The sequence below is a fragment of the Schistocerca piceifrons genome, chromosome 9, assembly GCF_021461385.2.
Source record: "Schistocerca piceifrons isolate TAMUIC-IGC-003096 chromosome 9, iqSchPice1.1, whole genome shotgun sequence".
NCBI lineage: Eukaryota > Metazoa > Arthropoda > Insecta > Orthoptera > Acrididae > Schistocerca > Schistocerca piceifrons.
The window spans coordinates 103216603-103504960 of record NC_060146.1 but is presented as its reverse complement, the minus strand read 5'-3'; the positions used below and the strand labels follow the sequence as shown (position 1 = coordinate 103504960).

Sequence of the window (288358 nt, the reverse complement as noted above, 5' to 3'; positions counted from 1 at the left end):
AAATCAGAGCTCAAACAGAAAGGTTTAGGCTTTCATTTTTCCTGTGCACTGTTTGGGAGTGGAATGGTAGAGAGATAGTATGATTGTGGTTCGATGAACCCTCTGCCAAGCACTTAAATGTGAATTGCAGAGTAATCATGTAGATGTAGATGTAGAACACTTGGCTTAAGAATAATGAAAGAAGGCTGTACACATGGAAGAGGCCTGGAGACACTGGAAGATTTCAGATAGACTATTTAATGGTATAACAGAGATTTAGGAACCAGATTTAAATTGTAAGACATTTCCAGCGGCAGACACGGACTCTAAACCACAAATTATTGATTATGAACTGTAAATTAAAACTGAAGATACTACAAAAAAGGTAGGAATTTAAGAAGATGGGACCTGGATAAACTGAAAGACCCAGAGGTTATAAAGAGTTTCAGAGAAAGTGTTAGGAAACGATTGACAAATACAGGGGAAATAAATACAGTAGAAGAAGAATGGGTAGCTTTGAGATATGAAATAGTGAAAGCAGCAGAAGATCAAGTAGGTAAAAAGACGAGGGCTAGTAGAAATCCTTGGGTAACAGAAGAGATATTGAATTTCACTGATGAAAGGAGAAATTATAAAAATGCAGTAAACAAAGCAGGCGAAAAGGAATACAAATGTCTCCAAAATGAGATCGACAGGAAGTGCAAAATGGCTAAGCATGGCTAGAGGACAAATGTAAGAATGTAGAGGTATATATCACTAGGGGTAAGGTAGATACTGCCTACAGGAAAATTAAAGAGATCTTTGTAGAAAAGAGAACCATCTATATGAATATCAAGGGCTCAGGTGGAAAACCAGTCCTAAGCAAAGGAGGGAAAGCAAAAAGGTGGTAGGAGTGTATAGGTCTATACAAGGGTGATGTACTTGAGGGCAATATTATGGAAACAGAAGAGGATGTAGATGAAGATAAAATGGGAGACATGGTATGGATGAAGAATTTGAAAGAGCACCAAAAGACCTAACTACAAAAAGGTCCCAGGAGTAGACAACATTCCATTAGAACTACTGATAGCCTTGGGAGAGCCAGCGACAACAAAACTCTACCATCTGGTGAGCAAAATGTATGAAACAGGTGAAATACCATCAGACTTCAAGAAAAATATAATAATTCCAATCCCAAAGAAGGCAGGTGTTGACAGGTGTGAAAATTATTGAACTATCAGTTTAGTAAGTCATGGCTGCAAAATACTAACGCAAATTCTTTACAGACGAATGGAAAAATTGGTAGAAGTTGACCTCAGGGAACATCAGTTTGGATTCCATAGAAATTTTGGAACATGCAAGGCAATACTGACCCTACAACTTAGAAGATCCACTCATGCTCATGTTCCTCACTCTGTGATTCTGTCCTTGTTATATCCCTAAACAAGGGATTTTTTGAGTATTGTAGTCTTTGAAGTCTTACAACAACAGAGCATCTTACAGCAATTAAGGAAACAGGTTCTAATTAGTAAATTATTTGCACATATGTGCTTTGAGTTTGATAGCAAGTTTTATTGCACTTCAGAAGCATTAAGTCAGTACTTTGAATGTGTGTGTATGGTAGTGTCAGCTCTCGATATGTGTGTGACTGAGGTGCAGAGCATTTTAATAGGTTAGATGGGATGAAGTCTCAGGATGACTCTCACTTAATTTTTCCCACCAGCCAAGTCCTTTTGATCAGTTTCAAGAGGTGATTAACTCTACAGAGGCACTTTTGTTTTTAGACTAACAATGCGAGTGGGAAGGTGGATCACGGATGTTGCCTTGAGTGGCATGGGTGGTGAATTCGGTTTCTGATTACAGACAGTGTTATCATCGTGGAGCGCCAGATCATTTAGTGCATGTGTGTCCTGTTAAGAGAAATCCTAGATCTGCCGGCTGACACCACAAGAGGTGGGGTCAAAAGCGCCTGGGTATCTGGCCTTGGGATTGTAAGGCTGTTAGTGTTCCTAAGTATCTGATGCTTCCATATGCAAGTGCCCAATTTGGACAAGAACCTGTGTGTGCGCTCCTTGATTTGAGTAGTTTGGTGTCATTGTTAGACTACCAGTGGCATTTGGAATTCTGCCATTTGTGTAAATTCTCTTCCCTGCATCCTGTCACTCAGAGATGTCATGTAGCCAATGGGCAGGAGTTACCTCTAGTGACCAAGGTGCAGGACAGCTTATCTGTTGGGAATTTTTCTTGGCCGGTTGATCAGGTTCTGGTAAAGGATATTAAATTACTTTTACTATTGGATTGTGATTTCATACAGTGCTCTGGTCTGGTCCTTGACTATGTGAGTGGTGTTATTTTCTTTAAATTTTCGCCAGTTCAAAAGATTTCCCTCTATTCTTGCCATCACCCCTCATAGGTTAACTTAGTAGCGACAGCACTAGGTTTGAGATGAGTCATCTACTGCTTGATCAGGCAAGGCAGGTAGTTGAGCTGTTAGGACAATATTCTGACGTGTTATCCGATAAATTGGGTGTTACCAATCTGGTTGAATACACCATCTGCTTAGTTGACAATGTACCAGCCCGTCAGTCTCCTTACAGACTGTCACTTCCTAAGATGAGGATCCTGAGGGTAAAGCTTGAAGGCATGTTACAGGGCAGCGTGATCAGGCCATCTACATCCCCATACATTTCTCCTATACTTCTAATTCCCAAGGACCAGGGGCAGGATTTTCAAACTGTCATTCACTATTGCCTTCACAAAAGGATGGTTATTATGGAATCAGTCCTATTACCTGATCGCCATAACTGTTTCATTTAGTTTTTGAGTGCAACATATTTTACAGTTCTGGATCTGAATCAGGCCTATTACCAGATTCCCCTGGAAGAACAACCCAAGCCCATAGCAGCCTTTTGCACCAATTGGAATCTCTTTGAGTATAACTTGGTTCCCTTTAGTCTGGCTACTGGTGCTGCTGTTTTATCCCATTTACTAGATGCAATTTTGGGAGATTTGAAGTTTGTGTGTGTGTGTGTTTAATTATTTGGACGACATTTTAGTTTATAGCTGTCCATTTACTGAGCACCTCTCCCACCTTGGACATGTTTTATCTAAATTTTGGGCGGGAGGTTTGACAGTTAAGCCTTGTAAAGTAACCTTGTGCAGGCTGCAAATTTCCTTCTTGGGCTCTTGGTTTCTCTCAATGGCATAAAGATTGACCAGGAGAGAACTAAGAATTTAAAGGGCTTCCCTCCACCCAAGAATAAGGGGGAAATCGCTAGGTTTGTCAGAATGGTGAATTATTTCTGAAAGTTAGTCCCCAACTTTGCACAGCTGGCCACCCCCCTCAATGCCCTATGTAAGAAGCAGGTTGAATTTACCTGGGGAGAGAGTCAGCAAGGGATATTTGAAGCAATTAAGACTGCAATTACCAACCCTCCGGTTTTGGCTATTCCAGATTTTGTGAAAACTTTTGTTGTACGAACTGATGCTTCCCATGCTGGGATTGCTGCAGTCCTGCTCCAAGCACATAAAGGGGAAAGATGTCTGTTAGCTTATGCCTCAAGGAAGCTGTCAGGTCCGGAACTCAACTACTATGTCTAGGAATGTAAGGCGCTAGTGGTGTTGTTCGCCCTGAAAAAGTTAGCTAGGCCACGTAAGACCGGCAGAATCGAGCTCTGGTCTATTTGGATATCGGCATTCTGCTTCCAAGTAAAACACATTCTGGAATTGGAGAACTAAGTATCTGATGCCCTTAGTTGCATGTTTAGTCGAGGAGATAGTGAATTATCAGCCCAACACCAGGAGCCCCAGAACATTCCCCATACTGTTTTGGCAGAAGTACCCCAGCTATTCTTCAATTTTATTGAGAAGTAGGATGCTGAGGGAATTTGGGATCCTATCAGAAGGAAGTTGGTAGTGAGGGAGTCTCTGTCCAAGTACCTACTAAGGAGTGCATTTTGTATAAGGAATTAGGAGAACTCCTGGAACCCAAGATATGCCAACCAGCTGAATGAGTCCCCTCAGTATTTTGCTACTTTGATGACTCTCTGATGGGAGGTCACCTCAGACTATACAAAACCCTCACCAAGGTGTGAGCTAACATTACCTGGCCATCCTTGTATCGAGACATATGGTGCTTGGTTAACCAATGCAAGATGTGCAAGAGGGGCAAACTGAATTCCGGTTCACCTCATGGTTTCTTGCAATCCGAATGGGAACAAAATGTTCATAGATTTTATAGACCCTGTATCTTGAACTAAGAAAGGCAATAGGTACAGGCTTGTGATTGTGAATGCCTTTTCCCAGTTCATTTGGCTCCCCCCTACCCGCGGAGCTACTGCATCCATTACGATCCAGTAACTGGTTAATGTTATATCTTGGTTTGCTCCTCCGAGAGTACTGGTGAGTGACAACACCCCAGCCTTCGCCTCTAAGCAAATTAAAAGTTTTTGCTTTAATCAGGCTATCAGGCATGTCACCTCTACCCCATATTACCCACAGGCATCCTTCGCTGAAAGGGTAAATAGAAATCTCAAGGCAGCCTTGATCATTTACCATGCTAGGGCTCCTAGTAAATGGGACATTATCCTCTGCTGGCTTAACCTAGCATTTATTTCCACCAAACATGAACCAACTGGAACAGTCCTTGCTACCCTCATGTTCACCTGACCCCTTAACTCGCCCCTTTCTAATTTATGGAATATCAACAATATGATGCCAACCTCGTTTACTCCTGGTGTACTTACAAGAGAACCTCCCCATCGCACCCCCCTCAGATTTAGTTGTAAGTTGGCAAAGTGGATAGGCCTTGAAAAACTGAACACAGATCAATCGAGAAAACAGGAAGACGTTGTGTGGAACTATGGAAAAAATAAGCAAAGTATACAAACTCAGTAGTCCATGCGCAAGATAGGCAACATCAAGGATAGTCAGAGCCCAGGAGCGCCGTGGTCCCGTGATTAGCATGAGCAGCTGTGGAACGAGAGGTCCATAGTTCAAGTCTTCCCTCGAGTGAAAAGTGTAACTTTTTATTTTCAAACAATTATTATCTGTCCGTCCGTTATGTTTTCATCACTTTTCTGGGAGTGATTATCACATCCACAAGAAAACCTAAATTGGGCAAGGTAGAAGAATCTTTTTACCCATTCACCAGGTGCACAAGTTAGGTGGGTCGACAACATATTCCTGTCATGTGACGCACATGCCGTCACCAGTGTCATATAGAATATATCAGACATGTATTCCTGTGGAGGAATCGGTTGACCTATGACCTTGCGATCAAATGTTTTCGGTTCCCATTGGAGAGGCACGGCCTTTCGTCTACTAATCGCACAGTTTTGCGGTGCGGTCGCAAAACACAGACACTAAACTTATTACAGTGAACAGAGACATCAGACAGATCATAACTTTGTGAAAATAAAGAAAGTAAAACCTTCACTCAACAAAGACTTGAACCATGGACCTCTCGTCCCAGAGCTGCTCACGCTAACCACGGGACCACGATGCTACTGAGCTCAGACTATCTTTGCCTATGTTGCACATGGACTACTCAGTTTGTATACTTTGCTTATTTTTTTCATAGTTCCACACAACTTCTTCCTGTTTTCTTGATTCACCTGTGTTCCGTTTTTCAAGGCCTATCCACTGTACCAACTTATAACAAAATCTGAGGGGGGTGTGATGGGGAGGTTCCCTTGTTAGTAAGAAATGGGAGCATGCCAAGAGGAACATCAAATTGGCTCACCAGGAGCAAGCCTGCCAATATAATCAGGGTAGGAGACCTGCCCAGTGCAGGGTCGGCGATAAAGTTATCATTAAGAATTTTGTAGGCCAGGTGGGGAAGGATAAGAGTCATGTTGGTCAACTGTCTCCATGGCTTCGGGGCCCATGTGTCATGTTTAAACTCTTCAGCCCAGTCAATCTTAGGGTCAGGGAGCTGGCTACCAGTAAGGCCTTCAGGGTCCATTTGAGTTAGGTAAAACTTGTGAATTAAGTGCTTGGAGGGAAAAGAAGAAAGGGGGAGGGGGGAGGAGTCTTTAGGTTTGGGAGGCAGAGGTTGATCTGTGGCAACTCGCTTTGCTGGCCTAACTACCAACGGCACCAGTATCGATTGTTACCTCCCTTGTGACTTACCTTTGATTTTCTTGGTTGAGGTGTGGAGGATTGGCGTGGAGGCAGTGAGTTGTGAACAGTACATGATGGAAGGAGGAAGGCTGGAGCAGCAGTGCCCAGTGGCAGGGTTTGGTTGTGCTGATTTGGGTTTGACAACTCATGTACCCAGCCAGATCACAGAGCGACTTGTCGAATGTTGGGCAGCCACTAAAGAAGGTGAGCTCTGGTGTGGGGGCCTCCTTCTGTTATTTGAAAAGGAGTTAAAAGGATAACTGACGGTGGAGAGAGTGCATTATAACATACTGCCTATTGATATTCTGGCTCTGTGGTTTTATTGTTTAAAACAAAAATTGGTGCAATATTATTGTGTCTTGTTCAGTGAATAATATCTATTTATTTGGCTTGAGAGTGGCCACTAGTTGTTAGTGCATCTTCTTTGAAACCACGCAATTCTGTTAATTGGTAAACCACTTGTGTGCTATATGAGGTGCAACAATAAATTAATGAGACTGATTTTCTTTGCAAGATGTTGCAACACTGCAGGCTTGTGTAGGCACAATATCTTTGAGCTTGGCCTATAAGCGGCTTCTAGTTCAAGTGGCACAGCAATGCAACTGCTCAGTCATGAGTTGTGCTGTAATAAGTTAATATGTGTTTGTGTCTCTCGTCACGGAAATGGAACCGCATAATATTGCCAACAGTACACCATTTCTTTTTGCATTAAATTGAGTGAAAATGAGACGACAACTTACGGTAAGCTTCAGAAGGCTTTTGGAAAGGAGGTTATGTCAAGAGCTCAAGTTTTTCGTTGGCATAAAATGTTTAGTGAAGGCAGAACGAATGTTGAAGATGAAGACCACAGCGGACGACCATCAACCTCACGGACGGATGTCAACTTGGCAAGGGTGCATGAATTCGTATGATCTGATTGAAGATTATCCATAAAAATGATTGCAGAAGAACTGAACATCAATCAAGAAATGGTTCATCTAGTAATAACTGAAGATCTTGGTGTGAGAAAGATTTGTGCGAAAATGGTCCCCAAAAATCTCACACCACAACAGCAAGAAACTCGGAAAACTGTGGCAGCTGATCTGTTGGAGCAAACATAAATCAATCCATAATTGTTGAGGCATGTTATCACTGGTGATGAAAGTTGGTTTTTTCAGTACAATCCAAAGAAAAAACGCCAAAGTTTGCAATTGTGCTCAAAGGGATCACCCAGACCAAAAAAAGCTTGCATGTCAAAGTAAAAAGTGAAATGCATGCTTGTGTGCTTCTTTGATTCCAAGGGAATTGTTCATAAAGAGTGGGTGCCTCCTGGACAAACAGTTAACCAATATTACTACAAAGAAATTTTAGAAAGATTTTGTAAAAGAGTTCTTCGTGTCCATGCCAACATTGCTGATAGTTGGATTCTGCATCATAATAATGTGCAATACCATACTGCTCTGTCAGTACAGCAATTTTTAACCTCAAAATAAATTTCAGTACTACCACAGCCACCTTATTCAGCAGATATCACTCTGTGCAACTTTTTTCTATTTCCAAGAGTGAAAATGGAGATCAAGGGGCACCATTTTCAAACAACACGAGGTGTCCAAAAAGCTGTGACGAGGGCCTTGGAGGATATTACAGAAGATGAGTTCCGGAAATATTACCATCAATGGCAGAAGCGCTGGAAAAAGTGTGTGGAATCAGAAGGGAACTACTTTGAAGGAAACAACACTAAACTTGACTAAAATGGTAAGCAATTTCTTTTTTTTTTTTCACATCAGTCTCATTACTTTATTGTCGCATCATTTGTTAGAGTATATTCTGATATTGTTTGAGGGTACTGCCTCAAGTGTGATTTATGTTCACAGTTTATTGTGAAATGTGCAAGTTTACCTTGGTGCTTGCACCCATAGCTTCTGGGCTGTGACATTGGCAGCATTCTGCCCAATGCTCGAGGTCTAAGTTATTGCCTTGAGAGCACTTTGCTGTGTTGTCTTTCATACTTAGCAAAAGTTGAGTAGCTGTCTTGTTCCTTGGAGCTATGCCTGAGTTGAGCAACTGACATCAAGGCTGTAGGCTGTGGAGTCTAGCAGGATTAACTAATGAACTTTTTGAAATTATAATCAAGCTGCTGATCCTGTTACTGTTCATAAGAGAAGAGTGTTAATATTCTCTAACTGTTCTTTGTAAAATGAGATGTGATTTGTATTTGGTAAATGTTGTTTCCCTTTACTGAATGATCAAATTTCATCCTTACTGTCCATAAAGTCAGATGCCTTGTGTTTATTGAATACGGCTTCCTTTTGCTTGCATTAGTAAATTTCAGTAGTTTGTCACTTTATAAATGACTAAAATTCTGATGTTTTTCTTGTTGCTATTAATCTGGAATTTAATTGAACAGTATGCTTTTCTTAAATAAATGTTAATTTGAAGAAAATGGCGAGCTATCTGATGGGTCTCCCATCCATGTGTTGATATTTGTTCCTTTTCTATCCTGAACCTGTTACCTGGGTATCACCTGCTGCTAGAGTGCTAGAGTTCTGTGTGATATTCAGTGGTATCATATCTGTCATGCATTCAGAATGAGTATGCACATATTTCAAAACAAACCACATGCTTATATCTATTTCAATTCCTGATTTTAAAAAATCAGGGATATTGTAATTTGAATGCACCTCATATCTGCCATCCAGCCCTAGTTGTAGCAGCATGATTAAGTTCAGTCAATAGTAAGGCTGTCACATGAGGTTGATTTAAAACTTATTAAAAAGAATGAATCAGAAGTTCAACCACAACAATGAATGGACACTGACAAGCACAAGAGATAGAATGTTGTTGTTGTTGTTGTTGTTGTGGTCTTCAGTCCTGAGACTGGTTTGATGTAGCTCTCCATGCTACTCTATCCTGTGCAAGCTTCTTCATCTCCCAATACATACTGCAGCCTACATCCTTCTGAATCTGCTTAGTGTATTCATCTCTTGGGCTCCCTCTATGATTTTTACCCTCCACGCTGCCCTCCAATGATAAATTTGTGATCCCTTGATGCCGCAAAACATGTCCTACCAACCGGTCGGTCCCTTCTTCTTGTCAAATTGTGCCACAAACACCTCTTCTCCCCAATTCTACTCAATAGCTCCTCATTAGTTATGTGATCTACCCATCTAATCTTCAGCATTCTTCTGTAGCACCACATTTCGAAAGCATCTATTCTCTTCTTGTCCAAACTATTTATCGTTCATGCTTCACTTCCATACATGGCTACACTCCATACAAATACTTCCAAAAGAGGCTTCCTGACACATAAATCTATTCTCAATGTTAGCAAATTTCTCTTCTTCAGAAACGCTTTCCTTCCCATTGCCAGTCTACATTTTATATCCTCTCTACTTTGACCATCATCAGTTACTTTGCTCCTCAAATAGCAAAACTCCTTTACTACTTTAAGTGTCTCATTTCCTAATCTAATTCCCTCAGCATCACCCGACTTAATTCAACTACATTCCATTATCTTCATTTTGCTTTTGTTGATGTTCATCTTATATCCTTGTTTCAACACACTGTCCATTCCGTTCAACTGCTCTTCCAAGTCCTTTGCTGTCTCTGACAGAATTACAATGTCATCGGCAAACCTCAAAGTTTTTATTTCTTCTCCGTGGATTTTAATACCTACTCTGAATTTTTCTTTTGTTTCCTTTACTGCTTACTCAATATACAGATTGAATTACATTGGGGAGAGGCTACAACCCTGTCTCACTCCCTTCCCAACCACTGCTTCCCTTTCATTCCCCTCAATTCTTATAACTGCCATCTGGTTTCTGTACAAATTGTGAATAGCCTTTAGCTCCCTGTACTTTACCCCTGCCACCTTCAGAATTTGAAAGAGAGTATTCCAGTCAACACTGTAAAAAGCTTTCTCTAAGTCTACAAATGCTAAAAACGTAGGTTTGCCTTTCCTTAACCTTTCTTCTAAGATAAGTCATAAGGTCAGTATTGCCTCACGTGTTCCAACATTTCTATGGAATCCAAACTGATCTTCTCCGAGGTCGGCTTCTACCAGTTTTTCCATTCGTCTGCAAAGAATTTGCGTTAGTATTTTGCAACAGTGACTTATTAAACTGATAGTTCAGTAATTTGCACATCTGTCAACACCCGCTTTCTTTGGGATTGGAATTATTATATTCTTCTAGAAGTCTGAGAGTATTTCACCTGTCTCGTACATCTTGCTCACCAGATGGTAGAGTTTTGTCAGGACTGGCTCTCCCAAGGCCGTCAGCAGTTCTAATGGAATGTTGTCTACTCCCGGGGCCTTGTTTCGACTCACGTCTTTCAGTGTTCTGTCAAACTCTTCACGCAGCATCGTATCTCCCATTTCATCTTCATCTACATCCTCTTCCATTTCCATAATATTGTCCTCAAGTACATCACCCTTGTATAGACCCTCTATATACTCCTTCCACCTTTCTGCTTTCCCTTCTTTGCTTGGAACTGGATTACCATCTGAGCTCTTGATATTCATACAAGTGGCTCTCTTTTCTCCAAAGGTCTCTTTAATTTTCCTGTAGGCAGTATCTATCTTACCCCTGGTGAGATAAGCCTCTATATCCTTACATTTGTCCTCTAGCCATCCCTGCTTAGCCATTTTGCACTTCCTGTCGATATCATTTTTGAGTCATTTGTATTCCTTTTTGCCTGCTTCATTTACTGCATTTTTATATTTTCTCCTTTCATCAATTAAATTCAATATTTCTTCTGTTACCCAGGGATTTCTACTAGCCTTCGTCTTTTTACCTACTTGATCCTCTGCTGCCTTCACTACTTCATCTGTCAGACCTACCCATTCTTCTTCTAATGTATTTCTTTCCCCCATTCTTGTCAATTGTTCCCTTATGCTCTCCATGAAACTCTGTACAACCTCTGGTTTAGTCAGTTTATCCAGGTCCAATCTCCTTAAATTCCCACCTTTTTGCAGTTTCTTCAGTTTTAATCTACAGGTCATAACCAATAGATTGCGGTCAGAAGCCACATCTGCCCCTGGAAATGTCTTACAATTTAAAACCTGGTTGCTAAATCTCTGTCTTAGCATTATATAATCTATCTGAAATCTTGCAGTATCTCCAGGTCTCTTCCACATATACAACCTTCTTTCATGATTCTTGAACCAAGTGTTAGCTATGATTAAGTTGTGCTCTGTGCAAAATTCTACCAAGCGGCTTCCTCTTTCATTTCTTAGCCCCAATCCATATTCACCTACTATGTTTCCTTCTCTCCCTTTTCCTACTCTCGAATTCCATTCACCCATGACTATTAAATTTTGATCTCCCTTCACTACCTGAATAATTTCTTTTATCTCACCATACATTTCATCAATTTCTTCATCATCTGCAGAGCTAGTTGGCATATAAACTTGTATTACTGTAGTAGGCATGGGCTTCACGTCTATCTTGGCCACAATAATGCATTCACTGTGCTGTTTGTAGTAGCTTAACCACATAGTAAGTAATAAATCACAATCTTGCAATTGTAAATAATATGAACATCGAGGAAAACAAAAATGCAACCATGAAACACTGTGTATCTGAAAACAATTATCTCTCTTATATCTTTGTAGATCACTGAAGATGCCTACTACAGCTGGGTGGAACATGTTTTGTCTCCAAAGTAATCAAAATTCAGTGGCAAAAGAGTAACAGCTATTCTTATCTACAAGACAAATAACATTCTCCAGTAGATTGGTTATTTTGCCACACAGAAATTAGTAATGAATAGCACCTGTTAATTTGGTAAACGGTAGGATCCTATGATTCCAGAATGAGATTTTCACTCTGCAGTGGAGTGTGCGCTGATATGAAACTTCCTGGCAGATTAAAACTATGTGTCCAACCGAGACTCGAACTCGGGACCTTTGCCTTTCGCGGGCAAGTGCTCTACCATCTGAGCTACCAAAGTACGACTCATGCCTGGTCCTCACAGCTTTACTTCTGCCAGTATCTCGTCTCCTACCTTCCAAACTTTACAGAAGCTCTCCTGCGAACCTTGCAGAACTAGCACTCCTGAAAGAAAGGATACTGCAGAGACATGGCTTAGCCACAGCCTGGGGGATGTTTCCAGAGTGAGATTTTCACTCTGCAGTGGAGTGTGTGCTGATACGAAACTTCCTGGCTGATTAAAACGGTGTGCCGGACCGAGACTCGAACTCGGGACCTTTGCCTTTCGCGGACAAGTGCTCTACCAACTGAGCTACCCATGTAGCTGTGAGGACAGGGCGTGAGTTGTGCTTCAGTAGCTCAGATGGTAGAGCACTTGCCCGTGAAAGGCAAAGGTCCCGAGTTCGAGTCTCGGTTGGGCACACAGTTTTAATCTGCCAGGAAGTTTCAGGATCCTATGAGTTTTCCACCCGTAATTCTTGTCCACATATTGATACTTAAATCATACAAGTGCCTTGCTTCCATGGTTGGTTGAAGAGTTTCATCTCCCTACATGTGTATCAATTTTCAATCTTGCCTTAATTATGTCTGAACCTTAAATAAATTGCAAGCTGCGAACTGTGGCTCTTCAGTGCTACATCTTAGAGTACTTCGTCAGAACTGTGATCTGGGAAGGCAATCTTGTGATGTGAAAACTTACACGTGTTGTAAACGATACGTATATAGCAACAGCTTGTGAGTGTGTGGTTTACACCTCAGCAGCACCAATTTTCCATTATATCCTTGCTCCAGTGGTAACACTGGTTCCCATTACATCACCAAAGTTAAGTACTGTTGGACTTGGCTAACACTTGGATAGGTGACCATCCAGGTCTGCTGAGTGCTGTTGGCAGGGGGGTTCACGCAGTCCTGGTGGGGCCAATTGAGGAGCTACTTGAATGAGAAGTAGTGGTTCTGGTCACAAAAACTGGCAACGGCCAGGAGAGCAGCATGCTGACCACGTACCCTCCATGCCTGCATCCAGTGACACCTATCAGCTGAGGATGACACAGCAGTCAGCCGGCACTGTTGGTCCTTCTGAGGCCTGTTCGGAAAGAGTGTTTTATTCTACAAAAATTACCTACAGTAGAGCGGCGATTATCCAAATGTCGGTCAACCGAACGACCGCTTAACCGAACTGTGTGCTCGCACCTGTTACTCTCCCACCCTACCGTCCATCATCCCCCTCACTCCCAAACCAAGTTTCCAACAGTAGTCGCAGCACTGGGCCAACGCTGGTGGAACATTGCTTCTAATGGGGCCTTCACAAGGCACTGCTGACTGGCCAAGCTGCCAGTCGCTGTGTTTCAACAATCAGCACACTTCTGTCGGCTTGGCACTGGCAGTAGAAGTAGCGGCAGTATGAAAGCTGTTCACAGCAACGGCTGTGCCAGCTTAGAGTTGAGGCATGCCGCTCCGTGCAGTTTGAAGGATTGCGCGCCCCCAAGAAGAGCTTCTCACGGTGCAAACAGTCACCTTCTTTTCTCTGTTACGACCACTTGTGTGCTGCTGCGTCAAGAATTGAACTTGACGATACAAAATGCTTAGACGTAAACGTGTTGTCCTTTCTATGAGGGACAATTACGAGAGTATTAAAAGGTTAGAAGAAGGTGAATCTGCAACCACTTTATCCAATGAGTACAAGGTGGGGAAGTCGACAATTACGGATACAAAAAAACAAAAGACGAGCATAGCAAGTTTTATAGCTATGCTTGATTCTACTGATGGATCAACAAGCCATAAAACTATGAAGCTCGCCACTAACACAGATCTAGATGATGCTGTTTACAAGTGGTTTACACAAAAGAGATTGGAAGGAGAACCTATCTCAGGTCCCATTCTGTGTGAGAAGGCAGTGCAGTTCAACGAAAAACTTGGAGGGCCTTCGAACTTTAAAGCGAGCACGGGCTGGTTAAAACGCTTCAAGTCAAGACACGGCATTCGCAAGCTTACAATACAGGGAGAAAAACTGTCGGCTGATTCTTCAGCAGCTGATTCTTTCAAAGTCAAACTAAGGGGCGTATTAACAGAAGAAGATTATGCTCTCGAAAACGTTTACAATGCTGACGAAACTGGGCTTAACTGGAAAGCTTTGCTGAGAAAATCTCTTGTTTCACGTCATCAATTAGCAGCACCTGGTCCTAAAACAAGCAAGGACCGTATTACAGCTTTGGCTTGTGCTAATGCTATTGGAAGTTACCGACTGCCTATGTTCGTCATTGGTAAAAGTAAAAAACCGCGTTGTTTCAAGCACGTTAATATGTCATCCTAGTCTGTTGTGAACACCTCACAAAAGAGTGCCTGGATGGATAGTACAATTTTTATGAAGTGGTTTCTGGACATTTTTGTACCCTCTGTAAAAGCTCATCAGCTAAAGAATGGGAAGAGGGAGAAAACACTACTTCTCCTTGACAATGCACCAACTCATCCATCATGTGATATTTTAAACGAAGAAGACGAGTTCATAAAGGTAATATTTCTTCCACCTAACGTAACCTCCTTATTACTACCCATGGATCAAGGCATTATTCAGACTTTCAAACGATATTACAGGAAAGAATTGTAGCGTAAGTTATTGTTAGAAAGAGAAGAGGATGGAGAAGAAAGTCTCTTAAGAAATCATAAGAATATTGACTTGAAAGACGCGTCCTACATGATCAGTGGAGCATGGAATACTGTAAAGGAAGAGAATTTGAAGAAAGCCTGGAGGAAAATTTTGGGCACAGAAGAAAATTCACAAGGTATGATTGAAAATGACGAACAGAATGATATGTCCGAAATTCTCGGTATGCTAAAAGAAATAGATTGCCACGAAAGTGATGAAGAAGACGTTCACGAATGGATGAATATCGATGATGCAGATCCAGAACACCAAATCATGCAGGACAGCGAGATTGTAAATGTCATCACATATAAAGATGACGCCGCCAGCATCTCATCAATCAGTGCTCCAGAAAGTGGAGATGAAAGTATACCAACAGCATCTGAGATGTTCACTTGTTTAGATACTGCCTTGCGATGGTTTGAAGCCGAAGATGAAAGTGACCAGTTTCAGATATCTGTAATGAAAAAAGTACGTTACTTAGCTGCTCGTAAGCATGTAGGCTTGCTTAGACAGACCAAAATAAAGGATTTCTTTAAATGTTAATTTTGTATACTGTGTGTATTGTCCATGCAAAATGCGTATGTAATATGTATATATTTTTGTTTAATAAACTGTGCCACATACTATATATTCCTACTGAAGTTGTCTTTGTATGTTACTTTGTAATACTAAAAGATATGCCTGTTTTTATGAATAAATTTACTGTACAGTACTTCTTTGTGGCAAATAAACATGTACAGTTCGATTATCTGAACAAACCAGTTTTCCGAACCCCCATGTCCCTCAATTACTTCTACTGTACTTGTAGCAACATTCGTTCTGCCAAATATGTTATGTGAACTGTGTGACATCTACTGTGATCTCTGGCCCTTGTTGTGAATGGTACCATTTCTGCAAGTTTACTGGAAGAACTCACCCAACAGCTTTTTAGACAGAATGGTCCACTGAGTATGCTGGTTGTCTCCATAACAAGTGTTGGTCGATTAACACCGTTGGCTAAACCACAACAGAACACCATGTTTGCCATTTCCCATATGCAACAACAGGGCTTAGTTTCACTCTTTACATTGTTCAGATTTCACAGAATCAGTAATATTGTTCTGATACCAGCACAACATCAAACCAACACACATGAAATGAATTATCTGCCAATGGAACCAACACAAAATAAACACAGAATTTCAGCTGGAAGACAACTGACATCACTAAATAGTGGCCATTCTCAAAACAAGTAAAACTGCCTATATCTAAACAGGCACTTGTTCAAGAACTTTTTTGGTTCGTTCTTGTATGACACTATCTCCTGGATTGCACTACTTTTTTAGATACTGCCATACACATATAAAAAGTATACAGCACTGGTTGATTCAGCTTTTAGTCCTTCCCTTCTAAACTAATTTTGTTAGGGCTCCACAAGCAAATCTAACATTCCACAGGAAACTTTTCGATCTTCCTCTGCCTCATACAGCAGTCAGCATCACAACAATGGCATGCGTGCCACAGAAATATGACTCATTTCCACATCATCCTCACTCACCGCTTCCTCCTTGTATTTTTGTCATCTGTTTTCTCAGTGTTCAATGTGCTAGGCCCAGAAAAATCTTCTGAAGGCCACCATTTCTGAAGCAGTTGAAAGAGAATGTTACTTAAGCTGTGAGACAAGAAAGTAACAAATTTTCAATCAAAGCCACAGAGAAATTAAGCTTTAGTCAGCAATGTTGTTCAAAAGTATTAAAATCAAACCACTAGAGCTGCTTTAATACAGATTCACCAGGACAGCTATTGCACATCAATTCAGGGCAAATGGTGGTGTGTTCAAATGAAACAGAATGTCAATATCGCGTGCCATCACTCAGAGCAATACTGAACTGTAAAACTGAGCATATGAGAGGCTGTCCATCTTACAGATAGTTGAAACACACTATTGACAAAAAGGAAATTGCAATGGTGACATTACTTATTAATGACCAAAGCAAACTGTTTTGTTAGTAAAACCATCTACATCATATAACGTATTTCTGTATTTATAATGTCATATCGGCTACTGCCATGATTAGGGAAAAGCTTAGAATTTATAAACCAATTTTCAGTGTCAGTTTCAATAAAATATCCTGCTTAGGCTGGGGGCTTTCTGAAGCTGGCACTGGAAACTGTTTTAGAAAGTCTAAATTTCAATCAGATGATGGCAGTAGCCACAATAACACTATAAACAAAAAATATGGGCTTCAAACACTTGGGCGGGAAGCAGAAAACATGAACACCCCAAATCCCATCCTTGATGTGTTTCAAATAGATCCTGTGGCATTGCAAAGAAAGTGCAAAAGGGAGACCTAATACGACATCAAAGTATTGAGGAGTGCAAACCTCAACTGCTGGCCGGAGTGGCCGAGCGGTTCTAGGCGCTACAGTCTGGAACCACGCAACCGTTACGGTCGCAGGTTCGAATCCTGCCTCAGGCATGGATGTGTGTCATGTCCTTTGGTTAGTTAGGTTTAAGTAGTTCTAAGTTCTAGGGTACTGATCACCTCAGCAGTTAAGTCCCATAGTGCTCAGAGCCATTTGAACCATTTTGAAAGCTCAACTCAGATCATTTTCTCTAAAAGTTCAAGGTGAAGCTTCTTTAAAGGGACACTAGTAAGACCCAACAAAGAAAATCTGAAGATATGTCAAAGAGAAGTTCAGATCTAGCAAGGGGTTCACCCAGAAGTTAGACATGTGTGGAATCAAGTGCTGTGGCTACATAGCAAAAACGGTGAGCAAATGAGATTGACATTTCCTTGCCACCTGGCTAAGGCCTAACTGGCCACCAGCATTCAGACAAAGCATTGTGCAATGACCTAATGTAAAATTAAGTATTTAAATAATGTCATTATAAAACTGCAGAGTGAAAATCTCATTCTGGAATGTCATTATACTTTGACAGATGATATAAAACCATACCAAAGTTAAATACTTCGAGTTTCCACATGATCTGCTGACTTGTTTCCACAAAAATCCGTGTTTTACAAAATTTGAGAAGTGTGTAATATTAATGATAGAAAGTTGTAATTTTGGATTTAGGTTCTGTTTCATGTAAAGACATTCTGTAGAGGTTTTTATGAAGTTATCTCTTTTGTTTTTAACAAAAAACTGATATTTGTACTAAAATGTGTGAAAGTGTGATAGATTGGCTCTGAGCACTATGGGACTTAACATCTGTGGTCATCAGTCCCCTAGAACTTAGAACTACTTAAACCTAACTAACCTAAGGACATCACACACATCCATGCCCGAGGCAGGATTCGAACCTGCGACCGTAGCAGTCATGCGGTTCCGGACTGAGCGCCTAGAACCGCTAGACCACCGCGGCCGGCGTGATAGATTAACTAGCCTTTAGAAGTAAGTTACAATGATAAAATTACATAACTATGTTCATTAGAAATAAGGATGGAGCTCTGCCAAATTGCAAGTCTACAGGAGTACAGACATTAGAATAGAGGCATCTAGAATTTTTCTAGTGGAACCAATGGAGATTGTGACCTCTGGGTCACAATCTCCATTGGTTCCACTAGAAAAATTCTAGATGCTCAAATTTTTTCATGTCATACTTTCTAACATCATCTCATTTCTGGATCTACAGAATGAAAACTGAATCCAATCTAATCTAAGCAGCTGCCTCAACCATTCAGCCTCCAGGCCTGATTCAAATTTTCATTCATCACCGTCATTTTCTCCTTCAATTTCACAACCCTACTACCAGAGGTATATGAGAAGAGAACAGCGCAGTAGCACTAGGTGGATGAAGTCCAGCGAGGGACTGTAACTTGACCTCTCAGGAGGGACAGATATAAAATGAACTAAATGCACTGACTAATGGTGATGAAATCAATGCATCATGAAATATTGTTACTTTGATTTGAAACCAATTCACTGAATGCGAATATCTTGGCATCAGCTCTGTTATGTATCGATACACTACCCATTAGTGACATTTGTCACTAATTTGTGTTGCACCAGGACTCCAACCCCAATACCCATTTTGACCAGAACCAATAGTCTGATGACAAAACGTTTGTTTTCTCAGACATAAAATAAAAGAAATTTACTTTGGCTAGCTGTGCATGGTTCCTGGACCAACCCAAACTTCCATAGGTCATACTACATACCTCTATATACCATAGTCCCAAGTAGGGATGTAGAGAATATGACCTGTGGAAGTTTGGGTCAGTCCAGGAGGCACACATGGCTAGCCATAGTGGTTAAGGTGACCTCTTGTGATAAGTGGGAATCCAGGTTTGAGTACCCGTCCAGCACAAATTTTCACATCACTAATAAGTAGAATATCAATACCTAACAAAGCTGATGCCAAGGTATTTGCATTCAGCAAATCTATTTTGAACTAATTTTGGATAACAGTCAGTTGTCATTAATGTCTGTTCACCCAGACATGCAAGTTAATATTACACACCTAGGTGGGCACAAGACAATAACATGATGGGTCTCAATTCCCCATAGTCTCATCCTCACTGGTGCAGAAATACAGAGTAAAGCTACAAGCATTAAGTGATGGAAATATGGGCTGTGTTATAGGGATGTAGACAGCATAACACATGGAAGTTGGCATCAGTCCAGGATGTGTATACAGATAGCCAAAGTGGCTATGGTGATTGCTTGCAATAAGCTAGAAATCCAGGTTTGTGTACCAGTCCAGGACAAATTTTCATGTCACCTAACACAGCTCATGCCAGATATTCACATTCAACAAATTTATTTCAAATTAATTTCAGACTGCTATCAGTCATCATTAATGTGTATTCATCCTGACATGCAAGTAATTAAAACCTCTAGCTATGGTTGAATCACTGAAACTGGATTTTTGCAGAATTTAGCTGTAATTGCATTTTTCTTTAAATGATGAGTTTATCACAATGTACTTCAATTACTCAAGAGCAGGAAGTGTAACATTCATTTCACTGATTTTCATCACTCACTGCTTTTATCTATTGAAGATCATAGACATTCTATTATTTGCAGAATGTATTGGATTTTATTATTTTGTATGCATCATGTGGAACCAGTGACTTCTGAATTAAATCCAATACGCAGTTTTAGCATTTCTTGCCATTTATTCACATTTTCTTGAACAGATAACATTTGAAACACATATTTCTCCTCTGTTTGCTTGGTCACCACTTTACATTTTGCTTGTCATAAAACCAGTCTTCCATGCTACTCAATGAACAACTAATGTGGTATAATACCTCCTGCCACAAGTCGGAACATAAAGTAAAAATAGAGTATATTCTACATATGAAAAAAATTTAGTACAAGGATTTATGTATGATAACAAATAGTTATCATTATAATTGTGACAATAATTAAACATGTTTGAAAATTAATTCTGTAAATTAAATTATTACTTTGAAATATTATTTCATCCTATTTTGAAGTTAGAAAGGGCAAATAAAGGATTTATTAACAGCTTTTTTTGTGATGGGATCATATGCATAATTCATAATCCCTATTCCAGAAGTAAAACTGTGATGATTTTGTTTTAAATTGAACTTACCTGTACTGTACTGTGACAGAAAATGAGAGAGAGATAAAACGAATTCTCATGTCTTTGACCTGTTTCACACTATAGGTTCAACACATCTAGACAGTTTGCACCAATATAATTTTGTAATTTCTTGTCATTGCACCTTCCTCAATTTCATCTCCATCAATCCATTCACTCATTTCAACACAGTGAACTCTTTCCCCCTTAAAAATTATACACATACTCCTGTAACACGAGGAGAGTTCAGTAGCTGCTGTATTTGATATTTAGTCGTGGAGCTGAAGGTCAAATATCTGGACTCTGATCACAAGCAGCCTGCAGGGAGACTTTAGTTACAGAGACACCATATGGCTCTACACAAACAGAGGAGTGGGGCGTTTACACAGGGCAGCCATTGAACTATCTACCTTCTACTCACTCACAGTGTACTGAGGTGATCTTTGTGGTTAGTGGAATATTTGTGTCCAATCTAGACTTAATCCCAGGCTTCCATCCCTTGAAACTCTTGGAAAGCAATGACCAGCATTGGCTTGGCAGCTGCTTCTGGTTTTACAAACTGCAAAGAAGTTCTCCTCCACCCACTTCTGTGCTATGACTTCTATGAGAAACAATACAGAAGAGAGCACTTTATTCATTGTCTGGCAGTTGATTCTTGCCAGAATCTCTAAAGTAGTGTTAGAACCAAAATCTTCTGTAAGACATGACATTTGATTTACACTGATGAACCAGAACATTATGACCACCTGCATAACAACTTCTGTATCCATATTTGGAACAAAATACATCACTGATTCTGCATATCAGGGATTTGACAGTTTGTTGGTAGGTTTTTGGAGGTACATGGCATTAGATGTCTACCCACAGGTCATGTAATTCATGTACAAAACAGGCTGCTGATTTGCAGATGCAGTGATGGTGCCCGACAGTGACCCAGACGGGTTCCGTAGGATTTACATCAGGTGAATTTGGTCATTGAGACATCAAGATGAGATCACTATAATGCTCCTCAAACCACTGTAGCACAGTTCTGGCTCCAAGACACGGACAATTATACTTCTGAAAGATGACATCACAGTTGGGGAAGACATCAAGCATGAAGGGATGCAGGTGGTTTGCAGCTGTCAGCATATCTTCGATTACTACCACAGGTCCGATACAAGCACAGGAAAATGTCTCCCATAGTATAATACCACTCCCACCAGCCTTAATCCAGGGCATGCTGCATGTTTTGAGCCACTGTTCACCTCAATGGTGGCATTGGGAAGGCGACCATCACCTAGTGCAGCAAAATTGTAATTCACTTGAAAAGTCAACATGTTTCTGTTGATCAACAGTTGAATCGCAGTGGTCTCATTCCCTTTGCAATCACAACTGATGATGTTATTGGATCAACATGTGAACACATAGGGGTGATCTATTGCAGAGCTCTATGTTCAACAATTAACTGAATGATGTGCTCCGAAACACTTGTGCACACACCAGCAGTTTGTTCTTTTGGCAGAGATGCTACAGATCACCATCTATCCTACTTTACATAGCAGATAAAGCCTCTGAACCCTATGTTCTGTGAAGAACAGTGGATGTCCAACCATTCAGCACCTATTGGTTGTTTCACTGTCTTTCTACCTCCTTCTGTAGATCCTCAAGACAGTAGCATATAAACATTGACCAGCTTCACCATTTTTGAGAAACTCATTCACAGGCTCTGTGTAATAATGATCTGCCCTTTGTGAAAGTCAGTTGTCTCAATGGATTTCCCCATTTGCAGTCAATATCTTTGCTATGCTCCACTTACATACTTGTGTCACCATAGAACATGCCCACAACACCATCAGGTGGCATCCAATGTCATGGGAGGCAATGGCTACAATGTTTTGACTTATCAGTGTACTACTTAATTAACCCATGTGCAACATTAGTGCATCAATATGATCTACTTCCACATAATGGTTACGTTTTTTTTTTTTTTTTTTTTTTTTTTTTTTTTTTTTTTTTTTTTTTTTTTTTTTTTTTTTTCCATCAGTCTACTGACTGGTTTGATGCGGCCTGCCACGAATTCCTTTCCTGTGCTAACCTCTTCATCTCAGAGTAGCACTTGCAATCTACGTCCTCAATTATTTGCTTGATGTATTCCAATCTCTGTCTTCCTCTACAGTTTTTGCCCTCTACAGCTCCTTCTAGTACCATGGAAGTCATTCCCCCATGTCTTAGCAGATGTCCTATCATCCTGTCCCTTCTCCTTATCAGTGTTTTCCACATATTCCTTTCCTCTCCGATTCTGCGTAGAACCTTCTCATTCCTTACCTTATCAGTCCACCCAATTTTCAACATTCGTCTATAGCACCACATTTCAAATGCTTCAATTCTCCGCTGTTCCGGTTTTCCCACAGTCCATGTTTCACTACCATACAATGCTGTACTCCAGACGTACAACCTCAGAAATTTCTTCCTCAAATTAAGGCCGGTATTTGATATTAGTAGACTTCTCTTGGCCAGAAATGCCTTTTTTGCCATAGCGAGTCTGCTTTTGATGTCCTCCTAGCTCCGTCCGTCATTGGTTATTTTACTGCCTAGGTAGCAGAATTCCTTAACTTCATTGACTTCATTACTTACAGGGTGACAGTTATTGAACTGTATGAAATAAAACCATATAACTTCTGAACGGTTTGCGTTAGGATGTAAAAACTGCACAATTGGTGGCAGGGCATGATGAAAATTAGTATGTGCATGCACACACAAAGCCCACTTTAATTTGGATGGGTTTGTCAAAAAGCAAAATGGGCACATTTGGGGGACTGAGAATCCATATTTCATGATCAAGAAGTCTCTTCACCCTCAGTGGCTGACTCTGTGGTGTACAATGTACAGTCACACAATAATCGGTGTGATATTCCTTGATGGCACAGTAACTACCAAAAGGTACATGAAGGTTTTGGAAGATGATTTCATCCCCATCATCCAAAGTGACCCTGGTTTCAGCAAGATACGTTTCATGCAAGATGGAGCTTGACCCCATCAGAGCAGGAGAGTGTTTAATGTCCTGGAGGAGCACTTTGTGGACTGCATTCTGGCTCCGGAGTACCCAAGGTAACTGCAATGTGTCTCAATAGGCTGCCATATTCTCCGGATCTGAACACCTTTGACTCCTTTTTGTGGGGCTTTATTAAAGACAAGGTGTACATCAATAACCCCAAAATCATTGTTGAGCTGAAAACAGCCATTCAGGAGGTCATTGACAGCATTGATGTTCCAAGACTTCAGCAGGTCATGCAGAATTTTGCTATTCGTCTGTGCCACATCATCACCAATCATGGCAAGCATATTGAATGTGTCATAACCTAAAACCAAATATCTGTAGCGATGTTTACATGTTGAAATAAAGTGCTGTAATTTGTAACTAATTTATGTTCTTTCCCATCTAGTTCAATAATTGTTACCCTGTATGTTGAATCACATTCTACCTCCCGATATTAGACAGAAGAGTATGCTACTATGTGAATATCAGAAGACTATTGATAATTTTGGCCTTCCAATATTGATTGATATCTTTGCTGTGGGGTGTAAAAGATTGAGATGAAGATATCCCACTCTCATCACAGCTAGAATTCTTGCTGAAAATATATTCAGTGCCAATGATGACTGGAAATTCTGCTGGCAACAAAACTGACTTTCAGAAAGCCTGAAAATGTCCTGTGTCCAGGAGAAACCCCATGGATTTGACCAGCCTCCAGCAATTTGGACTACTCTGAACCACATCCAAACAGGTCACAGAAGGTGTGCACACAGTCTCCATGAGTAGGCAATATCTTCATCACCATCTTGTAACTGTGGTGCTCAATGACAGACATTTGCTCATGTTGGGGCAACATGTCCTGCACATATCCAGAAGGCTCCTTTTGAAGATTTCCTGACAGTGATGAGTGGAGTGATAATTATATAGTTACAGCTATAGTCATTTGTATTATAGTATTCTGGAGAGCTGTGTTGAAGTGTTGATATTTTATAGTTCAGTAATTTTTGCATTTGAATAGCTATTCTTGTGATTAAAAACTCTTAATATATACCATATAATAAATAATAATAATTTAGTGTGAAGATCAGACAGGTTTTGTGCAAGTACCATATATAAGAACTCACTGCTTTTTTTACCTATATCACCATGAAGACTGAAGTATGTTGTACTGTCTTTCCTATACCCTCTATAGCTGTGTCCGATTACCATTTGTCAAGCTACCTAGTCACTGATCCCTACCTCTCACTCGCTTCATTCAAACTGCAATTAATTATTTCCTTACATTTTTATATCGGTGCACATGTTCGTAGCGATTCTGTTTTGCATGTTGGTATTCTGGTTGCTACGAGTCTCTTTATAAATTGTCATTTTTTTGTACTTCACTATTGCTTTTTAAATTTAGATATTGTCATTATGTGACATCTACAGCTCTAGTCGCTATCTCCAAATAGCGACTAGAGCTGTAGATGTTAGAAAATGGAGTGCCAAGTGGAGAAATCAGAACATTTCTGACACAGTCTTCTGTTTGGGTTCGATAGAGGGATGGCAACAGCAGAGGCAGCAAGAAACATTTGTGCCATGTGTAGGGATAATGCCACTGGACATAGTACAGCAATAAAATTGTTTTCTCATTTTAACAAGAATCATTTTGACATTCAGGAACACCTTTGGGGTTTGAAGAACCCATTTAAATGATTTTATTCACAATGAAAAATGTCACTGTACTCAAGAACAGTCAGATTTGATGCACTGTGATCATTCCACCATCATGCATCGTTCTCATGCAATGGGGAATGCTCTACAATGGGATGTATGGTTACCATATGCTCTAAGTTGAAATCACAAAAATTAGCAGGTGGTCATATGTGCATCTCTGCTCATTGTCAATTGGCCCATGGACAACACTGACCATTCCTATCCTGTGTCATTACTGGTGACAAGAAAAGGTATTTTTATGCTAGCATAAGAAAAAGAAAAAAATGATTGAGCCCAAACAAAGTAGCAACTTCCCAACAAAGACCTGCACACATCCACAGATGATAATGTTATGCATCTGGCAGAACAGCCAAGAACATAGCCAGAGGGAGGATTGGGGGGGGGGGGGGGGCGCGGTTCGGACCATCCCCCTGCCCCCCCCCTCCCACCTACAGCTTAAACAAAATTACACACAACCTCACTGTCATGTAGTGAAATTGAAAGACATCCACAGATGATAATGTTATGCATCTGGTGGAACAGCCAAGGACATAGCCAAAGGGAGGATTAGGAGGGGAGAGGGGGGGGGGTGTTTGGACCCTCCCCTTCCCCCCTCCCACCTACACCTTAAACAAAATTACACACAACCTCACTGTCATGTAGTGAAATTGAAAGACATCCACAGATGATAATGTTATGCATCTGGTGGAACAGCCAAGGACATAGCCAAAGGGAGGATTAGGAGGGGAGAGGGGGGGGGGTTTGGACCCTCCCCTTCCCCCCTCCCACCTACAGCTTAAACAAAATTCCACACAACCTCACTGTGAAATTGAAAGATACTGTTTTTTCAATCGTACAACTAATAGTGATAGCTGCTATCATTGCTCAAGAAGGCCATTGATAGATTTAAACTATCAATTATTGATAACATTATCAGCTATCTCCCACCCCTACTTTAGTCAAGACCAACTACTGTACATTGTTGGCCATACTTGAGCTCAGTTGCTTTGTTAATCAGTATAGTTCTTACTTACAGTCCGGTTTATGTTTGTTGCTGCGTGCTTTTATTGTAGTTTCTAATAATGGATAAGTTTGTAACAAGAAACAAGAGGAAACTAATTTGGATTCATCTGCTAGCTTTACAGTAAGTTAAAAATATATACATACTACTATAATAGCCTAATTACCTATCGTCAGCAGTTTAATGTTAGCACTGGAGCCGTTATTTGAAGATTGTTAAAACTTTGGGGTTGCAATATTTCAGTATTTCACAATGCAGTGAAGTGGTAAACACAATTACAAATAACTTTAAATTATACTCAGCACATAAAAATACTTTTGGATTTGTCTGTGTTGCTCAAAAATTGTGTTAATCAAAAGAACTATCATCCAAATGATGATGGTAGTATCTATTTTGAAAAATTTGCTCAGAGTTATATCATTACTAGCCCAAATGGCAAAATAGTGCCTATGTGGCCACCTAGGCAGTATGCAGTTATAAAAGCCAGCTCCAGTGAGGAACAATGCAGAGGAGTTTGTCACGCGCGAGAGTGGGAGAGTATGTGATGACAGCACATTCCATAGTTCATTTCTAAAAGATTTTTTCTGTGGACTGTTTGAATTCATCTTAGCTGACTGCACCCTGCATCTCCCCCTCCCCCCCCCCCCTCCCTCCCCAACCTTCCTTTCGTCCAAAATCTACATATCCCTTGCAATACTACGATAACTGAAATGCTTTTGTCACTTAAGGAAATTGAAGAACTTTAATGAAATGAAAGATACTTTAATGAAATTTGAGACTGAATTTAGGAACTTGGGATATTTTATTTGCTGAAGGAATTCTGGCTTGATTTCAGATAAGCCGCACATTTAAATACAAGATGGCAGTAGTAGAAAGAGATTTGAACCCATTCAATGTTATAAGTAATTCAGCACAATGTTAAGGTTTTCTTGCTCTGCAATACTAAACCTTATATTAGAAGACTGAGCTGTGTTTTGTTATCAAAGAGGTAATTCATTATATTAGAATTTTAATCCACTGGCAACAGAGTGAAGATTTAATTTGCATTTTGATATTTCTCATACACTGTTGCGAATATATGCTATACTTTTTTAAGAAAAGTTTTTCTTCCTTAATTTTATAAGCCAAATACTGTATGTATGAATGAAAAGCTTGAGCCTTGTTAGTCCTCTTTAACAATTTAGACCCCCCCCCCCCCCCTGCCTTTTGACAAAATCGTGACTACATCCTTGGAACAGCAACAGTGTGGTGTACTACAAATTGGCTCCTCCATGTGTCACCAGCACTGCTCACATTTATTGTCAACAATGGAGACATTTTGTAGAACAATTACCAGGCAGACTGTGTGAAGTAATGCTACTCCCCAGTAACATCTACCCACATTCTGCTAGACTGACAAAAAACACCTTTTTCACCCTCAGATTTTCACCTTTTCCACACTCTATCAAACAGTGTTTAAGGAACTTCCTTCCTGGATGAAAATGTACACCAAAAATGGCTCAACAAGGTCTTTGCCTCAAAACCATGTGGTTTCTAAAGTCACAGAATTGAAAAGTTAGCTCAGTGTTGGCAGACTGTTGTTAATAGTGAAGAAGAATATTTTTATTCATGACTAAAATCTCTGTTATGTATATCTGTTGTGTTTATTAACATATTGAAAAATGCTGTGTACTTATGCACTAACCCAATATATAATTTTCAAGACATAGTATTGTCACCTGCACTGACAACCTTGTGTGACAATACGTACTTCAATTGAAGGAAGAAAATGGAAAAATAGTGGTGAACACACAACTTCTCATAAAGTTTATTAGTACCACTTCACTGTTAACACTGCTGTAGCCTTTGCTATTTGTATTCCGTGTATTGATATCTACGGAGAATTAAAAACAAAATATTAACTTTATTAAGAAGTGGTATTAGCCATTGAAACAAGTAAAATAAGTCCAATAAAAATGGGCTTACACCTGTACACTTGCATATAGGAGGCTCTGAAAGACAATTGCTTGCTGGTACAAGAACAGTCATTGATCAGAGCTCCAACAATAGTGTCAATGAAATATTTTTATGTCTTTCTACAGGGTGGGGCAGATAAAAGTGGCCCGGACAAGTGGATACAATTAGACATGAATGTATGCATATAACCACACCCAGTGACACAATGTGTATGCATGCCACATGGTCCACACCAGTTCAGAGCATAGTGCCAGCTGTGTGAGTGTGAGTGGAGCAGTGCAAAGGGCTTGATGGTACTCACAGTTGAGCAGCAGGTGTTCACTGTGGAAAGTTATGTGACATCAGAGTCGTGGAAATGGTGTGGTCAGTTGTTTGCTCAGAAGTTCATGGTGTCAAAGTGCCAGCAAAGAGTGCCATGCAACACTTAGCCTGAAAATGGCATTGGACAGGGTCTGTTTTCCACAAGTCCAAAAAAAAAAAAAAAATCCGAAATGTGCCCACACACCAGAAAATGTGGCTTCAGTTCACCAGTAAATGCTTCCGAGTGTTATCAAATCAACCCAATGTCTGTCTCAAGAGATCGGCACATCACACGATCATAGTCTACCTGCACCTGCACATGCATCCCTACCAAGAGTCTATTGCTCACACATTAAAAACAGCAGATGCTCCTCAGTGTCTCCAGTTTTGTGATTCACAGGGATAACAATGAATGGCTTGGACATGGATCTGTTTCTTCTGTCTGATGAAGCCTGGTTTCACATGAGTGGTTATATCGACACACAGAATCACAGGTTCTGGGCAGTGGAGAATCCACATAACTTCCACAGAATGCCATTCCACAATCATAAGGTTGGGTTTGATGTACAGGCTGCTCTATTGGTCCCATCTTCATTCACTAGACACTGAATTTGGTGAGTTACATTGCCAACATTTTGAAACCATTTGTGCCAGTACTAACAGAGGAGGAAAAGACCTACAGTTACTTCCAACAGGATGGAGCAATAGCCCATACAGTGGGCCAAACCTTGGAACACTTCTACACAATCTTCATACCTGACAGGGTTGTTAGCAGAGGTTAGTCTGGTCTGACCCTAGCTAGCCACCCAGGTCACCTGGTCTGTCAGTGTGTGGGAAGCCCTCAATTTTATGGTGTATCATAACAACATTCATAGTCTTCAAGAAATGCAGCAGAGCATTTTGGATGAGAATGCAGCAATTCCAAACAGTCCATCTTTGATCTGCCTTCAGCAACTTGCTGACCAGAGCCCAAAAGTGCCAAGAGATGAATGGTGGTCACTTTCAACATCTGCCGTAGTCAGATTAGTACTGTATTTCCGGTCCTCTGCTGTGTTTCTTTGTACCTTGGAACTCTGTTCTCCAGGCCACTTTTATTTGTCCCACCCTGTATATTACTGCAGTACAGGCTGTAATGTAGCAGCCCAAAAAGCACACAGTGAAATATTTGATACCTCACTAAGTAAACTATCTGGTCCTGATTTTATTAAAATAACAAATACATGGGCTTGAAACTTTATTTTAGTCATTTATGCTAATTGCTAATCAATATATTATTGTTGAATACAAACAATATTAATTTTAATCGATTATGTAATTGTCTTTTCAATCTGCCATGTAAACATGTCATAATTCCTATCCACATGTAATTTATGATGAAAACAAATGTTGTAATACAATGGACATATGAATTCAAAAACATGTTAGTAATTTTCATCTTTAAGCATCTCAAATCAAGAAACACTCTTAACTGAACTAATTCTACAAACTGTAACAAAGGAGAAACTTGTCTTCAAATATTGTTTCTAAATACATATTTCCAAACAATTTGTAATTTGTATTGATGTAATTAAGTTTCTGCAGGTCCACAGCTTTTAATTACATGTCTAATAACTGAATATTGTAACAATATATAGAACATTTTCATTGCTATAATCTAATATAATGCATCACTGGGTGAGACATAGAGTTGATTCTTGGGATTGATTCTGTGCATGCATCTTTGTTGCTGTTCAGAATCATTTTCCATTTCTGAGTCTGTATAAAAGAAATGATGATTTAGTAAAATAATTGTTACAAAAAAAAGGAGATAAAAGCAACCCAGATAATTACAAAGATATCTCTCTTTTAGACTGCACATACAAGATTTTCTCCAGAATCCTATACAAGAGGATCAAAGAGCAACTAGACAAAGAATTAGGTGAATACCAAGAAGGCTTCAGACCTTGCAGAAGCTGTGCAAAACAGATCATCACTTTAAAATTAGCCATAGTGTATTACAAGAAACGAAATAAACCTCTTATAATAACCTTCGTGGACTTTAAAAAAGCATATGATTGTATCCATAGACCTTCGATGTTAAAAATCTTAAGAAATTTCAGGCTCCATACAAAATTAATCAAATTGGTAGAACTCACCTTAACCAACACTGTATCAAAACACAAGTTCAGGGGGGGATCTCTCTGATCTATTCATCATAAAAACAGGTTTAAGACAAGAGGATTGCTTGGAACCCCTGCTGTTCAACTGTGCTTTAGAATACATAATGAGAGAATAGTACAAGATTAACGCAAAGAATATCCAAATTGGAAGACCCAAAGACAACATAAGTTTAAATTGTCTAGGATTTGCTGATGACCTTGCTCTCTTGTCCAGCAGTATTCACAGAAACCAAACAACAAGTTAAATAATAATAATAAAATAAGTGTTAAAATTGATAAAAAGTTGTCAGTCATTTGGTGGAGTGCAGGTAGAAATTTCAATAGGCTAGAAACTTGTGGCATTCAAAATTGCTGTGAATGGATTTTTGTGACCCGATTGTGGACCAGATAATGAAAAGTTAACAAATAGCCATCTACTATTCTGCTACCATCTCATCTAAATTTGTAAAATGCTTCATTTGTATTTCAGAACCAACATATAAATTAATATTTTAAATTGAAGCTTATTACACACTACTCAAATCCTTAGGCCCAATCCCAGAACTGCTCCCCAGAGTCCATCTCTCTACTTACCTCAACCACTCCCCGCACTCCCAACTTCTACATGCCTCCTAAAGTCCATAAACCCAACCACCCAGGACACCCCATTGTGACCGATTACTGTGCCCCCACTGAGAGCATCTTTGTTCTCGTAGACCAACACCTTCAACCTATTACCCAGAACCTATCCTCCTATATAAAAGATACCAACCATTTCCTCAATCGACCCTCCAGAGTTCCTGTTCCTTTACCACACGGTGCCCTGCTCGTCACTATTGATGCCACCTCCCTGTACACTAACATTCCCAATACCCATGGCCTTACTGTTATCGAACACTATTGTTCCAGACGCCTATGGGTTCCAAACCAACAACCTCCTTCCTAGTCTCCATGACCAACTATATCCTCACCCACAATTACTTCTCCTTTGAAGGCATAACCTACAAACAAATCCACAGTATGGCTATGGGCACCCACATGGCCTCATCCTATGCCAACTTATTCATGGGCCATCTAGAGGAATCCTTCCTAAAAACCCAGAACCTAAACCCCTCACCTGGTTCAGATTCATTGATGACATCTTTGCTGTCTGGATTGAAGGTGAGGGCACCTTATTCCTCCAAAACCTCAACAACTTCTCCCCCATTTGCTTCATCTAGTCCTACTCAACCCAACAAGCCATCTTCCTAGATGTTGACCTCCACCTCAGAGATGGCTACATCAGTACCTCTGTCCATATCAAACCTACAAACCACCTACAATACCTCCACTTCGACAGCTGCCACCCACTGCATACCAAGAAGTCCCTTCCATACAGCCTAGCCACCCATGGTCATTGCATCTGCAGTGACAAACAGTCCCTCTCAAAATATACCAAGGATCTCACTGAAGCCTTCACTGACCATAATTATCATCCCATTCTTGTACAAAAACAAATCTCCCATGCCTATCTTTCCAGTCTTCCACCACATCCCAAAGTCCCACCGTCCGGCCACAGAGGAGCATTCCCCTCATAACTCAGTACTATCCAGAAATGGAGCAACTGACGTACATTATCAGACATGGTTTCAATTACCTCTCACCATGCCCTGAAAAGAGAAATGTCCTGCTCACTATCCTTCCACCCCTCCTACCGTGGTATTCCGCTATCCACTGAACCTACACAATATACTCGTCCATTCTTACACAACACCTGCTCCCAATCCCTTACCTCATGGTTCGTACCCCTGTAATAGACCTAGATGCAAGACCTGTCCCATACATCCTCCTACCACCACCTACTCCAGTCCAGTCACTAACATCACCTATCCCATCAAAGGCAGGGCTACCTGTGAAACCAGTCATGTGATTTACAAGCTAAGCTGCAACCACTGTGCTGCATTCTATGTAGGCATTACAACCAACAAGCTGTCTGTCCACATGAACTGCCACTGACAAACTGTGGTCAAAAAACAAGTAGGCCACCCTGTTGCTGAACACGCTGCCAAACATGATATCCCTCATCTCAATGACTGTTTCACAGCTTGTGCCGTATGGATCCTTTCCATCAGCACCAACTTTTCTGAACTGTGCAAGAGGGAACTTTCCCTGCAATACATCCTACATTCCCCTAACCTTCCTGGCTTCAACCTTCGTTAGTTACTGTCCTCACCCATCCAGCCCCCTCCCTGTTCCCATTCCAGCAGTACACAGCCGTCATTTCACCACTACACCCATTCTTTTAATTTCTTTTTATTTCTCTCCTTTCCGCTACATACCCCCTTCCCCCTCCACACCTTCCCTCCTGCCCTCTGTCTAAACTACAACACTTCACTGTTTGCCACTCCCACCATACTATCCCTCCCCCTACCTGCCCCAGCCTCCTCCTTACCCCCACCCAGTCGCCACTTCCATCATGCACTGGTGCTGCTGCTCGCAGTGCGGTTTCAGTTCTCTGAGACTGCAGACGTACGTGCAAGTTGCGTTTGCTGACAAAGGCCTTAATGGCCAAAAGCTATAATTGGGCGAATCTTTTTGTTGTGCCTATCAAGACTCAGCATCTCCACTGTTTGCTGAGTAGCAACTTTTCTCCTCTGGTATTGTTACATTCCGTCCTAGAGTTTCCATTGTTTGATTTTTGTTATTATACACTAGAGTTCAATATAGCTGCCTATTAGACAGTATAATCACCTGATACCCAGGACATTCGGCGTATGTGCGGCTCTATGCTGTGCTTCATCTTTTAAGTGTATCTTGTTAAATGGTTCTTCCCTTATAGATGGTTTGTTACCTTTGTTCTGACTCACCACCCTACCAGCCAGTGATTTGTAGTGCTTTGACAGCCTTTCAGAATCTGAAGAAGCCTTAAACAGGTGAAATGCATTACATCTAATAAAAATAACTTTGCAACTGAGATTGCCTCTTTACATGATTTTAAAATGTGTATACGAGGTCTGTTAGAAAAGTATCTGACATTTGGCTGGGAAGAAAAAACTGGCTTACTTGGAACATTGGACACCTAATCACCCTCAAAGTTGTTCCCTCGGGACTCCACGCACGTCTCCCAGTGGTGGTGCCATTGTTGGAAGCATGCCAAAAAAGCTTCTTTCGGAGTAGAGTTTAGCTCAGCTTTCACTGCTGCCATAATGTCTTCTCTTGTCTGAAATCGCATTCTTTTCAAGGGCCTCTTGAGTTTGGGGAACAGCCAGAAGCTTCAGGGGGCCATATAATGAGAGCAAGGAGCCTGTCAAAGCACAAGAATCTGGTTTACAACCAAAAAAAGTCGGAATCAAGCGTGAGGAATGTGCTGAAGCATAGCCGTGATGGAGGCAGCAATTTCCTGTCGATTGCAAGTCCAGTCAGCTGCACTGCACAGCATCACATAGGTGACGGAGGATATCCCCACAGTACTCTTTGCTGATTGATTGATCCTGTGGTGCATACTCATGGTGTACCACACGTCAGGAGTCAAAGAAAGCAGTCAGCATCACTCTGACATTGCTAGCTCTTGGTGATGAGGAATGTTTCCACTGTGATCAGTCTGATACAGTTTATGGGTCGTACCCATTGACCCAGGACTTGTAACTGATGATTATGGTGTTCAGAAAGTTGGGGTCACTGCTTGTGCAGCCCAGCATGTCCTGTGAGACTTCAACACAAAGCTAGTTTTACTCTGCCATCAGCAGCTTTGGCACAAGTTTCACCAACACTCTCTTTGTGGTGAATTCTTGAGTCACATTGCAATTGTGCAAATAAAATGCTAATGCCAACCTCTTCCGCAATTTCTCTGAAAGTCACACAACAACTCTGCATCACCACAGCATTCAATTTGGCAATGACCTAGTCATTTTGGCATGCTGATGGCTGACCAGAGTGTGGCTCTCTCTCCACTCATGTGCAGCCATCTTTAAACGGATGTACCGCTCCATAATCTGTGTGATGCCCAGAGCATTGTCACCAAAAGCAGTCTGAATCTTCCGAATGGTTTACACCCGGCTCTCACCCAGTTTCTGGCAAAATCTGATTCAGTAGCACTGCTCCAGTTGTTCTGTCATTTTCCTTGCAATGAAAAACCAGTGCAAGTACTGCACAGTACCTCACTGAACTGCTGCTTACCAGAAACTGATGATATTGACAAATGGGAAAAAATTCAAGCATGTGGACAAAGTTTCAAGTCAGCTCATGCAAGGACACTAGATTCAAATCCATCACGTGTTCTTAAAAAAAAATAGGTTTGGATACTTTTCTAAGAGTCCTCATATACTTCAGTTAGTATCAGTTTGATGACACAGTACATGTCAGTCTGAGTGTTAAGTATTTTGCAGTCAGTTGTGAGTTTAGAGTTATGTACCACTGTAATTTCTGTCATGTTAGTGTGTGTAATTGTAGAGTAAATTACTCACAACTCTGGGTGTGTATCATGCTGTCTTACATACTTACACAGATGACTTCCCTTTTGTGATGTTTGTAAGTATGAGTGGTTTAGTACATTATCTTTCTTGCTTTCCATCATTTGCAAGCAATGAAATCCTACAACCATTCAAGTGATGCAGAGAATACAGTTTTATGCTATGCTTTAGCAAACGTAAGCCAACTTGGAACCTGTGCCCTCTACACTGAAAAATATCCACATCGGTGAGTACCAACTATAAGCTGTTTGGCTAATGCTTCCAGAGTCTTAGTTACACAGTCTCTGGTAACCCAAAAAGTAAACAGGAGAGAACATTGCTCCATCTGTCCATCCAATATAGAGGAGCAGACACTACACTTGGCGGATGAAAATCGTAAAACCACTCTGTGACAAAAGAAGTCATGCTTGTACCATTTTCCAGGCAGCACTTCATAAACAATTTCTGTAAATGCACAGTCACTAGTGCATCTAAGGTGAAGATACAAGTGTTGTAGCAGCTTCTAGCTCCGTCAATGGATCATGTAAGCTGTGGTGCATGTCCTCTGTTTATAACTGATATTTTATTTTCTGCCAAGATGTGGTTCACACAGTTTGGTTTCATGAACTTTCATCATCATCTTGTATGGTGAGATAGAAATCCTATACAACTACAGAAAGAGAGAATAGCCAGCTTACCTTAAATAACACATGGACAAATTTTCATGTTGATAGACTAATATGGCCATGTCTGTTAGCACAATGATTTGATGGGGCTCATTGTCAGCATTTTGGTATTAACATATTTGCCTACATTGTTTGAGGGCATGTTCTGCCATCAAAGACTGCATACAAGGTTCACACACAATGGTGCACTAGCACATTCTCGCAGCAGTGTTCATAAACATCTGGTGCTGACACTTTGGGTCTTCCAGGTCAATCAGAGGGCCCCAACACATCAGCTTCCTCATTCCCCAGACCTCAATCACCTAGAGTTTGGTTATGCAGATACTTGAAGGAATCAGTCTACATCACTCCAGTCATACAGTACAGGACCATGTCTTCAATGCAAGCCAGCAACTACAACAGAGTCAACTTCAAACGAAATGTGATTCCTAATTCTGAAGAACAGAGAGCTGCACTGCTGTGGATGGTCATCACAATGAGTGTTGAGATCTCACAAAATATGCACTTCTGGACACATATTTATTAAATCTGTTTTCTGGTTTTGAATGACTACTGCCATCTCACACTATGCAACACCTTTTTTAATATAGAGTATAACTGTAGGTATTAAACTGTTCCACATACAAGCAAAACAACTGAATAACATCAATAATAAAAGCACAGAGAGCTCTTGACACACGTCTGTCAAATATTCCTGTGGTATGAAGTTATGCAGAAACATTTAGATTCAGAGAAACAGGGTCTTGATTAACAAAAAAATGTGAACTGCTTTGTAAATACAAACTGACAAAAGAAGATAGGGGTTAAAACAGTCTCTAAATAACACACTGAGCAAGAATGATAAGACAAGAACTGTCAATTGCTGACAGGCCATAAAAATAACAATGTGCAGCACTGTTGAATCACAGTCATAAGAAAAGTAGTTTGAAGTGAGCGATCATTTCAAATGTAGATGCACATATTACGGCTTTTAGACAAAAAATAACACCTCAGAAAATCAGCCAAATGTGTAACTCATTTTTGCAAAAAAGCAAGACCCAATGATGATAGCTCACAGGGGCAAAAAAGTCTGGATAACGACAGATCTGACAGTGATGCCAGAAACCAGTAATTTCCATCTGAAAGTTTGTGTGATTGTACTGGGCAATAAACCATTTTAAAGACTTTTTCCCTTCCTTTGGTTTTGTGTTGTATATTCTGCCCCACTATTAAAAATCAACATAATTGATCATATTAATACCACTTAACAGCTCTTGTTTGATGGTAGTCACATCACAGACAGTTCTTTCATGTTGTGCTGGTGATATCATCTGGGGGAAAAAATTAATTAAAGACAAAGTAAAAAGAAAAATCTAAGGCTAAATCATGCACCAAAAAACATAGGTGACTGGTTTTAGATTTTTGAGCTGAGGAGCTAAAGTATGTGTTAAAAGGAATTGACTGGAGTGTCAACCAATTTATAATTATTGGGTGGAAGCTGACAATTAAGCCAGTCATTGAAACCTCAGTTGATCTGTATATACATAGATTCAGTAATAAGGGAACTAAGCTTGAGTTCATTCAAATAATTTTCTGTCTAATTTTTTAAAATGTGTTTCTCTTATATGTTGGACAGGATAATCAGATTTAAAGTGGTTCTAAGATTGGAAACTAGTTTTAAACGTTCATAATTGTAAAATTGTACATTTCACAAAATAAAACAAAGTGATATCCTGAGACTACATTGTCAGTGAGTCACAAATAGAAGCAGTCAACATATACAAATACCTTTGTGTAACACTTTGTAGGACTGTGAAATGGAATGATCACATAGGCTCCGTCACAGGAGCAGTAGGTGGCGCACTTCTATACAATGAAAAATTCAATCAGTCTATGAATGAGATTTCTCACAAAAGTCTCATGCAGCCTATCCAAGCATATTATTCAACTGTGCGGGATGCATACAAAATCAAACTAATATGGGATGGTGAGTATATATAAAACAGAGGCAGCATGAGTGGTCACAGGTTTGTTTGGCCCAAGGAAGAGTGTCAAGCAAATGTTTAAAAAAATTGAAATGGCAGATGCTTGAACATAGATGGCAATTATGCCACGAAATCCTGGTTACAAAGTTTCATGAACAAGTATTAAGTGAGAAATCTATATAGATATTCTTCAAATCTCCACATATCACTCCAGTTGAGACTGTGAAGACAAGATTAGGCTAATTACAGCACACACTGAGGTACTGAAACAGTCATTCTTCCCACACACCAGATGCAACTAGAACAGGAAAAAACCTAACATGTGTTACAATATTAAGTACCCCATCCTGCTCACTTCAAAATGGTTTGCAGAGTCTGTATGTGGATGCAGAAAATTTGAATCTTGCAAAAACTCAAGTCAAAATTAAAGGAATATCTTGTTAGCCACTCATTCTATAAATTAGCTGAACACCTGGAGTATGTATCCACAGAATGTTGTTAGCACTGCAGAAGACCAAGTTCATTAGATATACACTGATAAACCAAAACATTAGGACCACTGCCCACCATGATGTTGGATGCCACCTGTGCTGTGTCGTCCGAACAAAACACAGCCAGGGCAAAAGCACCACAGGCACAAAGATGCAAGCTGGTGCCAGTGCCATAAAGACTCACAACTTGCAAGTTCCACCAATGCCATGGGTGGCACTGATGATGTGCATATCGACTTCACCTCGGCCAATTGGTGGCTGAGTACAATCCACCAATGAATGGATGACAATGGACAGAAGCCTACGGAAGATAGAGGAGCGGCTCTCACCCACTTGGTTATAGATTATTGTCCAGGGCTGACTTAGACAGGAAACACTGTATAGCGAACTCTTAGAAGTGAACAGACAGTTGTTGTTCATTGCATTTGTTATGTACTGTGAAGTTTACCTACGATAATTTGCACTTGGCTATTAGGGCTTTTTTGTGTTACATTACAAGCAGTGTTGCAGACTTCATTGTTCAATGAGACACAAAGATAAGTAAACCTTTTCAACTCATTTGCCTGATTTTGTTAATAATTTGTTGGAGTATTGTAAAATGTTCGTTCTACTATACTGTTACCCGACCTTGGGGGTAATAGTGACAGGGAGAAATTTTCTTAGTAGTGTACTGCACCAGAAGCTCTTTCATGAACTCACAAACTTGGCCAACTGTAACAACAGTGGGAACTCGGCCTCCACAGCAGTAGGAATGAGGCCTTTGGTGATGAGGTTTTACAAAACTGGTAACTAGGGTTTACAAAAACCTGGTGGTGTTGTTGGCCCATGATGTAGTAACAAAAGTATGCGAGTGGAGCAGACTTGAACAGGGGCTCAACCTAGTGGAGATATGAGGTGCAAAAGGGGAAATCCACTGAGATAAGTGACTTTGACAAAGGGCAGATTATTATGACATAGAGCCTGTAAAAGAGTGTCTTATAAATGGTGAAGCTGGTTGAATGTTCACTTGCTACTGTTGTGAGCATCTATGAAAAGTGGTAAAATGACAATGAAACTACACTGAGGTGCTAAATGGTTGGATGTCCATGACTCTTCATGGAGCATGAGATTCAGAGACTTCTCTGCTCTGTAAAGTAGGCTAGATGGTGATCTGTGGCATCTCTGCTGAAAGAGCACAAATGTTGGTGCATGCACAAGTGTTTAAGAGAACATCTTTCACGTACATTGTTGAACAGGGAGCTCTGGATCAAATCACGCCTATGTGTTCACATGTTAACCCAATGCCATTGTCAGTTATGATTACAGTGGGCACAAGACCATTAGGATTCAACTGTCAATCAATGGAAACATGTTGGCTCTTTGGCTGAATCACATTTTTGCTACACTAGGTTGACGGTTGTCTCCACAAATGCCTTCATCGAGGTGAACAACGGCAAAAAAAGTGAAGCATGCTATGGATGCAGGCTTGTGAGGGCAGTATTATGCTATAGGAGACATTGCTTCCATTGGACCTGTGGTAGTAATCGAAGATATGCTGACAGCTGCAATCCACCTGCATTCCTTCATGCTTGATGTCCTCCCTGATGGCAATGTCATCTTTCAGAAGTATAATTGTCCCTGTCTCGAAGACATAAGCTTTCTGCAATGGTTTGAGGAGCATTATAGTGAACTCATGTTGCTGTCTCAGTGACCAAATTTGCTTGATGTAAATCCTATGGAACCCATCTGAGTTGCTTTTGGGCACCATTACTGCGTATGCAAATCAGCGGCCCATTATTTTCATGAATTACATGACCTGTGCATAGATATCTAATGCCACATACCTCCACAAACCTACCAACAAACTGTTGGTTCCCTGATACACAGAAGCAGTGATGTATTTCATTCCAAAGATGGACAAACAAGCTATTAAGCAGGTGGTCATAATGTTTTGGCTCATCATTGGAATCTTATGTGATACACAATTAAGCGTGTTCTTTTCTTCATCAGTAATTAGTACACTCATAAAACTGCCAAGTATCTATTACTTCTAGAACAGTAACTGAATCACCATTTAAAAATATTTCACACTTCACACAATTAAAACATTCTTGTAGAACTCAGGGTAATGCTTAAATAAAATAAATTTAAATAAAAGCAATTGCTAATGCTTAATACTAAAAGTCTTGCATATTTTCTGGTGTCAACATCTCATGCATCAAAAAGTAATGCTAGATCAGTTTTTCACATAGGCAGAAGAGAAAGACATGGAAATAAAATACAGGCAGGGGGGCTGGTTTTTTGTGGTCCTAAAGTCCTTTTCAGATGCGTGTGGGGTACACCATGTGTGGAGAGACTAAATGAGCAGCTGATACCTATTTTTTGTGTTATGAATCTCCAAGTACATATAAACATAGAAGAATATACATTATGCATAAGCAAATGAGTTGGCCTCGTTGTGAACAAAAATGCATGGGCTTCAGATTTGGAAGGGCAGAGTTCGCACTCTATCTTCGTATCCTAATACAGGTTTTGCTAAACCTCTTCAGGTAAATTCCAGGATGTTTCCTTCAACAGCCTGTGATTAACCACCTGTCCTCACCTAATTAAAAAAAATGTGTATATTCACACATCTGTATACAGGGTATATTATAAGTAATAGCAAAACCTGACATTCCTGAAGGTACACAATAATACAGAAGCAAGCAGAAGCAAAAATGTTCCAATAAACAAGGAATCACACACATGGCACTTCAGAGACCATTACGAATGTACACTTAGGAGCTGTCACTGACTTTGGGATGAAATATTGTCCTAGTTAGTCAAATCTATTTGAAATGTTCTTCTTCTGTATCAGCAGGAGTGCCGTATGCTTCACTATTGAGATGACCCCAGGCTTAAAAGTCCAGAGGACAGATGTGACATGATCTAGATGACTTGCATGACCTATCCAGATTGTCACCTTAGATGCCATCATGTGCCAGTGCCCACATTCCCCATGGCATTCCTGAACCATGAACCATAGATGAAATTTGAGTCCCGTTAGATGGGGATTTAACTGCAAAATTTACATTTCAAAGAAACTTGTACAAACTATAACAAAACTTCTTACTGAAGTCAGCAGCAGCTTTTAACCATACATTTGCAATTACCTCACAAATGGTTCATTTGATGATCCACGTTTTTTAGAATGTTATTACTTCTACACTATCCACTCACAGTAATGTGACCACGTGTCAAAAGCATAAATTACCACCTTTTGCAGCACAGACTTCGGTGTGACATGCAGGAAGAGTGTTAGTGGAGTTCTGGAAAGTACTGACAGGCATACGAACCCACGCCCACTGCAGTGTTGTGGCCAGCTGCACTAGCTTTCTCAGTTCAGGATCTGTGGTGCAAACAGCCCAATCAAGGTGGTCCCACAGATTCCCAATTTGGTTTAAATCTGGGGAGCCTGGTGGCCAGGTGAGTACAGAAAACTATCCTGGTGCTCATCAGACCAAGCACGTACACTGGGAACTGTGCGACACGTTGCATCGTCCTGCTGGTTCAAATGGCTCTGAGCACTATGGGACTTAACTTCTGAGGTCATCAGTCCCCTAGAACTTAGAACTACTTAAACCTAACTAACCTAAGGACATCACACACATCCATGCCTGAGGCAGGATTCGAACCTGCGACTGTAGCAGTCGCGCGGTTCCCGACTGTAGCACCTAGAACCGCTCGGCCACTCCGGCCAGCCGGCTTGCTGGTAGATGTCATCATGCCGAGGAAAAACAAACCGCATATAGGGGTGGAGAGGGTGCCCAAGGATACATGCACGTTAGTGTTGATACATTGCACCTTCCAAAATGATGATCTCACCCAGGGAATGCGACATAAACATTTCCCAGACCATAATACTGCCTCATCTGGCCTGGGCCCTCCTGATGATTGTTGCAAGGTGTTCGTTTTCAGACATTTCATGCCAACAGCCATATGTCATCTGAAAAAGTCACCCGTTCCCACACAGTGGACACCAGTTGTGGTACTGGCTTGTAAATTCCAGCCTTCACTGCCAATAAACAGCAATCAACGTGGGTACATGAAGCAGGCACCTGCAGGAGGGGCTCATACGCATCAATGTTTGCTGAACAGTCATGGAGGAGACATTGATTGTAGCCCCTTGGGTTCTTCTGGATGGTCATTCATTAAGCAGTTGCACATCTGTTCTCCCATACGGATCTATGTAGCTGTCATTCACCCCTGTCACTTGTGGCCCACAGCTGCCTCAATATATTCGGATAAAGCCATTTTGCCATACACAATATACTTTAACCACAGCTACATGCAAACAGTTTACAAACTTAGCCATTTTGGTAATGTTTCAATCCTTGACCAGAAAGCCAATGATCGTGCCTTGTCGGAGGGCAGATAAATCGCTCCATTTCCCCATTACAACAACAACTGCACTGTTTTCCGCATCTCCTGACACACTTTACATACCCTCCACTGCTAGTGCTCTCATCTGCCACTTGCGAGTGCTCATTGCAAATTGATCTCAAAATTAGGCAGTGGGTACATTAATGTGACTGGATCGTGTATTAAAATATACTTTCATTGTATCACTTCCCACTAATAGTTATGATACACCCCTTATATGACTTACATTTTACTTGTATTAAACTGACAGATCCTGTATTATTGCAAAATGGTTTTTGTGTGAATAAATTACTAATACTAAAAGCTGCAGCATGTTTAAAAATTGAGTTTTTCTCTGAATAATACAAATGTTATGCTGCAACTGTTTTTAAAAGTAGATCAAGTACAGCAAGTGCTTCCATATAATAGCAAAACCTGTCTGTCTTTAAACACAGTTATTACTGAACTATAATCAATAGAAGTAGTTCAACATGGCACCACACTATATAAATGTATATCTTAACTTGCTTATATCTCTGAAGGTTCTACTAAAGATGGAATCTTCTGAACAGGGTATCCGAATGAATTATTTTCTCTACTCCAGACAGCACTGGATCTCACTGTAGTCTGTGTTGTTTTTCTCGTGAAGTGCTTCACCCAGCTCCACCCCTTGGCTGTATTGTGAGCTTAAGGACAATTTTCCACCTTCCCTTTAGCTGCTAGCTTCCCAGAGTAACACTACTCTTTTTCCAGTGAAACACAGGCTGGTTGTATGAAGCAACAGTACTAATAACCAACTGTTACTTCAAAATACACACCATTTCTATAGTCTAAGAGTTCACAGAACAGCTGAGCTCAAAGAATGGAATACATATAACAGTAGATTCTCCAAAAAGTGAAAAATTGCTCTTGTGGTTGAGACAAGTGTCAGCCACGAACAGGAACAGCCTATCACTTAACTGCAAATCAGGGAGGGGAGACAGTATATTTGCATCTTTACATACATTATGTACCCATAATGCAGTTTGGAGCCAATTTGAAGATTAGAAGGGAAGACTAAATCTGAAAAAGGATAGATACAAAGATAGATTTGAGAATTTAAAAAAAATGAAAGTAATGTAGCAGCACCACCATTTCGGATAGGGAAAGTTAGTTTTGTGCAATATTCTGAGCACAAGTCACAGGCAGGTGCAGGGCGGATTGCAGTGAGTTACTCATACCAACAACTGCAAAGTAGAATAGAGGCCACAGGGCCATCAAATTGCTGAAAGAGTATACGTAGCAGTTTTGCATGTCGCAAATCACAGGCAGAAGGGGTCCACTGGCCAACCTAGTGTGTTATGAGTACGTGATGCGAAGTGATGCGTATGGCAAAACAGAGGTGCACAGCCGCGTATAAATAGGTGCAGGTCTCTAACAAGATTCATTCAAGTGTGGCAGCTCTCCTTGATGGCGGGGCATGTCACACCACCAGTTACACGCAGCAGCAGATGGGGCGCCAGCATTCCAGTCAACAGCAGGTCGCCGGTTTGACCCTCTGAGGCCGACACAGGGTCCGAAGCCAGCCAGCAGCAGGCCACTCCGTGGCTCGCTACCGTGGGCAGTCGTCCTGGCTTCCAACACACACCAGAGGCATTCCGAGGTGAGGGCCGCAGATTTGGACTCCGGATCGCGGGAGCTTGTTGTCACTGCGATCTTAGCCACACTGGTGAGAAGCACGCAGCTGGTCACCTGCGGCTCACACCGAGTGGCCGACTCACACCGAGTCGGCAGGGACGCAGACTGCCAAGTCAACTGCCGGCATCCTGATGATTACGCAACTCTGCTGGCATACAAGGCCGATGCACAGCAGTGCGTCCACGAGTTGCTGAGGCAGCCATTCCGTGCCAAGCCGTTTCGCAGACATCGAAGTGGTGTCATCAGCATTGTGGGACCCAGTGACGCAGATCAAGAAGAATGGGGACATTGTAGTTGGAAACAATAAATCACTTGAAAAGCTTGGACGAGTCTTAATATGGTGCCTTCTACCTCTTCCTGCTGCATTTGGTGTTGCTGTTACTTTCGGTGGCAGAAGTTGCCACTACAGTAATTACTCACAGAAACTGATAATTTACTGTTGATGAAAGTACAAAGATTGAGAGATAGTTTCAAAGTCTGCTACTGGAAGCTACAAAACACATCAAAATATTAAATGTAACAATGGAAACTCTAGGTTGGAATACTGACAATATAAGAGAAAGAGAGATAGCCACTCGATGTAAAGGTAACATGCTGAGATGCAGACAGACACTAAGGAAAGACACTTATAGATTGGCTTTTGGCCAAATCGTTCATCAGAAAAGAAAACAAACATTTTTTCACACAAGCAAGCACACCTCATGCACACATGATTACACGTGATTGCCATCTCCAGCAGTTTAGACTGGAATGCGACTGTCACAAAGATTGGAAGCAGCAATCTGTTGGTGTCAGGCAAGGCGAAGGGATAGCAGGATATGGGTGAGGGGAGAGAACAGCGCTGTCTGGTAGAGCATGCAGGAGCTAGGAGGCCAACAGGTACAGCTGTGGGCAGGGAGATTGGGAGGTTTGGGGAGGTGGGAGGAGAACAGAAAAGGAGAGAAGCAGGAAGGAGGGAACATGGGCAGTTACAGAGGGTGGCAAACAAAGAGAGTGAGGGGACATGAGTAGGAAGTAGGTGACAGGACAGAGGGGGTGGAAACTGGTGGGTGTAGGGTGTAGGGACAGTAGATTTCTGTAGATTGAGGCCAGGATAGTTTTGAGAGTGAAGAATGTGTTGCAAGAATAACACCCATCTGCTCAGTCCAGAGAAGCTGGTGGTGGAGGCAAGGATTCACATGGTTAGGGAAGTGAAGTTACCATTGAAATCAACACTGCTATTTTCAGCTGCATGTTGTACCACAGGTTGGTCTACTTTGCTCTCGGCCACGGTTTGGCGGTGGTCGTTCATTCTCGTGGACACCCGATTGTAAGTCTTACCAATACAAAAAGCTGTTAAATAATTGCAGCAGAGCTGGTATGTGACATTAATGCTTTCACTGGTAGCTCAGCCTCTGATGGTGTAGGATAAGCCTCTGACAGGACTTGAGTAGGAAGTGCAGGGTAAGGGATTGGACACGTCTTGCTCCTGTGTCTTTCATAGGGATATGATCCTTGTGACAAGGGATTGGGGTTGGAAGTGGCATAGGGATGGACCAGGATGTTGTGGAGGATGGGTGGACAATGTTGTGGAGGATGGGTGGACAATGGAACACCACTTTAGGAGTGGTGGGGAGGATCTTGGGTAGGACATCCCATGTTTCAGCACACGATGATAGGTAATCAAAGTCCTGATAACTGATGTGGTTGAGATGCAAATCAATTTCCCTCCTCACCCCTATGACACACTGCACACCTACCTTTTACATGCTCTCCAAAATCCATAAACCCAACAATCCTGGATGTCCCATTGTGGCTCGTTATTGTGTCACCACTGAAACAATTTTAACATTCACTGACCTAACACCTCCAACCAGCTGCCCGTGATCTAGCCTACCACATCAAAGATAACAACTACCTCCCTCACCTACTGTTAACCATCCCAACCCCATTGCCTCCTTGATCCCTACTTGTCACAGCTGATGCCACTCCTCTGTACACCAACAACCCTCATGCCCAGGCCTTACCGTTATTCTCAGTGTCCTTCAAACTACTAATCTGCTAACTCATAACTACTTCTCCTTTGAAGGGAAACTATACAAACAAATCTGCAGCACAGTCATGGGCACCTGCATGGCACCATCTTGTGCCAGCCAGTTTATGAGCTATCTGGAGGCTCCCTAGCCTCCAAAAATGTCAAGCCTTAGTCTGTTTCAGGTTCATTGCTGACATCTTTATGATCTGGGTTCAGGGTCAAGACACCCTATCCTCATTCCTTCACAACCTCAACACCTTCTCTCCCATCTGCTTCACCTGTTCAACCCAGTGTGCTAACTTTCTGGACACTGACCTCCTTGTCCCTGGTGGCTCCATCCACACCTCTGTTCACCTTAAATCCACTGAAAGTTTCAACAACTGTCATTCTTTTTACACCAAAAAATCCCTCCCATACAGCCTGGCCACCCAGATATGGCGTATCTGCAGTGACAAGAACTCCCTTGCCCAGCATACTGAGAGTCTCATCAAGGCCTTCAAAGACAGGCACTGTCCCCCATGCCTAGTCCACAAACAGATCTCCCTTGCAATTTCCCCATACACCCCAAATTCTCGCACCAACCCCAAGAAGCAGCTACAAAGGAGTTCCCTCTTTGTCACCCAATATCATCCCAGACTGGAACAACTGAACCATGTCCTTTGCAAGGCTTTGATTACCTATTATCATGCCCTGAAATCCAACATCCTTCCCACCCCTCCTTAAGTGGTGTTCTGTTGCCTACCTTCACTCCACAACGTTCTGGTTCATCCTTATGCCACTCCCAATCCCAAACACTTGCACAGGTGCAAGACCTACCAAATCCATCAACCCAGCATTTCCTGTACCAATCCTGTCACAGGCTAATCCTACCCCATCAGAGGCCAGGCCACCTTTGAAACCAGCCATGTCATATATAGCAGCTCTGCTGCAATCATTACACATCTTTTTATACTGGTATGACTATCAACCAGTTGTCCACTAGGATCAACAGCCACTACCAAACTATGCCCAAAATCAAAGTAGGCTGCCCTGTGGCACAACATGTGGCTGAACATAACGTGCTTGATTTCAATGGCTGCTTCACTGCCCAAGCCATCTGGATCCTACCTCCGCCACCAATTTTCTGAACTGTACAGATGGAGTTACCCTTGCAACACATCCTCCACTCCTGAAATTATCCCGCTTTCCACCTACAGTAACCTGTTGTCCCCAAACCCTCCACCCAACAATCTCCTCCTTATTCTCATCCACTCACCCTCTTTGTGTGCCACTCATTTTTTCTTCTGCCCATTCCTCTCCTTTTTTACTCCTCATTTCCCTCACCTTCCTGCTCCACAGTCTCTTGACACTGTGCCTGGCACTAGTTGGCAGTTTAGTCCCTGCACACAGTGCTCTTCTCACCCCTTCACCTGTGCACTTCCGGTCTGAGCTGCTCGAGAGGCTGTTGTGTATATGAGGTGTGCACACTTGTGTGAACAAATTTGTGTGTGTTTTATTTTCTAACAAAGGCTGTGGGCTAAACGGTTGGGTTGTTTGGGGAAGTAGACCAGACAGCAAGGTCATTGGTCTCATCGGATTAGAGAAGGATGGGGAAGAAAGTCGGTCGTGCCCTTTCAGAGGAACCATTTGCCTGGAGTGATTGAGGGAAATCACAGAAAACCTAAATCAGGATGGCCGGACGCAGGATTGAACCGCCGTCCTCCAGAATGCGAGTCCAGTGTCTAACCACTGCGCCACCTCGCTCGGTGCTGTGGGCTAAAGCTAATGTGCAGATGTGTTTTCATTGTGCCTGTCTGCAAGTCAGTTGTCATCTTTACTGTGAGTAACAACCTATCTAGCCGGCCGCTGTGGATGAGTGGTTCTAGGCGCTTCAGTCTGGAACCGTGCTGCTGCTACAGTCGCAGGTTCGAATCCTGCCTCGGGCATGGATGTGTGTGATGTCCTTAGGTTAGTTACGTTTAAGTAATTCTAAGTCTAGGGGACTGATGACCTCAGATGTTAAGTCCCATAGTGCTTAGAGCCATTTGAACCATTTTAACAACCTATCTTTTCCTTATATTGTTGATATTCCAACTTGGAGTTTCCATTGTTTGATTTTTTCCTAAAGGGATTTCTTCCATGCCACACTCATGTGATGGTTTCCATTGTCACTATTCTCTATAGCATTACTCTTCTGTGTCCATTCTTTCTCTTCTTCCCTGTGTTTTTTCCTGCCTTCCAAACTGCACACACTTTCAAGCCACACTGTATCAACGCTCTCATCTGCATACAACACATGGCTACATGACTGTGTAGATTGTTGATGCAGCATCTCTCCAAATTCTTCCCACCTATAGTTACATTTATTCCTACAGATCCCAATTCCTCCCTCATCCCCATGTGTTTTGCACACCTAACCATACAACATGAACTTGTGATTCTCGACATAACAATCCCCCTTCCACCTCTCTCTTCCCTTATCTCAAGATACACATACTTTTGTACACCATCCGTTCCTTTTCTCCCCCATTTCTAAATGTTTTTCTCATATTTGTGGTTATTTTTACATAGTTTCACATGCTTTCACTTATTTTCATGTATTTTTGCATATCTGTGCATGTTTTTGCTTATCTGTGCGTCTTTTCGAGTCTCTTTATGTAGTTTTTACCCACTTTTTCTGTTATCCAGCTCACATCACAACTACACCTTCATTTGGCTATTTTTGCGTCATCCCGTTTCCCCTATGGCATCTCTGCCACAATGGATTGCTCCACCTTTCTGCTTCAGGTCAAAACAGAATGCCCCTTTCCTTGCCAAAACATGGAGTTTCTTAACTGCTGCCTAAATCATGGAATCCTCCCAGCGACCTAACCACAAAGTTCCTTTCTCTTTATCTCAACCCTCATTTCACAATGAGCTTCACCTTTTCATATTCCATCAGTGCCTGGCCCTAGCAAACCTGGAACTGTAAAAACACATCTCCATGGCACAGGCACTGCAGAACTGCCTCTGTTCCCTCTGCAACATACTGCTACTATGCCATCCCTGCTACATACATTACATCTCTGAAATTGAATCCCTTGCTCTCCAGCACCTGGAGGAGCGTTCCAGGCACCACCTCCATACATAATCCGCTCTGCTGACATCCTGCTGCCACCTCGGGGCACCACTATCCAACCCCTATCCTAACCATAGTATTCCTCCTCATCAACCCCTCCCAACACCCAAATCCTGCCTAGCTGAACTTTCACAACTTTCCATACCAACAAAACTCACTACCAACACTCCACCAAATCCATACCCAAAATATTCCCATAACACTGTTGTTAACCTTTCCACCAAAACCCTCAGCCACACAGAAGTTTGGTGTTATCCAAAGGCCTGACATTTAGCCCCACACACAAATTTAACCATGTTAGACTTGTCAAAGATGTACTACTTGCATTTCGACAGCTGTCATCCCTTCCACATCAAAAAATCCCTCCCATACAGCCTAGCCACCCATGGACAGCATTTCTGCGGTAACAAGAACTCCCTTGCACAGCGTACTGAGGGTCTCACCAAGCCCTTCACAGACAGGTACAATCCTCTATGCCTAGTCCGCAAACAGATCTCCCATGTCATTTCCCCAAATACCCACAAATCCTTCGACCACCCCAAGAACCAGTTACAAAGGAGTGTCCTCTTTGCCACCCAATGCCACCCCAGACTGGAACAATTGAACCACATCCTTCTTCAGAGCTTCATCTGTCATCATGTCCTAGAATTAGGGAGATCCTGTCCAATATCTTTCCCACCCCACCTAAAGTGGTGTTCTGTTTCCCATCCAACTTCCACAACATCCTTGTCCATCCCTATGCCTCTCCCAATCCCAACATCTTGTCACAGGGATCACATACCTGTGGAAGACCCAGATGCAAGACCTGCCAAATTCACCCACAACTTCCTATTCCAGTCCTGTCACAGGCTTATCCTATACTATCAGAGGCCAGGCCACCTGTGGAAGCAGCCGTGTCATATCGTATCATATACTACCTCTGTTGTAATTATTGGACAGATTTTTATATTAGTATGACTACCAACCAGCTGTCCACCAGGATGAAGGGCCACCCCCAAACTGTGGCCAAGAGCAAAGTAGGCCAGCCAGTAGCACAACAAGAGCCTGCACAAAACATGCTTCATTTCAAACAAGCAATGCTATCTGTATCCTCTCCTCCAACAGCAGCTTTTCCAAACTGCGCAGATGGGAGTTATCCTTGTAATGCATTCTCTGTTCCCGAAATTATCCTGGTCTCAACCTATGGTAACAGACTGTCTCCACACTCTCCACCCAACAATATCCATCTTCTCCCTATGCTCATCCTCCACCCTCGTTGTGTGCCACCCTCTGCCAAGATATCCACCCATATTTCCTCCAACCAGTTCCTCTCCTTTTTCGCTCCCCATTTCCCCCCAAGCTTCCCATCACACTGCCCACATTCTCCAGATTCTGCACCTCCTGACATTCTAGTTCCTGCAGTTTTCCCCCCAGCCAACACTCTTCTCTCCTCCCAGTCATACCCTGCTATCCTTTCCTCTTCCCCGCGTAATGTTTGTCTTACGGAACTTTACTATGTAATGTGTTTTTGAGTAAATGGTGTGCTTAATCAATTTTACTGAAATCCAAAGAAAATTAAACAACTTAATCTGGAAAACCAGTATGTAATGCCTACAATGAAATCAATCCCTCTGAAATTTACTCAGTCTCGTGAGCACAGAGTTCTGTGGCCCTGTGCAATAACCTGATAAAATTCCCTATGCAAATAAACAATGAAATACGTTGTTTTTAGCACTTGAGTCACAACAGATGTAATCTTGGTATTCTGTTCTATCCACAGTAGGCACACAAAATATTCGATCTTGGCTTAGCACTATACAATGCTGCCCACATTGAAACTGTTACAAACATTAATACTTTTCTGATTCTGGCACATTAATATTTTTGTGACCCTGATTAAAAAAGCATTTCTTTTAAAATCACATTGGATTTAAAAAAAAAAAAAAAAAAAAGAAACATGATGTGGGAAAGGATGAGGTACTGATAATGGGGTATGCTAAGACTGAATTCTTTAGTCCAAAAATTGTATTCAATACAAAGTTTATCCTTCACAAAATTTTAAATGAAACATTTTAACGTTAACTTCAAAATCAATGAACTTCTCAACTGTTCTACAATTCTCACTTACTGACTGACTCAGTTAACAATACTTCTACATCTACATACATACTCTGCAATCCACCACACGGTGCATGGTGAAGGGTACCTCGTACCACAACTAGCATCTTCTCTCCCTGTTCCACTCCCAAACAGAACGAGGAAAAATGACTGCCTATATACCTCTGTACGAGCCCTAATCTCTCTTATCTTATCTTTGTGGTCTTTCCGGAAAATATAAATTGCCAGCAGTAAAATTGTACTACAGTTAGCCTCAAATGCTGGTTCTCTAAATTTCCTCAGTAGTGATTCATGAAAAGAACACCTCCTTTGCTCCAGAGACTCCCACCCGAGTTCCTGAAGCATTACCGTAACACTCGTGTGATGATCAAACCTGCCAGTACCACATCTATCAGCCCGCCTCTTGGATAGTTACATGACAAAAAGTCTAACATCATTTAACAAAATAGATTCCAAAATTTAACTTGCCTGTATCAGGCAAATTAATTGAAAATTAATTGAAAATTACCGAACTATCAGTTTAATAAGTCACAGCTGCAAAATACTAACGCTAATTCTTTGCAGACGAATGGAAAAACTGGTAGAAGCGGACCTCGAGGAAGATCAGTTTGGATTCCGTAGAAATGTTGGAACACGTGAGGCAATACTAACCTTATGACTTATCTTAGAAGAAAGATTAAGAAAAGGCAAACCTACATTTCTAGCATTTGTAGACTTAGAGAAAGCTTTTGACAACGTTAACTGGAATACTCTCTTTCAAATTCTGAAGGTGGCAGGGGTAAAATACAGGGAGCGAAAGGCTATTTACAATTTGTACAGAAACCAGGTGGCAGTTATACGAGTCGAGGGGCATGAAAGGGAAGCAGTGGTTGGGAAAGGAGTGAGACAAGGTTGTAGCCTCTCCCCGATGTTATTCAATCTGTATATTGAGCAAGCAGTAAAGGAAACAAAAGAAAAAGTCGGAGTAGGTATTAAAATCCATGGAGAAGAAATAAAAACTTTGAGGTTCGCCGATGACATTGTAATTCTGTCAGAGACAGCAAAGGACTTGGAAGAGCAGTTGAACGGAATGGACAGTGTCTTGAAAGGAGGATATAAGATGAACATCAACACAAGCTAAAAGAGGATAATGGAATGTAGTCAAATTAAATCGAGTGATGCTGAGGGGATTAGATTAGGAAATGAGACACTTAAAGTAGTAAAGGAGTTGTGCTATTTAGGGAGTAAAATAACTGATGATGACCAAAGTAGAGAGGATATAAAATGTAGACTGGCAATGGCAAGGAAAGCGTTTCTGAAGAAGAGAAATTTGTTAACATCGAGTATAGATTTAAGTGTCAGGAAGTCGTTTCTGAAAGTATTTGTATGGAGTGTAGCCATGTATGGAAGTGAAACATGGACAATAACTAGTTTGGACAACAAGAGAATAGAAGCTTTGGAAATGTAGTGCTACAGAAGAATGCTGAAGATAAGGTGGGAGATCACGTAACTAATGAGGAGGTATTGAATAGGATTGGGGAGAAGAGAAGTTTGTGGCACAATTTGACTAGAAGAAGTGATCGGTTGGTAGGACATGTTTTGAGGCATCAAGGGATCACAAATTTAGCATTGGAGGGCAGCGTGGAGGGTAAAAATCATAGAGGGAGACCAAGAGATCAATACACTAAGCAGATTCAGAAGGATGTAGGTTGCAGTAGGTACTGGGAGATGAAGAAGCTTGCACACGATAGAGTAGCATGGAGAGCTGCATCAAACCAGTCTCAGGACTGAAGACCACAACAACAACAATGTATCAGGATTACAAAACACACAAAATATTACAAATTGGGCATACCTAATCAACTTATACACTCCTGGAAATTGAAATAAGAACACCGTGAATTCATTGTCCCAGGAAGGGGAAACTTTATTGACACATTCCTGGGGTCAGATACATCACATGATCACACTGACAGAACCACAGGCACATAGACACAGGCAACAGAGCATGCACAATGTTGGCACTAGTACAGTGTATATCCACCTTTCGCAGCAATGCAGGCTGCTATTCTCCCATGGAGACGATCGTAGAGATGCTGGATGTAGTCCTGTGGAACGGCTTGCCATGCCATTTCCACCTGGCGCCTCAGTTGGACCAGCGTTCGTGCTGGACGTGCAGACTGCGTGAGACGACGCTTCATCCAGTCCCAAACATGCTCAATGGGGGACAGATCCGGAGATCTTGCTGGCCAGGGTAGTTGACTTACACCTTCTAGAGCACGTTGGGTGGCACGGGATACATGCGGATGTGCATTGTCCTGTTGGAACAGCAAGTTCCCTTGCCGGTCTAGGAATGGTAGAACGATGGGTTCGATGACGGTTTGGATGTACCGTGCACTATTCAGTGTCCCCTCGACGATCACCTGTGGTGTACGGCCAGTGTAGGAGATCGCTTCCCACACCATGATGCCGGGTGTTGGCCCTGTGTGCCTCGGTCATATGCAGTCCTGATTGTGGCGCTCACCTGCACGGCGCCAAACACGCATACGACCATCATTGGCACCAAGGCAGAAGCGACTCTCATCGCTGAAGACGACACATCTCCATTCGTCCCTCCATTCACGCCTGTCGCGACACCACTGGAGGCGGGCTGCACGATGTTGGGGCGTGAGCGGAAGACGGCCTAACGGTGTGCGGGACCGTAGCCCAGCTTCATGGAGACGGTTGCGAATGGTCCTCGCCGATACCCCAGGAGCAACAGTGTCCCTAATTTGCTGGGAAGTGGCGGTGCGGTCCCCTACGGCACTGCGTAGGATCCTACGGTCTTGGCGTGCATCCGTGCGTCGCTGCGGTCCGGTCCCAGGTCGACGGGCACGTGCACCTTCCGCCGACCACTGGCGACAACATCGATGTACTGTGGAGACCTCACGCCCCACGTGTTGAGCAATTCGGCGGTATGTCCACCCGGCCTCCCGCATGCCCACTATACGCCCTCGCTCAAAGTCCGTCAATTGGACATACGGTTCACGTCCGCGCTGCCGCGGCATGCTACCAGTGTTAAAGACTGCGATGGAGCTCCGTATGCCACGGCAAACTGGCTGACACTGACGGCGGCGGTGCACAAATGCTGCGCAGCTAGCGCCATTCGACGGCCAACACCGCGGTTCCTGGTGTGTCCGCTGTGCCGTGCGTGTGATCATTGCTTGTACAGCGCTCTCGCAGTGTCCGGAGCAAGTATGGTGGGTCTGACACACCGGTGTCAATGTGTTCTTTTTTCCATTTCCAGGAGTGTATATTAAACCTGATGGCAAATACTTGGTTCCTACATTAAAGGGGCATTACTGCAAAATTAGCAAGATCCACAATGCGTTGCTGCATACTTAAAACTAAATATACAGAATCTAATTGCCTTAAAAACTGTGTTATGCTGCATCCATAGGCCAACAGCTAAATTCTCACAGGTAGCCACTAGCTTAAAGTCTTACATCCTACCTTTAACAGAGTGCAACAGCAACTGCTACTGCACTCCATGCACTCCTACTTACAATTGATTCTGCCACTCAGGCAACATCTTTGGTTCAGTGGAGTCAAAGATTCAATCTCTTCTACGTATGATAACCATTTCATGTCATTGTTCGTGAAATATTTTGCAAAATCAGGCTCCACGGATTTCCCATTTATCTTGACCACCCTAAATAACTGTTTGTCCAGATGCAAATTACAAAATGTTTCAAGCAAATGTTCTTTAGCCATCAGGGGGACATCAATCAGCAAGATTGCCTTTGTTGTAGCTTTGTTTTTTACAAAGATATGAATTGTTGTATGACTTCTTTAAATGGCACTCTGTATTTTTTATTCAGTAATTCATTTACTCTCCTAAAGACCTATTCAAAAATGTATCACAGTGTACCATTCACTGAAACACAATGCTATTAATTACACAACACAACATTGATGTTGACGCTCCCAGCACTTAGTGCAGGTACTCGGGGTAATGTAACACATCCACGTGCTGACATTGACAGAGGACAATGTGAACATAAGTAAAATGTACACCTGTCATTCCGTCAACCATCATCAGTTGAAGAGTCATGTGAGTAGAATGGACACCAACGAAGAGAAGGTAGAAATGCTACTCATCTATGGGGGATGTAAGTTAGCACAACAGTAATTGCAATACTGTTTTCTTATGTATGGGTACATTTAGTACAGTATTTTAGTCCTTTTAAAAACTGGTGTGGAGTAGGCATACAGTAAAGGCTGTCCTTCCTACAAACTGCATCGACATAACGTTTCTTTTATTGTTGTTGTTGGAGGTAGGCGAAATGCTATGCAGGCAGCGGAACTGTACAAAGAGCGATATCCTGGCAAGCACCCATCTTCCCAATGGATGTTTTCTCTTCTTGTTGCGATGCTTCAGGAAATGGGAAGTTTCAACCCACGACAACATAATCATTGTAGCACTTGCAAAAACAAAGCTGCCGAAGTTACTGTTCACGCTTCCATTGCTATGAATACACATGTGAGCACACAACAGCTGGAACACGAGATTGGCATTCCTAAAACAAGTGTACATCATTCTTACACATCACCGGTTCCAACCTTACCATGTACACCTACATCAAGAATTGCGTGGGAATGATTTCCAGAATCAAGTACAGTTCTGTCAGTGGGCATAGCAGCAAATCCTCGCCAACCTGAACTTCTTCTCCAATGCTCTAATTACCGATGAATGTTACTTCTCGACAGGTAAATACGAGGAACATGCATTATTGGTCCAGCGACAATCCACGGTGGCTTAGACTGTTATAACGTCAAGTTGAACACAAATATTTCGAAACGATACAACACATATAAGTCACTGAGCAAGTTGACATGTGAACATGGTACAAACGAATGAGCACTGAGACCAAGTCTAGCGGCCGCTGGCTGGCTGGTCGCTTAGGTGGCATGGCTGCTGCATGGCTGGCAGACAGCGCCGCATGTAGACGACGTGCGTAATTGCGCGGCGGCACTTTGAATGATCGGCGAGTCACAACACTTTTCCCCCCTTTGAAATTTTTGCACTGGTCTTGATGGAGGTGCCCTGTAGAGTGCTAATGTCCATAGGTGTTGTCTGACTGGCCGTAAAGTCTGGAGGAGAAGGCTTCCCGTACGGATGGAAGTGTCCCCGATGATATCGGGTCGAGATGACAGGAGACGTAAGGTCAAATCTGCTGGGGCCCCATGCACCAATCTGCCCATTGCGGCGAGTCCAGTTGATATAACAGGAGACATGGGTGATGTGTCGGCGTCCGTAGGAGAAGGAGGCAAGTAGATTGGCCCCGACAGATGATGGTCATCTGGTTCCTGCATGGGCACAACTCCTGTTGGCGTCCGTTCTTGTACTGGCACCGAGATCACGGTGAGAGGGCTGCATTGTGAGTAATGAGAGATGCCAAGATCCCAAGCATCAGGTAGAGCCGCAGGTGGTGTAGCGGCATTCAGAACAGGCGTTGCCGGCACACGAGGCCGAAGCTGGTCCAAATGACGCACTGCAACACCCGTGTCCATCTGGATTTCATACAGGCGTCGGCCACGGTGTCGTAAGATGCGGCCCAGACTCCATTTTGGCCACCTGCCATATCCCCGTACCCAGACAAGGTCGTTGGCGGTGAACCAGCAAAGCGAAGGCACCTGCGACCATGAGGTGGAAGGCCGCAGAAGGTGAAGTAGCGTGCCGGGCTGTCGGCCATGTAAGAGCTCAGCTGGGCTGTGGTCGCCCATGGGGGTGAAACGGTAAGAAGCCAGAAACTGGAGAAGCGCATCATCAGCAGCAGAAGAAGTCAGGAGTGTCCGCATCTGACCCTTAAATGTCCGGACCAGTCTTTCAGCCTCACCGTTTGATTGTGGATGGAACGGAGGGGCCATGACATGCGTAATGCCGTGACAAGCACAAAAATTCGCAAAGTCGGAAGAGGCAAATTGCGGACCATTATCTGTAACAAGAGTAGAGGGAAGGCCTTCCAAAGAAAAAATGCAGGCGAGAGTACTTGTGGTTGCCATGGTGGTAGGCGACACGTAATGGACAATGAAAGTAAAGTTAGAGCAAGCGTCAATTACGAGGAGCCAATAAGTACCTAAAAAAGGTCCCGCAAAGTCAGCATGAATGCACTCCCAGGGCATCTCAGGAAAAGGCCACAGTGACAAAGATGACTTCGGGGCGGCGGCCTGTGATGCACAAGGGCCACAGGCAGCGACCATGTGTGCTATTTCAGAGTCGATACCAGGCTAGTACACATGACGGCGCGGCAGAGATTTTGTGCGAGACACGCCCCAGTACCCCTGGGTGAAGGAGGCGCAAGACCGAAGCACGCAATGACGCAGGTACCACAACACGGTGCGAAGCATTTTCGGTGGAGAGGAGGATAACACCATCCCTAGCCGTGAGGTGGTAGCGCAAAGCATAGTAGTTCCGCAATGGGTCAGAAGTCTTAGCGGACAGACGATCTGGCCAACCCTTCTGAATACTGCGTGAAACCCGGGAGAGTGTAGGATCAGAACCCATAGCAGTCGCCAGCCGGTCCCCGGTGATAGGGAATCTGTCCACAACCCACTGCTCAGCATCATCCAGGTGGAAACACAAAAGTTCGTCCCTATCAAATGCCGGTTCAGGACCCATGGGAAGGCGAGACAGGGCATCAGCATTTGCATGTTGAGCAATCCGCCGGAAATGAATCTCATAATTGAAACGAGACAAGTAAAGAGCCCAACACTGGAGGTGGTGTGCAGCCTTGTTGAGAAGTGACGATGATGGATAAAACAAGGAAACAAGTGGTTTGTGATCCGTAACAAGATGAAATTTGGATCCATAGAGGAAAACACCAAACTTATGAAGAGCATAATTAATGGCCAAAGCTTCGTTTTCAATTTGAGAATACTTTTGTTGGGCATCCGTGAGTGTTTTGGAGGCATAAGCAATGGGTTGTTCAGAGCTGTCAGCACTATATTGAGAGGTGTCCGTGGCAAGAACAAGATGTTGGCCAGGTCGATAAGTAGCCAGGCACGGGGCCTGTTTCAGCATAGTCTTCAATTTCTGGAAAGCCGCATCGCATGACGCGGACCAGTGAAAAGGCACGTTTTTATGCAACAGGCGATGCAACAGCTGAGCCACCGAAGCAGCAGACAGTAAAAACTTGTGATAGTATGCTATTTTCCCCAAGAAGTTCCTTAACAGATGTAGGGCGAGGAAGGGCAGCGATCGCAGCGACAGTTTGCTGAAGCGGACTAATACCATCCCGAGAGAGTTGAAACCCCAAGTACGTGATAGATGCCTGAAAAAATTATGACTTCTGAAGATTACACTTAAGATCGGCAGTCTGTAAGACATGAAAAAGTGTACGGAGGTTCTGAATATGTTCTTCAGTGGTGGAGCCAGTGACAACAATGTTGTCCATGTAATTGATACACCCAGGGACAGGGAGCAATAATTGTTCCAAGAATTGCTGAAAGAGAGCAGGGGTGCTGGCAACCCCGAATGGCAATTGTTGGTATTGACAGAGGCAAGGCGTGTTAAGGACCAGAAACTGCCAGGAAACAGCGTCGAGAGGAAGTTGATGATAAGCTTCAGACAGGTCAATTTTAGAAAAATACTGGCCTCCCGCAAGTTTAGTGAACAATTCTTCAGGCCGGGGCATAGGGTAAGTGTCAATGAGGCATTGTGCATTTACAGTGGCTTTAAAATCGCCACAGAGACGAACATCACCATTTGGCTTAGCAACGACAACGACAGGAGAGGACCACTCACTTGAAGTGACAGGAAGCAAAGCCTCTGAAGTAGTGAGACGATCCAGCTCCCATTTTACCCGATCCCGAAGGGCCACAGGAATGGGCTGAGCCCGAAAAAACTTAGGCCGAGCAGTGGGTTTGAGCGTGATATGAGCTTAAAAGTCGTTTGCAAGGCCTAACCCAGGAGAAAAAAAGGGACAAAAATGTCGTCGACAAGAAATCCAATTGAGCATAAGGAATAGCATCAGAGACGATATTGACAGAGTCATCTATGGAGAATCCAAAAACGCGAAAGGCATCGAAACCAAAAAGAAACCACAAATATGGGAACAGTGCGAACGATGGATTTGTAAGGTACCTCAGCATCTAATTGTCCCAAGAGAGAAATCTTCTGTTTATTGTACGTCCGTAATTGCCGAGTGACGGGTGATAGGAGTGGAGAGCCCAACTGAAGATACGTCTGAGAATTAATTATAGTGGCAGCAGAACCAGTATCAACCTGCATGCGAACATCTCGACCAAGCATTTGGACAGTGAGGAATAACTTCCCTGAAAGGGAAGAAGTGCAATTGACGGACAACACGGAAGCAGAATCAGCATCACGGTCATGAACATCATGTATGCAGTCGGATTTGCAAACGGCAGACACATGACCCTTCTTCTTGCAAATGTGACACACGGCCCAACGTTGGGGACAGTCCTCCCGTGAATGTTTCGTAAAACACCGTGGACATGAAGGAAGTTGCTGGGGGTTTTGCTGCAGTTTCTTAGAGGGTTGTTTTCGGTTAGTCCGGGGCTGCGCGTGGAAGTGTACTGCGGCCACGTCGGCCGGTGGGGACGCACCGCACGCGTCTTCAACAGTGCACAGAGGTTGTTTTTCCCCGACGTCATCCCATGCCTCTATTTGCACCCCAGCGGCACGAGAAATTTCAAAAGACTTCGCGATGGATAGGACTTCATCGAGAGTCGGATTTGCCAACTGAAGGGCACGTTGCTGAACTTCTTTGTCGGGCGCCGACCGGATAATAGCATCCCGTACCATGGAATGGGCATAGGATTCTTTGTGAACATCAGTAACAAATTGACACTTTCTACTGAGGCCGTGAAGTTCAGCAGCCCAAGCGCTATAGGATTCATGCGGTTGTTTTTGACAACAATAAAAGGCAACACAAGAGGCTACCACATGCATTTGCTTATGCAAATATGCGGACAGAAGTGAGCACATTTCAGCAAAAGACAAAGACGCAGGATCTTTCAAAGGAGCCAATACATTTGAGGTGAAATCCAGGAAAGGAACAGAGACTTACATGTTTGTTCGTCCGTGACATGAAATGCCAAGAAGTGCTGTCAAAGACGTTTTTCATAATCAGACCAGTCTTCCGCCATCTCATTGTAAGGAGGAAAAGGACGTATAGACAATGATGAGAAACGCCCGCATTTGATGCCATGACGAAATCGCGAATCGCCGATGTTAGAAGCGTTTGCTGTTCAATGAGACCTTGCAATAGTTGCTCGACAGTAGCCATGGAAGCGTGTGGGTCAACGATGAAAAGGAAAAATCCTATCCTCGTCACCAATTGTTATAACGTCAAGTTGAACACATATATTTCGAAACGATACAACACATATAAGTCACTGAGCAAGTTGACAAAGCAATACATGTGAACACGGTACATTCGAATGAGCACTGAGTCCCAGTCTAGCGGCCGCTGGCTGGCTGGCCGCTTACGTGGCGCGGCTACTGCATGGCTGGCAGACAGCGCCGCATGTAGACGACACGCGTAATTGTGCGGCGGCACTTTGAATGATTGGCGAGTCACAACATAGACAGTGGAACATCAGCATCAATGGAGAGTTAACGTCTGGTGTCAGATGCTTGGTACTACAATTACTCGCCGTTATTTCATCAATGGTAGTCTAAATGGTACAGCATATGCCAACTTCCTCAGACGAATTCTTCCTCCTCTTTGGATGAAGTGCTGCTAAGAACCAGAATGCTTATGTGGTATCAACACGATGGATGTCCAGCACATAATGCCTTGCGTGCACATCATGTTCTGAACCAAAGGTATCCTGCCAGATGGATTGTTCAAGGAGGAACAGTTACTTGGCCTTCTAGGTCTCCTGATTTAAATCCTCTGGACTTTTTTCTTTGGGGATGCATTAAAGACATTGTCTATCGCGATATTCCAATAACTCCAGAGAACTTGCAGGAATGTATCGTGCTTGCTTGTAATCCTCTTCAGCAGGCAACACTGGAAGCAGTAAATAATTCTTTCATTCAACGAGTGCACCAGAGTACTGGTGTCCAGAGTCACCGCTCTGAGCACCTTTGAATGTTCTACTCCAGGGCAATGGTACAGGAGAGTCAAAGCCAATTTTGTGCTATGTTTTTACTTGGTTTTCATTTGTTTTCTGACAACTCCAGCAAGTGGATGAGTTTGTGATCCCGGGCTCAAAGTCAATGTTGTGTCAATAACATTGTGTTTCAGTGAATGATACACACCGTTACATTTTTGAATAGGTCTTTAGGAAAGGAAATGAACTACTGAATAAAAAATAAAGGGTGCCATTTAAAAAAGCCATACAACTGTTCATATCTTTGTAAAAAAACAAAGCTACAACGAAGGCAATCATGCTGATTGATGTGCCCCTGAGGGCTAAAGAACATTTGCTTGAAACATTTTGTAATTTGCCTCTGGACAAACAATTATTTAGGATGGTCAAGATAAATGGGGCGCCCTGTGTGTGTGTGTTTTTCATTTTCTGACGTAGGCTTTGGCTGAAAGCTAATGTGTAAGTGTCTTTTCATTGTGCCAGTCTGCAACTCAATGTGTCATCTTTACAGTGAGTAACAATCTATTTTTTTCCTTATACTGGAAATATTAAGTGATTTACTTTTTGTAACCTAAATGACACAATAAGGAGCAGAATATGAGTTCATATAAATATTTCAGTGTCTCTCACTAGAGAAATTCATTGATTTATTTCACTGCCAAAATAAACTGGAATTCGAGGATATGTGTCATAGCTGTGTCAAGAAACATTACTCATAAATCGACTGTCATTACTGCATAACACCAATCAACAAAACTGAAAATTTAAGATGCTATTCTACATTTTTTATATACATACATTAAAAATATTAACAGATCGTCTTGTAAATCTCAAGCCACAAATGTCATAAAAGAAATTATTATGTGTAAAAAACAAATTATTATGCGTAATGGAGGAGTAGGTCTAACAATGATCAAGAAAATAGAAATATGGGTAAAGTACTATAAAGCATAGTGGACCATTTACCACACTCAAGAGACAGAAAAAGGTATAAAACATGTATTACCCGACAATATAGCCCCAATTAGTCCCAAATATCAAGAGAGTTAGCAGCTATATAAACAGCTGCAAAAGCGGTACAACACATTAGCTGTGAGTGTCACCTAGCCTCTGATGATGACTTTTCATCACAGTAAAAGTGGTATATAGGCTATCAAAGAAAGCATTGAATCCAGCTGAACAAATAATTTCCATCTCTAACCAGTGTCACCCAGTAAGTAAACATCACTGGATTCAGACAGAGACAGAGAGGGGGGGGGGGGGGGAGGAGAGAGAGAGAGAGAGAGAGAGAGAGAGAGAGAGAGAGAGAGAGAGAGAGAGAGAGAGAGAGAGAGAAACAGTGAAAACAAAACTAAATAAAATTTTTAGGTAATTATGTTATCAGCAATTAAAGTGGGATGAATGTGCCAGAGTATTTGGAAAAAGAATTTGCACAGCATGCAATGCCATATGAATATTACCCATAGTGTGTGATAGTTCTTGCCTCAGAACACCATACTTTGCATGCACATATTGTTCAAGTTGCAAGAAAGGCCATCTGAACAATGAGCAAGAGTTACAAAAGGTCCCACTGCACTGACATAGTTGAAAAAATGTGTTAAATGTGCAGATCTCGAAAGTTGGTGGAGGAGGGGAGGTTCCAGGTGGCCCAAGATGTGAAGTAGCCATTGAAATCAAGCATTTTATGTTCAGCTGCATGAACAATCGAAACACATCCTTCATCAGGACTTTATATATCATCATGTCATGAAATCCGGGACATCCTACCCAAGAGCCTCCTCGCTCCTCTTAAAGTTGTGTTCTGTCGAGCACCCAGCCTCCAGAACATCCTAGTCCATCCCTGCGCCACCAATGATGACCCCTTGCCACAGGGATCGTATCCCTGTGGAAAACTCAGGTGCAAGACCTGCCCTATCCACCCATCCAGCACCTTCTATTCAGCATCATGTGGCACAACATGCTGCTGAACATAACATGCTCGAGTTCAATGGCCGCTACACAACCTGGGCTATTTGGATCCCTCTCTCCTCCACCAGCTTTTATTAACTGCACAGATGGGAGTTATTCTTAGAACACATTCTCCAATCCCAAGATTATCCCAGCCTCAACCTACAGTAACCTACTGTACCCATACCCTCCACCCAACAGTTTCCTCCCTTTGTCCTATCACACCTTCCTTTTCACCCCCATTGTGTGCCACTTTTTGCCATTTCACACACCCTCCTTTCCCCTAACCTGCTCCTCTCCTCTTCCGCTCCACATTCCCCCCTCCCCAGGGCACCAGTTCCACCTCCCAACACTGCACCTGGCGGTTTCTAGTCCCTGCATGCCCCACCAGACAGTACTCGTCTCCCCTCCTCTCCCCTCCCCTCCCCACCGGTCCTGCTGTCCCTCCCCCTTCTTCGCCCTACCCCAGGATGCTATTCATATGACATGACAGCATTTCAGTCAGAGCTACCAGTGTTAGCAGCCATGGGTTCACAAGGAGTTTGCTTGTGGGGATGTGTGTATATTCTTTGCTGAAGAATGCTTTGGCCAAAAGCTGTAAACTGTAACATTCTTTTCATTGTGCCTGTCTGCAACTCCTCAGGTCATCTTTACAATGAGTAGAAATACATTATTTTCCTAGTATTGTTGATATTCCAACCTCGAGTTTCCACTGTTAAAAAAATTGAGTTTTTCGACAAACACAAGTTAATACATCTTTCAACTACACACACACACACACACACACACACACACACACACACACACACACACACACACGCACAAACACACTCTCTCTCTCTCTCTCTCTCTGTCTCCCTCTATCCCATGTAAAGTCCAAGGAGTATTATCAAAGGAGTCTTGTGATTCGTTTCTCTTGTTTGGGTCAGGCTCTTTCTATTCTTTTCACCTTGCCTTTTGTACTTTAGCAATAAATTTGTACATATCTCTCTATCACAATTTTTTACATATATTATTTTTCCTGAGGGCATGAAGCTTTACTGTATGGTTAAATGATGATGGCGTCCTCTTGGGTAAAATATTCCGGAGGTAAAATAGTAGCACATTCGGATCTCCGGGCGGGGACTACTCAAGAGGACGTCATTATCAGGAGAAAGAAAACTGGTGTTCTACGGATTGGAGCGTGGAATGTCAGATCCCTTAATCGGGCAGGTAGGTTAGAAAATTTAAAAAGGGAAATGGACAGGTTAAAGTTAGATATAGTGGGAATTAGTGAAGTTCGGTGGCAGGAAGAACAAGACTTTTAGTCAGGCGAATACAGGGTTATAAATACAAAATCAAATAGGGGTAATGCAGGAGTAGGTTTAATAATGAATAAAAAAATAGGAGTGTGGGTAAGCTACTACAAACAGCATAGTGAATGCATTATTGTGGCCAAGATAGACACGAAGCCCATGCCTACTACAGTAGTACAAGTTTATATGCCAACTAGCTCTGCAGATGATGAAGAAATTGATGAAATGTATGATGAGATAAAAGACATTATTCAGGTAGTGAAGGAAGACAAAAATTTAATAGTCATGGGTGACTGGAATTCAAGAGTAGGAAAAGGGAGAGAAGGAAACATAGTAGGTGAATATGGATTTGGGGTAAGAAATGAAAGAGGAAGCCGTCTGCTAGAATTTTGCACAGAGCATAACTTAACCATAGCTAACACTTGGTTCAAGAATCATGAAAGAAGGTTATATAATGGTAAGACAGAGATTTAGGAACCAGGTTTTAAATTGTAAGACATTTCCAGGGGCAGATGTGGACTCTGACCACAATCTATTGGTTATGAACTCTACATTAAAACTGAAGAAACTGCAAAAAGGTGGGAATTTAAAGAGGTGGGACCTGGATAAACTGAATAAACCAGAAGTTGTACAGAGTTTCAGGGAGAGCATAAGGGAACAATTGACAAGAATGGGGGAAAGAAATACAGTAGAAGAAGAATGGGTAGCTCTGAGGGATGAAGTAGTGAAGGCAGCAGAGGATCAAGTAGGTAAAAAGACGAGGACTAGTAGAAATCCCTGGCTAACAAAAAAAATATTGAATTTAATTGATGAAAGGAGAAAATATAAAAATGCAGTATATGAAGCAGGCAAAAAGGAATACAAACGTCTCAAAAATGAGATCAACAGGAAGTGCAAAATGGCTAAGTAGGCATGACTAGAGGACAAATGTAAGGATGTAGAGGTTTATCTCACTAGGGGTAAGATAGATACTGCCTACAGGAAAATTAAAGAGACCTTTGGAGAAAAGAGAACCACTTGTATGAATATCAAGAGCTCAGATGGAAACCCAGTTCTAAGCAAAGAAGGGGAAGCAGAAAGGTGGAAGGAATATATAGACAGTCTATACAAGGGCGATGTACTTGAGGACAATATTATCGAAATGGAAGAGGATGTAGATGAAGATGAAATGGGAGATATGATACTGCGTGAAGAGTTTGACAGAGCACTGAAAGACCTGAGTCAAAACAAGGCCCCGGGTGTAGACAACATACCATTAAAACTACTGACGGCCTTGGGAGAGCTAGTCATAACAAAACTCTACCATCTGGTGAGCAAGATGTATGAGACAGGCGAAATATCCTCAGATTTCAAGAAGAATATAATAATTCCAATCCCAAAGAAATCAGGTGTTAATAGATGTGAAAATTACCGAACTATCAGTTTAATAAGTCACAGCTGCAAAATACTAATGCGAATTCTTTACAGACGAATGGAAAAACTGGTAGAAGCCGACCTTGGGGAAGATCAGTTTGGATTCCGTAGAAATGTTGGAACACGCGAGACAATACTGACCTTACGACTTATCTTAGAAGAAAGATTAAGGAAAGGCAAACCTACGTTTGAAGCATTTGTAGACTTAGAGAAAGCTTTTGACAATGTTGACTGGAATACTCTCTTTCAAATTCTGAAGGTGGCAGGGGTAAAATACAGGGAGCTAAAGGCTATTTACAATTTGTACAGAAACGAGATGCAGTTATAAGAGTCGAGGGGCATGAAAGGGAAGCAGTGGTTAGGAAGGGAGTGAGACAGGGTTGTATCCTGTCCCATATGATATTTAATCTGTATATTGAGCAAGCAATAAAGGAAACAAAAGAAAAATTCGGAATAGGTATTAAAATCCATGGAGAAGAAATAAAAACTTTGAGGTTCGCCGATGACATTGTAATTCTGTCAGAGACAGCAAAGGACTTGGAAGAGCAGTTGAACGGAATGGACAGTGTCTTGAAAGGAGGATATAAGATGAACATCAACAAAAGCAAAACGAGGATAATGGAATGTAGTCGAAATAAGTCGGGTGATGCTGAGGGAATTAGATTAGGAAGTGAGACACTTAAAGTAGTAAAGGAGTTTTGCTATTTGGGGAGCAAAATAACTGACGATGGTCGAAGTAGAGAGGATATAAAATGTAGACTGGCAAAGGCATGGAAAGCGTTTCTGAGGAAGAGAAATTTGTTAACATCGAGTATAGATTTAAGTGTCAGGAAGTCGTTTCTGAAAGTATTTGAATGGAGTGTAGCCATGTATGGAAGTGAAACATGGACGATAAATAGCTTAGACAAGAAGAGAATACAAGCTTTCGAAATGTGGTGCTACAGAAGAATGCTGAAGATTATATGGGTAGATCACATCACTAATGAGGAGTGTAATGGTACTTTGACTACCGCGCCTCCGCCAATACAAAGATATAATTCACGATCGCGCACGCAGAAGAGCGCTGCGCCAGCGACCGATTTTTATAAATATTTTTGTTCTTTTTTTTTACTTTTGAGTAGGTTTTGTTTTTAACAGCTAATTGATTACTCTCTCTCTCTTGTTTTCATACGAAAGACGTGTATTTTTCGGCGCTGTGTTGAATGTGCTTTTAGGTGGAAACTAAAATTATATTACAAAGCGAGGTTGTTTCAATAGTGATTCGAGGTGGTTATAGCCAAATTTGTAAACTGATCATGACAGTGACAACTTGAAGAAGTTTTCAACAGATGGAGAAAAGTGAAAGTCGGGTCGTCCTACAAGGGAATTAGGAGGACAGCCATGAAGACTATATTGTAATTAGTACTGCGTTTCTAACAAGATTATAAGGTAAATTTCCACTAGTTTCTGATGCTCTTTCCGTACATTCGCTTTTTGTAGTGTTGCCGACCCGGTCTGCCATGCACGGTCAAATTACAGCACTATCTCAATCAATAATACGAAGTCCGCCTTATCCGTAACTGAAACCACCAAAATTCAAAACCCAATCAGATTTTCTATTTTATATTTTCACGGCAGAACCCCGAGGAAAGGAAACACTACAATTGGCGTCCTGGTGACAGGACTTACAATCTTCGGATTTAATACAAGTGCAATTATTATAAATTTTGGACATTTTATCTAATTTTAATCACTTAATAGCATCAGAAAATGAATTTGGACTGAGTCTCATTCATTTAAATTGTAGCGTTACGTGCATGAAATTTACAACAATATTGTTTTCCCTGTTATTAATTTGTGTTAATTTTCATTTTCATGCTGTGGAAATTAATTTGTTAAAAAAAAAGGAAAAGGATAACGTTCCATAAAATAATTTGTACGGATGCGAAAGAAAAATTTTGGATTCAAAACTGTATATCTGACGCTACATTTGCAACATGAGACTGAAGAACAAAAAAATTGGTGAGTACAGAAATTTACATTTTTTCCAGTTTCAAGCAGCCATCTGTACTTCCTTTATTCCGATCCATTTATTTCGACATTATTTTTTCCTAATTGTAGTTAAAATTGATTTACTATTATTGCAAATGATAAGCGAAGAGCATATTCACAGTCATTTATTTGTGAGAGGGAAATTTCAGTACCAGTTTAATAATTCAATTTCTAATTAAAAATCATATAGAAATTTCCATTTCCATAAGAGAAATTTCAGATTTCAACATATCATATTTTAAAATTATTTTCTTTTTTTGCCATTGGAAAATTTTATTTGCAATTAATTACGAAAATCGCAAGATGGACGCTAGACGCGTAGAAATTGTTTCCGCGAACGTTCTTAGTGAAAGTGACACATTGCAAAACATGTCCGACAGTCAAATGAATATTGAACTTAATAGTGAGGATGTTCAAGACATAATTTTACCGGATCGATTAAGACAACGAGCCATATATTTAAACAGATATACAGGCGAATGGAGAGTGAGTACCACGCGACAAAACGCGACATTGACAACGTCAACTTCAGAACCAGAGATCAATCAGACACAAAAAAATGACGAAACTAAGACACAGGACTCTGACATGCTCAACCAGATTCTGAAGTTACTTGGTGACCAAAACAGAAAATTTGACGCTTTAGACGACAATTTAAAACGTGACATAAGGAAGTTTGACTCTAAATTCGATGAACTGACACGGGACATAAAACAAAATTTTGAAAAACTATTGAGACAAATTGCCGAGTTGACAGAAACCACCAGTAGTCTCGGAAGGAAATTTACTGACTTATCAGACAAGGTTACGAGACAAGAAAAGGTATTTATGGAATTCAGTGACGAGACAAAAACTGACTTACAACGATGTAATGAGAAATTGTTAACAGTAGTTTTTGAACAACAGAAAACCAGTACCCAAGTTGACCAATTACGACAGTCACACAATTCCGTAAAAACAAGCCAAGAACACTTAGACCTGACGATTACAGACCTTTCAGACAGATTAAATGATGTAACATTGGAGCAGAAATCCTTACAGGAAAAGTTAGAAGTACTTGAAGACAGAGCAGATGTAGCATCTTTAAATAATGGCACAACTGTAGCAGAGAAACTTGTACATGAATGCAAATTATGTGATGATTATTTAGATGAGAAGTTTGAGACAATGACACAGATCGTTTTATATAAGACAAAGGAACAAGTAAAGGGAGAAACAGATAATATTCAGAAAGAGGTACGTAAACTTAAAGAAAATGTAATACCAAGTTTGTCAGTGATACCAAAACCCTTAACAGGCAACCAAAACACAAATGAGAATCCGAATAATGCTAGACCCCGCACACAGCCGAAAATAGGATTACCAATGAGTGATACAAATCCCAATGAACTATTTTCAATGCTACCACAAGATCAAAATTACTATCAGACATCACCACATACTATGCACAGTTTGACACAAAATGCAGGACCCATAATACCATCGGGAGTAGCTGATTAAACATTAGTACGACATGGATACTTTCAGACATTTTCATGTGATGAGAAAGACAAAGTGCATCTGATGGTTTTCATCCGCTCTTTTGGCGGTATTTTCCCGAGACATTGGTTAGAAGCTGATAAAATTCGATGTTACAAATTTGTTACATGGAAGAGTAGCTAAGTGGGGAGCAGCAATGAAAAGACGATGTTTAACATTTGAACAGTTTGAACAAGCATTTCTTGAGGAATTCTGGTCGATCACAGAACAGCAAAGTTTAAAACGAGAAGTATACAATCCAGAAATTTACAACCCGAAGAAAGAGACTTTACGTCAATACTTTGAACGCTACCTAGACAAAACATTATATTGGACAAAACCAGCAGATTTACCAGACGTAATTAGAACACTTAAAAGCCACTTACCATTTCCTTACCGTGATAAATTAACAGGAGTGTCCGAGGACAACATAAAGAATTTTTTCAGTTATGTTGATGAGATAGATGTTGTTTACAGAGATGAGATCAGGAATTTCAATCAAATGTATCCGATCCATCCAAGAAATTCGCGTACGCACAACAGAAATGACAGAGGCTATTGGAATCCGCCTCCGACACCACAACAAAACACTCAAAGAAACAATTCGCACTACACTGGGACAAATCCGTTCAATATTAGGAGAAACAACTCGCAGCATTGGCAGGGAAACGGTAATTATTACTATAACGGTTATCCGAACAGTAATTACATTCAGAACAATAACAGTTATATTCTAAATAACAACAACAGAAGAAGGAACCGAAATCATAGAGATCAAAGAGGAGAGGATAACAGGTACAATCCAGGGTATTTTCATAGAAACAACATACAACAACATCCAAACATGTATTGCAGGAATAACAGTAATGACAATACCAGTTACAGTTATGGGCGAAATAATGTATGGGGAAACCACAATGGACCACCGCCACGACACATACAATACAGCAACCCTCAATTCCTACCTAACGGAACTCCCAATGCGACACGAGTTAATGTCAACAACCAAACAGCTGATACTTGGGTGACACGCGACAGAAATGTAAATATTATTGAGTTGGGCAATGACCCCAACCCGCGGTAACAAACCGAATTTGCTGGAAAACGAACGACGACCGAGCTAAGCGCTCGAGTTACGGTCGATAGGGAGCAGAACGCAACGGAACCGACGATTTGTTTTCTCCGATATATGAAGTGAAAGCAATGTTAGATACAGGAGCAGCAGCAAGTGTCATTTCAATGTCTTTATATAATGAACTCAAACAAATAATGAACATACAAACATTGCCAGTACAGAATTGTCACATTATAAGTGCCACCGGTAACAAATCAAAGAACGTGAAATTTCAAGCTCTCATTAACTTCATATTTTCAAATATACCACTCAATAACAGTTGTCTGGTAGTAGACAAATTAGTTATGCATTCCATATTAGGAATTGACTTTTTGAATGAATATCAGGCAATCATAGATTTAGGAAAAGGGAAATGTCATTTAACCGTAAACCAACAACAACTGACAATAGAGTTAACACAGTGTAAAAACTTAAATAGTAAACAAGGTAAGTTTGAACAGTTACATTTTGTGTATCCACCAGCAACAAACATATGTGATTTAACATTTAATGAAGCTGTATCCCAGGGAATTAAACCTAATGATTTATATGAGAAATGCACAGAATCTGAATATCTGAAGAAGGAACAACAACTTGAATTACTTGAAGTTTTGCAGCAATTTGCTAAGGTATTTGTGGAGAAAACTGGAATTATTAGAGGCTATACTTATGAGATGAATGTTAACCCACACAAAACATACTGTAGAACATATTATAATATTCCTTGGTCAAAGAAACACGCAGTTTTGAAAGAGATTGAAAGAATGCAATATTGGGGTATCATTGAAAGGTCGCATTCACCATATTGCAGTCCGATTCTAGCAGTTAATAAAGAGGATGGTAGTGCAAGGTTAGTGCTGGACGCACGAGAAATTAACAGTCATAATTCCAATCAACACACGACCTATAAATTTGGAAGAACAACTTTTAAAATTTCATAATGTACAGTATTTAACCAATATCGACCTCCGCTCATCGTTTTGGCGGGTGAACCTCCATAAAAACAGCCGTAAATACACTGCATTTCTATGTGAGGGACGTAGTTATCAATTTTGTGTTCTACCCTTTGGTCTACGAGTGAGTGCTGGAGTATTTATTGAAGCCTTAGATGCTGTTCTTGGACCACAATTGCTATCGCAAATCACAGTTTATGTTGATGACATTGTCATTGCCACCACTACTTGTGAAGAACGTTTTAATCTTTTGAAGCAACTTCTGACTACATTTTCTGACGTAGGTGTCACTATCAATTTATCAAAGACGAAATTAGGGAAGAGAGAAATCAAATTCCTTGGTCACCTCATATCAACTGAAGGCATTTATCCAGACTCAAGAAAAATTGATGCAATTAAGAATTTTCCATCCCCACAGAATCGTAAACAACTCAAAGCCTTTCTTGGTCTATCTTCATTCTTCAGGAAATTTGTACCCTACCATCTTCTTAACAGTCCACATCTTCTAATCTTTACTCAAAAGAAATAATATTTGGAAATGTTTGGAGTTCTGTCAGACAGATTTTGAAGCGATTAAGAATGTTTTAGTAAATGCACCGTTGTTATGTCATTCTGACATGACGTCAGACTTTTGCCTAGTAACAGATGCAAGTTCCTATAGGCTCGGAGCATTTTTATTGCAAATTCATGTAGAAAATGAACAAACAGTCATCAAACCTATCAGTTTTGCTAGCCACACGCTCACTGAATGCGAAAAGTCATATTCAGTGACCGAGCGCGAAACACTTGCCATAGTATGGGCATTTCGTAATTTTCGCTACTTTCTATGGGGTAAACGTACTAAGTTTTATATTGATCATCAAGCTCTTTCTTTCCTACTATCATGCAAGTTATTACATTCACGTCTTGCACGCTGATGTGCATCACTACAAGAATATGATTTTGATATTATATACGTAAAAGGAGAATCCAACATTATAGCCGATGCTCTATCTCGTTTCCCACAAGGCCTACAAGAATTTTCAGATGTGACAGAACCAACATCAGATTTCAAAATTTTACTCATGTATGACGGTACATTTGCACCTCACTACAAAAACATGTGCAGGAAGTTAGCCATATTGCAGGACAATGATCCCAGGTGGATCCAGATAAAGAATAAATTGCGTGCAGGGACAGACCCACATCTTGAAAAATATTACACATTACACAAAGAAGTACTTTTTCACCGACAAAACCCTGAATCACAGCATTGGTGTGTTTGCTTACCTGAAGCTCATGTTGATGATTTTATTTTATTTACACACAGAACTTGGGGACACTATGGCGTAACCAAATGCACAAATAAGATTATACAATTTTGCTATTTTCCAAATTTAAGGCAAAGAGTATTGAGGAATATTAGGAAATGCATCATATGTCAGAAAGCCAAATATTCTAATCGCACAAGCATGAATGAGATGCATCCAATCATACCTAAGAGGCCATTACAGCTAATTTCTTTAGATATTGCAGGACCCTATCCACAAGCACGTGGAGGAATGAAATACATCCTTGCTGTGTTAGATGTTTTCACAAAGTATTTAAAATTATATGCTTTACGTTCAGTTTCTACCACTGCTATTACCAGACGTCTATTAACAGATTATTTTTTAAGAATAGGAAAACCTGAATTTATGATCACAGATAATGCAGAATATTTTACCAGTTTAAAATGGAAGACTTTTATTGAAGAACAGAATGTTAAACATATTTTAATTTCAAGATTTCACGCGGCAGGAAACCCAGTAGAAAGAACATTTCGAGAATTTGGACAGTTTATGAGAACACACACACCAGAGAAGCACTCAAAATGGGTAGAATACCTGGCACCATTTGAACAAATAGTGAACAATTTAACTCACCTTTCTACTGGATACACACCAAACAAATTAATTATGGATGAAACAGAAAGAAATGAATGGACAGACCCTCTACCTAAATTTACAACAACAACAAATCCTGTTAGTTTAGAAGAAAAGGTAAGACAAGCTTACACAACATTATGTGACAAAGCTAAGGAAAGAAAGCAGAAATATGACAGAGGTATCAGGAAAGCACAAACATTTCAAGTTGATGAGTTAGTTTTACTAAGAACACATCCTAAACCCACAAAACTGAAACATTTAAACAGGAAATGGCAGGTCTTATACTCTGGACCATACTGAATTGCAAATATTCCACACCCTGGCTGTTATTCATTAGAATATCCATTAACATAAAAAACCCAGAGGTCTACACCCACACAGACATTTGAAAAAATACATACAGTAAAATGAGAAAAAGATAATTAATATGGTATACAGTTATGATGAGCCTACATTGAAGTTATACAGATACTTGCAATCTAATGAATGCAGGTAAGTCAAAAAAGCGATGTGAACCATCCAATAGCTAATAAGGTATTTGGTTATAAGAGGAGTTGCTACTGAGGCATATACACATTAGAGGAGGCATATACACATTAGAGGAGGCAGAGAACTGAACAGAATTATTTTCTTTAGGAGGCATGTGATAATAGTAATGTTGATATGAGTGATGGGAGTGACTGAATGAGATGAGTGAATCCAATTTTAGTTTAATAAGAGGAAAAATAGTAATATGGAGAGAGGTAAATGGAATATAAGATGAGAAAAGGGTATTATTATTATTGTTGAAGTAAAAAGTAAGTGATGATGAATAAGAGGAAAATACATATATAATGCTGAGGAATAAGTATATGTTATTTTGTGAAGAATGAATACTGGATAGGTGAGAATGTTATGAGTAATTGAGAATATGTTGAGAGGAAAGCCACTGGATTTGAATGCTATATCACATGTACTCATGGAATACAGAGTGAAAGTAGTGAAAGAATATTATTTATTGAAAGATTGGTATGCCTGAGATAATAACTTATGTGATGTCTTAATATATTCTTATAACTAAAGGTGAAAGTATAGATTTATGTGGAAAGAATTATTTACAGCAGCCACTGTTGAAAATATACCAGAAGATTTAAATCTATAACACTTTAACACTAATCTAATGGGAACTTGTAATGAAATTTTTGGAGTTATGTAGGCTTGACACTTCAGATTGGAAGAATTATTTAAGAGGACATATTTAGCAGTCTTCTAGTGGCATAATTAAAGCTCATCTACTGCATTGAACTAATGCACCATTAAATAGAAAGGAGAATAAGGAGAAAACAAAACATCAGTCCTCTGTTGCGGCTCATACTCTCATCCCTCCCTTAGAAAAATGTATACATGTTGGTGAAATATTTGACATTACATAATTTGTGATTATCTGTCAGTATGGAGAGACATACACACATATTTATTTATGAATAGAATTTTACAGGTACCACAAGGTAAATACAGAATGGATATACAGCATGGAACGCAGTAGCAATTATCTAAGAAGATTTATTCATTTATTAAGTAAAACATTTATTTATATTGCTTGCTACTCATGAAAGGAAGGAGATGAACTACATAAATTTTATAGGAACATGATTGACTTGAACTATATACATATATATATATATATATATATATATATATATATATATATATATATATATATATATAACTTACCACACTGATGTACATACTTGTAGGAACCTAAGATATTTAGAGGGGCACCACTCTTAGAAACTGTAATAGAGGGGTACCACTCTTAGAAACAGCAATAGTGGGGACACCACACTCAGAAACGGTATTAGGTATAGGAACTTTTACATTATATTAAGTTAACATGTATTTTGTTTATCATATTTTATTTTGTGTAGTCCACTGTAGGAGATGACTTTACTAGTATTTATAAAGTAGTCAGCAACCATCTCATGAACCTATCCTCCTACAGAGGGCTGCCTTGAAGCTTGATATATGCGTAAATTTTATTCCAGGAGGCAAGATGAATTTTAAGTTGAATATTCTAGCGAGTTGCCACAATTATCTTAAAATGTTGTAAGTGTAACGAAAGGGAAAGGAACAAAAAGAGGAAAGAAAGGAAAAAGAATGAGCTAACATATAAAATAAATAAAATGTATATTTCAATCTGAATGTAATGTAATTCACATGTTAGCACAATGATATTGAATGTAACGTAAAAATTTACTATATTTTTCATTTAATTCTGTATATGTACTACATGACAACAACGTAACTATTTCATGTAATGATTAATTGTAAATATTTGTACATTTATGTACTTATTATATCAAGAAATGTATTTTAAGGAGATGTTAATGAACTGCAAAGGACTTGTGCATGTAGCACATGATTCATATAAATGGAATTGAAAATGCAAAGAAGAAACCAACGTGATGGAACACTGGTCAAGAAATATTTACGTAGTGTCAATATGCCTTGAAGTGTATGGTGTAGTGAAAGCCGGCAGGTCTTCAGGTAGGTGTAAAGGACAAGCTTATCACCTGTCGTAGGCAGTGAGGTGTTTCCTGTGCCCTCATTGACCATTTATACCCCGGTGGACGCCACCAAAATTCGACTGCTGGAGATCACAATTTCGTGTTGACGCATTGAACAAACTTTGGATTTTCTTCAAGTCACACCCAAGAGATCCAGGCAGTACACACACACATTCAGAGTAAATTTCTTATTTTCTCATATATATGTATGTAAATTTTCTATACTGTCACGCTCGTTTGCGGAGAGGGTCAGTAGAGGAGGCATTGTAATGGTACTTTGACTACCGCGCCACCGCCAATACAAAGATATAAGTCACGATCGCGCACGCAGAAGAGCGCTGCGCCAGCGACCGATTTTTATAAATAATTTTGTTCTCTTTTTTACTTTTGAGTAGGTTTTTTTTTTAACAGCTAATTGATTACTCTCTCTCTCTCTTGTCTTCATACGAAGGACGTGTATTTTTCGGCGCTGTGTTGAATGTGCTTTTGGGTGGAAATTAAAATTATATTACAAAGCGAGGTTGTTTCAATAGTGATTCGAGGTGCTTATAGCCAAATTTGTAAATTGATCATGACAGTGACAACTTGAAGAAGTTTTCAACAGACGGAGAAAAGTGATAGTCGGGTCGTCCTACAAGGGAATTAGGAGGACAGCCATGAAGACTGTATTGTAATTAGTACTGCGTTTCTAACAAGATTATAAGGTAAATTTCCACTAGTTTCTGATGCTATTTCCGTACAGCCGCTTTTTGTAGTGTTGGCGACCCGGTCTGCCATGCACGGTCAAATTACAGCCCTATCTCAATCAATAATACGATGTCCACCTTATCCGTAACTGAAACCACCAAAATTCAAAACCCAATCAGATTTTCCATTTTATATTTTCACGGCAGAACCGCGAGAAAAGGAAACACTACAGGAGGTATTGGATAGAATTGGGGAGAAGAGGAGTTTGTGGCCCAACTTGACAAGAAGAAGGGACCGGTTGGTAGGACATGTTCTGAGGCATCAAGGGATCATAAATTTAGCATTGGAGGGCAGCGTGGAGGGTAAAAATTGTAGAGGGAGACCAAGAGATGAATACACTAAGCAGATTCAGAAGGATGTAGGTTGCAGTAAGTACTGAGAGATGAAGAAACTTGCACAGGATAGAGTAGCATGGAGAGCCAATGTATTGGCTGCTGTTGCAGACAGCGTTCACAATTATAGTGTTTGCAAGCACTGAAGACCACAACAACAACAATGTCTTTTTATTATTCTTATCTTAGGTACCTATGCAATAAATAATCCATATATGTATGTACAATGATGACATCTATACAAAGTAATTTGTACATGTATTAATGAAAAAATAAAAATGTAATGTATCTTCTGACAAGGATCAAACAAAAAAACCATTTCAATAAAATTCTTTTGTGCATGCGACTGTGTCATATGTGACAAAACTACCAATGTATTGGCTGCTGTTGCAGACAGCGTTCACAATTGTAGTGTTTACAAGCACAGATTACTTTGCATATTCCATAATTTTCAGTGGCAACAAGGACAGCAATATTTCTGTTGTGACTCGCCGATCATTCAAAGTGCCGCCGCGCAATTACGCGCGTCCTCTAGGTGCGGTGCTGTCTGCCAGCCATGCAGCAGCTGCGCCACCTAAGCAGCCAGCCGAGCAGCGGCCGCTAGACTGGGACTTAGTGCTCATTCGAATGCTGACATGTACACATGTCTTGCTTGTCAACTTACTCTGTGACTTATATGTGTTGTGTCGTTCGAAAATATATTTGTTAAACTTGACGTTATAACAATTGGCGACGAGGTAGTGGATTTTTCCTTTTCACCGTTGACCCACAGGGTTCCATGGCTACTGTCGAGCAACTACTGAAAAATCTCCTTGAACAGCAGACGCCTCTAACAGCGGCGATTCGCGATTTCGTCGCGGCGTCAAATGCGAGGCATTTCTCGTCGTTGGCTGTACCTCCTTTTCCTCCTTACGACGAGACGGCGGAAGACTGGTCTGATTATGAAAAACGTCTTCGACAGCACTACTTGGCATTTCATGTCACGGACGAACAACCATGTAAGTCTCTGTTCCTTTCCTGGATTTCACCTCAAATGTATCGGTTGTTGTCGCAATTGGCTCCTTTGAAGGATCCTGCATCTTTGTCCTTTGCTGAAATGTGCTCACTTCTGTCTGTATATTTTCAAAAGCAAATGCATGTGGTAGCCTCTCGCGTTGCCTTTTATCGTTGTCAACAACAGCCACATCAATCCTATCGCGCTTGGCTGCTGAACTTCACGGCCTCAGTCGAAAGTGTCAATTTGTTACTGATGTTCACAAAGAATCCTATGCCGATTCCATGGTACGGGATGCTATTATCCGGTCGACGCCCAACAAAGAAGTTCGGCAACATGCCCTTCAGTTGGCGAATCCGACTCTAGATGAAGTTCTCTCCATTGCACAGTCTTTTGATATTTCTCGCGCCGCTGGGGTGCAAATAGAGGCCTGGGGGTGATGTTGGGGAAATACAACCTCTGTGCGCTGTTGACGACACGTGCGGCGCGTCCCCGCAGGCCGACGTGGCCGCAGTGCGCTCCCATGCGCAGCCTCGGCCTAGCCGTAAACAACCCGCTAAGAAACTGCAGGAAAACCCCCGACAACTTCCTTCATGTCCGCTGTGTTTTACGAAACATTCACGCGAGGATTGTCCCCAACAATTGCAAAAAGAAAGGTCATGTGTCTTCCGTTTGCAAATCCGACCGCATACATAATGTTCATGAACATGGCGCTGATTCTGATTCTGTGTTGTCTGTCAATTGCACTTCTTCCCTTTCAGGGAAGTTATTCCTCACTGTCCAAATCCTTGGTCGAGATGTTCACATGCAAGTGGATACCGGTTCTGCTGCCACTATAATTAATTCTCAGACGTATCTTCAGTTGGGTTCTCCACTCCCGTCACCTGTCACTCGGCAATTACGGACGTACAATAAACAGAAGATTTCTCTCTTGGGACATGTTAATGCGGAGGTATCTAACAAATCCGTCGTTGGCACTGTTCCCATATTTGTGGTCGACCAGAGCAACGCAGAAAATCTTTTTGGTTTCGATGCCTTTCGCGTTTTTGGGTTCTCCATAGATGACTCTGTCAATATTGTCTCTGATGCTATTCCTTATGCTCAACTGGATTCCTTGTCGACGAGATTTTCGTCCCTTTTTTCTCCTGGGTTATGCCGTGCAAACGGCTTTGAAGCTCATACCACGCTGAAACCCACTGCTCGGCTTAAGTTTTTTCAGGCTCGGCCCATTCCTGTGGCCCTTCGGGATCGGGTAAAACGGGAGCTGGATCGGCTCACTACTTCAGGGGTCTTGCTTCCTGTCACTTCCAGTGAGTGGTCCTCTCCTGTCGTTGTCGTTGCTAAGCCAAATGGTGATATTCGTCACTGTGGCGATTACAAACCCACTGTAAATGCTCAATGCCTCATCGACACTTACCCTATGCCCCGTCCTGAAGAACTGTTCACTAAACTTGCTGGAGGCCAGTATTTTTCTAAAATTGACCTGTCAGAAGCTTATCATCAACTTCCTCTCGACGCTGCTTCCCGACAGTTTCTGGTCCTTAACACGCCTTTCGGCCTCTATCAATACCAACAATTGCCATTCGGGGTTGCTAGCGCCCCTGCTCTCTTTCAGCGTTTCTTGGAACAATTATTGCTCCCTGTCCCTGGGTGTATCAATTACATGGACGACATTGTTGTTACTGGCTCCACCACTGAAGAACATCTTCAAACTCTCCGCTCACTTTTTCATGTCTTACAGACTGCCGGTCTTAAGTGTAATCTCCAGAAATCACACTTCTTTCAGGCATCTATCTCGTACTTGTGGTTTCAACTCTCTCGGGAGGATATTCGTCTGCTTCAGCAAACTGTTGCTGCAATCGATGCCCTTCCACACCCTACATCTGTTAAGGAACTGCAGGCCTTCTTGGGGAAAATAGCATACTATCACAGGTTTTTACTGTCTGCGGCTTCGGTGGCTCAGCCGTTGCATCGCCTGTTGCATAAAAACGTGCCTTTTCACTGGTCCGCGTCATGCGATGCGGCTTTCCAGAAATTGAAGACAATGCTGAAACAGGCCCCGTGCCTGGCTACTTATCGACCTGGCCAACATCTTGTTCTTGCCACAGACGCCTCTCAATACGGGGTCGGTGCAGTCCTTGCGCACCGTTTTTCTGACGGTTCGGAACAACCCATTGCTTATGCCTCCAAAACGCTCACGGATGCCCAACAAAAGTGTTCTCAAATTGAAAAAGAAGCTTTGGCCATTATTTATGCTCTTCATAAGTTTGGTGTTTTTCTCTATGGCTCAAAATTTCATCTTGTTACGGATCACAAACCACTTGTTTCCTTGTTTCATCCATCAACATCACTTCCCGACAAGGCTGCACACTGCCTCCAGCGTTGGGCTCTTTACTTGCCTCGCTCCAATTATGAGATTCATTTCCGACGAACGGAAATGCTGATGCTCTGTCTCGCCTTCCCATGGGTCCTGATCAGGCATTCGATATGGACGAACTTTGGTGTTTCCCCCTGGATGTTGCCGAGCAGCGGGTTGTGGACAGGTTCCCCATCACTGGGGACAGGCTGGCGGCTGTTACGAGTTCTGACCCTACCCTCTCCCGGGTTTTACGCTGTATTCAGAAGGGTTGGCCAGACCGCCCGTCCACTAAGACTTCTGATCTGTTGCGGAACTATTACGCTTTGTCCTACCGCCTCACGGCTAGGGATGATGTTATCCTCCTCTCTACTGACAATGCTTCACTGCGTGTCGTGGTACCTGCGTCTTTGCGTGCTTCGGTCTTGCGCCTCCTTCACCAAGGGCACTGGGGCGTGTCTCGCACAAAATCTCTGGCGCGCCGTCATGTGTACTGGCCTGGCATCAACTCTGAAATAGCACACATGGTCGCTGCCTGCGGGCCTTGAGCGTCACAGGCCGCTGCCCCGAAGTCATCTTTGTCACCGTGGCCTTCGCCTGAGAAGTCTTGGGAGCGCATTCATGCTGACTTTGTGGGACCTTTTTTAGGTACTTATTGGCTCCTCGTAATTGACACCTACTCTAACTTTCCTTTCATTGTCCGTTGCAGGTCACCTACCACCGCGGCAACCACCAGTGCTCTCGCCCGCATTTTTTCTTTGAAATGCCTCCCCTCTACACTTGTTACTGATAATGGTCCGCAATATGCCTCTTCCGAATTTGCGGATTTTTGTGCTCGTCACGACGTTATGTATGTCACGGCCCTGCCGTTCCATCCACAATCCAACGGTGAGGCTGAACGACTGGTCCGCACGTTTAAGGCTCAGATGCGGAAACTTCTGACTTCTTCTACTGCTGATGATGCGCTTCTCCAGTTTCTGGCATCTTACCGTTTCACCCCCATGGGCGACCACAGCCTGGCTGAGCTCTTACATGGCCGACAGCCCCGCACGCTCCTTCATCTTCTGCGGCCTCCGACCTCACGGCCGCGGGTGCCTGCCCTTGGCCGGTTCACCGCCGACGACCTCGTCTGCGTACGGGGATATGGCAGGCGGCCAAAATGGAGCCCGGGCCGCATCTTAAGACACCGTGGCAGACGCCTGTATGAAATCCAGATGGACAAGGGTGTTGCAGTGAGTCATCCGGACCAGCTTCAGCCTCGTGTGCCAGCAACGCCTGTTCCGAATGCCGCTACACCACTTTTGGCCCTACCTGACGCTCGGGATCTTGGCATCTCTCAATACTCACAACACAGCCCTCTCACCGTCATCGCGATGCCAGCACAAGAACGGACGCCACCAGGAGACGTGCCCATGCAGGAACCGGATAACCATCCTTTGTCAGAGCAAATCTACTCGCCTCCTTCTCCAACAGACGCCGACACATCGCCCATGTCTCCTGTCATATCAACAGGACTCGCCGCAACGGGCACATTGGTGCAGGGGGCCCCAGCAGATTCGACCCTTACTTCTCCTGTCATCTCGACCCGTTATCATCGGGGACACTTCCGTCTGTACGGGAAGCATCCTCCTTGAGACTTTACGGCGAGTCAAACAATGACTATGGACGTTAGCCATCTCCAGGACACCTCCATCAAGACCAGTGCAACAATTTCAAAGGGGGGAAAAGTGTCGTGACTCGCCAATCATTCAAAGCGTCGCCGCGCAATTATGCGCATCCTCTACGTGCGGCGCTGTCTGCCAGCCATGCAGCAGCAGCGCCACCTAAGCGGCCAGCCGAGCAGCGGCCGCTAGACTGGGACTCAGTGCTCATTCGAATGCTAACGTGTACACATGTCTTGCTTGTCAACTTACTCTGTGACTTATATGTGTTGTGTCGTTCTGAAATATATTTGTTAAACTTGACGTTATAACAATTTCTTCTTTGATATTTCAGTTGATAAGTATACAGCCGCCTTCAGGGTGAGTCAGTGAACAAATTAATGCCACTTGACATGTTAGCCATCTCATCTAGAAGATGGCTGTGTACTTTTCAGCTAAAATATTGGAAAGGAAACACTGTTGTCCAAGATGAACTTCTGGAAAATGATGAAACATTGTTTCCACCAAGAAAACGTAAAGAAACAGGTTACTCTGCTTCTGCTGAAGTTAGTCCTGGAGTTGTTGAAAACCCAACCACAGAAACACACCATCTGAATGAGTTGTTATAATCATAGGTAACGTCAACATGTTTTACAAAAATGTTACCAAGTCTGCAATTGGATGGTAAGAGATGTTTGTATTAGAACTATGCAACTGAAATGTGACAATGATAAAGCATGACACTTCTGGAACTATATGAAAAAAAAACGTAAATTACTTACAAACTACAGTGTGCACTTTATTCAACATGTAAACATCACTAAAGATAATTATATTTAGGTTATGACATGTTAAGTATACTGCCATCATTGATGATGATGAGGTGCAGGTGAATAGTGAAATTCTGCATGATCCGCCAAAGTGTCAAAACATTGATACTGTCAATGACATCTTGAATGGCTGTTCTCAGCTCAGAAATTATTTCGGTGTTATTGCTGTACACTTTGTCTTCAATATAGGCCCACAAAAAGGAGTCGCATGTGTTCAGATCCAAATAATAAGGTCGCCAATCGAGGCCCATGCCAACGGCCTCTGAATACCCAGAGCCAGAGTGCAGTCGCCAAAGCGTTCCTCCAGAACATCAAACACTTTCCTGCTTCGATGGGGGTTAAGCTCCATATTACATGAACCACATCTTGTTGAAATCATGATCACTTTGAACATTGGGGATGAAATCATCTTCCAAAGCCTTCACGTACCGTTTGGTAGTTACTACGTCATCAAGGAATATTGCACCGATTATTCTGAGACTGGATATTGCACACCACACAATAAGTGAAGACCCATAATATTATCATTCAGAAGCTTGCTGGTACCTCCTGGGGTTGCAGCACTCAAACCCTAAGATCAACTGCTTTGGTACTATCATACTCTGTTGCTGAATACTGTTGTCCAACTTGTATGAACAGTGTTCACTGTAGCAAGATAGATGCGTAACTCAACCAGACAATGTGACTTATCACAGGCTGCATACGTAGCACTCAAACTGTTTTAAGTAACATCCAACCTCCAGTTCTATGAAGATCAGATGCTCTCCTGAAGACCTGGAGAAACATTCAGAAGAACCCCCAGCTACCTGTACACAGTGGTATATTAATAGCAGAACATCAGTGTCTGAAGTCAAGAAAACCACCTTGGCAAACTACACGACATCTTGAAGCCTCCGACTTTAACATCAACCAAGTATGGAGAAGTCAGTGGGAAGAATCGTCGGTGTTCAACAGTCATCTGGTTGAAAAGCCTTCCATGCGAGTTCCAGGTTTCACACTCCCCAAACGCCAGTGGGGAACCATCAACCGCATCTGAACAGGACAAGGGAACTGCGGATATCTAAAGCACAAATGGGGCTGGCAACATCTCAGTTTGTGACTTTGGAGCTGCCCTGCAAACAGTTAATCACATTGTTGGTGAATGCCTGAAACGAGCCTTCGGGGGATCAATAAATGTCATCCACCAAGCATCACCTGAAGGGCGCAATTGGATCAACAGACTGGACTTAGAAATCTAAGAACTTGTGTCATGTGTAGATAATTTAGCATAATACTTTGAACATTTGATTCTGTACATGTATTTTGCTCGTCATTTCTTGCACTGTATACTCTTAAAACTATATATTTGATCCAAGCTCTGTATCATCATACGATAAATAAATAAATAAATACACAATCACCAATTGAGAGTGAAGAGACTTCTTGATTGTGAAATATGGATTCTGAGTCCCCCAAATTGACCAATTTTGCTTATTGCCAAACCCATACAAATAAAAGTGAACTTTGTCGCTAAACCAAACCCTAATAATTGTCATCATGCCCGACAGCCAACCATGCTGTTTGAATGTTCTAACACAGACCACTCAGAAGTTATGATGATCTTATTTCATAACAGTCATAATTGTCACCCTGTAAATGTACGAGTGTGATATGATCCACTCAGTGGCATACTTAATAAAGAAACTGACCACTATAATTCTGAGCTATGGAAATTATATGAAGAATTTAATCACATGCATTTATGTATAAGCAAACTGATCATGAAGAAATACCAGGTATGAACTTTACTTAAACAAATAGGGGAAGCTTAAGTTAGCAAACAAGACACCATTACTCTGTGACGATCTGCTTAAAAGTGAGGGCCCAATAATGCTTGAATTGATTTGACAAATATTTTTTTCACTGCAAAGGTATATAACATTATTAAACTGAACACTTGCAGACTAGTGCAAAATCTCTACTGAATTAGAATTCCTTGAATCAAAGTATTGTGATTCATTCTGGACAGTGAAGTGGAGGATGTCAATATGGACCAAACATGGACAGAAGTAGAGGAAGCAATGAAGACCACGGAAGGAGGAAAAGCACCAGTATTGGATGAACTAAGGGTGGAGATGGGGAGAGGGCCTGATATTGTTGAAGTGCAGTGGTTCTATTGGGCCCTGAGAACAGCGTGGACAGAAAGGAGAGCACCTGAACACTGGAGAAAAGGAGTCACAGTACCAACTTGTAACAAGCATTGTAGAAAACTATGAAAATTATAGGGGAGTTACTGTCATGTGCCCTGGTGCCTAGGTATTGGAGAAGATCCTGGAGAAAATAGAATAAAACATGACTCAAGGAGAACTGAGAAAGGAAAATGGACAGTGCATCTAATTTTAAGTGTAGAGCACCTACAGAGTGAGAGACTATAGATATGTTTAGGATTTAACAATGGTATCATGGGTGCTGAGGAAGCATATGACGTTGTGGAAAGAAGCAGGTTCTGCTAAACCTTGGGAAAGGGAGAACTGGGTTGCTGACAATGAGAACAAAAGAAGTGTGTTGTGGAAATGTGGACTGTGTAATAGGAGGAGGAGAGAAGACAGACTGGTTACAATAGAAAAATGGGCTGAAGAGAGGGAGTGCACTATCGCTCCTGCTTTTCATCACCATTACAGTTGAGATAATGACAATAGTGGCAAGAGATGAAAATATGGAAGCACTAGTGTTTGTAGAAGATTTAATGGTGTGGGGAAGTGAACAACAAGAGATACAATAAAAGCTAAATGTGTGCGAGGAAATGGTGGGACAGTATGGATTAAAATTTAATGCAAAGAATTGTAAAGTGACGGTGGCATGAGGTATAGAAGATGAGGAAGTAAGTACTAAAGAAAGTGCAATGTTTTAAGTACCTGAGGAGCATAATAGAAGGTAGAACAAGGTTAGTGAAAGGAAAAGGCAAGCCCATAGATTGCTACAGAGTGTAAGAGGCCCGGTGTGAAGTAAGGATGTACCAAACAAATGCAAGGCTTACATCAAGCATATTATGCCCCACTACTTACATATGCACCATAAAAGTGGGTAATGCAAAAAAGACAGGTGAGCAGGATACGGGCATATAAAAAGAAATCTCAAAGATGCAGAATAGACCTTACTATATTGGACCGAGTAAGGACTGAGACAGTGAGAGAAATGGCGAAAGAGAAGCCATTGAAAAAGACCACAGAAATGACAATACTAAGGTGGTATGGACATGTTAAAAGAATGGGAGTTGGCAGAATACTGGGACCAGTTCATGAAATGCCAACAGGAGGCAAGAGATCTAGAGGACAACCAAGAGATGGATGGACCATTGGCGTGAAGACATGTCTGTAGATGAGAGGGGAAGGCTGGGGCAGAAAGGAGAAAGAAATGTGGTGGGGCCACGGAGAGGCCATAGTTCCAAGTAGACCTAGCCAGGGGTTGCAACCTGCGCAAGATGACGATGATGATGGTTAAGTAAGGATTGACAGCAATGAAAATGATCTTAATGAAACATGTAGCTTTGTATTTTTAACAGTTCAGGAACCTGGATGTAAAGCTGAAATTTTGAAAGAAACATTACCTTCTCTGAAGTATTCTTTTATCTGCTTAATAGAATCCTGGCTCAAACCAAAACACACAGAATATTATATGTCAAAGGACTACAAATATGGAAACAGTCTCTGCAGATATCTGTGCTGTAATGCTAGTGATGCTTCCAATAAAATTGACTGTAGAACACTGGAGCTTAGTTGAGAACGTGTTGAAAAATGTTTTGGCATCACAGATCCCAATGAGATTGGCTAGGAGTTACTCTAATGTGTATCTACAGAGTACCTGATGCAGACAAAAATATACTTCCAGAAAGCTTACACAATATACTTAGCTAAGTGACAAAGTGGAAAAAAATGTTACAATAATTGAGGGAGACAAACTCAAACTCTGACGGTACATTTAACAAACCTACTGTAAATATTTTATTGACCATGCTAACACAACGATTTCCATGACATGTAATCAATACCTTTTAGACTAAAAGCATGTCTAGATACTGTATTTGTTAACTGTACAAATACTGAACATCAGTAGGTATAATTGAAACAAACTTTTACTGTGATGATATATACGGCGCAACACTTTCTGTTTAAAATGCCAACTACCGAAAGCAGTGCCTGAGTAAATGAAAGTAAAATAATTGTCACTTTGTTGTTACTACAATGAAAACTATTACAATAACTGTGTGGTCACACCAAGTAACAAAATTTATTTTTTTCCCGACTCTTAACAACCTATGAACAATATTTCTGTAAACTTCTTGCCGTATTACTACAGACAGCCAATGGCCTTGCCGCAGTGATAACACCGGTTCCCGTAAGATCACCGAAGTTAAGCGCTGTCAGTTTGGGCTCGCACTTGGATGGGTGACTATTCGGTCTGCCGAGCGCTGTTGGCAAGCGGGGTGCACGCAGCCCTTGTTACGCAAACTGAGATGCTACTTCATTTAGACGTAGCGGCTTCCGTCTCGTAAACTGACATACAGCAGGGAGAGTGAGTGGTGTGCTGATCATACACCCTTCCATACCCCCACTCACTGCCGCCTGTGGCTGAGGATGACACGGCGCCCGGTTAGGACCATTGGGCCTTCACGGCCTGTTCGGGTGTAGTTTAGTTTCTTGTTCCTGGAGACAAGGTATTTAAATGAATTTGTTGCCCTATTCCTGCACATAGGCGATCAAAAGACACCAGAACAATACGCGCTGCGCTACAGTACGAAAACGACCATCAAACTACGAAACATGGAAATAAGCTGAACTGTACGCCTTTTCAAATTGCTAAAAAGCATCCGCATACAGCAAATTTTGTGCATCTATGAAACAGCTGTTTAATCCACAGTCATAATGCAATCGGTATGTGGGGGAGCGTACTATCGTGCATATTTTAAAACAATATTTTTCCAGTTTCGCACTATATTTGCTACTAATGTAGTTGTATTTTCAATAACCAAATTATGAACAATATACATCAAAGGGAATATTGATACGATATATTCACGTCATTCTTTTAACATTTAATCTCTCCTTGATGACAAATTTCGAGACAAAACTTCAACCCAAGTCACTCATCTGACATTTATACGTTCAGTTGTTTACAATCTAGCCAATAGTGGTAGCTATCGAAAATGAAGAAATTCGACCACAGGTGCCCATAGACCTGGCAAAATAGGGAGCTGTTGTTTATTGATTTCAAGCTATTTCGTCATACAACCATCTTCCCTCAAATACACATAGATAACAATCAGGATTAATTAAGATGCTGAACGGGTCATATAATAACAATGGGCGTGTAAATTCAAATTTTCCAATAGCAGTAAAATAATTATTGCTAATGCATTATTAACCCTAAAAAAATCACCATTCTTTCAACTTTTTTTCTATGATTAAAAAAATCCACAAAGATCTATGGTATGCAGCGTATTCTATTCACTTTGGTTTGTTGTCGTTCGGCGGCGGGAAACGTCATCGTTTGTTTTGTAGTGTATGGAAGTGGTGTTATTATGCCGCGCCCAGCGAAAGTGGTATGGAACAATTATAAAATTATAATTTTTTTTTCAAACATAACAGTTCTCTGAAACATATAACGTACATAAACTGTGTTGTACAAATAGTACGACGATTTCACATTGATCGATGGACAAGTTTTTCGGTGTATATTACTGTCAGAAATAGTTATCGAGTGTATTATGGAATTGTTCCATTTCATTGATATAAACTTGAATATCAGTGGCACACTGAAAGCGACTTGTCTTTCACAATGTATGTTAACAAGTTTTATATTCCCCTCGTTGATAATGTAGAAAGTGATAAAAGAAAGAAATAAAACTGAATTTCGTCATTAATCATTCACGGATGCAACTTGCACCGGGAAAGAAAGAAAAAGTGAAAGGTTACACCAGTTGTATACTCACGTTTTCGCGTAATAATCACTTGATACACAACTTTTTATTTGTTACTATTTGCAGCCTCCCTTTAATTATTCACAAGTCAGCAGTTATAACACAGACGCAGATCAGATGTAGAGTTGGCTCTGAGTAGGTATTGATTTAAATTAATGGAGAAGGTTGAAAATTTCTGTCAGAACAGGACTCGAACCTGGATCTCCTGCTTACTAAACAGATGCTCTAACCACTTATCCATCTGGACACATTGGTCATCGCAATTGCACAGAGCACCCTAGCACGCCTCCCATCAAGCCCAAATTCTCAGCATCTCCACACACTACTAATGTAGTACCCTTTGCTCAGTGTTCGTGGCATTTTGCTGATTCCCACAAGAGTTCGTGCCAGGTTTGCATCCACATGGAAGAGATCATTGGGCGCTCTCTCCTTAATTGTATATATGTGGTGTCTGTTCTTTTAGACATTTCCAAACGATGTCCAAAAAAACAGACAACATTTTGATTCAGCAGGCATTACGAATTACGACATAAAGGAATTACAGACATTGTTTCCCAGTGAGCATTGATTTAGATCAATGGAATAAGTTCAAAATTTGTGCCGAACCAGGATTCAAACCTAGGTGTCCTGGTCACTAGGCACATGCTCTGACCACTAAGCCATCCAGACACGGTGGTCATCGCAATTGCACAGACCAATGTAGTGCTCCTTGCCCATTATCCCCATTACTTTAGTATTTCACCAATTCCCATAAGAGTTCGAACCTGGTGTGCATCTGCACTGAAGAGATTATTGGCCATCTCGCCTTAATTATATACGTAGGTGGTGTCTGTTCTTTATGACATGCATTTATGATATAGTTGAGACCTTCAGCAAGTAAACATATTTAGGATTTATGTTTTATCACCTTGAAGTGATGAGGTAACTGGTTAAAGAACACGTTTCCTGTTTGCAGTGGTTTACTTCGTGGTAGTGTGGTGAGTAGATAATTCATATTCAACTCCAGCTGTTTTCTGTGCCATAAGAATGAATGTATTGTGTGTATTATGTTACTCTGTTGCGTGTATATTTGTGTCAAGAAAGCATTTGGTCAACATAATTAATGGTACAAGCATTCAATTTACTCTGTGCATATTTTTTGATTGTTTATCCCATTTTAAATCTTCCTGCTTATCTTACAAATTCCAAAACAATTATGTCTTATTTTCTCAAGAACCTTACTGAATGATCTTACAAAGACCAATTGATGCTTGTATTTACCGTGTTTAAATGAGCATTCATTTATTGAAATGTTTCTAAAGATACATGACACGTACATTGGAAATTGCTGGGTGACCAAGGAATCAGCATAATTTGGGTGACTGGGTCAGTATTTCAGAATTGTCCCAATATTATCTGCCAAACAATACTGTGTATTGTAGCTTTGTGGCAACCATCATTGAATTGTCTGTTTCATTTCACTAGCACATAATTTTCAGCAGTGAGTCTCGTTACTGAACATTTCACTAAGGATATTTCAATTTGTTTCACTTATGCGTAACAATTAAATTTTTATTACTTCAGTTTTTTCACTTTTTGCTTGCGTAAGAGTGCAGTACACAGATTAATTATGTCTACTGTATTGGGGAGATCAGAGTTCTTCTGTCCGCAGCATCATATGAGTGAACGAGGTTCACTCCTCTCTGTTCCCAGCAGCCTGTACTAAAAATGCTAACATGCTGTGGAAACAACGCTTTACTTGTGCAGTCCATAGTAATGCCTTGTTCTCGTTAGCTAATTTTGCAAATGATTTTTTAGGTTTTCAGTTAGTCGTAAAGGAAATGTAGGCATGCTGAAGTACAGAATCTTCTTCGAGATCAAAATTCCTTGCTTTTTGTTCTACTGGACCTCTGTGTGCTAATATAAGGTGATATTTCTGAGTTGTTCACAAAAGTATGACAATTGACTGTATCACAAATCATAGAATCATGAAAAAAAAAAAAAGAAAATGGGTAGCCTACTCTGAATGGCAGGGTATTGGGGTAAAAATTGTAGATCGAGATTAAGGCTTAACTACATTCATTCATTCATTCATGCACATATTGTATTCCAAAACTACTGTCATGGAGAGCTTTTGGGATGTGGAATGAGTCAAATTATATACTAATAGGCAGAAGTAAACAGTGCTGCCATCTCAGCCAATAACTGTGATTCCACCCGTCAGCTTTGATCCGTGGCATAACTGTGTTGTGTTTCGTGGTATCATTGAGGTGCAGTGTGTTTAATGTGGATCATGTTTCTAGAGGGTGTTTTGAAGGAACCCGTGCCGTGCTCTAGTGTTGGAAGTTCATTTTTCCAATTTGTTTGTGAGTAATATTAGTGCCATATTGGAGTTTTTCGATGTAGCACACCATGATTTTGGAGGTCTGTGTTGATTTGGCAGTTAGTAATTTTAATTTCAGTAGATATTGGGTACCAATTTGTTTTCAGTTTTTTAGTTTGCCATTTGAAATTCATTTGTTTGTTTAATTTAATTTTGTGTGTTTCTTGTTCATTTCTGTGGATGGATCTGATTGTGAAATTTAATAATCATTCATTAGTGGCAGCTGTCATAAAGTTTTTACAGCTGTTTTGCTGATTGCCAAGTATGTTAGGTACCACCAATGTGGTGTGTTGATGAAGTTATGGGAGTGGGATCGGTAATCGGGATATAGAAAACTTAAGTCCCATATATGTTGTAGCTCATATATACTTGACACTGCATCCGTACAGAATGAAGCATAACAAAGAACTGACTAAAGTAAAGTTAAGATGGAGGCTCGACAGAGAACTTACAGATCACAGTACGGATTACTACAGATGCCCGAGGGTGAGGGCATGTGGGCATCATCGATAGACAACATACGCATAGGCAGGCACACCACAGGTACTTCCATTTCAAACGAAGTGGGTTGTGCAGGCGGAGCGCTGAGAGGCAGGTCCACTTCGTAGTCAGTCAGCCACTGTGGCCAGATGAGATGGCGGCCAGCCCGGGAGTAAGCGGGTGGGACGGTCGACGACGTGGTGGAGGCGTGTGTGGCTCTTAAGTGGATCAAGCTGTCTGTAGAAATGAAAACACATAGAAATGCTCAGTCACACTCATATGGATGTGTGAGGTTGTGTGCAATGTTGACGTGTAAGGGACCGTCCAATGGCGGGACCTCTGTATCTGTCAAAAGAATGAGCACTCGGTCGTTGAATGTCACTATAGAAACATCGTTCACTCGGTGTGGTGACACGCTGCAGGACAAACTGATAGTAGGTGTGTGTGTCTCCGACATTGGAGGTGAGGGTGCGAAACCTGTGCAGGGTGAAACGGGGTGAGGTTGGGAAACTAGAGAACGGTGGCGAACAGTCTGCGGCGGAAGAGGTGTGTGGTGAGGTTGATGGGAGCACATCTTTGTTCTCGATCAAGGATGGATTGTCTGCAGAATCTGACTGCGGCGGTGGGAGACCATCAGGGTCGACGAAAGCCGGTTTCAGGTGATGCAGAGAAACTGTCTGTGTGCGGTCTTTAATCATGATATCAAAAGTCGTGTCCTCCTGCCACAGGACCTTGTAGGGGCCAAGATAAGGAGGTTGAAGAGGCTGCCTAACTGCATCATCATGCAACATGATGTGGGAGCAGTCGTAGAGTGCAGCGGGAACATAAGTCTCGGGCGGTGAGTGACTGATGGGCGGGTGCAAACGCGTTTTTTGAAAATGCGTGCTTATGTTGGACAGAGACCAGATCGGAAAGATCAGCGAAGCGGGAAACAGCACTGATCCACGAGAAGAAATCTGCAGCGACGTTATCTGCACCCTTGATGTAACATACGTCGGTTGTGTATTGAGAAACCAGGTCAGAGTGGTGGTAATGTCGAGGGGGTGGTTCCTCAGATGGGTTGCAGAATGCTTCTACCAGTGGTCTGTGATCGGTGAGGACAACAGCAAGGAGCTCTCTGTTGAATGCAGAATATTTTCTCAGAGCCGTAGATAGTTTCTTGGAGCAGAAATGAAGGGGAGAAACAATGTTCCCCTTGCGTTGTTGCAACACTGCCCCCACCGCAATGTCGCTAGCGTCCATAGTGATGAATAACTCGGCTGAGGGGTCGGGGTGGGCGAGTGTCACAGCATGACCAAAAGAAGTCTTCAGAGCCTTGAAGGTCTCTAGCATCGGAGCAGTCCAAGAGACGGGTTTGATACCGGAAGTTTGTTTGCCTGATATCGCGTCCATCAGGGGTGCCTGAACAGCAGCAGTGGAAGGCAGATGGTGATGATAGTAATTGATGGTGCCGATTATAAGTAGCCGGGGGCAGCAGAGACGTGATAGCCTGCACACGAGATTTCGGAGGCTGTATTCCGTCAGTGGAGACGGTGTAACCTAGGAAGGAGACTGACGCCTGACGCATCTGAAACTTGCCTTTGTTGACCTCGACACCGTTGGAGTTCCAGGTCTGGAGGACCGTAGACAGATGATTTTTATGTTCCTCCACTGAGCTGCTGAAAACGAGAATGTCGTCGAGATAAGCAAAGCAAAAGTCGAACTGTCGCAAGATAGAGCCAAGGAAACGTTGCCACGTTTGCACCGCATTCTTTAGGCCGAACAGCATGAAGTGGTATTGGAATAAACCGAGCGGCGTGATAATAGCCGTCTTAGGAATGTCTTCTGGCGCCACAGGAATCTGGTGGTAGGCGCGTTTACAGTCAATAACACTGAAAATTGTGACGCTAGATAACATATGAGTGAAGTCATTGATGGTCGGCACTGGGTAATTGTCCATGACGGTACGAGCATTTAAGTGGCTGTAATCGCCGCACATTCAAAAAAATCCATCGTGTTTGTGGGCGAGGTGGATTGGTGAAGACCAGTTGCTGTCTGAAGGTTGCAGAACACCTGCCGCCAAAAGTTCATTAATCTGCTGCCGGGCCACCCGCAACTTGATAGGGTTGAGGTGTTGGACCTTATGGCTAATAGGAGGGCTGGCAGTGGTTACTATCTTGTGTGTCATTCCATCAGTGACAGAAGAAACTGAGAACTGCACATGAGATTGGTTAACATCCTGGCACCAAGTCTTCAGATGAGTAGGGCATGGCGAGGCATAGCCATTAGCGCAAGTGGGGAAAGGTAGCACAAAAGTCACATGTCTCTTACGGGAGCGCGGCGTGCACTTGTTTGGAAGGGATGGGTGCGTGTGCAGAGCCGAATGAAGGGGAATGGGCGGCGACTGTCCGCAGTTAACCTTTCACTAGACAGTGAAGTGTTGATTCTCAGAGTATTTGTGCAAGTCACCAGCTACACAACCGGCAGGCTGGAAAGGACAGAAGGAAGACTCTCTTGAAGACTTGCTACATCCCTCCAACTGATCAACACATGAGTCTCCCTCTGCCAACTGGAAAGGCTCAAAGAAGTCCAACAAAGACAAATGGTCTTCTCTTTCGCTGACCCAAAGATCCTCTTTGACGGTGTCGCCATGTGATACCTTCTCCCGGCCGGCCTCCATGTCACCAGTGTGCACCACCAACCTTTCTTCTGACCTGGATTCCTCAGGTCGACAGCAGAAGAAAGCTGACACTTCTGTGGACCTCATGGAGCAGGATCCTGTTGCCTCTGTGCCCTGTAGCAGCGAGATTTTGCAGACTGGCACTCGGCAGCTGCCGAGGTGACACCCCTTCATATTTTCCTCATCGTGACTGTCCTCCAATGGAACTTTTGCAGCCTTTGATCCAACAAAGAGGATTTATGACTGCTTTTAGAATCACAGCTTCTACTTGTACTCTGTTTCAGGAAACAAAATCGCATCCTCACAACTGATTTGAGCTTTTGCATTTCTTCCTGGTCCATTTTGACCTTCCACTCGAGGTTGGCATTCCATCTCATGGGGTAGTCATGCTGCTCATATGGGATGACATTCATAGTCAACCCATCTCCCTGACTACCTGTCTTCAAGCTGTTGCAGTTTGCCTTTTCCTTCCTCACTTGACCTTTTCCCTTTGTACCATTTACATCCCTCCGTCATTCGATTTCACCAGGTTCGACTTCCTCCAGCTTATTGGACAGCTTCCTCACCGATTTCTGCTGGTTGGGGACTTTAATGTGCACCATCCCATTTGGGGCTCTTCCAGAACCTATCCGAGAGGTGCCCTCTTCACTGCCATTCTTAATCAACTTAACCTTTTCTTCTTTAACACAGAAGCACCCATGTTGCTTTCAGACTCGTCACACACCTATTCCCATTTGGACCTTTCCTTCTTCACTGCCCATCCTGCACATCATCTTGAATAGTCCGTTCTTTCTGACACCTACTCAAGCGACCATTTCCTGTGTGCTATCCATTTGCTGACTCCTACCCTACCTCCGTGCACATCGAATTGGCGGCTCACTAAGGCTGACTGGAGACTTTACTCCTCCCTGGCGACCTTAAACGAACACGATTTCCGCAGTTGTGATGACCAGGTGGAATTTCTTACAAACATTATCCTTACCGTCGCAGAACATTCCATTCCTCACACTTCCTCTTTACCATGCTGTGTCCCAGTCCATTGGTGGACTGAAACCTGCTGCGATGCAATTTGCATTCTTCGGAATAACCAAAATGGTAGCTGAACTTCATTCACTAGTTCTTTTAACAGTTTCACCCCCCTCTTCCATCGTGTGCACCAACCTCCGACGGTTCTCTGGGAGCAAGATCCATTCCCCAATTTTCGGCCTGACAGTAGCAGACAATGTCATCGTGTACCCTATTGCTATCTCCAACACCTTGGGTCGCCATTTTGCAGAAATTTTGAGCTCCTCCCACTATCATGCTGGCTACCTCTATTGGAAATGAGCAGAGAAGACTCGAGCAATACCCTTCTCTTCTCAGAATCGTGAGTGTTACTGTGCTGCCTTTACTGTGAGGAAGCTAGATCATGCTCTCACTTCATCTCAATCCTCCGCCCTGGACCAGACACTGTTAACTTTCAAATGTTGCAGCACCTTTCTCTTGTGGGCAAGCACTTTTTGCTTAATACGTACAACCGGACCTGGGCAGAGGGCATGTTTTCCAGCCACTGTCGTGAAGCCACTGCCATACCCATACCTAAGCCCGGTAAGGACAAACACCTTCCTTCTGGCTACCACCCACTTTGTTTACCCATGTCATGAATGGTTTTTTGTGGAAATCCCAGACTGGCTGTGTTTTTCAATTTGGAGAAAGCCTACGACATTTGTTGAAGGAGTAGTATTGTTTGTACTCTCTACACATGGGGCCAACTGCCCCATCTCCTTGAGGAATTTTTAAAAGACGAGTTTTCGAAGTAGTATGGGGTCTGCCTTCTGGACACCTTTATCCAGGAAAATGGTGTGCCTCAGGGTTCTGTCCTGAGTGTCGTCGTCTTTGCTGTTGCCATTTACCCTACAATGGCCTATCTCCTGCCGGGCATCTCCGGCTCTCTTTTTGTTGACAATTTTGCTATCTACTGCTGCTTTTCATGAACCTGTCTCATTGAGTGGTGTCTTCAGCAATGGCTCGATCGTCTTTACTCACAGAGCATCGACAGTGGCTTTCATTTTTCTACTGACAAAAACATTTGTATGAGTTTCTGGCAGCACAGCTGGTTTCTCCCACCATTTTTACATCTTGGGCCTGTTGCTCTTCCATTCATCATTGAAACTACAAAATTCCTGAGGCTCCTGCTTTATACAAAACTATCTTGGTCCTCCCACTTCATGCTCCCTGCAGCTTTTCCGATGGGTGTGAACCCTTCACCATCTTGGCTTCGTGCGGCAGCCCATCTTCACCTTGGCCTTCATTCACTTTCTAAAGACACTGCACCAGGCTCGCTCTATTGCCTTCAGTTTCACGATCTATGCATGGAATTTCGCAATAGTATTATAGTATTATAATATAGTTGGACTGACCGTGGTGTCGGGTGTGCCTTCAACGTCAACCAAAATTTTTTGGTACCGACTTCCGGCACATTGCTCAGTATTTACAGCAGAGCTCTTCACCCTGTATCAGATTATGGAGTACATCTGGCGACACACTCTTTTCAACTGTGTCACTGCTCAGACTCTCTCGGCACCCTTCAAAGCCTCTGTGCGCTGTAGACTGTCCATCCCTTAGTGCACCGGTTCCAGGAAAGCTTCCACTCGCTCACTTTTTATGGAGCCACTGTGATGTTTATGTGGGTTCCAGATCCTAGAGGTTGCTGACGCTGCTGCATTCCTCATACTTCAGCCCAATAATTCTTGCATTCCCTCTGATGATCTCTTGTTGCTTTCTGTCAGGAGGTGGTGTCACTTTGGCATCGCCACTGGTCCTCCATTGATAGAAATAAGCTCTGGGTTATTAAGCCTCTCCCAGCGGCTCGGACAACCTCCTCTCAGTCCTCCTGCGGCGAGGAGGTCATTTTAACTAGGTTGCATATTGGGCACTGCCTTTTTAGCCATCGCCATTTGTTAAGTGGTGCTCCCCCTCTACTTTGTGCACATTGCACCCAACTTTTAACTGTCTGCTGTTTTCTGAGGGGAAGGCCTTTTTTTTTACCATTTATGTTCCCGTTTGGGTTTTCCATCTGAGTTATTGGCCGTTTTAGTGAACAATGCGTGGGCTGTCGACCGTGTTTTACTTTTTATCAGTCGTAGCAATATGGTGAAGCCCATTTAATTTTTAGTTCTGGGCCTCCATTTCCCTATTGCGTACTTCATAGACCTTCCTCCACGTCCCTGTTTGTAGCTGTCCTCTCTTCTGTCATTAAACGTTGACATGTAATCATTTTTAACTCCTCTCTTCATCTTTGTGTTTCACAGTTTTGGCATGGACACATATGACCCTAATTGTTTTTGCGCCCTAAAACAAAATGGGGGAGAAATACAAAGCCCTTACATTCTTTTGTCGACTTATGTCTTTACCTCCCCTTGAGACCTCAAAATTTGTCGGGGAAAAATCCTAAAACGTGTCTGTGGAATCAGAGAAATATCAGGGAATTTCACTTGGAGAAACTTGTGGCAACCCTGATTTTAGGTTTTTATATATGGAAATTATTTTTGCTTCTAGTATTGCAGTTCTGAATTGCTGAGTTCATTTTAAACTAACTCTTGTTATTAATCACAAATACCATTAGGGAATATAACTTCTATAGGCATGTAAGTGTGAGAATCCATGGGTCCCTGAAGAAGCTTTTTCAAGATGTAGAATAAATACTTTTTTCCGCTTAGCTGAAATACCTCAGGAGATTATGCCATATGAGTAAACTGAGTGAAAGTGTGTTAGCAATCCTTTGTTCAGTTTGATACAGTAAGAGATTTCTAAGCACAAAACAGGCGGAACTGAGCTTCTCGGTTAACTGACTCACATGCTCGTCTCACACGTGAGTGGTATCTGCATACTCAGGAACTTAGAACACTGGAGCCTAATTGCCCATTTATCCCTACTTTTGATATTCGTATCTGTAAGTCACTTTTATTTCTTTAGAACTGCACAATACAAGTTTTTAGGCATTAAGCTGGTACCTGTGGATTAGTACAAGCCTGTTCTGTTATTCTCCTGGATGTTTCTGGTATGGATGAGTTTAGATCTTGTGTCAATAAGTTTGTGACACTGCAAAACATTGGAGTTTTTCCAAAGTCCTCCAGTGCCCCAAGTAAATCATTTTTGTGGACTTGGCAGCAAACACTGTGTGCCACACCATATTTAATGTTCTCCCTTTTTGAGTTTAATCTTATTCCTGTCTTATCATTTGTTAATGTGACCTTCCATTTTCTGTAGTTAAAGTACAACTCAATCCATGCAAGGGGAAGACTTTTAATGCCATACTATTTTAGCTTCCCCTCTCAGAATTTTTTAATCTAAACAGTCAAAGGCTTTGGCAAGATGACAGAGGGGATAATTTCCACTATTTAGTTCTTCTGGAATTGAATTTGTGAGATATTATGTTGGATTCTCAGTAGAGACGCCTTTACAGAAGTCAAACTGTGTTGTTAAAAAGTTATTCTCTGAATGGTGGTTCACCATTCTAAGTGGATTTAGGTTGAAATACTATGCAGAGATGAAGAGGCTTACAAAGGCTGGAATAGGCTGGTGAGATGCACCAAAGCAGTAGTTGCATGAAGACCACAACAGCAGACTTCAACTCAGTTTATTGATGGAAATCCAGCTCTTGCCAAAATTAGCTCTCTCTCTCTCTCTCTCTCTCTCTGACACACACACACACACACACACACACACACACACACACACTTCCTTCTAGCTACCACTCCATCTCTCTTACCAGTGTGTTCGCAAGGTGATGGGACATATGATTCATGCCCGGATGATGTGGTGGCTCGAGTCTCACAATTTTTGATGAATGCACAGTGCGGCTTTCAACACGGCGTTCTACAGTTGACCATCTCATTACTTTGCCCACCCATGTCATGAATGGTTTTCTGCAGAAATCCCAGACTGTCATAGTATGAAGGCTTTCACGACCGGATGACATATCTTCTGGTAAACCTTCCGGGATGTAAGGTCGTGGTCCATGAAACTCTTCAGCTCCTAACGTTTCGTCCAGTTTCGTCTTGCCGGCAAGACTCACCGGAGGAGAACCACCCCTCTGAAGATGTCCAGCGCAGCTCTGGACGAAACGTTAGGAGCTGAAGAGTTTCATGGACCATGACCTTACATCCCGGAAGGTTTACCAGAAGATATCCCAGACTGTCGCCTTGTTTTTCGATTTGGAGAAGGCCTATGACACCTGCTAGAGAGCTGGTACCCTCCATACTCTTCACATGTGAGGCTTCGATGGCCACCTACCCTGTTTCCTTCAGACATTTTTAAAAAACCGAGTTTTCGAGGTGCATAAAGGGTCTGCCTTGTCGGACACCTTTATCCAGGAAAATGGTGTGTCTGAGGGTTCCATACTGAGTGTCGTTCTCTTTGCTATCGCTATTAACCCTATAATGGCCTGTCTCCCACTGGGCATCTCCAGCTCCCTTTTTGTTGACGATTTTGCCATCTATTGCAGTTCTCTATGGACCTGTCTCACTGAGTGGCATCTTCAGCAATGTCTTGATTGTCTTTGCTCCTGGAGCATCGACAATGGCTTTCGCTTTTCCACTGACGAAACTGTCTGTATGAATCCCACGAATGCTGACTGCAAATTTGTATGTCAGTCTGGTTATTTGACCTGTTGTGCTGCCATTCACGAACAGCATTCCAGGAGGTGTTTTCCTACAGGATAACACTTGCTCACATACTGCTGTTGTAAGCCAACATGCTATAGTGTGTCAACATATTGCCTCGACTTCCTCGATAACCAGCTCTACCTCCAATCGAGCACATATTGGACATCATCTGATGACAGCTTCAACCCATCCACAAACATCATTAAATGTCCTTATATTGACCAACCAAGTGCAACAGGCATGGAACTCCATCCCACGGACTGACACATGACACCTGTACAACAGCGTACCAGCATTTACATTTACATTTACATTTGCAGTGACTTATCTCACACTCACATTGATCTCTGATCTTGCAGCGTTCATCACTTTACATACATTGCCTCAACAAATATATTCCTGGAATTTCATTACTCTACATTAATTATTTTTTGGTGTTGCAAATTTTTCCGTCAGTGTACCTGGCCTTTCTTTAACCATCCCTGGTGCGAGGCAGAATTCTCTTCCCAGTAGCGAGAAAATGCCGTTATTCCAATTTTGAAATCAGATAAATTGCCTCTTCAAATGGACAGCTGTCGTCCAGATTATTTACTCAGTGTTCTGCAAGTTACTTGAACATATGGTTAGTCGAAGGCTGTATTGTGTCCTTGAATCCCCGGATCTTTTGGCTTTGATCCAGGGTGCTTTTCGCCAAGGCCGCTCTACTGTAGATAATTTAGTCCTGAAGTCTGCTATCTGAACAGCTTTTGCTCAGCATCAATTCCTTGTTGCAATTTTCATTGATTTGCGTATATATCTTATGATACCACATGGTGCCATAACGTCCTTGCCACCTTAAAGGATTGGGGCCTCCATGGCCCGCTCCTGATTTTTATCCAGAACTTTCTTCCATGTCGCACTTTTTGGGTACAGGTTGGTGCCTCCTGAAGCATCCCCCCCTGCAGGAGAAGGGGGTTCACAAGGTTCTGTTTTGAGTGTTGCTCTCCTTTTTGTGGCTATCAATGATCTGGCGGCAGCTGCAGGACGTATGGTGTCCCCATCTTTGCTCGCTGATGGTTTTTGCATTTATTTTTGTTCGTCCGCGGGGGATATTGCTGGAGGCAGAATGCAGGGAGCAATACACCAAGCACAATCCTGGGCCATCACTCATAGCATCCATTTTTTGGCTGCCATGACCTACGTTATGCACTTCTGTCATTGTGTTTTTTGGGACCGGTCTTTGATGCCCAGTTGACATGGCTTCCCCATCTTTGTCAACTAAAGCAGACATATTGGTCGCACCTGAATGCTCTTCTATACCTCAGCGACACCGAACGCGGTGTGGTCCATTCTACTTTGATATGGCTGTATGCAGCATTGGTGCAGTCCCACCTAGATTACAGGAATCTCTCATATGACTTTTTATCAGCTTCGACATTACGTATGGATTCGATACACTATTGTGGGGTAAGACTGGTAACAGGTGCCTTTGGACTAGGCAACAGTTCCGCTATTGTGGGTTCTGCACCATCAAAAATTGATGGCAGCTGCTCGCCCATAGTACCCTAACTGTTATCTCCTCTTTCCAGATACGAGATCTACCTCCCATAACGGCAACACAGGTCTGGGGTTACGATCACCAAGTTCGAGTCTCGGTCCGGAAGTTTCATATCAGTGCACACTATGCTGCAGAGTGAAAATCTCATTCTAGAAAACTCTTTACCTGTAATTCTCTTTACATATTGGCTATTTTCTTCACATATGGGGGACATGATCTCATTTGAAAAGTGAAAGCAAGCCTGTAAAAGAAAAGGGGGGGGGGCAGTTCTCAATTCTTGAGCAGTGATCCTCTTGCTTTTTTTTTTACCTTTGCAATTTGGGTGAGTTTGTGTTCAATCCTTGCACCCAATTTACTCTTTCATCTACTTACTTTTTTCTCGTCAAGCAGAACGATATTTATGCCCGTTGTTTAATACCTGTTTGTATCACTTACAATGCTGGTATTTATGAATTTTTTAGCATTTGACTCCGGAAAGACCATTTTTCTTTGTAGTGAGGTCTTGCCAACAGCAAATTTTCTGGATGGAAAGTCGCTCAATCTGCTCATATACTTTAAAATTTAAAAGTAAATCTAGCAGTGCTAGAATGTATACAAAATACTGATATATCCATTTTCAAGTTGTTGTTTAAAGATTCACGACTTTTAAAACTTACGTAGATTACCTTTTTGATGATAGAACCTTACAAAAGAACATTGAGAAGGTCACATGATGAACAATTGAATGACTAAAGCAGTTTTATCAACCCTCATTCATTGACACATGTAATAAATTCATCGAGGCAGTGAGGTTCAGAGCTGTTGTAAATATTTCAGAAATTAAAAGTATATATTACCTAATGAATGTATTATTTTGGGGTGAAAGAACACAATAATTATTATTTTTGGAATGTAATAATTCACTATTGCTTCATTTTAATTCTAATAAGTTTCACACTGTAATGAAACATTGATGAAACATTGTCTAAATGCCTCTCTCTCTCTCTCTCTCTCTCTCTCTCTCTCTCTCTCTCTCTCTCTCTCTCTCTCTCTCTCTCGTTTGTTATAACTTACCGCTGTTATTTTGTATTTGTATTGCAGTCATTACATTAAAATTGGCTGTATTGATTCTGCAATTTATACTATTGTGTTATTGCTAAGAATTGATTTAAAGAATAAAAGTGTATATTTATTTGTAAGATATTGTAAATTTATACCACTGGAACTCTTTCAAAATATTTGATTGCGTAATACTGCCAATAAATACAATGACTTTCTTTCTTCTGTTTCATAGGATGCAGTTATAATTGTAATAGATGTTGGACACTTTGACTCCAAAAATGTTATACAGAAACGCAGTGATTTTTTACAAAAGGCAAAACTATGTGTTCGAAGAATTGTGGAGAGGAGGGTACGTGATGTATTTTAAGTAGGTTATAAAGAGTAACTATAACAAAAAAAACAATAAATTATTGATAAAATTATTTAACTGAATAGATTAAAAAAATCTACTCACGAATTTAGCAGAACACATACATAAAAGACTGTTGTAATTGGCAAGCCTTTGGAGTCAGTGGCTGCTTCTTCAGGCAGAAGCGTTGAAGGGGAAGGAAGAAGAGTAAAGGAAAAGACCTGGGGAGGTCTAGGAAAAAGGGGTAGACTTTGGGAAAGTCACCCAGAACCGCGAGTCAGGGGAGACTTACCATACAGGACGAGAAGGAAAGACTGATTGTTGGGGACTGCATCGGACAAGGTTTGAAAACCTGAGAGCTTAAAGGTGGAAGACAGGGTAATAAGCAAGACAGAGATTACTACTACAGCCGTGCATGAGTTAATAAGAGTGAGAAGCTAAGTGCATTGTACGTAACAGCCATGGGAGGGGATGGTGAAAAATAGACGGGAAAGACAATGAAAGATGTAGAAAGCTAAAATGGAGTGAAGAAAAGCTGAGGCAGAAGAAATTAAGGTGAGGTGAGTGGCGAGAATCAATTACATGTTGTAGTGCTAGTTCCCACTTGCGGAGTTGTGAGAAACTGGTGACTGGAGAAAGAATCCAGATGGCGCGTCTGGTGAAACTGGCACCGAGGTCACGAATGTCATGCTGTAGAGTATGCTCTGCAACAGGATATTGCGGTTGCCAGTATATATCCTATGCCTATGCCCATTCATCCTAACTGATAATTTGGTGGTAGTCATGCCAATGTAGAAGGCTGAACAATGTTTACATAATGGCTGGTATATGATGTGCCATTTCTATTTTTCACCTCCCCCTCCCACATCTGTTACGAACAATGCACTTAGCTTGTCACTCTTATTAACTTGTGGACAATGTTTTAGTAGTAATCTCTGTCTTGCATATTACCCGTCTTCCACCTTTAAGCTCTCAGGTTTTCAAATCTCGTCCGAAGCAGTCCCCAACAATCAGTCTTTCCCTCTCGTACCGTACAGTAAGTCTCCCGTGACCCGCAGTTCTGGGTGACTTTCCCGAAAGTCTAAGAAAAGACCTCTCCAGTCCTTTTCTTTCACCCTTCTTCCTTCCCCTTCAACCCTTGAGCCTGAAGGAGGAGTCACTGGCTCCAAAAGCTTGCCAATCACAACAGTCTTTTATGTGTGTGTTCTGCCGCTGCTTGGTGAGTAGATTTTTTATCTATCCAATTAAATAATTTTATAAGAAGTATCTGTGATGTTTTTATTGGTATACACTTTGTTATAAACAAAACATATTTTTACCAGTTAATATGTTTGCAGATATTTACCAGTGGAAAAGATGAAATTGGGTTGATTGTACTTGGTTCTGACAAGACACAGAATCCACTTGATTATCCAAATGTGAGTGTGGAATTTCCTCTTGCACTGCCTACATGGCAGATGATATCCTTTGTGGAGAAATCTTTACATGAAAGTGAAATAAAAACAGACTGGATAGATGGTGTTGTTGTTGGCATGCAAGTCTTGAAAGATGAACTAGAGTAAGTATCTAAAGCTGTCTGTTTCGTTACATTCTTGGAACATGTTACAGAATGTGTGTTACACAAATCACAGTGACATAGTTGTGACTTTATAAACTTGAATCAATATGTTTTTGTAATGAAAAAGAAACAGAAGGCACAATACCTGCAGAATTAGGAAAATTTTGTGTGTGATTTTACTATATGAATGTTTTTTACAGTTTTCTGTTCAGCTCAATAATTAAGGAGGTATTGATACAAGGCTTTGGCAAAAGTTCATCTGTCACCTACAATTCCAGCCCTGTCACTGGCATTCCCTACCCCACAATATGACTGGGCCACCATGAAAGCAGCCACAACATTGTCAACTTCACTGAAACCACAGCATAGCAATTTACTTGAGTATGGCTGTTGTTGTGGTCTTCAATTTGGTTTAAGCACTATGTCAATACCTTCTCTTCATAGCACTCAGAAGTCGCGATCTGCGACTGTTTTTACAAATGGCTTGTTTTTCAGTGAAAGATGCAAATATTTGAGTGTGTGTGTGTGTGTATATATATATGTGTGTGTGTGTGTGTGTGTGTGTGTGTGTGTGTGTGTGTGTGTGTGTGTGTGTCAGAATAGTCCGAAAGTTATTTTCAAATGATTGCGCTCTTCTGCAAAGTATTAAGATTCCCAGATTCTTCCAACATGGTCCACCAATGTCTTACATACTACTCTTCTTCTATGTATTGTTTCCAGCATTTGGAGCTGAAACATTAGGCACCAAAATATACCTTATAACCACAATCTAATGAACATATAATCAAAATAACCAAAGATGTAATGTTGCACTCTCAGGTGGGACTGATATTGAATGCGAAGCCAAAGTGGAAATTAAACATTCATCTCAGTTTTTGGTATCGAAATTATTCACAGTGCCATAGGGAGAACTGAGTTTCTGTGTTTTATAGAGCCAAAGTCAACAAGGAAACTGCACACTTCAAAAAAAGTTTTGCATCACCCCAGTTCCCAGAACCCTTGAAGATAGACTGACTGTGGATATTGTATTGCAGACACAGTACCTTTGACTGTTCAGAGATGTCACTAAACCCATCGAAAGATGCAAACAACCATGCATGAACAGCGCCTATTAGACAGAGGGGGTCCGACAGCCGATCAGTTCCAGCCATTCCACCAAGAACGTGGTACACGGCTTGATTGTCTGGAGTTCAACCGTGCCTACATGGTCAATACCGTGGTTCGATTGCATCCGGACTGTTACCTTGTGCCAGGAAGGGCTCTCAACAAGGGAAGTGTCCAGGCATCTCGGAGTGAACCAAAGCGATGTTGTTCAGACATGGAGGAGATACAGAGAGACAGGAACTGTCAATGACATGCCTCGCTCAGGCTGTCCGAAGGCTGCTATTGCAGTGTATGACCGGTGCTCACCCCAGATGAGTGTCATATATGCCTTCAACTATACAATTGTTGGAAGTGTGTTTGGAGGTAACCCCTGTCAGGCTGAACACCTTAGACGGACAGTCCAGCAAGTGCATCAAGGTGGAGGTTCCCTGTTGTTTTGGGGTGGCATTATGTGGGGCCGACATACGCCATTGGTGGCCACGGAAGGCGCCGTAATGACTGTACGATAGGCAAATGCCATCCTCTGACTGATAGTGCAACCGTATCAGCAGCATATTGGTGAGGCATTCATCTTCATGGACGGCATTTCACGCCCCCATCATGCGCATCTTGTCAATGACTTCTTCTCCAGACATGAACCCTATCAAACTTGCCTGGGATAGATTGAAAAGGACTGTTTACAGACGACGTGACCCGCCGACCATTCTGAGGGATCTACGCGAATCTCCGTTGAGGAGTGGGACAGTCTGGGCCGACAGTGCCTTGATGAACTTGTGGACGGTATGCCATGACAAATACAGGCCTGCCTCAATGCAAGAGGACGTGCTACAGGGTATTGGAGGGTGTGTATGGCAATGTGGACCACCACCTCTGAGAGTCTTGCTGTATGGTGGTACAACATGCAATGTGTGGTTTTCATGAGGAATAGAAAGGGCAGAAATGATGTTTATGTTGATCCCTATTCCAATTTTCTGCTCAGGTTCCGGAACTCTCGGAACCAAGGTGATGCAAAACTTTTTTTGATGTGTGTATTTATTATAAAAGTTGAACCCAATCTCCCCGATTTTAGAGCTTGTTCGTGAAGTTTTTTTTTAGTATTTTGCTATGAGGTACGCACTGCCTCCAGTGGCTTATTACAGGGTAAATCCATTGCATTTGATTTGTAACCCCCATATATCTCCATATCTGCGTTGCACTGAAGATACCTGCAGAACAGTGCAAACATTGATGGTATGCTCTTTGTATCTTGTTTTGAAACAAACCTGTTCCATTCACTCTAGGTGCTTGCTGTTGACAACAATAGCCCCAGTTTACACTTCATCCTCAAGTTAGCTTTGAGTCCTACTTCGTTTTGCCTCAGGTTTGTTTTTCTGGTAGTGTTAGTTGTAGATGATACACAACAATGTTGCATCTTCAGTCCAAAGACTGGTTTGAGGCACCTCCCATGCTACTTTACTTTGTGTAAGGCTCTTCATCTCTGTTTAACTACTGCAACATATATCCTATTAAAGCATCATACCGTATTCATCTCTTGGTCTCTTTCTACAGTTTTTACCCACCACACTTCCCTCCAGTACTACATTGAATTCATTGATGCCTCAAAATGTGTCCAGTCAACCAATCCTTTCTTTAGGTCAAGTTGTTTGACAAAAAATTTATTTCTTCCCCAGCTCTATTCTGTACCTTCTCATTAGTTATGTGATACAACAATATGGATAGCTTTACTAGTGAATAGTTGATCATTATGCACTCAGTGTATGGCATTACTGAATGAAATGGAAGAACGACACCACAGTGCTATTATAGCTGATCCTGCTGCAACACCAACCACCTCACAGTACTTTTGCATCTTGCAGTTGTTGTATTACTCTGTGTACAGCCCTGTAATTGTATGTAGTCACACTGTGGACCCCAAGTATTTAATAATTAATATTGCAGTTCTGTCATGCAGAGACTGTACATTCAGCACTCGTTTGTTCCAGCCAGATACACATACCTCAACACGACGTCTCTCCTAAGAGTTGTCATGTGCATTTTTCCAGTATTTCAGCAGATATTTGCAATTTTGTTTTTGCAAAGCTTAGATGCCCAGAGAAATACTGCTCACACATGTTTCATGTGATACCCAGTTTCAACCGAAAGTATCTGTTTCTTCCCTAAGACAAACAAAATGATTCATAAAGCAGAATTTTCCTGACCATTTGGTAGAGCTGCTCGAAGTTAGTCTAGTTCGATATTGAGTATAGCAATATGTATTAACGTGGACAGAAAAATATGAAGAGTAACCAGTACTCCAGCAGCGACCGAGTAGCACTGCTGTGTGGCAATAGCAGACAACGCGGGACAGGGCAGCACGTGAGTTGCTGCTAGTGCTGGTTGTTCTTTGGAAAACAAACCGATGCTTTCCATTGACACTGGGAGTTGCATGAAAGATGTTATGAGCATTGTATCAGCCAACTCCAGCTTCAAGTTATGAAACAAAATTGCAGTTATCTGCCAAAGCACCAAAGAAAATGTGCCTGATGACTCTTGAGGTATCTCCACACAATGCCTTTTTCCTCATGCTTAGTTGCAGATGTATGGTGACAAAAATGCATTTTGTGAAAGAAACGCACACATGCATGCACGGGCGGTCTTGTGTTGACATGTTGCCTCGTTGTATGAGCAGTTTACTGTAGATCCTCTTCTTTGCTTGGGAGTTTGTGCTGCGTTTATTGCAATGAAAAGGTGACAGAAAAAGAAAACGTGGAGACTTCTATGGATAATGAAGTAACAGAGGCACAAGAAAGACAAAGTGATGACAACTTCTTGGCTGCAAATTTCAGAAGATTACATTGAGATTTTAGATTTTGTGCTTGGGAAACTGCAGCAGTAAGGCCAGCAATAACATTATGTTTGCTGGCAACTGGCAACAAATATATCAGTTTGAACTATTTATTTCCCATTTCAAAATGAAGTGTTTCAATTACTATTCCTTAAACAAGAAATCTCTAAGGGGGGAGTTTCTTGATTGATAAGTGAAAGTTATTTAACTTTCAGCGTGTCATTTGTATTTTATCTTGTAAAAAAAGGTGTTTGCACAATTTTAATCGTAAAAGATTGTATGTAGATTACCATACTTAGATTTGACAAATTCGGGAATGTCAGACTCTGGAATGCACTAGAACAGAGGTTGTCTTCTTCAATTTTGTATTTTTTTGCAACATTGATGTCCTACATTTCAATTTCTAATGCTTTGTTGAGGAGCTACACATGCTTCGTCATTTCTTTTGTTCAGATGTCAGAATCTTCAGTTTTGTGCTATTAAGTCACCATAGCACGAATGTTCGTCTACTGTTTTCAGATACACTTTTCATAAATTTGTGGTCTTATTCTTCTCTGTTTTCCTACTTTGAGACTTATGGTACTGCATTATTTACAGCAATATGGTTGTAGACTTTTTATCAAATAATGGAAAATCTAGGATAGAATGGAACAACACCTTCAACCTATTACCCGGAACCTACCCTCCTATATAAAAGATACCAACCATTTCCTCCCCCGACTCTCCACAGTTCCTGTCCCTTTACCACACGGTTCCTTGCTTATCACTGTTGATGCCACCTCCCTTTACATTAAAATCCCTAATGCCCATGGCATTACCACTATTGAACACTACCTTCCCAAGGCCCCACAGATTCCAAAGCAACCTCCTTCCTAAACACCATTACCAACTATATCCTCAACCACAATTACTTCTTCTTTGAAGGTATTACTTACAAACAAATTTGAGGTACGACTATGGGCACCCACATGACACCGTCCAGTGCCAACTTATTCATGGGCCACCTAGTAGAGGAATCCTTCCCAAACACCCAGAACCCTAACCCCTCGCCTGGTTCAGATCCCTTGATGACATCTTTTTGATTTGGATTGAGGATGAGGATACCTTATCCACTGGACTGGAGCAACTGAATTACATTCTCTGCCAGGGTTTCCACTACCTCTCATTGTGTCCTGAAGTGAGAAATGTCGTGGCCACTATCCTTTCCGCCCCTCTCAAAGTGGTATTCCGTCGTCCACCATACCTGCACAATATACTCATCCATCCCTACACAACCCCTGCTCCCCTCCGGCTACCTCATTGCTCATCCCCCTGTAATAGACCTAGATGCAAGACCTGTCCTACACATCCTCCCACCACCACCTATTCCAGTCTACAATATATACAAACATCACCTATCCCATCAAAGGCAGGGCTACCTGTAAAACCAGTCATGTGGTCTACAAGCTAAGCTGCAACCACTGTGCTGCATTCTATGCAGGCATGACAACCAACAAACTGTCTGTCCACATAAATGGCCACCGACAAACTGAGGCCAAGAAACAAGTGGACTACCCTCTTGCTGAAAATACTGCCAAACACAACATCCTTCATTTCAATGATTGCTTCACAGCCTGTACCATGTTGATCCTTCCCACCAACACCAGCTTTTCTGAACTGTGCAAGTGGGAACTTACCCTGCAATATACCCTATGTTCCCTTAACCCTCATGGCCTCAACCTTCGTTAGTCATTGTCCTCGCCCATCCAGCGCCTGCACCGTTCCCGTTCCAGCACTACACAGCCCTCATTCCTCCATCACACCTAGTCTTTTTACCTCTCTCATTTTCCGCTATCCCCCCCCCCCCCCCTCCCACCCTCTTCGCTGCCCTCCATCTAACCTCCCGACTGCACATAGCTGCCGTATTCTCTTTCCACCTCGTCCCTGCGCGCTCCCCAACAGCATGTCACTGTCCACCACACCAACCCTACTATCCCTACCCCTCCCCACCCCAGCCTCCTGTTTACGCTCAACCAGTCGCCATTCCCATCATGAACTGGTGCTACTGCTCACAGTGTGCGTGTGGCCTCAGTTACCTAAGACTGCGCGTCCGGCCATCCTGATTTAGGTTTTCCGTGATTTCCCTAAATCACTCCAGGCAAATGCCGGGATGGTTCCTCTGAAAGGGCACGGCCGACTTCCTTCCCCATCCTTCCCTAATCCGATGAGACCGATGACCACGCTGTCTGGTCTCCTTCCCCAAACCAACCAACCAACCAACCTAAGACTGCAGTCGTGTGTGTGAGTTGTGTTTGCGTGTGTGTGTGTGTGTGTGTATGTGTGTGTTTTTCGTTTAATTTTGACGGAGACTTGACTGGCCAAAAGCTATATTTGTGACAGTCTTTTTGTTGTGCTTATCTGCAACTCAGCATCTTCGCTATATTGTAGACTTGATGCTCAGGACACCACTTCTCAGATTTTTTATTGAAATAATATTTTGAAGTGGAATGCCATGACATCTTTGTGTGTAATAAACTATAAATTCCAGTGTATTTTCTGTGGCGTTAACAGACATTACTGCACATTAATTGCTTTACAGCCAAACCTCAACACACTACACAACAAAATACACATAAGCCCATTACCTATCATTTGCTAAACAGTGCAAGAGATTCCCACTGAAGCCAGCAAGCAATGCACTTGTATGCACAGCCTCCATTTTGAGTAAATTATGCATGCACAAATGCACATATGTAGTTATGCTGTTGGAAATGTAAGTGCACGCACAAAGGTGAACATAAAAAAAGCATTGTGTGGAAGCACCTTCAGGAGAGAAACGAAGTATATACAGGGTGTTACAAAAAGGTACGACCAAACTTTCAGGAAACAGTCCTCGCACACAAATAAAGAAAAGATGTTATGTGGACATGTGTCAAGAAACGCTTAATTTCCATGTTAGAGCTCATTTTAGTTTCGTCTTGATTGGGCCCCATGTTCTTCCACCTACGCTCAATGGAGCACGTTATTATGATTTCATACGAGATGCTGCTAGAACATGTGCCTTTACAAGTACGACACAACATGTGGTTCATGCACGATGGAGCTCCTGCACATTTCAGTCAAAGTGTTCGTACGCTTCTCAACAACAGATTCGGTGCCAGTGGATTGGTAGAGGCGGACCAATTCCATGGCCTCCATGCTCTCCTGACCTCAACCCTCTTGACTTTCATTTATGGGGGCATTTGAAAGCTCCTTGTCTACGCAATCCCGGTACCAAATGTAGAGACTCTTCGTGCTTGTATTGTGGACGGCTGTGATACAATACGCCATTCTCCAGGGCTGCATCAGCGCATCAGGGATTCCGTGCGACGGAGGGTGGATGCATGTATCCTCGCTAACGGAGGACATTTTGAACATTTCCTGTAACAAAGTGTTTGAAGTCATGCTGGTACGTTCTGTTGCTGTGTGTTTCCATTCCATGATTAATGTGGTTTGAAGAGAAGTAATAAAATAAGCTCTAACATGGAAAGTAAGCGTTTCTGGACACATGTCCACATAACATATTTTCTTTCTTTGTGTGTGAGGAATGTTTCCTGAAAGTTTGGCCGTACCTTTTTGTAACACCCTGTATATGCTGAATTGACACACCAAAGTCGAAGACCGGTACAGAGCTATAGTAAGATGCCACATAGACTAGCATAATTTGAATAACCGATCAGGAAGCATGGGAGAGAGACCGTTGATTACCTCCTGTGTCCACCTACAGAGAGGCACTTCTGAAACTTGCTCACCTGCATGCTAGATCTCCTATAGGGCAGATGGCTTAGGCCATCAACCCCTGCTCTAATGTTTTACATTCCCTATAGTGCAGATATCTGTATGCCATCTGTCTCTGCTTCAGTCTCTATTATTCCCCATCGCCATGAAATGAAATGTGACTTTTCTTTTTAACATCTGTTAAGTTCCACACATTTGCCTTGTTGCTCATGTGTCTGGCACGTGGGACATTTATCCTGAAGGATAGTTTGTAACCCATATTTGCAATAATAATCAGACATTTTTTTGGATTTTATGACTTTCTTTCACTCTGACAACTCACTGAGCCAGACTGTCCACATCATACTAGAGCCATCCTGTACATTTACGTTTTGTGTTGCACATTTTGGCGATTGAATATTACAGGTGGTTTCACTGTTGTGAAATTATTTTCACAGGAATAGGGGTAATTGAGGTAACAAACAGAATAAAGCAATCACATTGTTGCTCTGTATCATTCCACTGGAGACCACGGGTCCCTTGCACTGAAATGCCCAGAAAATATTATTTTTCAAAATACAGGTTGATTTTTGCAAAGACAAAAACAGCAACCAACCACTGTTAACAATGATATTTATTCACACAAATAGCTCTGATACTGGTTTAGAACCAAGAGGTCCATCTTCAGATGACTGTGTTGTGACTCGCTGATCATTCAAAGCGCCGCCGCGCAATTACGCGCGTCCTCTACGTGCGGCGCTGTCTGCCAGCCATGCAGCAGCTGCGCCACCTAAGCAGCCAGCCGAGCAGCGGCCGCTAGACTGGGACTCAGTGCACATTCGAATGCTAACGTGTACACATGTCTTGCTTGTCAACTTACTCTGTGACTTATATGTGTTGTGTCGTTCGGAAATATATTTGTTAAATTTGACATTATAACAGGCTGTTTACATTGAGATGCACATTTGTGAATGTTTACATCAGCTTTTGGCTCTTTTTCCTCATTGTAGTGAGAATTTCTTGGGGTGGTGGCGCCCTACAGCAGATAACGGTGTCACAAGTGGCCTATTTTATTGTAACTCTCGCTAATACTTGTGGAACACAATGTAATTGTTCAGTTGTTATTAGCTACAGTTACAGTCAAACAGGCCATTTTTCACATCATTTTTAGCTGCGGGTTCCACCATCCCAAGGAATTTTCACCACAAAGGTGAATAAAGAGCAAAAAGCTAATGTAAACACCAGCAAATATGCACCTAAATATAAACAGCAGTCTGAGAATGACCAATCAGTCCAAAACTGGTACAGAACTACTTTTGTTGCTGAACAGTTCAAAGAATACTTGAGTCTCATTTCAAGTAGGTACCCCACTCATACAGTTATAGTTCTGTGGTGACTTCAATCTACCCTCGATATGCGGAAAAATTATATGTTTAAAGCCGGCGGCAGGCATAAAAGGTCACCCGAAATTGTACTGATTGCTTTCTCAGAAAATTATTGTGAACAATTGGTTCATGAGCCCACTCGAAGTGTAAATGGTTGCAAAAGCATACTTGATCTCTTAACAACAAATAATCCTGGAGTAATAGGGAGTATCATGACGTATACAGGGATTAGCGACCACAAGGCAGTTGCTGCTAGACTGAATACCGTAACGCCCACAACCATCAAAAAGAAACACAAAGTACATCTGTTTAAAAAAAGTCAATAAAAATGCTCTTAACACCTTCCGATCTGATCATTAATATAGAAAACATGTGGAATAATTTCAAAGAGATAGTATCGACAGCAATTGAGAGATATGTACCACATAAATTAATAAGTTATGGTACTGATCACCCAAGGTACACAAAATGGGTCGGATCGCTGTTGCAGAAGCAATGAAAAAAACATGCCAAATTTAAAAGAACACAAAATCCCCCAGACTGGTAAAGTTTTGCAGAGTTCGAGATACAGCACATACTTCCACAACGAAACTCTGCCTCGAAAGCTGGCAGAAAACCCAAAGAGATTCTGGTCATACATAAAGCACACCAGTGACAAGATGCAATCAATACCTTCACTGCATGATAAAAACAGTCTTCCAAAACTCCTTCACCAAGGAAGACAAAGTAAATATCCCTGAATTCCAATCATGAACAACAGCCAAGATGAGAAACATAGAAGTAGATATCCTCGGTGTAACAGCATAAATCACTTAATAAAGGCAAGGCCTCTGGTCCAGGTTGTATACCAGTCTGGTTTCTTTCAGAGCATGCGCATACAATAACTCCATATTTAGCAATTATATACAACTGTTCGCTCATAGAAAGTTCCATACCTTAAGACTGGAAAATTGCTCAAGTCACACCAATACCCGAAAAGGGAAGTAGGAGTAATCTGCTGAATTACAGGCCTATATCACTAACGTTGATTTGCAGTAGGGTTTTGGAACATATACTGTATTAGGACATTATCAATTACCTCAAGGGGGGGGAAGATTTATTGGCACATAGCATGGATTCAGAAAACATCATTCTTGTGAAACGCAACTAGCTCTTTATACTCATGAAGTGATGAATGCTATTGACAGGGGATGTCAAATTGATTCCATATTTTTAGATTTCCAGAAAGCTTTCGACACTGTTCCTCACAAGTGTCTTCTAACCAAACTGTGTGTCTATGGAATATCGCCTCAGTTGTGCTACTGGATTCATGATTTCCTGTCAGAAACGTCACAGTTCATAGTAATAGACAGAAAGTCATCGTGTAAAACAGAAGTAATATCCAGCATTCCCCCAAGGAAGTGTTACAGGCCCTCTATTGTTCCTGATCTATATTAATGACATAGGAGACAATCTGAGTAGGCCTATTAGATTGTTTGCAGGTAATACTGTCATTTACCGTCCTGTAAAGTCGTCATATGTCCAAAATGAATTGCAAAATGATTTACATAAGATATCTGTATGGTGCGAGAAGTGTCAATTGACCCTGAATAAAGAAAAGTGTGAAGCTATTCACACGAGTACTAAAAGAAATCCGCTAAAGTTCAATTATGTGATAAGTCACACAAATCTTAAGGCTGTGAATTCAACTAAATACTTAGGATTACAAATAACCTAACTTGGAACGATCACATAGATAATGTTGTGGTTAGAGCAAAGACTGCAATTCATTGGCAGAACATTTAGAAGGTGCTAAATGATTAATGGAAAATCTCATATAAGATGTGAAACAAATACTAACAAAGAGATAGAGGTGCTGGCCAGTACTTACCTCAGCTCAGTACAGCCGATAGATACACATAAAACAGAACTGAAAATTTACATTCCTAGTTTTCGGAACTTTGTTCCTTCATCAGGGAGGAGAGAGGGGAAAAAGGGAAGAAGGGAAAGTGGATTCAGTTACTCACAACCCAGGTTATGAAGCAACAGGGAAAGGTAAACAGGGAGGGTAGCAAGGATGGAGGCATGGTTGTCAGAGGGAAGCCAAAGATATTCTACTGTAAGTACTGTGCCAGCTTCAAACCAAAGAGGATGCATACAGAAGTAAAGTATAAAGATAAACACAACTATGTAGGATGAAAAGATGCGTGAATGGCTAAAGAGGAGAAGACTGAAGAGTGAATGGGAGTGAGGTTGTTTAACGTAGGTTCAGTCCAGGGGGATGGTGGGATGAAAGGATGTGTTGGAGTGCAAGTTCCCATCTCCGCAGTTCAGAGGGACTGGTGTTGGGTGGGAGAAGCCAAATGGCACATACGGTGTAGCAGGTTCCTAGGACCCTAGAATTATGCTGGAGGGCATGCTCCGCTACTGGGTATTGGGCATCTCCTAGGCGGACAGTTCGTCTGTGTCCGTTCATTCGCTCAGCCAGTTTGGTTGTTGTCATGCCGATGTAAAAGGCTGTGCAGTGCAGGCACGTCAGTTGATAAATGACATGTGTAGTTTCACACGTAGCCCTGCCTTGAATTGTGTATGTTTTACCAGTAGCGGGGCTGGAGTAGGTGGTTGTGGGCGGATGCATGGGGCAGGTTTTGCAGCGGGGTCGGTTACAGGGGTAGGAACCGCTGGGTAGAGAAGGTAGTCTGGGAATATTGTAGGGTTTAACAAGGATGTTACGGAGGTTAGGGGGGCGACGAAAGGCAACTCTGGGTGGTGTGGGGAGAATTTTGTCAAGGGATGATCTCATTTCAGGGGTTGACTTGAGAAAGTCATATCCCTGGCGGAGTAATTTGTTGATGTTTTCGAGGCCAGGATAATATTGGGTGACAAGGGGGATGCTTCTGTGTGGTCTGGGGGTAGGAACATTGTTGTTGGACGGGGAGGAATGTATTGCTCGGGAAATCTGTTTGTGGACAAGGTCTGCAGGATAGTTGCGGGAGAGGAAAGCACTGGTCAGGTTATTGGTGTAGTTGTTGAGGGATTTGTCACTGGAGCAGATACGTTTGCCACGAATACCTAGGCTGTAGGGAAGGGAGCGTTTGATGTGGAAAGGATGGCAGCTATCAAAGTGAAGGTACTGTTGTTTGTTTGTGGGTTTGATATGGACAGAGGTGTGGATGTGAGCTTCAACAAGATGAAGGTCAACATCCAGGAAGGTGGCTTGGGTTTTCGAGAAGGACCAGGTGAAATTCAGATTCGAAAAGGAGTTGAGGTTATGGAGGAAATTAAGGAGTGTTTCTTCACCATGAGTCCAGACCACAAAGATGTCATCTATAAACCTATACCAGGCCAGGGGAAGCAGCTGTTGGGTCTTCAGGAAAGCCTCCTCCATGCGGCCCATGAAGAGGTTGGCATAGGAGGGAGCCATCCTGGTTCCCATGGCCGTTCCCCTGATTTGTTTGTAGGTCTGGCCTTCAAAAGTGAAGTAATTATGGGTGAGGATGAAGTTGGTAAGTGTGATAAGGAACGAGGTTTTTGGAAGATCTTCGGGTGGGCGTTGGGAGAGGTAGTGCTCAAGGGCAGAGAGACCATGTTTGTGTAAAGGGATGTAGCATCTATGGTGACAAGAAAGGTTTCAGGTGGGAGAGGAGTGGGAATGGATTTGAGGCGTTCTAGGAAGTGGTTTGTGTCTTTGATGTAGGATGGGAGTCTGCGGGTGATAGGTTGGAGGTGCTGGTCTACCAGAGCTGAGATACGTTCAGTTGGGGATTTGAAGCCTGCTACAATGGGACGGCCAGGATGGTTCTCTTTGTGGATTTTGGGTAATAGGTAGAAGGTAGGGGTACGTGGCTCAGATGGAGTGAGTAAGTCTATGGAAGCCGTTGTGAGGCCTTGTGAGGGACCTTGGATTTTTAGGATTTTTTGCAGCTCAGTCTGGATGGAGGGAATGGGATCCTGGGTAACAGCTTTGTAGGTTGAGGTGTCAGAGAGTTGACGCAGTCCTTCTGCCACATACTCCACACGGTCAAGTACGACAGTTGTGGAGCCTTTATCCGCCGGGAGGATGACAATAGAGTGGTCTATTTTCAGCTCTTTAATGGCACGGGATTCAGCTGGGGTGATGTTGGGGGTTGTCGGGATGTTCTTCAAGAAGGACTGGGAGGCAACACTGGATGTGAGCAATTCCTGAAATGTCTGCAAGGGATGGTTTTGGGGGAGGGGAGGAGGATCCCTTTGAGAAGGCAGTCGAAACTGTTCTAGACAGGGTTCAACACTGGGTCTAGTACTTGGGGGCTGTGTTTGGGTAGTGAAGTGATATTTCCAGTTGAGGTTCCGGGTGAATGAGAGGAGATCTTTAACCAGGGCAGTGTGGTTGAATTTAGGTGTGGGGCTAAAGGTTAAGCCTTTTGATAGAACAGATGTCTCTGGAGGAGAGAGGGATCTGGATGAGAGGTTTAGGACTGAATTGGGACTGGTGATATGTGGCATTTGACTGTGGTTATAGTTGAGATTTGGTCTGTGTGGAGTATGTGCTGGGATGGGGAGATTGAGTAGGGTGGCTAGGCTAGGTTTGTTGGCTATGAGGGGGGTTTGTTGAAGGTTCTGTTGTGGTTGGTGTTTGTGAGGGATAGGGAGAGGGACCCCACTTCTTAGGTGTTGCACTAGCACTGTGGATAGTTTTTTCAGGTGTTGTGTGGCATGGAACTCAAGTTTGCAGCTGGCTTCTAGGATGATGTTCCTCAGTGTGTTCTCCAAGCAAGGGTTTGAGAGGTGGAGGACTTTGAAGAGAGATAGGAGCTGTTGGGAGTGGTGGTTACATGAAGTAGTGTAGAGATTCAGGACAAGTTGGGTAAGGGCTAAGGATTGAAGGTTCTGGAAGTCCAGGAGAGACTGGTGGAAGGAGGAATTGCACCCAGAGATGGGAACTTTTAAGGTAAGCCCTTTAGGGGTAATTCCAAAGGTTAAGCAGGACTGGAGGAAAAGTATGTGGGATTGCAGTTTGGCTACAGTGAATGCATGTTTCCGGAATGAATGTAAATAATGTGGTATAGGATTAGGGTACATAGTGGGTAACAGGTGGATAGGGAAATTAAATAACTAAAGTTGAGATAGTAATCATAAGAAGGAGTAAAACACGGAGGGAAGGACGAGAAGGAAAGAAATTGTGTTGGTAATGTTCAATACCAAAGGAAGACCAGTAAATAAGAAAAATACGGAAAAAGTTGACCAGACCAAGCAAGTATGTCCAGATCAGGGGAAAAAGAACACACGTAGCTCAAAAACAGAGATAGCGAGTGGCGAAAAAAGATCGCGCGTGCCGCAAAAGCGATCGCGCGTGCCGCAAAAGCGATCGCGCGTGCCGCAAAAAAGATCGCGCGTGCCGCAAAAAAGATCGCGCGTGCCGCAAAAAAGATCGCGGGTGGGGCAGAAATGTCCCAAATAATTTTTCTTGTGGCAGAGAAAGATAGCCAATGGCACAAAAATATCGCCAGCAACAAGAAATCGACGGAAATGGATGATACTGGTAGGTGTGGAAGAGATTGTTGGCAGTGATTGTTGGCTGGGAAACAGCGAATAACGAACGTTAAGGGGATACGGAATCGGATTTTGGGTTAAAAAATCGAATTTTTTTTTATTGGCGTATTATATTCTGCCATGTTTCCTCTTTAAAATGACGTATCATACATAGCTCTACTACAATTATAACTATTTTATTTTTATATATTTGTGAGATCGGGTATTGCGCTTTAGTTATACACGTCTCTCGTGGCTGACCATGAACTTTTTGGCAGTACCTTTAAAGTGACATGAATTCAAATATCCCGGTTTCCAGCGACTATTTATACACTAGTTGCCCGAAAATGTTTCTCTCTGGTTTCCTCAAGTTACTCTTTGACTTTGTGGCGGGACTGTTTTGTAAACAGTGTGATATAAGAAAGTATTTGTTGTTGAGTTATTTCGTATTTAGTGCTTCATTTTTCGCAGTGAAAATGCCTAGAGCTAAAGCAAAAGTATTTAAAAAGCGTGTGAACTGGCAAAAGAAAAGAAATAATGATTCATTAGCAAAGCAAAGCAGTTCATCATCATCACTGTTGGAAAATGTGAATCCACTTATTACTGATTTGCCGAACGAACTTACACCAAATGAAAACAGTGCTTCTCATAAAAAACTAAGAGATTTGGAAGAGAAATATAATTTACTTGATAGAGGGAATGAAGTTTTTGAACTCATTGATACGAATATATTGTGTGAAGCTCTTGAAAACAGTTTGTGCTGCAAAAAATGTCATGGAAACGTTTCTCTGAAAGTAGAATCCCATGTTGGCCTGGCTGCCCAGTTTAATTTAATATGCAGTGTTTGTAAATACAGCTGTAAGTTTCCAAGTTCGGTTTCAGTAACTGTAAATAATGGATACAAGAAAACTGAACTTTATAGTGTAAATATTAGGTTAGTTTATGGATTGCGAGCAATTGGTAAGGGCAAAGCAGCTGGTGATATGCTATGTGGTGTTCTAAATCTTCCAAGTGCACCTTCAAAGTTTGAAGCTTACAATTATGTACTAGGATCTGCAGTTGAAGATGTAGCACAGAAGTCAATGCAGGTTGCTGTGGAAGAAGCAGTGGAAGAAAATGACGGCAGTCGTGACCTCACAGTGGCGTTTGATGGCACGTGGCAGAAAAGGGGCCACACCTCCAACAATGGTGTTGTAACAGCAACTAGTGTTGATACTGGCAAGGTTATTGATGTTGCAATAATGTCTAAATACTGTAGGTGCACAGGCAGGTTGAAAAATGAACACAGTGATGACTGTATTGCTAATTATTATGGTAGTAGTGGTGGCATGGAGGTTGCTGCGGTGAAGAAAATTTTTCATCGCTCTTCACAGTGGTATAATGTTCGCTATGTCAAATATCTGGGAGATGGTGACTCTAAAGCATTCAAAGAAGTTTTGGAAAGCAAACCATATGGGAACAGTGTAAATATAAGCAAACTTGAATGTATAGGACATGTGCAGAAGAGAATGGGTGCCAGGCTGAGAAGGTTAAAATCAGTTATGAAAGGGAAAAAACTATATGATGGGAAAACCTTGGATGGCAGAGGAAGATTGACTGATTCCATAATAGACCACATTCAGAACTGCTATGGCCTTGCAATCAGGCAAAATAGAGGCAATCTTGAAGAAATGAGGAGAGCTATATGGGCTTTATATTTCCACACCGCATCCACGGATGAGCATCCACAACATGGTTTGTGCCCCAAAGGTGAAAACAGCTGGTGTAAATACAATAGGGGACTAACAACAGGAGAGAAATACATTCACCACCACAGTCTACCATCAGCCATCATGGCAGAAATAAAGCCCATTTTCAGAGATCTGGCTGACAGAAGTCTTCTGATGAAATGCCTTCACGGAAAAACGCAGAACCCCAACGAGTGCTTGAATAGTGTGATATGGCACCGTCTCCCAAAAACAGTGTTTGTCGGAATTAATACACTACATTTTGGTGTGTATGATGCTGTGGCAACCTTCAATCTTGCAAATATAACTAAATGCCAGGTCCTTCAAAAGTTGGGTATGTGTGTTGGTTCCCGTACGGTACGTGCTATGTTCTTTTTAGATCAGCACAGACTAAGGCATGCTGATAATATAATCAAGACATTAGTGAAAAAAGCAAGACAGGTGCAGAGGGGTGCCAAAAGAAGACTTGAAGATGATTATGAAGACTGTGAAGGGGGTATTAGCTACGGATCAGGAATGTTTTAATCTTCTTTCTCCGTTTCCCGTAAGTTTACTTTTTACTTCATCTAGGAACATTATCTCAGGTACTGGTCAACCTAGAAGTCTGAAATTTTTATGACGTAGTGACATAGGTCCCTATTACATACTGAAACAACGATTTTTTAATTACTTGATTTACAAAAGACTTAGGGGTGATAGTCTAGTAAAAAGCGATGGAAAAAATTTACTTAAAAATAAATGTACAATATCTCTGTAAGAAAATACTTTGACAATAAACTGTTGTTTCAGTATTGTTGTAACATATGAATGCACATACAGTAAAATTTTTACCTCTCTGTCTCCAGTAGTTTGTGAGAAAATGTTCCCTATAGTAGGCATATATTAACATTGCGGGGATAGGTGATTCCGTATCCCCTTAAAACTATGGAATGTTGAATAAATAAATCAATAAATAAAAAAGAGAAGATGACTATAAACGGAACAAGATAATAGGAGGAAGATGAAACTAGCACAGTTGGTGACGAAAATATTTATTTATGTATATATAAAACACTGAAGAAGAGAAAGTGTTAAGATGACAGACGTAAGTGATAGCTAACAAAAGGGACTAAACAATGAAGCATGTGGACCATATAGGTGATCTAAATGATTAATGGAAAATCTCATATAAGATGTGAAACAAATACTAACAAAGAGATAGAGGTGCTGGCCAGTACTTACCTCAGCTCAGTACAGCCGATAGATACACATAAAACAGAACTGAAAATTTACATTCCTAGCTTTCGGAACTTTGTTCATTCATCAGGGAGGAGAGAGGGGAAAAAGGGAAGAAGGGAAAGTGGATTCAGTTACTCACAACCCAGGTTATGAAGCAACAGGGAAAGGTAAACAGGGAGGGTAGCAAGGATGGAGGCATGGTTGTCAGAGGGAAGCCAAAGATATTCTACTGTAAGTACTGTGCCAGCTTCAAACCAAAGAGGATGCATACAGAAGTAAAGTATAAAGATAAACACAACTATGTAGGATGAAAAGATGCGTGAATGGCTAAAGAGGAGAAGACTGAAGAGTGAATGGGAGTGAGGTTGTTTAACGTAGGTTCAGTCCAGGGGGATGGCGGGATGAAAGGATGTGTTGGAGTGCAAGTTCCCATCTCCGCAGTTCAGAGGGACTGGTGTTGGGTGGGAGAAGCCAAATGGCACATACGGTGTAGCAGGTTCCTAGGTTCTTGCAACACCCACCTATGTAGGGAGAAATGATCATCATGATAAAATAAGAGAAATCAGGGCGCATACAGAAAAAATTAAGCACTCATTTTTCCTGTGCACTGTTCAAGAGGGGAACAGTAGAGAGACAGTTTGAAGGTGTTCATTGAACCCTCTGCCAGGCCCTTTATTGTGAATAGCAGAGTAAGCACATAGATGTAGATGTAGATCTGTCAATAAAAAGCATTGTTAACCGTGGCTGGTTGCTGTTTTCTTCTGTGCAAGAATGACCTTGTAGCCTACTCAGAAAATATCACTGGACAACCTCCAAAAACTTGTGGATGGAGATTGGGTTTACCCTGTATGTCTAGTGATTTATATATTTTGTTTAGTAATTCACAGACTGCTAGAATTCAGCCATAATCATCATATCTTACATTTGGTTATTTTTCACAGATGTTTTTTCCTGCAGTACTGTTACTTTATTTAACTGTGTGATTAAAAATCCTCATTGACAAATGAACCACATTTCTGTCAACAGGGGTAAACAGTTCACGACAATTACATTGGTGTTGATTAGCGACTGTGCTGGTGATGTTGATGACCAACATGTTGATGGAATAATAAATGAGTTGAATTCCATGAAAGTTTCGTTTGTTGCCATGTAAGTATATTTCACCACTTTTTGTTAGAAAATTGTGTATTACGTAAGCACATTGGACAAAAAGTTCATCATGCCCAAAATTCATCAGACTAATTTAGTGTCAGTGTTACAGTGGAATTCAAAAGTTTTCCCTGTGTTCCTAGCCATTTCATCTACTGCGTATTTGTTGTGCACTACTTCATGTTTTTTAAAAGATACCTAGTAGTACTTTCTTCAACATACTAACTTGAAACGTGATATTTTTGGATTTTAACCCTTCTGAGACATCATGCTTATTAGAATTAGCATTAAGAACTTTTTCTTTTCTACAAGGATGGTATGATGCATTAACAAGAATACAAAATTAATTTTCTTGAAGCTGAGGAAGAACATGAAACAACTTCTTGAGCATATCGACGCTCATCTGTACTCCTCTTAGATTTAAAAGTCCACAAACAGCCTTTGATGAAACCTACTGTGGTCCCAATGTGTATGACAATCAGGTCTTTTCCTTTACCTGGGTGAGCCTTGTTTCTGCTAGATAACCCAGACAGAGATGCTGATTTTGGGGATTTATAGTGTTATCTACCCAAACACTACTTCGGGTATGTCGTGCACTCAGCCATGTCTTATCCAAATAGTACATAGTCCTTTCTTCATCTCTCAACATTTCAGTAGTTTGTAGATAACGCCGCCCCCGTAAAATGATATCATTGCTGTCTTTTAACATGCTATTGCATCCACACTGAACATATTTAAAATTAATTTATAAAAATTTATAAAATTAATTTATAAGATTTAGATCTCCAAAAATGCCCGAATCTGGATTTTCGTTCATGGCAGCAAACACCTGTCAGTTGTTAATAGCTCTTAAAAAAAAAAAAAAAATCGTATACTTCCTTCGTAACACATTTCTGCTGTAGTCATCAACACTTTCTGGAAGCTTCTGTCATGGTTTTTCTTTCTCAGGAAATTTCAAAGAGAGTGTTCGGCCTCATACTTACTAATCATGCCATACACTGAAAATCAACCAACATCTGTAGATGCAGCTGTTTACAAAACAATATCAGTCATTGACAGCTCTGGAGACAGCAGCTCCTTCACTACACATTAAGAGCCATGTGTTCGTCTGAAATCATAATGGCTTCTTCTTTGATCGCTTCTTGGGTGGACTTAAAACTGACATGTTGACCTCACTTGCTGTATCCACATCTTTTAAGGTGAAGCGTACAATCAGATTGTTCACTCCTCTAAGGCAGTGCTGTGGTCACACGCCTCGATCTGTTTATGGGCCGCCTCTTGTTTCAGTGAACGTAGTTTATCATTGAGGATGACCTGAATTCACCATGAAAGAGAGTCCACAATTTTCTTCATGGATTCCATAACCAGCTGAAGTCACTCACTGAAGAGCCCGTAGAACTACCAAACAGCTATGCTTCACTTGCCGTTCCAAATGGTCCCAACAAGTAATACACTCTGCCCTGATTGTGTAAAAAATCAAACTCTCATGTATGAAATAGCTTCAAATGTCCGATTACTTTAAAAAAGACATGTTGTGAATATTATATGTGAAGCATGTAAAACATTTCTGACTGAAGAGGCAAAATCCTAATATATTGATTTTATTTAGTTTGGATTATTTGCCCATAAACTAATGAAATAGTTTCAGGAAGGTTTGAAATTATTTCTAAAATTTGTTGGAAGTTGATAAGTGCTCTCAATATCAAACTCTGGTATCCCGGCCCAAAGTGTTCTAGAGCCCGCCAGAACACATGGACCTAGACAACAACCGCTAAGTGGCACTTCTAATATTTGCGAGAACTACGAAGGAACAAAATAAGGGTGTGTTGTGCAGGAGTAGGTGTCAGTTTGAGGGATGGAGTTCCACATCTGTTGCACTTGGTTCGTCAATACAGGGACAGTTAATGCTTTTTTGGATGACGATGGAGTTGTCATCTGATGGATGTCCCGTATGTGCTCTATTGGAGACAGATCTGATGATTGAGCAGGCCAAGGCAATACGTTGACGCTCTGTAGAGCGTGTCGGGTTAAAACAGCAATATGAGGGCAAGAGTTATCCTGCTTGAATACACCCTCAGGAATGTTATTCGTGAATGGCAGCACAATAGGTCAAATCACCACATTGATGCACAATTTTACAGTCAGGGTGCGTGGGATAGCCACGAGAGTGCTCCTGCTGTCGTATGTAATCACACCCAAGATCCTAACTGCAGTTGTAGGTGCAGTGTGCCTAGCAAGCAGACAGGTTGGATGTAGGCCCTCAACTGTCCTCTTTCTAACCAACACACGGCTATCACTGGCACCGAGGTGGAACCAGGTTTCATCAGCAAACATTACAGACCTCCATCCTGCCCTCTTCTTGACACCACAGAAGTCACAAATGGTGGTGGTGTGGGGTAAGTGCAATGCACGCTACATGATGTCTCGCTCAGAGCTGTCCTTGAAATAACCAATTTGTAACAGTTGCTTGTGTCACTGTGGTGCCAACTGCTGCTCAGATTTCTGCTGCAGATTCAGATGCGCCAGAGCCATACGCCGAACCCAACGGTCGTCCCTCTCGGTAGTGTCACGTGCTCGTCCGGAGCGCGGTCTTCTTGCAACCGTACATTCTCGTGACAGTCACTTCCAGCAATCGAGTACAGTGGCTTCATTCCCGCCAAATATTTCTGCAGTATCGCAGAACATACATCCAGATTCTCGTCACCTCTTACACAACCTCGTTCAAACTCAGTGAGGTGTTAATGATGGCAATTTTGCCACCTTAAAATCATTCTTGATTAACATCAACTCACCACATTCAGTCTAACACTCACAACTGTTATGGCATTTATTTAAAGCAAACCTGATTTGCATCCTCATAGGGGTGCTACTAGCACCACTCTTACAGGACTGGCACAAAGTTTGAACAGACATCCTCGTCCAGATATAGAAACACACCTACCAACTTTTGTTCATGTTGCACAATTCCTTCTCGGTGTTTCAATTTTTTTTCTCATCAGTATATAACTGGTGGATTGTTGAATAATGTATTTATATGCTTCAACCATTGTCAGTTATTTTGATGCGGGCCTTTAGTGTCTCATTTTCTTAATCTAATTCTATCCTTATCACCTGATGTAATTCAGTTACATTCTATTTTCATAGTTTTATTTTTGTATTCATCTTATGACCTCTTTTCTAGTCATAATCCACTCCATTCAACTGATATTCTGAGCACTGAACCATCTCTGACAGAATTACAATGTCATCGGAAAACTTTAAATTTTTTATTCCTTCTCCCTAAACTTTAATCCTCTTCTCCCTCTGGTTCTTTTACTGCTTGTTCATTGTACAGCATCGAATAACTTGAGGGAGAGGCTAAGACCCTACTCCTTTTCTTACAAGGAGACGGCACAACCGTGGGGTCGGGGATTTGTCCGAAATTTTGTGTGGTGAAAGAGGACCTCTAACACCTCAAGTGGTTAAAGTATTAGGACGCACTACTCTGAAAATCCCGGGAAAAATCGATCCAAAGTTTCTTAGGTGCCATACGAGTATAAAATGTTTGTGAATTGCCGAGCCACCGTCTGTCCTAGATGTTTAGGGCTCGGACTATGATGCCAGAGATCTCGGGTTCGATTCCTCCTCTGGCACTTTTTTTCTTCTGTTTCATTTTCTTTTGTTATTCCACCAATTATTCAGAAAGTTTCCCAAACCTACATTATCTTTAACAAATTAGTTACATTATTGAATAAAAATTATTTTATTTATGTCCAACAACACAATTCATGGCAGTGGGTTTTCCATTTTTCATTGTAAAGTATATTAGGAAAAAACATTGGGTTTTTAATCAGAATAACAAAGTCCATTGGGAAACATTCAATTTTTATACATATAATAATTATAAACAAGAACTACAGTGGCAATTATCATGAAAACAAACAAAGCAATAATTTTTGCGACATCTTAAGCAACATATAGAAGCAGATTATTTACAATCACAGGGCATTTGCAATAAATCTGTACAAAAACATGCCCCATTAAATTTACGAAAATATTTTGACTTTCTGATAATTTTGAGGCAAACCAGGAATATTGAATCATGTCTTGGAATATTGGTGACGATAATTGATGGTGAATTATAGAATGAATCTTTGTACAATCTTCCCGAATTAATTTCGTGATTCTCCTGTAACAATGCACTGCAATTTTGCAAGCAACAGAAGAAAAAAAAATGTGGGAGGAGGAATCGAACCTGAGACCTCTGGCGTAAGGGTCCGAGTGCTAACCATGTAGGCCAAACGGCAACTCGGGACTGGACCAACATTTTATACTCATACAGCACCTAAGAAACTTTGGATCGATTTTTCTCGGGATTTTCTGGGTAGTGCGTCCTAACATTTTAACCACGTGAGGTGTTAGGGGTCCTCTTTCACCACACAAAATTTCGGACAAATCCCCGACCCCACAGTTGTACCGTCTCCTTGTTAGACTCTTACAACTGCAGTATAGTTTCTGTACAAGTTGTAAATAACATTTCACTTCCTGTGTTTCATCCTTGCTATCTGCAAACATTATATTAGCAGATAAAACTTTGACATGCCCTCTAAAATATCTCTGTCACCTATTTACAGTGAGAATGGCAGCTAGGGCCTTGCTAGTGAGCTCCTCTGCAGTGCATGCTGTCAGTGTTTCACACACCATTACATCATGTAATCCTAACAGAAAAACATCCATAGCAGAAAATTCTATCAATCATATTTACCACACGATAGGACCACCTCTTCCCATCTGACGACGAGGGTATGTCTTATTCAGCTGCTTTTGATCATTGATCTCAAAAGAAGTTTGGTGCCCCGCACCACTTTCTCTTGCAGGCGACAGTAGGTACAGTCTCCAACAACTGTGGCAGCACACGTTTCCTTTGTAGAGACAAGCTTACACTCTCATATTAGATCAATTTAGAAACCATTGCTTGTGTGAAACTCAGCTTGCCGTTTTCTCACATGATATCCTGTGCACCACCCATGAAGGGCAATGGACTTATTCCGTATTCCTAGATTCCCAGAAAGCATTTGACGCAGTTCCACACTGGAGACTGTTAACAAAGTCAGAGCATGCTGAATAGGGTGTCAAGACATATGAGTGGTTTGAAGTTAATAACGAGCATCAAAAAGGATACAGGAATTAGTGAACACAGGGTTGTCATAGCGATATGGAATATTATAACCACCAAATCCTCCAAAAATAAATGAAAAATATACCTATTCAAAAAAAAAAATTACTTGACACCTTCCTGAGAGACAGTCTCCACTCCTTTCAAATTACCAATGTAAGTGTAAAGTGTAGTCTAGATGTGGCTCAGATTCAAAGAAATAGTATCGGCAGCAATTGAGAGAATTATACCAAATAAATTAACAAACGACGGAGCTGATCCTCCTTGGTACACAAAATGGGTCAGGACACTTGCACAGACAATGAAAACAGATGCAAAATCTCCAAGATTGGCGATCTTTTTCAGAAGCTTGAAACTTGGCATGGACTTCAAAGCAAGATGCTTGTAATAGTTTCCACAACGAAACTTTGTCTCGAAACTTGGCAGAAAATCCAAAGAGATTCTGGTCATATGTGAAGTATGCTAGCGGCGAGACACAATCAGTGCCTTCTCTGCACGATAGCAATGGAGATGCTATTGAGGATAGTGCTGCCAAAGCAGAGTTACTAAACACAGTCTTCCAAAATACCTTCACAAAAGAAGATGAAGTAAATATTCCAGAATTTGAATCGAGAACAGCTGCCAACACGAGTAACGTAGAAGTAGATATCCTTAGAGTAGTGAAGCAACTTAAATTACTTAATAAAATCAAGTCTTCTGGTTCAGACTGTATACCAGTTAAGTTCCTTTCAGAGTATGGTGATGCAATAGCTCCATACTTAACAATCATATACAACTGTTTGCTTGATGAAAGATCCGTTTCCAGAGACTGGAAAGTTGCACAGGTCACACCAATATTCAAGAAAGGTAGTAGGAGTAATCCACTAAATTACAGGCCCATATCGTTTACGTATTTGCAGCAGGATTTTGGAACATATATTGTGTTTGAACATTATGAATTACCTCAAAGAAAACGGTCTATTGACACACAGTCAACATGGATTTAGAAAACATCTTTCTTGTGATATACAACTAGATCCTTACTCGCACGAAGTGCTGAGTGCTATCGACAAGGGATTTCAAATTGATTCTGCATTCCTGGAATGCTTTTGACAATCGACCACACAAGCGGCTTGTAGTGAAATTGCGTGCCTCTGGAATATCATTTCAGTTATGTGACTGGATTCGTGATTTCCTGTCAGAGAGGTCACAGTTCGTAGTAATTGACGGAAAGTCATCGAGTAAAACAGAAGCGATATATGAGGTAGTGTTATAGATTCTTTGCTGTTTCTCATCTATTTAAACAATTTGGGAGACAAACTGAGCAGCTGTCTTAGGTTGTTGGCAGATGACGCTGTCGTTTATTGACTATTAAAGCCATCAGAAGATCAAAACAAATTGCAAAACGATTTAGAAAAGATACATATATGGTGTGAAAATTGGCAATTGACAGTAAATAACGAAAAGTGTGAGGTATCCACAAGAGTGTTAAAAGGAATCCATTACTTCAGTTACATGATAAATCAGTCAAATATAAAGGCCGTAAATTCAACTAAATACCTAGGAATTAGAATTATGAACGACCTAAATTGGAAGTAACACACAGAAAATGTTGCGGGAGGGCTAACCAAAGACTGCGTTTTATTGGCAGGACACTTAGGAAATTTAACAGATCTACTGAGGAGACTGCCTACACTACACTTGTCCATCCTCTTTTAGAATACTGCTGCGCAGAGTTGGATTATTACCAGATAGGATTGACGGAGTACATCAAAAAAGTTCAAAGAAGGGCAGGGTGTTTTGTATTATCGCAAAATAGGGGAGAGACTGTCACTGAAATGATACAGGATTTGGGATGGACATAATTAAAACAAAGGCATTTTTTGTTGCAGAGAAATCTCACAAAATTCCAATCATCAGCTTTCCCCTCCCAGTGCAAAAATATTTTGTTGACACCGACCTACTTAGGGACAAACGATCATCATGATAAAATAAGGGAAATTAGAGCTCGTACAGAAAGTTATAAGTGTTCGTTCTTTCTGCGCAGTATGCGAGACTGGAATAACAGATAATTGTGAAGGTTGTTTAATGAGTTCTCTGCCAGGCACTTAAATGTGATTTGCAGAGTATCCATATAGGTGTAGATGTAGATGTAAGTAATAGAAGCCAGTACATTGTCCTGAAAAACGACTGTTTATCAGAGATAAAGATGTCTTCAAGAGTGCCCTAGGGAAGTGTGGTAGGACCATTCTTGTTTTGCATATACAGAACTATCTGACAGGCAATCTTTGTTTGCTGATGTTGCTGTGGTGTACAGGAAAGTGTCACCATTGATGATGATGATGATGTTTGCTTTGTGGGGCACTCAACTGCACCGTTGTCAGTGCCCGTCACCATTGAGCGACAGTAGGAGGATACAGGTTGATAGATAGAATTTCTACATGGTATGGTGAACGAAATATTCCTCTAAATGCAGAAAAATGTAAGCTAATGCATATGAGAAGGAATAGCAATCCTGTCAGCTGCTAAACCAGTCAGTTATAAGATTTTCATCTGTCACTTATTGCTTCTTTCACTTCTGGGAATTTGTTGATGAGAATAATATCAGGTTACTCTGTGGTTTGAAATCCACTTTAAACTGTAGGTCTCCGTTTGACTAGCTCGGGTAAGTTAGCTCGAAGGTCGGAGGAAGGCATTGCACATCATCTCCAACACGACTGTGACTAATAATGCACTGATATGTTCAAAACAGTCTTGGGATTAATGACTGGTTTACCTCAATGTTCAAATAGAGTGTTAGTGGTGTACTACCTGGCACAGTCACATCAATTAAACATCCAGGCATGATGTTCCTAAACAACATGAACTGGAATGACTGACTAATGTCAGTTGTAGGGAAGACGAATGGTCGATGTCAACTTTTAGGAAACTGTAGATCATTTACAGAATACTTGTGCAACACATTCTCGAGTACTATTTGAATGTTTGGGATTCCCACAAGGTTGAATTAAAACAGGGGCGTCCAACCTTTTAGCTTACCTGCGCCATACCGAGTGAGGTGATGCAGTAGTTCAAACCCGCGTCCAGCCATGCTGATTTAAGTTTTCCGTGACTTCCCAAAATTGCTTCAGGCAAATGGCGGGATGGTTCCTTTGAAAGGTCACAGCCACATTCACTCCCCATCCTTCCCTAATCTGATGGGATCAATGACCTCGTTGTTTGGTCCCCTCCCCCAAACCAACCAACCTTTCCTGGACCACATTGGAAGAAGACGAATAGTTTTGGGTCACACGTAATATGCTTAATATTAACAATAACTACCAGTTAAGTATGGACCAGTCGGAGAATAGCATCATGTGGTGGGAGTTTCAAATTGAAAATATTTACTTTATCGTAACTTTACATAAATGGATTTTTTTTTTACCGATCATGTGATAGATGTTCACTACTTGGGCCGCATTGATACTTTCTTTGAGCTACATCCAGCCTGTGTTCCACTGATTTGATACCCTTGAATTAAAGGTTGACATCAAAGCAGTTCAGAAGTGTGTCAGTAGATTTGTTACCGGGAGGTTCGATCTGCACACAAGTATTATGGAAATGTCCTGTGAACTCGGAAAGGAATCCCTGCACTGAATAATTTGCAAAACACTAGTAAAAATCTGTTAGAGAACAGGTGTTTGGAATGAACTGCAGAACAATATTGTGGCCATCAACATACACCTTATGTAAGGACTGAGAAGTCAAGGTTAGATGTATCAGGGTTCATACATAAGGAAATAGAGAATTATTTTTCCCTTGTTCCATTTGTGGGGAAACAGGACAGGGAATGACTAGCAGCAGTGCATCGAAACCTCCACCGCACTCTTTATGGAAGCTTGTGGATTACGTTTGTAGATACTGATGTAACATGTGCAACTGGAGTGGTGTGGCAGCAAATAAAGTCCTATTATTTGAAATTGTGCAATATCAGTCAACAAATTGACAGAAAATGGTATTGGTGTCCTGAGACAGCTTGAGCGTATAGATTTTCATCTCTCCAAACACGGGCCTTTCAATGGTTTAGGACAATATGTCTCTCTGGGACTATATTAAAATATGGCTGTAATAGTTATGGATGTCTCGGAGGCCAGAGAAGAAGTGTGTGCTTTTACTTTCATGCCCACCGTTGTAGACAGTTATATGCTTCGGAAACAGCAGTGCCTGTTTCTTAATACAGTACAGTGACTGGGATTTTTAAATGAAACATTTAACCACATCTACTGCATTTGTTAGTTTCTCAGCACAGTAACACAATGTATGTCACATGTACTTTGAATGGCCTCTGGTCAATGCACAAATGTTCGTTAGCTGGTGTATTCCCACTTTGTATAAAACATTCAAAATCTGAATTTCATCCAAAGTATTTTGATGACCTGAGATGCCTACACAGAATCAAAGTCCCCTGAGCTTACATAACTTTAAGTTTGATAAACAGTTCAAAGTCAAATGGCAAAAATTATAAATTTTCTTAATTTTCAATAATATGTGTATCTTTATGACTCTGTAACGCCCAAAGTAATATTGCTACGAGGGTCAGAGTAGGGTTATCTGTTTCATCTGGATGAGATCTTAGTATGGTATGATGAACTCTTAATATTTCTGGTGCTTCATGCACTTTCTGTTGTGACTGCAGTTTGAAAAACATCTGTTAGGCAGATGCATGCTTTCGCAGTGGACACATAAGAACGTGACCCGCATTGCGTGTTTCCAGTCTACCTCGGCTACCTCCTACATCGACAAACATGTTTGTTAGCAAATCACCATGACTAACACTCTCGTACGATACTCAACAGTCTTGTAAAACTTTGAACCTCGATTTCTCGAAAGCAGATGAGAAGTGCATCATACTAGAGCAGCATTTGTCATATCTAGGTATGTACTGCAGCCGTGCAGAAGATGAGCAAACTCAGCAACCGATAGGTTGTATGCTCCCTGTGTAAGATGAAATTAAAAAAGTATGCCCTCATTGTGTTTAACAAATTCACTTTTTGATTATGTGTCTTAGAAATACTGCATGCCAGCATTTATTACTACGTCCTTGATGTAATCACTGACTGACTTGTGACTGCTGAAAATGATCTGTTTGTTTTTGTTCTTTAACACATAAAGAGGTCCAGATCTGATACCAAGTGATGAAGTTAGTTATGGTGATGAAAGCAAGAATCTGAAAATTGGTCAGTGTACATCAGGAGCTGTTCTGGCCAAAATAATTGATGAGGTGAGTGTGAACAATTTCTTTTTCAAGTCTCATGTTCAGTGTTGAATGCTACAACAACCATAAAAATTAAATATAATGCAGAACAAACTTAAACCAGTTAAAGCCCCTCCCCTCAAAATATCTGTTTCTTTTCTTAATTGATATTTCAAGCCGTGGCTATCTGATCACAAGAGAGTGACATTTATGTGATGTTATGTCGCAAACCACATGCAGGTGAGTGCTTAAGTTAACTGAATGCTTTATGTTATTAAGAAATGAGAAGAGCGTGTGTAAATTTTTGATGGCATAAACTATTGCACCAGCTGTTGATAAAATATCCAATAGTTACCAGTGTGGACAAATACTACCACCACCAGATATGATGAGCCTGCTAAGATTGCAAGTTTCTACCAGTTTTCGAATTTATTTACATTGTGCTTATTTAAATGCTACCGTATCTGTAGCGTTCAATAAATCCAATATAATTAAACTTTGAAACTTCCCAGAAATCTGTCTCTTGTGAAGGTACAGGCCGGTTCTCTTCCTGCTCACGCAACTACTTGAAAAGAAGTCTATCCTTTACCTACAATAATATTCCTTCGTAATCCAGCAGCTCTGAATCACATTTAACACTATATAAGACTGAAAACAGCCGACCAGTTGCAATGGATAAAGTAATCTTTACCTAGGTTTCGACAGATTTAAACCTGTCTTCTTCAGAAGGCGGCCTAAGGACAATGAACATCGTAGTTTACATTAAAAGGTATGAAATTTAAGTCAAGAATAGGGTTTAACACATATTAGAGAGCTCTTGTATTACAAAATATGAGAAGGACGCATGGTACTTACAGTATTACATTAATAGGGAATGATGTATCATTGTCGTTTTTACAAATATCTGCATAGATCCATTAGTCCAAAACAAAATATAGCCCTGAAAATAGGGTTTGTCATGTAAATAAAAATTAGTACATGGATGTAGCAGAGCTCATAAGCGACTGAGTATAATCGGCCAGCGTAGTTACACTGCGGCCAGGGCAGGTGGCGCTCATGTCGCGAACTATGTGCCGATTGGCGTATTAAAGCAACGTGTAAAATATCAATATTCATAGCGTCCTTAGATAAAGTGACAATAAAAAGAAGGAAGGTGTTTAACACTCCCGTTATAACAATATGGGAGCCTTGGTCTCATTAACATAGATACATACATCAAAAGGCAGGTGGCGCTTACGCCGAGAGTTACACACAGTGGCATATATAGCCAGAATCTAAAATTTACATTACAATATTAGTGAAGCACACACACCGTATATAAGTCAAAACTTTAAAACAATCAGTAATGGCTCTTAAGACAAAATTACGAACCCTGGTCCACAATCCAGTTAATACACATTCTCAGGGAGCCAAGGTTTTAGAGTCAGAGAAAAATCACATGAGGGCCAATGTAGTGGCAGCCATACATCATGAGAAAACCACATTATATAAAGGGTAGTGAGCTTAAAGACTTGAAAGTGTATTATAGCTTCCTGCGAAAATAGACTACTGAGGTTACCAGCATTAATGTTATACCATAAACAGTACAGGTTTAAAGCCTTCGAAAAATTGTCTACAAGCAAGGATCAACTGGTCGTTCAGTATATTACCGTCTTTGAGCTCTAGATGTTTAAAAATTTGTAACTCTTCCCACAGATCTAGTCTACGCCCTTTGACTTGTCTGTGTAGGATAACCGTATCTTCTAACTGTTTAGGCGTATGGCCGGCTATCAAGAGGTGTTCAGCAAAAGTTGTTGTTGTTGTGGTCTTCAGTCCCGAGACTGGTTTGATGCAGCTCTCCATGCTACTCTATCCTGTGCAAGCTTTTTCATCTCCCAGTACCTACTGCAACCTACATCCTTCTGAATCTGCTTAGTGTATTCATCTCTTGGTCTCCCTCTACGATTTTTACCCTCCACGCTGCCCTCCAATACTAAATTGGTGATCCCTTGATGCCTCAGAACATGTCCTACCAACCGATCCCTTCTTCTGGTCAAGTTGTGCCACAAACTTCTCTTCTCCCCAATCCTATTCAATAGTTCCTCATTAGTTATGTGATCTACCCATCTAATCTTCAGCATTCTTCTGTAGCACCACATTTCGAAAGCTTCTATTCTCTTCTTATCCAAACTATTTATCGTCCATGTTTCACTTCCATACATGGCTACACTCCATACGAATACTTTCAGAAATGACTTCCTGACACTTAAATCAATACTGGATGTTAACAAATTTCTCTTCTTCAGAAACGCTTTCCTTGCCATTGCCAGCCTACATTTTATATCCTCTCTACTTCGACCATCATCAGTTATTTTGCTCCCCAAATAGCAAAACTCCTTTACTACTTTAAGTGCCTCATTTTCTAATCTAATTCCCTCAGCATCACCCGACTTAATTAGACTACATTCCATTATCCTTGTTTTGCTTTTGTTGATGTTCATCTTATATCCTCCTTTCAAGACACTGTCCATTCCGTTCAACTGCTCTTCCAAGTCCTTTGCTGTCTCTGACAGAATTACAATGTCATCGGCGAACCTCAAAGTTTTTATTTCTTCTCCATGAATTTTAATACCTACTCTGAATTTTTCTTTTGTTTCCTTTACTGCTTGCTCAATATACAGATTGAACAACATCGGGGAGAGGCTACAACCCTGTCTTACTCCCTTCCCAACCACTGCTTCCCTTTCATGTCCCTTGACTCTTATAACTGCCATCTGGTTTCTGTACAAATTGTAAATAGCCTTTCGCTCCCTGTATTTTACCCCTGCCACCTTTAGAATTTGAAAGAGAGTATTCCAGTCAACATTGTCAAAAGCTTTCTCTAAGTCTACAAATGCTAGAAACGTAGGTTTGTCTTTCCTTAAGCTTTCTTCTAAGATAAGTCGTAAGGTCAGTATTGCCTCACGTGTTCCAGTGTTTCTACGGAATCCAAACTGATCTTCCCTGAGGTTGGCTTCTACTAGTTTTTCCATTCGTCTGTAAAGAATTCGTGTTAGTATTTTGCAGCTGTGACTTATTAAGCTGATAGTTCGGTAATTTTCACATCTGTCAACGCCTGCTTTCTTTGGGATTGGAATTATTATATTCTTCTTGAAGTCTGAGGGTATTTCGCCTGTTTCATACATCTTGCTCACCAGATGGTAGAGTTTTGTCAGGACTGGCTCTCCCACGGCCGTCAGTAGTTCCAATGGAATATTGTCTACTCCGGGGGCCTTGTTTCGACTCAGGTCTTTCAGTGCTCTGTCAAACTCTTCATGCAGTATCATATCTCCCATTTCATCTTCATCTACATCCTCTTCCATTTCCATAATATTGTCCTCAAGTACATCGCCCTTGTATAGACCCTCTATATACTCCTTCCACCTTTCTGCTTTCCCTTCTTTGCTTAGAACTGGGTTTCCATCTGAGCTCTTGATATTCATACAAGTTGTTCTCGTATCTCCAAAGGTCTCTTTAATTTTCCTGTAGGCGGTATCTATCTTACTCCTAGTGAGATAGGCCTCTACATCCTTACATTTGTCCTCTAGCCATCCCTGCTTAGCCATTTTGCACTTCCTGTCGATCTCATTTTTGAGACATTTGTATTCCTTTTTGCCTGTTTCACTTACTGCATTTTTATATTTTCTCCTTTCATCAATTAAATTCAATATTTCTTCTGTTACCCAAGGATTTCTACTAGCCCTCGTCTTTTTACCTACTTGATCCTCTGCTGCCTTCACTACTTCATCCCTCAAAGCTACCCATTCTTCTTCTACTGTATTTATTTCCCCCATTCCTGTCAATTGCTCCCTTATGCTCTCCCTGAATCTCTGTACAACCTCTGGTTCTTTTAGTTTATCCAGGTCCCATCTCCTTAAATTCCCACCTTTTTGCAGTTTCTTCAGTTTTAATCTACAGGTCATAACCAATAGATTGTGGTCAGAGTCCACATCTGCCCCTGGAAATGTCTTACAATTTAAAACCTGGTTCCTAAATCTCTGTCTTACCATTATATAATCTATCTGAAACCTTTTAGTATCTCCAGGGTTCTTCCATGTATACAACCTTCTTTCATGATTCTTAAACCAAGTGTTAGTTATGATTATGTTGTGCTCTGTGCAAAATTCGACCAGGCGGCTTCCTCTTTCATTTCTGTCCCCCAATCCATATTCACCTACTATGTTTCCTTCTCTCCCTTTTCCTACACTCGAATTCCAGTCACCCATGACTATTAAATTTTCGTCTCCCTTCACAATCTGAATAATTTCTTTTATTTCATCATACATTTCTTCAATTTCTTCGTCATCTGCAGAGCTAGTTGGCATATAAACTTGTACTACTGTAGTAGGCGTGGGCTTCGTATCTATCTTGGCCACAATAATGTGTTCACTATGCTGTTTGTTGTAGCTTACCCGCATTCCTATTTTCCTATTCATTATTAAACCTACTCCTGCATTACCCCTATTTGATTTTGTGTTTATAACCCTGTAGTCACCTGACCAGAAGTCTTGTTCCTCCTGCCACCGAACTTCACTAATTCCCACTATATCTAACTTCAACCTATCCATTTCCCTTTTTAAATTTTCTAACCTACCTGCCCGATTAAGGGATCTGACATTCCACGCTGCGATCCGTAGAACACCAGTTTTCTTTCTCCTGATAACGACATCCTCTTGAGTAGTCCCCGGCCGGAGATCCGAATGGGGGACTATTTTACCTCCGGAATATTTTACCCAAGAGGACGCCATCATCATGTAATCATACAGTAAAGCTGCATGCCCTCGGGAAAAATTACGGCTGTAGTTTCCCCTTGCTTTTAGCCGTTCGCAGTACCAGCACAGCAAGGCCGTTTTGGTTATTGTTACAAGGCCAGATCAGTCAATCATCCAGACTGTTGCCCTTGTAACTACTGAAAAGGCTGCTGCCCCTCTTCAGGAACCACACGTTTGTCTGGCCTCTCAACAGATACCCCTCCGTTGTGGTTGCACCTACGGTACGGCTATCTGTATCGCTGAGGCACGCAAGCCTCCCCACCAACGGCACATCCATGGTTCATGGGGGGGTCAGCAAAAGTAGAGTTGTGAATATTCGCTCCTTTTTTACCTAATAGATGTTCTTTATATCGTGTTTTCACAGCTCTGCCTGTTTGACAAATATAATATGAGGGGCAGTTATTACAGGTTAGTTTGTAAACACCTGAATTGGAAAACCAATCACTGGCAACCTCTATTGAATGTACAAGATTTCTTTTTAAACTGTTATCTGTAGAGAAGGAGACGTTACAGTTATATTTTTTATTTAGAAGACGTTTAATCCTATACGATATATTACCCAAGAACGGGATGGAAATAAATTTTTTAGTTTCTTTGGTATCCGTGGGAAGGTTATTGCTCAAAGTCGAACAATTTTGGGAAATTTTCTTATGTAGCAAGTAATCGATCATATTCTGATTGCACCCATTATTAGCAGCAATCGCTTTGATGACATACAATTCCTTTTGTTGATCCGCAGGTGATAAAGGAGTAGTTACCATTCGGTGAATGGCGGAATGAAAAAACGCCAGTTTATGAGCTTTTGGATGAGTTGAGTCAGCAGGAATGACATTATCTGAATATGTTTCCTTGCGGAAGATATTGAAATTGAAGGAATTATCCTGTATAGAAATTGTTAAATCGAGGAAGTTAAGTTCACATTTTTTATTTTGAAGTTCTTTTGTGAAGGAAATTTTTTCATGTAAACCATTGAAAATATTGAAGAGATGATCAGTGCCATCAAAAGCAATGATAATGTCGTCAACATAACGTGCGTGATAGCGGATTTTGAGGCGTAATTCTGAACTTTAATTGAAGAACGTTATTTCCAGGGCGTTGATGAAAACCTCTGCTAATATACCGGCGAGGGGGCTACCCATTGCTAGACCCTCTGGCTGTACATACATTTTCCCATTAAATGTGAAATAATTGTATTTTAAAACGACCTTAAGCAAACCAATCAGTTCCGCAATCTGAGTTTCACTTAGTTTTTTATGCTTGAGAAGATTCTTTTTTACAAGGTCTATGGTTTCATCAACCGGGACATTTGTATAAAGGCTGACGATGTCAAAGGACACCAGTCTAGTGTCACGTGTACATCTTACAGATTGAATATTGTTAATTAATTCCTTACTGTTTTTTACAGAAAAATAATTTTCAAATGTGAAAGCATCTTTAATTTTAAAATGGAGGCGCCTAGCAAGTGTGTGATGTGGACTACCTATACCATTCACTACAGGGCGAATCGAGTGATTTTGTTTGTGCAGTTTAAACTGACTTCTGAGCACGGGTGGTTTCAGGTTCATATTTATAAGCCCTTTCTTTTGAAAGTTATTAAACAGGCTGACGGAACTAGCTAAAGTACGTCGGATTTCATTTTGGAGTTCCGCGGATGGATCTACGGTAACCTCAGTGATGTCATTTTCCTCAAAAAACTTTACAGTCTTTTCTATATATTCATTTTTATAAGCCACGACAGCGGTGTTCCCATTGTCACCCTTAGTGATTAAGGCGTCGTGTTTTTTAAGCTTACGATTAATGCTTTTTACTATACTATATTCGCCCAACTGCCCATTAGGAAATAATTTAATTTCTTTTTCTATTATGTTATTACATTCGTAGGCATATTTGACTTGCTCTGTTTTCTCTAATTTCAGGGATTCTAAACCGATTTTAAGATCTACAATGAGATTACAGATAACTGGATATTTATCGAGTTGAGCAGGCAAATTATATATAAGGCCTTTACATAACAAGTCATTCTCAGCCTGCGTAAAAGTAATATTGGTTTTATTTACTATTCTTTCGTAAAATAGGTGTTTGACACTATTATCTGTTGTATTAACACTTTTACTTGTGGTCCTATTGATAAACGTCAACAACTTTCTTTCATGTCTAGCCTTGATTTCTTCTTCACGATTAAAGAGCCATTCATTAATACTATTCCACAGGTGGTCAATTTGAAAATTACAAAGATCTTTAAAGGCTTTAGTTGAAAATAGGTATATACAGTAGGCTTCACTATTAAGAACATCTTTTTTCTTGTACAAATTTACTGTGCTATCCGAAATGACTAAATGCACTAATTTCTTTTTAACAGAAGGCACTTTGTTACACTGTTTAAAGTTTATGTACGCCTTCACATAATCAGGGGTAATGTCTTTATCTAGGCACTACGTGGAACCGTTGCTGTTGCGCAGCTATGTTTAAAATACTGAAATTCCTGCCCACTGAGGTATCGAAAGCTGCAACCAGGTACATGGACATCAAATTAAAAATTGTGAAAGCAGGTATGGCTATTGACTTTAATCAACAGTGCCTAGATAAAGACATTACCCCTGATTATGTGAAGGCGTACATAAACTTTAAACAGTGTAACAAAGTGCCTTCTGTTAAAAAGATATTAGTGCATTTAGTTATTTCGGATAGCACAGTAAATTTGTACGAGAAAAAAGATGTTCTTAATAGTGAAGCCTACTGTATACACCTATTTTTAACTAAAGCCTTTAAAGATCTTTGTAATTTTCAAATTGACCACCTGTGGAATAGTATTAATGAATGGCTCTTTAGTCGTAAAGAAGAAATCAAGGCTAGACATGAAAGAAAGTTGTTGAAGTTTAGTAATAGGACCACAAGTAAAAGTGTTAATACAATAGACAATAGTGTCAAACACCTATTTTACGAAAGAATACTAAACAAAACCAATATTACTTTTACGCAGGCTGAGAATGACTTGTTATGTAAAGGCCTTAAATATAATTTGCCTGCTCAACTCGATAAATATCCAGTTATCTGTAATCTCATTGTAGATCTTAAAATCGGTTTAGAATCCCTGAAATTAGAGAAAACAGAGCAAGTCAAATGTGCCTACGAATGTAATAACATAATAGAAAAAGAAATTAAATTATTTCCTAATGGGCAGTTGGGCGAATATAGTATAGTAAAAAGCATTAATCGTAAGCTTAGAGAACACGACGCCTTAATCACTAAGAGTGACAAAGGGAACACCGCTGTCGTGGCTTATAAAAATGAATATATAGAAAAGACTGTAAAGTTTTTTGAGGAAAATGACATCACTGAGGTTACCGTAGATCCATCCGCGGAACTCCAAAATGAAATCCGACGTACTTTAGCTAGTTCCGTCAGCCTGTTTAATAACTTTCAAAAGAAAGGGCTTATAAATATGAACCTGAAACCACCCGTGCTCAGAAGTCAGTTTAAACTGCACAAACAAAATCACTCGATTCACCCTGTAGTGAATGGTATAGGTAGTCCACATCACACACTTGCTAGGCGCCTCCATTTTAAAATTAAAGATGCTTTCACATTTGAAAATTATTTTTCTGTAAAAAACAGTAAGGAATTAATTAACAATATTCAATCTGTAAGATGTACACGTGACACTAGACTGGTGTCCTTTGACATCGTCAGCCTTTATACAAATGTCCCGGTTGATGAAACCATAGACCTTGTAAAAAAGAATCTTCTCAAGCATAAAAAACTAAGTGAAACTCAGATTGCGGAACTGATTGGTTTGCTTAAGGTCGTTTTAAAATACAATTATTTCACATTTAATGGGAAAATGTATGTACAGCCAGAGGGTCTAGCAATGGGTAGCCCCCTCGCCGGTATATTAGCAGAGGTTTTCATCAACGCCCTGGAAATAACGTTCTTCAATTAAAGTTCAGAATTACGCCTCAAAATCCGCTATCACGCACGTTATGTTGACGACATTATCATTGCTTTTGATGGCACTGATCATCTCTTCAATATTTTCAATGGTTTACATGAAAAAATTTCCTTCACAAAAGAACTTCAAAATAAAAAATGTGAACTTAACTTCCTCGATTTAACAATTTCTATACAGGATAATTCCTTCAATTTCAATATCTTCCGCAAGGAAACATATTCAGATAATGTCATTCCTGCTGACTCAACTCATCCAAAAGCTCATAAACTGGCGTTTTTTCATTCCGCCATTCACCGAATGGTAACTACTCCTTTATCACCTGCGGATCAACAAAAGGAATTGTATGTCATCAAAGCGATTGCTGCTAATAATGGGTGCAATCAGAATATGATCGATTACTTGCTACATAAGAAAATTTCCCAAAATTGTTCGACTTTGAGCAATAACCTTCCCACGGATACCAAAGAAACTAAAAAATTTATTTCCATCCCTTTCTTGGGTAATATATCGTATAGGATTAAACGTCTTCTAAATAAAAAATATAACTGTAACGTCTCCTTCTCTACAGATAACAGTTTAAAAAGAAATCTTGTACATTCAATAGAGATTGCCAGTGATTGGTTTTCCAATTCAGGTGTTTACAAACTAACCTGTAATAACTGCCCCTCATATTATATTTGTCAAACAGGCAGAGCTGTGAAAACACGATATAAAGAACATCTATTAGGTAAAAAAGGAGCGAATATTCACAACTCTACTTTTGCAGAACACCTCTTGGTAGTCGCCCATACGCCTAAACAGTTAGAAGTTACGGTTATCCTACACAGACAAGTCAAAGGGCGTAGACTAGATCTGTGGGAAGAGTTACAAATTTTTAAACATCTAGAGCTCAAAGACGGTAATATACTGAACGACCAGTTGAACCTTGCTTGTAGACAATTTTTCGAAGGCTTTAAACCTGTACTGTTTATGGTATAACATTAATGCTGGTAACCTCAGTAGTCTATTTTCTCAGGAAGCTATAATGCACTTTCAAGTCTTTAAGCTCACTACCCTTTATATAATGTGGTTTTCTCACGATGTATGGCTGCCACTACATCGGCCCTCATGTGATTTTCTCTGACTCTAAAACCTTGGCTCCCTGAGAATGTGTATTAACTGGATTGTGGACCAAGGTTCGTAATTTTGTCTTAAGAGCCATTACAGATTGTTTTAAAGTTTTGACTTATATACGGTGTGTGTGCTTCACTAATATTGTAATGTAACTTTTAGATTCTGGCTATATATGCCACTGTGTGTAACTCTCGGCGTAAGCGCCACCTGCCTTTTGATGTATATATCTATGTTAATGAGACCAAGGCTCCCATATTGTTATAACGGGAGTGTTAAACGCCTTCCTTCTTTTTATTGTCACTTTATCTAAGGACGCTATGAATATTGATATTTTACACATTGCTTTAGTACGCCAATCGGCACATAGTTCGCGACATGAGCTCCACCTGTCCTGGCCGCAGTGTAACTACGCTGGCCGACTATACTCAGTCGCTTATGAGCTCTGCTACATCCATGTACTAATTTTTATTTACATGACAAACCCTATTTTCAGGGCTATATTTTGTTTTGGACTAATGGATCTATGCAGGTATTTGTAAAAACGACAATGATACATCATTCCATATTAATGTAATACTGTAAGTACCATGCATCCTTCTCATATTTTGTAATACAAGAGCTCTCTAATATGTGTTAAACTCTATTCTTGATTTAAGTTTCATACCTTTTAATGTAAACTACGATGTTCATTGTCCTTAGGCCGCCTTCTGAAGAAGACAGGTTTAAATCTGTCGAAACCTAGGTAAAGATTACTTTATCCATTGCAACTGGTCGACTGTTTTTAGTCTTATTACGTGGAACCGTTGCTGTTGCGCAGCTATGTTTAAAATACTGATTAACGCTATATACTATAGTCTGCTCAAGATTAGTTCAGGGTTGACACTTTGTCAGGGAAACGCAGCAGCACAGAGCTGAGTTACCACATCCTGCACGTCTAATTTTACGTTGCATACTATTCAGTGTGCAACTGGCATCACTGCCTTAAGGTAGAGCTGCATGATGTTTTCATTTCAGTTTTATTTGTGGTGAAATTTTAAGATAACATACAGCAAATTTTAAAAAATGGGTCCTGATGATGTTACAGAATTTTTGACATTTGGGATTTTCTTTTTATTTTTTTAATTTTTTATTGGATTAAAGTATACACATTGTGCCAGTGAAATTTTAAGAATATATCATATTTTTATCTGCTCCAAACAAGAACACTCCCTGAGATTTCCAATGCTAAATAATTTGAGTTAAATGCGGCACATGGTGCTGCGCTCCAGTGTCAAAACCTCAGCTACCACCTGTTCGGTTTCGTTGAAAGAAACAATGCACTGTGGCTGTAATGAACGTACTATTACATTTTGTGAGCAAACTTTCTACTTACATGAACATAGCAAAAATCCTGTTAATCGAGGAAACTTATCAGTTTGGAAGAAGGAAAAATAATGGATTTGTTTTGTGCAATAAACACTGAGTTTCTATGATGAACTTCATGTAGGCCCAGTTCCAGATAACAGCTTTCTTAATGCTCAAAACTTACAAAAATATAATTTTGCTATGTTGATACTTAAACTGCACACAGTGAACATTCAACTGAATATGGTTGTAGTTTTTTTTTTTTTTTTTTTTACAACCAAAAAACTTTACTAACATTATTCTTGTCGCTCTCAGGCATACTTGAAGTGACTTTATCACTGGCATTATTTATCAGCATGCCACTTCCCATAGGTTTTTATTATTTTTTTTATTTTTATTTATTTATTTTTTTTTATTTATTTTTTTTTTTTAAGTTAGCTTCATTCTGCCATGATTTTCCCGTGAAGCTCTGTGTACCACTGACAGCTTTCTTCCAATATTCAGAGATGACTCTCCTAACAGCTTCATTTCTGAGTGTCTCAACCAAAATCTCACAGGCAAGGTGACAGCGTAATGACTATGTACTCATATGTTCATATGTTTTCACCAGCTTGTTGATTTCATATGTGGGAAACTGTGGCTTATGGAGAGACATTAGATCTGTACCCTCGAACTTTTTAAATTTATAATTTATTTCATCATTTTGACACTGAAGCCAATTATTTCCTCATTTCACTTTGTTGCTATAGGTGCTTTACAACAACAACAACAGAATTTAATAGCACAATCAAGAAAAGTTGTAGACAGTGTAGGCACATAAGACGCAACTATTTCTCTTGACTGTTGTCATTCAACTTTTGTCTGACCGAGGAAGCTATGTTGAGCTTTTCCACCAAAAAAACATTTGACGCACTTCCTTCTGACATTGTTCAGTACCATCTGCCCTCATAGTGAGTGGTCACTGCAGCAGACTGTCATGCCAGGTGGCCCAAGTTCGATTCCCAGCTGGGTCGCAGATTTTCTCCGCTCAGGGACTGGGTGTTGTGTTGTCTCTTATCATCATCTCATCACCATCGACACGAAAGTCACCAAAGTGGCGTCAACTCAAAAGTCTTGCACCAGGCAGCAGGTCTACCCGACAAGAGGCCTTAGCCACACAACATTTCCATTTCCATTGTTCAGTACCGCACAACACAACAGACAATGCAGGTCATAATAACAGCTAAAATATTAACCTCACAACTGTAAGAAATGAAAACAAAATCTCAGCTTGCAACAAACATTTCCAAAGTACAGCAAGCTGCCTGACACAGCAGCATAGTACAAGTAGGAAGTTTGTACTGAAGATCTGACAACCACAGATCTTGTAATATAATCTGTATGCATAGCATTCCTCCCACGAGAGTGTGACAGCACTGCTTAACTCGTAGCTGGCAATTCTAAAGTAACTGTTAACAGTGTATAGCAAACAGCAGGACATAAACACTGCACAGCTTGTGTTTTACTGCTTGCTCTGATACATACACTATGTGATCAAAAGTACCCGAACACCCCCAAAAACATATGTTATTCATATTAGGTGCATTGTGTAGCCACCTACTGCCATGTGCTCCATATCAGCAACATCAATAGTTATGAGACAATGTGACAGAGCAGAATGGGGGTGCTCCGCAGAACTCACAGACTTCGATTGTGGTCAGTTGATTTGTGGCTGCAGGGGAAATCAGGCTTCCAGTCATACCCCACCGTCCAACCTTCGCTCTGGCAGAAACATCCCATAGAAAATGACCAGATGGGTATGTGCCCACCTCCTGAGGCCCATAACCAGATGTAGAAGTCGTCAGCTGCTGCGGTGTGAATGGGTCCTCCTCCATCGGTAGGACGAGAGGAGGCGAAGACTCCATCTACGGGGGGAGGGGAGGGGGGTAATGTTCCGACTTAAAGTCACATGCCGGCATGATGGTCAAGAACGTTAGAGCAGAGAGGTCTGTGATGTCAGCCAATAGTACGCTGACCTTTCTTGCCGCAAGTGTAACACTGTGCTTGTCTGGGTGGACAGTATTGGCATTTTTGTCGTGAATAGCGCCGAGGGCATGACTTAATTCTGTTCTCTAACTTTGACATCAGTAACATTCTACATGATCGCATAATCCAACACAACATCTGAATATAGAGTACCACAAGCACATTTTAATTTGCATTTCCTCGGCATACCCTGCAAATCTGTTACCCACTCGTGATAAGTTTGTTCTGACTGGTTCTTGGAATTAAAGAATTGATACCTAGGCACCCCATATTCGAGGTGTGCATAGGACACAACATTGGTGACAAGGATGGAATGCCTAGGAAACCTGCTTTCTCAGATCACTAGACAACAATCCCAGCAAATCGTATTAATGAAGTTTATTAGAAAAGGAAATGATCACAATACTTAACTTTGAGAAAAATAGATGTCGCAAGCAATGGGTGACAAACAAGTAAGAAGTCTCTTCACTATATACAATTTGTAATACAGTTCCTAAATCACCGCTATACAGCTTGTTGAATGACTAGTCTCCAACTGGGCTGTGGCCAGGCAGTGTAGTGATTGTGCTCTTCATGTAGATGCTGCTGCTGTCTCGTCTTTTTTCTAGAGAGGGGTCAGGCAGCATACTATTGGCTGACATCGCCTCTCAACTCTCTCTGCTCGACCGTCATGCCGGTGCCTGACTTTATGCCGGAACATCTGTAATGTACTATCATGCTGTCACAGCTCCTTCAATCATGCCAGAAGAAACACTGCTGTACCTCTGTAAAATATTGGAACAATGGGACGTCTTCCCAGCTCGCTGCCGTACTCACTGGCGACGATTGTCCGAGGTAGTGCAGAACCACAATTCATTGCCGAACACAGTGTGATGCCATTCATCACCAATCCGTGCTTCCTGCTTACATCACCATTCCAGATGTAATTGTTCATTTGTGGCATTAATGGCATTCTATGCATTAGGCTGTAAGTCTCGAGTCTGACTGCTACCAGTCTTCCACCAATGGTGTGGGTTGACACAGAATGTTGCGTGGAGTCCATTAATTGTTCTTGCAAGGAACCTGTCGAAAGGGAGGTCGCAAAAGGCCGACGGTGTTTACGGCATTCATGCTCTGTGTTGTGTACCGTGCGAGCACAATATTGGCTGCTAATGATAACATTGGGTGGGACTGGAAGTGCATCTACATCTACATTTATACTCCACAAGCCACCCAACGGTGTGTGGCGGAGTGCACTTTACGTGCCACTGTCATTACCTCCCTTTCCTGTTCCAGTCGCGTATGGTTCGCGGGAAGAATGACTGCCGGAAAGCCTCCGTGCATGCTCGAATCTCTCTAATTTTACATTCGTGATCTCCTCTGGAGGTAATTAGAGGGAAGCAATATATTCGATACCTCATCCAGAAATGCACCCTCTCAAAACCTGGACAGCAAGCTACACCGCGATGCAGAGTGCCTCTCTTGCAGAGTCTGCCACTTGAGTTTGCTTAACATCTCCGTAACGCTATCATGCTTACCAAATAACCCTGTGATGAAACACTCCGCTCTTCTTTGGATCTTCTCTATCTCCTCTGGCAACCCGATGACGTGCACTGTATGAGGTGATGGAGCACAGTTCAACTGTAGGAAACAAGGCTGCTGCCGAGGCTGCAGTCCTCGTACCTCTGCCTGGTAGTTCTTACATCCCCTCCGATCTCTCTGTTGCTGTCTGTCAGCAGGTGGTGTTGCTTTGACGTCACCACTGGTCCTCCCTTTGTGGATACAAGCTCCAGGTTATTAAGCCTCTACCAGTGGCTCGGACAACCTCCTCTTGGCCCTCTCGCTGTGAGGAGATCGTTTTAGCTAGCTTGTGTATTGGGCACTGTGTTTTTAGCAATTGTCATTTGTTCAGTGGTGCTCCTCCATCACTTTGTGCACATCGTGCTCAGCTTTGACGGTCCGCCATTTCCTGGCAGAATACCCTTTTTTTAATCACTTATGTTCTCGTTTGTGTTTGCTGTCTGAGTTATCGGCCGTTTTAGCGAATGACGCTCGGGCTGCTGATCGCATTTTACTTTTATCTGTTGTAGCAATATGGCAAAAGACATTTAAATTTTAGTTCAGGACCTCCATTTCTCTATGGCATATTTTACAGAGCTTTCCCCATGCCCCTTTTTTTAGCTGCCTTCTCCTCAGTTGATTGGGATTGATGTGTAGTCATTTTTAACTCCTCTCTTTGTATTAGTGTTCTACAGTTTTGACACAGGCCTGTATGACCCTAATTCTTTTTGCACCCTAAAACAAAACAAAACAATAGGTGCTTATTCGAGAAGTAACTTGTGACAGTGCTACAGTACTAGTGGTGTTCATAAAAAACAGAGCAGTAGCAACAATAAACAAAGCAAACATTACAGTATATCTACAATTGCTGCCAAAGGTGAAATTTCATCAGAAAGAAACCCAAGGAGTGGTAAAAGATGTGGCAGATGAAATATAAGTGTTTCTGCAAAATGAGTCAATGGAATGTGTGGTGTTATATACACTCTACTGTGCAGACAGTGTACATGGGGAATATGATAATGATGATACGTGCTTAACAAGTGAAAGTGATATTGAAACAGGTGTCGAGCTGTTTAGTTTGTCATCCTTGTAGCACAGGCAGCCACAAATCCCATCTCTAGTGAAGCTTAGTAAAGGACAGTTGTTGTCCAAGTAGTGGTTACTAAACATAATTATGTACATGGGAGTTCATCTACAGCATAGTAAAAAAATAACTGTGAACAGATTTATAATAAGTCTGAAACTATATGACCATGAAGTGCATAAGAAAAACTATGGATATTCAAGGGACGATGTGGCACACTTTTTACAAAAACTGGTGTTTACACATTTCAAGGATGCCTGATGCAATTTACAGGATGTGTGTGATAGTGATCTGCTACATTAAGGAGATCAATTTGTGTGCAACATAGATTACAGTGATTTTGATGGAAGCAGTGGATGATTGCATAACTTCAAACAGTACTACAGAATTGGGAGACGTAAGATAACAAAATTTCAAACAAAATGTCAACTTGCCAATGCCCAGTAAACTATGAAATCAGCTCAAAAAATTGCAGTTGAGATAAACAGACTTATCTCATCATTGAGACCAATTGGGATTTTAACAGGAAATGCATATGAAAGGAACCCTGAAAATTAGAGGTACCAATAGAGTTGTATTGAGATCAACTGACACCAATACCTTAACATATTCATATACGATTATGCTGACTGTTAATCTAGGTGGTAAATTGGCTGGAAAGTTATTTATTGTGCTGCGAGAAGTCGGAAGTGCTCCACTTCCTACGATGTGATTGATCTCACAAGGGCATAGGGAATTTGTACATCACAGCAAGTAAGAATGGGAAAATGGACATAAGGGAACTACAGCTGTGGTATGAGCACTGCTTTTGGCCAATAGCTGCTCAGAATAACTTGCTTTTGCTAGATTCCTGGTGTTTATAGAAAAATCATACTCCTTTCAAGCAAACTATTCCTCCTATAAAATCTTTGACGTTGCAGTTCATACCATTTGGAAAAATTGGACAAATTCAACCTCTCAGTGTTTGTTTTTTCTGTGCCTATAAAACATCTTATTTATCGCACTATCTGCAGCAATGCCTTAAAGGATAGCCTGTTTCTTGATAAACTCCACGATAGACTGTTTCACATTTAGTTGCATGCCCTCCTATTCCGTCAGTTCTCTTCACCCCATTACAGTGATAAGATTCTGTATGCATTCCTTAAGAGCGGATACCTAGCTGAACGTCCTGCATGGTATGTAACTCCCAAGGAGTTCGTCTTCGATCTCGATGGAGTGAATCTTTGAGATTAGTGTGGCCCACCATTGTTGTCTGGGCATTGTGCAATTTAATGGTTTGTTTTGAACATTTCTTGAATGTCAATGATGACCATTTAGTGGGGTATAATACATGCATCCCATTGAAGGTTGATTGCTATACCTCAGACACTCATTTTCTGCTGCTCTCCTAAAGTGTGGTGTCATAAGCAGCTGATACATTTGCTGTCATAACTGTTAATTCAATACTTTCAAATGAGCCTTACTAAAGATTGAATTTGTGACTCACACTCAAGGCGTTCCTTGTCAGATGGTAGGTGCAGAAGTGAAGGGATTACAATTTGCTTGGTGTACAATATCTGGATTCAGGGTGTATATGATCCAGGACAACCGGGAAATGCGGGAAAAACCCGGGAGTTTCATCATCAGGGAGAAAACTGAGAAAATCTGGGAATTTTTCAGAGTTCCGGGAATTCTTCATTGTTTTAGTTTTCAGTTAAATTTCTGTAATTTTGACTGGTAAGAACTGATACTCTAGCAAAGAATCCTACTGTATCCCCCTACTGGAGAATAATACTGCAGCATTAAAACATAAACGAGAGAAAAAGATAAATAAATAAAACTTAAGTTGCAAAGGAAAGTGCCATTTACACCAACGAAACACCGTGAATGCATAAGCGTCCGCCAGCAAAATGTCAAAGGCCGTGGGGCGAAGACTATGCAATACTTTGTAACAATAAACTGCTTTCTGAGTGTGACATCACAGCTGTTTACATTAGGTTCGTTTGAGCAATTGCCAGCGCACTCATGCACATGCGCAGTTGACTTGCATATGAGCAGTACCTTCCAGCTACTTGAAGTGTGGCTGTTAGCTTATCGACAGTAGCAGCAAGCAGCCAGATGCTAACGAGAAAATTTTTTTCTCTTTCGCCCTAGCTGCCAGATTCGCACATGCGCAGGAGTTGTCCAAGTTGTTGTAAGAAGAGGGTTTGTCTCCACATGCCCCATGTTTATGTCAAGTGATTTTTCTGTTTCCTCTTCGTTTACAGCTCCCACATTAAATGAAAACAAAATGGATTTCTGTGGTCAGGACCTATCGAGTGAATTCAAATACATTCACATAATTATGGAAGGCAAAAATATATTATTAGTTTCAGTTTTCTTATTTTATTTTATTTCCAAATTTTTAAGAGTTAAGCCTTGCATAACAATGAAGTTATTTTTGTCAGTTTGCCAAAGACATTTGGCTTTATTAATCTTTACCAATGAGGCAATCAATTTATTTGAAACGAAGCGTTTCATGAGTTTCCACAGTATTGGCTAGTTCCAATTGTTCGCTGAATTTCAAGCGCACGTTTTCATCTTCTGCCATGTATGGCATTATGCCGTAATAAAGTACAGTACAGTACAGTACTGGTACTCCAACAAAATTTACATCCCAGAAACCACTCTGAAAAGCTTAATATGAGGTGGGACCTACTTCATTGTGAATCTCGACAAACCGATGTGCAGTTCGACGAATTATGCATTTTAGTATGGTTTACGAAATGCCAATGCTGATGTCCTGTTTTGCTTTTTTTTATATATGGCATAATGTAAGATCTCTTCATGCGGGCTTCTTAGATCACTGCAGCTGCACACGCGCAATAATAACTGTTCTCTGGCGCTCTCTGGCAACTGCTGAAATGAACCTATGTCTAACAGTCTCAGAATAGTATTGCGAATGGTGGTTTGAAAAGTGTTACTTTCAAAGTAAATTTCTTTCTACACAAGATGAATTGTGTTACATGTGAAAATGTGTGATGAATTTCATAACTAACAGAGCATTTGACTCTCATAGTATGAAGGCTTTCATGACCGGATGACATTTCTTCTGGTAAACCTTCCGGGATGTAAGGTCGTGGTCCATGAAACTCTTCAGCTCCTAACGTTTCGTCCAGAGCTGCGCTGGACATCTTCAGAGGGGTGTTTCTCCTCCGGTGAGTCTTGCCGACTCAAGACTCACCGGAGGAGAAACACCCCTCTGAAGATGTCCAGCGCAGCTCTGGACGAAACGTTAGGAGCTGAAGAGTTTCATGGACCACGACCTTACATCCCGGAAGGTTTACCAGAAGATACATTTGACTCTCGTTTAAAACTTAACAACTTTTAGGACCAGCCACTTAGAAGAATTTCAAACCTAGAAGACCAGACGTTCATGTTTTCATGTCATTATTTTAAAATTACTGGTACATTTGTGTGATTGTATCTTAAAGTATAAAACACGCAAAAAATGATCAATATTACATGTGAAAGCAAGTGTGGATATTGCATAACTGGGACAAAGGGAAACCCACAGTGAGGCCCCTTTCAAACTGTCACGTTGTGACAGAGCTGTCTCAGACGTGTATGCGGCATCTCCACATCCTTCATAACGATCAGTCAACATCTGACCTGTTCGTTTGTCTTATATAACCCACCAGGCCTGGTAACAAGACTAAAGACAAACAACTCTAAGATACAGTGGTCTCCAACAATGCCACATAAAAGTAAAAGAGATAACACTACATAGCGTTCAGGACTATTGGTTCCTTCCTTTAGGAGGAGAGAGCAGTAGGTTGGGGAATTTAAAAAGAAAGGCAGGGCGCGTCATGCAGACCCTAGGATGAGAGGGAGCCGCCTGTAGTTCTCACTGTGAGTGATATCTGACTGACATAGGGGACGCGTGATGCGTGACTATGAGCCACATGTAATGTGCAAATTTACTGACAAAATTCACACACGTGTAGCCCCATGGGCTTGTATGTTATGCCCATAAGGTCAACAGCCGGTATGGTGTTAGATGAAATGAGGTGCAAGACCTGTATATGTGTGGTTATTCTTTGGAAGACTGCAAGTTAATTGGATAATTAACCACACACATATAGCACAGATACTAACATTTTGTTTGGTCTAATTTATTTGAGGTTAACAGTTCCCAGGGAGAGGACATAAAATTGCAAGACAGGGATAGCTGGAGGAGAGAGATGCAAAGCTTTAGAGGTATATGTGAATATGATAAAGTTCGTAGCATTTTTCCATATGTTTAATAAACACAAAAGATACACATAACAGAGAACTTCATCATCATTAATATATTCTCCTTCACAATCTACAATAGTCCGTCAACGATAGAGGAAATCATCTAGTCATGTTCAGAACACATTTTCATCAGAAAGGAAGTTCACTGAAAGTTGTTTGATAGAGAACAGAAAACGTGAAAATCTGAGGGTGCAAGGTCAGGTGGATAAGGTGGGAGCGGAATGAATTCCCGACCCAACTCCTGTATGGCGTTTTTGTCAGTCTAGCAGAATGATGGCAAGTGTTATCATGGAGTAACATCACTTCACACAGTTTTCTTCATTGTCCTTGGATTGCATATGCAAAATGTTTCAGTTGTTGACAATAAATGAGAGCAGTTATGTTTACACCTCGGGAAGTAATTCGTAGTACACCACACTATTTCTGTTCCATCAGATGCATAACAGTATGCATTGTGAATACATACAGGTCTTTGTTCAGGGAGTTGTTCCTTTGTTTGGGCTCAACAATTCTTTTCTTTTCCTAATGTTAGCATAAAGACACCATTTCTTATCATCAGTAATGATACAGGATAGTAATGGTTGTTGTTTGTCACAAGCCAGTTGGTGACAAGCAAACAGAAATGCACATACAGCTACCCTCTGATTTTTGTGATTTTGGCATAGAGCATGTAGTACCCGTATGTCCAGTTTTGGAATCTTCCGCATCGCATGCAAATGTTGCAGAATGGTGGAATCATTATCACAGTTCATCACATTTGCCAGTTCTTGGGTACACTGACATGGATCATTGTGGATTAATGTCTTTAAACAATCTTCATCAAACAATGAAGGTCTTCTTGAGCTTGGAGAGTCACTAATGACAAAACAATCCTCCTTAAAACGAGAAAATAATTTTCTTGCCATTCTCTGTCCATCGGCATTATTCCCATGCACATCACAAACGTTTCTGGTTGCTTCTGCTACTGTCAACTCCTGTATCGATCTCAAAAAGAAGAATATGTCGGAAATGTTTTGATTTCTTCACTTGACACTCCCATTTTCTTGCATCCACATCTCCACCCAGTATCTCCAAATGACAAAATGACTGTATGTAAACTGAAAAAACAACAGTGAACTACAAATAAAAAATGACAGTTGAGAAATAATCCCATAGCAACCAGAATATCAACATGCAAAAGAAAAATGCTACAAACTTATGCACCAACCTAATAGATGCTGGCTTTAGGGAAATTAAAAAAAAGTGAATCGTCAGTATGGATATTAAGAGATCAAGTCACAAGAAGTCAGCACTGAGAGAAAGCAGAAAATTGAAAAATGTGTACAAGAGCTATGCAAGGGAAATGAACCTGAAGTCAATATCATGGAATGGGAAGAGGAGGTTGATGAAGAATAGAAAGAAGATATGATAGCCTACTGCAAGCAGAATTTGAAAAAGAACTTGAAAGACCCAAGTCGAAACAAGGTACCGTGAGAAATGCACATTCCCTCAGAGTTATTAAGATCCTTGGGAGGCTTCCTATGACAAAACTATTCCATTTTTCTGCAAGATAAATTCCCGAGAGATGTAGGAACACACGAGGCAGTGCTGACCCTACAAATCATCTTAGAAGATAGAATGAAGAAATGGAAACCTATGGTTGTAGCATTTATAGGTTTAGGAAAAAGATTTTGACAATGTGACTGGAATGCACTTTTTGAAACGCAAGGGAAATAACTTGTACAGAAGCCAGATTGCAGTTATAAGAATTAAAGAACTTGGAAAGGAAGTGGTAGTTGAGGAAAGGAAGTGAGATAGTATTGGAGCATCTCTCCAATATTATTCCATCTGTACATTGAGCAAGCAGTTTGGAAACCAAGGAAATGTTTGGAAATAGAATTAAAGTTCAGGGAGGCTTGGCTATGACATTGTAATTCTACAAAGATGGCAAATGACTTGGAATATCTGGTTAGCAGAATGGATAGTGTATCGAAAAGAGCTTATGATATTAATATTGACATAAATAAAAAGAGGGCAATGGAATGTAGTCAAATTAAACCAGGTGATGCTGAGGGGAATTAGATTTAGAAATACAACATTAAAAGTAGTTGATCCATTTATTTGTTTGGGCAGTAAAATAACTGATAACAGCAGAAACAGAGTGGATACAAAATTAGGCCTGGCAGTAACAAGAAAAGCCTTTCTGAGAAGATACTTTTTATGAGAGTATTTGTCTGGAATGTAGTTATGTATAGAAGTGATGCTTGGACAATAACAGTTCAGGGGAGGAAAGAATAGAAGCATTTAAAATACAGTGCTATAGAAGAATGTCGAAGATTAGATGGATACAACAAATATCTAATGAGAAGATACTGAATCAAGTTTGCGAGAAAAGTATTAAAACTTGTGAGCTGGAAAGTTTTATAGCTTCCTTTGGTTGTTTAGCAAACTTACACATAAAACTTGAACAAACTCAGAGATGGTAGAGTTGGGACCCATAGACCACTTGACATAGAATCACCGCATGGTATTTCAAAACTTTTGATAGCAGAAATTTAAAAAAAGGAAAGTAGAATCCCCGACTGCAATTATGGCATGTAAGAAAGCCATATTGTCTAAAAATTATTTGTTTAAAGCTGCCAGTCCCACCAACACGTCCCCACCCGTACCCTATTCTTTCCCAATCTGTGTGTCTCATTTCTAATGATTAAATTAAACACAGAAATTTAATACTTATTGATATTTGTTTTATTGGTTTAGGACATAAAATATCACTAAAATGAGGAGAAATTGTGGAAGAGACTTTAGATCTATTTGATATCAAAACTGGTGTGCAATTAGGAGACAGCTTATCACCTATGTTCTTTAACCAGGTTCGAGAGAAAGTTGTAACAGAGTGCCACACAGAGCAAGCCATGACGTGACCGTGTCAAGATTGAATGTTTAGCATTTACTGATGACTCGGCCGTACTCTCCACAAACACTGATACAGCGTGCACCCAGATTGAAATTCTGAAGAAATGAACAGAAAAAGACAGTTGCAGATCTCCTTTGAAAAGTCAGGATTTATGACTGATATGAGTGCCACCATCCTTGGCACTGAATTTGGCCATATTACCCAATTCCAAAACTTAAGCACCTCAATGAAATCATTGCAGAGGACATCAGAGAAAAAGAGGAAAGTAAGGCTCACATTGTTAAATTGTAAATGGCATACAGGGCTATCAGCCTATCACTAAATTGTATGATAATAGAAATATTAGCAGAAATATCAAAATCTGTCACCACAGTACAGTTATTTTAGGTCATTGGTACTACAAGGCGATAAATTTGTAAGTGATCAACTGTCGTAAAAAGCCTTTCGGACGATTTTCGCATCACACAAGTAATGCAAAATTGTCTGCATCCTATACAGGCTGTGATGTCATACATAACCAACAACAAGAAAAGTCAGCAGAAGACGTAACTGACATCGATATCTGGCCATCCACTAGCCCCCTCCCCTCCAAATGCCACACCAGCCACTACAGTAGTGAACTATGGGCAAACAGTTCTAGGTTAATTTAGTTTAAGACAATTTATTTTTAAGTAACATTTCTCTTGGTGTATGCATGCATAAATGCATGGTGATGAACAGAACATGTTCAAAATGCATGTTAGATTAAACATAAAATAAATTAAAAGTGTCTGGTAGCAGAAATTACAAATAAATAATTACCACACCGGAGTTCAGAGAATGCCGATTCATCAGAAAAGTAGTAGGACTTAGAAGAACCATGAGGGTGGGTGGAAGATGTGGAACAATGTGGAGGTGTAACATCTCAGTGAACCTGTAAATGACGTCATAACGAAACAACTCCTGAACTTGTGTGGCCATGTAGAACACTTGCACCCAGTTGGATTGACAAAAGGGATACTGATGTACTATGAGAGTCTCCATCCCCACCATTCAAATACCAGATACCTTGACAAAGTCAGAGGACACCTAACCTAATCTGGTAATATTAGGGCATTATACACTAGAGGACTACATACAGAAGTAATATTAAGAAATGGATGAGTGAGGTTCCACTCAAGTCACAGGAAAGGAGAAGAAATTCTCCAAAGAACCAAGACAGCAGATAACCAAGCGCATGAACAATTACTGCCGACAGGGAAGGGAAGGGAAATCTGAACCTTAGTACACACACACACACACACACACACACACACACACACACACACACACACACACGAAGCTATACAGATATGTAATTACAGTGGAACCTAGCATGGTGAGCATAATTCGTTCCAGAATCTTACTTGTAGAGTGAAACACTCGTCAAGTAAAACAATTTATCCCATATAAATTAATGTAAGATACGGTAATGCTTTCCATGCAGAAAAAGTACTAAAAGTTTTATATTATTCATTCCATTTATTCAAAGAAAATTATACATACAGTATTATATACTTTATTATTCATGATACACAACTAATTCTTTTTTACCAGGAAGCTGTCTATAGTCATTTATTTCTGCCAATGCTTCAACACATGGTGAAAATACGACACAACATTGCCGCCAAATAAATTCGTAACACATGTAGCAACTGCTTTATTGGGTTGGCAATTTTCAGTCTTCCGGTTCCCAGGCTTTCAGGATTTCTCTTATTGTGTCAGAAGATTACTGCTTTGCTGTTACCGCCTCCTCCTCCTCCTCCTCCTCCTCCTCTGTGAAACACCCTGAAATTCCATAAATCTCAAAGTCAAGGACTAGTCCTGAAGGGGCAGCCAACACAAAATTTTTAAGCCCTTCAGGATTTGGCTTTCCCCTGACAAATTGTTTTATTGCACATGCTCCAGTAAAGGGATCATTTGTTCATCCACTGCTACTTCAGGAGTTCAAGGTAAACAGAGGCATGCTCTCTTTACACGTTCTAAAAGTGGCCTTATTTTCCACAATTTATCTTTCCTTCTAGTTTCCTCTGTTACAGCATTATCGCCTGTCATTTTCAAATTACTCCTAATGGTGAAGTATCGGTCTCAAGTCATTATTTCAGTAATGCTAAAAACTCTTGTTGTTTTACCCCAGTACATCCTAACTCTAGGGTATCTCAAACAAGACATTAGTATTGTTGCTCCAATAAATACCTGCAATTCCTTGGCAGACAGCTTTAAAGACCTTCCAGTCTGCTGTAAATATCTCATATTGGAAAGTTCAGACGTATCCTTAAAAAAGGCCAAGTCAAAGTATTGCTGAAAGTAGTCCACGATCTGCTTCTCATTATGTTCTGCAACTCCTGTGGGCGAGAAGGTAGCCTGGAGTCCCTCAAACCTGAAATTTGGAGACAAAGCATGAAGGAAAGATCGAAAATATCAGGAATAATAGAAAATTATTTACAAGAAGGTATTACACTTACCTTTCGCATTTCTCCCAAAACATCCTGCGATGCTGTGAAGAACTCGCGTCATCTCGGAATTCTCGTCATCATCAGAATTATCAGTGCTGCTGCTACTCTGTTCACTTGTGGAAGGAACATTGCGTTGCTGCACAGCATCGTCTGCCAGATCAAAATCACCATCCTCCTCCTCACTAATCTCAAGATATGACACGTCGCCATTCAAAAGAAGTTCTAAAATTTCTTCTGAACTGAGCTTTGATCTGTATCCTTTAAGAAAATGATTGTTTTAACATTGTGCCTACTTCCCTTACAGAAAATAATGATAGTAGTGGATCAGATAATGTCATTGAGCAACAGTCAAAACATGAAATGTATTGGAAATTAGCAAAGGTAATCACCACTATTGCCTACGAAATAGTGCTCAGAGATGTGGCTGCACGTTCCAGTGTCCACTACAGTGGACATTACTGATTTTCAATGATAATTTATGGAAATACACAGTACTACAAAACCTTATTGCACAGAAAGTCGTATTAGCACCACTTATAGATGCTGTCTAGTATAGGTCCTTTTTTTATAAAATATGTTTCGAAAAATACACAATAATAACGGAGAACTCACCTGCCATTGTAACAGGTCGTAAACAAAGCTGCTACTTGGCGCCAAGTGATCGTAGTGACCATTTCTCCCGCCAGATGGCTGCAGCATACAGTCCATTCAAATGTGCCACAAGTATTACAATGAAAAATGCAGAATCTTTGACAGCAGGACAGGAAACTCGATCTCCATTATAATGGACATCAGGTCTCAGGAGTATAGGTACTGATTCAAATGCCTCAGAGTAACATTTGACAATGCACTCCGGCCAAAGCTTCTTCCAAGCAGAAGTGAGAGGTGAGAGTTCTCTTGGTAACCCCTTCCCACACCTTTTCAATCATCTTGATGCAAGCAACAATGTTGAAGTGATATTTCCAAAAATCTCTGAGAGTGAGTTCAGTAGCTTCAGTCAATTCAAAACAATGCTCAAAGAGTGCTTTAGTGCAGAGCTTCTTAAAGTTAGCAATAATCTGCTGGTCCATAGGCTGGTGTATCGGAGCGGTGTTTGGAAGGCAGAAATTGGGTCTTGATGCACAGAAATTCTTCAAGAAGGCAGTCTTGTAGAACTGGAGAATGGGCAGGAGTTAACCATAACAAGCAAGACATCTCAAGTGAATATTTTTCACTGAAGGACCAAACATTTCATTGATCCAATCACAAAAAAGATCACGTGTCACCCAAGCCTTGTTGTTGAACCTCCATATCACATTTAACCTGTTCTTCTGAACTTCACACTTCTTGAAGACCTATGAAGTTTCTGAATGGTAAACAAGCAGTGGTTTGATTTTCAAATCGCTGCTTGCATTGGCACAGAATAGCAGTGTGAGACACTATTTTATTGGCTTGTGACCGGGCAGTGCATTCTCCTTTACTGTTACAAAGGTACATTTCCGCATCTTTTTCTAGAGTAGACCCATCTCATCACAATTAAAAACCTGATGTGACGGATAACCCTGAGAATCTACGAGCATCGTGAATTGCTGCTGAAGTTCTCTGATGTCTTTGAGTCAGAGATAGCTGCTTTGCCGTTCCTCACAATGCTGTGGATGCCAGTTCTTCTCTTAAAATTCTCGAATCATCCATGGCTTCCCTTAAACACTTCTTCGGCCAGTAATAATCCTGGCGTCATCTTAATGTGGTCAGCGAAAACCATTCACACCTTCTGACAAATGACGTCTCGTTAATATTGTCGCCTTGCAATTGCTTTTCATTTATCCGTATGAGGAGCAACCTTTTGACATCATCCAGAATATGAAACCATTGTTTCGATACTCTTGTTACTCCCTTTGAAGCGTCTATCTCCATAATCTCATCCTTGTTGTTGAGGATAGGGCAAACAGTTGATGCAGACCGATTTTATGTGCGTGCTAAATCAGCAATGCTCACACCACTTTCGCATTTTTCATGATTTTATGTTTCAAATCTATGGTCATTTGCTTTCTCTTATGGTTGTCTTCTTGCGGCTTTACCTTTGGGGACATTTCTATGACAATTATTAAAATGTGCACACAAAAAAGCACTTTGTGAACACAAGTTCACAAAAAATGCGTCATCCCAAGCTGCGCTAAGATAGTAACAGAAAGAGTGTTGTACCCAGACTGCAGTACGTACTAAAGACGTTGTTCATATGCCGCTGCCGACAATCAAAGGTGTTCATATTGTTGAATGTTTCCCCCTGCCACACACAAATGGCTGGTGACATCACATTAAATCCTCCTCAGTTGTTATGCAAAACATCACTTGATAAACGAGTAAATTTTTTACAGTTTGTTTTGCTTGTTATGCAAATCGCATTTTCTGGGAAGTGCTTGTTAAGCGAGGTTCCACTGTGTTAAACCAGCAGGTCCTTTTGTGGCAGAATAAGAGGCTGTCACTAAAATTGTTCCCAAAGATACTCAGTTGTATATCTATGAGTGACGAGAAAATTTATACACCCTGACATTATTAAATGGGAATGAGAGGGCTTATTTTCTGTATGAGAGAGATCAGGGTGGTGATTCTTCTGGAAAACCTGAAATTTGCAGATAATTAGATTTTACCTGGCAAATTTGGGGAAGTCTCAGGGAATTTCAGGAATTTCATAAAATCTCATGGAATTCTGCATTTTTTTCCTAGTATTGAAATTTAATTTAATGACAGGTTGCTACTTACCAGAAAGAAGACACATTAAGTTGCAGACAGGCACAATTAAAAGACACTTACATAAAGCTTTCACCCACAGTCTTCATTAGTAAAGCGCACACACACACACACACACACACACACACACTGTTCATACACACAAGCAAGCACACCTCATGCACACATGACTATTGACTCCAGCATCTCCTACCTGGAGTTTCCATTGTTTAATTTTAATGAGTATTATAAGTCAAAAATTTGAAAATGCTTATTATTTCAAAGTGTGTTAAAATATTATTGCATATAAATTATCGATGTTAAAAAAATGCTGTTAAGCTACTACTTATTGCTAATATATGTCAACTGAGAGAAAAGGAAAGCCGTTATTGCTGTATACCCCTTCCCCTCCCCCACTCCCCGTTAATGCGTGAGGAGCTTTTAATGACACCATCTTCCTCCCCATACGCGGAATTCTCAGGGAATTCTTTTTTTCTAGTTTGAAAAGCCACCCTGGAGATGGGATATGGGCAGTGTTCGTCGTTGTTTGTAGTATAGGCCACTTTAAGACTGTGGCATGTAATTCTGTAATTCTCATTCGACAGTTGTCGGCAACAGTGTTTGTCAATATTATTTTATTGTGATTCTTTTTCTAGGTTGATGATTCTATGGCGTGCAATTTTAATGATGCAATAGAGCATCTGTTGCATCTGCAGAAGAAGAGTGTCAAACCAACCCCGTGGAATATAATCTTGGAGATAGGGCCAGACATCCGTATCCCATTGTCTGGGTACCGCAAAGTAAGTTCTGCCTATGACTGCGGCCTTGCCATAGTGTGTTTATTCCCTTAATACAATTATGAGGGTAAGTCAATTATTATCCACAAAATAGTTATAAAATTTTATTGTAATCAAATAGGAAACTTACAAGAACATCATTTTTTAATATAGTCTCCTTGCATCTCAACGCACTTGGTTCATCGTTGTACAAGCTTCCTGATGCCCTCATAAAAGAAGGTTCTCGGTTGAGCTGCAAGCCAGGAATGCACCACTTCGTCCAAGGCAAATTGATGGCCCCTTAAGGCCTGTTTGAATGGACCAAACAAGTGATAGTCAGAAGGGGCAAGATCGGGACTATATGGAGGATGATCCAGTACTTCAAATTTGAGTTCCTGGAGCTATTCAGCAGTGTGCGTACGGGCATTGTCGCACAACAGCACACCACCTTTTGACAGCAATCCTCGGCCTTTGCTTCGAATTGCAGGCTTTAGCCTAGCAGTAAGCATCTTACTGTAATGTACACTGTTTATAGTTGTGCCTCTTTCCCTATAATGTTCCAGTACTGGACATTGTGCGTCCCAAAAAACCGTAAGTATCAGTTCTCCTGCGGATGGTTGGGTCTTGAACGTTTTCTTGCATGGCGAATTTGGATGTTTCCATTCCATACTCTGCTGTTTACTCTCTGGCTCATAATGATGGATCCATATTTCATAACCAGTAATGATACTGTCTAAGAAGTTGTCCTCTTCGTTACCACAGTGATCCAATTTTATTTATTTATTTATTTTTTTATTTTATTCTTTTTTTTACTTTTTTTTTTTTTCTTTCTTCCAGATGTCCAAGCGTGTTTGTGTATGCAACTGTGTGAGTTGTTTTGGGACCCATCTTGCACAAACCTTATGAAACCCAAGTCTGTTGTGGATGATTTCGTAGGCAGAACCGTGACTAATTTGCAGACAATGTGCCACTTCGTCAATAGTTAATGGTTTGTGCTACCGTTTCGGAATTTTTCAGTCCATTCGTAGACACTTCGTTGTGGCAAAACACTGTTCCCGTACTGCACCGAAAGTCTTTGATGAATTTCGGCCCCTGATACACCTTCCAACCACAAAAAGTGGATCCCTGAACATTGCTCTTCTTTGGTGCAAATAGACAGCGGAGCAGCCATGATTAACAGCATGGTAGTGATAACAAAACTAACCTAGCAGCTTGAAAACTGCAAAGATATAACAACAAATAAACAAAGCATGCGTCATCAACCTAAACTGACAGTACTACCAAAATAAAAAATAGTAACTAAATTTCGGATAATAATTGACTTGCCCTCGTATTAACAGAGAAATTGTTGGGGGCTATATGGAGACAATAAGCGTGGATTTAATGTTGTTACACAGTAAAACCTGCAGCTGCTTTGCGACTTCTATATGAGAACTAGTGCATATTCACAATATTCATTTAATATTGTCTATTTTGCTTCATGTTGAAGCTGTGAGTGAGGCACATTCAGAAAATGTGTAAAGGAAAGCATCCAGTTCCCGTCACAGATTGTGGTTTGTATATTGTTGTTGAGGTCTTCAGTCCAAAAGACTGGTTTCGTGCAACTCTCCAAGCTACTGTATCCTGTGCAAGTCTCTTCATCTCCAAATAACTACTTCGACCTACATCTTTCAGAATCTGCTTGCTGTATTCATATCTTGGTATCCCTGTACGATTTTTACCCTTCCCCCCTCCCCACTTCCCTCCAGTACTGGATTGGTAATCCCTTGATGTCTCAAAATGTACCCTATCAACCAATTCCTTCTTTTAGTCAAGTTGTACCACCAATTTCTTGTCTCTCCAATTCTATTCAGTACTTCTTCATTATTAAATGAAATCATTCTGCTTTTGGCTGTTTAAATAACATTATATGTGAATGGGAAAGCAATTCATAATTCTGCTCATAAGCATTTTATAACAAAAGTGTCATATTGAATATTTACACCCATTTTTCTTTTTATAACATTATTTACAAATTATTATTGTCTTCTGTCATGATTTTACTTCTTCATTAATTTCCATGAATTGAAATTGCCTACAGTGTAACTATCAACACTGCACTGTCAAAAAGAGTTTGTGGTCTCCCCCCCCCCCCCCATCCCCCTCCCCCCTCCCCCCCGTCCCTCCTCTCTCATCTGCTTCTCATCGAACGTGTATAGCCGAGCTAGATTTGCACATGGACAAGGATGATCCAACAAGAGCAGTACTTGGGAAATGAGAACAATGCACACTGATCTTTTGATGATGGCCATTTGAAAGCATTATCAGGATCATGAGGTGTCCTAAAGGACATTTATTATCTGTCCCACCAACCACTGATTGTCGTACACACAAGAAATGAAGTGGCTCGCTATGAAGTCTTGTAATGTATACTGTGATCTCTGCATTTCACACACAGTAACAGGCTGCATTTTGTGGCGAACCATTCTTGCAATGTATGTGCCACTCCGAGATGCAACCCAGTAGTGACTTGATTGAATTCCTACCACAGGCTTAACGGCAGGCCACTCTTTGCATCAACAGCTTCGTGCTGGAGATTAAATCTTGTTGAAAGATGTTTACAGAGACGGCCTACCCCATCACACACACTTTTTCCATGCCCTGTTGCTGAAAATATCCTGCACTATGGATGTGGTGCTAATACCATTATTTGAGGACCAAGATATTTCTGCAGTACCTCTGACAGATTTCAAACAACTGTGAAGTGTTTTTCACTTTTCTTGTATACCATCTACTTATGTCTTTTTTTCATAGCCCACACATCTCTCTCTTTCACTATTGTATTTCCTCACTGACACTGTATCTAACAAAAAGTTCAAACCAAACATAAAACACAATGCAGAATGGTTTATGTGCAAGTTCTCACTTGTTTGTTATAAACAGAAGAGCACAGGAAATAGTGTTGCCAGTATGCGTATTTTACACTAGAAATTCAGTGTTGTGAAAAATTCAGAATGTTGAAAATTTTTTAATACTTTACACAGAAAAATATTGCCCACTGTGTTAGCACTGTCTACTAACACATTAACCAAACAGTATTTTGTGTATTTCTCAAAAGTTTTCAGATGGAGGTTTTCAAGTAAATAATTCGTAAAAACTTATAAAAATGCAATTTCTTATATTTTTAGTAATAAATATTTACATAATACAGATAGCTGGAGTGGAGAAGATACTCTTTATAATTACATCAGTAGTATCTGGTAATATGACGGAAAAAATAGTGTTCTGTGACTTTCAAAATTGCTAAAAAAAAAATTCATCCACGGTGTATACGACCTAGGACAACCAGAAAATCTGGGAAAAACCCAAGAATTTTTTCATCCGGGAGAAAACCGGGTAAAACCTGAAAATTTTTTGGAATTCCGGGAATTTTTCATTGTTTTAGCTTTCAGTTAAATTTTTTTAGTTTTGACTGGTAAGAACTAATTCTCTAGCAAAGAATTTTACTCTATCCTGCTACTGGAGAATGATACTGCAGCAATAAAATATAAACAAGAGGGAAAAAAAATAAAACTTCAGTGGCAAAGGAGATGCGCCATTTACAACAACAAAACACCGTGCACGCACAAGCGTCTGCAAACAGCAGAAATATGTCAAAGGCCATAGGGCAAAGACTATGTAATACTTCGTACAAATAAACTGCTCGCTATGAGTAGAGGTCCTATAGGAGCCTTAAGCCTAGTTTACACGACGACATTGGGTTGCACCACTCGTTGCGTGGATGAGTTGCACGCATGTGGTTTCACATATGACTGTAGACACGGCGACACCAGTATACAGTTCAGTTTTGTCGTTTTGTGGGTACCTGAGTCATGTCTGAAATGAAAGTTTTGGCAGCTGCATGTTGCACTAGTTGTGATGGAATTAAAGCTTGTTGCGTGGAATTACTGCATAAGAAAAAAATAAGAAACGTGTTTCGATTCGTGACTCGATGAAAAAAAGACGTCAGCTCGGTTGCTCAGCATCCTTGCTGAAATAATTTATAACAGAAGATCCAAGAAGTTCTTTTAATTGTCTTAGAATGTCACCAGAACTGTTCCCATTTCTTCTAAATAGAGTTAATTATGCAATAAGGAATAAAGGTACTATAATGCATGAAGCACTGTCACCAGAACTGAATTTACATATCATATTGCGTGCATTACAATCGAGAACACTCGGCATGCTATAAGGTATGGTTTTAGTTGGTGATGATGCTTTTTCATTAACACCAATAATTATTAATATTAGCAACAATAATTATTTGAAGCAGGCTGCATTAAGAAGAGAATGGTTTGCAAACTTCTCTCCTGAAGATAGCTCTGTACACTGGCAATGTTTCAAAATTCTAACATATGTGAGTGGGGAGCTGTGCAGCGATGTTTTGAATAAAGAATGCAGCTTCTGAAATTTGTATAGCCTTCCCTCCTGTCAACAATATTCCTTAACAAAGAGTTGGCCAACTCGAACAATGGGATTTTAGTCTTGTAGACGGGAGCATTGCCACAGCTATAATTACACTTCCCTCTATTTTTCTTAATTCAGTTGTATATGTGCTCTTAACTCAATAAATTTTGCCCTGCAGCTCAGGTATTGTCAAACCATCTGTGTTATGATTGCACATGATGGTCTCAGCAGCAGCAATATGTTGCTTATTTTTGCCGGCCGTTGTGGTTAAGCAGTTCTAGGCGCTTCAGTCTGGAACCGTGCTGCTGCTACAGTCGCAGGTTCCAATCCTGCCCTGGACATGGATGTGTGTGCTGTCCTTAGGTTAGTTAGGTTTAAGTAGTTCTAAGTCTAGGGGACTGATGACCTTAGATGTTAAGTCCCATAGTGCTTAGAGCCATTTGAACCATTTGTTGCTTATTGTTCTAATCAGCATTAGTGAAATCCCACAAACACCTATGCAAAGCATAGATATCCAAAAAGCGAACATTATTCTCCGCTCCCCGCTTCATATTTCAGTGTGTGTACACTCTACAAACACACGTAACCCCAAAACTCATGCAACTAGTGTCGCCAAAGTTGGAACGTGCCAGAAGTGTTTAGTTTCGCCAATGAGTTGCGCAAATGCGCAGCGCGCATGTGCAGTGGCCAGTAGCGCAGTTGCTTGCAACCTAGTGTCGTTGTGTAAACTAGGCTTTAGCTATGAGCGTGACGTCACAACTGTTCACATTAGATTTGTTTGACCATTTGCCAGCGGCCTCATGCACATGCTCAGTTGACTTGCGTGTGAGCAGTACCTTCTCCTGCTTCCCGCGCTTCAGTCTGGTACTGCGCGACCGCTACGGTCGCAGGTTCAAATCCTGAATTGGGCATGGATGTATGTGATGTCCTTAGGTTAGTTAGGTTTAAGTAGCTCTAAGTTCTAGGGGACTGATGACCTCAGATGTTAAGTCCCATAGTGCTCAGAGCCATTTAGAGCGTTTAAAACTGAACACTTTGAGGACCAGCCACTTAAAAGAATTTCGAGCCCAGAAGACCAGACATTTATGTCATAATTTTAAATTTACTGGCACATTGATGTGATGTATCTCAAAGTATAACACACACAAGAAAAGATCAATATTACATGTGAAAGCTTAGCTTCTTTTGTAGCTTTTTAATCTTAGAGACCAATTTTATATGTGAAACCTTAGCTTTTCTTGTAGCTATATCATGTATATTAATGTAAAGCGTTAACTTTTCCTCTTTGTGTGTTCACACTTCGTAACAGTGATCTTGCTATTGGCTGACTATAACACGTGTCCTATGCTCTGCTGTCATTGGCTGGTGAGATCACGTGGCATGAGATACAACTGGTTTACAAAAGGACACCTCAATCTCGATTTCAATGCTCCGGAAACTAAAGCGCTGTGTTCGTTGCAGTTCGAATTTATACTTTCGTAATACGAAAATATGCAGCGTTTATGTTGCTGCACATCAAAGGTCTTTCCAAAAAAAAATTTCTGGGAAGTTCTGTGCCAGTGTATAAAATGTTAACCATTCAAGAGATTGATAAGTTTTGCAGTTCCGAGGGAAAAATCTACAGAAAACCTACTGTCACTTAGCACGGAAAAAGTGTATTTTCGCCTGGGAAAAATCATATTTTTTAATTGGGATATTTAGGAAAAATCCAGGAATAATCCAGGAATTTTTTTTCCTTATCCCCATATATACCCTGTCATCGTAAGTTTGTAAGTTAAAGGAATCCAATAAGTGTGCAATTGTCAATTGCATTTGAACACACTAAGAGGTAGCTTTAACACAAAACATCTGCCAGGTCTCCCGTACTTTTGGTTTGTTCATTTTTTTTTATATGGAAATCATTTCTCTAATTTAATAAACAGTTATTGTTTACATAAAATTTTACTTTATCCAAAACTAGTTTTTTTTTTGCAACAGATCTAGTTTCATCCCTTTAGTTTTCATGTGACGTGTTGTAAGGCTGTTATGGATACTGTTAAATTTGTATCTGTGCTGGTATATGTGATCAGTGATTGTGATTTTTCTGTAGTCGTTGAGAGAGAACAATGCATTCAATTGTACTGTCCACAAATTATTTAGTATGAAAATGTTCAACTGTATTTGTTCTCAAAAAGCGGTATTTGTTCTCAAAAAGTGCTCCTGTCCTTAACAAGTGTTAAATGACAAACCAAATTTTGTTCCCCTCTGTTGAATTCATATTTACATTGACTCTGTTGATTGCTAATGTTTTTGTAATGTGACTTGTCAGTTATTTGGTCTGGGAGTTCCTAAAAATCTACATTAACTTGCAGGGTTGAGTTTGCTCATTTTTTCTTACTCGTAAGTCATTAATGTTGTTATCATTCACTTTTAGCATTTGTTATTTCTCTTGACTAGATTTCTGAGGACACATTTCCCACTTGGGACAGAGACAGCAATAGTGCGATGATTGTGCGAGAAACGAGTTACTTCTTGAATCCCGATGCCGATGATGAAGACAACATGGCTACAGGAGAAGCAGTCGATGAAAAAGATGTGTGTTCTGCCTACTTTCTTGGAGCAACCATTGTGCCCACAAGTGGTAGGGTAACACACAATTTTTGTTTTTGACTAAAGTTGTAACCGGAATATTGAAACACTTTGAGCATTCATTTTTGCAGCCATTTTTAATAGTTTTGATGAATACGTGATTATTGACGTTATATTTGTCTCTGTCGTTTGTAACTGGTTTGTTTGGAGAAAGTGGTTACTTCAATTACTGCTGATTGACACTTATTTAATGTGGCATGTTCTCGAGACACATCTCATCCACTTGCGGCAGTCTTACAAGTTATTTACAATGCATTGTTCATACTTCATTAAATTTTCATTCCTTTGACTGGCCAAGTAAGTTCACTGATCTGTCAGGCAGGTGCTTCATAAATCATCTTCACCTCATGGTAATCAGTTAATTGTTGCTTGATGCTATGAATAAATTTTAAATAGCTTTACACATTGTGGTGTCACCGCCAGACACCACACTTGCTAGGTGGTAGCCTTTAAATCGGCCGCGGTCCGTTAGTATACATCGGACCCACGTGTCACCACTATCAGTGATTGCAGACCGAGCGCCGCCACACGGCAGGTCTAGAGAGACTTCCTAGCACTCGCCCCAGTTGTACAGCCGACTTTGCTAGCGATGGTTCACTGACAAAATACGCTCTCATTTGCCGAGACGACAGTTTAGCATAGCCTTCAGCTACATCATTTGCTACGACCTAGCAAGGCGCCATATTCAGTTACTACTTCAAGACTGTATTCTGAACAGATAATATTGTGACTCATGTACCGTCAAGAGCTACGTTCATCATTAATGGATTAAAGTTTAGTATCAAACTAATTACGTCTGCTTTCTGAATTCTAATTACTTGTCATGTTCCAGACCTCACGTCAGTATAGTTCTTCCCTCCTCACGCCAGCCTGCGTGAGCTGAAATGCGTGCATTTCGGCCTCCACTAGTAACACGGTGTTGGCTCTTCTGCCAACACAACACACATCATCAAAGGAGATTCTCATATTTTGCTATTTTATTTTCACTGTGTACACTGATGATGACCTATTTAGTAAACTCACACTAGTAATAATATCAGTTAGTAAACTTGCATGACTATGATGAATTTAAATTACGTGAACAAGTGGCGTGGTCCATGCTCAACAAATGTCCAATTGAAACTGTACACTAGTGACTGTGTATTGCTGCTGCTCAGAGCATATATTAATGATTAATTACATAGGTTTGACTGCACTGTACTATAACTCATCACTCACTCACTAGTATAGTAATTATACTCTTTGAATGCACAATCGGACTGACAAACATGATGTCTGTGCATAATGTTGGCTTACAATGTGAAAGTAACTCAGTGAATGTGCAGTCGGGACTGGCTTTGGATACAGCAGAGTGTGTGCTGATTTGATACTTCTTGGCAGATTGAAATTGTGTACTGCACTGGCATTCGAATATGGGACCAGTGCCTTCTGGTTGCTAATGCTCAACCTGCCCTCGCAGCTGCACTACTGCCAGTACTTCTTTCCCTACCTTCCAAACTTCACAGCAGCTCTCCTGAACATGTTACAGGACTGTCACTCCTCAGAGAAAGGAAATCGCAGAGAAATGGCTCAGGCACAGCCCCTTTCCTTCTTGGTACCATAGGACTGAGCCTACTTGTCCTGTGTGTATATATCAAGAAATGTTCAAATATCAGAAAAACACTACATACCCTGTTTTTGACAGTTTGATTCTTAAGGGCTTGAGACAGTTGCAATAAATTGGAGTTTTTCTTGCATGTTTCACTTTACTGCCTCTTGCCATCTGTCTTCTGTCAGTATTGCACTGCGAGCATTGGGTCGTATGAATAAAGAAGAGAACATTCTCACGACCTCCCCTCCTTCTTGAGAAGGTTCTTTGTGTATGTTGTCTGCTGTGTCCAGCACAGAACATGTGTAATGTTACATGTCATTCAACCCTCTAAAACAGGCAAACTGTTCAGTGTTAAAAATATGGAGCTGGCATCTGTGTGTTCTGGAAGAGTTGCATTACATTTCAATTTTACTTTTAAGTGTGGCAACAAATTATTTGAGACAATTACAGACAGCTTGAAAAAATGCATTTTCTTGCAATGTAACCGAATTTTCAACAGCCAGTAAACTTTTTTACTGCTGAAGTTAGGTGAACACATTATATAAACAAAATCTTAAAATTACATGACTTTTCATCTACTTGAAACCTTAACTCTGTCAGTTTCTTCTAACACGAGATAATTTTAGTTAAATGCAACACATAATGTTCCACTTGCATGTCAAGTACGTATGCAGTTGCCCGTGTGGTTCGTTATGAGAAACAGATCGCCAAGTTTTTAATAACCCAGATATTAATTTCTCTGCTGTGCATAGCCATTTCCAACATAACAAAATATCCTCACCTGTCTTTCAACTTCATCTTTGCCTCTGTACATCCGCCCCGACTGACATCTCTGCCCAAAAAATGCCCAAACTCTTTGCCTTTACAAATGTCTGCTTGTGTCTGTGTATGTGTGGATGGATATGTGTGTGTGTGCGAGTGTATACCTGTCCTTTTTTCCCCCTAAGGTAAGTCTTTCCGCTCCCGGGATTGGAATGACTCCTTACCCTCTCCCTTAAAACCCATATCTTTTTGTCTTTCCTTCTCCTTCCCTCTTTCCTGACGAGGCAACCATTGGTTGCGAAAGCTAGAATTTTGTGTGTATGTTTGTGTTTGTTTGTGTGTCTATCGACCTGCCAGCGCTTTTGTTTGGTAAGTTTCATCATCTTTCTTTTTAGATATAACAAAATATAAGATTTATGCGGTGAGAAAACGTGATGATTAACACGTGACTGACATAGTTGTCTGGTGTATATCTAAGTTTTCGTGTACATCAGTCTGAAAACTTGATTCTGGTAACCAGCAACAAAAATGTTTTAATTTTCACTTCGTTTGGAAGATTGTCCCTCTTCTTTCATGATTTTCAGGGAGAAATTTCACCAGGCAAATAATGTTTTATTGTTAAACCCATATAAATTTCTACAGTTTCTCTCTTCACTATTTCTTTGAGCTACATATGTCTGTTTTTGCCTTCCAGGCATTATAAATCCTGCCAGTTTTACTAAAAATCTCAGTAAAACTTAACCTCAAAATAACTTACTCAGCTCAAAGTATGCTACAGAGCTGACTTCAAAAAATGGAGAATGTTCTCCATTTGTGAGAAGCCCCTCTAGTTTTATTCATATGAAATGGAGAATATTTTTTGTTTTGATTTACTTCCCCACACTTTTACTCATGCTGAGAACATTCTCTGATGAAGTATTTACACCGACTCACTTTATTCGTGCGAACCTGTGAATGCTCACCGATACTTTTAGTACAAAGTATATTCTCCATTTTATTCATACGACCCATTAACTGTTTCTGAGTGGTCATTATAGTTGATCTTTCTTCTTGTGGGGGGAGGGGGGGAGGGGAGGGGAGATAAGTGACTAGGAAAGAGGAAAGAGGATTGTAAGGGGAGAGAATATGGGACAGGAGGGGGCGGGATCCTAACATTGCGAGTGGGGAAACTGTGTATTATTGGTGATATGCAAACTGAGATGCCATTATGCTAGAAACGTGGTGCAATCTATCTATGCTTCATTTGTTTGATGAAAGAGATAAGCCCCATCAATAGATTTCCAAATCCGCAACTCCTGTCAAGATATTTATACTTGCCTTGATTTGTTCTGTCTAGTTTTGTGGGGCCACAGCTTCATATGTATGAGCTGATTTGAACATGGTTTAAGAAAAAACAATAATGTTCATGTATTATCCATTCTGCGCACAACAAAAGCATGTTGTTCCACTTGAACACAGCCACCACACTACGAGCGGATGCTGAAAAGTCCTTAGTTTTATAAAGAAAAAATGCTGTTATGGGTTTGAAATAATTTATTAATATAATTAGTGATCATATTCCCCCTTGAACTTGGACATTAATGGTATCTTTGCCCCAACTTCTTAGCCTATCTAAAATTAATTTTTTGCTTATGCTGCAAACCTCTCATCCACAGCCTTTCTGGCTTCCTCAGTGTTCACCTTCCCATCAGCTGTTTCTTGAGGTGTGGAAACAGTAGTCTGAGGGGCCATATCAGGTTTATCGGGTGGATCTTTGAGGTTTTCAGAGTGCAGAACTGCCAGTTTTTGCTGTGTGATGGACACCCTGTGAAGGGGGTCATTGTCGTCCAGAAACAAGATTCCTTTTATCAGCTTTCATCAACAATTGGAGGCCAGTTGTTGCTTCAGTTTGTCGAGAAGTTCAACGTAGTACTTCATCATGATGGTTTTACCAAGTTGTAAGTGATTAATGTACACCCATATCCATACTTTGCATACCACTGCAAGATGCATGGCAGAGGTTACATCCCATTGTACCAATTATTAGGGTTTCTTCCTTTTCCATTCACGTATGGAACATGGGGAAGAATGGTTTGAATGCCTCTGTGTGTGCTATGATTATTCTAATTTTATCCTCATCTTCCCAATGCGAGTGGTACATAGGGTGTTGTTGTATTCCTAGAGTCATCATTTAAACTCAGTTCTTGAAACTTTGTTAGTAGACTTTCTCGGAACACTTCATGGCTACCTTCAAGAGCCTGCCAGATCAGTTATTTCAACATCTCAATGATGCGCTGCCACGGGTCAAACATACCTGTGATCATTTGTGCTGCCCTTCTGTGTATACATTCATTATCCCCTGTTAGTCCTATTACTTGAATAATATTCTAGAATGAGTAGCGCGAGTGATTCGTAAGCAGTCTCTTTTGTAGACTAATTGCACTTCTCCAGTATTCTACTCATAAAATGTCTTATATGGAGTGTTCTTCTATATGTCACTGAAACATGGACTATGAGGAAGAAAGATTGGATTGGAAATATGTTAAGAAAGAATGACGGACTCATAAAAACAGTTTTAGAAGGTTATGTAGAAGGGAAAAGGAAGCGAGGAAGGAAGAGATTCCAGATACTAGATGACATGATGGACAGTACAACATACAGCAGCCTTAAGAAGGAAGCAAAGGATCACAGAAAATGGAGAGGCAAAGGACCTGCTAATATAGCAGATAACTGATAATGAGGAGTATTCTACTAATAAACGGAAGAGTACCATCTGCTTTACCCTGCAACTGAGCCTATATGATCATTCCATTTCGCATCCTCACAAAGTTTTACACCCATGTATTTGTATGAGTTGGTCAATTCCAGCTGTGACTCATTGATGATGTTATATTCATAGAATACTATGTTTTTCTGTTTTGTGAAGTGCATAATTTTACATTTCTGAACATTTAAAGCAAGTTGCCAATCTTTGCACCACTTTGAAATATTTTCAGTATCTGGCTGAATATTGATTGCAGCTTTTTTCAAACTGTACTTCACTATAGATAAATGCCTCATCTGCAAAAAGTCTGAGGTTACTATTAATATTTTCTGCAAGGTTATTAATATACAACATGAACAGCAAGACTCCCAACACACTTCCCTGGGGCACCCTGAAGTTACTCCTACATCTGACAGTGACTCTCCATCCAGGATAACATGCTGTGTCCTCCCTGCAAGAAGTCCTCAATCCAGTCACTTGATACACCATATGATCAGTCTTTTGACAATAAGCGTTGGTGTGGTACTGTGTCAAATACTTTTCAGAAATCAAGAAACACTGCATCTACCTGGTAGTGTTGGTCTGAAGTTTTAGTATGTCCTGTGAGAAAAGTATGTGTTGGGTTTCACCTTTGTCGAGGAATGCATGCTGGTGGGCATGAAGAAGGTCTTTCTGTTCAAGATACCTCAGAATGTGCTCTAAGATTCTGTGACAAATTAGTGTCAAAGTTATTGGACGATAGTTTTGTGGATCACTTTTACTACTCTTCCTGCACACATGTGTTCCTGTATTTCCTTTCAACTACTGTGCACAGTTTTTTTGTTTGAGGGATATACAGTAGATTACAATTAGAAGAGAGGCTAACCCAGCTGCAAATTCAATGTAGAATCTGATATAGATTCCATTGGGTCCAGAAGCATTGTTCAATTTTAATGATTTCAACTGTTTGTCAACACCACTGATGCCAATACTGATGATTTCACTCATATTTTCAGTAGTATGAGTATTAAATTGGGGCAGTTCTGGGTTTTCCTTTGTAAAGGAACATTTGAAAAGAGAGTTAATCATTTCAGCTTTTATTTTGGTTTCCTCAGTTTCAGTTCCTGTTCTATTCGCTAGTGACTGGACACTAAATTTTGGTGCCACTAACAGCCTTTACATAGAACCAGAATGTTTTTGGGTTTTGTGAAAGATCATTTGACAGTACTCTGTTATGGCAGTCATTGAAGGATTAATGCACTGCCCTCTTGACAGCCAAACACGTTTCATTCGGCGTCTATTTATCTATAGCCTACACTTTGTTTTACACCTGTTGTGCGTCCGCAGCTCGTGGTCGTGCAGTAGCGTTCTCGCTTCCCACGCCCGGGTTTGATTCCCAGCGGGGTCAGGAATTTTCTCTGCCTCGTGATGACTGGGTGTTGTGTGATGTCCTTAGGTTAGTTAGGTTTAAGTAGTTCTAAGTTCTAGGGGACTGATGACCATAGCTGTTAAGTCCCATAGTGCTCAGAGCCACCTGTTGTGCAGTAATCTCTGTTTCTTTAGAAGTGTCTTTACAGTGACTGTTTACCATGGAGGTCCCTCCCATTATGAACTGTTCTACTGGGTACATATCTGTCTAGTGCATGGTCAATTATTCTTTCGATTTTGAGTGATAGTTCCTCCACATGTTCCTGCCCTATGCTGTAAGTTTCAAGTTCCTCATTGAGGGATGACACTACTGCTTTTTTAAATGTAGTTTTCTGAACATATTTGTCTTCTTGCTTGTTTTAGTTGCCTTTTGTACTTCGGTAATAATTGTTACCACAACCATGTCATAAACACTGATAACCAGTTTCGATGCGGATGTCCTCCAGGAGGTTAGGTCTATTTCTTGCTATTAGATTCAATGTATTTCCATCATGAGTTTGGTTCCAAACTATCTAAACTAGGTAGATTTTAGAGAAGGTATTTAGTAAAGTTTCACAATATGTCTTATCATGCCCATCACTAACAGAACTGTAATTTTCACAATTGATTGTTAGATGATTAAAGTAGACATACAAAATTTGCAAAATCAAAATGAACACAAACACAGATACGAGGGGCATTTGAAAAGTCCATGCAAAATCCGAGAGATGGCACCACCAGCATGTATTGCGGTCATGTTTAGTTAGAAGCATCTTTGGAAAGAACGCACACCAAGTTTTAGACATATTGGTCTATTTCTTTGTGTATGGCATTCATGTGAATCAAGGAAGTTGAGTGATTGTCAAAAAATGGACGAAAAAGAATTTCATGTGGTGATTAAACATTACTTTATGAAACGCAAAATGCCTCAGGAGACTAAAGAGAAGCTTGATAAACATTATGGTGACTCTGTACCTTCGATTAGAACAGTTTATAAGTGGTTTCAAAATTTTCCGAGTGGCCATATGGGCACAAGTGATGTCGAACATTCTGGACGCCCTGTGGAAGTTATGGCTCCAGAAATCATTGATAAAATCCACGATATGGTGATGGATGACAAAAGAGTTAAGGTGCGTGAGATTGCTAGTACTGTGGGCATCTCAAATGAATGGGTACATAATATTTTGCATAAACATTTGGACATGAGAAAGCTATCCACAAGATGGGTTCCGCGATTGCTCACACTTGACCAAAAACAGAGTCGTGTGAAGTTTTGCAAAGATGGTTTGCAGCTGTTCAGGAAGAATCTGCAGGACTTTAAGCATTGTTTCATCACTGTGGATGAAACATGGATACATTACTATACTCCTGAGACCAACAACAATATAAACAGTGGGTTACCAAGGGAGAATCTGCACCAAAGAAGGTAAAGATCATTCCTTCGTCCGGAAAGGTTATGGCGACTGTCTTTTGGAATTCACAAGGGATAATCCTCATCAAATATCTGGAAAAGGGTAAAACTATTACAGGTGCATATTATTCATCGTTACTGGATGTTTGAAAACCAAGCTGCAAGAAAAAAGTCCTTTTCCATTATGAAAATGCACCAGCTAACACCTCAGCAGTTGTGGTTGCAAAATTAATGGAAATTAGGATTCCAACTCATTTCACACTGGTGATGTAATTGTAGGATGTTATGTTTTCTGTATTTTGTGAAGTCCACAACTTCACATTTTTGAACATTTAAGCAAGCTACAAATCTGTGCATCACTTTGAAATCTGATCAAGATCTGACTGGACATTTATGCAGGTTTTTTCGCAAAGCATTGAGTTGTCTCTGGTCCCTTACTTCCTTGTAAAGGGCCCTTAGACCTGCCACCAACACACCACACACAGTTGAGTGGATGAGCGGTGGAATACTCAGCACTTTCTGCAGAGCAGACAGAATCCATTGGAGAGGATAGTAGTTGAGCTACCTTTCGTAGCTGTGGCACGCAGCAGTTGAAGTTTCTTCCAGCCACCCTGACACAGTGAGTTTGCACAACTGTACGGACTATCCTAGTACGCCTCTCTCCTCAATCCATATTCCTATTCGCACATCAGCCCACTTGGTAAGTACCCTAAACTCAAACAGCATTGCAGAGGCTCTCCAACGCAGCATTGAAAATAACAGGTAACCTTGCATGAAACCGAAGCATAGGTATTGATGTGTTGGTAAATGTGCCAACACCTTGTAGATAGAGGAGGCCGAAATCTAACGCAGACGGGCGTGAATTCTGGAACAGGATAAGTAGTGAATTCTCATAAGAAAAGTATGCAGCTCCTCGAATACTTAACTTTTATTTATCCTTTGTTGTTTACAGCATTCTTGATGAGACATTTCATACGATAACTTTCAAACTATGTAAGGCTAATGGCGCCTTGCTAGGTCGTAGCCATGGACTTAGCTGAAGGCTATTCTAACTGTCTCTCGGCAAATGAGAGAAAGGCTTCGTCAGTGTAGTCGCTAGCAAAGTCGTCGTACAACTGGGCGAGCGCTATATCGTATCTCGAGACCTGCCTTGTGGTGGCGCTCGGTCTGCGATCACACAGTGGCGACACGCGGGTCCGACATGTACTAGTGGACCGCGGCCGATTTAAGCTACCACCTAGCAAGTGTGGTGTCTGGCGGTGACACCACAGGTATATTAATCAAATGACACTCTATGGTTCCAGAGAACCTCCCATTTCGTACGATACTGAGGTGGTATTTCAGTAGAGTTGGAGAGGCTCTGCAGTTCCGTTCGAATTTAGGGAGAATACCAAGTAGGCTGAGACGTGAATGGGAACTGGGATTGATGAGGGAGGAATATTAGGGTAGAATGAGATCTCATTCTGGAAACATCCCCCAGGCTGTGGCTAAGCCATGTCTCCGCAGTATCCTTTCTTTCAGGAGTGCTAGTTCTGCAAGGTTCGCAGGAGAGCTTCTGTAAAGTTTGGAAGGTAGGAGAGGAGATACTGGCAGAAGTAAGGCTGTGAGGACCGGGCATGAGTCGTGCTTTGGTAGCTCAGTTGGTAGAGCACTTTCCCGCGAAAGGCAAAGGTCCCGAGTTCGAGTCTCGGTCGGGCATACAGTTTTAATCTGCCAGGAAGTTTAATATTAGGGTAGTCCATGCAGTTCTGCAAAGCCACTGTGCAAGGATGGCATAGTGGTTAGCACATGTGGCTAGTGAGTCTGAGACCCTGGTTCGAATCCCAGGGTAAGTACAAATTTTCATTCATCGCTTCAGTCTGCATATGTGCATCTTGGACTTGAAAAGATCTGTGAAACCATTTAGTTTCATTTGATAGTGAGAGAAAAGCTTGATAGAAAATTTAGATTTCTTGATGATAACTTTTCGTTTCAAACTGTTGTCAAGGTCTTGCTCTCTAACAGGCGAGTGTAACAGAGTTGAAAACTGTTGACAGTATATACTACTATTGTTGAAGCAGGAAACTAAAGAGAACTTAATATCACAGTTACAATATGTGTAAAACATAGTATTACAACACAGCAACTGAATCCGCAAGAAATAAGACTACATCTTACAGTAAAATTTCAAACGCTGACTTCAAAGAAACAGACCATTGAGTCGGGAAAAAATGGAGTTATTGCACTAACCATATAAGTACCTACACTAATAAGGGGGAAACAATTTTCTTAAGATATATTTGCTGCCGAAGTTAATAGAATATACAACTTACAGCGCCCCATTTTATTGCAAATTTTGTACACACAATACGTCTTGAGTGTCCATATCTTGGCACTTATTTGTACTCCTCGTATTTGCCACTTGGTTACATTACTCATTTTATTGCAGAGGTGGACGAACAGGCAATGTCGTACAGTTCTCCAGCAAAGTCACTGACTGTGTTGTGTTTCACAGCAGCAAAAAATGTGCCTCAGTACCTGTTCATGGGCAATGGTGTCCTGTACTTCACTCTCCAGAATGGCAGAACAGTAAGTCCAATGCTTCTCTATCACTAGATCCTCACATATGTGCATCTTTTTTCAATTTGTTTTCAATTTTGTATCCCCCATCCTTAGGAGGCTGGCTCTGCGTTCTCTGCTGTTATCCAAGCCATGCAGAATTTAGATATGGTAGCTGTTGTTCGAAGAGTGTATCAGAGTAACTCTGACCCCTATGTGGGTGTACTCTTCCCAAAGATTGAAAACAGATTCGAGGTAAGCTGAAAGGTAAAATATTTTGTAAAATTAATTTTTAAATTTTTTCCACATTGGCTTGTAGTGTTGTTTTTCTTCTTTGCATAATTTTCATGTGTACTGGTTAACATTTCTTGATATTTTATACTTAATCTATATATATATATATTTCACAACTAATTTTACGATTCGTTGGTCAAACACACACACACACACACACACACACACACACACACACACACACAGTCATGTAAAACTTCTTTAAACGACATCATAGTTGCCATTGATTATAGAAATTATCCATTTTTACTATTGCAATTTAGACCTTAAGGTAATTATCAATGGGTATAGTACAAAAAACTGCTTTAGCTAGTGTCAGATTTTAAAAATCATCTAACATGTACACGTCGTCATCATGTCGGTGCCTGTTAACAATGTTATAGTCTCCAACATAAATCCCAAATAATTACTGTTCTCATGTAAACGGTGTACAAGAACAGTAGTTTGTAGGGATTTATGTTAAAAATGGTGACATTGTTAATGGGCTCAGACACAATGATGGCATTTTTGAAGTCTGACATGTGCTAAAGCACAGTCCTTTGCAGTGTACCACTTGATAATGGCTGAAGTGCCTAAATTGGAATAATGAAAATACCTCTAAATAATTTCTACAGTCAATGTCAACTACATTGTCTTTGGAAAACAAACTTTTTTTTACAGCAAATACATTTGGCGTCCAACATAATTGTGGCAGGAAGAGAACCTCGTACCACCAAAAGTACTTGCTAGTGCACAGCAGCTAAACAGTCATCACAGGGTGAACTATGTTTGGACAGAAATTTTTGATACGCATTAATAACACTCAACAATAATTTGTTAAATGATACATTGCACTGTTGAACTTTAGCATGAAGGTGAGGCATGGCAGTGTTGTTAAAAGTTAATTCGCACTTCTAAGCATGACCACTGATCTGTTTCTGAATTCAGTGAACAATGGGTAACTTAACTAGTGGTGGTTCAGTTGGGCTGTGCTGGTTACGGCAGTAAGTAAGTCCTGATGTTGTTTCAGGACACTGTTCATAAACCTAATGTGACCTGCAGCAGGTATTGATCAGATGCTGTATCAAACCCTGAGTTGGTCTCTAGTCCATTTATAACCACTGTTGACAGATGAATGTTCACTTGAGAACTATTTTTGTATCATCAGGCAGAAACCCCCTGTGACATTGGAATCATTACTATGGAAGATGGATAGGACTAGTTGAGTGACGTATGGTGTAAGCGTAACGTAGTCCATTTTATGTATGCCTATGTTGTGCCAAACTGGAGGCAGGCCTCAGCATATGGTGCCCTTTCAGTGTATGGCTCAGTACTCTCTCTTCTGGTGTCCCTCTTTTGAAGTGGCCAAGGAGCTGAAAACTGAAATCTTCCATGTGTAAATTTTGTTCAATCTTGTTTCCCTTTGACTGAGTTATATGTCCACTTAAAGGTACATTGGTGCTAGATGTAAAGTTTCAACATCTTCTACTTACCACTGTGAAGTCCTCTGTTACTTGGAAACTGACACAGCAGAATTAAGAATTTTTTTACGATCCATAAGTATCGTGGATAATGCAGATTTGGCAAGTTCATACTTTCTGGCAGTTGTCCTTTTCTTCAGTACACATCAGTTTGCTTCCTTCAGGATTTTTAGTTTTATTTGCAGACCTATGCTTGCTTCCTATCAGTCATGACCCCTCTTTTACTGCTGGCAACTTAACATTACTCACACTTGCTCAATTCTCCCCCCCCCCCCCAAAAAAAATGCCTATTTCAACACAGAATTGAACTTGTAGATCATAGCTTATCATTCATGCTGTCAGAGTTGCAATTGTTACTTACGCAGCTCTTAACAGTGAGAGTGGGGTGGAGTTGAAAGTTCGGGTTAAATGAAAAAAAAATCTAATGATGTAATGGACTAAAAACAGTTCAGAATTGAGGAGCGTTTTCACAAAACTCGCTTTATTCTCTCTCTCTCTCTCTCTCTCTCTCTCTCTCTCTCTCTCTCTTTCTCTCTTTCTCTCTTTTTATGATAAAATAGCTTTTTTTCTTTAACACCTACTGTTCATCTTCCTCTTCAAGCTGATGCAGCCGGCTTTAGCAAAACTTGCTTTATTCTGCACTTATAGAACATAGAATACAGCCTGTTTCTGCAAAACTCACCTCATGCATATGTAGGAGTTTTTTTTCAAAACTTGCTTGATGCTACTTGGTTTGCCAAAGATGTTAGAGGTACCGTATTTTACGGATTGTAAGCTACACCTTTTTCTTCAAAAATTGCCTCCAAAATTTAGGGGCATCTTATATTTGAAATTAATATAAAAATGTGCAGCGTTTGATTTAAAATTCCTGCCAGTCTTAAAAATGGCCATACATTTGATGCCGCAGGAGACCTTTCTCTGTCTGGCAACAATGGATTCAACTGCCAGCAGCAGTGCACTAATGTGACAAACATGAGTTGCGGCGATTCACAAGCTTGCTAACACTGCCTTCCTCCTGCCCCATCATTACAAACCCAGAACACTGTCTAGCCTATGATGCAGCGTTGCAGTCTACAGTGTCAGTGAAAGTGATTTGTGTTATCAGTAACAGTACAATATTTTTGTTAGTAGCTAGTTTCATAATGGAAAAAAAATAAAAGGTATTCATGTGGTGTGTGTTATAAATTTAAAGTAATAGCATATGCAGAACAACATGGGAACAGACCTGCTGAGCAGCATTTCAGCCAGCCACTCACAGAAAAAAACCATTCACGATTAGCGGGCTAGTAAAGAAGAACTGAAAAAAAAATGAGAAAGACTAAATGTGCAAATAGAGGACTGAATGCAAAATGGCCAAACTATTATGGTGATGTATTGAAATTGATTCAAGGGCATTGTCAAAGTGGCATTGGAATTAATACAAGAATGACTCAGATACATGCTAGTGCTACGGTAGGACTTTAACAGTCTTGTAGGATGGAGTTGATAGGTGCTACAGGTTTATGAAGCATGTGAACCAAATCCAAAGTATCTCAGAACATACCACAAGAATATGAAGAGAGAATATTATCTTTCGATTGCTTTATTATTCAATATTGAAAGAAAACCAGTATGCAACTAAGCCAAGTAGCAAATATGGACGAAACTCCTCTGATATTTGATGTACCGAGTAACAGATCTGTGCCATGAAAGGTGCTAAAATTGTAACTATGAAAACAAGTGGACATAAAAAAATAACTACACTATTGTCCTTTCAAGTTGTGCTGATGGTACTAAACTTAATTCAGTGATCACTTTCGGGCAGAAAGAATGGCAAAACTTTCTGTAATACCGCCAGGTGTTGTTGTTCACATACATGACGAGGGTGGGATGAACAAGGCTGATATGAATTTGTGGGTTAGTAGTGTATGGCAGAGAAGGAAAGGTACTTTATTGAATAAGTGTTCTCTTCTTGTGCTAGATCAGTTTAATAGTCATTTAAAAAATTCTGCAAAAGAGAAACTGAGACAGGGATATGTAGAGCTTTCTATATTTCTGGGAGGACTTATCATACTTCACAATTGCAGCCACTTGATGTCACAATAAATAAACCGTTAAAGTGTATGTGAGAGAGGAATATAACAAATGAATGATGGATGAATTCATGCCAAAAGGAGCTTTAAAACAACCCACAAACAAGTGTGTCAGTGGATAAAACAGATGTGGTCTAGGGTGAGAAAGGACAACTTTGTTAAATCTTTCAAGAAGTGTGGACAAATAACACTCAATATGGCAGTGAAGACTGTCTTATAGATGAAGAGGACAACGATGAAGAGGAAGAAGAAGAAAGTTCAGATGGTAGTTTTCAGGGGTTTTAAAGGTCAGTTCAGTTTTATTAACTAAGAATATTTTTTAGTCTGGCTTTGCATTCTAATAATAAAAATATTATTTAAAAAAAATTGGTTAAAAATTAAGATGCAACTTATAGCCCATAGTGTATTATAGTCCTTGAAAAGCGCTATATTCTTCAGGAGATACAGCAAGCAAGATGCATTGCTTCTGTCATACATGGAAATCTGAGCACCAGCTAGATGTGTTGTATCAGGCTGTCTGTCAGGTATAAGATAAAACTTAGAGATGGCTCCCAAATACCAATTTGCACTGCTACATTTCAAAAAATAACACTTATATCGTGGGATCGCATAGGCCGAATTGCTCAGCGCTGCACGACATGAACAAAGATGTGGCTCAAGAGCAACTTAAGCTGACCTATTTATGATCGAAGAAGTGAAACAGCACATTTTGAAGTGTAAGTGTAGAGCATCTCATTACAGCTGATGGAAAATAAGTAGGTCATATTTGCCCAAATGTTAAATGTAAATATAATGTGGGAAAATTTTTGCAAAGACAAAGACAGCTGGGTAATAAAAGTTGTTGTGTGTCATAATTTAAGACAGTGTTTTATAAGAATTTTAATCTTGGCTTTGGCTACTCTCACAATAACACCTATTCAACGCGCAAGGAGCTCCGACAGAAAAAATAGAGATAGCAAAAAATGAAGAGTGCCAGGAAGTGCGTAAAATTAACAAATACTCTGAGGACACTGTAAAAATTGTCTTCAATATGCAATGAAATGCAACGAAGTGAACCTCTGACAAACCTCTCTACTGGAGAAGTATTTTTACACACAACAGGTATGCTTCAGTAATCTGACTGTGGTGATACATGAATCAAAACAAGAGGATTGAAACTTTAGCTTTTTTTCAGGCTCGACGAGCAACAGCCAGAACAAGAATTCTATAATGCTCTATGTCCTGCCACATTTTATGAAATGCATAAGAGTGTTCTCTGAACTTACCCACTGTTTTCTTATTTGTGGACACAGTTTCATACCACTGGATCATGTATTAGATAGAGTTGAGAAGAAATATCAGAATAAAGAAGAGATCATATCACCTCGTGAATACAGGAATATTCTGACGAAGTTTGGGAAAGTATTGGTGTGGGGAGGAGACTGGTTTTCCCACAGATTCAGATGGATTTCTAATGAAATATTGGAATCTACCTTGCCTTTCTAACCGATGGATACATGAGCAATAACTTACAGACAAACCAGTGGTGAGATTGTGCGTGGTGCTAAAACAACTTATTTCTGTAGATCGCAAGTATGTTATGATGTTTAGAAGGACATTCGTTCATTCAGAGCATGAAACATGCAGCAGTTATTCCCAAGATAAACAATATGAGTGCAGAAAAGAAGGGTGCATTGAAACTAATGTGTTTCCAATACTAAGGATGCAGTGACTTTCTACAATGACATACTCTCTGCAAGTGGTGAGAAATATGAAGATCAGGACAGCTCACAGAGAATTTATGAGGGTGAAGTCCCCTGAAAATATGTAGAAGAGAAAAAAGAAATATTATTTTAAAACTTAAATGTAAAAAAATAGGCATTTATTATTCAGGTGTCACTGATCTAGTTTGAGTGTAAAGCAAGTTTTGAAAAAGAAAACTGTTTTTCTTCTTCCAGGAGTTGATGAACTATGAAAAATTTTATGTATATGCAAACACTATCATTAACTTTTCCAGAACTGTACAAAATTTGTTAGTTGTAAAATTTTCTTCCCTCTAAACTTGCTTGTTAATTAAATAAATGTGTCTTCTATAAAATGTTATTTTTTGCATAATGTGAGTCCTGCCATATATCAGTGCCGGGAGTGAAATCTTGTTCGTGTTAACTAAGTGTTCACCTTAAGTGAGTTCGTACTGCCCCTAGACGTACATTAAGATGAAAGAAGCTACCCAAGCCTCCAGAACTATTGGTTTTTTCTTCAGCGGGGGGGAGAGGGATATTTTGGGACAGGTTAAAAAAAGGGCACCAATTCTGTCACATAATTTTATAGCTACCTACCAGAAAACCTGTTCCATAATTTTATAGTTTTCTCTGGTGAATTTTCCTTTTGATGCAGATCATAAGTATATATTGTTTATGAATTTGTGATGGTATAATTGCCATGTCAACATTTTATATGATACATGAGATTTCTGTTTTCTTCTGTTAACATTTTTTTTTCTTCTCAATTTTAACAGTATCTCATATACACAGAGCTACCATTTGCAGAGGACGTTCGTGACGACTTGATTCTTGAACCGTTGGATCGAGAGATAAATGCACTGACACCTGAGCAACTAAGTGTTGTAGACGAACTGATTGATTCCATGGACTTAATGTGAGTGTGTGCCCTTCAGTTGTTGCAGAAGGAGGCGAGACTCTTTGTATTTTTCCTGTTTTTCTGCAAAAAATCTTACATTATGGATACAGTCAGTCTTTCACCCATTCAGTTGCTACATCAATTGGTGTAAGTGTGGTATGCCAACAACTTTCCTGTAGACAGAGAATGTCTTATGCTAACTGACATTGTGTTCATTTCCTAAACTTTAACTATGTGACTGTGACATTCTAATTTTTAAGGACCTTTTTATTACTGTGATAAAACTTCCGAAAATGCATTGGAGTTATTATTTTGTAGCTTACCTTTGCAGCCAGTAGTGTTAGAATAAAGAGTCATCCTCTCCCTATATATATATATATATATATATATATATATATATATATATATATATATATGGTCTGTATATGTGAGGATGGATATGTGTGTGTGTGTGTGTGTGTGTGTGTGTGTGTGTGTGTGTGTGTGTGCGCGCGAGTGTATACCCGTCCTTTTTTCCCCCTAAGGTAAGTCTTCCCGCTCCCGGGATTGGAATGACTCCTTACCCTCTCCCTTAAAACCCACATCCTTTCGTCTTTCCCTCTCCTTCCCTCTTTCCTGATGAGGCAACAGTTTGTTGCGAAAGCTTGAATTTTGTGTGTATGTTTGTGTTTGTTTGTGTGTCTATCGACCTGCCAGCGCTTTCGTTCGGTAAGTCACCTCATCTTTGTTTTTTTATATATATATAATGTTCCTTTGGATTCTAAGGAGCAATTTCTATCCGTCTTTCTTTCTTTCCTTCTCCACCACCATCATCATCATCTTCTTCTTCTTCTTCTTCTTCTTCGAAGGAGCAGGTGATTCCCTATTTCTAGTCTCACAAGCTGACTTTGTGGACTAACTCTCTTCAGTTAGATGAAGAGGAAGAGGAAGATTTGAAGGTCAGTGCTATGAGATTAGTTTCCCAAGGCTGTGGAATGCATTTCTCAAAAATATTTGAAAAACCACACTTTGAAGATTTTTGAGTATTGTTAAGTATTAAACAGTTTGAGCAATGTGACAGAGGATCCAGGAGCTGGATGCGTACCGTGTAAGTCGTGTATTTGAGAAAGTCACTGGTTCATTTGTTGCTAGTACCGATGTTTCTTTATTAGTTTTTATTGCCTTTCTGTTTTTATTATGAAATGAAAATATTAATAACCTTGAATCATAACTTTTTAATGATCGTTATTCTTTATATTGCAAATTGCATGATAAGAAATTAAAATTTAATGCAGAGAACTGAAATGTCTAATTGTTAAATAAAGAAATTATACATATCAGTAATACTTTCAGTTTCTAGAAACAAAACAACTATTTTATTTGATGTTTAGCATTTTTTAAACAATTCTAATGCATTGTGAATACTTTCATCAATATGTTTGGTTACACATTTGCTGAAGGGTCACTGGAAGCGGTCACACCCATTAAATGTCTGGTGAATGTGTACAGAGCAATTTAAAGTAGAATGCTGATATAAAGCTAATGACAGGTAAGGCAAATGCCAGACTGAGAGACATTGGAAGAACCCTCAGGGAGTGTAGTCCACCCTCTGTGGAGGTATTTTACAAAACCTCCACTCATTGTATACTTGAGTATTGCTTAAGAGTTTGGGTCGCTTACCAGAAAAGATTTATAGATGAAATAGAGAAGATCTAAAGAAGAGCAGCGTATTTGATCACACATTCGTGCAGTAAGTGTGATATTGTCACGGAGATGTTTGTTCAACTCCAATGGCTGGTGCTGCAAGAGAAGTGTCAGGCATTGTGAGGCAGATCTCAGTTAAAATTCTGAGGGTGAATGTGTCAAGAAGGGTCAACGAGTACATTCTTCCTCGTTTGCACATTTTGTGAGAAGACAGTGAAGGCAAGGTTAAAGATTTAAGCTCATATGGAGGCTTAACAGCAATGGTGTCTGGAACAGGAAAGATGCGAAGTGATAGCTGCGAGGTGGAATCCAAAATTTTCGGTATTGGTACTGCCATCTGGAAAGTAGGATTGGTAGATCTCTGCACCGCTAGGTGGCGAGAGCTGCATATCTGATGAGTCAGTGTGCAGTGTGGCATTCACTTGGGAGGACGTGTTTCATGTCCATGGCAATTTTACGATGGATCCGCAAACAGAACAGCGCGTGTGTATCAAATTCTGTGCAAATCTCGGAAAAGTGCTTCGGAGACCCTTGCAATGATTCAACAACTGTTTGGGGGACAGAGCATGAGCCGTGCGCGTGTGTTTGAGTGGCATGCTCGGTTGAGGGACAGCCGTACAGACGTTGAAGATGGTGCTCACGCTGGAAGACCCTTTAGCCCCACAAGACCAGACATTGTTGCCAAACTTCAATAATTGGTTTGTGCGGACTGATCTCAAACCATTCGAGACCTTGTGGATGAAGTGGGTATTGGCTTTGGAACATGTCAACAAATGTTGACTGATGAATACATCGTGTCGCTGCTAAATTTGTGCCAAGGATCTTGACTGCCAAACAGAAGGCACAGTGTGTTGAAGTGTGCACGGACCTTCGTCACACCTCATCTGATCCAACCTTCTTGTCACAGGTTATCACCAGCGATGAGAGCTGGATTTACGGTTATGACCCAAAGACAAAGCAATAATCATCCCAGTGGAAGAGCCCGAGCTCTCAAAGACCCAGAAAAACAAGACAGGTGAAGAGCCTTAACATCATTTTCTTTAATACCAAGGGAATTGTGCACAAATAATTCGTCCCACCCAACCAAACAGTGAATCCCGTGTACTACTGTGACATTTTGCGACGCCTCCATGAAAACTTGTGGTGACGATGGCCCGAACTTGGCGTCAAGGGAACTGGCTGCTGCATCATGACAACGTGCCCTGTAACACATACTTGCTCACCAGGACCTTTTCGGCAAAAAAACTTCGAGGGTGATGGTAACCATTAGTCCAAAGGTAAGGTCTTCAACAGATGGCAGCACCAGTCCCAAAAATTTTGGATAGCACCTCGTTTATACTAAATTCCCTCTGCCATGCACCAAAACGTGGCTCGTGGTGTATAGATGTAGGTGTAGATGGCCCATTTCACACCACTTCAGTGTCCATTGCAATTTTGGGATGATGACGCTATGAAATAATTCCTGTGTGATTCCTAGGGAGCTGAAAAATTCACAATTTCCATGCAAATTCTGCCTCAAAAATGAAAAACCATGAAGTACAAATCATACAGTGGAAAATCCAAGATAGAATGTAACAGTGCTATGAGAAGGAAAGTTGCTACTCACCGTATAGTGTAGATGCTGAGTCACAGTAGGCACAACAAAAAGACTCTCACAATTAAAGCTGTCAGTGATTAACACCTTCGTCAACAATAGAGACACACACACACACACACACACGAATTCTGGGCAATTGAATGCTCCGTATAAGATACATACTGTGCAACGCAACGGAGTATTTAGCCATGGGATGTAGAGGTTGGGCCTGAATTATCTTATGGTACTGCCAACATCAGCAAGAAATTGGGCGGTAACCATTACCGAATGCTTTGTGTTGTACATTGCATGCTGTTTTGTTTTCTTATTTTGGACTGAATAAAGAAACTAATCCTGGTCCATCACCAAGTTAGGTTGTGACCATCAAAACAGCAGAAGGGATCAGCGAATCCTATGTCCCTATGTCAGTTCAGCTTTCACAGAAAAACAGAACATGGTTGTAGGCTGGCCACTTTGTGAGAGGGAGGCAGGGCTTTTTCCTCTACATTGTTCCTCACCCAGCTGGTGGTCAAAATTCTTATTTGTGTATGTCTGCAATAGTCTGCCAGGTTATACTGTCTACACTCTGTGCACTATAGTGTGACTAGAAAACAAAACCTGTTACTGTATTTCAGCTGTGCCAAAAGTATTCCCCTGACTTGTGAATAGAGTTATTTTCAGTTCTACTTTACGTTAAATAGCTTGTTGGTTCTACCTGCAGCAGTGTTAAGTATGGGTCGCATTTCTATGGATGCCCACAAAAGGTCAAAATCACTGTGAGAAACATATTAAGTCGGAAGTGTCAAAATGATGCTGCTTGTCAACATAAACAATCATTTGTTGAAAGCTTTAATAGATCCATGGAAGGAAACAAGTAAATGCTATTTAGGAAGAAAAAGCTGGTGAAGTTTTTGCAAAAGCAAACATTCTGGCCAAGAAGCTCCCAAATCGCCACTCTTTTTTCAGTCACTTTTGAAAAAAGAAGTGGATTTTGCCAAAACTACGTGCTACATTTTGAAGTCCTTAGTGATTACAAACAAACAGTTTGGATGTTTTTGGTTTTTTGTAAAGATAATTATATGAGTATATTCAAAGATTTTGGTTTCTGGAGCCATTAGAGAATCTAAACAGCTGTCGCTTCAGCATCTGATTGTTTTTCCCCCAGTAGGAGAAGATACTTCAGGCAGAAGAATATGCTTTTGATTGTAGCTAGTGTCCCAGAAATCAGATGTCAGGCGGGAAATAAACACTTCTTGCAAGATACTGTAATACATGATCTCGTATGTTGTTGGTGATTAAAATCTGCTTGCTAATTAAATATCTCAGTTCATAGGGTATTATATAGTTAATTGATATGTTCTCTGGATGGTGTAACAAATTTTCTGTCTTCATTATTAGGCTTCTCCTCAGACAATAATTCACATGTGTGAAAAACACATTGGTTCAAAATAGTGGCTTTCCATTTAATTTATTATGTTTTACAGAGCTGGCATAAGCACAGATAGTATTAAGTGCTAGAGTGACATTTTATTGTCAGTGCAGTACATGGATTAACTTTGTAAGACCGTCTACTCTTCTGCTTTTGTATTCTTGGTCTTGTCTTGTTTCACATTCACTGAAGATTTTTGTTCTGCATGAAATCTACAGAATACTATGAATGAATGAACCAACATAAAGTCTTATTTAATTTGGGATATACTGTTTCTCTTGTTAATACCACAAGGTATCCGATAACTGTGATCTTCAATTGGATTTTTCAAAACCACTGCATGTCAGTGCCATACGTGTTCCTAACAATATCCTATTGTGGTCTCGTTGCTTATTCTGTGTGTGTTATTAGCTGAAATTAATGAGTTATTCTGGCTGACTATTCCTATCATCACTATTCATTCATTCAGTGCATTTAATTATTGTCCGTTTCACGCAGTGACATATGATGTGACATTGTGTTAATGGTGGAGGTCATACGGAACAAAATCTAGAATAAAACTACCACATTTACTAGTAGTAGATACTGGATGAAGGTGTCACATTTTTATTGCCATGTAAGATTTGTATGTTAACTCAAGCTTTCAAAAACTTCTTGTGTCATCATCAGCAGGAGCTAGTTGTAAACCTTGTGGAACTTTATTTAGTTGGCCCAGTTGTGGCATGGAGTTACAAGTCACGAGTCACAGAAGTTCATGTTTCCAGAGATTATGTTGATATCTGTGATGGAGGAACGTTGGTAGCAATACTGGCTGTGTTATGTGGTGGATAAGTCAGCCTACTTCTCTGTATCCTTGCAGCATCAAGTACCTATATCCACACACCACCAAGGATATTGTCACTGCCCCAAGGAACATTGTTGCTTCACGTTCTGCTCTTAGTAGCATCTCTGATAACAGGTTCACTTTACAAATGTGTGTGGGATAAGGATTTTCATTTCATCAGACATAAAACTGAGGCTGTGCTCAGTGCAACAGATTTGTCAAAATCAGGGTATTTAATGTGGCGTTGATGACGTGTGCAGCTCGATGCTGGAGACGTACAAAGAAATAATCTGTGTTACTCTAGACATGGACTTAATCTCTGGTAGCATATGAAAATTCTGGTACTTCATGACATCTCTGTGACATAATTCAGCGAGGAAGTCACCAAAAGCTTGAGTTTACATACAAATATGATTTGGCAAGAAAGCCAGGAAACATTTATCCTATAATATATCTATGACTGTGTTGTCATAGTAAAAGGTGCTTTCAATAAGTAACACAACACATTTTTTTCTGAAATCAGGTTGGTTTTATTAAAGATTCGAGTGCACCATATTATTCCCTACTCTTTGGGCTACAAAACCCTATTTTTCCAACACAATCTCTGTTCGATGTGACGGCCTTATGCCACCTTACTGGGAGGGCTGTATGCATGCATGGTACTGCTCTCCTGGCTGGTGTTGGAGCCAGTGTCTTCCTGCATCAGTAACCTCCCAATTATCCACTTACTGCTTTCTGCGGAGTACACCACTCATTGGGCCAAACAAATGAAAGCAGGAAGGTGGGGGATCTGGGCTGTAGGTTGGATGAAGAAGCTCAGGCCAGTGAAATTTTGTGAGTTCCTCTCGTGTGTCAACACTACCAACAGAGGTGTCCAGTTGTGCAGTGAGGTGTTCGTATGTGATCTTGGTCACCTCGAATGACTGTGTCCTCGTGTTGAAATATTGCAGAAGGCTCAGCTGTGCGTGGCCAGTTGGTGCACCAGAGATCGGACAGGTTTGCACAACATTGTTGCAGTTATGACGGATGCTTTGCCCAACAACTCACCTTGATTTTGTTCTCTGCCAGGTCTTCATAGACATCCTGCAAGCACCTTTGAACATATGTAATGCTGTAGGTTACTGCCAAAAAACAAAAAACTCAGTGACATCTGTCTGCGTGGAACATGCGTTCATTATAGATGCCATTTTCAAGGTTACGTGTGTTGCCACCACGTATCGGAACTTAATGAAACTATACGGGCTGAAGTGGAAATATTCCATGATGCCCCACAACAAATTCCGCATTTTTTCAACCAAAATTGGGTGAGGATAAAAATGTGTTGCATTACTTACTGAATACCCCTCAAAGTGCATATGTTTGTTTGTTATACATGTTCTTAATGACAATGAACTACTAGTTTGGTTGCATTATATTTTACGCAATAGGAGTAAATGCCTGAAAACTTCATATTAAGTGATATGTACAAATCTGTGAAATATGTTCTAAGTCAGATTTAGTCATTACAGTGTGCAGAAATGTCTGTAGAGCATTGCTCAGTAAAGCAAGCATAAATTTTTTAGCTGTGTGTTTAAAGCGAATTGCAGCAAAATATGCCGTGAAGCCAATGGATAATTTTTTTGTGGAAAGTGGGTAATAATGAAGATGATGATATAATAATACAGGGTGACCTACGGAAACTGACAGTTTTCAAATTAGCACAAAATCGGTGATTAACATCTTGTATTTGATTTGCATGATCACTTACAAAAACTAACATTCAGGTGACAGCAATTGTCTTGACTATAGTTTTAAAAAGTTACTTGTAACTCAGGCCAACAGGTGGTGGTCAACCAAACCTGCCTTTTCTTTAATGTCAGCCTATGACTGTGTTAAACCTTGGGACTTTTTGTCATAGAAAGAAAAAAAAGACACAAGCAGACAAGTCTGGTGATCTTAGTGGCCATTGCAGAGCATCCAAATGAAAAATAAAAAGTGTTTCTTCACACTGCCACAGGTGCATTTACAGTGTGTGATGATGTACCAGCCTGTTGAAAATAAGCAGTCCTCATGTTCATCTGTTGTCTCCACAATTTGGGTGGAAAGAACACATTCAGGATGTTTATGAAACATGCAACAGTTCCCTGTCACTTGCTACTCTGTCAGCCTAGGGGAAAAAATCAGATTACAATGACAGCAGCAAATGCATGACACACAGTCACATTAGGGAAGCAAAGACATCTCTCATGAATTAGGAAAGGCTGTTCGAGGAATGAAAAATAATAGCTGTGTTTGTTAACTGACCCATTCAAGTGAAAATGTGACTCATTGTTCATACAATAATGCTACTGTATTTGAGTCATCTTCAAAGATCACATGTGGACACACAGATAAGTCATCTTGTTTTAAATCCAAATGTAACACTTTCGCCCTACAGACTCACTGCTCATTTGCAGACAGTGTGCATTGAGACATGCAGATCATCTTGGACTTCTGAGATTGCATCTCACACTGTGGCAATGTTTTGAGATGTCCTGTGTTTTTTATCATGGTCTGGTGGCTTCTTCTTAAAAATATTTCCCCCTGTTGTGGAAGCTGTAACCCATCATAGGGTCAAATTGATGTTTGGAGCTGTGCAGTTAATGTAGCCATACTGCATTGAGAGACTCAGCATTTAGGACAAAGGTATTGTACATGAACATGCAATACTCTCTCGTCCACAATTCCACTACTGTTGAGTTGGGGAACAGTCCCGAAGTGAACAAGGTATACCGTCTCCCTCCCACCACTGACAACGCTATATTCAGGATCAATTAATCTCATACAGCCCCAAAAACTTTACAGTTTCATGACTTAATACAATTTATTCTTCTGATTACTGATGTTGGCACTAGAGAAATGTAGGATGGTTAGATAGTTCCTTGAAAAAATTCACTACAGTTTATTTATGTATTTATTTGTCATATATTCCCATTTGTGATGTATGTTATAATTGTATCATTCACAGGGGTGCTTTACCAGATGGAACTGAGGCATTTAAATCAAATGAGATAACTAATATAACTCATCACAAATTGTTCAGTTGCATTTCCTACCGTGCCTTACACCCAGGAGAAAAAATACCACCTATGGTGGAAGAAATAAGAGAATTTGTTACTAGCCCTTTTGTCGATTCGGGGCATGTTAATGACATAATCCTGAAAATGAAAAGGACATTCGACTTGAAGGAAGTAGTGCGGCGGCAGCGTGAAAAGGATTCTACTGACGTGAAACAGTTGAGTATATATTAGGCAGTTGTTGAAACTAAGTGTAAATAAAAATGTCCTTGCTCTCGGCTTGATAAATGCCACCTGTTTTGAAGTACTTGCATTAATGACAGGTAATATGTCTATCTGTTTTGGAAACTATCTAATTCAATAGAATAAGGCAGTGTTCTTTGAGCGCTATTATTATCATTTGCACTGTTTTCTTTGTACCTTTTGTTGGTGTTAATTAGCGTGTGCAGCTTTGAATGCATTGCATGTCCTGTAGTTACCTTTATTTTAGTTTACTTAATCTATAACATTGGTAACAAACTGAATTTTTGTTCTATATAATGTAATTGGATAGATAAAATATCTACTCATCAAGCAGTGGCAGGAGAACATAAATATATAAAAAGTAAGTTTTTGCTTATGCAATCTTTCGGAGCAGGTGGCTCCTTCTTCTAGCAGAAGGGTTGAAGGGGAAGGAAGAGGAGTGAAGGGAAAGGAAATGGAGAGATGGGATGGGATGAGAAGGAAAGACTTTCCATCTCATGCCATCCGGTAAGTCTCCCCTGACTCGGTGTTCTGGGTGACTTTTCTGAACTCTACCCCTTTTCCTAAACCTCTCTGTTTCCTTTCCGTTCACCCCTCTTCCTTCCCCTTCAACCCTTCTACTGCAAGAAGGAGCCATTGGCTCATCCAATTACATTATATTGTCAAAAATTGATTACTTTCATTGTTGAATTTTTATTCTGCATATTTAAGTGGGTGGATTTACCTAATTTTTGGATGCCAAGTTCAGAATTCCAGTCATATTTTCTCCATATTTTTAAGTTTCTGAGAGACAAAATAATAAAATTATGTCCTTTTTACTTCCAATATGTGGTGAACATTAATAAAATCAGAGTTTAATATACATAATCGAAAAATTATTGAAACCTTTACATAAAACACCGAAACAATCATCATATTATTAAAAAAAAGCCCCTTGTAGCATGAAAACAAAGTTGAACATCTGTTTATTTGAAGAAATTGGATAGGAATGCTTTTGTATTGTAAAATGTCTCGTATGTCAAAGCAACAGTTGTTATTGGAGGGTTCCAGCATCCTTGACAGTGACATTTGCTAGTAGGAATGTCTTAGTGGAAGGATTCATCACTAAAAGCACCCAAGTTTTCTAGGAAAAAAACGAAGTACAAAGTATATTTTTAGTGATAGTCTACACCTGATTTTTGCTAGTTGTCCAACAGTTCGGACTCTAAAGAAACATAATTCTCATTTCTTCTGTTGTCCATGGACTTTGTCTTTTAGAGGACATCCAAGCAAGTAACTCAGCATTCTTAAGTTTAGCATCAAAGGTCTCATCAATGAAAAATTTTCTGGTTTGTGGCCTGATAAACACGTCTTCTTCCACCTTGGCCCCAGTGATGCTAGGAAAAACTTCTTTCAAATTATTGAAGGTCTGACATTGTTTATCAAGAGCCTTTGCTAAGTTCTTCAACATGTCTAATTTAATATGAAGTGGAGGCAGTTTGACTTGGCACAACTAATGGTTTGTTCTTAAAATTTTCCTTTCCTGCTGTATATGTTTGTCTCATAGACCTTTACGTGACAGTGTACTTGTTTTTGATGTCTCGTGTGCCTTAAAGCCCACAAACTCTCAACAGAATTGTAAATCGTGATCTTTATAATTGGTTACATGTAGCTGCAGTATTACAATTTCAAGTGTATCCATATTATCCATTGAATTAGCCAAAGTTACTGATAGAAGTTTATTGCCATTACAATCCTTTCACTACAAATTGAGATTGCCACTTCAAAACATTCTGGCAAAGAATCAGCCAAGAAAAAACTCATCTGCTGTCTAGTGACTGTTTTTAAAACTGACATTATGTAACACAAAAAAGCAACTCCATAGTGACACTTTTTATATTTTGATTATAAAAAATAGCAAAATTTACTGGAAATGTAAAGAAAATAATACATAATTTTGAATATCTCAGAAAAGTTATGTGATACCACATTTCTAAGAGTGCATTTAGAATCGACAACCATAAATAGCCTTACATGGAAATTAATGTATCACATGATGATGATGATGGTGATGTATCACATACCAGATGCAAAATGGTTGTTGCCCAGTGAAACTTATTTCAATCACTTTGGCGTGGTATAGTGAATGCACGGAGCTTATACCTGGAAATGTGTGTGTTGATCTTTTGGTAGAGTATTATTTTTAGCAATATTATAAAAGGGAAAAACTAGTTTGGAAAGAATAATGAATGATGAAAAGTGTTTTCATGGCTTGGTACTGATGTATTATCAGGATTTTATTATCCTGTTAACAGTAATTACTTCTTAAATAGTTGTGTGTGTGTGTGTGTGTGTGTGTGTGTGTGTGCGTGTGTGTGCGTGTGTGCACCCACCAGAGAGAGATTTGAAGCTCTGTTTTAGAATTGTTTAAGTTGCATATGCCTTTAAACAGTTCCATTACTATTATTTTTCACATCTCTATGTGTATCTTCTTCTTCTGGAATGATATTTCTTTGCTATTGCCATGTAACTTCCCGCAAGCTTTGTGGTGTATCTCCTTGAATTATTTTTGAGTAACATAAATGTTGAAGGATGTACAGGGTGTTTCAAAAAGAACTTTACAGCTTTGAAAATTCATATAAATTTATTCATAGTACATACAGAGGTGATTGCAGTGTCAATTTGTAGGGAAATACATCAAATTTTGTCTCACATAGTTTGCTAGTGCCAAATCATACCATAAGGAGCACTAGCAGCAGTTGCGTTAAAGAAGCTGCCTTCATGCGACCTGAGTGTGCTAGCTGTGTGTTATGGTTTGAAGAATCGAAGTCGGCAACAACAGTTCAGCATAATTTCCATACCAAGTACGCTAAATATCCTCCTAGTAGGCCTAAAATTTGTGAGTAGCATAAATTTGTTGTAGAAACAGGAGTAGCATAAATTTTTTGTAGAAACAGGATGCTTGGTGAGACATGAGAAATCATCAGGTCGTCGAAGCACATCTGACATCATCATCGAACGAGTGAGACAACGTTTTGTAAGCAGCCCTTCGAAATCAACCCAGTGTGCATCTCGCAAATTGAAATCCCACATACAACTGTTTGGTGCATGTTGAAAAACCGTTTGCATCTGAAACTGTACAGATTGATGATTGTAAAAGCATTAAAAGACACTGATTAAATTGCTCCCAAGAACTTCTGTGCTGATATGTTAAATTGATTACATGAGGATGAACATTTCTTGGACAAAATTATTTTTTCAGCGAGTCGACTTTTCACTTAAGTAGCAAGGTTAACACACGTAACTGCAGGATTTGGGGCAGTGAAAATCTGCATCAAACATTGCAACATGTTCATGATAGTCCTAAACTGTATGTTTTTGTGCATTGAGCAAGAACAAAGTGTACAGTCCCTTTCTATCCATGAAAGAATCATCAATGGGACTGTGTAACTGGATATATTACAACAATTTTTGATACTGCAGATCGATGAGGATGACCAAGAACGAAATGTTTATTTCATGCAAGATGGTGCACCACCCCACTACCTGGCTGATGTCCGGGATTTTCTGTCACCGCTGTCCAGGTCAATGGATTGGCAGTGATGCGCCAATTGCGTGGCCCCCACATTCCCAAAATCTGACACCATCCTATTTTTTTATGGGGATTCATCAAGGATATCAAGTTTGTACCTCCTGTGATGGCTTCTAGGCCTGAACTCAGAGCAAGAATTTATGCCCCCACTGATCAAGCTGCACCTGCAATGCTACGGTGAGTTTGGGAAGAAATTTACTTCTGATGGGATGTGTGCAGGATAACCCACGGAAGCCACATACAACATCTTTAGTTCAAGTTAAAAAAACTTGACATGTTTCCCTACAAAATAACATTAAACCCAGCACTGTATCTTCTTTCAATAAATTTATATGAATTTTTAAAGTTGTAAAGTGCTTTTCGAAACGCCCTGTACTTCACTGTTTCGTATATGTAGAGCAGCACATTGAGATTAAATACTTCATATCTCTCTTACACATTTCTCACTGATCCTCACAGGATTATTGGAAGGTTCACTGGCCAGATTTCAGTCACAGATTAGATCAAGCCGTCTTCTTCTGTTTCAGAACAGCACACATCCAGTAAAGACCTTAGGCAATTAAATTATGTCTTTAGTATGAGTCCTTTCAGTACTGAACAAACACACAGTGAGGAATTAGAGGACAAGGCCAGAAAATCATTTGTGTACCAAAAGATCAGACTTGGTGTGGAAACATCTGGAAACATACATGGTGTCCATAAATTATCGTTACAGTTTTAGATTATAATAACTTACAAATATGCTATAAAATAATGACTGGTTTTCAACACATAACAGACTAACTCGTAAAGTTTTGTTTCTACCGTCATACATGCCACTGTGTGCACCTTCATTGACACGGACAACACCCAGTCGGTATTCTGTCTCTGCTCCAGTACCTCCATGGCAACATGTCAGTACAAATGATGCTTTTACAAACCTCATAGGTGGAAGTGTAGTGGTGAGAGATCAGGTAATCTTGGTGGCCACAGAGTCAGACTGTCTCATCTAGTTCACCATCCAGAAACTTTGCCCCCAGAAATTTTTGTGCATCCAGTGCCCCATATTACTGGAATATGATGTCAGGTTGCACATGTTTCAGTTGTGATGCAGCAAAGTCTCATAGCAAGTTCAGGTAAATACTGTTAACAGTAGGCTGACTGAAACAGAATGGACCAGTGATTCAGCTGTACGTAAGTCTGCACCACACATTGAATTTAGGACTGTCTCTTTGCATTTCTAGTGCAATATGGGGACACAATGATCCTCATATATCCGGGAGAGTGATGGTTCAAATGCAGTCATCCAGAATTAGGTTTTCTATCGTTTCCCAAATCTGTTAAGACAAATGCTGAGAAGGTTCCTGTGAAATGGCACAGCTGATTTCCTTCTCCATCCTTCCCTAATCTGGGCTTGTGCTCCGTCACTAATGACCTCATTGTCGACGTTGCTATATCTGCGAGTAGCCAGATACTGGTGCACTTGAGAAAAAGAGGAGAGAAATGATGACAGCGTAAGGTGGTAAGACTGCCTGTGGATGGGACTCAAACTCATGCCGGAGTCGAGCAAAAGCCTGACAGAGTGGCAGACCCGACAGCAAGAGCAAGTCAATAGCAATGTATGCAACAACAAAGTGCAATGAACTTTCGACACAACACTGTCAACAGGTCAGATACAAGCCACAATCCAAATCGAGACCAAAGAGGAAAACCAGTACCAAAGCGAAATCTTCGACGAGGAGTCAGTAGTGTGGCGGAGACAGTAAGAAATGCTATCAGGTGAAGAACACGGCTGATTGAGTGGTCAAGGTCTGGCAGTATTTGTGCTAGTCACGAGGGACACTATTGGCCAGTGTATTCATGTGGCGAGATGGTGGTGCACTCACTAGGCGAGTGCAGCGGTGTGGGGACACTGTCCACTTAACGTCCATTGAGGTCCATTTGCTCCATTGGGCTTTCAACTTCTACACAGCCCAATACCAGAGACCACAGATGTTACCACTAATCTCCTCCTCCTCCTCCTCCTCCTCCTCCTCCTCTTCCTCCAGTGTCTCTATGATCAAACAATGCAAGCTTTCACAGCTTCTGGGCATTAAGCCATGGTCTGTGGAATATTTCTGTGCCTAATGTTTCACCTCCTAATGTTCGAGACATCGTAGAGATGTAAAGACTCAGATACCAGGTTCATACTTAAACAAGTTTGACAAGCTGAACTGCTTATGCGTATTGTCGCAACTGTTGGTATATGACATCATCAGATCACTACTTAAGATCATGGTGTCACATCTGTGGATCTTACATTGGGGAAAAGTTGGCACTATTTGCTTTGTGTAGTTATAAAGCCTACAGCTTGTCTAATTTCAATCCTTCTCCTTTTCCATTAAAGTTGGTTTTGTCCTTTTGACTTCTTTTGATCAGTTCTTGATGAAATCATAGTATTGGAGTGGAGAAAGAAATTTGTTGTTTCCCTTGTCGTAGTGCTTGATCCGCTACTGCTGGTTTATGTATGTTTGCCAGAAGACAGGTGCTCTTGTGTTGTGTAAGACAGGTGTTAATGCTTCTTTTAGTAGTTCCTATGTGCAAGAGATTTTATATATTGCAGCTGTGGCAAGCGGTGGGCATAGGTCCTTTACAGTGTTCAAATATTCGAGTGCCTTCCTGTTCGTTTAAACATTGTGTCAATACTGTGTCTCGTTTATTCATTGCTGACATGATCTGCAGCTGTTGTTACAGATGGGATGAAAACTTTCCCTTTAGTTGGTTCTTTTTCACTAGATGCTCTAAATATTTCAAGATTCAGTGCCCTCATTATCACCTTGCCAGAATAGCCATATCTTCTTAACGTAGTTCTCCTCCTAGTACTATGGGTTACAGATTATTTTAGCCTAGTCCATCAGTGTTGTAATCACTCCTCTTTTGTACTTGGTATTGGGATTGTAGTTTTTGTGAAAGTCTCTGTCTGTTTGAGTGGGCTTCTGCAGACTTTGTGCTCTGAAGTTCTGTTGGGTTTTCTGAGCAATTCTACATGAAAATAAAATTTTATGTTCTTTCTCTTTTTTCATAGAGGACTTTATATTGGAATTAACATGTATCATTCAGAAAATTTAGGAATTCCGAAAGCTCATTTTCTCAGTGAGGCCATATAACAAAAATCTTTATGAACCGGGTGACACTCAGAGCTCTCTCCTGTGGCAATCACATAAAAAAGCTTTGATTTGTCTTGTCACATGTTGAAAACCAGCTGTTATTATGGAAATTTTTGTTTTTCTTAATGAATCTTTATTTATTCATCATCATCAACATCAACTTTTTCTCCTTCAAAGTAATCTCTCTCTGATTAAATACACTGTGGCTGCACTTTCTCCAATCTTGGAAGCACTTCCGGAACTCACTTCTCATTGTGGTGTTCAGTTTCTTCAGTGATCCTGTTTTTATTTCATCAGTGATGGTAAAACAGTGCCCTTTCATGGTTCACTTCAACCTCAGGAATAGAAAGAAGTTGCAGGGGCTATGTCCGGCAAATGCGGTGGCTGAGGCAATATAACAGATTTTTTTGCTGAAAGATCGTGAACAATCATTGAGGCGTGAGCAGGAGCATTATCGTGATGCAAATTTCACGATTGGTTTTGGCACAATTGTGGTAGTTTTCTTCTGATTGCTTCACACAAACAGGCGCATAACTTCCTAGTCGTATTCCTTATAGACTATATGACCATAAGGCAGGAACTCATGATGCACTGTCCCACTGTAATTGAAGAAAACAGTGAGAAGAACCTTCACATGTGGTCAAGCTTGTCATTTTTTTCGATCTTTGCCCTTTAGGCAATTTACATTGGGACAATTTGGCCTTGCTTTCAACATCATACTCATAATACCCATGTTTCACCACCTGTTATAACATTCTTTAGAAGTTCTGGATCATTGTTGACTTCAGTCAGCAATCCTGTGCAATGTCCATGCGATGTCATTTTTGGTCAAAATTCAACAGTTTCGGAACATACATTGCTGTTAAATGTTTCATGCCAAAAACATCCGAAAAGATTTTTTGGCATGAGCCAAAGAACATGCCAACATCATCACCAACCTCTCGACCCTCTTTGAAATGTTTATACCACTTGTAAACTCTTGTCTTACTCCTAATAGATTTGCCAAAAGCCACAGTCAACATTTCAAATACGGAGCTGGATTTGATTCAAGTTTTCAAGCAAAATTTAATTCAAATTGTTTGATCTATCTTTTTCAAAAGTAAAAATTTGCTGACGTCATTCAAAAGCATGTATAATCTTTTCAACTGCCAACAAGAAACTATTCAAAACAGCTGAAAATGCAGACATTCATTGACAACATGTGTACCAAATGTTAATTTTTTTTTTTTTTTTTTTAATTAAGAAATTCCTGTTGCTTTTTGATCACACCTTGAACAGCATTGTTTTAACAGGTTTTTCCACCTCTTCCTCACAATCATATGAAAGATGTTCATGTAAAAACATTGTTTAGGTAGTTAGCAAGCAGAGAATGTGCACTGTGTGTGCTGCGATTTTAGTCTGTGCAGAAACAATGTGAGGAGCTGAGCACAGGACAGCCGGCCGCGGTGGTCTAGCAGTTCTAGGCGCTCAGTCCGGAACTGCGCGACTGCTACGGTCGCAGGTTCGAATCCTGCCTCGGGCATGGATGTGTGTGATGTCCTTAGGTTAGTTAGGTTTAAATAGTTCTAAGTTCTAGGGGACTGATGACCACAGATGTTAAGTCCCATAGTGCTCAGAGCCATTTGAACCATTTGAGCACAGGACATTGGCAAGACAGAATGCTGTCAGCAGTCTCTACCTGTTCTGAAAGTGGCATTTGCACTCTGCTGATAATGTGAACATTTGGAAACAATTGATAGAAAGCTGAAGAGGAATGTCATACTGACTTTTGCCCCCTGAGATTCAGTTCAGATACGTTGTTCTGAGTAATGAGAGATTTGCCACCAAGCATTGTAAATGTTAAGTATGAGAACAATGAAATACAGAAGAGTTCTCTAAAAAGGCAGATACGTCATTTTGTAGTGAGGTAGCATAAATGTGAGCTCTTTTACAGCCTTCAACAATCTGCAGCTAGAAATGAAGTCCCATGACACAATTAGTGTCACTGCATAAGAGGTCCACTGCATCAAGAAGACATGAGAAGGCAGTCGTAAATCTTCATTAAGGTAAAAACAACATTGAGATGACAGCGTTCGAGAAGTAAGGACTTAGTTAAGATCTGTAACTAGGGACCTTTTTATATCACTCCAATAGTTATTAAAATCTAAAGCTGTAAATATAATTTATGGACACCTTGTTTCCCATCATTTGGAACGAGCACTTCCTAATTGAGAAGATGAGGTAGGGCAGCTGTAGAATGACAGAAATGGAGTGAGAAAAGTCGAGAGCTGGTGACGCTGCCAGGTAGGCTTGAGGAGGTTAAGAGTTTGTCCACAGAGGGCAGAATGAAAACTTTTACTCCACTAAATAAGTACATGTTGTGTGAAACTTCATCACTTTAATTAATTTCATTGGCATAAAATTAACTGAAGATAGGTAGTGGAATGAAATCAGTGTAGATGTGGTTATGACATCAGTGAAATAACGACGATAAATGTTGAACTCTATAAGCTTCCCTTATTGCATATGATTGGCTCAGTAAATATGATTTTATGCTCTAACCATCTGTCTACTGAATCTACAGCATAGTTTATAAAGTTCAGTAATGAAAGGGGAAGTACGATATTTTATTAAACTTAATTCTTCTTCTTCTTTCTCTTCTTATTTGCCCAGGACTTTCCATTGTAAGATGTTCCTGTTAAGCTTTTATGTTGAGTTTTTGAGCCCTCACAACCATAATTTAAAATGTTCCCACTAAATATCTTTATGAACGTCTTTCTTTTTCGTATATTAAGATTGCTGTTTGCTAACAAATTACTTCTGATAGCTCGTTTGGCTGTGACAGTTGTTCTTTTAATATCCGTCATACTTCTATTATCATCTGTTTTTGTACTTTTCTACTTGCATTAGTAATGCATTTCCTATTTTAACATTTACACTTACTTGTCTAATGGGGTATCGTCTCAGTTGTGCGACTGGATTCGTGATTTCCTGTCACGAAGGTCACAGTTCGTAGTAATAGACGCAAATCATCGAGTAAAAGTGAAGTGATATCAGGTGTTCCCCAGGGAAGCATCCTGGGACCTCTGCTGTTCCTGATCTATATAAATCACCTGGGTGAAAATCTGAGCAGTTTTCTTAGGTTGTTCGCAGATGATGCTGTAATTTACCATCTAGTAAGGTCATCCGAAGACCAGTATCAGTTGCAAAGCGATTTAGAAAAGATTGCTGTATGGTGTGGCAGGTGGCAGTTGACACTAAATAACAAAAAGTGTGAGGTGATCCACATGAATTCCAAAAGAAATCCATTGGAATTCGATTACTCGATAAATAGTACAATTCTCAAGGCTGTCAATTCAACTAAGTACCTGGGTGTTAAAATTACAAACAACTTCAGTTGGAAAGACCACATAGATAATGTTGTGGGGAAGGCGAGCCAAAGGTTGCATTTCGTTGGCAGGACACTTAGAAGATGCAACAAGTCCACTAAAGAGACAGCTTACACTACACTTGTTCACCCTCTGTTAGAATATTGCTGCGCGGTATGGGATCCTTACCAGGTGGGATTGACGGAGGACGTCTTAAGGGTGCAAAAAAGGGCAGCTCGTTTTGTATTATCACGTAATAGGGGAGTGTGGCAGATATGATACGCGAATTGGGATGGAAGTCATTAAAGAAAAGATGTTTTTCGTCGCAGCGAGATCTATTTACGAAATTTCAGTCGCCAACTTTCTCTTCCGAATGCGAAAATATTTTGTTAAGCCAAACCTTCATAGGTAGGAATGATCATCGAAATAAAATAAGAGAAATCAGAGCTCGAACAGAAAGGTTTAGGTGTTCGTTTTTCCTGTGCGCTCTTCGGGAGTGGAATGGTAGAGAGATAGTATGATTGTGGTTCGATGAACCCTCTGCCAAGCACTTAAATGTGAATTGCAGAGTACTCATGTAGATGTAGATGTAGATCTAGAATATATAGTTAGTCTTTTTCAGAATCTGCTTAGACTGCTGTTTCATCAGCATATGGAATACAGTGTGTTTGTGTACCATCAATATTAACCCCCCTTTGTTGCTGCTGTTCATTGTTTGTATTGGCCTTTCTTAACATAAATTAAGTAAATATGGAGAGAGAGGACAGCCATGTGAGACACATTTTCATATTCTAGCCTCTTTCTTAATCCCATTGATACCTATTTCTGTCTGCCTCCGTAGCGCAGGGGTAGCGTTACTGCCTACCATGCAAGGGGGCCTGGGTTAGATTCCTGGCAGGGGACTGGATGTTGTGCGTCCTTCACCATCATTTCCATCATCATTGACATGCAAGTCGCTGAAGTGGTGTCAACTAAAAAGATTTGCAATACGGCGGCCAAACCCCGAAGGGGTATCCCGGCCAATAAATGCCATATGATCATTCCATTTAATTTCTCTACTCTTGATTTTTGTAGAGATTGAGAATCATCTTCTCTCTCCAGTCTACTCCAGTGCTATTCTATTATGTCATCCAACCCACTCTGTTAAATGCCTTCTATAGGTGAATGAATGAGGCAGACATATCCTGTTTGTGTCAATTCTTCTTTCTAAAATCATTCATAGTGCCATAATTGCTTCCCTGGTTCCTTTTCCTTTCTTAAATTCTGATGGTTTCTCTCTTAAATGATGGTCAGTCTTTTATTAGTTACAGTACAGGGCTTTCAGAGTTCTGTATTTTCTAAAGTAGTGCTTTTACGAATATAATTGATGCATGAATAGAACCATAAATTCACTGAGTTTGCAGTTTGACCACCAGTGAGCATTAACAAGCATGGTGCTTTGACAAAATGGTGACATAGTGAGAAAATTGTTTTTGTGTGTCGAAATATGCAAGATGTTTATCTAGTGCAACAGTGCATTGCGCATTCAGGAGGAATTATGAAAAAGAGCATTTTGCATTGATATAGACAGTTTAGACACACTGGTTGTCTCCATAAACAGAAAAGTACTGGTAAACTGTGTATGCCAGATGTGACCGTGAGAAAGTGAGGGAAAGTTTCGTATGTAGTCCAAAAAAATTAACAGTCCATGCAAGCCACCATGACATTTGCAGGTCAGGCTACAATTAAAACTGGAAGATTATGGCTGGCAACTTCAATTTTGCGTCATAATGCAGAAACCACTCAAGGACAAACATTTTGCTTCCGAGCTAATCTTCAGCGACGAAGAAACTTTCAATTTATCTAGTACGATTAATTGTCAAAATGTGAGAGTATGGGGCACCGAAAATCCTTATGAAACAGTGACACATGAATGGGATTCACTGAAGGTTAATATTTTCTGTACGGTGCCACAGACATAGAATCTATGTGGTCCATTTTCCTTCTGTGAGAAGACTGGACAGGTACCTCATATCTGGATATGTTGTAGTTCTGGTTGTTTCCGCAACAGACTGATCATTCCAAAAATTTCACTTTGCGACAAGACAGGGCACCCCTCATTGGAGCGTCGATGTTCATCGCTACCTAAACAATGAACATCCACATTGCTAGATTGGGCTCAGAGGTGAAGGTAATGTGGCTCTGTTCCTTTGATTGGCCAGGTCACATGACCTAACGCCTTGTGCTGTTTTTCTTTGGGGGACCTTGTTTATGTACCTCTAGAGCCAAGAACACTGAAGCAGCTCAGAGAAAGCATCTGTGGTGCTTTTACTAGTTGAGTTAATTTTTGCAAAAATCCACATTGATCCAGGAACAGTTATTTTGTATCTATTCCAGATAAGGATCACATTATTTTACATCAAGTTATTAACTTCGGTCTATGGTGACCATCTGCTGACCCAAGTACAAGCAATTTTTCCATCACATTGAGCCAATGTATGTAAATATGATACAGTTAAAACGCGCAACCAAACAAGCTTCGTCATTATGACTCTATAGAGTCAACATGTCTGTTAGAATAGTTTATTTGGTACTTATAATTTTACATAATAATGGCAAAGTTTGTTTGGTGTGATGTAATCAAAAAATTGTCCTCAGATCTGGAGATGGTCATTGCATACTGAAATTAATAACTAGATGTCAAATATAGTTGTCTGTAATTGGAATAAATACAAAATATTCAGGCTGACATGTGGATCACCGTCACACACCTTGCGAGGGTACAGGGTTCGAGTCCTGGCCTTGCGTGCTGTCTTAAACTGTCAGGAAGTCTCACAGGACTGCACACTCTGCTGTAAAGTGGAAGATTTGTTCTAGCTGTGTTGTATTGATTCAAGTTTAGTGCTAGCTTTTAGGTTGTTAAGCCGCCACCACAAGTTGTGCATCTATTTTGCTGCTTATCCGATCGAAATTTCTCGTTTGGCCTCACTGGATGTCATTTGAGACCTTCACACTACAGAAAAAAATGAGATGTTTCTGGGAATTGAACATAGTGCCTCTGCATCAGTAGCTGTGATGTTAATCACTACACAGATGAACTTTTGTACCATATTTCCATTCTGGATCACACCACAGTTTTAGTTTAATGGTTGATGTTTGTCTCGATAGAGAGTCTGTACATCATTGTTCTTAGTAGAGCACTTTCCTATTTTAAAGGCTCTCGAAAAGTGTAACGCATTAGATGGCTTAAAAAAATGGCAGTAATACAGACTGATAGCAAAAAATAGATCTTGAGAAATCTAAACCATTAAAATAATCTAATTAAAGAGACAAGAAAATGCCTAGACTTTTGCAAAAGAAGTGGATTGTAGGCTTTACGTGGGTTAAAGCACACACAGGGTGAAAGAAAGACAGCAGACTGCAAAAGGAGTCATCAAAGAATATATATTAAAGGTGCACCACACTAGTGATCAAATTACAAGTCTCTCCTAATTCCTATGCACTGTGTTTGTGCAATATGATAATGAGAAAGCAATTATGACTGACACCATGAATGTGTGTTGACCCTTTGTAAACAGCAATAGGAGGTCTTTTAAACAATGTTCAATGCTGGGGACATCAAGTTAATTTGATTGCAAGAATTTTAGTAAATTAAGCAGTTTAAGTAAAGGCCTGCTACCATCAATTCAGACTAACAGACGACACCCTGTGTTAGTTCACTGAGGATAACAAAACTGTGGACCATGTGTTACTGGAATGTAGCAGCATGGACAGGCAGAGAAACATGCTACTGAAAAGTGTAATAATGAAGACAGTAACTGGTCAACTGGCAAGAGTGAACTTGTACTACTCATTTTTGAAAGATTTCTATAAATTGTGTGGAAGCAATAGAAGTTTCACATGCATGAATTTCAATCACCATTTGCAAAACAAGCTCTGTGCTAATTTTAAGGCAGTAAATAAAGTAAGAGGTCACTACAGAATATTTACAATACCTGTTTTGTATCTGTAATAAAGGTTGTAATTAAGTAAACTAAACCTTGAAGTATTATCCTGCTTAATGGATCATGTTAATAATAATAAATACATATTCTGTTGCAAAATATAGAATTAAAGTCTAAAATAATCTTCAACCATGGAAAAACCTTTTTCCACCACGTTCCTTACCCCAAGACTGCTAGTGCTGGAAAGTTTACAGAAAATTTTCTGTGTTCCATGTAAAATTTGATATGTACAATTTTTGGTGAAGTGAGATGTGTTTACATGGCTGGATGGTAAAAGTGTGTTCATGAAAGCTAGAGAAATGTATTTGTATCATGGTTTATCACATAAGATTAATCATTCATGAAGATCAGCTCAAACAACTTTCATTTTTCCTGGTTTGTTTGTCAGATTATTCCCAAATAGTGTCTCGACTGTTTGACTTAACAATAAGTCCATGCTGCAACATACCTCTGAAAAAAGAGGCACCCAGTTTTGAAAATCTCAGTTGCTTGAAGTGCCACAATTTCCAGTGGCCAGTGTCTAAGCCTTTATGGAATAATGATGACACCTAGATACTTAAAATAAGGTGGTGATCACTACAGTATTGGTATCCTTCCTTCTTCTCCTTTCCATATGTTACAAGAACGTATGTGAAGAATTAAATTGTTTGTTCGTTAATTTAAATGCTACATGTTTTTTTAAACTCATAGTGATTTATGAATTCATGAAAAAATGTTTCAACAGAGCAGTTACAAATGGCACAGAATCTGAGAAACCAAAGGATTTTGACCAGCCTGGAACATCTGCTATGAGCAGTTCACAAGCAGCGAAGCCAAGTGGGTTTTTAGCTCACGGTAGAGTGAAGGTGGTTGGAACCACAAACCCGGAGAGCGATTTCCAGGAATTACTAAGTCAAGGAGAACCATTCTCCCAAGGTATGAAAGTTTTACATACTATACTACCTTCCTAAACAGCTGTCTCCCAAATATTATTTCTCACTGTATGTCCTGTACATGATTTGTAATTTCAAGTACATCTGTACTTTGTAAACAAACTTACACTCAACACTCTGTTCTGATTCACCCGCTATGTGATCAAAAGTATCTGGACCCCTATTAATGGACATTAACATGGTATCCACCCTTCTCCTTTACGACAGCCAGAACTCACTGGGGAACTATCAGTGAGGTGTCCAAATGTCTGCGGAGGACTAGGAACCCATTCTTCCTCAAGGGCCAAATCCAAAGAGGGTCATAAAGTTGGATGTTGGGGTCTCTAGCAAAACTGATGTAACTCGTCCCAAAAGTTTTCCATTGGGTTCAGTCAGACTCTGGACAGGCCAGTCCATTTTAGGAATGTTGTTGCACACAAACCTATGGCTCACAGATGTTGCTTTCTGACAGGGTGCTTTGTCATCCATATGCAAACAGTTGCCATCTCCAAACTATTCCTTTACTGTATGCAGTATAATGCTCCAAAATATGTTCATATCCTTCTCCATTGTAGTGTTTTCTTAATTGTAATAAGGGACCCACCCTGTAATCATAAAAAAACATCCCCAAACAATGACACCATCTACTCTGTGCTTCACTGTTGGCACTACGCTTGACAGAACGTAATGTTCTCCATGCATTTGCCAACCCAAGGTCTCCCATCAGATTGTGAGAGGGTACTGCATGATTCAGCAAGGGTACAGAGTGATTTATCTCCCCAAATGACTCGTTTCCAGTCATCCACAGCCCAGTGGCACCGCTCTTTACAGCACCTCCAGTACCGCTTAGCACTGACTACAGAAATGTGTGGCTTATGAGGAGCTACTCAACCATTTTACCCCATTCTTTTTGACTCCCTGTGCACAGTCATTAACTGGACTGCTGGTAGCACTTCAGTACTCGAGAGTGGTTCCTTCTGATTTTATATGATTTTTATAGCCACCCTCTGCAGTTCTCAATAGTCTATCCATCAATATGTGGGGTCTCCCGGACTTGGGTTGTTCCTTCACGTTTCCACTTCACATTCAACTCTGACAATATTAGAAGGGCATAAATGTCGTTGATGCATTTGTTACTCAAGTGACATATGATGACCAGTCCACGTTCGAAATCACTGAGCTTTCCTGACTGAGCCTTTAGTGTGTTACTGCTTTGCAAAAGAAGTGGATTGTAGACTTTACATAGGTTAAAGCACACTTATTTTAATTGGTAGTCTGCCTCTCTTGACAGCTAGCAGTCAATTCTGCACTACGAGGGTAATCCCAAAAGTAAGGTCTCCTATTTTTTTATAAGTACAGAACTCTATTTGTGTGGCAGTTGGTCACATTGTTATGAAGAGTGTTTCACGCGCTGTGTGTCATGCAGACGCCGCACTGAGGTGCTCAGTCTTCACTTGGCAGCCGTTGAGAATGGAGCTCCCGTTGGATGTTATCGCCAAATGCAAATTGCGCACAGTTGTTCAGTTTTTGAACGCAAAGGGCACTGCACCAATTGAAATCCATCGCCAATTGACGGAAGTGGATGGATGTCCAAAATGTTCGTAAGTGGTGTAGAGAGTTTGCAGCTGGTCGGACCGAAATTCACGAGAAACAGAGGAGCGGGAGACCGTCAATTTCTGAGGAGACAGTGTTGAAGGTTGAGCAAAGCTTGCGTGACGATTGGCGGATCATCCTGGATGATCTCTGCATGTTGCATCCTGAGGTTTCCCGAAGCACCGCTCACAGAACTTTAATGGAAACATTGAACTACCGGAAAGTGTGTGCAAGGGGGGGTGTCACGCATGCTGACTGAGGACTACATGCGGCAACGACTTGATGCTTACCGCGCATTTCTTCACTGCCTTGCAGCCGAACAGGACAACTTTCTGGACGGAGTTGTCATGGGTGACGAAACCTGGGCAAACCACTTTACACCTTTACGGAAAGCAATTCAGCTCCAACAATGAGCTGAAAGAAGAGGTTCATAACTTTCTGAACAGCATGGTAGTGAGCTGGTATGACATGAGCATACAAAATCTGCCACAGCGTCTATAAAAATGCATCGACAGAAATGTTGATTATGTCGAAAAATAGCTAAATGTTTACGCTGTAAACTGTTGTAAATCATTGTAGAAATAAACAGGTCTATGTACTTATAAAAATATAGGAGACCTTATTTTTGGGATTATCCTCATACATAGGGATGTCCAAATACTTTTGACCAGATAGTGCCATCAGTAGGAGTGTAATTCAAACTGTAGAGCTCCCACTTTGCTTGTTCAGGAAATATTTTCTAGGTTTTAAAATACAGGGTGATGCATAAGTAGGTATACAGTAAATATTATTATTATTATTATTATTAAGTATAGAAAATAGGTTGGTAATGACATGAGAATGAACAATTTATTATAGAAAATTGCAGAAATTAGATATTTGAAGTCACAATAAGTTCAACATCGTAAGTGCCCATTGTCTTATGTGCTCAAATTGCGTGTTCAGGGTTTAAACATTCCTGTTGTACACTCAAGCACTCTTGGGCACTGGAGGTCTACAGTGTTCCATGTCTTGGCATGTTCTCTTATGAATTGACACGTCATCAACAGTACATGGTTTTCTTGCAAAGACTGTATCCATGATAACATCTCAAAAGAAAGGTCTGGTGATTCAGTTGGCATGTCCACTTATTAGGTAACTTGTTGTCAAGAAACCCAAGCAGGGTTAAGTGTAATGAGGAGCAGCTCCAGCTTGGTGAAAGTAGAACTCTTTATTACCCTGCTGTAGACTTAACTGTATAATTGCAGTATGCAACATCATGTTGAGATAGGCACTGTGGGTAACTATTGTGTGAAAGTAGGGTGGGAGGGGGGGGGGGGGGGGGGGGCAATTGTCCCTTGACACGAAAGGCGTGCCCAAACTACTGCAACCTCAGGTTGATTAAATTGTTTTGTCAATTATAGCATAGCAGTTTCCTGTGGTGTAGTACATACAATCATGCCTGTTAATAGCACCTGACAGCTTAAAATTTGCTTCATCAGGCAAACACATTTTTGGAATTATGCCATCATGTTGCATTTCTTCATTCAAAAGAATCTTGCAGAGTTTTAAATGATGATTAATTTTAAATGGTGATTTGTATCATTCCGTAGTTTTTTTGTGAAGTAATATTGATTGAGACACTTGCAAACGTAAATGTTGCATTAGGTTACCCAAGGATCTACAGGAAATGTGCAACTTGACACAGGCTCTGCTTTTTTATTTCTTTGGGCTTCATATAAATCCCTAGTACGTAACAACCATTTCATTTTCAAAGGTGATAACACTTTCTGGTTGACCACTCTGTGGTGCATTACAGATATATGAAGTTCGATCAAATTTTTCGCTCTACTTGTAAATTAGAAGCCTTTTGTTTGAGGTGTATTCTATTGTGTCCATTCCCGTTTAAGCTGTTCAGCGTTCTCTATCTTCCAGTATTATTTAATTGTCCGCATATGTTGATTGGTGCTTATATTACAAGCTGTGATTATCAGAATATCTGGAAGAAGGTAGGGAAATTGTCTTAGAAGAGACAAAAATATAGTTACAGATGAATGGAAAAACTGGTAGAAGCCGACCTTGGGGAAGATCAGTTTGGATTCCGTAGAAATATAGGAACACGTGAGGCAATACTGACCCTACGACTTATTTTAGAAGCTAGATTAAGAAAAGGCAAACCTACGTTTGTAGCATTTGTAGACTTAGAGAAAGCTTTTGACAATGTTGATTGGAATACTCTCTTTCAAATTCTGAAGGTGGCGGGGGCAAAATACAGGGAGCGAAAGGCTATTTACAATTTCTACAGAAACCAGATGGCAGTTAAATAAGAGTCGAGGGACATGAAAGGGAAGCAGTGGTTGGGAAGGGAGTGAGACAGCGTTGTAGCCTCTCCCCGATGTTAATCAATCTGTATATTGAGCAAGCAGTGAAGGAAACAAAAGAAAAATTCGGAGTAGGTATTAGAATCCATGGAGGAGAAATAAAAAATTTGAGGTTCACCGATGACTGTAATTCTGTCAGAGACAGCAAAGGACTTGGAAGAGCAGTTGAACGAAATGGACAGTGTCTTGAAAGGAGGATATAAGATGAACATCAACAAAAGCAAAACAAGGATAATGGAATGTACTCGAATTAAGTTGGGTGATGCTGAGGGAATTAGATTAGGAAATGAGACGCTTAAAGTAGTAAAGGAGTTTTGCTGCCTGGGGAGCAAAATAACTGATGATGGTTGAAGTAGGGAGGATATAAAATGTAGACTGGCAATGGCAAGGAAAGCGTTTCTGAAGAAGCAAAATTTGTTTACATCGAGTATAGATTTAAGTGTCAGGAAGTCGTTTCTGAAAGCACTTCTTGTGAAGTAGACAATACACAAACTCATTCATTCAAGCCCAACTCATACACACACGACCTTTGTTTCCAGCCACTGAGGCCAGACTGTGAGCAACTGTGCGTGACAGGAGAAGCAGTCTGGGTGGTGGGTGGGGAGGAGGAGGGAAGCCAGGGGAGGGTGGTAGAGGATAAATTGCTGCTTGTGGGAGTGTACAGGGATGAGGTGGGTACAGGGTAGGGCAGCTGGGTGTAGTTGGGAGGTTAGACGAGTGGAGGGGCAGGGGTGGAAAACTAGAGAAATAGAGGAGGAGAACTGTCTCCTTCCCTGCTCCCACTGTGACATTACACAGCTTCCTATTCCACCAGTGTGGCCAGTCTTTTCGCCCCACCGCTACTTCTGTCCTTTTCACTCCCACCACCCCAAACCTGTCTCTCCACCCGTCTAACCTCCCAACTGCACCCACTGCCCTACTCTGTCCCCGCCGCTTCCCTGCAAGCTCCTACAAGCAGCATCTTACCCTCCCCCACACCTACGCTGCTATCCATCTCTGTCCTTGCCCCACCCCAGCACCCTCCTGACCCTACCACCAAGATTGGTGCTCCCATCGTGCGCAGTTGCTCGCAGTCTGGCTTCGGTGGCCAGAGACAGTGGTTGTGTGTGTATGAGCTGTGCCTGAGTCAAAGTGTGGGTGTGTGTTATGTACTTTTCAGGAAGTCCTTTTGGTCAAAAGCTCACATTTAGCAGTATTTTTGTTGTGCCTGTCTCCTCCTTAAAATTTCCACTACATGGTGAGTAGCGGTGTATTCTTTTCATAATATTCAAACAATGGAAGCTCCAGTTTGGAATATCAAGAATGTAAGGAAAAGATAGATTGCTACTTATCATTTGGATGACACACAAAGTTGCAGTCAGTCACAATTAACACACTTATAAAAAGCTTTCGGCCACAGACTTCATCAGAAAAAGAAAGAGAACACACACGCACATTCATTCACACAAGCAAGCACACCTCACACACACATGACTGTCATCTCTAGCACAGATCAAAAACTGGATTCCCAGTTTTAGGATGTCGGGACCACTTTGTCTAGTTCAGCTTTCAGTTCTTCATTTCCCAGTAACCTGATGATCTGTGGCTTCATTGTCTGCTGGTACAGATTTTGACAAAACTTCATTGAAAATTTTCTCAAAGTGTAATAACCCCAGACACGGTGGTGGTCCATACTCAACAATACTGTTTGCTACATGTATTGTTAACTGGGGACTACAGTAGTGACATCCTATTCAGAGAAACTCTTTCTTATTTTTCTGTGATCTTGTTACTAGCTGGTTCTTATTAGTCATGTTAGGTTTGTTTCATTCTCAAACGCAATATCTTTTATTTTTTCGATAGTTTAAAAATTAGTCATGTTAGCAACAGAAATGGTTAATACTGCTTTATTGCATATGAATTTCAGCATTCAACAGTATGAAGAGTGCAATAGAGAAGCTTGTGGAACGTTCATTCTCACCCCAGCAGTATCGGAAGGCCCTCTCTGCTGTCAAAACTCTCAGGAGTAAATCTGTGGAAATAGAACCACTCGTATATAATGAGTGGATCACTCAGCATAAGAAAATGCTCAAAATGTTGATGAAGGAAGAATTCTGGAACATGATTGTTGCAGGTAAGTCAGAAAACCATATGTTTAACACCAAATCGTTGTAAGGACAGGAACTGGAAAATAATACAAGGATAGTTCAGTAGCAGCCATGTTAAGAGTGGCAGCACCATTTTCCTCAAAAACAAACTACACTGTGCAACAAATTTCCATTGGAAATTTGTAAATTACGTATATTTAGGATTTCTATGTTTGTTGGGATGTAATATGATGTGAAATAGACGTTGAAAGACAGCCTTAGCACCAGCTTCAGTGACATGTGCCCTGTTTTATACCATTGATATACATATTTATTCAGTTTAATTTTACTCATTGCTGTGTGTTGCTTCTGTGACTCTTTTATTTTCATAAAATAACAGACAAATCGCCTACAGTCACAGATCGTGATTTTATTTCAATGTACATAGCATTTCGAGCTCAGGGGGCTCATTTTCAGGTGCCTGACCGCTCTACACCATTCTTCAAATTTAGGTTAATACTGATCTTGTTAAGATTATTTAGGTATATTACAAACTGGCTCTTGTGAATTCCAGCTATACAGAACTAAGACAACATTGACAAATCACTTTCTGTTTTCAGTAGTGGGTACATAATTTTGAAATACAGTATGAGTGGACATATTTATGTGCATACACTGCCAGAAAGGAAAAGTAGTAGACCTGGAAGGACGGTGTTGATTTTAATCCAGTTACGGCATGTGCCACCTGCGGTATAGTAGGTGTACTGATAACAGTTTCAACATTGTCTGCCCACAGACGGTGTAGTGACATTGTTACCACAGTGTTATCTGTGTCTACCCTTTAATAGAGTACGCTCATAGCAGAATGCTCAGCAGGGTGCAAACATTTGAAGCAAGCAGGTAACAATGCCGTGGAGGTGCACTCGTGCTCCCTACAGCCAATTGAACGAGTTTGAAGGGGTCAAACTGTGGCCATCTCAGTGGGGGGATGGTCCTTTCAGAGAATTTCGATGTGCTGTCAGTTGTACCATGTTGCTGGTCTCAGTGGTCATGTGAAGATTCTAACACACATAGACAAGGTTCTGGATGTCTGTGCAGCACAAACATCTGCCAGGATCATCGTATTGTAAGGGCAGTAGTGGCAGATCTTACAGCTACCACAGCATGGATAAAGAGGGCTTGTGAGCCAAGACATGTCAACAGGAACTGTTGCAATCCAGTTACTAGCAGGGGGACTATGGGCACACACACCTCTTGTCCGTCCTCCACTCGTGCCTCAATGTCGACATCCATAGCTCGATTGGTGCTATCTGAGGTTCACTTGGAAGGTGGAACGGCTTGCCGTGGTCTCCAGTGATGATGCAGGTGATAGTTGTTTATGCGTATGACATAGACCTGATGTGGACTCGCATGTGGAGTGCATTTGTCCATGACACACTGTACCCAGCCCAAGTCTGGGGGTCGGGGATGCGATAAGCTACAATTCTCGTTCATCTTCGGTGTTTCTGGAGGGGACACTAACCAGCACTTATTACATGCAGAAAGTTGTTAGACCCATTCTTTTGCTATTCTTGCAACAGGAAGGTGCAGTGTTGTTCCAACAGGATAATGCTCACCCACACACCACTCGTGAACTCTAGGAGTGTTTATGATAAGTGTGTCACTTAGCTGTTGTCCAAGTTTGTTGTTTCTGGAGAAAGGTATTTTTGTATTGGTGTCTCTTTACAAGTTAGCAATTTTTTGTGATGTTGTGCCTATTTAGGGAATGCTTGTAAAGATTTCTGTTTTGTCAGTTGTTTTTCCTGTAGTGCTTCTATTACTGATGTTGGCCTGTATTTTGTTGGAAAGTTTGTTAACTGATTTTACTGAATACGGATTATTTATTGCTGTTGTGTTGATGGTATCTATTTCTTGTGTTAGTGCTGTGAATTTTAAGAATAATGTGTGTGCCCTGTTCATCATGGATCTAAATCCAGCAGACATGTATATTTGGATGGTGTGATGACTCATGTATTGCGATATCAGCATAGGATGGTTTCCTGTAAGTGTAAAAACTATGTTCTTGTTATTCGTCAACGATTGTGAAGTCTATGAAGTTTATGGATTAGTTTCTTTTGTGTTCTGTTGTGAACTTTGTTTTATTATGAAGTGAACTGAATAATGCAAGAAGTTCATAAGTTCATCTTTTGTGCCATCAGTTAGGAGTATAGTGTAATCCACATATCTCCTGTAATAAACAATTTTTTCAGCAAGTTTATTTTTCCCCTCAAAAAAAAATATTTTCTAAGTCGTCGTTGAATATGTCAACAAGGGAGTTTGACATTTTGTTACCCATAACTAAGCCTTCTTTATGTTGGTAGCTTTTATCATTAAATGAGAAGTATTTGTGGAACAGTACAAGTTCAGATAGATTGATCAACTCTGAAATCCCAGTATGTTTAGTTTTTTTGTGTTTGATAAGGTTTTATTCTAATAATTTCAGTTGTCTGTTTCGTAGGTACTTTCGTGAGTAGGTTAACAGTGTCGAAGAAGGCAAATCTAGCTTCTCTCGGAATTTTTTTATCTCTGTTGAGGGCTGTTAACACTTCAGTATTTTTGAATTGAAAATGTGGTTTCAAAACTATAAAATTCCTTGAGGGTATGATTTAGTAGTTGGGAAAGTTTGTACAGGCTTCTGGTATATTCTTGGAGTTAACTATCTGTTAAACTGCAGAGTTAGGGTTGTAGATTTTTTGTTGTGTCCAGAATTTGAGGTCGGTGGGGTACGTTAATCTTCAACTTTTTATTTGTTTGTTTATAGGAGGAAGTTGAATGCTAAGAAGACCATAGGCTACTGTAGAAAGTTGTATCTTTTTGAGTACTATTAACATTTTTCAATGTGGTATATGAGGTACTGAGAGCACAAGTAGACTAACCCTGGGGAAGTCAGTATGGAGGAAACAGGCCTAATAATAATGACTCACAAAGAATGTTTTTCTGTGATGCATTGCAGCCTTTTAACATACATATGATGTAACTGGGGTTTTATTGAACAATATTCTGACATAGATACATTACAAATGTTAATTATATAGTAGAATATTAGCAGTTTTGTTGTGGCTTAGTCCACTTTTGCTCTGAGTAGTTGAACATTCTCAATGATAGGTCCGTTAGTACGCTGATTATTCATGCTGTTCATTGCACAAAGTCCATCATAGATTGCATGTGACAATAGTATACATTATTATTATGCACTGTACGGATTACATGTAATATTTTACATTGGTTTCTATAATTTTAAGCACTATGTTGCATTTCAAAATCATCCACAGGGAATGTTTTTACAGCAATTGAAGACACTTTTAAATTTTTGTAGAAATCATGATGAAATGGGGGTACATACGGAAGCAAACTGAACAGATCCTTCTTTTTTGCCTCTGTAATTATGTGTCCATTAGAATAAAGCAGTTTGAGAGTGCTGATGCATGTGGATGTTCGTTTGGCAACATCAATTTCCTGAAATGGATCTTGGCTTTGGTTCGAGTATTTATACCATATTTTGAATCTGTTGGATGCTGCAGCCACTGTATGTTCAACCATTGTACTTTACTATCGCCAGAAGACATTTTTCGATTCTTGATATTTCTTTCGGGTTGTTTTGTTGAAAAGAAACATTCCGCATTCATATTGATTTTCTTTTTTTTGGCTCTCACTACCACATCATTCCTGTGTTCAGGAAGGTAAATATTAGGAAAATACATTTTTCACTTCTAAACCGAGCCAAAATCTTGATCACAGGGCAGGTATGATTGTCCGCTAACTAAAAATTTATGGTCTATTTCCTTCACAGAAAACTCTGAGCTGCTTAAAATGTATTGTCACAGTGCAACAACTTTTACGTTTCTATTCTGGCCTCCACACTGATCAGAGTACATATTTAGTGTGGTATAGTCAATGCCCACACCGCGGCACCTGCAGCTGCATGGCCACGGTCCTTACGTCATACAGCCAACGGCCGGCACGCCCCTCTTATGCGCAGCTCTGCACAGCTGTATAGCACAGGCGCAGGCCTCACACACTGAGTGTCTCCGCACTGTCATGGCAACCTCGGCCGGCGTCCTCCCGAGACATAGTCACGTGAGGCCGCGCCGCCAATCGTAACAGGACACGACAAGCGGACTCGGTTACGGCGGGCATATTCCTCCGCCACTCGCCCTATATAGCCGCCACGCCTGGCAGTCTCGTGTCGGGCTGCCTTCTTGTTACGTCGACGTCGCACCCAGGAACGACGCTACATTGTGCTACGAATGTTTAGCATACCGGACTTGGACTCTGCAGCCCAGTCACTGCTCTTGATCAAGCACCAAGTTGTGTTAGTATTGTGGAACTGTTGGCAATAAACAGAATTTGTAACTCACGCCATTCGTTATTTGTTGTTTCTCCAATTACGGATACAACATTTAGTTTTTCAGTCCTGACAAAATTGCGTATGAAATACAGCAAACAAAAACCAATTTCTTGTGCCCCTCTTGATGCAATGGATTCATTCCACAGAAACATGTACGCATCATCACTGTGCATATTGTGGATGCCAAAGCAATGTGTTCACAACTGACATTTGTAATAGCAGCTCCAGTTGAGATGACTGGTGTAGGCAAAGTTTTCATCAAATCAAATGTTATCACTGTAACGTTACTATCTTATCTGTGAAGCAAAGTATCTCTCTGTAAACCTGCCCGTGCATACTCTTCTTTTTGCTGATGGAATTCACATTCTGCAATTAAATTCGTTCTCTCCTTATCATTATTGGCAGCTGTCATTTTTACCTGCAAAGCATTGCATGTTTGACAAGAGTCGGACACTGGTGGATGAAATGACAAATTTCAGTTTTCGTAAAAAATTTTGCAAAAAATAAAATGAGAAATGGGTATTTGCTCCTCTGCACAGTACAGTGAATATATGATTGTTAAATTTAAATCTGGTCCCAAATACTTTCTAGTGTTATTGTTATGGTACGCATAATGACTTTCATAAGTCGGAAATTTTCCTATGAAACATTTTACTACATCAACTTTGTGGGGAGATGTTTTATTACCGGGTTCACCTTTACCTCTACCATCACGCAGAGGGGTTGCTTTCCCCCCTATCGATTCTTCCAGCAGATGCAGCTAAAGTACTCTGAAAGAATCTTTTGCACTCTGTAGTTTTAGACCCATTTGAATTGAGCAAGTAATAAAATTTTGTCTTCTCCCTGCATGAATGTTGCTGACCTACTTAAAGACCGTGCTTTATCAACAACTTTAATCATGGTAAACAGGAAAGCCGACTGCAGATCATAGCTGCCTAAATTATAAAATTCATTGAACACTTGTTTCTGCCGTTCTTCGTTGATGTTTTTGTGGCACTCGTACGGGCACGAACACGCGCTGATTGTCCGCAATTCCTTTTGAGGTACAAGGTTACCCTTATGGTTGGCACACTCTTGACCTAAAGTTTTCCGTTCCTTCCTAACATTACGAAGCAATTTATCTTTGTTTCTAAGGTGCTTATTTCCTCGGCTCTATATCATGGCATCGTAGTTTGTCTCTGGCACATCCTCTGGAAAAGTTGTTGCTGCAGCCATGCTCGCTCTCGCTTCTCCTGGCGCTTCTCCATCAGTCGCAAGCATCTCTGTAATAAAAATGTACATCCCTCAACGTAATATTAACTTCATGACAGTAATGGTCAAAGGAGGCATTGGTATGCACAGGCGAAGCAATTGCACAACACGACTCGGCGGGCGGTAAAACGTTGTTGTACCCATAACATTAAAAGTGATCGTTACTCAATTTCACAATGTAGCAATAAATAAAGTATTGTTTGTATTTAAATGTGTTTTCATATGAAAAAAACTTGCATTTTTGTGAGCAAAGCCACCGTTTGATATACCTCTCGACGTCTTTGAATATGAACACGTCAGTGTACATTTGACAATGTTATCTGCAAACAAAAGGAAGGAACACAACAACTAACCTTGCAGTTGCTCCTCTATGCTTTTCGCAGGGGCTTCCAGGCTGAACAACTGATGTACATTTCCACATGGTCACTGGTTCAGTACATTGTTCCACGCTTAATGCACAAGTCCTTCGTTCCCCGTCGTCATGTGCAGTGACGGTGGACGGACAGCACAGAGCAAAAAAGGACTATGACGCAAGTCCACTCTTGCTCTCGATGGTATCTATCGGCAGTTGAGTGCAGCAGCAATGTGTACATTGCTAACTGAGACAAACCTTCAGATAAACAAACAGATCAAAAGGCACTGCATAATAATTGTATACTGTTATCACATCATGTCAGTACCTCAAATCCACAAAAAGTTGGGTTAGTCCGCTTGTGCTCTCAATGCCTCATAATGCGAGTAGGATGCAGACAACACTGGTGCAGTGGTCGATGACTCTTAGTGTTTATATTTTATACATTATTCTGTGGCAGTGCAAATATGATGTTATTAAAAACGTGGTTTATGATATTGAGTTGTTACACCACTTGGCATGGCTGTAGAGTTTTTGTGTAGATTCAGCAACAAAACAAGACAGAAAGCCTGAGAACCATGTTTTGAACTGTTATGATAACCTCATAAATGAAGTCTGATTTAAGGCATAGTTCTATGAGAGTTTGGGTTGCAAAAGTTACTCATCCCAACAAACCTTAGAGCAATCTCAGATCCACTGGAACTTGGCTGCAGAATGTCAGGCAGCCTTAAGAGTTACAGAGACAGAAGGACAGTCACAAGTATGCTGCATTTTGGAAGCTGAGTGTCGCCCGTCTCTTACAGGTTCTGGGGTGCTTGAAAACTCATGATGATGGCATCATTTAAAGGTTGTACAGCAAGCAGAGAGACATACCTGTACATGTGGAACATGGGGGGGAGGGGGCTTTTGGTGAGGCTGCATTTGATTATGATCTATTAGTTGATTATGTTAATCATAAAGTCGTCATTTTAAGGGTTTGAGTGGAAAACTGTAGGCACTATAAAGCATTGAAATGGAAGGGAGAAATGGTTGGTATCTGTTGTTGGTCTTGGAACAAAGTCTCACTTCCAATACTTCGTGAGTGAGAGGAACTCGTAAAAACTCTACTGCTTTACGAATACAGTGAATCGAGGTGTCTTTTAAATATAATTAAAAAGTATAATTTGTGCTTTCAGATTCATCATACAGCAAAATAATACAAACACTTTCATTATATAACCACAGACTGACACAGCATACATATTTTATACTTATGTCTCTACAGCACTGTATTGACAGATGCTTAGAAATTGCTGTCTTATTTACTCACCATCGCTCATCACAACGAAACTACTGAACTGGAAGAAACTCGACACTAGAACAGAAGGAGCAACATTCACAAAGAATGAAATCAGTGTGGGCCAAAGGAAACTACAGATGAAAACAAAGAAGCAGAAACAATGTTGGTCTATCATATCCTCCAGAAAAATGATTCAACATTTACTTGGATTGCCTGTGTTTTAAGATATACTGTACTATGCTGTTGCAAATACATTTCTTCTCCTTCACACAGCTATAGATTTGTAGCAGTGTCTGTTCCTTCAGATATGCATGCATGTCTGAAGAAAATTGCGTAGTACTCGTAAAACACAGACACTGCGAAATAGTTTTGTATACCTAGATAGTCCACGACAATAATGAATAAATCTCTCCCTGTGCAGGAATCACTGCAACTGTGCAAATGCGGGATGCGGACAAACGGTGACATATAGAGGTTTGAGCCAGTGTGGGAGGCACGCTTGGATGGCCAAAGTGGTTAAGGCGACTGCTTGTGTAAAGCAGGAAATCCGGGTTTGAGAACCAATCCAGCACAAATTTTCACATGTCACTAATAAAGTGTGCACCTGAAGTATAATAGTATTTGAAATTCCAAATATATTTCTTGTGATTCAACATTTGTTGATCAAGTGCCAGTTTGATAATAAATATTGAAGTCAAATAAAAGTAAAGAAAAAGTGTTGCCACTAGCAAGAATCAAATCAGACCTGGCTTCACGATTAGAAAATACAATGCTTCGTCATACAGACAGTGTTGTTAAAAGAGCTGAAATGTTTTATGCAATAAGACTTAACAGTACTCCAAAATCTTCAAAGTCAAAATTTTCTGGTCCTTTTTGACAGGTGTGTCAAACTCCTTTAGGAAACTGATGTGCAGGCATTTATCATCAAATTCTATGAGCACGAAGTACGCCAGTTGTCAGTGATAACTCCTCAGCAGAATATACTGAAGTGTCTGCCATGTAGCCGGCTGGAGTGACCGAGCGGTTCTAGGCGCTTCAGTCTGGAACCGCGCGACCGGTACGGTCACAGGTTCGAATCCTGCCTCGGGCATGGATGTGTGTGATGTCCTTAGGTTAGTTAGGTTTAATTAGTTCTAAGTTCTAGGGGACTGATGACCTCAGATGTTAAGTCCCATAGTGCTCAGAGCCATTTGAACCATTTTTTGTCTGCCATGTACATAGTAATCTATCTGTTGATGTCAGATTTGTTTTAATGTCGACTGACAGATGGCAGCACTCATAAGTAACACTGACTTGTGTGAGCGACAACATCTGTCTTCAAATGTAGCTACTTATTGTACCAGTGTCATAGAGTGGAACACCCACATGTGTGATCAGTTTCTTCATCTTTCCCTCTACTCCTCCTCAAGCAAGATGGTCGCTCTAAGCCTGGTTTTTATGAGGGGCACATCGCTCTGGCCCCCCCCACCCACCACCACCACCACCACCACCACCACCACCACCACCCACCTCCCAGCCTTCAACCAATTCCTCTTCCTGACCCTGAACCTACAGTTCCGGAAGCTAGAAGTGCTGTGATCTATTTTTATCCATTCCTGCCTGCAGTACAGGCAATTGTACCTCCAAGAGGTAAAGTTTCTGTGGCTCTATGAATTCAGTAATTCTCTGAACTGAATTTTCCATGTTATATAATTAAATTAAATTTATGTTGAGATGCAGCAGTGTTCCCAGTAACTACAGACTTAATGTTTTCCACAGCAAAACTTGGTCTCATATCATCCTCCGAGTCCGTGAGAAGTTCTGTGAGTGAAAAAGAAGCGAATGACTTTTTCAGTGCAGATGTTAGAGAGTCCATAAAGAGTGAAGATGATGGCTTTGAAGATGAAGATGATTTAGTAAGTACTACCAGTACTATAGAATTTTCGAAATGTTCAAGCCTACAGCAGTGTTTATGTTTGCATAATATTCATGTAGTTCTGCATCAGTGGACCTCCACAAAACTGCTTCGAATGAATGAAGTGGAGCAGGGCTGGGGCTCCAGCTCATCTATGGGAAGACAGTAGTCAAACCTCTGGCCGTCCAGATTTGGGTTTCATGTAATTCCTGTAAATCTTTTCAGTGTAAAGCTGGGATGGATCCCCTGAAAGAACATGGCTAATTCCTTCTTCCTCAGCCCCTTTCCACCAATCCAAGCAGTTGTCCAGCTCTAATTACCTCCTTTACATGGAAACATGAAACTCTAATTTGACTATTAAGTGTAGGTCAGACAGAACTCATACAGTTTTATTTATTGGCTGTACCATTTCGACTTTTCAGACATTATCAGTAGCCCTATAGAACTAGAAACAGTGTACAATAACATCTTGTCAGCATAACATTAACAAATTAAAAAACTTTTAACTAAACACCATACATTATAGTGTCATTTTTATTTATGTAATGTAGTTAGCTGTTTGTTTAATTTGTTAACTTAATGTAATTTAATTGGGCTGTTAATAAAAAAAATTGAAATGTCAAAACCAGTGTAGACAATGTATAAATTTGTGTAAGCACTTCCTGTCCTAGACTTAATAGTCAGAGTTACTGAGCTCACAAAATGTGTGACAAATATGAACAGATTAAATCCTAATCTTCCTCCCTTGAACACTGATTTATCGATACACTCCAAGACAAACAAATTATGCACCATGGAGGAATTATTCAAATGGGATGGAAATCAGTAGATGTGATGTACATGTACAGACAAAACAAATTATTACAGTTTCAGAAAAATTGGATGATTTATTCAAGAGAAAGAGTGTCACAAAGTTACCAAGTCAACAATGAGCAGTTATTCAGCATGACATTATTTGAAAGAATTCTTAGATGTCCTTCTGACTGATATCGTACCAAAGTCTGTCCAATTGGCTTGTTAGATCATCAAAATCCCGAGCTGGTTGAAGGACCCTATCCGTAAGGCTCAAAGTGTTCTCAGTCAGGGAGAGATAAGGCAAAGTTGCTGGTCAAGGTAGCGTTTGGTAAACACAAAGACAAGCAGTAGAAACTCTCACCGTGAGCAGACATGCATTTTTTTGTTGAAATGTAAGCCCACAATGGCTTGCCATGAAGGGCAACAAACAGGGCGTAGAAAATCGTCAACGTATGTCTATACTGTAAGAGTGCTGTAGATGACAACCAAAGGGGTCCTGCTATGAAAAGAGATAGCACCCCAGATTATCACTCCCAGTTCTCAGGCCATATGGAGGCTGACAGTCTGGTTGGTATCCCACTGTTTTCAGGTGCGTTTCCAAACACGTCTTCACTGCTCATTGGGGCTCACTTTAAAGCAAAGTCATATCTGAAGATTTTTTTAATTATTAAAAATGAAATTCCTCCAGCTGTACTTAAGATTTTTTATTTACTTCGCTACTAGTTTCGGCATTGCGTCAATGTCATCTTCAGGCCCATACACTTTGCTGAAATCAGCCACACATAACTGATTGCAGCAAAGTGCACGGGCCTGAAAATGGCATTGACGCAATGCCGAAACTAGTAGCGAAGTAAATAAAAAATGTTAAGTACAGCTGCAGGAATTTCATTTTTAATAAAAACTATACCAGCTGTGTCCCACCTTCATCCAGTTTAAATATGGAGGTATTAATCTCTGAAGATAGTCCTTCCCTCCATGAACCATAGACCTTGCCGTTGGTGGGTAGGCTTGCGTGCCTCAGCGATACAGATAGCCGTACCGTAGGTGCAACCACAACGGAGGGGTATCTGTTGAGATGCCAGACAAACGTATGGTTCCTGAAGAGGGGCAGCAGCCTTTTCAGTAGTTGCAGGGGCAACAGTCTGGATGATTGACTGATCTGGCCTTGTAACACTAACCAAAACGGCCTTGCTGTGCTGGTACTGCGAACAGCTGAAAGCAAGGGGAAACTATGGCCATAATTTTTCCCGAGGGCATGCAGCTTTACTGTATGGATAAATGATGATGGTGTCCTCTTGGGTAAAATATTCCGGAGGTAAAATAGTCCCCCATTCGGATCTCCAGGCGGGGACTACTCAAGAGGGCATCATTATCAGGAGAAAGAAAACTGGCATCCTACGGATCGGAGCGTGGAATGTCAGATCCCTTAATGGGGCAGGTAGATTAGAAAATTTAAAAAGGGAAATGGATTGGTTAAAGTTAGATATAGTGGGAATTAGCGAAGTTCGGTAGCAGGAGGAACAGGACTTTTGGTCAGGTAAATACAGGGTTATAAATACAAAATCAAATAGGGGTAATGCAGGAGTAGGTTTAATAATGAATAAAAAAATAGGAGTTCGGGTAAGCTACTACAAACAACATAGTGAACGCATTATTGTGGCCAAGATAGACACGAATCCCACGCTTACCACAGTAGTACAAGTCTATATGCCAACTAGCTCTGCAGATGACGAAGAAATTGAAGAAATGTATGATGAGATAAAAGAAATTATTCAGGTAGTGAAGGGAGACGAAAATTTAATAGTCATGGGTGACTGGAATTCGATAGTAGGAAAAGGGAGAGAAGGAAACGTAGTAGGTGAATATGGATTGCGGGGAAGAAATGAAAGAGGAAGCCGGCTTGTAGAATTTTGCACAGAGCATAACTTAATCATAGCTAACACTTGGTTCAAGAATCATAAAAGAAGGTTGTATACATGGAAGAAGCCTGGAGATACTGACAGGTTTCAGATAGATCATATAATGGTAAGACAGAGATTTAGGATCCAGGTTTTAAATTGTAAGACATTTCCAGGGGCAGGTGTGGACTCTGACCACAACCTGTTGGTTATGACCTGTAGATTAAAACTGAAGAAACTGCAAAAAGGTGGGCATTTAAGGAGATGGGACCTGGATAAACTGACTAAACCAGAGGTTGTACAGGGTTTCAGGGAGAGCATAAGGGAACAATTAACAGGAATGGGGGAAGGAAATACAGTAGAAGAAGAATGGGTAGCTTTCAGGGATGAAATAGTGAAGGCAGCAGAGGATCAAATAGGTAAAACGATGAGGGCTAGTAGAAACCCTTGGGTAACAGAAGAAATATTGAATTTAATTGATGAAAGGAGAAAATACAAAAATGCAGTAAATGAAGCAGGCAAAAAGGAATATAAACATCTCAAAAATGAGATTGACAGGAAGTGCAAAATGGCTAAGCAGGCATGGCTAGAGGACAAATGTAAAGATGTAGAGTCTTATCTCACTGGGGGTAAGATTGATACTGCCTACAGGAAAATTAAAGAGACCTTTGGAGAAAAGAGAACCACTTGTATGAATACCAAGAGCTCAGATGGAAACCCAGTTCTAAACAAAGAAGGGAAAGCAGAAAGGTGGAAGTAGTATATAGAGGGACTATACAAGGGCGATGTACTTGAGGACAATATTATGGAAATGGAAGAGGATGTAGATGAAGATGAAATGGGAGATACGATACTGCGTGAAGAGTTAGACAGAGCACTGAAAGACCTGAGTCGAAACAAGGCCCCGGAAGTAGACAGCATTCCATTAGAACTACTGACGGCCTTGGGAGAGCCAGTCCTGACAAAACTCTACCATCTGGTGAGCAAGATGTATGTGACAGGTGAAGTACCCTCAGACTTCAAGAAGAATATAATAATTCCAATCCCAAAGAAAGCGGGCGTTGACAGAAGTGAAAATTACCGAACTATCAGTTTAATAAGTCACAGCTGCAAAATACTAACGCAAATTCTTTACAGGCAAATGGAAAAACTGGTAGAAGCCGACCTCGGGGAAGATCAGTTTGGATTCCGTAGAAATATGGGAACATATGAGGCAATACTGACCCTACGACTTATCTTAGAAGCTAGACTAACCTACATTTCTAGCATTTGTAGACTTAGAGAAAGCTTTTGACAATGTTGACTGGAATACTCTCTTTCAAATTCTAAAGCTGACAGGGGTAAAATACAGGGAGCGAAAGGCTGTTTACAATTTGTACAGAAACCAGATGGCAGTTATAAGAGTCGAGGGGCATGAAAGGGAAGCAGTGGTTGGGAAGGGAGTGAGACAGGGTTGTAGCCTCTCCCTGATGCTTTCAACTATTCAATCTGTATATTGAGCAAGCAGTAAAGGAAACAAAAGAAAAGTTTGGAGTAGGTATTAAAATTCATGGAGAAGAAATAGAAACTTTGAGGTTCGCCGATGACATTGTAATTCTGTCAGACAGCAAAAGACTTGGAAGAGCAGTTGAACGGAATGGACAGTGTCTTGAATGGAGGATATAAGATGAACATCAACAAAAGCAAAATGAGGATAATGGAATGTAGTCGAATTACGTCGGGTGATGCTGAGGGAATTAGATTAGGAAATGAGACACTTAAAGTAGTAAAGGAGTTTTGCTATTTGGGGAGCAAAATAACTGATGATGGTCAAAGTAGAGAGGATATAAAATGTAGACTGGCTATGGCAAGGAAAGCATTTCTGAAGAGGAAAAATTTGTTAACATCGAGTATAGATTTAAGTGTGAGGAAGTCATTTCTGAAAGTATTTGTATGGAGTGTAGCCATGTATGGAAGTGAAACATGAACGATAAACAGTTTGGACAAGAAGAGAATAGAAGCTTTTGAAATGTGGTGCTACAGAAGAATGCTGAAGATTAGATGGGTAGATCACATAACTAATGAGGAGATATTGAATAGGATTGGGGAGAAGAGGAGTTTGTGGCACAACTTGGCTAGAAGAAGAGATCGGTTGGTCGGACATGTTCTGAGGCATCAAAGGATCACCAATTTAGTACTGGAGGGCAGCGTGGAGGGTAAAAATCGTAGAGGGAGACCAAGAGATGAATACATTAAGCAGATTCAGAAGGATGTAGGCTGCAGTACGTACTGGGAGATGAAGAACCTTGGAGAGCTGCGTCAAACCAGTCTCATGACTGAAGACCTCAACAACAACAACAACAACAACAACAACAGTCCTACTCCAGTCAGTGGGATTCCAGAACACTGCTTCTCCAATCAGTTGCACTGGCCATACGAGTCACCTGTTTCAGGAAAACATTTCCACATAGCAGTACAACGAAAAGATAGAGCTGTGCAATAACGAAAACTTATTGCCTGGGTTACCCAACAGGTAGGGGGTATGGAATAAACATTGCATATAACAGTAATGAAAATACGTAATAGAAAATAGTTAACACCAGTTTAAAAAAAGATTAAAACTTATGGTCAATGTGGCAGTAACAGAAATAAATGGTAGGTAAACTGTTTTCTATTACATGTTTCTATGCACCACACTTCAGTCTGCTATAGGTAAATGGTTGCCTTTCCCTTATTTGACGAATCAGTGTTTCGGTAGTTCTAGTGTTTTCATTTGCATTTTTATAGCCATTTTATAGCTTTGTGATAAGTAAAGACTCACATCAGTTTTCTGGAGATTATTCTGAAAATTAGCTGCACCTTTTGGTCATTTGTACCTCCCAATTCTTGGAACTGAATCTCCCAATATTTTATTTTTGAAAGTTGCCAGGAATACTGTCATCAGTTAACCTAAAGGCCTCACATACGAGGTGCATTCAAGTTTTAAGGCCTCCGATTGTTTTTTCTAATTATCTACTCACCCGAAATCGATGAAACTGGAGTTACTTCTCGACGTAATCGCCCTGCAGACGTACAAATTTTCCACAAGGCTGACGCCATGATTCCATGGCAGCGACGAAGGCTTCTTTAGGAGTCTGTTTTGACCACTGGAAAATCACTGAGGCAATAGCAGCACGGCTGGTGAATGTGCGGCCACGGAGAGTGTCTTTCATTGTTGGAAAAAGCCAAAAGTCACTAGGAGCCAGGTCAGGTGAGTAGGGAGCATGAGGAATCACTTCAAAGTTGTTATCACGAAGAAACTGTTGCGTAACATTAGCTCGATGTGCGGGTGCGTTGTCTTGGTGAAACAGCACACACGCAGCCCTTCCAGGACGTTTTTGTTGCAGTGCAGGAAGGAATTTGTTCTTCAAAACATTTTCGTAGGATGCACCTGTTACAGTAGTGCCCTTTGGAACGCAATGGGTAAGGATTACGCCCTCGCTGTCCCAGAACATGGACACCATCATTTTTTCAGCACTGGCGGTTACCCAAAATTTTTTTGGTGGCGGTGAATCAGTGTGCTTTCATTGAGCTGACGGGCGCTTTGTTTCTGGATTGAAAAATGGCATCCACTTCTCATCCATTATGTGACATCAGCTATGAGTGGCTGACAAAAGTGATTTATGCAGTGTAATCTCGATTTCAGTGCTTCAGGAGCTACCATGCTGTATTTGGTGGGATTTGATTTATGCTTCATAATACGAACATATGCAGTGTATATGTTGCCAAGCATCAAAGATCTTTCCAGAATGCATTGTTTTTTGCTGGGTTGTCTAAAGTGCTGGGAAGTTTTATGTCAGTACATAAAACTTTTACCATTCAAAGGATTCATAAGTTTTAAAGCGCTGAGGGAAAGTATATTGTCACTTAACATGAATAAAATGAACCTTCACCTGTGGTTATAGTGTATTTTCATCTGTAAAAAGGTGTATTATTATCTGAAAAAAGTATTTTTTACCAGGAAATCCAGGGATTTGTTTATTTATTTTTTCTGCCGTGTATACTCCCTAGTGAGCACAAGGGAGGTAAAGATCAGTTAATACTGAAAACTTAGTAGTGGGATTGCACAGTTTAACTATATTATGAGTAGTACCTAAAATTTATTAATAACAAAGCAGCCCAACATTCTTATTGGGATGTTACCTGTGCTGTCTGCCAGTGCAGTCAGTTGTCTCATAAACTGAACATAATTTCAATTACTCTCAAAACCATTAAACCCCTAATTCTTTAAAGAATCAATCTCCCAGGTATAAAACAGTTTCAGACATGTAACTACTTTTCAAATGAATTAATGTGTTAAATATCGTATGTTAAGCATGTAAGCAATGCAGAGTTCAAAAATAATTTCGGACCTGTTCTAAAGTGTGATGGAAGTTGCTAAGTAGGTACTCTCATTGTGAAACGCTGGATGAATGTGGTCTGGGTTATTTGCTTTCCATTTTAAGCAAAAGCTAGTTTTTCCCACATCTCAGTGTTTCTAAAGACTTCTCCTAAACTATATTTCATACAGTGACACAATTTTGTAAGTATGTGGCGAGATATACAAGGTGAGACAGGAGGAAACGTTCATGCTTTGAGGGGCGATAGTACTCGTGATGCTGAATAAAAAAACTTGCTGTGGACTTATGCCCTATTCTGAATGGTTTCCGAGAAAGAATACATTTAAATGACCTTGTGGATGACATCGGAAGTTCACTGAGGCTTTTTGCAGATGATGCTGTGGTGTATCAAGAGGTTGTAACAATGGAATATTGTACTGAAATGCAGGAGGATCTGCAACGAATTGATGCATGGTGCAGGGAATGACAATTGAATCTCAATGTAGACAAGTGTAATGTGCTGCGAATACATAGAAAGATAGTTCCCTTATCATTTAGCTACAAAATAGCAGGTCAGCAACTGGAAGCAGTTAATTCCATAAATTGCCTGGGAGTACGCATTAGGAGTGATTTAAAATGGAATGATCATATAAAGTTGATCGTGGGTAAAGCAGACGCCACACTGAGATTCATTGGAAGAATCCTAAGGAAATGCAATCCGAAAACAAAGAAAGTAGGTTAAAGTACGCTTGTTCACCCACTGCTTGAATACTGCTCAACAGTGTGGGATCCGTACCAGATAGGGTTGATAGAAGAGAAAGAGAAGATCCAATGGAGAGCAGCGTGCTTCGTTACAGGATCATTTAGTAATCGCGAAAGCGTTACGGAGATGATAGATAAATTCCAGTGGAAGACCCTGCAGGAGAGACGCTCAGTAGCTCGGTACGGGCTTTTGTTAAAGTTTCGAGAACATACCTTCACCGAAGAGTCAAGCAGTATATTGCTCCCTCCTACGTATATCTCGCGAAGAGACCGTGAGGATAAAATCAGAGAGATTAGAGCCCACACATAAGCATACTGAAAAGCCTTCTTTCCACTAACAATACGAGACTGGAATAGAAGGGAGAACCGATAGAGGTACTCAGGGTACCCTCCGCCACACACCGTCAGGCGGCTTGCGGAGTATGGATGTAGATGTAATATTCATTGTTATTTGTTTTCTGTACTATCAAACATTGTCACTGTTTACAATGTACCACAGTAGTGTAGAGCAAATTGAGATAAACAGTTTGATTTGGGACACTTGTTATCTATCTAGTCGAGAAGCTACCTCAAATTGGCCTACGAAAAGGCTACGTAAGACTCAGAGCACGTGCGTCACGTGATTTTTTTCAACATTCTTGCATTCTCTTTGTACAAACCGTTAGTTCTAGAGAAAAAAATAAATAGGACCTTTTTTATAGGAAATTTAATGTAGTTTAATTTTGTACTGCGGCACATTTCTGCTGGAGGGTGCGGTTTTGAAGTTATTCAAGAAAAATACACAAAAGTTGTATTAAATGTGTTCTATCTTGGAAACTATTCGAAATAGGGCATAAGTCCATATGAAGTTTTTTGTTTAGTATCACAAGTACGGTCACCCCTCAAAGCATGTACCTTTCCTCCTGACTCACTCTGTATATAGATACAGTCTGCAAAATGTGTTGCAAATAGAGTTAAAGAAGTAATAAACTGAAACGCTGTGCCTGACACATCATGTTAAGCAGAATCTAGTTCTTCAAGCATCTAAACATCCATGGCATCTTATCTCCTGAACTATATCTCCTACAGTGATAAAATTTGTGGGTACTGTCTGCAAAATATCCTGTTAATAGTGCCAGTAGTAAAGAAGTAATAAATTACAACATCATGACTGATGCTGGCGATTTACCGTGAGAATAGTGAAAATGTAGTAAGCGCTAAATCTTTTTCTGTTCATCTACCAGGTTAGTTGGTTAGTAATGTAGATAATCAAATAAATAAGCATTATTGTAAATACAGTGTGTAGTGAGTATAAAGATTTCCTGTCATACACACCATGGCTATTGTGTGTAGTTGTCCTGTCTGATTTGTTAAACTGATTTTCAGTTAGTTTGCCTTTTACTGGCAGAATGTGACTTAACAAGCAGAAATGGGAATATTGTGTCAACAAGATCTTACAAGTGACACTTCTGTTGTGTTTAGCTCGTTCACTTAGATAGTTGTTATTTTCGTAAAATATGACTATTACCTTTTTCTTAATTCTACTGACTTACTTTGTGTAGCTACAAACATTGTAACAAATTGTTCCTCACATCACATTCTTTGAAATGATCATGCTTCCCCTTGTCTTGTGTGGTCACTGTTGTACAAATGTGTACTGAAGTCACAAGCATTGAGTGGCTCCACACTGACTTTGGTGATACCGCTTGTAGTCTGCAGCTTTCGGTAGCAGCTGGATCTGACAGGAGCAACTATGGGATCCACGTAGCTCAGTGACACTCATCTGCAGCCATCTGCATGGATCTGCCATGTTGCGTCCCGTGTCTCTTTCATCTTGGATGCATATCCTGTGTGTTATCTCTTGATGTCAGTGAAAAGACGTAGCTCAAGTAAGAAGGGTGGGAGGCACAGAGAAGTAGGAATCAGTTATATTATGGTGTGGTAGGAGGAAAGGAATTGGATAGGAGCAGGAAGTGAAGTACGTGTTGATCAGGGACTGGTTGAGACTGATGAGAAATGTCTTTCCTTTTCACCCTGTCTAGTAAGTCTCTCCTGACTCTATATTGTGAGCGACCAGCTGAGCAGTCTAAGGCGCTGCAGTCATGGACTGTGCGGCTGGTCCCGGCGGAGGTTCGAGCCCTCCCTCGGGCACGGGTGTCTGTGTTCGTCCTTAGGATAATTTAGGTTAAGTAGTGTGTAAGCTTAGGGACTGATGACCTTAGCAGTTAAGTCCCATAAGATTTCACACACATTTTTTTGTGGGCGACCTTTCCGTAACCCTACCATTTGCTTAACCTCATTAGTCCTTTTTCTTATTCTTCTTCCTTTCCCTTTAAACTTCTGCCAGGAAAAGGAGCCACCTGCCACTGGTTTAGAGAGTATATTTTGTAACTATCAAAACATGTATTGTCAAACATTGATTATTTTCATTCATAAACTAGACTGTAATGTATTTGACATTTGAAGTTTGTACCTCATTGAGTCTCTTACTGCCTTACATCTCTAAGTGTCTGGTGAAAAGCACTTTGTGAATTTACATTAAACTGCTAAGAATACAAACTCTCTAATTTTTGTGTTATTTGGAGATCACATTATGAATTACAGTAATCACAGAAAGAATGTTCCAATAAGGCTTTTTAGAGGAGGGAAAAATAATACTTTGCGTGCTCTTCACACACGAGGATGTGTTTAACATGCACATACTTAAAATTATTTATTGTTTGAAAAATATGTACAATATCAAAAATCATTTTCTGTGTCTTTGTTTTGTTTTGGGAAAAAGTTACTAGAAGTAGATTGTGGAAAGAAATGGCAACTGGTATGTCAAGTGTTAAAGTAATATATACTGTAAATCACAGAAACAAAGATCTGAAAGATTATTCTCACGCCATACAAATGTTGTCATACATATCCACAGTATAAAAGATTTCTACAATGAAATAGCTTTTTACCAGTTGTGTTGCTAGCTGGAACTACATTTCATGCTTCATTTTTGTCACTTTGTGGTGCCTGCTTATCACTCAAAGAATAAAAGGATGAATAATTGACAGAACATATTTCAAAATTAGGTTCACTATCTACAAAATCAGATAACCTGTGCCTGCCAAAATTTTTGAATAACTATCAAAATTGAATACATTCAAATTAAACATCTCATGTGGAAATGCCACAGTACTTTCCAGAAGTAACACAACAGACCTTTTAGGTCTAACTATTGATTTGTTGCATGGACAGCTGTGAAATGATCTCTTAGCTGTTATTTGTAGTATCCCATTAATGAGATTTTAAAATATTTGTGCTTGTGTAAGCCAAAAAAGGAGCAAGGAGGGGGGGAGAATGGCATCACAGTTAGATTGTGTCTGCCACCACAAGAGTGGCAGTCTTTTGAATTTTGACACTGGTCATACATTAATAAGCAAAGCCATACCACTGATAACATTGTGTTATTGATGTCATGTGTTTCATAAAATCACACTATATCTCTGCCTTTTTTGTTGCAGCTCATGGCGTTGTGAAGAGTGCCTGGAGCACCATAGCGAAGATAAGAAGAAAGACAGAGAATTTTTTCTTTGTGATGAAAACAAGATAATTCTTATGTCTGTGTTACCAGTTGTTTCTAATCACCAAATGCAGCAGTATATTTTGAAGGTGTAAAACTATGCAAATAAAACTAAATATTTTTTTAAATTTCAATTTTTCTTTCACAATTTTTTATTGGTTGTCATTTAAGGATTGTGTTCTCGAAAGCTCAGCTTCAATAATGTCTTAATATTATTATTTAACAAGGTATTCTGCAAACAGCGAAAGATGTTGCATGTGTGAATAGTGCAAAAGAAAAGAAAATCTCGAATGGAACAAAGCAGCTATTAAAGAAGGGGTGAGAATTTCAAGCTAAGAATGATGGTAACATGATAAATCTTAAATTAAATAGAACTATTCGTGAATGTCTTTGAGAGGATCTGAGCAGATACAACAACTGTGGTGTCACCGCCGGACACCACACTTGCTAGGTGGTAGCTTTAAATCGGCCGCGGTCCATTAGTACATGTCGGACCCGCGTGTCGCCACTGTGTGATCGCAGACCGAGCGCCACCACAAGGCAGGTCTCGAGATACGGGATAGCACTCGCCCCAGTTGTACGGACGACTTTGCTAGCGACTACATGGACGAAGCATTGCTCATTAGCCGAGCCAATAGTTAGAATAGCCTTCAGCTAAGTCAATGGCTACGACCTAGCAAGGCGCCATTAGTAACATTGCATGTATCTAAAGAGTCTCACTTGTATCGCCACAGTCTCCAGATGTACCAAAAGGATGGATTAAAGTTAAGTATTCCAGAAGCTACGTACTTTTCTTTATAGCATTCATTACGTATCCTGTTTCAGACCTCACGCCATCCTGCTTTAGCTTAGCGCGTGCCTTTCGGCTTCCTCTCATTGTGTCTAGGCTGTCTTGTCTAGACACAACAACAACAGTGCGGTAAGATAAACTATTGAAAACATAAAGAATATTAAGAAAACCAAAGAATAACTGGATCACATTTCATCAGTTAATATAGCAAATGGCATATTAACAAACAACAAATGGAAAATATTCCAAGATGTCTTTAAGTCCCTGTATAGCGCGAGAGATAAAAGTAACATAAATAGATAACAATGGAAATAATGGCATTCTGGAAGTAATGTCAGAGTAGTTGTGTAAAACCATTCAAAATCTAAAAAATATTGATGACTATCCCTTGCTTTCTCATAGCTAAAAACTAGCAACATCTGAGCTATGATGCTTGTTACTAGTGCTCTTTGCATTAAGCCAAGTTCATTCCAGATCTTCATCATCTGTCTGTCTCCACCTTGGTCCAGCATTCATTCCTTTTAGCTATCTGTCTCTTGGCTTTTTTTTCCTTCTCATCACCCCGTGTTTCTTTCTGGGAATCCTCTTCTCCTCTGTTTGCTTAACATGCCAATACCATCTGAGCCCTAATTTCTCTGTCCTATGCTGTAATGGTTCCTTTTTCACTAATTCCCTGATCCTCTCATTCCTTAACCACTCCAATGCTATTTCTGAAGCTCATCCCAGAAATTGAATGCAAAATTGTTGGCTGTGAAATCCATGCACAAAATTCCTGGTTCTTTCATGTGTAATGTGTCTGTACTAGTTCTGCAATGTTATTTGCAATCTGCAGAATGGTGAGGTCATATGACTTGAGAGGCAGTTTATGTTGAGGACAAAAATACAGTTCTGCACATCTGAATGCTCACTCCTGAGACACATCCACTTTATGGCTACTTTTAAAACTTCAAGGGTGGAAAAGCTTTCCATCATCAGTCCCCAAAACCAATATTTCAATAGACCCCTGAAATGATTAAAATATACTGATTAAGTGTAAATAAAGTTCTAACATTCGAAGGAAATCTAATTCTCTGCACTGTATGAGTTTTCACGATTGATCTGCAGTTGACAGTTTCAGTTTGGAATCACTACAAAATAACTATGTAAATAGGCAGGTTTGTGAAAAAAAATGCTTCTTCCAAAATGAAATGATACCTTACAGCACCAGCAGGGAAATCTCAGCGCCAACGGTGTTATGAACAAAAAAACAGAGATGGGCCAAACTGTCAATCTGTGATAGCTTATTCCCCCCCCCAGGCCAGAGACAGTGGTCATGTACATGTGAGTTACATTTGCGTAAATGTGTGTACGTATGTTGTCTAATCCAGAAGGTCTTTTGGCCAAAAGCTTACTTGTTTAGCAATCTTTTTGTTGTGTGTGTCTGTGACTCAACATAAGGTTGGAATGTTTTCCACAAGCAGTCAAAGTTCAAACACTCCAAAGTAGTGAGAAAATAAAAAGTATCCTGTGCTAATCATACCTTGTAATTTTCCAGAATTCCTCGTCATCTACAGACTCTTGGGTTTCCTGCTACTTTATTCTCTGAACTTTTGCTCCCTATCCACCCCTTGGATTTGTGAACTATTGGACTGACTTGCAAGTTATTAATTTTCTTTATTTAAATGAAGAGAAAGACATTTTATCTTTATTAGATGGAAACAGATTCACTGATGAGCCAAAACATTATGACCACTGTCCACTGCAATATTGAATGCCTCCTGGTGGGTGTTGCGGGCACTTGATACTGTAAGGAAAGAGCTGAACAACCAGTTATTATAGCGAAGATATGGGCCACAGATGTTGAAATTCACTGACATAAACAGCATAAGGGCACACTGTTGTGGCGTTGCAGCTGGAAATGAGAATCTCTGAAATGGTGAAGCCGGTCGCCTGTTGGCGTACTACTGTCATGAGCACCTATGGAAAATGGTTGAAGGATGGTAAGATAACAAGTAGGCCATATGGTACTGGACGACCACGTCTCACAAAATGAGAAGCTGCTGGATCCCCCACTGTGTAAACCAGGATATGCAACAATCTGTAGCAGATCAGATGACAGAGTACAGTGTTGGTGCAAGCACAAGTATTTCAGGGCACACTGTTCAAAGGTCATTGCTAAACACAGAGCTCCACATCACACATCTGTACATGTTACTGTGTTGACCAAACATCATCTGTTATTACTGCAATGGGTACAGCACAACTGGGTTTTCATTGTGGCTCAATAGAAATGTGTCGCCTGTCGAATGAATCACATTAATTGTTACATTAGGTCAATAGTTGGGTCTTACACGCCGTCATCCAGACAAATGGCTGCACGAAACGTGCACCGCACCACGGATGCAGGCTGGTGAGGGCAGAATTATGCTATGGGGTACATAGAGTTGGACTTCCATTGGATCTGTGATTGTAATTGAAAGTATCATAACAGCCATGAACTATGTGAACATTATTGTGGATCACCTGCAATGCTTCATGCCGGAAGTCTTCCCCTATGGCAATGACATCTTTCAGCGGGATAACGGTCCATGTTGCAAGGTCAGAATTGTGTTGCAGTGGTTTGAGGGGCATTATAGTGAACTCACACTGATGTCTTGGTCAGCAAATGTGCCAGATCTGTACACTTTGGAACACACATTGGGCACCAGCTGGGTGCCTGTAAACCACCATCCCTAATTTGCAGGAATTGCTTGACTTGTGTGTACAGATCTGGTGCCACATACTTCTAGAATCCTGTCAAGGACTTGTAGAATCCATGCCTAGTAGGATCTCTCTTATACTATGTTTGAAAATTGGAACAACACGCTATTAAGCAGGTGGTCATTACATTTTGGCTCATAAATGTACATAAATGCAAGAATAAACAGTAACAGTCTAAATGGCAATTTCTTTTCTTTCTGTTAGTAGTGAGCAGTTTTATTTATCATGACCATCATCTGACCTCAATTAATTTACCAGATCACAAGAACAGCTGATGCCTAGGGCTACTGTGTGCTGCCAGAAGGTAGCTGGTGCCAACTGCAGTTCTTCATACTAATAACTGATACTGAAACAATGTGTGTTGACAGGTGAGAGATGCAGCTGCCCATGCCTGCAGCTCACTGGGTTCCCTCTCAGCAATCACTTACTGGCGTTAAAACACAACTGTAAGACATATAACTGTATGCTTCTGGAGAAAATTAAAGTACAACAATCATCAAACTACTTGCAGGGAAGATGGATATTACACTGGAAGGGGGGTTCCAACAAGGCAGTGCAAGGCGACTAGTTGCCTCGAGTCACACAATACATGTCGCAAAGTTTTAGGCTGCATCATTAGGAAGCAACAGTGTGTGACATGTGGATGTGTGCATTTCCAGGACTTGGCTCTCGGGACATTAAATCGAGACTGACAGATAGAGACAGTGCATACATTGAGCCATGTCTGCAGTGCACAGGTGCAAACTGGTCGGGTGTCTTAGGGTGGGTGCAGAGGAACATCTTTTGTCATGCAACTCTTTCGTCTCTCCCTCGAAGTCTGTAAAATCATACGTAGACCTTCTTCTTCTTCTTCTTCTTCTTCTTCTCTCTCTCTCTCTCTCTCCTCTCTCTCTCTCCTCTCTCTCTCTCTCTCTCTCTTTCTTTTTTTTTTCTTATAAAAGGTGATTGCAGTGTCAAATGAAGTTATGATCTTGCAGAAATAACAGAAGGATATATCACCTTACTTCTGGAGCATGCTACACTGTGCATTGGGAAGTCTCCTTGTGGCTTATACAAGAGATCCTACTTCCTTGCATTTCATTCTCCTATGGAGGAACACTTGTTCCATGAAACTTCCTGGCAGATTAAAACTGTGTGCCGGACCGAGACTCAAACTCGGGACCTTTGTCTTTCATGGACAAGTGCTCTACCATCAGAGCTACCCAAGCACGACTCACGTCCTGTCCTCATAGCTTCAATTCTGCCAGTACCTCGTCTCCTGCCTTCAGTCTCAGTCTGGCACACAGTTTTAATCTGTCAGGAAGTGTCATATCAGCGCACACTCTGGTGCAGAGTGAAATTCTCATTCTGGAAACATCCCCCAGGCTGTGGCTAAGCCATGTCTCTGCAATACCCTTTCTTCCAGGAGTGCTAGTTCTGTAAGGTTCGCAGAAGAGCTTCTGTGAAGTTTGGAAGGTAGAAGATGAGGTACTGACAGAATTGAAGTTGTGAGGACGGGGTGTGAGTCGTGCTTGGGTAGCTCAGATGGTAGAGCACTCGCCCGCAAAAGGCAAAGGTCCCGAGTTCGAGTCTCGGTCCAGCACACAGTTTTAATCTGCCAGAAAGTTTCATATCAGTGCACACTCCTCTGCAAAGTTAAATTATCATTTCACTTGTTCCATCTTCCTGATGTTCAGCAATGTAACAATTTTAATTAACTCTTCATTCAAAGTTGTGCAAGTTATTTTCTTTTTTTGTGTAAGTGGTAGAGTCTGTCTTGCTCATTAGCTATTGAAATTGTCACAGCATCGAGTGGTATGCGAGCAACAATTTTACTAGCAATTTCTTCTCTCTTCTGCTATAGGAGGCACAAATCACCCAAATGACTTCTATGACTCGGTCTGGAGCTGCAGTCCGGAACCGCGGGACTGCTACGGCGCAGGTTCGAATCCTGCCTCGGGCATGGGTGTGTGTGATGTCCTTAGGTTAGTTAGGTTTAAGTAGTTCTAAGTTCTAGGGGACTTATGACCTAAGATGTTGAGTCCCATAGTGCTCAGAGCCATTTGAACCATTTTTTTGTAATACCAAAACGTGACCAATATCGTTATAAATGTGATCTACAGATGAATACTGCTACTACCACTGTTACTGAATTCTTTGTCACCTAGACTGCATAGGCGATCACCTTCTCCTTTGTTATTTATTTCCTTTATCAAAACTACTACTTCTTTCAAAGAGTGTGCTTTTGAACATGTTTCTGTAAACTTACATACAGTTGATATTTGTGCCGATATACTTCCATGAATTAGCACCTATGCGCATATAGATGATACAGTGCACCACAAGCACCTAAGATAGAAGTAAGTCTGAGCATGACCACTGCTTGAGTGGCATGAGACGTACACATCCTTAAGTGCTAGTGTCTTTAGTAAAGAGCAGCTCCAGCCTCCCCCAGGTTCTCTTGGGAGTGTTCAGCTGAACAGCATTTGGTGGTGCATGCAGATCCTCAGGCAGTGAAGTGTGCACACACTGCCAGCACCTTGCATACTACAACGTCGACTAATAAGTATTGTCACTATGCAAATGTAACCGTCACTACTCATTCATCGTCTCTTAGTGTAACTGCTGCAGATAGCATAAAATTTTACATGTTAATACACCCACAATTTTGAAGTGTTGGACCTACCATGAGCTGCTCGATAAAGGTTAGGATCTAGAGATGCAATTTTAGTGAAGATTAAGAAGCTCTGACTAACAGTGATAGACAGGATGCAGATGCTTGACAACATCTGAAATGTGCTAGGACGGCACGGGGAACTTTGTGAAATGGATGCAGAAGTGTAAGAAACAGATAACTGGTAGAGTTTAATAAAGTTCCCTGAAACACAAAACAATGAGTGATTGCTGCATAATTTCGTAAGTTTTATTAACACAGTCAAACTGTTTGATCTGTCTGGCACATAAATTCACGAGAATGTGGGTTTCTGTGCACCGCATGTCACATGTATTTTGGTAGCATTGCCACTCAGCAATAGCATGAGTTCTACAGTAGAACCCCTCTAATCCGTCACCTTCGGGACCGGGACTGTGGTCGGAACGAAAAAATGGTAGGATTATTCGAAAAGTGTAATATTTATTGCAAAAAATATAAAAAGACATTCATTACAAAAAATTAAACGAGTTAAGAACTAAAAGACGTCTACAGCAACATCAAAAGATGTTTTTTACACAGTGTTAAACAAAATATTAACTAAAAAACGTCTACACACACTGTAATATGTATTGGTTTTAAATGGAAAAACGACAAACAAATTACAGTGCTGTATTGAACTTAATAACGTATAACGATATATACTGTAAACTAAAAAATGTTTATAGCACAGTATATAAAAAAGAAATTTTTTACAAAGAAATAAACTACTGTATGTATAAACTAAGAAATGATTATACTGTATGCATTGTTTTTACAGTAAAAACGAAAACAAATTACACGGAAAAAAAGTCAGCGCTACATTTTTGTTTAGCAGATGTTATTGTAGATTTAGCTGAAGTGTCCCTCCATTTTTTTTTTTTTTATCGACAAAACGTCCATTGCAGTTGAAGTTGGATTTTGCTCTATGTATTGAAGGGTGATGTCAAAAGCGTTTTTTGCATCGTTGTGTGAAATCCGGGTGGGGGGTTCGTCTTTGCCGTCCGAGTCCTCATTCACAGTTCCTGGCTAACAGCGGCAACTATCTGGTTGTCATTGAGCTCTTCAAAAGTGTCATAGTTTTTGTCACATTCGTTGATCCACTCTTCAACTTCATTGGCAGGGACGTTCGGCTCCAGACTTTGTAGATCTTTAAAGATTTCCAGTGCGTCGTTGTTTTGCTCATCGTCGGTACGTTCATTTTCAGTCATAACTTGTGGCCAAAGCTTACGCCACGATTTCCGCAGTGTGTCAGGTTTCAATGCTGCAGCGATTGTGTAGACAGCAACTTTGATGTTCAGGGATTTCATTGGCTCAAATAAGTTACGACCTCCTTCAGATTTTTCCAAGATTGAGCTGATATACTTTCTGCGATATCGCCTTTTTAGCCATTCTAAAACGCCCTGATCCATTGGTTGGACGAGTGAGGTCACGTTAGGATGCAGAAAGAGAGCTTTTATGTCTCCTTTCACCAAATCTTCCTCAGATGGATGTGATGGTGCGTTATCCAACAGCAGTAGAGCACGAACAGGCAGATTTTTTTGCTTCACGTCTTTTTCGACATATGGCACAAACTCGTCGAAAAACCAGGATTTAAAAAAGTTGCAGTCCATCCAAGCAGATTTGTGATTGTGGCAAGGAAGATAAGTTTATATTTTTGAATGCCCTTGGCTTCGTAGATTTGCCAGTGGCGAATAAGGGGAGCTTGTGGGTACCATCTGCGTAGCTACAAGGAATGACTGTTATTCTTTTATAAGTTTCGCTCCTACCACGGATTCATTTGAAGCTGCGAGCGTTTTTGTTGGCAGCATTTTAAAGTTCAGCCATGTCTCATCGATGTTATACACTTGGCAGGGTAACATTTCATTTTCTTCTACAATTTTTTGAAACTTAACAGAAAACTTCTTAGCAGCTGCGGCATCGGCAGATAGTTTTTCACCGGAAATAGAAACAAATCGGACACCATGACGAGCTTTCCAACGATCAATCTAGCCTTCACTGACAACAAATTTACTTTCGGCTTCCAGTTTTTTGTGCAAAACTATCGCTTTTTCTTTGAGAATTGGCCCGGATATTGAAGTTCCTTTCCTTCTTTCTTCACAAAACCACATCCACAATGCGTTATCAAGCAGTTCAAGTTTAGGCTTTTTTTAATGTTTTGCGATTCTTCAGTGTTTTCACCGTCAATCGTAACTGTATAGGATTCAACGTCTTTCCGATTTTTCCTCCAATCCTTAATTGTCGTAACACCTAGATTCAGTTCCTTTGCAATTTTTTGGAGCGATTCTCCTTCGTCCAGTCTTTGTAGTACTGCTGATTTTTCATTTAGTGAAAGATGTACGTGTTTACGTTTGCACCCAGACATGTTGAAAAACAGACAACTGTACACACAATGAATCTACAGTAATAACTACTGTAGAGCACAGGAATAAAGCAAACAACGACGTTTTTTAATCCCAACAAAGGATAAAACTGCACAATAACGTACAGTATAACAACATGCACAGCGATAGACACAGCAACAATGGCCCGACAGGCGTCCAGTCAGTGACAAGTCGGCACAGGCTCGCGAGCCTCAGCATGGTCGGATAACCGGAGTGACTTACCATCCAAGGTCGGATTAGAGGGGTTCTATTGTAAAACATTCTAAGTGGGATGCTAGCAGTAAAAGGCAGCCTGGGTGGCTGACTAGTGGGATAAGGATGTCATGTAGAACAAAGCAGGAATTATATCAAAATGTTAGAAGTGTCACAATCACGCTACTGAAACCCATTACAAACAGTACTGTAAGGTGGTTAAAAATGTTATTAGGAAGGAAAAGAGTATATGGTATGCAAAGAGAACAAATAATTCGCAGGATAAAATTAAAACCATGTGGTCAGTTGTGAAGGAAGAGTCTAGTGAGCAGCACAAGGTTGATGATATAAAGTCAGTTCGTAGTAAAAATATTTCTGTTCCTGATAAATCAGATATATGTACAGTATTTAACAGTCATTTTCTAAGCATTGCTGGTGAATTAAATAAAAATTCAGTTTCTACAGGGAATCTTATAATTCTCTTTGCAAACGCCTTTCCAAGATTGATGTCTGAAATACTCAACCATGATACAGAGAAAAAGGAGATTGAGTCAATAATTAAATCACTGAAGACTAAGGACTCTCATGGATATGTTGGAGTGCCTAGAAAAATATTAAAGTACTGTGCTGCACATGTTAGCCCTATACTTAGCCATGTTTGTAATTTTTCCTTTAAGAATGGTCAGTTTCCTGAATGATTAAAGAACTCAGAAGTAAAGCCGCTTTATAAAAATGGAGAAATGGATAATGTAGACAATTTTAGACATATTTCTATGCCATCAGTGTTTGCTAAAGTCATTGAAAAGGCTATGTATATAAGGATAATTGATCATTTTATGTCACACAATTTGCTATCAAATGCACAGTTCGGCTTTAGAAGTTGTTTAACAACTGAAAATGCTATATTCTCTTTTCTCTGTGAGGTATGGATGGGTTAAACAAAAGGTTTCGAACGATACATATATTTTTTGATTTAACCAAGGCGTTTGATTCTGTTGATCACAAAATATTGCTCCTGAAGTTGGACCATTACGGAATACAGGCAGTAACTCACAATTGGTTCACCTCTTACTTTAGCAACAGACAGCAAAAGTTAATTATTCAAAGTGTTGAGAATGGATGTGATGTGAAGTCTGAGTGGGGTATGGTCAAGTGAGGGGGTGCCCCAGGGATCAGTGTTGGGGCCACCTCTTTTCCTTGTTTATATAAATGATATGCCCTCTAGTATTAAGGGTAACTCTAAAATATTTCTGTTTGCTGATGACGCTAGCTTGGTAGTAAAGGATGTTGTGTGCCCAGTTTCAAGTAGTGCAGTTCATGACTTAAGTTCATGGCTTGTAGAAAATAAACTAACACTAAATCACAGTAAGACTCTGTTTTTACAGTTTCTAACACACAATTCAACAAAACCTGACGTTTTAATTTCACAGGATGGGCATATGTTTAGTGAAACTGAACAGTTCAAATTTCTAGGTGTTCAGATAGTAAATTGTCGTTGAAAACAGACGTTCAGGATGTTGTTAAAAGACTTAATGCTGCCATTTTTACTATTAGAACGGTATCTGAAGTGAGTAGTCGTTTGATGCGAAAATTAGTTTACTTTGCCTATTTTCATTCACTTACGTTGTATAGTGTTATATTTTGGAGTAACTCTTCCATTCTAAATGGATATTTTTGGCTCAGAAACGAGCGGTTTGGGCAATAAGTGTAAGTTAACAAACCTCTTGTCGACCCCTGTCCACGAGTCTGGGTATTTTGACATTGGCCTCTCAATATATGTATTCCTTACTGTCATTTCTCGTTAACAATATTAGCTTAGTCCCATGAATAAGCAGCTTTCATTCAGTTAATACTCGGAAGAAATCAAACCTGCATTTGGATCAGACTTCCTTAACTCTTCTGGAGAACGGTGTGCCGTATACTGCTGCATCCATTTTCAATAAGCTACCCACTAGAATTCAAACATCTTAGCTGGAATCTACGCACTTTCAAACTGAAACTGAAGAGTTTCCTCACGGGTCACTCCTCCTACTCTGTCGAGGAGTTTCTTGAAAAATTAAGCTGATTCTTGTTGTATTGTTGACTGCATTTACTTAAACTTATGACTTTACTTTTTTTAGGTTCATTAACATTTTATTTTTATCTGTTATTACTTTTATGTTGCAATTTCATGTATTGACACGTTCCATGACCTTGGAGATCTGCTCCTCAATTTGGTCTTATGGAACTTGAAGTGTAAAGAAAAAAATATTATGAAGTCTGCAGTTTTATATTTCTGAACATTTGAAACAAGTTACCAATCTTTGCACCAGTTTGAAGTCTTGTGAACAACTGATTTTACATTTATGCAACTTTTTTCCAGATAGTACTTCAATAGATAGCTGCATCATCAGCAAAATGTCTTGGATTACTAGTAATATTTTCTACCACGCCATACATATACAAAATAAACAGGGAAGGTCCCAACACACTTCCCTGTGGCATACTTGGAGTTACCTCTACTTCTGACAACGACTCTGCATCTGAGACAACATGCTGCACCCCCCCCCCCCCCCCTCCTCCACCACACCAAGAAATCCTAAGTCCAGTCTCAAATTGTGTGTGATACCACATATAATCGTATTTTTGTTAAAAAAATGTTGATGTGATATCAATTTTACAATAAACCTACCCCTTCTGCAGTGTAAAGCACAGTAGAAGAATCAAACTGAACTTTTCAAAAAGTGTAACTAACTCTCTGCCACCCTCGTCATCTATCCCGCAACCCCATAGTTAGTGGTTGGTGCGCGTTGAAGTCTGCACAGAGGAGAAACGGCGTTTGAAGCTGGGTTACAATCTGATCCAGTGAAAGCTCTTGTATTTTTCACTTAGGTGGTTTGTAAATGATAGCGTTGGTGAATGCGCCGTTAGGAGTGTAAATTAGAGCAGCAACTACCTGGCATTTTGCTGTCGTAATAGTGATGTCCAGTTTTTTAAACTTACCGTCTCTCTAATGAAAATGGCTACTCCTCCTCCTTTCCCATCGTCTCTGTCGTTTCTGAGAACAGCGCATCCTTTGAATTGTATTCGTTGGGTTTGATGGAACCAAGTTTCGCAAATACAAGCTACCGGTATGTGGTTGCTGCTAAGCTGCCGATGAAGACTTTCTCTGTTCGAGACTGCTGACCGTGCATTCCACTGGAGCATTTTAAAAGCCATTGTCGGATTTGCAGAAGTCTTCAATAGCACTACGTATAAGAGCCTGTGTCGTTAGCATGTCTGCTTCATTTTTAAGAAAAAGAAAGATCTGCTTTATTAAAGCAAAAAGGCTGTTAATAGTAGTTTCTCGACCAGTATAAGATGTTGCCAGAGGAGTGGGAGGATATGGATTGTTTTGTATTGAATTCTGTGTACCCTGAAATTCGTATAACATATCAGAATAACCCTGTTTGTACGGACTGCGAGAAAATGGTTTATTTTTGTAAGACCTGGGAACTGGAACCGACATAACTGCATGCTTAGGTCCCTGTTGTAGCCTTTTGTCCATCCTGTTCAAACCTTATCGGCTCATGACTTTGTTTCGCGACTACAGTGCTGCAGCGCCATATGTTATTTACTGCCAAGACCAAGTCACAATGTAGTAACAGGTGCTCAACACCTTTCCAAACAGCGCCCACAGACACTGAGCTGCTGTTTGGAGTCTTGTTTTAGTTCAGCATTTATGTTAAAGTTTTCTGGCTTTCCTTAAAGACAAGATTTTAAGGCATCTCATGATCACTGGCTTCAACAGCAATTTTGATGACAAAAGAAACTGTCCCAAGTAGGTTCCTATTGCATCATTATGAGGTTTTAGTGTGGGAGATCCTCATGAATATCCTTTCGATTTAAAATTTCTGTATTCTCGACACTGATTATGAATGAGCGATCATATAATATTGTTGTATTGATTGGTTGCTTGGTTTGGAGGGAGGGGATCAATGTTGTTTTGAATTGACATGAGTTAGCACTAAGTAAGAGTTCGATCTGCGAATCAGTTATTTATTTATATAACATCTATTATATTAAGGGTTCTTTTCTTGAGGTACTCATTGGCCTGCGCGTAGGTTTGTGGGTGCAGTGGTCGATGCTATGACGTCAGCACAGGCGTATCAGAGAGACCTCAACGCGGTCTAAGCAACCAGAAGCGTCTCGCGGGCCCCGAGGAATCATGACGTCATATCATGGCATGACGTCGTCTCTCATGCAAGCCAATATCGCTGGTAGTTTTCGAAACGCGGATATTCTTTGAACATGGCATGCTGAAGCCTTGTGGATTTGTGTATGATGGCGGGATTTGTGTGCGTTAAAGCTTTTCAATCACGGAAAAAAATTGATAATACTTGCTGCAAAAGCACGTGTTTGCAGACGAGAAAGGATAGTTTATATTCCAGACAATGGACGGTAAGTAACTTCCGTTAGTAATGTTATCATGCGCAAGAAAAGTAAAATGTAGTAAATCTACTACAGAAATTTCATTCTTTGTGCCTATAGTGTTCTGATGCATTATGTTACTCAGTAAAGTTTCTTTCAATGCATCTATGTGGATTATTTGTGGTAAGGGCGTATTCTCATAACAAATGGCTTCGGTATTTAAGTTGCAATCATCGTAACTTTTCCCTGATAAAAAATTGTGTAGTAACTGTATTCTAACAGTAACATGCACATTTGAAAACTTTTGAATGTTCACAATTAATCATTGATCATAGTCAGTATTTTTGACAGTAAAATAGATATGAATTGCAGTGACTGAATCCAGGTTTGTGAGTGGTGTAATGTGTTTTTGTAATGGATGTTTCAGAGTTTCTGAAGTGAAAGTCCAAGGAAGAGAAGACAACGAGAAGTAGCTTTTTTGTCTGTTTCATGGTTTATAGGCCTACTGGGGAAACTCGCCATGTAAAAAAACGAGTAACGCATCCGGCTTGGTACCTCTATGGTGATGTGGAAATCCGAGCATTGTTAATAAAGAAATTAATTCTGTGTGTGTCTTTCTTTTGATTCCTTTATCATGTTGTTTATAGTAGACCAAATTTAATTAAAATACCCAGGTGATAATTTCAACATAAATTGAACTATGTGCATAGCTGCTTCTCATAGGCAAAGTATAAATATTCACCATCCTATGGCATGTGTGTTCACTGGTCAGTTATGGCAAAAGAAATCACTGACTCAAAGCATAATTTGCTTGGTAGACATAATTGGAAATGGCCTTTTTAGTTATAAGTTTACATTATTAGGTTATAGTACTCCCTGAGAGATTATCTTCTGCATTTCTTGGCCCTGACATGATTAGGTCTGGAATACAGCAGTAAGTGTGCTGCTCTGCTGTCAGCAGCATGGTAGTCAATGTGTTAAGCAGTCGTTTAGGAACTAGTGTGAAGTATATGCATCTGTACAGCCTTGGCTAAAAAGATACAGCTAGAATGCTAATTACTGTTTCAGGAATTATCCTTTACACAGTTAAATATATTATGTTAAATATGTATCTAAGACTGAATTCATGAATAACTCTGTAGTCATTTAAATAAAAATGCTGCAAACCGAAAAATCGTCTTGAAATGGTAAGGGATATCAAATATAAGTAAATATTTATCCTCGGTAAGATTAAAGTGTAAACTTGCTGATACCTGGTTGTTACCATAACAGTGCTGGCCCCAGCAGGGCAATCTGCTGTGACCACCGGCACCTTCATGCCAGCCAACGTGTTAATACACAAAACAGGGCAGTGCAAGACTTGGTCCGTAATTGTCATTGGTTGAGGCAACTAAAATTAAATTTCTGAGGTATGCTGCAACTGTGTTATTGGTATATTCCCCCAGCATGATTTAAAATCTTTGCATTGAAATGGCACTGACAGTGTGTAATATATTTTGCATCCGAGAATAGATAAAAATTTATGTGGGAATATATTTCGAGAACCCCTCTCAAACCAAACCTGACAATTATATTGACACACCAGTAAACCCACCTGAATGGCACACTGGGTTACACAAGCATTAGCTGTAGAATAGGTAATTTATACAGAAAACTTTTCATACAAATTTTATTGTAAAGCACACTGAAGTTAGGGAAAGATGCAATGCCTAGAAGAGATAAACATGGACACACAATAACTCGTTTTGCTCAGATATATGGAAAATTAACTGTAGTATTATATGATGTATAACATATATATGACATATAACACATCTGAGGTGCAAATTTGTGGAGAGGAGAGATTGCATTGAACCTGTTGTGTATGGTGCATATGTTGTTGCAGTGCTGGGATGATGTCATCCAGATTTCAAAATTAGGAGTCTTGTAATGAAACTCTCATCAGTTTTAATATTTAAAAATAAACATGCCTGAAAAAGGAAGCTGAATTGGACTTTAAATTAAATTGCAAAAATTTTCTTGTTTTGCACATTCACTGCAGCTGACACTTAAAAGCTCGTGGCTAGTAGCTCTTATTGACCTTTGTGTCAGCCACAGTGAACATGTTGAAGATTTTAAAGTAACAAAGTAGTTGTTGACATTCTGATATCAATGGATGGCAGCAGGAAACACAGCAATGAAATAATGTGAATGACTTAAACCAGGAATTAAACAAGTCTACATAGTTTTGAACACAGTCATTTCACACTTCTTAGTAACTGCATATTTGTGTGCTATAACTAATACAGCAACCTTTCATTTTCTCATCTTTGATCTGGGACACATGTCACATTTTACTTATTTTCCTAGAGCAACTCTAGGTTTACTAGATCCACATTTCAGAGTTCTGGTAATTGTAGTCCTACTTCATGCTGAAAGTGTGGGTTGATAGCTGTCTCTTCAGATATGATCTCATCAACTGCCACTTCAGAAACTTGAAGGAAAAATGTGATTATTAAATTTTCTGTCAGTGATGAATGTATCACTAATGTATATACCACACAAATATTCATGATGCTATAGCATAGTGCAGGGCCATCTTCTGGAACACCTGCTGGGTAGACTAAACAGTGCACTTCACATCCAGTGCATCAATTTCTTCATAGGTAGTATCATAGTACACTACTATCTCAGGCTTGATTGTTGCGATGCTCAATGAAACAGCATTATGCCTTGAAGACACTAAACTAACAGCCTTCTTAAGTTTTTGAATGAAGGATATAAGTAAGTAATATATCCAAAAACAATTAAGTTTTACATTTTGCTGTAAGAAACTCGTTTTGAATCTATCATTTTATTATTATTTTGTACATGTGTGACCTTTTTGTGTCCTCTTCCCAGTTTGACAAGTACATCTGATTTACTTAATGAGGATATTTATGGTTACAAACAGAAAAAAGAAAAAACATGTGGTGACAATGCAACCTGCGAACAAAGATCATCTTCCAAAACTTTACGAGCCTAGGAAGTAAGCACAATGATTTGGACATAATAGCATGTTTTAATAAACCAAATGTTTCAGTTATTACTGAGCACTGGTATACCAAAAAAGAACCTTATTATGCACCAATTAACAAAAAATTTCTGCTCGTCTTTCAGTAGGGATATCAAACCTTATGGTGATGTTGCAAAAGTGCCAATAGTTGGTGCTCAATTCCTTACATGTTGAAGGTGTTGCTGAACTTTCTGCGATAAGCTGTAGATGGGAAAGCTAATCTCTATCAATTGCTTGTAGAGAGAGATAGTAAATAATCTGGGAAAACGGCTGGGTAATAATGCTGATAATTGTTTACAGTTTAATAAAACCTTGTCTAACACAAATCAGTTTTCACTCTTAAGAATGGCAAGTGGCATACACTGATCTAAAATTACTTATATGTAATACAGGGTACCCAGGTCTTAGTACTGGGATACTTTCTTTTGTCGATTTATGTAAATGACAAAATACTGCTCCCCAAATTCAAGGATAGTTCTGTATGCTGATGCTACATCTATTGCATGCAAGTGTAAAGGTCATGAGCAACTACAAAAACTATGAAACTGTATTACAAATGAAATAATTCAGTATTTCTATGATAGTCATCTCATTGTCAGCACAAGATAGCAGCAGTAATGGATTTTCACCCCACAAGACAGATTTTGAAATTCAGTTGTGCACTGGAACTGATATTGTCATCAAAGAAAACTACTGCTTGGTTAAACTTTCTATATTTAACATGTTATAACATGGAAACTAATCACTGTACAAGAACACAACTTGGTAGCATTAATGTCAAGGACATGAGCAAGAGAAATACTGCAGAATCAATTGAATTGAAACACTTTTAATGTTTCCAGAATGAGAAACATCCCCCAGGCTGTGGCTAAGCCATGTCTCCGCTATATCCTTTCTTTCAGGAGTGCTAGTTCTGCAAGGTTCGCAGGAGAGCTTCTGTAAAGTTTGGAAGGTAGGAGACGAGATACTGGCAGAAGTAAAGCTGTGAGTATCGAGCATGAGTCGTTCTTCGGTAGCTCAGATGGTAGAGCACTTGCTCGCGAAAGGCAAAGGTCCCGAGTTCGAGTCTCGGTCGGGCACACAGTTTTAATCTGCCAGGAAGTTTCACTTTTAATGTGCTGCTACAGTACACCACACCAGTACCATTACTGGTGACGGTGATGGAGGCTGCTATGAAAAGCTTGCGATTTTATTCAAATCTGATGTGGCAAGTTAACAAAACTTTTTATCCATGTGAGTAAAATAATTGTGTAAAATTGATAGCGTAGCTTCTTACAGAAGTCTTTTCAGAGCCCTTCGGAGTCTTTCACTTACATGTCGACATATTTACTCCCTAATAGTATTTGTTGTTCATAATAGGGGTAATTTTACTCTGTTCAGTGAAATGAACTTGCAAAATACTGGAAGTAAAAACAATGTCCATGTAGACTATACATCCCTGTCTACGATTCAGAATGGAATATCACATTCTGATTGAAAGTCTTTAACAGGTTGCCGCTAGACATCAGGCAGAAAACTGAAAATCCTAAGGTAATAAAAAAATACAAAGTAAAAAAAAAAAAAATAATTTATTAGCTTCTCCTTCTATAATTATAATTAAACATAATGTTTCGACTCACAAATGCAATTGCTAGTTAATGTTAACACTAAGGTTCAAATTAACAGGATTTTAATGTTACCATTATATGTACAGCTGACAGTACTCATTGTAAAATTATGAAATGACTTGTACTTGTACAAACAGCACTTAAAAAAAAAAAAAAAAACAACCTTTCTAGCTTTCAGGGTTGTTACTTCCTTCCTCTGGGAAGATGAATATAGTTTGTGACTGGAAATGAGGGGAAGATCACTTACACCACCCGTATAGAATAATTATGTGACACATTCATGAGTACTGCTCCAATGTTTGAGATCCAGGTCAGATTTAAGCAACACATTGAAGCAACTCAGAGTCTGGATGCTATATAGGTTACCAGTAGTTTCAAACTATGTGTGAGTATAATATGAATCCCTGGAGGGAAAATAATGTTCTTTTTGTACAACACTATTGAGAAAATTTAGAAGGCATGAGAAATCTGGGCTCGGATGGTAGATAGCCTTTCTTCTCTCTCTCTGTTTGCGAGTGGAACAGGAAAGAAAATGATTTGTAGTGGTACAAGGTACCCTCCACCAGGTACCATTTGTTTGCTTGTGTAGTATGTATGTACATCAAAATACGGAAGAAAATTGTGACTGCCTACTACATTAAGAAGTAATAGTTGAACTAACCTAAGCTTTGTGATTTACTTCAAATGTTTTGTCCCACTGATACACTATGACAATCAGTGACTTCCATCTATAGCAGTCTTACAATTTGGAGATGTCAGTTGGCTTACTGCTTAGATCTATTAATATTCCCTCACTGAGCTCTTTTTATCTTAAAATCACATAAACTGGATTTTTGAGAAACTACATACAGGGAGATGTGATTGGCATATAGCTGTTTGTTTACACAAAAACAGCGATCAAAATTTAAGCATATCGGTAACACACACTGGGCAAGAGCACATATCTGGGCTAGAGCACTATACTGGATTTCGCCCCCTTCCCCCCCCCCCCCCCCCCTTTCCCTAGAAACCTTGGCTGGAGTAATAACTATTTGTAGCATAGTCTGAGGTCTACATTAGGTTGAAAAGCGATAATTTCGTCGACAGTTGTGGAACACAGTGAATGAGAAATAACGGTTGTGATAACAGACAGACGTGTGGCTTTGCCTAATATTTGTTTGCGGCGTATTTAAATGCACTTTCCCACATTTAATGCATTTCTCATAATAAAAAAATAAAACTACTGGGTCATCCCCAAAAAACATATATTAGAAAATGAACAATAATCCGACGTGTTTTGATGCATATTATTTACAGATATCGTACACAAACTGGAAAAATGCAATGGGCGTTCCACTCCGTATCCTTTACCATATTTGATTTGTTTTTCCGCATTTGCTACTGCTGGTATGGGTTCAAAGACAAATTCGTGCTGCAAACGTCTCAGTGGTAGTTAGCCTACATTGGTAAGCTGCAGTTAATACGTTAAAAACATTTATACAGATTGTCCTCAATGCGTAATATGTATTATGCTATAAATCACTCGGGACTAGTGTAGCAGGGGATACAACCCGTCGGCTTTGGACACTGACGTCACAAGTCGCCAATCGATTCTTCTTAGTGTTGTAGCTCCCTTCAGTGGCTGATAAGTGTTTTTTGGCTTTTTTAAAAAAAAATCTCACGAGATAGAATAAACAGATCCACTTTATTAAGCAATCAGTAAAAAAACGAAACTGAAACATAACAGCAAAAGCGAAAATGGTAAACTGCTATCTGGCGACTTGTGACGTCATTGTCCAAAGCCGACGGGTTGTATCCCCTGCTGCACTAGACCCAATCACTCTGCCTTTCGACCAATAATTTGTCATCAGTTGGCTTCAATCAATCACGTAAGACTCTAATGTGTAACTTTGACTACGCTGCGGATTATTATGTCACCATAATCCAGATTATTCGCATTCAAACCTTCTTTCTACATTTAATTCTGTTAATGGAAGCTTCATTCAAACAATCTGGATTGATTTGACGTTCCAAAACAATAGCTGATGGCAAGTCTGCACTAACGCTGTGGCCAACGTGTGACGTCACTTACGTCAACAGAGTTGTTTACAGGTCTAGTCACCAGGCAGCGCTGTCACGCTTTCAGCCTTACTGATGACGTCATGAAGCGATTCCTCGGGGCCCGCGAGACGCACGTCTAAGCAACCCCGACTCAAAGGAAGGCCTCGGCGCTTGTTGGTGACGTCACGTCAGTTAGCCACGGCGAACGCCAGGTCTGTTGCAGGCAGAAAGGCCTGGGCGTGCTTATCACTATAAATCTCTCATTTTTGGACAAAATGTTTGGTAATGTTTTGGATTCTGCAGTTTTATTTAGCTGAAAGATTTTCTTACTATCGTAAAGCTACAAATGAAGATCATAGTTCTGTATTACTGAATCCTGACGAAACAAACGTAGATCAATATGAGAAGACGCTTTGCCCCATTGCAAGCTTCGGAAATTTTACATTCAAGTTTACTTGATCAATTTTGCTATCGAAACTTACCCCAACCCCCTTACAATGAACTCGTTTCTTTTATTTATTTATTTATTTTCGTTTGACATCGTCACTGGAACTGTGAACTAATTTACATGTGTAAATGTCCAACTGTTGCCAGTCATTAGATTAGAGTCGTTTTCAACGAAGGGAATTCTAAACAGGAAACAAAATTGTTGTGGTTGGCAGAAGAGCCGACACCGTGTTACGAGTGGAGGCCGAAATGCACTCATTTCAGCTCACGCAGGCTGGCGTGAGGAGGGAAGTACCATACTGACGTGAGGTCTGGAACAAGACAAGGAATGAGAATTCAGAAAGCGGACGTAATTAGTTTGATACTTAACTTTAATCCATTGATGATGAACGTCGCTCTTGACGGTACATGATTCACAATATTATCTGTTCAGAATACATTCTTGAAGATAGTACTTATAGTAACCGAATATGGCGTATTGATAGGTCGTAGCAAATGACGTAGCTGAAGGCTATGCTAAACTGTCGTCTCGGCAAATGAGAGCGTATGTAGACAGTGAACCATCGCTAGCAAAGTCGGCTGTACAACTGGGGCGAGTGCTAGGGAGTCTCTCTTGACTAGACCTGCCGTGTGGCGGCGGGGAGAGCTTCGTTTCACCCGAACGAACTAAGGAAGTGACGTCGAGATGACGTACCCCAGCGTTCGCAAAGTATATCGATATATCGATCGGCGACTACAAATCGAGCTGACGAAGTGGCGGGAGAAAATCGAGTTGACGTAAAAGTGGCGGGAGAGTCGTGTGTTTACAGGCTCAGTGCTGTAGAGTTGTGCTGCTGCGGTATGTCGCAAACTCCTGTTTCGGGCACTTCTTCGACTATGTCTACTGACCGTGTTGAAGACCGGGAAGTAGATGTGTTCGAGAAGTTAATGCGTTCATCGCTGAAAGATGTACGTATTGACAGAGAAGGCGACATTCATGGATTTTGTGAGACAGAAGAGGATGTTGTCCATCTTCTGAGCAGCTTGCGCGTCCATGGCTACGCATACTCAGTTAGAAGAAGTGCGTATTATCGCCAGCCCCCTTCAGGTGCTGCTAAACGTAAGTGAAAGTGTTCCTAATTCGTTTTTGTGTTCAGATGTAACATAATTACATAGTTGTTACATAGATATATTCCATTTATATCCTTTGGCTGCGTTAAAAATAAATGTAGTTATAGTTATTTGTAGTAAATAACGTCGTTTGTAAATCAGATCTGTACATTTCTCGAGTTAAACATGTCTTGCATATTTTCATTCTGTGAACACATTACACTTTTCATTCTCGCACTACGTACTGTTCAATCGAGTAAATCGGTCGTAGTAGGATGGGGAAGACAGCAAGCCATGTAGCACACACGAAACAATCGACAAATAACATTAATGGCTATGTAGCTAAAAATATAAATTTGCTTATGGGAATGGATAACTAGGAATGAAATTTCAAAAAGGACAACCATTGTCAAAGTTTGTAGAATGTAGCCTACAAATAGAATTTGTTACTGTAGTGTGAAGGAAACAATTAGTTTTCTCCATATACATCAGAAATGAGAAATGTGGGGGAAAAAAAAGAACACGCACACATTAATAGAATGCCGTGAACAAAAGACATGTGGGAAGAAGAAATGAAAGAAATTGATTTTGGAAACATGTAAGACATGCAGGGATTAAAATGTAACTCAAGTGTAGGTACTGATACTTTTTTTTTAATTAAGTATTTGTAGCAGCATCAACGCACGAAATGCAAATCTTCCTGCCTCTACACTGGCAAGATTTTTTACAGTGTATCCTAAACCTCACTGACCACAGGCGACTCTGTATTGTATATCTATTGATCATTTGGGTCATTGTTCCTGTACAGTTAAAGCAGCTTAATTTACAAAACTATCTACCTATTAATGAGTGAAAATACTGCAACTAAGTACTGACATCACTTCCATGCTGTTTGCTTCAGTGGTCAAAGACAACTACCTGTATCCAGTAGTGAACTATATCCATTCGTGTATGAATAAACTGATCTTGATTGTACTAGTTCATGACAAGGTTTTTGCACTAAATTCTGTTGGTTTTTCATGATGCTATCATACATATTTTACATAGGCCTGCTACATAAGTTTCCATGTACATCAGTGGCCCACCCCATACATGTGCAGTGACCTGATTGTAGATTTAATTAAAATTCTGTTTTTACCAGATGAGACAGGCTTCTTCTACAGCCACACAAAAGGCAACATACCAATACAGTTTTTTGGTCCTGTCTTTTGTGTGGAAAGCTTAGTGAAAAGAGAATGTACTCTTGGCCCGTTGTATCATAAAAAGGAGACTCCTGTTGCAGATCATCTGGTAAGTAAAATAAAGATCTAAGTAGCAATTACATATATTTTCAATCAAAAAGGAATAGTTACAGGGACTTATAAAATTTTGTTTATTTTATACATAAAGGTGGACCATGTCAGCCCAAAGAAGAAGAGAAAAGTTCTCATGGACACACAAAAGAAAGGCTGTCCAGCAACATTGGATGTTAAGTGTGTCAGGATATTCCCAGATTATGCGATAAACTCGGCAACAGACAGTTCAAAAAAAAGAGTGAGTATCCAACTGAGTAATGTGTAGATATATTAGCCTGATAAGTTACATGTATGTCATTTGGCTAGCTCTTGTATATAAATATTTGTAATTCACTGATAAATTTGTATTGTATTAAAGGTTACTGAGAAACTGAAACGAGACTTGGAGTCGACACAGGTACCAAAAAGTTATCTGCGATATTATGTGGCTGCCTCCCAAGCAAGCCGCCATAATCATGGCATTGAATGTGTGAAAACGGTTGGACACATACACCCTTTGCTTTCAAAAGAGATCAGGGATATAGTTACAAAGGGGACTAACTCAGTTCGGATAATTAAGTTAGAACTGGAGAGATTTGTGGAAAAAAATTTCACTGGGGAAAACAGACCGGATCGGATGAACATAATGTTTTACCCAGCAGATAGTACAATTTATAGCCGTATGTATCGGGCTCTGTTTGATTTGAAGAAAACTGTTATTGACAAAGATGCATTAAGGAATCAAATTAATGGGTGGGAAACGGAATCGAAGGCTGAGAGATTTTTTTTCAGACCGTTTACAGATGACAATGGAAAAGTGCAGCCATTGCTTTTTTGTTACCAGCACAAGTGGCAAAGGGAACTTTTGAAAAAGTATGGTAGGGTATGTTTGCTTGATGCAACATACAAGACAACGAAGTATGACATTCCATTATTTTTCTTGGTAGTGAAAGCTAATGTATGCTATTTAGTAGTTGGGATATTCTTCATTCAAGTAGAAAACACTGCTTCAATTAAAGAGGCTCTAGAAATTTTCAAGGCATGGAACCCAGACTGGAATCCAGTTTCATGGGTTACAGATTTCTCTGAGCCTGAGATACGGGCAATTGAAGGAACATTTCCAATGTCGAGGGTTTATCTTTGTTTATTTCATCGAAAGCAAGCCTGGCAACGGTGGCTTAGTAAAAAGAACAATTTAGACATACCGGGTGATAGTGAGCAAATCATGAAGCTGTGGGAAGGAATTGCTGAGTCACCATCTGAAGAACAATTCTTAACTGCAAAACAAAACCTTCAATTTCATGAATTGTTAACTAGAAATTCTGGTGCACTTGATTATTTTAATAAGCAATGGCTTTCAGTATCTGAAAGGTGGGTGAAGGCCTATGAGGACAAGGAGAATTTCTTCGCCAATATAACTACTACTAATGGTGTTGAATCACTAAATAAAAGAGTGAAACATTTTTTTCTTAGACATTCAGCAGATAAAACATTGACAGGTGTTGTTAAAGTTTTAATAAATGATTTCCTCCCTAGCCTGTTTAAAAAATATTGTCTGAAGAATTCAGCTGTGAAATCTTACAGCAGAGAGATTCCTCACTTCTTGCATAACAAGTCACACGAATTTGTGAATCACGTAATGAAAAGATATTCTTCAGCGCAAACTGAACTTACCGAAAGCTCAGTGAGAGAAATGGATGAGGGATTATTTTGTGTAGAAAGTACCGAGACCAAGAATTGTTACTATGTGGTGAATTTTGCAAAGCCTAATTGCACATGTGAAGACTTCCAAAGGTGGAAATATCCATGCAAACATTTCTGCGCAATTTTCATTTATTACCCTGGCTGGGACTTTCATAAGTTGAATGACAGTTACAAGAACAGCCCTTTCATTTGTCTCGATGAGACCTTTGGGTTTGGCTCGAGCAGCAGTTGGTCTGAACCTGCCAGTCCTGTATTACAAAGTTCAGAGGATACCAGCAGTGAGGAGGCAGTAAACCAAGGCCGTGACAATCCCAGAAGCTCAACTTCATCAGAGGAGCAAGATGCACGGGAATTAGCAAGCCCGGTCATAAACCTGACCTACAACTGTAAAAACAGAGAAGCAATTGCTAGAACGCTGAAGAGGCTTCGAGAATGTGTGGACGATTTAACATCGTCAAACCCACAAGCCGGTGGTCTTCCATTATCAGGATCATAAAAGCGGGGTGTGTGTGTGTGTGTGTGTGTGTGTGTGTGTGTGTGTGTGTGTGTGTGTGTGTGTGTGTGTTTGCTTTGATAATGTTTTGTGAGGGAAATTCAGCTTCTTGGTGTACCACATACTGCCCAAGTCTCGTAATCACACTGTATGAAAATGGATGGAAGGTGTAAGATAACATGCTTTGCTTCAACAGCTGCAATCTGAAGTATCCTACCTCTCTGCTGAAGCAAATTTAGCTCGAAGAATATGTAAGTCAAAATAAATTTATTGTGCATACATTTTCTAAAACTAATGTACTACAACTATAATCATTGAAAGAACTACTTACTTGCATTGATGCCCATACCAATCACCCTGGACTAAAAGAGGAACATAAATAAAATACAAAATACAGCTCAGTCCCCCGAATCAGTTAGGCATGAACATAGCAAGACAGCCAGTAGTATTTATTTAAATTTAATAAACCAGTTGCTGAAGCCAATTTGATTTTATATAATTGGTGCTAAAATCTAGGTCAGGGCCAGCGATAGTCAAAATGGTGCTTATCCACTGCTCATTGGTTGGCGAGCGACAGTTTTGCGTAGCCAGAAGAATGATTCTTTGACATATTCAATGAGAGACAAGAACAGACACAATATACTTCTAGCGCTGAAATTGAAAAGCATTTTTATGTTTTCTGTTTTTCATTGTATTCATGAGTTTTGAGAAATATTTTGTGATAAGGGGCGCAAGCTATAAATTACTGATTTCAGTGATTGTTCTGCATGATGATGTCATCTGCTTGTGTATATCTCATGGATTAATTGCAGAGACATGAAAATGTCAGATGTGATGGTGAAATGACTCTTAAAGAGTAAGTGGGTGGAATCATCTGGAAGTGCAGCATAAGCCTCCACTTTGAGTAACAAGATAATTTTTTTTTTTTTTTTTTTTTTTTTTTAATTCCATCGTGGAAGAAGGTAGGTAGATCAGTATTCATTGAAAGTTGCACGTGTGCTATATTAAAAAGCACCGTTCCACCTACAGTCTTCCATGATTTAAGTAAAAAACATTGATCCACTTACTCATTGTTCTTGTGTACATTGATTGCATACCAACTCAAGAGGAGAAAAATATTTCACTACTTTCTCGAATACACCTTGGGTTGTGACACTGAACTCAGTTTTCAGATGCTAGCACAGTTTAAATAGCTGTGACTCAAACAGGGAGCAGTTAAATATATGATTATTGTTTACAACAATGTTTCATCCTTTCTTTCAAATGTATTACATTGAAACATGTAGTCTGCCTACTGCTATCTCATTGGCTGTATAACACAGCTGACACACCCTCTTTTGTTCCATTATACTTCACAAGAAGTGCTGAAAACATTCCTGCGCGAAAGGTGTAAGTACGCCACTGGCCCTGTTCTAGATTTTTCACAATAGTTTGTTCAAAACTTGGGCTGCTTCCACATAACACCCATTGTCTAGTCTGCACAAGTGCCAGCTGCCCCTTCCTCCTCTCATAGTTTGTCCTACCTTACCAAAAACTTTTCCTGTTCTAATAATATGTGCCTTGTAAATCTTCCTGTAAGCAAATTCTTTCTCTCTCTGCCCGCATTCCCTCCACCTTACCTCTCATACAGTTTTTTTCCCCCCCTTTCACTACATATTACTATAATTACTGAAAGGTAGAGGCACCTGGGATGACTCAATCTACATGGTTCTTGTACTGTACTGTGGGGTACAATTTTAGATCTTTTCGCTTAAAAGTTTTATTGTTCCACTGTTGTGGAATTTGCTGTATGCAGTCTGGTGGTGGTCAGATGAAAGGAGCTCTTGTCTTAAGTAGCTAATGCCTCATCACATGCATGAATGGACTAAATGTTGTTGTACAGCTACTCTGACACACAATTGGCTGTTATATACAATTCCCTAAGATTATTCAGTTATTCTACCTATATGTGTATACATATACGAATTTGTCTGAGGCTCTGGTCTGTAGATCCATTAATCACTAAAGTATTGCTATTTTCATTGGTAGTATCATTCCAGTAGCTACTTATCTCCCTGCTTGCCAATCTTCTTGAGAGATCAACACACACTCCTTGAGCTACTCCTAATTTGTTATCCTGCCCCTTTAATTCCTAACAGTGAGATGGTATAGAGCCTCACCTATTTGGAAAGATTTACCTCAGTAGCTCTGACATTTTCATTGACCTATGAAGTGCAGGGATAGGTACATAAAAAATGGAGACATTAATGTGTTGCATGATACCACTCATTCTATGTGTGCAGCTCCTAATATTTTATCAACTCATTGTATAGAGTATAGGGGTGCTTGGTAAAAGTCATGTCACACACAGTGTTCGATTTTTTTCCATAGTGAAATTTTAATGACATGTGTTACATCTGCAATTACTTCTGTAAAACAACTTGTTAAGACTACCAACCATGAGGTGAAAGCAACCTTGCAGATAGAGTAAACAATTTAGACAGTGTTGCAAGAGGATCTTTGATGGTTGATAATTAAAGACAATGGGTTAAGCCCTTAGTCACTGCTGATAAACATATCCTGTAAACTGTAATTTACTACAATGAAATTTGTATGTCATGGCAGGCAGTGTTCTGCACTTTGCTAAAGACGAACTGACATGTTGCTGCTAATTCCAGATTCACACAGTATGTTTGACATTCACTATCCAAAAAGTAGAAAGTGTCTGTTGAAGATCAGCTTTAATTGAGGACTTCCCAATTGTGGCAGACTTAATGAAGTAGAATATTAACATTACAAAAAGGATACAAAATGTTCCCACAAATTGGTACAATGAAAAGATTGATAACTCTTAGCTTTCAGCCCAAAGGCCTTCATCTGAAATAGAAAAATACACACCCATGACCAATGTCTCTCACTACTGTGGCCAGAATGTGTGTCTAATTTATATTTCAGATGAAGGAGCTTTGGCTGAAAGCCAAGATGGAGAAGTGTAAAATTGTTATTCCATCCTGGGCTTTGCGTTGTTATAATATTACCGTTCTTAGACATGTTATGTGTACTCTGCATCAAGTAGAATGAATCTGTACTATTTACCACAGTTACTCAGTGTACATACAGATTATTATACTGCAAAGGAAATTTTTCTCAACACCTTATCAGTCATATATAGATTGCAGTAGTGATAGGTAAGATTTGCAATCTATCTTTTATTTTAAAGCTGTGGGTGGTGTGGGAGTTATCCCCTTTTGCAGTTAAACGTGTTACATATGCTTCATCATTAAATATGTATTGTTTACCCTTTTTTTGCTTACTACATTATTTCACGGTTCACAGGTACTCTGTGTTCTTGTGCCACATTTAAAAGCAGCATTCAGATCAGCTTATTTGGTTCTTTTGTATTGCATGGGAGCAATGGACAAGCCACAAGCAAAATTTACAAAAGAGTTGCAGTTGCAGATCACCTTGGCAACATCAAGGTATGTCAGTATCTGCATTGATTTTTGATTAAAATCACTTGCAGGCCAAGTTATTTTAAAGTTAATCATTGTATTCCCATTCAGGTGACTCAGCTGTCTTCTCCCAGCAGCGAGAGGCAATGTTGTGATCATTCCTCTGAACCTCCTTCTCTCGTGGAAAGTGTAATTGACACACAATGCACACCCAGGTGCGGTAGTCCCTACCGTTACAAATAAGTTTGCTGTGGCACATTACCTGGTTGTGTATCATCAAGGTGCGTAATGTGATAACATTTATTTACATGAATGCTTATTACAAGGCAATTTTTTTTTCAATTAATTTTGCTTTCTGCACTTAGTCAAGACCGTATCTGTCCAAGGGAAAATATAATGAACACAAATGAGTGCTCAGTTTCAGACAAATGGCTGAATTTTCCAGGTTTTCTGTACAGTGAACAAATTACCACATGGAGACAAAAGTGAGTATAGTATCTGATTCTGAATTATATTTCTAGGAGCACGTTATTTTACCACTTCACTGTACATGATTTGACAATTTTATATTGTTACAGGTTGCTGCAGAAGTGGCTTTCGTGTTCAAGTAAGACAGAAAGGCAAATTTCTGATTTTTTTTATCATGATGCTATTACACCATCCTCAGGATAAGATGTAGCTAGAGCACACATTCTCAAAGTCTGTTAATGTTTATAGTGCTGTACGTCAGGTTTATGACCTGCCTTGCTAATTCCCGTGCATCTTGCTCCTCTGATGAAGTTGAGCTTCTGGGATTGTCACGGCCTTGGTTTACTGCCTCCTCACTGCTGGTATCCTCTGAACTTTGTAATACAGGACTGGCAGATTCAGACCAACTGCTGCTTGAGCCAAACCCAAAGGTCCCATCGAGACAAATGAAAGGGCTGTTCTTGTAACTGTCATTCAACTTATGAAAGTCCCAGCCAGGGTAATAAATGAAAATTGCGCAGAAATGTTTGCATGGAAGTCTTCACATGTGCAATTAGGCTTTGCAGAATTCACCACATAGTAACAATCCTTGGCCTCAGCACATTCTACACAAAATAATCCCTCGCCCATTTATTTCACTGAGCTTTCGGTAAGTCCAGTTTGCGCTGAAGAATATATTTTCATTACGTGATTCACAAATTTGTGTGACTTGTTATGCAAGAAGTGAGGAATCTCTCTGCTGTAAGATTTCACAGCTGAATTCTTCAGACAATATTTTTTAAACAGGCTAGGGAGGAAATCATTTATTAAAACTTTAACAACACCTGTCAGTGTTATATCTGCTGAATGTCTAAGAAAAAATGTTTTACTCTTTTATTTAGTGATTCAACACCATTAGTAGTAGTAGTTATATTGGCGAAGAAATTCTCCTTGTCCTCATAGGCCTTCACCCACCTTTCAGACACTGAAAGCCATTGCTTATTAAAATAATAAAGTGCACCAGAATTTCTAGTTAACAATTCATGAAATTGAAGGTTTTGTTTTGCAGTTAAGAATTGTTCTTCAGATGGTGACTCTACAATTTCTTCCCACAGCTTCAGAATTTGCTCACTATCTCCCGGTACATCTAAATTGTTCTTTTTGCTAAGCCACCATTGCCAGGCTTGCTTTCGATGAAATAAACAAAGATAAACCCTTGACATTGGAAATGTTCCTTTAATTGCCCATATCTCAGGCTCAGAGAAATCTGTAACCCATGAAACTGGATTCCAATCTGGGTTCCGTGCCTTGAAAATTTCTAGAGCCTCTTTAATTGAAGCAGTGTTTTCTACTTGAATGAAGAATATCCCACCTACTAAATAGCATACATTAGCTCTCACTACCAAGAAAAATAACGGAATGTCATACTTCATTGTCTTGTATGTTGCATCAAGCAAACATACCCTAAACCCTACCATACCTTTTCAAAAGTTCCCTTTGCTACTTGTGCTGGTAACAAAAAAGCAATGGCTGCACTTTTCCATTGTCATCTCTAAACAGTCTGAAAAAAATCTCTCAGCCTTCGATTCCGTTTCCCACCCATTAATTTGATTCCTTAATGCATCTTGGTCAATAACAGTTTTCTTCAAATCAAACAGAGCCCGATACATATGGCTATAAATTGTACTATCTGTTGGGTGAAACATTATGTTCATCCGATTTGGTCTGTTCCAGCAACACTAAAGTGCACAAACCCCGAAAGTGTTAACAAACAAACTTTAGTTAAGTTTTATTTGCAGCAAGTGTGTTTCTGTATTGCATCCTGGTCACTCACTGATTTCCTTACAACAAATCAGCTCTGAGCACATGGGTGTAAGTTCTTTAATCTGTGTGGTAAAACAATATTTGAGAAAAGGTTTTTCATTTATAAAACAGTATCAACTCAAAAAACTTACGTACATTGCTCATAATTTGTTGTGTAGTCAGAATACACATGTTGGAATGAATAAATTCAATTATGTAATTAACATTTCCTTTGGCAATGAATCATATGAACTAAACATGACATTAGAGGGAATAGCAATTTTCAAATCATATTTTTCAGTGCATACTCTTATGTGTGCATTGTTCCTTTAAGCTTACACACAATCTGTTGTTCAAAATGACTAGTTGTTAGTGTTTTTAAAATGTTTATACTATTGTACATGTCAACGTATTTTATGTTTTGCATTTATGTAAGCACACATGGACTATGTATGTGAATTGGACATATGAAGAAATGTCATTATGTAATTATCCTTTTTGAGTGAAAACTAAACTCCATGTATTTCCTATTACAGATAATAAAACAATGTGGTATCAATAATTATGAAGTTTTCTTAATCATTTGCAATTACCCACTAGAATCCACAGATATGAAAGTAAAGTAGTTTGATTATGGTGCCTGAAAAATGTAACCAAACTAACAAACTTACAGTTTTTAGGTTTATTTACTTCACAAGAAGATTAGAACTTTAAAAATGGCATATACAGTGCCTACTACAGGGAAATTTCTACACCTGGTATTGTCCTCCTGCCCTTTCCTTTTGTATTTCTGGAGACTCTTGCTCACCAGATAGACAGTAATTCAGTATGGTGTTTTTTGGGGACAATAACTTAAGGCTACTAATTCTGAATGTTATTAGAAATGTTGTTAGCCCGGCAAAACTTGCTACCATTCTATCAAAATAATTCATGGTTGTGAGTTTGTTGTAAATCTACGATAGGTATGTTTCAAGTTGTAAATAAACTGTCCTGAGTATCACTGTTACAACTTAAGAAATAATGGTTCTAAAATTCATCTATTTTACTTTTGTAGTTCACGATCTTTTATATCCAATTTGCCATTTTTTACAACAAATCGTGATCTGTCTTGTATGTTATGAGATATATTACATTTCAAATTGTAGATACCACAAGCACTTCAGTTTCATCATTGGCCACTAATGTTTTCCTGTGTAACATTGGCACCAATGTGGTAAGGGTTATAAAAAAAAAGTCTGCAACATTTTGATTGTGGTACTTCATATTATTTTAAATAATATTTTCGTTCACTATTGAAGCCAAAACATAAAGTAAACAAAAATCTATATAAGTGGGCCTGCTTGGCTTCGTATCTCATTACCTGAAAGAACCAAAATGGAAATCCTTTAACACAAGGTGGTGTTAACAGAATTCTCACTGTAAATGTTGCATTTCACCCTCAGGAAGTACTATGGTGGGTTATTGGTCTGAGAGATGATATAAATGTTGCTCTAGCACTATTATAAGCAGAAAGCACTCCATAGATTTAATAAGCCTCCACTACACACAATGTGCAATGGAACAAGTGGTTTGCATACCTGACTGTAATGGAACATGCTCCCATTCAACCCGAGTTAAACTTTATCACTTATCTCTCTGTACTGACTAGGTAATTACTGTACAAAATTTTACAAACTGAAGATATATTCCATTTTTTAAACAATGTAACACAATTGCAACTGGTTAAAACACTGAAGTTTAACACACAGACTGGCACACACCGATGGATATTTCACTGCCAGGCACACAGTGCTAGGTGCTAGGCTCTGCTGTGGCCTCAGGTGGCTACGTAGTGTCAGGCATCTAGTTCTACTGTGGCTGCCTGCAGCCACATGGCAGACAGTGTGTTCAAGAAATAAAAAAGTATTTCTTATTGAAGATATAATGGAAAATCTCATTTAAAAATGTGTCCAGTAATAGAGCTGGGCCATCCCCTTGCCGAAAAGCACAACACAAACCTATTCATTGGGTGCTTCAGCAACACAATGGATTGTGCAGACAACGGTCATTTGCTGTGTTTCTCATAATACACCATGGGATGCTACATGGACACAATCATGTAGCCCATTATTGTAGCCTGGATGTGCAATTATTGTGTGCAAACATGTATAGATGTAAAAAAAAATTAACAAATGATGGCACTCTAGCAATTTTAGGCCTGTACACAGATGAAAATCGATGGTATGCTGGTAAGAGCTGGCAGTTTATGAATCACACATATATCTGTACAGTACATGTATGGTTAAGAAACATACATGCTACACCTAGTACTAAAAGAGAAATAATGTTGTGGGGAGTTTTTAATGTATATTATTTAACTGAAAGTGCTAAGAAAGACCTTAGTTGTTCAGTGTTTTTGCAGTTTAGAACCAGTTAGAGAGGTACAGTGAAAAATCTGTAACCATAAACTCTAGCTTAGGACAGTCTCCTGTATATAGAGTACTGACAGTTTAATATTAAACATGCATAGATGAGTTTTCATCACAATTTCAAGAGATTTCCACAATCACCAAAAAATTGCCAATCTTCATAAATGATGGATTAAGGAAAACAATCAGTGCAAAAAAGGAGCTTAATATTACTATTTCAGTATCTAAGATGACAAAATGATTTGCTTCAAATTGTAGCAATGGTTAGTACTTCAAAAGGAAACTGATGCCTGAAAAATAATGAAAACTCCTTTGGAAACACAGCAGAGAAGCTCAGCCCCGTGAAAGTCTGCCCTCCCCTACCCTGGCCATTGCTGTCTTGATCTGCATCCCTTCCTCCATGCCATTCTGTAAAAGTGTAGCTAGGAGCTTTGTCCATACGGGCTTTTGGTTCTCTCATCTCCATGAACATGCAAATATGGTCAAAGGCTTAGGATAAAGAGTATTCTATGCACCCACTGTTTACTGTTACCCTTAATCTCGGTACAGCACTTGCCAGTGTCTCATGCTAACAGTTATCAAACATAATTTTAATCACAATAAATAAAACAGAGAATCATTGACACCAGACTGAATTGAACATTTGATATTCTACTACATTTGTAGAGGAGACCAAGCTCTGCGACTTTTGCTTTCATGCCACGAAGTTGACTATGGTTTTATGCCATCGAAGAATAAAGGTCCTCAGAGTCCTAGCGCAAAATACTCCGTCACAAGTGTGGCTAAAACGACTGCAAATAACCCTTCTAAGACTGAGGGAATGGCAATGAACAACATGTACTAAATTCTGTGGGGGTGCACAGAAAAAACAATACTAAAACAATGTGTCACTCTATTAAAAGTCTCCAATATCAGTATCTGGATGCAAACAAATGAAACATACTTGTATGGGCTACCAAGCTATTTTCCAAATAAGCTAACTACTTTCCATTCAGTATTAGCATATGAGGATACATTCCAAATAGAGATGAGCAATTTATAAATGATACAGTACACAAAAAGAAATTCAGTGATGTAATTTTTTTAAACAATACAAATTGTTGCTGTTTACAAAATCCACCCTGCCCCTCAGGGTAAAAAAGGTTCAGAAGCTGCAAATATTATGCCAAGCAAATCACACAGTTACCTCAATATTTAGTTTGTGAATTATGTTTAATCTCCTACTACCACTCAGGTAGCCATATATTATTTTCACTTTTTATTAACACATTATTGCACACTATTGGTACAGTTCTGTATGTATGGAGCCATGATTGAGTGTGGCTGGAGACAGTACACTGCTCTTAATGAAAACAGGAGAATAATACATACATTTTCAGAAAAATAGCATTCACATGAGAGTACCGGTAATGGTTTCATAATTTATTTACATTTCTTTTTAATTAGTTCTTTTTTTTAAAATAGTCGTCTGAACATCCACGTTCAATTCTGAAACTGCGGATACGGCGTGGGAATGCATGTTCTAAATGATGTGCTGACACGAGTCATTTCATATATTCAGCAGCAAATATAGAGAAAGAACTCTTTGAGTCTGTGACAACTTTCGTTTTTTAATCAGACTTTGGTGAATATGTTGCAACAAACCAATTAACGCGTTTTTCGATTCTATGTGCAATTCTCTGGAGTACTCTGTTACTATGGCACATCGTTAACCAACTAGGGAAAGCACGTAAAATTTGGCAAATATAACTGGAAGACATGTCGTACGCATATTTTGCCACGGATGAACGAACAGACGCAGTATAGTTAATTAGAATACAAGAGAAAACACTCTTATCCACATGTTAACTACATAGTTTTATTGCGTGGTTAACACACAGTCCCCCTCCTCGGACACTCAATTTGAGACTGCACCCGAACAGCCGTGGCTGGCCTAAACTATCACGTCAACTCGATTTGTACTCGGCGATCGACGTATCGACATACTTCGCGAACGCTGGGCTACGTCATTTTGACGTCACTTCCTTAGCTCGTTCGGGTGAAACGAAGCTTTCCCACACCGGCGCTTGTGTACAATCACCGATAGTGGCGACACGTGGGTCCGTCGTATACTAACGGACCGCGGCCGATTTAAATGCTACCATCTAGCAAGTGAGGTGTCTGGCGGTGACACCACAAAAATAGCTTCATACATCGAAAATACTGCTGAGCTTAAACTTTTTTAAACATGCACGTTAGAAAAGATAAATATTCTCCTCCTGCAACTGAAAGGAGAAACTTTGTGAGATAAAAAGAATTTATTTGATAAAACAAGTAACTCTCTTTTGCCTCTTCTTCTGTCCCCCGCCCCCCCCCCCCCCCCCCCCAACGTGTACAATCGCAAGATTTTTCATTAACATTCAGTGGTCCTCACCCCATAGTCAACCAAGAAACCTAAAGAAGAGCACCAATATGTTCACAGTTTCTTGTACAAGCAACCCAGTACAAACGTAACTTCCTCAGATTTACAAATAAGGTAAAGAAGCACGAATTCTGTTGCTGCTGGACCATGAAGTTGTTTTTGTATGTCAATCCTTAAAACAGGTGGAATTTAAGTTCAGGAATACACTAATTGTTAAGAAGTGTAATGAATTGCACAATTAATTGATTGCAGAAATCTCTCAGAACAATGTGTGTTGGTCAACTACCGCCAATAGTTTCACATTTTTCTGTGTCAGAGAGGGAGACACCACCATTATGAGTATGCCTGCAACAGGCCTGGCGTTCGCCGTGCCTAGCTGACGTGACGTCACGAACAAGCGCCGAGGCCTTCCTTTGAGTCGGTCTTGCTCTAAGTCGCTCCAAGGAAAAATTCGAGCGGAAGCCTTCCATGGGAAAACATTAACAAAGATTAATAAAAAAGAATGTTAGTCTGATATTACAGGGGTTCCGTCGTTTGTGATCCTTTACTTGGAAAAGATCTACTGTATCTAAATACATCAATAAATCAGATTATTACTTTCAAGTCTGTGACTACTCATTGAATCAGACTTATGTCACACGTTTATACTTATGTTCTGAAGAATAAGAAGGACGAGAGTCCTGCAGGACCAGAAGTCATCTAATTTTACCCTGTGGAACCCTCGCAACTCCTACGATAAGAAGATGGGGATCATCTTTCAACTATGTAGCTGTCAGAAAAGACACAAACAGCACCGATTCTAACTGATTTATGGAAGTTGCCTCATCCCGGAAACTGACCTTCACACTTTGTAGGCTTCACTTTAAGCTGTCTGTGGGTGGATAGCAACGGTTTATTTGCAGCCTTTATCACTGTTACAGACAAATCGCCCTGATGCAGTTAATCCCACTTTATCAGCAGGTATGACTTCCATTTACTGCAACAAAGAGACAATGTCTTAAAATTTATGCAGGTACCAGACGTCAAGCAGCAACCATTTCATAACATTTAAAACATTTAACTGTATAAATCGCATCAGTGAATTCCACCAGGCTGAGTATTTCGGCCACTACTGTTCATGTGTGTAAATTACCTCCCGTTTAGTACACTACAAGCGCAATAAGTTTTACTACAGATTTCACAGGTTATTTAATGAACCCCAGGTAGGGTGACCATACGTCCCGATTAATCGGCATTGTCCCGTTTTTTGAGGCTCAAAAATTTGTCCAGACTTTTTTTAAAAAAACAAGCAATTTGTCCTGATTTTCAAAGATTATTTTCAGACATTTACAAAGTGGTTAAAATATTTTCTGAGTGTCGATTTTATAAACTATCAATTGAAACTGACATTCCGTACGTTGGTACCCCCGATAATGTACAGCTTAAGCACTATAATTGTTGCGTACTCTTATTTTCTTTGCTTTTGCTTGCTATTGTTGTCAGCACTCAGTATCAGTTTCATGAAGTGCTAGCACGTCGTGGCGATGCCGAAACGAAATCAAAGTTTTCGGGAGAGCTTCAGAGGAAATTTCCTTGTTTCATTGCTACAGACAATGACTGTTTAGCAAAATGTAACGTGTGTAACTGTGCTGTATCCGCGTCTCATGGTGGTGCTGCAGACCTCAAGCATCGTATGGAATCAGAGAAACACAGGAAGAATCTTCGATCGGCAAGTTCCTGGAAAAAAATGACGCGATATTTTGTAACTTCAAATATACAGGAAGAGAAAAACGTAGCTGCAGCAGAAGGAACCCTGTCATTCCATGTTGTTTATTAAACACAAAGCTATCGTTCTAGTGACTGCAGTGTTCAACTAAACAGAAAAAATTTTCCTGATTCTAAGATTGCATAAAATGTTTCGTGTGGAAGAATAAAGTTTGAAGCAATTATCGACAATGTTATAGCTCCACATTCCCAAAAACAGGTAATATCTGCTGTAAACAGTGCAAAATACTTTTCAATATCTACTGACGCTAGCAACCATGGGCATCAGAAAAAATTTTCCTGTGACAGTTCAGCATTTTTCTGTAAGTGAGGGTGGACTGCAGACGAAATTGCTTGATCTTGATGAATTGCAGAACGAAAAGTCCGAAACTATTTACAATTATCTTTCTCATGTTATACAGTCATTCAGTAACCTCTCAAAGTGCATTGCATTTGGTGCAGACAATACTAACTGTAATTTTGGGGAGTTAATGAAGAAAGAGGGTAATAATGTTTTCACACATCTGAAAGAAAAATTAGAAAACTCTAACATTGTTGGCATAGGTTGTCCAGCACATGTTGTTCATAACACACCTCAAAGTTATTGTGATGTTTTACCTGTTGACATTGCATTGTCATGAAGTTGTACAACCATTTTCATATTTTTTTCTATTCGTGTTGCAGAACTCACTGAATTCTGTGAATTTGTTGGTGTCACTTTCAAAAATTTACTTTCCTTTTCCAAAACGAGGTGGCTTTCATTGTTGCCAGCCTTAGAAAGGATCTTGAAAATGTATGAACCTTTGAAATCTTAATTTTTGTCACAGTCTAACTCCAAGTGCCCTGCAATGTTAAAGAGTTTTTTCAGTGATCCTATAAATGAATGTTATTTATTTTTTGTAGATTCACAAATGAGTGTTTTCCAACAATCCATTCTGAGAATTGAGAAACAGAACAATTTCATATGTGAAGTATTAGCAGTCATAAATAAAGCTTTGACAAGTCTAAAATCAAGGAAACATGAACATTTTGTACCACTAAGTATAAAAAAACTGCTCAATGATTGTGATGACCAGTCTGTTATGAAATTTCACATAACAGTATCAACGTTTTATGATGCTTAAGTAGACTATTTATACTCATGGTTAGAGGGAATAGCTGAGCTTTCTGTATTCTCATGGATGATGCTCACAGAACCACCAGAATGGTCAGTAGTTGAAAATACTTTAATGTGGCTAAATGAAAAGGGCATTCTAGTAAATGACAGCCTCTTATTTAATGAAATAGTTCATATACAGTCATTTGTAAAACAAGTGGAAACAGACAGTGAACAATGGAATCAGTTGATGGCACATGAAAAATGGTGTAGATTTCTCAGATATTGCCAGTGTAACGAACAGTTCAGAGAATCGCTTATTATAGCGCAGTACTTCTTTTCACTCCCTGCCCACAATGCAAATGTTGAGTTTTCAACTTACTATCGTCACAGTGGACAGATGAGAGGAATAGATTTACGGTGAGGAGTGTTAAGTGTATTTTACTGACCTGTTTAAACTTCAGTAAATACAGTTGCACTGACTTCTATTCATACCTATTAGGCAAACCTGAGTTGCTGAATGAAATTTCATCTTCGAAGAAATACGATTGCAGTGTGGAATCCACAGAATCATAAATTCCTTGTGTTCACTAAGAACTTTTTTTGTAGTGATTGTTACTGTATGTCTTTCTACATTCTGTGTTATAAATGTTACATTTCTTAATAAGTAAATTTCTGAAAACTTGAAATGTACTTCTTTCCATTCTTTGTTTGGTTGTGTACACACACACACACACACACACACACACACACACACAGACACACACAAATATCAGTGAAGGCTATATTTGCAGAGGAAGAAGAAATGTTAGCATTAGAAGTGATATTTAACGAGAAATAAAAATTGTCCCACTTTTTGGCCATGAAAATGTATGAAAGTCCCACGTTTGTCCGAAGAAAATATGGTCACCCTAACCCCAGGTGAAACCATCTCTAGTCGACAGTTAACCTCGTAGTTCACTTACGTACTACAATGAAAGAGGCTGTAAATAACATTGCTGAAGGATTGTCAAGTGTCTGTAAACAGCCTGCATTTCTTCTTAGTAGTGCTAAACCCACAAGGTACGCATAACTTTTGTGAAGTTGCAGCGTAGTAGATGTACTGGCGGAAATAAAGCTGTGAGGGCTAGTCGTGAATCGTGCTTGGATAGCTCCTTCGGTAAGGGCGCTGCCTACGAAAAGCAAAGTTCCAGATTCGAGTCTCAGTCACGTGCAGAGCTTTAATTTGCAGCTACGTATAAACGTAGTGCACATTCCTGCGCAGAGTGAAAAATTCTTTCACGTTCCGTAACTTAAAAGGAAAAAGAAAACAGCATATTGGGTTCCGCACTTTGAAGTCTACTACCGCACGAAAGTAATTCTTGTTAAGTACAAGATAAAAAACCACAAAAGAAACTTCAAAGTTTTTGTGTGTATATCAGTTAGAATTTCAAACATAAAAATAAAAAGGTACATTCCAGTGTTTGTTAAATTATTCAGTTCAGGCACGACTGCACTTTTTGTCTGATCGAGCCTTCACTTGATGTATGAAGTCTGTTCAAAAAGTTCCGGAACATTCGTAATTTCGCGCCAGTGGTGTGCCGGAGCGAAATGGGGTTGTATCCCTGCACGGGCCTGTGTTCAGTGCGTAACTGCCGGAAGTTTCATTGTTGTATGTCTGTTAGTTATTGTCCGGTTCTGTATTGAGTGTCTGTAGCTCGTGCTCTTGCGGTAGCGTGTTCGCTTCCCGCGCAGGGGGCCCGGGTTCGATTTCCTGGGGGGTCAGAAATTTTTCCTGCCTCGAGATGACTGGGTGTTGTAGTGTCGTCTTCATCATCATAATTCAACCCCACTACGGTCGGAGGAAGGCAATGGCAAACTACCTCCGCTACGCCCCTGCCTAGTCGGCGGTGCAGGCCTCCCGCATCGTCGCCTACGCTCCTCGAAGTGGACCTAATCATCATCATCTGACTAGCGTGTTGCATAGTTTGCGAATTTCGAGGTGGCAGAGCGTCTGCATTAAATTTTGATTGAAATTCAGGAAAACCTTTACAGTTGTTGTTGTTGTGGTCTTCAGTCCTGAGACTGGTTTGATGCAGCTCTCCATGCTATTCTATCCTGTGCAAGCTTCTTCATCTCCCAGTACCTACTGCAACCTACATCCTTCTGAATCTGCTTAGTGTATTCATCTCTTGGTCTCCCCCTACGATTTTTACCCACGCTGCCCTCCAATACTAAATTGGTGATCCCTTGATGCCTCAGAACATGTCCTACCAACCGATCCCTTCTTCTGGTCAAGTTGTGCCACAAACTCTTCTTCTCCCCAATCCTATTCAGTACCTCCTCATTAGTTATGTGATCTACCCATCTAATCTTCAGCATTCATCTGTAGCACCACATTTCGAAAGCTTCTATTCTCTTCTTGTCCAAACTATTTACCGTCCATGTTTCACTTCCATACATGGCTACACTCCATACAAATACTTTCAGAAATGAGTTCCTGACACTTAAATCTATACTCGATGTTAACAAATTTCTCTTCTTCAGAAACACTTTCCTTGCCATTGCCAGTCTACATTTTATATCCTCTCTACTTCGACCATCATCAGTTATTTTGCTCCCCAAATAGCAAAAGTCCTTTACTACTTTAAGTGTCTCATTTCCTAATCTAATACCCTCAACATCACCCGACTTAATTCGACTACATTCTTTTATCCTCGTTTTGCCTTTGTTGATGTTCATCTTATATCCTCCCTTCAAGACATCATCCATTCCGTTCAACTGCTCTTCCAAGTCCTTTGCTGTCTCTGACAGAATTACAATGTCATCGGCGAACCCCAAAGTTTTTATTTCTTCTCCATGGATTTTAATACCTACTCCGAATTTTTCTTTTGTTTCCTTTACTGCTTGCTCAATATACAGATTGAATAACATTGGGGAGAGGTTACAACCCTGTGTTACTCCCTTCCCAACCACTGCTTCCCTTTCATGTCCCTCGACTCTTATAACTGCCATCTGGTTTCTGTACAAATTGTAAATAGCCTTTCGCTCCCTTTATTTTACCCCTGCCACCTTTAGAATTTGAAAGAGAGTATTCCAGTCAACATTGTCAAAAGCTTTCTCTAAGCCTACAAATGCTAGAAACGTAGGTTTGCCTTTCCTTAATCTTTCTTCTAAGATAAGTCGTAAGGTCAGTATTGCCTCACGTGTTCCAGTATTTCTACGGAATCCAAACTGATCTTCCCCGAGGTCGGCTTCTACTAGTTTTTCCATTCGTCTGTAAAGAATTCGTGTTAGTATTTTGCAGCTGTGGCTTATTAAACTGATTGTTCGGTAATTCTCACATCTGTCAACACCTGCTTTCTTTGGGATTGGAATTATTATATTCTTCTTGAAGTCTGAGGGTATTTCGCCTGTTTCATACATCTTGCTCACCAGATGGTAGAGTTTTGTCAGGACTGGCTCTCCCAAGGCCGTCAGTAGTTCCAATGGAATGTTGTCTACTCCGGGGGCCTTGTTTCGACTCAGGTCTTTCAGTGCTCTGTCAAACTCTTCACGCAGTATCGTATCTCCCATTTCATCTTCATCTACATCCTCTTCCATTTCCATAATATTGTCCTCAAGTACATCGCCCTTGTATAGACCCTCTATATACTCCTTCCACCTTTCTGCTTTCCCTTCTTTGCTTAGAACTGGGTTTCCATCTGAGCTCTTGATATTCATACAAGTCGTTCTCTTATCTCCAAAGGTCTGTTTAATTTTCCTGTAGGCAGTATCTATCTTACCCCTAGTGAGATAGGCCTCTACATCCTTACATTTGTCCTCTAGCCATCCCTGCTTAGCCATTTTGCACTTCCTGTCGATCTCATTTTTGAGACGTTTGTATTCCTTTTTGTCTGCTTCATTTACTGCATTTTTATATTTTCTCCTTTCATCAATTAAAGTCAATATTTCTTCTGTTACCCAAGGATTTCTACTAGCCCTCGTCTTTTTACCTACTTGATCCTCTGCTGCCTTCGCTACTTCATCCCTCAAAGCTGCCCATTCTTCTTCTACTGTATTTCTTTCCCCCATTCCTGTCAATTGTTCCCTTATGCTCTCCCTGAAACTCTGTACAACCTCTGGTTCTTTCAGTTTATCCAGGTCCCATCTCCTTAAATTCCCAACTTTTTGCAGTTTCTTCAGTTTTAATCTACAGGTCATAACCAATAGATTGTGGTCAGAGTCCACATCTGCCCCTGGAAATGTCTTACAATTTAAAACCTGGTTCCTAAATCTCTGTCTTACCATTATATAATCTATCTGATACCTTTTAGTATCTCCAGGGTTCTTCCATGTATACAACCTTCTTTCATGATTCTTAAACAAAGTGTTAGCTATGATTATGTTGTGCTCTGTGCAAAATTCTACCAGGCGGCTTCCTCTTTCATTTCTTAGCCCCAATCCATATTCACCTACTATGTTTCCTTCTCTCCCTTTTCCTACACTCGAATTCCAGTCACCCATGACTATTAAATTTTCGTCTCCCTTCACAATCTGAATAATTTCTTTTATTTCATCATACATTTCCTCAATTTCTTCGTCATCTGCAGAGCTAGTTGGCATATAAACTTGTACTACTGTAGTAGGTGTGGGCTTCGTATCTATCTTGGCCACAATAATGCGTTCACTATGCTGTTTGTAGTAGCTTACCCTTATTCCTATTTTCCTATTCATTATTAAACCTACTCCTGCATTACCCCTTTTTGATTTTGTGTTTATAACCCTGTAGTCACCTGACCAGAAGTCTTGTTTCTCCTGCCACCGAACTTCACTAATTCCGACTATATCTAACATCAACCTATCCATTTCCCTTTTTAAATTTTCTAACCTACCTGCCCGATTAAGGGATCTGACATTCCACGCTCCGATCCGTAGAACGCCAGTTTTCTTTCTCCTGATAATGACATCCTCTTGAGTAGTCCCCGCCCGGAGATCCGAATGGGGGACTATTTTACCTCCGGAATATTTTACCCAAGAGGACGCCATCATCATTTAACCATACAGTACAGATGCATGCCCTCGGGAAAAATTACGGCCGTAGTTTCCCCTTGCTTTCAGCCGTTCGCAGTACCAGCACAGCAAGGCCGTTTTGGTTATTGTTACAAGGCCAGATCAGTCAATCATCCAGACTGTTGCCCTTGCAACTACTGAAAAGGCTGCTGCCCCTCTTCAGGAACCACACGTTTGTCTGGCCTCTCAACAGATACCCCTCCGTTGTGGGTGCACCTACGGTACGGCTATCTGTATCGCTGAGGCACGCAAGCCTCCCCACCAACGGCAAGGTTCGTGGTTCAGGGGGGGAGGGGGGGGCATTTCTTCTTAGTAGTGCTAAACCCGCAAGGTACGCAGAACTTTTGTGAAGTTGCAGCGTAGTAGATGTACTGGCGGAAATAAAGCTGTGAAGGCTAGTCGTGAATCGTGCTTGGATAGCTCCTTCGGTAAGGGCACTGCCTACGAAAAGCAAAGTTCCAGATTCGAGTCTCAGTCACGTGCAGAGCTTTAATTTGCAGCTACGTATAAACGTAGTGCACATTCCTCCGCAGAGTGAAAAATTCTTTCACGTTCCGTAACTTAAAAGAAAACAGCATATTGGGTTCCGCACTTTGAAGTCTACTACCGCACGAAAGTAATTCTTGTTAAGTACAAGATAAAAAAACCACAAAGGAACTTCAAAGTTTTTGTGTGTATATCAGTTAGAATTTCACACATAAAAATAAAAAGGTACATTCCAGTGTTTGTTAAATTATTCAGTTCAGCCACGACTGCACTTTTTGTCTGATCGAGCCTTCACTTGATGTACGAAGTCTGTTCAAAAAGTTCCGGAACATTCGTCATTTCGCGCCAGTGGTGTGCCGGAGCGAAATGGGGTTGTATCCCTGCACGGGCCTGTGTTCAGTGCGTAACTGCCGGAAGTTTCATTGTTGTATGTCTGTTAGTTATTGTCCGGTTCTGTATTGAGTGTCTGTAGCTCGTGCTCTTGCGGTAGCGTGTTCGCTTCCCGCGCAGGGGGCCCGGGTTCGATTTCCCGGCGGGGTCAGAAATTTTTCCTGCCTCGAGATGACTGGGTGTTGTAGTGTCGTCTTCATCATCATAATTCAACCCCATTACGGTCGGAGGAAGGCAATGGCAAACTACCTCCGCTACGCCCCTGCCTAGTCGGCGGTGCAGGCCTCCCGCATCGTCGCCTACGCTCCTCGAAGTGGACCTAATCATCATCATCTGACTAGCGTGTTGCATAGTTTGCGAATTTCGAGGTGGCAGAGCGTCTGCATTAAATTTTGATTGAAATTCAGGAAAACCTTTACAGTTGTTGTTGTTGTGGTCTTCAGTCCTGAGACTGGTCTGATGCAGCTCTCCATGCTATTCCATCCTGTGCAAGCTTCTTCATCTCCCAGTACCTACTGTAACCTACATCCTTCTGAATCTGCTTAGTGTATTCATTTCTTGGTCTCCCCCTACGATTTTTACCCACCACGCTGCCCTCCAATACTAAATTGGTGATCCCTTGATGCCTCAGAACATGTCCTACCAACCGATCCCTTCTTCTGGTCAAGTTCTGCCACAAACTCCTCTTCTCCCCAATCCTATTCAGTACCTCCTCATTAGTTATGTGATCTACCCATCTAATCTTCAGCATTCTTCTGTAGCACCACATTTCGAAAGCTTCTACTCTCTTCTTGTCCAAACTATTTACCGTCCATCTTTCACTTCCATACATGGCTACACTCCATACAAATACTTTCAGAAATGACTTCCTCACACTTAAATCTATACTCGATGTTAACAAATTTCTATTCTTCAGAAACGCTTTCCTTGCCATTGCCAGTCTACATTTTATATCCTCTCTACTTCGACCACCATCAGTTATTTTGCTCCCCAAATAGCAAAACTCCTTTACTACTTTAAGTGTCTCATTTCCTAATCTAATACCCTCAACATCACCCGACTTAATTCGACTACATTCCATTATCCTCGTTTTGCCTTTGTTGATGTTCATGTTATATCCTCGCTTCAAGACACCATCCATTCCGTTCAACTGCTCTTCCAAGTCCTTTGCTGTCTCTGACAGAATTACAATGTCATCGGCGAACCTCAAAGTTTTTATTTCTTCTCCATGGATTTTAATACCTACTGCGAATTTTTCTTTTGTTTCCTTTACTGCTTGCTCAATATACAGATTGAATAACATTGGGGAGAGGTTACAACCCTGTGTTACTCCCTTCCCAACCACTGCTTCCCTTTCATGTCCCTCGACTCTTATAACTGCCATCTGGTTTCTGTACAAATTGTAAATAGCCTTTCGCTCCCTTTATTTTACCCCTGCCACCTTTAGAATTTGAAAGAGAGTATTCCAGTCAACATTGTCAAAAGCTTTATCTAAGTCTACAAATGCTAGAAACTTAGGTTTGCCTTTCCTTAATCTTTCTTCTAAGATAAGTCGTAAGGTCAGTATTGCCTCACGTGTTCCAGTATTTCTACGGAATCCAAACTGATCTTCCCCGAGGTCGGCTTCTACTAGTTTTTCCATTCGTCTGTAAAGAATTCGTGTTAGTATTTTGCAGCTGTGGCTTATTAAACTGATTGTTCGGTAATTCTCACATCTGTCAACACCTGCTTTCTTTGGGATTGGAATTATTATATTCTTCTTGAAGTCTGAGGGTATTTCGCCTGTTTCATACATCTTGCTCACCAGATGGTAGAGTTTTGTCAGGACTGACTCTCCCAAGGCCGTCAGTAGTTCCAATGGAATGTTGTCTACTCCGGGGGCCTTGTTTCGACTCAGGTCTTTCAGTGCTCTGTCAAACTCTTCACGCAGTATCGTGTCTCCCATTTCATCTTCATCTACATCCTCTTCCATTTCCATAATATTGTCCTCAAGTACATCGCCCTTGTATAGACCCTCTATATACTCCTTCCACCTTTCTGCTTTCCCTTCTTTGCTTAGAACCTTTACAGTGATACACTAAATGATGCAGGAAGCCTACGGTGATGAGTGCTTAAGCCGTACTCGGTGTTATGAATGGTTCAAACGGTTTAAAAATGGTTGGATGGAAATTAAAGATGACCCTCGTTCAGGACGCCCTTCGACGTCTGCCAACGACGCTTATGCCAGAAATGCCAACGAAACTGTGAGCGCCAATTAAAGACTGACTGTGCGAGAGATTGCAGAGGAATGTACCATGTCAGTTGGATCATCTCATAAAATCCTTACACAGCGTCCTGGAATGCATCGTGTTTCCGTCAGGTTCGTCTCATGGCTCACCAGAAAGACCTTCGCCTCGCAATCTGTGAAGAGCGTTTGGATCGCGCAAATGAGAACGAGATGTTCCTTAAGAGAATCATAACTGGTGAAGGGCCGTGGGTCTACGGTTATCATGCTGAGATCAATATTCGATCTTCAGAATGAGTCAGGAAAGGTTCTCCAAGACCAAGGAAAGCTCGTCAGGTCAGGTCAAATGTCAATGTGATAGTTTTCTTTGACTTTGAAGGATTAGTTCATTATGAACTCTTGCCATAGGGACAAAATGCTAATCGACGGTAGAGGTACTCAAGGTACCCTCCGCCACACACCGTCTGGTGGCGTGCGGAGTATGGATGTAGATGTAGATGTACTATCGGGACGTGTTGCGACGCCTGCGAGAAAATGTGAGAATGAGATGGCCTGAAATGTGGTGAGACAATTCATGGCCTTGCTTCACGATAACGCACTCGCACATTCATCCCTGTTGGTGCGTCACTATTGCACAAAAAACGTAATCACTGTGCTGCCTTATCCTACGTACTGTCCAGACCTCGGCCCTGCGAACTTCTTTTATTTTCAAAGTTGAAAACCCTGTTGAAAGGAAATATTTGCAGTGATAGACGAGATAAAAGAAAATTCGCAGACGGCGCTCCGTGCGATACAACAAGAAACCATGCGCAATAAATAAAATGTAAGCGTAGAAAAATTTATGAACAAAGTTCCAGAATTTTTTGAGCAGACCTCGTTCTTGCCTGAAATGAGTGCAGAATGTGTCTTTTTGTTGTAGAGAATCTACAAACACCGAAAAAAGTTTTACATCACCCCAGTTCCCAGAACTCCTGAAGACAGACGTTGACTGTGGATATTACATCACAGACACAGTCCGTTTGACTATTCAGAGATGTCACTAAACCCGCCCAAAGATGTAAACAACCATGCATGAGCAGCGCCTATTAGACGGAGGGGGTCCGACAGCCGATCAGTTCCAGTCATTCCACCAGGAAGGAGGTAAACGGCTCGTGTTGTCTGTAGTTCAACCAAGCCTAGACGGTCAATACCGCGAATCGATCTCGTCTGCATTGTTCACTTTGTGCCAAGAAGGGCTCTCAACAACACAAGTGTTCAGGTATCTCGTAATTAATCAAAGCGATGAAAGAGATACGGGAACTGTTGATGACACGCCTCGCTCAGGCCGCCCAAGGGCTACTACTGCAATGGATGACCGCTATCTACGGATTATGGCTCGGAGGAACCCTGACAGCAACGCCACCATGTTGAATAATGCTTTTCGTGCAGCCACAGGACGTCGTTTTACGACTCAAACTGTGCGCAATAGGCTGCATGATGCGCGACTTCACTCCCGACGTCCATGGCGAGGTCCATCTTTGCAACCACCGTGCAGCGCCGTACAGATGGGTCCAACAACATGCTGAATGGACCGCTCAGGACTGGCATCACGTTCTCTTCACATATGTCTTCAACCAGACAATCGCCGGAGACGTGTTTGGAGGCAACCCGGTCAGGCTGAACGCCTTAGACACACTGTCCAGCGAGTGCAGCAAGGTGGAGGTTCCCTGCTGTTTTGGGGTGGCATTATGTGGAGCCGACGTACGCCGCTGGTGGTCATGGAAGGTGTCGTAACGGCTGTACGATTCGTGAATGCCGCCCCCGACCGATAGTGCAACCATATCGGCAGCATATTGGTGAGGCATTCGTCTTCATGGACGACAGTTCGCGCCCCCATCGTGCACATCTTCCGAATCACTTCCTTCAGGATATCGACATCGCTCGACTAAAGTGGCCAGCATGAACACTATCGAACGTGCCTGGGATAGATTGAAAAGGACTGTTTATGGACGACGTGACCCATCAACCACTCTGAGGGATCTACGCCGAATCGTCGTTGAGGAGTGAGACAATCTGGACCAACAGTGCGTTGACGAACTTGTGGATAGCATGGCACGACTAACACGGGCATTCATCAATGCAAGAGGACGTGCTACTGGGTATTAGAGGAACCAGTGTGTACAGCAATCTGGACCACCACCTCTGAAGGTCTCGCTGTATGGTGGTACAACAAGCAATGTGTGGTTTTCACGCGCAATAAAAAGGGCGGGAATGATATTTATGTGGCTCTATTCCAATTTTTTATACAGGTTCAGGAACTCTCGGAACCGAGGTGATGCAAAACTTTTTTGGGGTGTGTGTGTATAGCTTCACGTTAGTCTTAGTCTGAGAAATGGACAGCAGAGGATAAATGCATTTACTTTGCAAACAAACAATTAACTTTTTTGGGAAACATTGCTAGTAGTTAAGACATTACCATACGCGCACAGTACAAAGAGGTGTAGGACGATGAGATTATATAGAGAGATGTAAAGTAAGGGCAACATGCAGGTGACACAAACAAAAGGGCTATGATGTTTGTGAGTGTAAACAAACGTTAGCGTCTGAAGCAGGCTTACTTCATCTTTATGTAAGATGATGAAACGGCAAAAGTTTAAACAATAAGGATCCCAGCTGGACAATACGAATATAAAAACATTGTTTCTAATAAAGTAAAAAGTGTGTGGTCACATTAACCAGAAAATATCTTTTTGAACGTGACGGGTGTGAACAACGATAGCAGATGTAAGTGCATGTAAATATCAAGGAACACGCGATGATATTCTGTTTCTGGTCGGGTACCAGCGATCTATGAACATCATCTTATAAAATTCGACGGTCTACTGCACTAACAGCTTCTTTTTTTGTTTGTTTTTTGATATCATATTGTTCGTTGCATTTATTCGGAGCCAGTTCATTGTTGATTCTGTCACTCACTTTTTTCATGACAGAGGGCAGCTACTCTCCGACCGAACACGCTGATGAACAGTGCCAGCGAGATCTGAGTTACCGAATAATTCAGGTGGAGTTGGATAAAACGAAAATTTTCATTAGGAGTTTAATTTCGTTGAATGGTGCTATCCTTCGGAGTAGCAGTGGGAGATCATATCTTGTAGGTAAATTACACAGTGCAACACATTTTTAATTAAATTAGTGAACTTGTGCGTCGACTTGGTAGCAAATTGTCGAGTGCAGCCACATGTTACGCATCTTTACATTCCCTGGAACACTCAAAAACAACTTATCAGGCGTTTTTAGACATGTACACTACTGGCCATTAAAATTGCTACACCACGAAGATGACGTGCTACAGACGCTAAATTTAACCGACAGGGAGAAGATGCTGTGATATGCAAATGATTAGCTTTTCAGAGCATTCACACAAGGCTGGCGCCGGTGGCGACACCTACAACGTGCTCACATGAGGAAAGTTTCCAACCGATTTCTCATACACAAACAGCAGTTGACCGGCGTTGCCTGGTGCAACGTTGTTGTGATGCATCGTGTAAGGAAGAGAAATGCGTACCATCACGTTTCCGACTTTGGTAAAGGTCGGATTGTAGCCTATCGCGACTGCGGTTTATTGTGTCGCGACATTGCTGCTCGCGTTCGTCGAGATCCAATGACTGTTAGGAGAATATGAAATCGGTGGGTTCAGGAGGATAATACGGAACGCCGTGCTGCATCACAACGACCTTGTATCACTAGCAGTTGAGATGTCAGGCATCTTATCCTCATGGCTGTAACGGATCGTGCAGCCACGTCTCGATCCCTGAGTCAACAGATGGAGACGTTTGCAAGACAACAACCATCTACACAAACAGTTCGACGACGTTTGCAGCAGCATGGACTATCAACTCGGAGACAATGGCTGCGGTTACCCTTGACGCTGCATCACAGACAGCAGCGCCTGCGAAGGTGTACTCAACGTCGAACCTGGGTGCACGAATGGCAAAAGTCATTTTTTCGGATGAATCCAGGTTCTGTTTACAGCATCATGATGGTCACATCCGTGTTTGGCGACATCGCGGTGAACGCACATTGGAAGCATGTATTCGTCATCGCCATACTGGCGTATTACCCGGCGTGTAGGTATGGGGTGCCATTGGTTACACGTCTCGGTCACCTCTTGTTCGCATTGACAGCACTTTGAACAGTGGACGTTACATTTCAGATGTGTTACGACCCGTGGCTGTACCCTTCATTCGATCCCTGCGAAACCCTACATTTCAGCAGGATAATGCACGACCGCATGTTGCAGGTCCTGTACAGGCCTTTCCGGATACAGAAAATGTTCGACTGCTGCCCTGACCATCTCATTCTCCAGATCTCTCACCAATTGAAAACGTCTGGTCAATGGTGGCCGAGCAACTGGCTCGTCACAATACGCCAGACATGTAACCAATGGCACCCCATACCATCACGCCGGGTGATACGCCAGTATGGCGATGAAGCATACACGCTTCCAATGTGCGTTCACCGCGATGTCGCCAAACACGGATGCGACCATCATTTGGCTGTAAACAGAACCTGGATTCATCCGAAAAAATGACGTTTTGCCATTCGTGCACCCAGGTTCGTCGTTGAGTACAGCATCGCAGACGCTCCTGTCTGTGATGTAGCGTCAAGGGTACCGCAGCCATGGTCTCCTAGCTGATTGTCCATGCTGCTGCAAACGTCGTCGAACTGTTCGTGCAGATGGTTGTTGTCTTGCAAACGTCCCCATCTGTTGACTCAGGGATCGAGACGTTGCTGCACCATCCGTTACAGCCATGCGGATAAGATGCCAGTCACCTCGACTGCTAGTGATACGAGGCCGTTGGGATCCAGCACAGCGTTCCGTATTATGCTCCTGAACCCACCGGTTCCATATTGTGCTAACAGTCATTGGATCTCGACCAACGCGAGCAGCAATGTCGCGATACGATAAACCGCAATCGCGATAGGCTACAATCCGATGTTAATCAAAGTCGGAAACGTGATGGTACGCATTTCTCCTCCTTACACGAGGCATCACAATAACGTTTCAGCAGGCAACGCCGGTCAACTGCTGTTTGTGTATGAGAAATCGGTTGGAAACTTTCCTCACGTCAGCACGTTGTAGGTGTCGCCACCGGCGCCAACCTTGTGTGAATGCTCTGATGCTCTGAAAAGCTAATCATTTGCATATCACAGCATCTTCTTCCTGTCGGTTAAATTTCGCGTCTGTAGCACATTATCTCCGTGGTGTAGCAATTTTAATGGCCGGTAGTGTAAATCCACAGGATAATCCTACCCACGTCCGAAGAAACGTGACTCGCTTTGAAATGTGTGAAGAAGAAGAGGAGGAGGAGGAGGAGGAGGAGGTGCTGTGAGTTCACAAAGGCCATGAAACTTGAATGTCAATAAACGTTCGGCCAGGCCGCGTTCGTTGCTGATTGTCGACATTTTCCGTGTGCATGTAGTGGTGAAAGCGAATCGGCGTGAGCACCTCAAGGATGTTTCCCGGG

At 40.5% G+C, this 288358-nt stretch overlaps 1 protein-coding gene and 1 long non-coding RNA gene across 3 annotated transcripts; one reads left to right on the top strand and one right to left on the bottom strand.

The window, feature by feature from the left end:
- Positions 1-27685: 27685 nt before the first annotated feature.
- On the bottom strand, positions 27686-70535 carry LOC124716927. 2 transcript variants are annotated; one of them, XR_007005670.1, is made up of 2 exons: positions 70382-70535; positions 27686-29913 (listed from the first exon to the last, which is right to left on the bottom strand). It is a non-coding gene; the product is annotated as an uncharacterized LOC124716927 (long non-coding RNA). The 2 variants fall into 2 exon arrangements; XR_007005671.1 differs by lacking the exon at positions 70382-70535 and adding an exon at positions 37177-37254.
- Positions 70536-104392: 33857 nt separating this feature from the next.
- LOC124716926 (X-ray repair cross-complementing protein 5-like) lies at positions 104393-236675 on the top strand. Its single transcript, XM_047243504.1, has 13 exons — positions 104393-104422; positions 122932-123054; positions 133340-133448; positions 162255-162398; positions 169236-169419; positions 179749-179888; positions 179976-180113; positions 186182-186321; positions 194801-195067; positions 209843-210033; positions 215889-216095; positions 225076-225212; positions 236483-236675. Exons 1-13 carry the CDS (start codon positions 104397-104399, stop codon positions 236495-236497), a joined length of 1821 nt encoding a protein of 606 aa, XP_047099460.1. The 5' UTR covers positions 104393-104396; the 3' UTR covers positions 236498-236675.
- The last annotated feature ends 51683 nt before the right edge of the window (positions 236676-288358 follow it).

Excerpts from the sequence above, each read along its gene's own strand:
- LOC124716926 (XM_047243504.1), top strand. The coding sequence starts at position 104,397 with ATGCAAGTCTTGAAAGATGAACTAGA. Across the intron at positions 104,423-122,931 it reads GTCTTGAAAGATGAACTAGA|GGGTAAACAGTTCACGACAA; the intron begins GTAAGTATCTAA and ends TTCTGTCAACAG. Across the intron at positions 123,055-133,339 it reads AAAGTTTCGTTTGTTGCCAT|AGGTCCAGATCTGATACCAA; the intron begins GTAAGTATATTT and ends TAACACATAAAG.